This window comes from Paramormyrops kingsleyae, chromosome 8 (assembly GCF_048594095.1).
Source record: "Paramormyrops kingsleyae isolate MSU_618 chromosome 8, PKINGS_0.4, whole genome shotgun sequence".
Taxonomy (NCBI): domain Eukaryota; kingdom Metazoa; phylum Chordata; class Actinopteri; order Osteoglossiformes; family Mormyridae; genus Paramormyrops; species Paramormyrops kingsleyae.
The window spans coordinates 34,252,640-34,537,909 of NC_132804.1; the positions used below are offsets into that span (position 1 = coordinate 34,252,640).

Below are 285,270 nucleotides of genomic sequence, written 5' to 3' on the forward strand. Positions count from 1 at the left end.
AGCTCCTGTAACTGTGCATTGTCAATTTTTTTGTTTATTTTACCCATCCATCCATCTTCAAATTGCTTTTCCAGATCAGGGGGGCTTGGAGCCTGGAGCCTACCCCAGAAAGCATAGGGTACAAAGCAGGGACACACCCTGGACAGGGTGCCAGTCCACGCAGAACACACACACACACACACACACACACACACACACACACACACACACACACACACAGAGGTTTGTGGGGACTCTCCATTCATTTCTATGGGGGAAACCATTATCAAAACATGATCCCTACCCAGCCCTAACTTTAACCATAAGTAACCAAACAAAATATGAGACTTTGGCATTTTTTTAGTTTTTTGATTGCATTCACAGATCTTTGTGGGGACCGCAAAAATGGTGCCCACAACGTCAAAAAACAGGTTTTTATTACATTTTCGGGGAGATTTGGTCCCCCACAATGCAATATAAACCTAATGCACACACACACACAATCATACATAACAGGCAATTTAGAAATGCCTGCTAGCCTAACTGTATATCTGGGGACTGCAGGGGAAACCCAGTGGGGCACCGGGAGAGCACACAAACTGCACACACAGAGCAGTGATGGGGTTGAAACCCACATCCCTGGGTGTGTGAGGCAACAATGCTACCCACTGTGGCTCCTATACACGTCAGAAACAACAGATGGCAGAATACCAAGCTCGCTCCATAGTCTGCTACTACATGATTTATTCCAAAGCCATGTTTTCAGGTTACACAGGATATATATTTCCTTTCTTATTTATGTCTAGCTAAAGTCAGAATATCATTTACTGTCAGCTTCAGATATAATATGATGCATGGAGTAATGCACTAACCTGAAATATCCTCATTGTTTGTAGTGCAATGAAAAATAAACAATAAACAGAATATAAATACTAAGACATAGAATCATAATATACATTGCTCATAGAATCATTAGGTAAGGACTACTCTGGATGATATTTTTCTGCAAAATGTGGGCATGTCTCTTCAAGGCATGGATAATGATCCAGAGGGTGGCTTTCAAACTACGGGAACTTTATTTCACACTCAACTCCCAACACTTAGAAACAAAACAGATTGCAATGGGTCTAAACAAAGGCTAACAATAAAGACTAGAACTAAACAAGACTAAGTGTGTTTTTCCATCGCACCAAGTACCTTTTGTTTGGTATGGTACTTTTGGTACTTTCACTTTTCCATTGGCTTCTGGTCAAGTACCAGTACCAAAATGCCAAATCAGCTGGGGTACCTCTTTGGTATTTTGGTACATTGGCATGGGACTTTAAATGCTTCCTTTGTGGATTGGTTGTGCAAATAACCTGCCACTGAAACACAATACAAATGCTACGATATCAGAAAACAACAATAAACAAAGTATAAAATTATAATAATAATTGTGATCTGGTCAGAAGAACAGATGCAACAAAATGATCAGGATGGCAAGACAAGAAATTTTAAAAGTATTGTAAAGACAGGTCACTGAGCCATACTGCTTGCTTCTCAGAAATGACATTGGGACTGTTCCGGGTTCTACCACAAGGTGGCTTTATTGCACCCATACCGGTCACACTCAACACACTAGCGCTGCCCACCATGCCCAGCGCCCCTCTTACTCTTAACATGCACGGTATTAACACACACACACGCACGTTAAATACACCAATAAACATTAAACGCTACAAATGACATTGTGGTGTGTGTGGGTGAGTGAATGGTGTGTGAGTGTGCACTACGATGGATTGGTGCTCCATCCTGGGTTGTTCACTGCCTTGTGCACGTAGCCTCCAGGATAGACCCCCTGCGACCCTACAACGGACAAGCGGTTTCAGAAAACGGATGGATGGATGGATGGATGGATGGGTATGACATTACGATACTACACAAGACATTGCAGTGCATAATGATCACAGCAAACTGTTTACATGGTTGGCGCCAGCCCAAACTGCCACACTGCCCCACAGTCCCTTCAGCACTACTCTGCCCCACCCCCTTAGGGGGTTAACCCTCCCAGAATCCCCACACAGTCCCAAAGACACTCTGAGCAGCAGCGAGCCCTCTGTGGCCAGGGGGCCCCGAGGTCCCCACCATCCTGATCAGTCCCTGCTGCAGGGGTCCTGGCAATGGCTGCTCTGAGTGGGCCAGGGGCTGGTATGGAACCAGGTGGTCATGGTACAACATTACAGTCCTGCGCCGCTCTGGTATCCGTACCTGGTAAACCACTTTGGAGCTCCACTCCAGGACCCTTCCACTGGCTGTCGAGCTTGGGTGATGGGGCAGTATACCCAAACAGGGTCCACGGGCTGGAAGGCCTGTCCCCAGCAGTGGACATCATATGCTGTCTTCGGCCTGGCCGTTTCTATGTCCTGATGATTCCTGACCAGCTCGCGCCCTGTCCACGCACGATCCCAGAGCTGGCGCAGGTAGTCCAATCCTGGTGTCGTCGGCAGCTCCGACTCAGAGGGTGAGACGAACATCAGCTCCACCGGGGTCTGCAACTCACGGTTAAACATGAGGGCGGCGGGGGTGAAGCCAGTGCTCTTCTGCACCGCTGCATGATACACCCCCAGGACCAGGCGCACTGGTGTTGGTCTACGAGGATTGCCAGCTGTGCGGCTAGGGTACAGTGGAACCACTTCACCAGCCCGTCGCTCTGAGTGTGAGGTGGGGTGGTGCAGGTCTTCACAATCCCCAGCCACTGGCAGGCCTCGCCAACCACCTGCGCCTTGAAGTTCCTCCCCTGCTTGCTGTGCAGCTCCTCGGGGCCCCAAACCTGCAAAAATTCTCCTCCAGCAATTTAGTCACTGTGGTGGTGGCACTCTGATCGGGAACTGCATATGCCTCGGGCCAATTTGTAAAGTAGTCCATAGCCACGAGTATGTAGCGGTTCCTGGTGCAAAGGAAGGGACCCAGGACGTGCACCTCTACGTGCTCCATGGGGGCGCCCACCAGGTATGGCTGCAGGGGAGTCGGACTGCTGGCTAGGACCCTCCCAAGCTGTGCACGGGTCGCATCAGTGTCCTGCCAGCAGTCAGGCCAGTAGAATCACTGCTACAGCTTCCTGAGTGTCTTTTTCACCCCAAAGTGCCTGGCCCCAATGGCCCCGTGTACTGACCTTAACGCGATGCTGCGCAGGCTCTGGGGCACCAGCTGCTGCTGCAGCTCCCCTGTGCAACCCGGCGATCACCAGCCTTGATACATGCTCGTCCAGAGTGTCCCACTGGGAGTGATAGGCCTTGGTTTCCAGGCCAGAGGCCGAGATCGGCTCCCAGCCTAGTCGCCTGCCTTTGCTCAACCACTCTCTTACCCTGGACAACATGGGATCACCTTGCTGCTCTGTGGCGAGCTGCTAGTTTTCGAAACACTGGCGGGCCGGGCCTGGCTGGAGATGGCCACGCCATCTCCACTGACGACATGGCCCAGGTAGCGCATCTGGCACTGGAGGAGGGATCACTTTTCTGGGTCCAGCCATAATCCTGCCTGCCGAATCATGGAGGACACAGTTTTAAGGTTATGGATTGCCCGGGCAAAGCAGTGAGGACTTGCAGATCATCCAGATAGACAATATACTCAGAATGGGGGACGTGGGAGAGGACACACTCCATGAGCCTCTAGAACATGGTCAGGGCGTTGCACAAACTGAACGGCATCGACTGAAAGTGCCATCGACTGTAGTCGAGAGGAAAATTGGTCTTAGAGCGAGTTTCCGGAGCCAATTCGACTTGCTAGTCCGAAGGTCTAGGGTGCTGAACCCCGTCAACCCAGCGATGTAGTCTAGTGCATCATCGATCCATGGCAGTGGATAGGAGTCTTTTCTCGTCACCATGTTCAGCTGCTGATAGTCGACACAAAAATAGTCAAGACCCATCCTTTTTGGCGACAAGGACTGCAGGAGCCACCTATGGGCTGTTGGATGGCTCTGTGACTCCTGCCGCTGCCATCTCTCTGACTCTCTGCTCTGCTGCTTGTCGCTTCACCAAGGGCAGTCTGTGTGAGCACAGGTGTATGGGCGGGGTGTCCCCCATGTCAATGCTGTACCAGGGAAGTGGGTTGGCAAGCCTCTTCCCTGGCAGCAAAGATATCCTGGAATGAGTCCAATAGATCCTTAAGCTCGTCCTGCTGCTCCGCCGTCGGGTCCTGGCTGCTACTCTGCCACACCTCCCATACAGCTCGCACCTGGCACATTGATAGTGGCCCCCAGTCAATTCAGAAGGTCCAAACCGATGATGCAGGGGTCAGCGCTGTCAGCGAGCTAAATTTCCTGCACCACCGTGTGTCCAACCAGCCAGTCACGCAGCTGCCTCCTCCCCCTCAGGGCCATGCGCACACCAGCCACCGACGTCAGTCGTCTCCCAGCTGGCCGGCGCAGCTCTGCTAGTACCTGGTAGCACACCTGGGTAGGTCAAGGTGATGGTGGACCCCGTGTCCACCAGGGCTCAGCAGGATGACTCATCCGCTAGGCAGTCAAAATACAGGCCCACTCTGGGCGCAGCTGTCGGGGTTGGACTGGCATGCATTGCGCGTAGCGCCCTCCTCACAGTGTCACCCGCCTGGCATCTCCCAGCTGTTGTTCACGATGCGGGATGAAGTCCTTGACCTCTCCACAGCAGTAGCAGGGAGACAGGCGACGTCTCCGCCATGGCACTGTGCAGGTCGCATGCTCTGTCCCTATTCGCTGTCGAAGTCCAAAGGTGCGCAGGTGCAGGTTCAGCACAGGGTGGCTGGTGACCAGTGTGATGTTGCAGGTGGGGACTGGATTTCCTTGGCTCTCTCCACCTCCACCAGGACCTCAGTGAGCATGCCCAGTGCCTGCAGTTCGATGTGCTGGTGCAGCCACTCTGGTGTTAGTGCCGTGCCAGCTCTTCTTGTGCAGCGCTGGGGAAGTCCGGGTTGCCCTTCCATGCAAGGATGCGGAGGTCTGCTGCAAACACCCTCAGGGTCTTGCTGTTCCGCCTACAGCGGTTCGCCAGCTCTGCCCTCTCTGCCTCCACAGACTACTGCTGGCTGGACCACAGCTCCAGCGCCTCCTATAGGGCAGCGAGATTTTGCTGCTCGTCGGGGGCCAGGCTGAGGGGAGCCTTGAGCACATAAATTTACACCAGCAATGTTCTTCTTATGGTATGGTGACCCCTCCAGTGCCAATGCTAAGTGCACCGCTGTCTCCGCCTCGCTCCAGCCATTGTGCCAGGTGGCCAGGCCCACTTGGACAAGGATTGGACAAGGATTGGACAAGGAGCCCTTTACCTTCGTAGTGCAGGAGATTCACTGCAGGTTTCGTCCCCCTCTCTCATGCTGGTGGGCTTGGTTCAGCTTACCCTGCTGGAGGCCGGCACATGCTAGAGCCATCAGGTCTCCCCGCGAAGGCGTGCTGCTGAGTTCCTGAGGTTTCCATCGGGTCTTCTGCTGCTCCCTACCACGGCCACCAGAATCCTTGCCCCAGTTGTTAGAGATCATCATAAGACGACTCCAATCGCACTTCTGACAGCAAAATAGCACCCGGCGGACCGAGGCATCGCGAGCGTAGCGAAGGATGAGTAGACTTGTTTGATGGAACAGAACACGCTCTTTATTTTAGTCCTTAACAGAACTGTAACAGGCACCCAATGAGCACCAAACCCAAATACACACAGCGGTAACACGAGGTGGTCAGACGCCGAACTATAAGGTGCACACACGGTGGGAGATTTACTCAAGCTTAATACAAGCGAGGATCGGACAAGGTACACACAAAAGACACAGGCAAACACACGCGCGACAATAGGGAAATGCAACCATTACACCAACAATATAACAAAGGCTATTTACCAAACACAGATAAGGACTTTTTACAATTGCCAGCGAGTATGCCGGGATATGCTGATCCCCGCTGGTGCTGGAGTATTTTGTTTAATACACTAGGAAAGCACGCTAATTTGTTTTATATAATACGACAGCGTGCATATAGTGTGCTGTCCTAGCGATGTGATTTTGTAGTAAATATAACATAATATGATTTTGTTGTAATAAATTGGGGTATTTATAAGACAAAAAAAAGTTTGTCACCTCCTTTACCTGCCTGCACCATGCCTAGTTACCATGACACACACACACATATATACAGAACAATACCATTCATTTGTAAGGGCTGTGACAGGGCCTGATGTGACAGGGCCTGATGTGACAGGGCCTGATGTGACAGGGCCTGATGTGACAGGGCCTGATGTGACAGGGCCTGATGTGACAGGGCCTGATGTGACAGGGCCTGTCGGTCAGCCAGTAGAACTGCTTTTGTTCAGGCTGTTAGCATGCTAGTATTAAAACTGTTAGCATGCAAGCAAGGAATTTCAGTAACCTTTTCAGACATACTTTGGATTGACAACAATTTAATTTTTTCTGGGATCTTTTAGCATGCAGGGCCTGACCTTTAGCTGCAAAACAAGCGTAGACTCTTACAAATCTTGACAGAACTCACCTTTGAGCAGTATCAGCGTCACCTCAGTCAATGTCACTTATCAGCCATAATCTTTGAGTCATAAACTTAGTCGTATTGCACATTTTTAATGTAATGTTTTATATAAATGTCACAGAACTGACCAAAAACATGGAGATAGTTGTAAAATGCTATTTATTTGTAGAATTTTGTATCATTTTATGTTTTCAATCAATTGATGTGAAGAATAACTTATATTCATTATTGTGTTTAGAAAATTTAACAAAACTATGGAACATGTAGGTCCAATTTGGCTGGGGACAGTGCATTTTTAATAATTTTGTAATTTTCAGAAGCGTTTTTAAAAATGAAAAAAAAAAAAACCTAAAAACCTAATATTCCTTTATAAAAGAAGAAATTAACCATCGGTCATGTTCTCGGGGGGGCAGAGTGGGGAAGCAGGGAGTCCGGAGAACACCAAGTTTATTCGGGGTAAAATACACACAAGACCACAGAACAGGCAGAAGCAATGTTATGACCAGACTGGGGACTCACTCACAAAACCTCACTTAAATACACAGAATCAATTAACACAACTAGAAACAGCTGATAACAAGAGGATTCCACACGAGGTAAATGAAGGTGTGTGGAACACAGGAGGATCGGAATGATCATGGCATAACACCATCTAGTCAGTTTTAGACATTTTTAGATTATACATGTTTTATTCACTGTAACAATTCACGACAGATAATGTAATTTCTGATAGACTGTCCCCAAAACATGGACTAGACTAAACATTACAATCAGAATCAGCTTTATTGTCATTCAAACTACTTGACATGATTAGAACAAAACACAGATCCTCAGGCCTCGGTGCGTGTAGCGTGCTACTAAACAATAAATAGATTAAATAAATAGTAAAATGCTAGAGTAAAATATCTGAACTGGAAATGAAAAGAGCCAAGGTAAAACCTCTGAAGTAAAAATTTAAATTTAAAAGTAACGTACAGTATGGCAACAGCGACTTCAAGTGATCAGTGACAGAGTGACAAGGCAAGTAGGAAAGACCAGTAACACATAGTAGTCTACTTAAGGAACTTAAGGAGAAGGAGGACAGGAAGACAGAATAGGACAAGACAGGGACCTGCCTAACACAGAGTAATAAGTGTGAATTCAGAAGTTTTTTTTGCTCAAAGTAAATTTATTTAGAGAGAAAATGTTACATTAATCTGTCATAACAAAAGAAAAGCACTTGATTATCAGTGTGCAGAATTATTAGGCAATCAAACTGAATGAGTGGATTCTCTCTTTACCATCAACAGAAATAAGCAGTTTTTGTTATTCAATATATATATAAGGAATAAGCTATTGGCCGTTCTAGACAGCCCACTTCACCAATTTTAATGTCCAATATAGCCACATTTCTTCTCAATGACCATCATCAGCCTGTTGCCCACTGAACCAATCAGCTTTTTGATATGATCCAATTCTATTTTAGCTGAGCCAGCTAGGCCCGCCTCCCAGACACTGCTCAGAGAGGTGTGCTGCTTGCCACATTGGTAAATCTCATACTTTAGTAAGACCCAGTAGCTCTCAATGGGGGATTAAGTCCAGCAATGGGGAGGGGGCAGATCATAATTTGATCACCTTTCAAGCCTAGGCCAGCAAATCTATGCAATACTTTGGTAAGGACATTGTTCTGTGTGTACTGTTTTGAAAGCCGCTGACTTCTACTCGTACCAGTGTCTTCTAAAAGTTGGCAGTCACTTGGAGGATTTATACCATTTGCAAGCTGCATAGGTCCTGTAAGTTAATCACTGCTTATTGCAGCCTACACCATCACTACCACTGCTAATTGCAGCCTACACCATCACTATCAAAGTCAATTGCAGCCTAGACCATCACTATCAAAGTCAATTGCAGCCTAGACCATCACTATCAAAGTCAATTGCAGCCTACATCATCACTCCTCTACTACCTTGTTGGCGCTTGAAGGTGTTTATCCACTGGCCCTTCTATTTGCTCCATTAAGAGTCACTTTCATGTCATCTGTCCACAAAACCTTTGTACAATCAGTCTTGAGACATTCTTAATGTTTTACCTTGCATGCCTTATTGAGTGGCGGTCACGTTTCAGCCTTTGCGACCTGTGTCATGTAGCACACAGAATCTAGTACTTCTGGAGATTCCGTTCTGAGTGCAGTTTTTAAAATGGTGGCTAACGTGTTACGCCCAGCTCGTCCGATCCTCGTGTGTGCCATGCCCACCTCGTTACCTCGTGTTAATTCCCGATTGCCATCACCTGTTTCTCTTGGCTTTTCCTGTGTATTTAGTCCGCGTCTGAGTTAGTCTTCTGAGATTACTCATTGTATTGTTGTAAAGTTCATGGATGTCTGCCCTTGTGTTGCCAATAAACCCGTTTACTGTACCTGTCGGTCCGGCTCAACTCGCCTGCTTTGCGTAACGTAACATAACGTATGTTATATTCTTTCTACATGTTTCTTCAGTCTTATTTGGCTGCTGGCCACAAAACGTTTTATTGTATAGTGATTACATTTTTAAAGAAATTTTGATTGTTTTGCATCTCTCTGACAGGCACTTTTACCATTTTGTTTAGTCTCTGTAGGGATTTTCTCTCTCTGTAAGGTCTCTTTTTTTTTTTGGTCCATATTAATAGTAATAACAATTTGCTTAATGTTTTTGCATAGGGAAGTATCCACAGATTCCTTCATTACTCCAAACTGAAAAAATGCTGTTTTTAGCCTCACTGTCCTGGCTTTGAGGCTACAGAGCCTCCTACGATACAGGAGAGGAGCAAGGAATCTGCGAGAGGGGTGGGATGATCCTTGATGACGCCAGTAGCCTCTAGATGCAGAAGCCATTGTAAATGGCTTCTGCATCTAGCATTTGGAGAATTTACCACAGGTATTTATACGTTTTCAATAAGATCTGCACCATAATATAAAGTCAAAAATTCCAATCTCTTTCCAGTTACAGTGCCTCTTTCAGGAAGTGGGTTAAACCTTGAATTTGTGTCCAAACACCATGACATACTGCATATAATTCTGTCTGGAGGTTCTTTGGGTTGCTGACTGTAGGGGAAAGGTTTAGTGTTGTTTGGGGGGTGGTGCCCTGTCTTTAAGTCCAGATGGAGTCCATTGGGCATAGCTGAAGTCAAAATAATGCAAAGTGTTTTGACCGATTTACTTACCAACTGCTTTCACACATATCTGGCTTTTCTCATTACTGGCAAACTGCAATGATCTGTAGGTGTCAGTCATATAACAGCTATCGAAGATACTGCAGCTGCTTTTATTCTCATTAGAACATTCCGGCACTTTCTGGCTGGGCTGCTCTGGAGCCCCCGTAACGAATTGCTTAGCTTAGCACTTACTGACGTTCTCCCTTTTCTCCTTCCTTTATTGGCCGCTGCCGAGCGTCACATGGCCCATTTACAACTTTACGTGTATTCTGACTGACGGTAGGTTGCAAGATGGAGGTAGCTGATCTCCCAGAAATATTTGCCTTTGAACTGCAAATAGAGGCCAAGAACAGCAGACCAGGTGTTTTGCCTAAAGCTCTACCTGCCGTGAATATGAGAGAACCTAGCTTCAGATGCTACGCGGCAGCTCCAGCCATCGCAGCCCTGATCTGGAAAGGTTCTTGGAATAACTGAGTTACTGTGAGGTTTACCAGACAAGCTACATATAAAAATGACACAAAAATAATTCAATATTGTATTTATAAAAGAAGACAGATAATGCTTTCTGTGAACATGCTTTATTATTTGTGCATGACAGAATACAGACTTCCTTGTGACCCTGGCTAGGACAAGTGGTTGGAAGATGGATGGAACTATAGAGAGGACAGACTTTTTGTGTTACACTGGTCCTAAAATTTCTGTCAGGGGATGAATGCTTCACCCCGAAATCATGAGGAACGTTTCAGTCCCAGACCCCCCGCCTGAAAGGAGCCAGCTGTTTCTTTGAGAGTGTTTAGTGTGGAATCGCTCCAACAAATGGCCTCTGCATCGGGCCGGCAGATTGTATGTATATCTCCTCTTCTCTTGCATCATCCATTTTCTTATGTAAAGGGTGACTGTCTTGTGACATTTGTGTAAAATGACATGGATTCGCAATCTGAATGGTTATTATGGGGTGGCATAGTGGGGTGGTTGCCTCACACCTCCAGGGTTGTAGGTTTGAAGCCCAGTCTCCTGTGTGTGTGAAGTGGTCATGCATATATTAAACTGTGGGGATGAAATGTCATTTCATCTCAGACTGTCACCTCACACCACTGTGGAGTTTGCATGTTCTCCCTGTGTCGTTAAGGGATTCCCCCCCCCCCCCCCCCCCCCCGCCCCCCATAGTACAAAAACATGCTGAGGTTAATTAGTCATCAAATATCCCATGAGTGTGCATGTATGTGTGAATTGTCCTGAACAGGAAAAGTGGTTACCGAAAATGGATAAATGGATTATTTCAGGTTCACTGAACACTGCTGAATATGCCCTAAATTCCAATCATTAAACTTCTTTAGAACCAGAGATATAGTGTAAATGTAGAACCAGGCTGGGGCCACAGCTTTGATTACAGTTTCCTATTTCACTATTACTTCTATGATCATCATTATACAACTTCAGTACCTGCTATTATAATTGCAGGACATTCACATAGTAACAGCTTCACTCCAAGCATAGTTTAATCAGCAGATGTTCTGAACCAAATGTCTCTGGAACCGTGGGAGAAAAGCGGAATATATTCTGGAAACCTAAACAGGCATGGGGACAATAAACAAACTCTTACCATCAATAACTGGTTCTATAGTGTTTGGTTGTCACATCCCCTTTACACACAGAAGGCCCTGGGTTTGAGTCCCTGAGTTCTGTAATGTGGTTTCCTGCTTTAGCAAATGAAGACAAATATATTATGTGCAAATTGCTTTGTTGGTAACGCCACATAGTAGCTTGCCTGTTATTGTGAGATCCTCGGCTTTGTGGATTAGGAGACTCTGCCTCTAAACAGGAGGTTGCTGGTTTAAACCCCTGGCTTGGTAAAGTGATTTTGCTGTTGGCCACTAAACAAGGCCCTTAACCCCAGTTATTTCAGGCATTATTTTTTTAGTAGTAGTACTCATACTACCTCATCCTAAATTAAACACATTAATCCACAGTGATGGGTAAAAAAAATCAGTGTAAGTTAAAACATTACGAGTTGACAAAGTGCGTTAGTATATTAACATAAAAGATGAGTAGGGATCTCAAAGTAGCATGCTAAGAGAATCTTGAAAGAAGCTCATAATACGAGACATACCATGGATGGGACTTAAATAAATGCTGCCTTGCCACTTTTTTCTGGTTTATGTTTGCAGTATATCTGGAAAACTTTTCTTCTTTTCTTGGTTGTTTCTAATTTTGTATCAGATCCAAATGTGCTTAAAATGCACCAGGCCTGTTAGGGCACCCAAGACACAATGCATATGCAATGCATTTACTTTATTTACCACTCACTTTTGTCCAAAGTGACACACAAGTGAAGCAGATTACACTTATGGCTGTCAAAGAATCATCGAGGCATAAGTGCAGTTAGGCTGTGCTTCCAGTGAGTGCCCTGGTACAAGTGTAAGCAGTATTGGACCTTTCAAACAGCAAAAAGCTAATAAGACAACTATTTAAATTAGCGGAAACTGCATTCAAGGAACACAGAGCGGGTAAGCTGGAAGAGGTATTCTTGGAACAGATGGGTCTTGAACAGAATTGATTGGCCAGCCCAAGCGTGGAGCCCAGGTCCTTCATCTCTGCAGCAGTATTCTCTAACCAGCTGAGCTCTGCAGGCTTTTGGCTGCTTGTGCTGGGGAACATATTCTTTTGGGGAACTGCAGTTTAGCAATATAGTACAAATGCTTCTTATCAGGATCACCAGCTGTCCAGCATGATGGGCCACCAGAAGGGGCAGAGACCACTTGGGATATTGACCTGCATGTCTTAAATAATCCAATTAAACACGCTGTTAGGGGAATGGAGCTGAGTGATGAAAAGTTATCTTATCACAGCACATAAAAGGTCAAGCGTATGATGTTTCACAGGTCAGCTATTCTCAGCAAGTGGTTTGAGTCTCTGTGTAAGGCATTTTGAGTAAAAATATCTTCAATGAAACATTACAATGCAATAGAGAGTATATGGAAGAAACAAAGTTGCTTTGCATGGTGTATGTACAGTCCTTCTGGTCTTCTGCATTGCAGACTTGAAACATCAGAGCTGTTTAGTAAACGTCACATGCCATGATCACCAGTGATACAATAGAAAAAATGCTTTGGAGCCATAACTAATCTTGATTTTCTCGTTCTGAGCTGAACCACACAGGCACATGTTGAATCTCATTATGTTTATTTTTCCACGGTACTGGGGTGTATGCATTTGGAGCCACTGCTGATGTCATTGTCTTTATTTGACCAAGTTCCATTAACATGCTGCATGACATTAAGTTATCTTAACAGTGTATACTGCAAAGTATTCATTTTTCCTCCTTTGACCAGTTATTATTCTATAATAAAGGGTTACTGCTGCATTTTCAGCTGATTTATATAGAATCTACGTTACGTTACAGTTATAAAAGCTACCATCGGCGTGGCCACTGTAAGCTCTGCGTACGATCGATGCAGAGGTATGAATCAACCTTTGTGTTGCAAGTATGGGTCTTTATATGATGTGCGTGTTATATACATACACATACACATTATTATATATAATATTCTCTCTCCAATGCCAATCCTTTACAGTTACGGCCATGTGAATTCTAGCTGTTAAAAATCCACCCAGCCACCACCCATTTCAACTTCAACTACAAAATGACCACACCTCGAATCTTCTACCACACCAGCTCAGGGACACACTGGAAGCATTTATATCACTTCATTTACCAAAATCTGTACTTGTAGAGAGACCAAAAGAAAACAACGACAGGACGGCAGGAGACTTGGAATCGATCGTGCAGCAGCACTTTGATCTGCGTATAATTTCTTTCCAACATTTAGAATCATACACCGCAGGGACCGCGCTATTTCTTTGTTTCTTTATTTATTGTCCACATGGGGAAAATGGGTTGGGGCATAATTACATTAGAAATGTCTCACAGAACAAATAAAACAATAAAAAAGACCTCGAGTGAATAACACCCACAACAAGAGACAGAAAATTCACCGTTCTGTGGTACAAAGCTTTACAAAAGTAGAGAATAGTAATACGACCGCACACATTAATCAGGAAAAAAAATCCATAATACCTTCGACATTTTCCCTGTTGACTAATAAATTGCCTAGACCTATTGTCGCTGAATTGAAGGGAAATCTGTATAATAAGAATATGAAACTGAGAAAAATACAGTTTTCACTTTTCATGTGATAGTGATCAGCAATATTCCTTCACGCTCCCTTCATTTAAAACTACAGGTACAGGTGGAATTTTGCGATTTTATTAATGTCCATTTCAGTTGTTTGGGCCAACCTTGAATAAGACAGTATTTTGTAAGAGCACGGTACTGTGGTGTACTGGTGTTGCACAATCTAGTTTTCCCTAATTCGAGACCACTGTTAAACCCAAAAGTTTGTACTCCGAAATGACCCACCTCGCTGAAATCAGTTACACGGAATTTCGCGACAGTTGGGATAATCGTCACTATTAGCCTACCTGAAGAAATACAGAGTTGACAAGTAGCCAAATTGTAATTACAATATAACGATCACGGGGGAATGCACCACCACCCATCCGATTACCATGGTGAAGGGTCCAACACCATAAAAGAGTAATTCCATCTCACCTTCACCCCACTCACTTAATCATCTTCTCCTCTGCAGGATACGTATCACACACTCTGGACCTGTTAAGCTGTTGCGCTTGTTGCAGCAGCAGCAATCGGCTCTGCATTGCGCCACTCCCAAGACCATTTAGCGCCTCCTTAAAGTCCTTAAACTGCGCTCAAGACAGACATCGCACCCAGTTCAAAAGTTATTCAGGCTCGCTGAAGTGGACGTGATCAAGAGACAGCGATCGTTCAACGAGATACAGACTCACGTCCTGAGGCATTCTTTGGATGTGTAACCTTAAAGATAACAGAAACGGTGGGAGTGGGAGTAATTGGACGGGGCATCCACGTAGGGGAAAAATAATTTGACATGCCGGAATTCATCTGATATTATGATAAAAAGATCATAACTGAACTGCACACAACAGGTTAATTACTTAAAATTGAACTGATCTAATGATCAGTGTTTTATCCTGTATTGGACGCATTTGAATCTATTCCCTTAGAATGAGTACAGTAGCGGCACAAAGTGCGGCCACACTTATATTTATGTGGGGCTATTGTGCGCTGTGTGAGTCTTTTTTTACCAACTTCACTTTTAACGAGGACTTACACTACAGCTTCGTGGAGCGGCGCCTCCGCAGTCAGGAGCGCAGGGACATGCAGCGAGAGATCCTTTCCATCCTCGGGCTACCGCACCGGCCGCGGCCGCATCTCCATGAGAAGCGCAGCGCTGCGCCCCTCTTCATGCTGGACCTGTACAATGTCATCTCCACCGACGGACGGCAGGATCTGCACCCATACAAGCCCGTCTTTACCACCCAAGAACCGCCGATCGCCTCTCTACAGGACAGCAACTTTCTCAGCAACGCCGACATGGTCATGAGTTTTGTCGACTTGGGTAGGTAACTTTTAAAATGAATGAGTTTGAGGGAAATACTTATTACGCGTCTGGCAATGTCTGTTAATGTCTTTTACCTTTTATAAAGAGTGTAATCTAGAGAGTTTTCTGTTAAGAACTTGTGTTTTTTAATAATTACAGTTAAACGCGTTAACGTGCAACATATTGATGCACAATACGTCTTCCCTTATTTAACTTAATTCTTTCACAAACTGTATTTTTTAATCTAGCCTCGGGAAGTATAGGTGCCCTACTTTGGATTATTTTAGTGTTAGGTAGTCAACGCTAGGTTACAATTAATGCTAATTTGTTTGGGACGAGTTTAAATAATAAACACAGTGTTTATAGGTTCTTATCCTGATTTTCCAATCCGAAGAACAATATTGAGAAAAGTATGCGTTATAAGCGCATAATTTTATATATTAGGCCTAAATGATAATTGCGTAGTTTGATTTGAATAACGCTTGTGGTAAAATTTTATTGATTAGCTAAGAGATCAGAATTTAACATTAGTGATAATTTAGACATTTAAAATAAATGTAGTCAGGGTTTCATTATTGTGCGAGCTTCTCAATAATAGTGGTGGACATGGATGATCACGTGACTGTATTACTTATGGCGGGTTTGACTGATTTTAAATATTAAGTTTACAAAAACCCCCGATTATCTCATCTTAAAATCGAGCATATTGTTACAACTATGACGTGTTTTGTTCTGCTTTATCAGTTTTCAAGCTTTGAGTTGTGCCAGTTGCCTGATTAACCCGATAATAAGCCAGAGAAGTGACTTTGTAGCAAGTGGTTGGGTATTCTTCAGGCATGTATCAGTCTGGAGGAGGAGCCACTGGGGGAAGTAGAGCCAAACCGTACAACCACTTACCATAGCCATGCCTGCCTGTCTGTGTAGGTGTGTGTAGGCGGACTTCCTATAGTATTATTACATTATGAAACCAATTACTGCTATTTGTTGCCTTTAGATGTTGCTTTTGCCGAAGTGACAGGCAGAGCACAAGCCACATTGTGGCTGGCCTCTCATGTCTAATATTAGCATGTCTTTTCACGAGGCCCAATCAGCAGGCTCCAAGGCTCCTCGTTCTCGGGCTGCATGGGGCATTGATGTGGTATCCAGAAGCAGGCAGGAAGTAGGTCTGTAACCAAAAGCCAATAGTAATTCATCTCGATTCTCCACAATATAAACATCAAAAGTGCACATTTTAAAGCTACATGGGTAGTACTATCCAAAAAAACTAATGATATATCTGTTGGTTCTATCACCTACAACTTTGGAAAAAATAAATAAACCACAATATTAATTCATTGCATCTCATTAATGAAGGGTTTCTTCCTTGCTTTATGGGCCTTTGGTCCTGCTTCTAGGAGAATGATGTGAACTGTCCTAGCAGTGCACTTCACACCACTTAACATTTCCCATTCTTTTTGGATGTCACTTGAGGTCATCCTCCGATTTATGAGGCACCGCCGAATAAGTTGACAGTCATCTCTGGCATCAGAATGTTGCTTCTGGCCTCTGCCTGGCTGGTTTTTGGTTATTCCCAGTGTCTCCCGCTTCACCTTGTTCTTGTGTACTGCAGTTTTAGAGACTTTGAGCCTGGAAGCAACCTGCTTTGTCGTGTAGCCTTCTGCCAGCAGAATCAGGATTAAACCAGGATTTATAAATGCAGATTCTTTTTAAATATAGAGTGGTCCCCCCTTTTTTTCTAGAGCTATATATACAGGGACTAATATGCCTGGGAGGATGATACGCCTCTGTTCCCTTTCTGTCTTAGCTGGTACTCTGTCCACCATTTCTCAGTTTTCTCTCTCACCATTTCAGTGTCAGACATTACAGTCGTGCAGAGTGACATCACTCATGTGCATTTACTATGGTAGATACTGTACAGTATGTTGACTGTTATTACTGCACAATGGAGACTGTCGTGAGTCAGCTTTCCGACACTCAGCTTTCTAGCTCTGTACTCAATTATACAATGAAATATAGGGACAGATGGTATTTTCAAGAAAAAGTTAGTCACCTATGATTTTTATTGTTGGGGGGGGGGGGGGGCGGAGGGGTGAGCAGAGCCTCTTCAAACGGGTGTTAACTGCCTGGAAAAGAGCAGAACGAATCAGAAATCTGTATTGCTGATTAAAAGGCCTTTCACTGTGGTAATAAGCCTTGAATTCCTGTAGATAATAGTTTGGATGTTTTGACCTTTCCCTCGGATGATTCAGGTCACACTGTATGATCATTATGGATAAGGGTGATTTCTAAGCAAGTGACTAGTTTAAGAGGAAGAGTGGTATCTTAAACACGGCAAAAAGAAACGATGTGTTAAGCCGCTTTGTGGAAATTGTTACTGGTGCTTTTAATTAAAAACACGGTGGCTGTGGAACAGGGATTATGGAGAAGCTGATTCCCCAGAAAGAAACAGGCAGCTACACACATTACCTCAGTCACCCTTTTGAAGGGACAGGATGATGAGCTGAATTCCCCACAGCGCGCGTCGTTACGCATGTTCATGTGCTCATGTGTGACCCTGCATGTATATATCAGACAGATATAAATGTAAAGCGGCCAAATTTTTATTGTCATATTATCCACATACAGGGATGCAGTGGCACAAAATGTTATGGTGCGATATACAGACAGCAAATGACAATGGGAGGTATTCGCAGTAGTTTAAAGTGCAAAAGCAGGGGACAGAGTGAAACTGGGCTGGACTCAAGGCTGTATATACATTGTTCATTAACACCGATAATAAATTACACAGCAGCTTTAAGGGTGGAATACAAACATGTCGGCTGATTTTCAATAAATAAGTAAATAAATAATAGTATGGTGACCAGTGCCAATGGTGGGACTGACAGGCGAGACAGAATGTATGTCCGTAAATGCCGTGTACATTAGGTATAGGTAATGTTGTCCTCATGTGGGGATGTGGCTCCTCCCAGTCTGCGCAGCTGCAGCCTGACTGCACACGCAGCCCCAGAAAGACTCTGCAGGCAGTCTCTGCACTGGCGCCCGGGGCTCATACAGATGTTTCTGGCCTGGCTTCACTGGACCCTAGCAGCTGTGCATGGAAAACGTCTTTAGCAAGCAGCCTGCAGCCGTCCCTACCTAGCTCAGCCTTTTCTCTCCCCGAATGGGCTTCAGCCCCCCAGCGCCACCCCCCCCCCCCCCCCGGGATGCAGTCCTGAAGCAGCTCTTCGCCACCCTCAGTGCCATTACCTCACATTATTCAGTTATTTTGGCAATTCACTTCAGTTAAAAGCAAGCGCTGCCTTAGACTCATTCCCTTCACACAGCTGGATCTCTCTCTGAGCACTGGTGGCCGGGGTTTATGGGTACTGTTACTTGGGCAGCCAGATTTCTGGGACTTTGACCAGGAACTTTTTATGTTTAGTCACTGAATTCCACCCAGAAATGTTATCAGTTCATTTCAGTCCATCACCTGAAAATTGACTGTGTTTCCAGAGGAAACACCTTTGAATGCACCTTAAAGGTCGACTAACCCTTTGCTTTCTAACCTGTAGACATTTATTTTCAAGTGTGGATTGTCAGTCATTGGGTTGTAAGATTATCTGCTTTGCAGACAAGCATTGTTTTAAATCGCCATCTGTACTCAGTACTGTACCATATGTCCATCCATCCAGCTGCCAACCACTTGTCCCGCTTAGGGGACCTGGCTGCACCGAGGCAGAGGACAGGCCAGTTGCTTGGATGAGATGCCAGGCCATCACAGGGCACACACACGAGGGGGCGATGTAGAGATAGAAGTTAGCCTAATGGCATGTTTTGGGCAGTGGGTGGAGACCGGGGTACCCAGAGGAAACCCGCATGATGTGGGGAGAGCATGTGAACGGCTCACCCCAAACAAGTCAGTACTCCTGGAAGTCAATATTTGAATTGTGATACGAAAGGGTCCACCCCGTCCCACTCTGATTACTTCTCTCGGTTTGCCTGGGTGCCAAAGACTGCTGATAGAAAAGATAAGATTGCAGTGTATTTTTTGGTTTAATTAGGTAAGTTGGAAACTGTAAAAAAATTCAAATAAGGCGAATGAGAAAAATGAAATGAACTAAACGAATCATTTCTGACTGTGTGTGCAGAGAACCACAAAATCCCACGCAGTGTGTGCTGTAGCATCATACAAAATGGTCTTAGTCTGTTGTGCTATAAAGAACCTCATTGTGTAATTGAAAGCAGGGTCCACAGCAGATTTAATTAGCATAACACATCCATAGAGAGACATTCACTGTCAGTCTATTGTGTATGATCTTTGTGATGCAGGGTTTTGCGTCTAACGGTGCCAGCGATAGTTCCACAGATCCTTGTTGTGCAGCATCATGCCGAATTGTAGAAAAGCCCAAACCATAATCATCAGGGATGCAATACAAACAAATGGTGGTAAAATGAATGATACATAGCATGCTAGTCTGATGTCCATATAAAAGACAAATGCGTGCAATGTTTGGAGCTAATACAGTAACAGGTTGGTGGTTTTGAAGTTCATCTGCGAAAATGTATTCAGTAAAACACAAGAATGAGCCGACCTGTATAAGCAGCAGTAGGTTGTTCGCTGTCATCCATTCCCTGTGTGGAGTTTGCCATCATAATGGAATGTTAGTGTAATCTCAGATGCCCCAGATGTCAGTAAATATCTGGTGTGGTTTATTTTAAATGCTAACCAGTGGGACGTTTTCATCCACACATGGGCCAGCTACACTAAGGAATTCACAAAAGTATATAAACCAGATCGAGTCACCCAAATATCCCCTGCACTGAATTATGTTGTTATGCAGGTCTACTCTTTACTATAACTTATTTCGTATGACCTCAGAGGAATAAAATAGTTTATGTTTGTAAGCAAGTATAAGAAGGTTTGCTTTTCAAATCTGATGCAGCCACCATGCAGCTAGAGCCTTGCTTACGTACTGAAATTTAATTGAAGAAGAATGACTTATTGTATGATTATTGTAAGGCCCTTTAAGAACGTTGCTGAACTAATCTGAGTATGCTGAGTTGCATGAATTTCACAGATGCTCCTACTGAATTATGTGACGTTTAGTTAGGTTGTCCAAACAAAGAGGAACTCACCCAACCTCAGAAAGTTTGAAGTAGAACTTAATGTCTCATTATTATTATTATAATAATAATAATTATTATTAATAATAATAATAATAATAATAGTAGTAGTAATAATAACCTTTATTTATATAACACTTTTCATACATGCAAGTGCAGCTCAAAGTGCTTCGCATATGAGATTAAAATAAAATCAAAGTAAAATAAGTAAACAAACAAATGATACAATAAAATAAAAAAAGAATACAAGGCTACAGTTCTAAAAGTATAAGCTAGTGAAAATTGGATGAATTGGTGAAATAATTAATGTCATATTTCATGGATATAGCAACAAAACGGTGAGATAAAAATTAAGAAATATCATAGGTAGTAAAAGAACACAAACATATAATACTATAATCATATAAGTGAATAGGATAATAAAATTAAGTATAATAAAATATTATAAACTGGTTCAAATACCATTATAAAAAATGCATTTTCAATAGCTTTTTGAAAGTGTTAAGGTTCTCTAATGTCTTTTGGCAGTGGGTTCCACTGTTTTGGAGCATAATAGCTAAAAGCTGCCTCACCACTTTATTTACATTCTAACTTTGGAATACACAGATGTCTAGGATTGGTAGATCTCAGAGTTCTAGTGGGAATATAAAAGGTAAGATCGCATGAGATATGACATCATCACGTTTAGCCACTTGTGGAAGTTCAGAATGTGTCAATCAGATATATTATACAGTGTTAAATGTGGAACGCTTTTTCCAAGGATTTGTAACATTAGCCACTGGGTGTCTGTTTTAGCTTAAAACTAACAAACAACAAACTCCTAAATAGGAGCCAAGTCATTTGTAGCTTTTATGTGTTTTTTGGGTGGGGTAGTTACATGAGTGATTTAACATAAATTAAAGGTGAGTCCATGGAAATGGTTTCCACAACCATCACCAAAATTAGGAAGGGTGCCATAAAAATATAAGTAATTCAATCCAGCAGCAGCAGCAGCACTAAAAAGAGGCCAGAAGCAGGCATGTGCAGGAGTGAGCAGGCCTTTCTGAAATGCCACAGTGCCGTTCCTTAGGCCATGCCTTACACTGTCGGCTGCATCGTGAGATGTACTGGCCTGAAGAGTGGTACCTCTGTTTTGGTGTTTGTCTCTGGCACATTTCAGCACCCTTTGTAGCTGTGAATTCTTCTTCTTTGCTGAATGTTTCATATCAGTTCTTTGTGAATGCATTTTAGAGATCTATGTAGATCTTTTACAGCATGCTATGGCCTTTAGTGTTTCTAACAGATTTGTGTTTTTCTTAGGAAGTTACTGGGTATAGATAAATGATAACTTTGAAATGCATGCAGGACATTTATGAGTCAAACTGATACTTCTGAAGACATTTAGTTTAATAGTGAAATGGAAAGTGAAAGATATGTACAGAATTGGCACACAGATTGGCATAAGTCTAAGATGTGTAAGAGCTTAAGTAGGGGCACCCCTGGATCACACAGACACTTTCCTGCGCCGGTATTACCCACTATTCCCGATTAATTGAGTATTGGTGATTTGTGAGTTCCTGTCTTTATTTATAATTTATGCCGTTTGTTGACAGTGTTTGAAAATTGTCAAAGTCCCCAGAAGTAGCAGCTAGAAGGCAAAGCTACTGTATGATCAGCAAGGTAAGAAGAGGTCTGTTCAGGGAAATGCTGTATCACAGAGGCAAACTGTCCCTCATACAAACAGTATACCAAACGCTTTATAAAACACCCAGGTCCTGTTCTGTATTAAATTGTGCTAAAACAAATGACTGGCTACGGAAATGTGTCTACTCCCACCCCCATATGATTTACATGACCCAGCAACACATTACAGTGAAATAAATGTGTCATTGAGGTATGACATCATTACCATGACCTGTAGATGGGAAGTTCCTGAATAATTGCCCTGTTCCCAAAAGTCACCCTGTGAATATGAGGAAAGGTGTAAAATCAACGTTAGGGAAACACTTTAGGCAGCATTATAAATATGTCAGTTGAGTTTTTTCTTTTTCGTAAAAACTAAGGTAACTCCATGTTGTTATTTTCCAAGTCTTTGCAGTAAGCCTCACATCCAAGCCATGGCAGTGTTATTTTTATTGGAGACAAGTATTGCTTACATTCAACTCTCTAAAAGTTGGTTACATCATACTACTAAATTGAGAGGTCCAGCTCCCATAGAGAATTGTGCTCTAGTGGATTATGAAGGTAGGTGTGAAGACTGAGGCCTGGGAGGAATGTGGCTGTATGAAGGCAGGAGTGAAGACTGAAGCCTGGGTGGAATGTGGCTGTATGAAGGCAGGAGTGAAGACTGAAGTCTGGTTGGAATGTGGCTGTATGAAGGTAGGCGTGAAGACTGAGGCCTGGGAGGAATGTGGCTGTATGAAGGCAGGAGTGAAGACTGAAGCCTGGGTGGAATGTGGCTGTATGAAGGCAGGAGTGAAGACTGAAGCCTGGGTGGAATGTGGCTGTATGAAGGCAGGAGTGAAGACTGAGGCCTGGGAGGAATGTGGCTGTGTGAAGGCAGGAGTGAAGACTGAAACCTGGGTGGAATGTGGCTGTATGAAGGTAGGAGTGAAGACTGAAGCCTGGGTGGAATGTGGCTGTATGAAGGCAGGAGTGAAGACTGAGACCTGGGAGGAATGTGGCTGTATGAAGGCAGGAGTGAAGACTGAGGCCTGGGAGGAATGTGGCTGTATGAAGGCAGGAGTGAAGACTGAAGCCTGGGTGGAATGGGGCTGTATGAAGGCAGGAGTGAAGACTGAAACCTGGGTGGAATGTGGCTGTATGAAGGCAGGAGTGAAGACTGAAGTCTGGGTGGAATGTGGCTGTATGAAGGCAGGAGTGAAGACTGAGGTCTGGGAGGAATGTGGCTGTATGAAGGCAGGAGTGAAGACTGAAGCCTGGGTGGAATGTGGCTGTATGAAGGCAGGAGTGAAGACTGAAGCCTGGGTGGAATGTGGCTGTATGAAGGCAGGAGTGAAGACTGAGGTCTGGGAGGAATGTGGCTGTATGAAGGCAGGAGTGAAGACTGAGGTCTGTAAGGAATGTGGCTGTATGAAGGCAGGACTGAAGACTGAGGCCTGGGAGGAATGTGGCTGTATGAAGGCAGGCGTGAAGACTGAGGCCTGGAAGGAATGTGGCTGTATGAAGGCAGGAGTGAAGACTGAAGCCTGGGTGGAATGTGGCTGTATGAAGGCAGGAGTGAAGACTGAGGCCTGGGTGGAATGTGGCTGTAAGAAGGCAAGAGTGAAGACTGAGGCCTGGAAGGAATGTGGCTGTATGAAGGCAGGAGTGAAGACTGAGGCCTGGGAGGAATGTGGCTGTATGAAGGCAGGAGTGAAGACTGAGGCCTGGGTGGAATGTGGCTGTATGAAGGCAGGAGTGAAGACTGAGACCTGGAAGGAATGTGGCTGTATGAAGGCAGGAGTGAAGACTGAGGCCTGGGTGGAATGTGGCTGTATGAAGGCAGGAGTGAAGACTGAGGCCTGGGAGGAATGTGGCTGTCTCTGGGAAGCAGCAAGGACCCAGAGCAGCTGGTATGGCAGGTTCTTCGCACCTTCATTCCTTACTATGGTGTACGGGTCGTGGGCTTCATAGTATGACATACAGAGCCAGATTATGATTAATTTGCCATCGTGGTCCTTTTTCTCGGCGGTGACTAAGCAAGGTTTAATGTTAGCCCGAAACGTGATCAGCAATGGTGTGACTTGACACATCACATCGCCTCCGAAGGTAAGATAAGAGAAGAGACAGCATGATGTTTCCATTTCATTTATTGAGCAGATGCTTTTGTCCAAAGTGATGTAAAAGAACGACTGAGCAGGGTCATCCTGTCCCTGGAGTAATTGAGGTTAAGGGTCTTGCTCAAGGGCCCAACAGTTACATCACTCTGTCAGGCACGGGATTTCAACTGACAACCTTCTGATCACAATAATCCACTGAGCGACACACTGATACACTAGGATATTAAATCATTCCTTGTTAATAGTCTCATTAACAAAAAAAAACGCATAGATATCAGTACATATTGTATACTCAGTGTCCTTGGAATACATATGAAAATAGCTTCATATCAGCACTGTGATGCTGTTGTTTCTGCTCAGCACTCACACAGTGTTTAGCCCGCTGTCGTTTATGGCACTCACTCACTGATTTATCATCTGTGTTACCAAGGCCAGTGTGGCAAGGGCACGCCAGGAAGGAAACACTGACCGTGGCACATGGCTGAGATCGTGTTTTGTGATGGGAACACTTCCTAAACATATTCATGTAACACAGGTAGAGTGAGTGAGTTTGCTGAGGCTTCATGTTTCCTCTCAGAGGAAGCAATAAAGACGGCCGCTTGTGTTTAACTGCTCTTCTACCCGCCTCTTAATTGCTGCCATATTTTTCTTAGGGGGGGGGGGGGGTGTCAGAAAATGGAGTAATAAGAAGCTAACACTAAAGGTATTAGCGCCAGGGCTCGTTTGCTTGAAGCATCCGGAGGGTTTATGATCAATATTTTCTTTCAAACATTTACTGTATCACCAATTTCATTCCTTATTTCATTTTGAAATATGGAATATATAGGAGCTGCATTGACTGCTAGCCCTCGGTAATATTAAGCATGAACATGTTCCTTCTGCTAAGGGAGAAGGTTTAATGGATGAAGGGATGAGGCAGCCCTGTGAGCTGGAAGGAAGGCCAGCAATGGTCTCCCCAGCTGTGTCCAGCTGTTCTCCCCCGTGCAGACAGAGGAGGTTTAATGTTCAAGGGCAGGTCATTGGGTAAAGGAGTCTATAGCCCCTAAGGCTGGGTGTGGAAACTGGAAGGGGGGCTGTACTTGTGTAGGCCTAGGAGTATAGAGACGGAAAGTGAGGGGGTTCCTGGGGGGGGGGGTACAGCAGCTTTTGCCTTTTCTCCAATCAGGTATTAAAAGCACAAGCCTGTGTAAGGAAATGATTCAGCTAGAATATTTCCCTAGCAACGGTCAGTCAGGGCTGCATTTCCCAAAAGCATAGTTGCTAACAACATCAGCAACTTACATAGTTGGAACCGTTCAGTTGCATAGTTCCAACTATGTAAGTTGCTAACGAGAGTTTTTGGGAAACGTGCCCCAGGATATCAGCAACATATTCTGGTAAATGCTAAATAAAGCAGGGCCTTTGTTGGTTGAAGTAGGGGAGCAGATAGGACAGCAGCTGAGAACATGTCCTAGGAAGGTTTTAACAACTTGAGCAAGGAAGGTTTTTAATATATGTAGCCCTTGTTTATGTCCTTCAACGTAATGGGCTGACCTGAGTTCTTTGACTGTCACCGTTCTGAGCCCCACCTCTCTACCTCTATATACAGAGACCCTTCAACAGACGATGTGTATACAGAAACACAACAAACTTTATTTTACAAAATAATCAGTAACTCAACCAATCCTCTCTGGAAATGAATAATCAAGAGGGGAAGGACAGGAAAGATCTCCTCAACCAAGAATAGTATCAATATTCACCAAATAAAACCATTTGACATTGTACACAATACTTAAGACAAATTATAGCTCCAAAAGTAAACAGCAGGTTAAGAAATTAATCAAACCGGAATAAAAAGAATAATAAAAAGAAACACGTTGCAGGCCTGAGGTGATGCGATGGCGCGCTTAGCTGTATTACCAATTGAACAGTCTCTCGTACTCACGTTCCTTTTTCCACCAAATCCTTCCACCGGTCTCCTTGTCCCGTATTGCCAGATGAACAACAGCCTTATCTTGGTAGCTTGGGGGGTGCAATCCGAGCGAAATGGGCCCCGCGTTGGCCCCTCAGAGGAACCTCCAGCGTCTCACGGTAGCTGGAGGCGCTATCTGAGCAGCTCCATATGCCGTAATGCCCGGTACGTCCAAGGCTTACTCAGTTGCAATTAGGACATCACTCCCGAACAAAATAAAACCACATTGCTTAAGTTGCCCTACTACAAAGGAAAAGGGGGAAACAGAAATATCCACCAAGTGCTAATACGAATTAGCTCCTAGCCACCGTAATGAAGTGGCGTATTTACCAATAGACAAACTCAGCTCTGAACTAAAGCCTCAAAAGACGTGCTATATCTAAATATAAATAGCACCGTGGGACTTAGATTCCCACCGAAAGGTACGTCCCCGATATTAAAACGGGATACGACTGGAACAAAAAAAACTCTTTTTCTTTTTTTTTTTTTTCCCCGCGCCAAGCCGCGTGCCGCGTATCTCTTTTCGATCCTGCTCCCGCCTCTCTTTTATATGTTCTCCAATCTGTAGTACTCATCCAATGATGGACAGTCCCAATCACCTATTCTTTAACAACTGCCACTATGAGGAATCAAACTAGGTAGCGCATAGAGAACAAGTTGGTATTACCTGCTCTTAAAGACACCGTACGCTTAGGCCATGAATTAATCAATCCAGCCACATACATGTAACACACTATATCAGTTACTCATCCGTAGGCTGAGTAATGCCAGGCTACATACCCCCCTCTCTAAATGTCTAGATGTCCTCATCAGACCGTTTCATCTCTAAACATCTGAAGAGGAGTAGCTGATTCTATACTTTGGCTTATTTAAGCAAGTACATACACACAGGCTGACGAAGAATAATTGCCCCCGCGGGATTCACCATGTGGAGTAATGGAAATCCTCAATCCACGATGTACAAGCACTACCGGGCGATCAGAGGGGGATCCAAGGCTATCGTAGCTCAACCGCAACACTGGTTTTATTTCTCTTTTATTAGGCCTACCCAGAGTAGTTGTTGCGTCTCCGTTGGACAAACTAGATGAACGGACGTCTCCGCCTTCTAGATCCATGTACACCATAGAGTCCCCCTGGATTCGCTGTCCATCAACTGGGTCCTGGGCCATCTCTATTGTTTCCTCTGGCAGCTCAATATCCCCCTCATTTAAAGTCTGGAGTGGCACATCCGGACATACCCCTACAGCTTGCCGTTCTGGCACTCCCGTTTCCCCTGCATCTAAGGCAGGATTTAACAGCTCGGTGGCTTGTAAACCATGCTCCATAAAGGTAAGGGAATCCGACCACGAAGGCCCATCTTCATATTCGGACTGTCTCTCATCCTCATCCGTCTCTCTATCACTCACGTTGGTGTGCTCTGTTTGTCTCGTCCTTGTCAGAGGTCTGCGGGGTGGAACTCTGCTATCTGCATACATCGGCATCCTCACTTGACTGCCTAGAGGTAACAGGTGATCTCGGTGAAGGGTTTTTATTACTCCCCTCCCTTCCTCAGGCTTTATCCGGTACACAGGAAGATTCGGCAACTTCTCTACCACTATGTAGGGAACGGAATTCCACCTGTCACTCAACTTGTGCTTTCCTGGTAACCCGGTAGCTCGCACCAGCACACGATCTCCTGGTTCTAGAACCTGATGTTTGACTCTGCAGTCATAATATTTCTTGTTCTTCATATGAGATTTTGTGGCCGCTTCCACTGATAGCTGATACGCCTGCCTTAAATCAGCTCGCAGGTTGTCAATATACTGCAGATAAGTGACGTTTCTACCTTCCTCAAGGGATGCCCCTAAACAAAGATCAATGGGCAAACGTGCCTCTCTCCCAAACATTAAGTAATAAGGGGAGTAGCCAGTCGCATCATTTCTTGTACAGTTGTACGAATGCACCAGTAGGCTCACCTGTTGACTCCATCTCTGCTTTCTAGTTGGGTTCAGGGTCCCTAGCATAGATAGCAGTGTGCGGTTAAAACGCTCTGGCTGTGGGTCACCCTGGGGATGATAGGGAGTCGTTCTAGACTTTTTTATGCCCAGTACCACCAAGAGTTCTTTAACTAGGCGGCTCTCAAAATCACGACCTTGGTCAGAATGTATTCGGGCCGGAAGGCCATAATGCACAAAAAACTTCTCTACCAGGACCCGAGCTACAGTGGCAGCTTTCTGGTCTCTGGTAGGGTAGGCTTGGGCATATCGTGTAAAATGGTCCGTGACCACCAACACACTGGTTATTCCCTTAGAGTCGGGCTCAATAGACAAGAAATCGATACAGACTAGCTCCATGGGGCCGGTACTAGTGATCTGATTTAAGGGTGAAGCTCTTTGGGGCAACGTCTTACGAGCCACACACCGACCACAATTTTTCACATATTGCGACACGTCAAAACCCACCTTTGGCCAATAGAATCGGTCCTTGATCAACTCGGTCAGCCGCTCGACTCCCAGGTGGCCTGACTCATCATGAAGTGACTGTAATGCCATTAGCCGGTATTTTCCTGGTAGTACAAGCTGCAAAGTTTGCCCACCGGTTGGCCTTAAAACTTTTCTGTACAGGACACCATTTTTCATTAATAGACGGTGTCTCTCTCGATGTAATAGAGACACGCTATTATGTCCACCCTTTAACCCAATGGGCCATGCTCCTGTTATCACTCCCTGTCTAGCTACACTGATGTCAGGATCCCGCTCTTGAGCTACCCTGAGGTCGGCACTACTTAACTGCTCGACTGGTCCCACGGTTAGTTGCACAGGGAAAGCATACAGGTTAGGAATGGCACTGGGCGGCACTCCCAGCTGATCTATTAGCCGCGTAGTGGACCCAGAGGACTGCGAGACCTGAAACTGCCTACAAAGCGCCTTCACCCCAGAGGTGGTGATGTTTCGCCACTGCCCATCATCCTCCAACGCATTACGTGACAGCCAATCAGCATCAACATTCTCTTTTCCGGGCTTATACTTGATATCAAAGTCATAGGTAGTTAGCGCAGCCAACCACCGATGACCAGTGGCATTTAATTTGGCTGTGGTAAGAATATAGGTGAGTGGATTGTTATCGGTGCAGACAGTAAATCTTGCCCCATAGAGATAATCATGAAATTTATCTACTATGGCCCATTTTAGAGATAGGAACTCCAATTGATGGATGGGATAATTCTTCTCCGAAGGGTTCAACTTACGACTGGCAAAAGCCACAGGACGTAGTCCCTCGGGGTACTCTTGGTTTAGCACAGCACCCAACCCATCAAGACTTGCATCCACATGCAGCATATAGGGTTTAGTGGGATCAGCGAATGCTAAAACAGGGGCATGCGTAAGACAGGTAATAATCTTATTAAACGCCTCCAGGCAAGCTGGAGTCCAGCGCTCGCCAAATGGTTCTGATGGTCGGAAGTACTGGGTTTGTTTGGGGGTAACTGATTTTTGTTTTTTCTGTACAGGGGGATAACCTCTGGTTAGGTCGGTCAAGGGACGGACTATGGCAGAATAGTTTTGAATGAACTTGCGGTAATAACCACAAAACCCCAGGAAGGACTGGAGGGATTTTAAATCAGTTGGGGGCCTCCACTGCGCGACTACTCTTACCTTTTCAGGATCAGTGGCGATACCTGCTTCTGAGACTATATGTCCCACGTATTTGACCTGGGGCTGACAAAATTGACATTTGTCGATTGAAAGCTTCAACCCCTGCTCTTTTAGGCGGTCTAAAACCTTCAAGAGCCGTTCCTCATGCTCTTCTAATGTCCTACCAAACACTATTATGTCATCTAAATAGACCAGGCATTGTAACAGGTTCATGTCTCCCACGGTCATTTCCATTAGCCTTTGAAAGGTGGCTGGGGCCCCCGTGATGCCCTGAGGCATCCGCTCAAACTGGTAAAATCCGAGCGGGCAGATAAACGCAGTTTTTTCTTTGTCTGCCTCTGACATAGCAAGTTGGTAGTATCCACTACGGAGATCCAGCACTGAAAACCATCTGCTTCCAGTGAGACAGGCTAGCGCATCATCAATCCGTGGGAGAGTGTACTGATCAGGAATGGTTCTAGAATTCAAAAGACGGTAATCAATGCACATTCTTATCTTGCCATTCTTTTTCCTGGCTACTACTATGGGGGATGCATAGGGGCTGCGTGATTCTTTGATGATCCCTGCCGCAAGGAGCTCCTGCAGGTGGCACCGTACGTCGTCAATGTCAGCCGGGGTTAGGCGGCGGACACGCTCCCGGAAAGGTCGGGGGTCAGTTAGCCTAATATGATGTTCAACCCCCTTTGCAAATCCCACATCCCATTCGGCCAAAGAAAAAACCTCAGCCCTCTCAGACAACTTTTGGGCAAGCCTGGTTTTCCATGTCTCAGGGATGGGAGAATCCCCAAAATCAAATACAGTAGGATCCAGCTTGGGTGATGCAATGCTGGTCCTTTTGATCTGAGTAACAAGGTCGGCTTTATGCACATGTGCAACAACGGTGCCCTTAGGAATAGCTCTTTGCTTTACAGATTCATTTCGTAGACGTAGTGAGAAGGTATCTGGGTCCAATTCCCTAGAAAGAAGAACACAAGGAGCCATCAACACCCCTGCGGGTAGGGCTCCTGTGGTTGGGGTCTCTATCATTAAGATGCTGTTATCCAGGGATTCATGGCTGGACACTTTACAGATGGCTGTGTACTCTCCGCCTGGGGGAAGAGTGAGTGGACCGGGTCCCGTCCACGTTATAACAGCTACTGGGTCAGTGGAGGAATTGTCAGGTCTGATTTTATTTACAGGCTGAGTGCATATGCGCAATGTTTGGGCTGACTGATGTGCCCTTTCTCCATATAACTGGGGTTCATGACTGAATGATCTGGCATTAGTGCCAATGATAATAGGGAGCTGTTCAGGGCCCTTAGCTTCAGGGCAGACTAAAGCTAGTACTAGTTTGGGCCCAGTCGGGCACTCATCATCTGGGAACTCAACATTAACTGCAATGAAGCCTTTATAAGGGTAACTGGTCTGCCCGAGGCCCCAAAGATCTAAACTGGAAATTGGATGGAGTGGGAGATGCGACAGGTGTTTAGAATACCACCCTTCAAAAATAATTGATACAGTGGAGCCACTATCCATCAATGCAGTACTTGGCTGCCCCTCAATGATCACCCGTCCCTCTGTAGGCCTTCCTACCAATCCTTGAGGAACATAATCTGACTTATGGGACTCTACGGTACTACTTTTAACAAAACCACCCCTCCCGCGGGCCTCAGGTATACCAGTAGTGGGCCTTTCCTGAAGGCGTCGCAGTCTATTCATGGACTGGATAAGCTTCTGAATTACTCTGGCAGAGTTCTCAGGTGCCTGGCACCGGGGGGCTATATGTCCTTCCTCCCCACACCGGTAGCAAAAGAAATCTTGCCTTTCCTCCAAATGTGCTATTTCTTCCTTACGTTTAGGAGCCGGGGGTCTAAAACTGATTCTCTGTCCCTGAAATGTTTCCGGCTTAGGGGAGTTTGTGGTTCGCTCACGAATTTGGGCTTCCAAGTTAGTCACCTGTTGTTTCAAAGCCTTAAAGTCAGGGTCCATTCCTGTTTTGGCTCTGTCAATGATGGACTGAGGACTATTCTGATAAGGGGTTTGCTCCTTGACTGTAAGTTGCAAAACCTTAGCTTGTAGTTCCTTTATCTGATTTCTTAGGGCGTGAATATCAGAAGGCTTGGGTCCACCAGCCCTGCTAACAGGTCCATGCGAGGTAAACTTAACTTTCTGCCGTGCAGTCTCCTGACCCTCCTCTTCGCGTATTTCATTCAACAACGTTATAAAAGTTGGGGGGGAGTTTCTACGTTCCTTTAGACGCAGTTTCAACAGCATAATATCAGATTCTGTGGTTCCTCTCAAGAGTTGTTCCACCCTCGCCTGATCTCTCATGCTTTGCTGGATGCCCCCTTTCTGTACTGCTCTGGAAATACATTTCTCCAATCGGATCAAAAAATCTGATAGTCTCTCACCAGAATGTTGATGCATTTGTCTGAATGTAATATAAACATCATCACCAGATTCAGAGGTACCAAAAACATTTTCTAAAGCTGTCAAATAATCTTCAGGGTCTGCACAAGGGTCGTTACAACGCACAGCCTGTACCACCTCAAGGGCTGGTCCCTTTAAGCTCTCTACAATCCTTTTCCGCTTCTCTTTCAGCGAACAATCACACTCGTCTAACATTAACCGGGCTTGCTCTAGCCAGTTATCTAACGTTTCCTCTCCAGCGGGTGTGGGAAGGATCCCAGATAATATGCGCAACCTTCGGAAAGCATTATTTTCGTGAGTGGGCTTCATAGTCTTTTCTAACAGATCCCCTACAGCCCGAATAATGGATGCAGGGGTGTCCTCCGGTTGAGGATTCCGGGCTCCAAAAAGCAAAGACTGCACATCATCCGCAGTCTTACCTTCGCTCTCTAGCAACTTCAAGAGTTTAGCTGAAAACGCATCAGCACTGGGCCCACCTTTAATTACCATGAGCTTCCAGGCCGCTCCACCCTGTGGGGGCACAATTTCGGGCGGGACTCTTTCGGGCTCAAACGCATTCCGGCACTCACACAAAATCACTTCACAGTTTATCTGTGTAAAAAACCTGCGAGCCCGCAAACGCACGCGACCAAAAACTTTCACAGCCTCAACTACAGTTTCAATATCAGTTATGTCCATGTCGTCGGGCACTCCACTCACAGCGACAGCAGTATTAGGGTCCACATTTACCTCATGACACCACGCCTCCAAGGCTGCTATTAAATGGGGGTTCACAAGAGAAGCCATTATGAAGGGTGTTGATTAAGTCGACCTGAATAGCTACACTTATATAATTCGTTTATAACTACAATGCTCAAAAGGGAATAAATCCCAGCGGTGCCTCCATTTATGTAGCCCTTGTTTATGTCCTTCAACGTAATGGGCTGACCTGAGTTCTTTGACTGTCACCGTTCTGAGCCCCACCTCTCTACCTCTATATACAGAGACCCTTCAACAGACGATGTGTATACAGAAACACAACAAACTTTATTTTACAAAATAATCAGTAACTCAACCAATCCTCTCTGGAAATGAATAATCAAGAGGGGAAGGACAGGAAAGATCTCCTCAACCAAGAATAGTATCAATATTCACCAAATAAAACCATTTGACATTGTACACAATACTTAAGACAAATTATAGCTCCAAAAGTAAACAGCAGGTTAAGAAATTAATCAAACCGGAATAAAAAGAATAATAAAAAGAAACACGTTGCAGGCCTGAGGTGATGCGATGGCGCGCTTAGCTGTATTACCAATTGAACAGTCTCTCGTACTCACGTTCCTTTTTCCACCAAATCCTTCCACCGGTCTCCTTGTCCCGTATTGCCAGATGAACAACAGCCTTATCTTGGTAGCTTGGGGGGTGCAATCCGAGCGAAATGGGCCCCGCGTTGGCCCCTCAGAGGAACCTCCAGCGTCTCACGGTAGCTGGAGGCGCTATCTGAGCAGCTCCATATGCCGTAATGCCCGGTACGTCCAAGGCTTACTCAGTTGCAATTAGGACATCACTCCCGAACAAAATAAAACCACATTGCTTAAGTTGCCCTACTACAAAGGAAAAGGGGGAAACAGAAATATCCACCAAGTGCTAATACGAATTAGCTCCTAGCCACCGTAATGAAGTGGCGTATTTACCAATAGACAAACTCAGCTCTGAACTAAAGCCTCAAAAGACGTGCTATATCTAAATATAAATAGCACCGTGGGACTTAGATTCCCACCGAAAGGTACGTCCCCGATATTAAAACGGGATACGACTGGAACAAAAAAAACTCTTTTTCTTTTTTTTTTTTTTCCCCGCGCCAAGCCGCGTGCCGCGTATCTCTTTTCGATCCTGCTCCCGCCTCTCTTTTATATGTTCTCCAATCTGTAGTACTCATCCAATGATGGACAGTCCCAATCACCTATTCTTTAACAACTGCCACTATGAGGAATCAAACTAGGTAGCGCATAGAGAACAAGTTGGTATTACCTGCTCTTAAAGACACCGTACGCTTAGGCCATGAATTAATCAATCCAGCCACATACATGTAACACACTATATCAGTTACTCATCCGTAGGCTGAGTAATGCCAGGCTACATATAAATTCCTCCAGCAAAAATATGGATATAAATTGTAATCTAGTTTGAATAAAAAGTGTCAGATAAGGAGCTTAAAGTTATATGCATAAATCTAGGCATAACAATGAAAAATTCAGAAATCTTCCCCAGCCGACTACCTAAAAGGTTACCTGATTCTGGGGAAGTTCTGCTGAACACAGACCTATTTTACTATGCAAATGAATAACATTGTAAAATGTAAGATCTTGAAATATGATCTTACATCTGTTTCTTCCCGATCTCAGTGGAGCATGACAGAAAGTCCTTCCCTGTACGGCGTCACCACAGGGAGTTCCGCTTCAACCTGTCACAGATCCCCGAGGGGGGCGCCGTCACCGCTGCAGAATTCCGCATCTACAAGGACTTTGTCCACGAGCACTTTGAGAACGAGACCTTCCGTGTCACAATCTACCAGGTGCTGCAGGAGCACTCAAACAGGCAAGACCTCCTAGAAACCAAAAAATGCCCCTTTGAAGATTTTCTGTTTTCTTCTCCCATTTTAGTTTTCTTAACAAACAATCTCTCCTATTTTTCTATTTGATTTTGGTGTTTTTATAAGATGCACCATAATTTACTAAGAACATGAAAATTTGGAAATTGTCGACATGTTCATAGACATCCTTCTCATTCCTGCTGTCATTCTGAATCTTCACTTATTGGCAAACCCTTCTCCCCAGAAGGAACCTTGTGCTCCATTTTCCTGTCTTTATCATCAATAAAAACCTGAGGTCCTCAGCAACACGACCCCCCACTTTCAGCAACATGTCACCAGATGTTTTGCCCTCAGATGCCTCTTCCTTCATTGAGAAATCCCCCCCCCCTTCCTAACACACACATTCCACCCCCAATCATATACCCAATAGCCTGACCCCTTACAGCCTGCCAATTGTAGCTCTCATTACCGATTCCCTGTTTTTACCTCATCCAGGGAGCCAGAATTACTGCTGCTGGACTCACGAGTCACCTGGGCTGCAGAAGAAGGTTGGCTGGTGTTTGACATCACTGCCACCAGTAAGCACTGGGCCCTCCACCCAGGATGGGACCTGGTCCTGCAGTTGGCCCTGGAGACCATGGACGGTGAGGGGGGGGGGTCCATGGGCAAGTTTTGCACTTTCCCGCTAATGTGGAAGATAAAGCAGCAAGAATATACTTTAACCCATTCAAATTACTTGCATTTATGTATGAAGTCATCCAAGTTACAATGATAACAACAAACATAATCTGTTTTACTAAAAAAACAAATTATTGTATTCTTCTTGTACATATGGAACACAACATTAAAATATTCACAGTGTAGTGAACACTGCCCTAGAATAATGACTTCATCAAATCCAGGCCGGAGTGTGAACCCCAAGCTGGCCGGGCTGGTGGGCCACAGTGGACCCCAAAACAAACAAGCCTTTATGGTGGCCTTCTTCAAAGCTGCCCAGAGCCGCCCACGCAGAGCCCGTTCTGCTGGCCCCAAGCAGCGGGGCCCCGGCCGGCCCAAGGTCCCCAAGAACCAGGAGGCACCGAGAGCCACCAGCACTGCAGGTATCATGGGGGCTGTGGGAATGGAGTGGATAGGGAAAAGGACCAGGTGGTCATGTGGGACGGCGGCGTGCTCCAAAATGCTCCTTGGAGGAGACAACACATGTGAGACGACCATGTTGAGGTGAACAGTCCCGGCGAGCGGCTGTTCGGGTACGGAAAGCAGAGCACTGGCAGCCAATCAAAGCGGCCATGACTCAGTGGGTGGAAGATCCAGCTGGCCTCTGTTAATCATCTGGGCTCGTCTCTCCAGCTGTACGCCGTGACTTGCTGACTCGCGCATCTCAGACTGTTTTGACTCCCCTCATCTCTGCAGGAAACAGCAGCACAGACCAAAAACAGGGTTGCAAGAAGCATGAGCTCTTTGTCAGCTTCAGGGACCTGGGCTGGCAGGTATGGCCTGGGACTCAGTCGTGCTCAATCCTCCTCCCCTTTGCTCTTTGCATCTTCCCATGTACATTATCCCCCACTCTCTTCTTTTCCATATTTATTACCCCTTTCCTTCTGTTTTTATCTAACTTCCCTGTCTTTTTATTAATCAAAATAAACCTGGTATGTGAAGCGCCTTTGAATCGAAAGGTCTCTAAAGGCTATCCCAAACCACTTAATATCCCTAAGTCACAGCTTAACAAAGACAGCTTAACAGAGTTTGCAGAGCTCTAAAGAATATTATAATAAATCTATTTAAATGGTCATATACACTCAAATAATTACACAGAGTAGAATTTAAAGGATGATGATTGACAACGCAGGAATAACAATGTCCTTAATGCGACAGTAGCTGATAGTCAGTTGACTGAGAGTCATGTGACACGTGGCCTCTCTTCCAGGATTGGATCATTGCGCCAGAGGGCTACGCTGCCTACTACTGCGACGGCGAGTGTGCCTTTCCCCTCAACTCATACATGAACGCCACCAATCATGCCATTGTGCAGACGCTGGTAAGCCTCCGTGGTTGGCCAAGAAGCTGAAGCTGCTGTGTATGTGGATTTTACTGCCAATATGCACAGTAGCCATTTTTTTCTGGATAGATATATGCTGAGGCAACTGTGGTTTCACCGCAAGTCACATGATATTGATAGGAATGTGTGATTATTATATACCCTTTGATTTTGGCTAGTCATCCATCCTATATATCTTTTTTTTATATATGTTACTCAAAATAAATGTTCTTACCCCTCTGAATTATGATATTTTTAGTTTTACTTTTTATTTTCTTGTCTTCCAGCTAAAGGTATTTTAGCCATTCCCTCTCCTTGTGAGCCACTAGTCATGATTTCCACTCGCACACATGCTCACCAATCAATGTCTTTCTTTGTAGGTCCACTTTGTAAACCCAGAGACGGTGCCCAGGCCCTGCTGTGCCCCTACTCAGCTGCATGCCATATCTGTTCTCTATTTCGACGACAGCTCCAACGTCATTCTGAAGAAGTATCGCAACATGGTGGTCAGAGCTTGCGGCTGCCATTGACAGAACTGCCGGTTATCTCCTGATAGTACCATGATTCAGGAGACAAAGAGAGCAGACTTCCTCCCCGTAGTGGACCATAGACTCAAAGAGCCCTTACCCACAATTCACAGGATGTCAGACAGTTACCTGCAGTCTTGTCGCCCACAAGGAGGTCGGACAGTTGATCTTTGCGGGCTGGGCAGTGTAGATACACCAATAAATGGAGAACACTTGAAGATCACCCAGATGTATGGAACCTGAACGTGTTATGTCACTGTTGATGACAGGTACCCGATTTGATGGTTCAGGTTCATGAAGTGGGGAATTATTATTATTATTATTATTATTATTATTATTATTATTAGGGTGGTCTGGTGGTTAGAGGCATTGTTTTATAGGAGTAAGCTTACTGTATTAAGTTAATCTTGCTCCTTAAAAACTGTAAATGCATCAACATGAAATTTGATATCTCTGTAAACCACTTTGGATGAAAGGATCTTCTATCCAAATAAAAGATAAAAAGACTTTGATTTGCCAGTTTTAGATTTAACTGAATGTTTTAAAAGAGCAGAGCTACCCAATGCAGTGTATATGAGGTTTGTTTCATCCTTTTCAGATATTTCATGAAATGAAATTTCATTTTTGGGGAAAAAGCAACATGGCCACCAGTCAGTGTTGACAGCTGCAGTTGACAGCATATGCTCAGTGTGTCCAGTTTTTTCCCTCCTAAAAGCTCATACCTGGCATATGTGTTCGATCATAAATCTGATTTAAACTGACTGCCTTTTCACTCTGCTATGTACTGTGAAGCAGTATTTCCAAGGTATGCTTATAAACTACACACAGAAACGGTTTAGCTAATTTTTAAGTTTGTCATCAGCATTTAAATTTTGTGTCAATTTCAGCATAAAAGGTGATTAATTGTTCGCTGAACAACAAGTAATGTATGTTCATGCTCAGCATATGCCTGAGGATACGCTTTCCTTTTACTCACTTGCTCAAAGTAGCATCACTGCAAAGATACTTATTACACTAGTGAGTGAATCCTTACACCAGGACTGAGGGCGAAATGCACCTGGGAATTGGCCCGATTGCTACCTGCCAGTCTGTCATTTTCGCTGACTGGACAATTCTTCAGTACAAGCTATCGTCTTTGTTTACGTTGAGTCAGGAGCTTTACTTGCATTAGAGATTCTTTTTGAATGCGCATCAGAGTTTATTATTCTAACAAAACACACATGCAGGCGGTATGTTAAATGAATGCTAAATGTATGTCTTTGAAGGCTTCCCCTTCATGGCAGACTTCCTGGCTTCCATGACATAACCAGGTTGGGGAACATTACACTGATCCTGATGTCATCTCAAACTGCTTTAGTGAGCGACCTGGTTCTGACAAACAATGTCAGTGTGAACGCTGTAAAAAGAGACTTGCTTTCTGGATGTGGCCTTCTTTTTCTCCACATACAGTATACAGAACTAAAGATGTGGGATGTTTTTATGGTTTCGGTCGAAATGTATTATTTACACATTTCACATATAGTTTTGAGGAGGTAACTTTATTCACTAGGAATGTGAGAATTTCCGTGGAACGTGAGAATTGTCAGCCAAGCCGAACGTTTCTTGTGTTTAGCTTGGCTTTCTTGGCTCTGATATCACTGTCGCTTTAGCAGGGGAAAAACAAATAGCAGTTAATGGGTTTAAATTTTCTGTGCTGATGATTCATCTTCAGGATTCCTGTAAAACCTGCAGGTGGCTAAACCTTGAGAGCAGCATCTTCTCCTGTTTCTGCCTCTCGCTGCCGGATGGCCGTGCGGCTCCCCTTCGGGGGGAGCTCCAGGTGCGGATGTGCCTGAAGTCACACGTACAGGGCAGTAAGGAAGACGACCCCGGCCGGCCCGCCCCACCCCACCCAGCGGGAGCCAATCCAAAGACGTACTCAGAGGCAGGTGGGGGTGGCAGTGAGGGACAAGGGCGAGCTTTTACTGTTACTCAAGCAGCTCCTTTCACCAATCTGTGGGCTGCAACCTGTTTCGGATTAGCAGGCCATGCCACCTACAGGTTCAGACGTAAAACATATGCGGCCTCTGGGGGCTCTGATCTGAGTGTGCATGGGGGGCAGGGTCCTTATTTTCTTCTATCCCTTCATCACTTAGGCTGCATTTAATAGACTGTTGCCTGCGTCAGTGGTTTGGTGCCCACCAGCTTAAGGGCTTGTAATATAAGTCGTTTTTCACACATGAATTCTGGACTTTGTCCAGAGAATCAGGTCCGGACATTTTCGGAGTTGCCCTTTCGCACATGTGGCACACAAACGGAGATCTGTGTTAGACGTGTTCACACCTACTACAAATACTCCAGTTCGTTTAGATGAGGGGTGGAGCTTGGGTAGAGCATGCAGGAGGCAGGAAATGACGAAAAAGCATGCTGCAGAAATGGCAATGTTTTGTTTACAGCACGTGGAAGATGTTTGTTGTTCACCTCCAGTTTAGTTCGGATTACACCATGGTCATGTAGCCAGTTTGTATTTTGATCAGACAAAAGTGAGTCTCTTGCCATTCTTTCAATCTGTCAAGCAATTTCTGTGTCAGCCCTTACTGACAGAATTTTCTGGCGGTTTGTATTCTTCTGTTTTCATGCCAGTTGCATGATAAAAATCTTATTATCACGCCCACTTGCTCGTGGTGAATACTCCAGGATTCTCCCTGCTCCATTGACACATGGGGGTGAGTTGGAAATTACCTGGACTTCGTTCTAGGGAGTTAGCAGGGTTAACGTCCAATACAACTAATTCATACATTTGTATCCACACATACAGATACTCTGGGTAATGTTTAAAAAAGTTCAGGATGGCAGTGCATGTCTGAAAGGGGCTTTACAGTTGACTGTAACAGGAAGTGAATGTCAGTGGTTTCTTATAAAAACAAGAAGACTGATAATAATAGCTTCATGCTGTATACTGTGTCTAACATCAACAGTCCTCTCAGTCTCTATCCAGCAATGGAATCAGGCTGGAAGATACATGCTTGAAGCAGGAGATTATTTCACCATTGGGCCCCAAATTGCTCCAGGGACACATTTTGCATAAAAGTGTTGACTCCTCAATAAATTAATGTAAGTATATTGTTGAAGTCAGCTGTTAGGTCCTCAGCACATCGCAAGGTGCGTGTTTGTTGGTGTTTTTGTTTCTCTGCTGTGGTCCCTATTGCACCTGCATTTTAAAGTGAGTTTTCTGCCTGACGGCAGAAACCCTCCCCATTCATTCTGCAGAAGACACCAGCCTCTTATTTGTCATCGCACTTGCCTTACCTTTCCTTTTTCCACTCGCACCATATTGATAATATCTTCACTGGTATTTGTATTTCTTGTCTGTTTATGTTTCCCTGTCTCCTGCTTGTTATATTGGTGGAGGTAAGGGAGAGGTAAGGTACCTCTTGTGTTTTCCAGTCCTGTGTTTCCCAGTCCAGTCATTAACATCAACCTTCCTGTTGCCTGTGCCCATCCCAGAGTTAGTCTTCCTGTTTTGACCCGTCACGGTCCTGTTGGTTTCCCTGCTCCTGTTTTGACAATACAGTCCCTTTTGTTCTCCTTCCGCCTGCCCCAGAGTCCTTCATTCCTCGTGTTGTGAGACAAACTGCACTCGAATCAGATTTCTTGTAAAACTGAATCTAGATCACCTAGGGGAAAATAAAAATTGGTGGTGCCTAACCGTCAAAAGTAAGCAAACACGCGAATAGAATTCCATTCTGAGCACACTGAGGTGGAATGCCTATACAGAATTTTTCCTAGCGATCTCCACACTACTGGACTTCCTTCTACAGATTCCCTTCCCACCATTGATGAGATGTATGAGCCCACAGTAACACTTTTGCTCTCGTTTTGGTGTTACCCCTAATAAAGAGACCTCTCTTCCACCACTGTGCCCTGTGCATCACATTCCTGACAAACCAAATATGACTTCACCTGTAAAAAGTCTTGTAAACTGGAGGTTCCAGAGAAACTTGTTTAGCCAAACAGAGTGGTTGAGCCAGGACCTGTACAACAATATCCTACAAGTGTTCCAGAACTATTACAGAAATACCAGGCCTTATGCACTAGCTAGAACACAGTTACCCAGCAAAATATCTTGACATTACCTGCGTGTCTGCAGCACAAACACCCACAGATGTGCACCTTAAAGAATCAAGTTTTAGCAAGACAATTAGGAAGTCAACCTCTAAATCACACTTGAGAAGCTCAAAAAACAGACACATTAACAAGAAGGTAAGGCCAATATCGGTAGACTACATGTGCAGTGTGGATGCTGAAGACCAGAAAGAATTAAATATTATTCACAGTCAAAGACTGTCAAGCATCTGTTAGAAGTGTATAAATAACAGTGAGGATTCTATTTCCCTTACTGTTCAGCTTCATACTGTGCAAGTTCGTTATTTTTCCATGTTTAAGGACAGGGGTTTCTGATTATATCTGTATCAGATACACAATGTTAATGTTAAAAGTATTTAAGTCATACAATATCACTGCATTTTGGTTCTGACAAGCCAAGGACACCTAAAATGTATTGTTGGATTGTATGCCTCCTACATTTCAGCTGATAGATCATGACATCAAAATATGATCCATACAAAACTCTGAGCCACTTCAGGTTTGAAGCCTGTAAACGATGGTGTCTGGTAGCACAGCTCACAAGACTGTGAAATTCATTCTAGATGGGATGCTAGTGCCTCACCACACATACTCTATATATTGGTTCCAAAATTTTCCAATTCCCTGATCGCAGAGCTTACAATTTTCAATTTTACCACAGCATTTCTGCAAAAAATGACTAAATCAACAGATTGCTTAGATTTGGACAATGATACACTTCCTGTGCCATTATTGCAGTGTGCATTCATGTGTTTTTTTGTTAGGCTCCATTGCAGGGAAGACGAACACAGCAAACACACTGCATTTAGCAACAAAAATTACTGCTAAAGATTGTGCAGAACAATTCCAAGATGTTGAATAGAGAATGCTAATGAATACTAATGTGGAATGGTTAAAAACATTCCTGAACTTTTGCCAAATTTTCCACAAAAAAGATCACAGGACTCCGCAAGTTGCACAAGAAATTGTGAGAAAACCACTGCAAAATCAAGCATTTTGGGCTTACAGAATCACAAAAAAAAACTGCAAAATCACATAGGGACTGACTATAGGCACCAGTAGGACAGGGACCTCCAACCTTATTTGTTAACTAACTGTGAGACATACTTTTACAGGAAGGGGGGAGGATAAAATTTGTCAATGGGGACACGAGGATGGGGGATGGGGGGTGCAATGGTAAAATTAATTCTCCTTTCACATCCATTCTGCAACATACTAGTAGCTCGCAGTCAACGTGCTGGGAACCACTTATTTAGGGACCATTTAGCTTAACTGCGTGTTTTTAGACCGGAAAAGGAAATCCAGATGATGCAGAAATAATGTCACAGACACACACACAGGATTTGAACCTGGAGGCATGAGGCAAAAGTGCTGCACGCTGAGCCACCGAAAGGCATCTCCTTCATAATCATACGTCTTCATTTCACTGCGCATGTCTGTACGTCTATGGTATGTGAGAAAGATCACAGAACAGTCTAGAACACTATAGTTCACTATAGTTTCACTTTCAGTTCCGACAATATCTTCACTTAGAAAACAAGATGTTGTACTGATCTGAAAATAGAAGTGTATGGAAATGCTTGAATTGAACCGTTTACTTTTACCTGTGTAGTTGACAGTTCTAGCATGGCAAAGCACACTGCTGAGACACATGCAAAGTAAGAACATGTAAATACCAGGGAACTGTACTTATGACACAGATGTTTTCCCGCTTTATTCAAAGAACTTAACATAACTTCAGTAAATGCTCTCCTGTACAAATGGGCGAAATCCTAAAATAATTAAATTACAGAGTATTATACTGGACACATGAATGGGCACACTTTGTCTGCCTCTGGCCTGACTGTTTTTTAATCTCAGTTACTGAGCTAATTGGAAACTGAAATGTTGAACTGAAACTTTGCATGAGCTCATCTCTTCAGGAAAGCTGTTATTTCCACTGAATTGCAGCAAATGAGCTAAGCATTCAGTTCTTAAGATAAAGCTTTTAAAGGACATGAACCTAAGATTTCTGGTTTTCTAGACAGACCCTTCTTCATTGTTGATGGATGAATGATGGATGATGAATGAATGAATAAATGAACGAAAGAAAGAATGAATGAGCAAGTGAACGAATGAACAAACTAGCAGAATTATCAGTGAATTGTCATTTTGCTTCTTAACAAAATAAAATGCTCCAGTTCAATGTCGAAAAACGGAGGAGTTAATTCTTTCAGTGTTTTTTCCACAGCAGCAGATTTGTCTCGCTTTATAATAATAATAATAATAATAATAATAATAATAATTATTATTATTATTATTATTATAAAGTATGTATACCTCGTATGTATACCTACCCTTGACTGTATACATTTGTTCATGCTTATGCAAGTGAAATCGTGGGATGAATTTGACATTGGTCACAAGGTTTGATGAGAATTGAATACTTTCGACAAATTTATTCATATTTTTAAAGGTAGGCTAAAGGTTGGACGGGACAAACAGTTATGGTATTAATGTACCCTTATTAAACACAAACCTACTTTAAGCTAAGCCTTTACTCTTCACTGCTCAAGAGTGACACAGAGAAGAAAACGGAACAGGTGGTTCTGCTGAGAGTAGGCCATAAAGAAGAAACTACAAATACAATATGAATAACACAAGAATGATATATTTGCGATAAAAATGTGTATAACTAGTTGTTTAATCACTGGTTATGACGGCTTCTCGCTAGACGAGTGCTTAACAAATGTATGAATGTTTAAGTGAAAAGCATAAAAAGACGAATATTCGAGCACACGTGTGCCGTGCCCTAGGCGGTCAGAGCTCGCTCCGTGAGCTTCACCGAGACAGGAAACTGAAAGTTTTCCACTTTACTTTTGCTTTCTCTTCTAAAAAGATCGTATTCTCACAACGCCAGCTGCAAAAAAAAGAAAAAAAGAAAACTTGTGCTGTTATAACAAGACCACGAGACATACTACCAAGGGGGATATTAACTGGAAAATTTATTTACTTGTACTTATAATGACTTATTTTAACTTCTCGTAGATAGGTAGTACAACTGGCGGCTTTGTATCTCATATAAGAGGCGTTCAGATGTCGTGATCAGGGTTTTCTGTTTTATTGCATTTTTTTAAAATAATACTTTATATATAATTTAGCCGTTCTTTTTTCAGTTGAAATGGAGAAAAACTGCAAACACATGCGCTTGAGAGAGTGGCTGATCGCGCAGATAGAGAGCGAGAAATTTTTAGGGCTGAGCTGGGAAGATCAGGAGAAGTCAATGTTTAGGATACCGTGGAAACATGCGGCAAAGCAGGACTATAATCAGAACGAAGACGCTGCACTATTTAAGGTAAAAAAGGGAAAACTTAATTATGATAAGCGCAAAACTCTATCGTTACAGGGTATTTTCAGACATAATTTTCATTTAGCATTTTACAGTAGGACATTATTAGTTCACTTTGTTAGAATGTTGACTCTGTATTTAATGTATTTTACGTTAATAAATTATATGTGCCAAACTTGTTAGTGAATGTAAATAAATATTTTTGATGCCCTTTTAGGTCGTGTAATTAGAAAAGTACACAGCCATATAATCCCAAAACGTACGAGACTGTTCCTTGTGTGCAGCACATGCTATTTTAACTGAACTGTATAATGTAATCAGACAAATCAGTGCTTAGTGTTTCCGGCATTCAAAAATAGGTCTATATGATATTATACACTAATGCGTAAAAGTCTTAGGCAGTCCCAGAAAGTGTTGTTTAAATGATTGTCATATTGGTGTATAACTATGTTATTGTCTGTCAAAGTGTGTCATCTTAACAATTTCAAAACCTTTCCCAAAGTCACCCCATTATCTACAGCAACCGACCAATACAACACGCATTTTTTGACTCCACCGCTACCCCACCTTGTTTGGCCATTGGTTATCTAAAAAGTTAATTAATTAATTGAACTCGTGGAGAAATTTAACAAACACACATAATGTCTGAGCTGTTTCCAAGGAGCGGTTTGGCAACCAAAGCAGAGTCATGTAGTTACCCAGCAAGATAAGATCAGTAACTTTTTGGAGAACAGATGAAACTCGATAATTTTTGTTACTTATAATTTGCGTGTGTTATAATGTTCAATTGTATTTCTTCTGAGCAAATATATACTTACTACCAAGATTAATAGCCATTTTCTCTGACTTCCTAAGACTTTTGCACTGTACTGTATATAGTTCATAAAGATTATTATTATTTTTTAAAATAAATAATTTACAGCCGTGGAAAAAATTAAGAGACCACAGCACAATTTTTTTCTCTCATTTCTCAATTAATGGGTGTGCATCTGTGAATAATGTTTTTTTTTTTGCGAACTTCAGCCTGGTTCTTCTGTGTTTCTCATTAATGAAGGCCTTCTTCCTTGCTTTACGGGTCTTCAGTCCTTCAGGAGCCTGATACGCAATGAGACGCACTTCCCACCTGCACTTAATGTTTCCCATTCCTTGATGCCATCCTATGATTCACGAGAACATGTTGGATGAACTAACAATCATCTCTGGCATTAGAAAGTCGCTTCTGCCCTTTACCCATCTGGTTTCTGGTTGTACCCGGTGTCTCCTGCTTCACCTTATTCTTGCGTACTGCTGTCTTAGAAATTTTGAACCTTGAAGCATCCTGATGCTCAGTGTAGCCTTCTGCCTGCAGAACCGGAATTAAACTGAGATTTAAGAATGCAAATTTATTTAAAAGTATACAGTGGCCTCTTAATTTTTTCCGTGGCTGTGTGTGTGTATGTGTGTATATATATACATATACACACACACACACACACACATACATACAAAAAAGTCACAGGGCAGTGTGTGTGTCCGTTTCTGTGTGTATTTGCCCCAGGCCTGGGCCGTGTACAAAGGGAAGTATCGTGAGGGGAAGGACGTAGCTGACCCGTCTGTCTGGAAGACTCGCTTGCGATGCGCCCTCAACAAAAGCACGGATTTCCGTGAGGTTCCCGAGCGCAGTCAGCTAGATATCTCCGAGCCATACAAGGTGTACAAGATCCAGCCGGAGGGCACCAGGAGCACGGGTGAGAGTAGCACCCTGCCTGAAGGGGGCAGAATTCATCATAGCATCGCGTAAAATTATTCACTCACAACAAATCACCATTTCGAAGTGGAACCTGAAGTGTCTAATTCAAAAGTACAATATCAGTTATAATAACATTTTATTATTTTACATTATTTACACAAAAATTCATATCCCAAATCAATGAATATTAGCATATTTTCTAGTTATATTATTTGAATTATTATTAATAGCCCACGCCAGGCTTATGAGACAAAAGGATGATATGCATGATCCATACAAAGAGAGCGGCATGGACCAAGGTGGCCGCACAGTTACTTAAGACAACATCTGGGCAAAATGAAATCGAACACATCAGCGAGAACAATCAGCGAGTGCCTGCGTCATTTTAATAAAGGAAACGACAGCTCTGCAAAGTTTTTCTCAGTAGTAACAGCCACTATTGGTCTCATACTACCAGGGGCACAGACAGGGAAAGCATCAATTTACAGATAAGTGTGGTGCTGTGCGAAGCATGCAAGTAATTGCATAATTAATGTGGCTGCCCAACCCCGCGGCATCACATTTATGTCAGCCAGTCGTGGGCAGTGGGTGGGATCAGAACAAATGAAGAAAGTTTGCCTCGGGGAATGCTGCACAGGTGGTACACCGAAATGCATTCAGCCATATCATCCGGGCCAAAATGAGGCCAGGCGCGACACAAGTGTCTTTGCTAGCATGGAGCCTAGTTCGTACTGTAGCATCGGAGAGACGGCTCAGAGTAGCCGACCCCAGTAAGAGTGCTGTGCATGCTGGGTGAGGTTGTAAATAGCCCCTGTTTGTAATTGTTGTTAGTGCAGGTACTTGTTGTGCTGTATACCCAACTGTCGCGTGTACCCATACTTGTGTTTGCACTCGGTCCTTACCTGATTGTGACGTGTTCAAGCTAATGTGTAATTACCTGCCATATGTGTGCCTTACTCTCCTTAGTGTAACTTCCCTGTGTTTCTGCGCCAATTTTTGTTGCTGTGTATGGTTACTATTTGCGCAGTCCTTTCACGACTATACATAAAGAGCAAAATCGTGTCCTCTCCTGTTTTGCTGCGGCTGCACTGATGCGTCGGTCTGCCAAGTGTCATACTGGTGTCAGAAGCAGCCCCACTAATGCTGCTGGAGTGGGTGCTCCTCACCCCAGCTGCAAGCATGACCAGTGCAAGCAGCAGACTGAGGCTGCTCTTCCCAGTCATGAGGAGGCGGCCACAGCTGGAGCAGGGCGAGTGGCTGCATGAGTCCCTGGAGCGGGGGCAGCACCTCATGGAGCGGCTGCGAGAACAGCTGCCAGAATGTGAATGGCTAGGTGAGCCCTCTAGAGGTGCCGAGCAGGAGGCTTCGGGAGAACAAGCCTGGTGATCAACAACCGGTGCCCCTCATGGAGGAAGAAGCATTGGTGCCCGGGAGGGCCTTGTACCTCCAGAGCCGGCTGACCACCCAAAGTTCACTAGCAGCTGCCAGCATGTCGCCTCCGATGACGGGGCAGGTCGCTCCCCGCATGCTGGCGTGGTTAGCTGCTGGGCGATGCTGGCATGTCGGATCCCCACCGGTGCCAACCCTTCTTCTGCACCTTAAGGGGACCCAGGACAGTTTCCAGGGGGTCCATGCCCAGCGACTCCCACAGCCAAGCTCCCTTCTCTGGCGACAGCCATCCTCCAGGCCCCGGTCCTCCTTCCTACCCCACTTATGGCCTGGGTGTTGTGGGGCAGGCAGGTCCTGCCGGGGGGCCTCCTGCTCGCAGGGTCGTGTGGCCCTGCACAGCAGCTCTCACTCTGGTCGAGCCACCAGCTCGCCGTGCTCCTGGGCTAGCTTGGCCTCCAGTACATGGCACGCCTCCACTCGGTCACGCAGCGCGACCTCCACTTCGTGCAGCCTGTGGTGTTCCTCAGCCAGCTGGGCCTCCAAGCCACGGCACACCTCCTCCCAGCCGAGCAGCGCCGTTTCACGGGCCCATAATGCCGCCTCCACTGCCTCGGCCAGGCACCCCTGGCAGCCGTGCTCCTTCTCCCAGCTGGCCAACTCACCGCAGAGCTGCTCCACGGACTCCATCAGCCACTCCCAATCTTGGTGGTCCCTCTCCCACTGCACGTCAAGCTCGTGGCACTGTTCAGCAAGCCGGGTCTCCCAGCTACTACATGCCTATTCTCATTCCAACAGAGCAACCTCTGCTCGCTGCCTCTGTTGGTGATGCTCGCAGCCGCGGCTTCTCGTCATTGACCAGCGGGGAGCCCTTGAGTCCACTGTGTTGCCCACCCTCCTCGGTCACTGATGTCGTCTTCGCCGAGGTTTTGGTGGGCAGGCAAGAGCAGCTTCAGGGCGTGCTGGATAGCACGGAGAGTATCTCTCTTTCCCCGGTGTCTTCTGCTCGTCTGCCGGAGACTCTGGCGCGAGCTTTTGGGTAGCGGGGAGCCCGGTGCCCTGCCCTCCCGCAGCACCAGCTTCTCGTCCCTCGTGGAGTGCCGGCACTTTTCTGCTGCCTCAAGGTCCACCAGGCTGGAGCAAAGTTGCCTGACGATGGTGATCAGCACCCGCTCCAGCCACTAGCTTGCCAGGGAGAACACACTCTTTATTACTAGTCCTGAAAAGGAATACATCAGGTACCCAAAGAGCACCGAACCTGTTATACACAGGAAACATGAGGTTGTCAGATGCTCAACTGTAAGAGGCATATAGGGTTGGAGATTTACATGAGCTAATTACACATGAGGATCGGATAGGGTACACACAAGACACGGGCAAACACACGCGCAACAATAAGGAAATATAGCCATTAACAATAACAACAACAATACAAGGGCTATTTACAACTGCACGCGGGGCATGCTGGGACATGTGCCCTGCCAGTGATACAATATTTACGTTACGTCCCCTAGTCGGCAACTGAAAGTGCACACGGAAAAGTGAAGCATGAACTGGCCTTCAGCCCGAAGCAGCTATCTAGCACCTACGTTGTTTAAATAGTAAATGTACTTGCATACATGTTAACGCCCATTGGCGTGTCGGTTTTGGAATGAGGTGGGATCAGGTGCATTTAAAACTGGTCTTAAAAAGCCGTTACTGTTTCACCACACTGCATGTATTTCTGGTCGTGGCAATACATCTCCCCTCTCTGGGTCTGGTGGAATTGCACTGCTGTTTGTATGCAAGCAAGCGCAACCGTCTACGTCTGCGGTGTAGTATGAACTCAACCTTCCACAGGCTGCTGTGTATGTGGGTTTTTGCTGCAACACCCTAATTAGATTACTAATTAGAGGACTGATTGGCTGAAGAGACCTCACACCTGGGTTTGAACAGCTGAGCTGAAGGTTATCCCAAAAACCTGCACACACACCGGCCCTTTGCGGATAAGATTGGCCACCCCTGACCTAATATGTCACAGCAGTCCAACAAGGCTGTCCCATTTCACAGGATTCTTCTAATTTGACCTAGAAATCTGTCTTTCTTTTCCCAGGCCTTGAAGGATTTACCTGATGGATCCTTCACAGCCCAAATTATCCCAAGATTCATTGCGCAGACTTTTAGAAGGACGCGGCTACGTTGCCTGTCCCCTATGAAGGATGTAGCCCCTGAATTGATACATTCATCTGCAGTATACACCTAGCTTAAGTATGCGACAGATAGTTTTCACCAACGTGTTCAATTTTGTTTTGTCTGATGATGCTTGAAGTATACAGCTACCTTTCAGTGCAGCCCACTAAAACATCCACACACTGACTGAACCAATGCAATATTGCCCCTAGAAGCATGCAGATAATCGAGGGAAAGTGTACCTTTTGTGTTTTATTGCAGATCTGTGTGGTCTTTGAGGGTTTTATCTTTACCAATGTACACTCACCTAAAGGATTATTAGGAACACCATACTAATACGGTGTTTGACCCCCTTTCGCCTTCAGAACTGCCTTAATTCTACGTGGCATTGATTCAACAAGGTGCTGAAAGCATTCTTTAGAAATGTTGGCCCATATTGATAGGATAGCATCTTGCAGTTGATGGACATTTGTGGGATGCACATCCAGGGCACGAAGCTCCCGTTCCACCACATCCCAAAGATGCTCTATTGTGTTGAGATCTGGTGACTGTGGGGGCCATTGTAGTACAGTGAACTCATTGTCATGTTCAAGAAACCAATTTGAAATGATTCGAGCTTTGTGACATGGTGCATTATCCTGCAGGAAGTAGCCATCAGAGGATGGGTACATGGTGGTCATAAAGGGATGGACATGGTCAGAAACAATGCTCAGGTAGGCCGTGGCATTTAAACGATGCCCAATTGGCACTAAGGGGCCTAAAGTGTGCCAAGAAAACATCCCCCACACCATTACACCACCACCACCACCAGCCTGCACAGTGGTAACAAGGCATGATGGATCCATGTTCTCATTCTGTTTACGCCAAATTCTCACTCTACCATTTGAATGTCTCAACAGAAATCGAGACTCATCAGACCAGGCAACATTTTTCCAGTCTTCAACTGTCCAATTTTGGTGAGCTCGTGCAAATTGTAGCCTCTTTTTCCTATTTGTAGTGGAGATGAGTGGTACCCGGTGGGGTCTTCTGCTGTTGTAGCCCATCCGCCTCAAGGTTGTGCGTGTTGTGGCTTCACAAATGCTTTGCTGCATACCTCGGTTGTAATGAGTGGTTATTTCAGTCAAAGTTGCTCTTCTATCAGCTTGAATCAGTCGGCCCATTCTCCTCTGACCTCTAGCATCAACAAGGCATTTTCGCCCACAGGACTGCCGCATACTGGATGTTTTTCCCTTTGCACACCATTCTTTGTAAACCCTAGAAATGGATGTGCGTGAAAATCCCAGTAACTGAGCAGATTGTGAAATACTCAGACCGGCCCGTCTGGCACCAACAACCATGCCACACTCTAAATTGCTTAAATCACCTTTCTTTCCCATTCTGACATTCAGTTTGGAGTTCAGGAGATTGTCTTGACCAGGACCACACCCCTAAATGCATTGAAGCAACTGCCATGTGATTGGTTTATTAGATAATTGCATTAATGAGAAATTGAACAGGTGTTCCTAATAATCCTTTAGGTGAGTGTATAGGTTACCCTATACATGACCAACTTAACACTACAATGCCAGTATCAAGAATCTGGACACGACAACCTACTTTCTCAGAGTATTTCCACTTCCAAAAATAAATTAAATTGGAAAGAAATTTTTTGTGTGATTGCCACATTACAATCTGCTTTTTGTTCAGCCTTTTATTTTTGTGGGCTGTTTGAACGCATTACAGTTTTTCTCAATTGCTTTTTGCACATTTCATGAAACATACTTATTCTCAAGACCATAAGAGCATTTCTCAAAACAGTTCATGCATATAGCACAACATTATGGTTTATCTGCAAAAGCCTGTAACTTAGCCAAAACAATTAGCTCATGTCTCAAAAGCAAATTATTCCACTGATGAATTAGTCAGTGCCACCAAAATGAAAAGTACAATTTGCATCATTTTAACCAGGAGAGTCAAAATGTCAGTGTAAGTCTGCTCCTGAGCTCCACAGTTCTGCATGAGGGTCGGTTCCCCATTTCTCACTGTCATTGACTGATAATTTTTCTTTAGTAAACTGCTACTTATTCATGTCAGACACCAGTTTTGAAATTGCAAGGCTCTACATTACAGTATATAAACTTCACTGGCAAGAGAAAGCACTCGCATGCACTGTAACTTCTTCAGATCACCAAACACAGTACAATAGCAAAAAATGATCGACATTCATAACATTACGGTGTGGGGATTACACTGAGATGAGCTCCAAAGCAACTGTAAAAGTGCTGTTACTGTATTTGTTTTAATGCTGTCAGCCTTTTTCCTTCTGTATTCTCTGCTGTTCTTTATCTTTTCACTTAGTTATTTGCTTATCAACAATTTTATCCAAAGTCATTCACACAGCTTATCATTTATGCAGTTTTGCCTGTTTATATGGAATGTTGCATTACTTCTTAGGGGATTCACAGAATGACAATTCCTTTGACAGTGCAACCAACAGTCTCCAGATTTGCCTCTGAATGCTGTACTAACTGCTGCTTTATTCTTTGTCAGAGTTTCCTGAAATCAATGTGATCAGTCAGCCAGACGTGTCTCCACATCCCATGGTAACAAACTCTTTATGCCTTTACTGGTCTGTGTGTGCATCCATTGGTACTGGTGCTGGAACTTATCAATGGCTACAATACTGGTACTGGAACTTATCAATAGCTACAATAGTCATCACCTATTACGGAATCGGGGCATGGTGCAGGCAGGGAAAGGAAGGTGATAATCAACTTGTGGTTCAGAGCTAAACAGGGGTTTATTAAAGAGACTTGACACACAGGGTAACACTACAAAACAAAAGGACCGAAAGGGGTCAGGAAACAAACAAATACTGGGGGAATAAACCATAGGACTTTTGGCACACAAATGAGGGCTAACACTAGGAGGGACTAGGAACACAAACGCAAGCAGGACAGAAATAACCAGGTACAAATAGTATAAACAACTAAAACAGTAGAAAAAACTAAATGAGACTGGCCTCAAACCCATGACTGCAATGTTACAGTGGTGGTACTACATGCTCAACTCACTGAGCTATGCAGCAGCCAGAGGAAGCAGGAAAACATACTAGGGACTAGTACAATGACAGAGGGAACAGGATGGCCAGCAACACCTGCTGGCTAAACAGGGACCGAACTCATAGGACAGGGATGGGCGGCCCTGACCCTGACGCTATCACTCTAATTTTGCATAAGTATTAATTTAACAATATATGTAAGCATTTTGCTGAGAATACATTTCAGAAATGTGTCTAATTTCAGCTAATTTCAAGTGCAGCATCAACGACAGTGCAGGTTTATCAAAGTCATTTCCTGTGAATTGACCACCTTGTTTCATGTAATGCAGTCTTACCATTAGGTAGGTAGGTAGATAGATAGATAGATAGATAGATACTGTAGATAGATGGGTATAAACCTCAGTGGCCACAGCCTTTCTTCCCCTCAGTTTATCTCCCATACGAAAAATTTATATAATACAAAATATATTATAGACAATATATTTTCACCAGGTTAAATATATTAATCCAACTACATAAAAAATACATGGACTAATATATTGACCAAAATATATTGACCAAACTCCAATGTATTATAAATATATTTTAAATATACAAAAAATTGCCGCTTTGGTATATTGTAGTATATTTCAAAAAATACATTAGTATATTGAAATTACATTTTTCATTATATTTATTTTCAATATATGCAAACATATATGTAAATTAATATATTTCTTATATATGACAGGTATACCAAGAATTATATGAGTATATATAATTAATTATATTTTAAATGTATGGGATTTTTTTTATTTGATAATACATTTTTAAATATATTGTGATGTGTATTACACAATATATTACTATATATATTATACAATATATGTACTGATGTACTATACTGTATAAATATGACTAAACACGTTTCTTATTTTATAGGTATACCATTTATTACTATTTTTACTATTGCCAATTACTATAATGTATAAGCAATAGTTTACTTTTTATAGACACTATATTTTAAAATACATTGTAATGTTTTGCCAATGCACTCGTATTTCAGTAAGTAATATATTTAGTTATAGAATTATATTCATCAGAATTAACCCAGTGGGCACCAACACATGGAATACATGTGGAAACAGCATGTGGAAAAGACAGGTGAATTACGCGTAAAAAAAATTTCACGTGGGTTTTGGCACGTGGAATGTACGCGTTGTGTTCAACATAAATTCTGCAAACGCAGTGGGCACAAACAAGTGGAAATCACGTTGGAACAGCATGTGGAAAAGACAGGTTAATTACATGTAAAAGGCAAGTTGAGTTCACATGGATGTTGGCAAGTGGAATGTACGTGTTGCGTTCAACATAAATTCTACGAAGTTTACAATATCTACAACATCCTCCATAAAGCAGACATGAAAATATAATTCACAGAAATATTCAATGGTAATGTATTTATTATGATAAACTTCAAAACAGACTAAATAAGATACACATTAAAATTGGATGTAGTTTATAATACTAACATATGTCAGAATATCTGGCACTAAAAAATAAATGAAACACTCGTGACCAGTTAGAGAACTGTCTAAATCAAACCATACCACTTTGATCTATAAGCACAGATGCATTAATCAAAATTATTGTATTAATATTTTACTAAAAAGTTAGAATACACATTTGAGTGTGGTTTCCTCATACATTTTAATCTAGTTTTATATCAGAGTTAGAGAAAAATAATGTAGAAACTCAGAAGTTCACTTATCAAAAGACAAGGTCAACAAAATAAATACCATAAAATTGATGTGTGAGCATCTTCATAGTCCTATTACAGGGTCAGAATTACCAGAAAAATGAACTTACGTGGCTCATCTTATTTTCATTAAAAAAATTGATAATTGTTTTATATGATGGAATGGTGCATTGACAATGGCATGAACTAAACAGGTGTGGCAGCATTTACCTAAAACTTGGGAAATGCTGATTTGCAGTAGCCACACTAATTTTCATGCAATTCTTAAACTGAAATAAAATATAATATATACTCATATGCTAATATATACTTTAACTCCATGTTAAAGTAATCGTGACAAAAGTTTAAAAACTAAATGCTGAGGATATTTTGAAAAGGCAAACCTTTGGAAAGACCAACAGTTACACATTTTATTCTGGAGCATTTGATAATTAACATTTAAAAACCAATTATGTCTGAAAATTTCTAACTCTGTTGTGACATACCATTACTTATGATGTTGCTGTCATATACAAAATCACTTATCCATCAAAAACCCATATGGATAACACGTGCTGTGCCCACTGGGAATATTATTACAGAGAAAGGACAAGAACATGGCCCAAACAGGTATTTTATTAGCATAATCACTTGTTTTGTGAAAATTACAATGTGACAAATCCCAAGTGTCTAAACTGCCTTCAAATGAACACAACACCAGCCCAAATCCTTAAACTTGAGGCCACCACTGCGCTGTATGTATTTGTTTGTTCTAATTGTCACATAAGCTACATAAATTAATAAATGAAATTTAAAACAACCTAATTGATTAAAATATATTTGGGAATATATAAGCAATGTATTGGCCTATAGTATATGAATCGATTACAATCATATATTTCACATATATTTGAGAAATATATGGTATGTGAATATATTGCTTAAAATATATTTTTAAATACATTTTTTACTTCGACAACATAAATTCAAATATATTGCAATATATTTAATTTCTGTATGGGCTATGACAGTAATATTCTCTGTTGTTGTGTTTCCTTCACACTGTGCTTGTTTCTATGCTTCGTTATTCACATATATAGCTGAGTTTTGGAAAAGTGGAGAACGGAGAGCAGGCAAAGAGGCAGGCGTGCAGCATTCAGCAACAGGCTGCGTCCTGCCCGACAGACAAGGCCGCCCCCGTAAGCTACGGTCAGTGCTGCCCGCCCGCCCCGCCCTGATAAGGGATGCTCCTCCCCCCTGTCATGGTGACAAAGTTTTGAAATTCTTCTTACGGGCCACTGAAAGTTATTTTAAAAAGAAACAGAGAAATAACAAAATGTTTCCTTGAGAACGGAAAGCGTCAGTTTAAATTGGCAAGTGTGGAACTGCGCCTTTGCAGAATGAAACAATAATGGGAAGCTCTAAAAAAGAATGAGTGCTGAATTTCACTCGGGTTACTTCATTGTACCATACAGGTGGCTGTATGCTCCATTATCGGAGTTAAAATATGCCTTGAAAACACTGATAGGTTTACTGTGCACAGATATTCCTGTTTCATCAACATTGCAGCCTAATTTGACAGGAAGAAAAGCCACCTGTAAATGAACTCTAAATTCTGGTCATGGGTTCAGGCTGTAAATGGGAAACGTCTGTGGTACCTGTGGGTTTAGTATGTAGTCTGGACTGAGCCAGGAATCACCTGACTGACGGGCTGGCAGCATGAATAATGTGAGCTATGAAAAGAAGTTAAAATTTAACCAGCAAGATTCGGCATTATAAAAGTAATGGATGTCAATGGATGACATCAGGCAATGGGGCCATAATGGATTGTAAATTGCTGTTGTACCCTTGAAGATGAGCTATACATGACATTTTGCCTTGATACAGTTGAAAGGATTCTCTTTCTTCCATTGTTGGATGTTCTTTAGAGGGAAACACCACGGAGGAATTTTGCTTAATGACGACATGCAGAGAGACAGATTCTAAAGGCCTCATCTCCATGCTGCATGTTGCCTTCCCAGAAGCTGTCCAGATCACAGGTACCACAACCCCACTTGAACTCAGACCCCTGAAACTCCAACCTACACCAGACCTGCACCAGAAATGCAGCTGCAGTACATAAAACTAAAACATAGGTATTGCACATATTATGAAATATGCCACATAAATGACACAGACGAGCATATCTATATACAAAGCCATTTTCTGGTTTCCCTGTTTCCATGATTAGGAAATACTGCTATCTGTAGGGCTGTGTGTCAGACTGTAACCATTAGTTACACTGGCTTGGCGTTTGTATTTTTTGTATATGTTGTTATGAATGGGAGACATTGCCTATAATATCTAGATCACTAAGAGGGGAAAAGATATTCAAATGGATAGATGGCTGCCACTACAAGTTTATTGTAAAAGAGGTTCTTATAAAAATGTATGTAGATTTCAATCTTAGCTGTTTTTTCCAGTTCATATTGCATATTATGCTCTGTGATTCGAACTTGAAAGCTTTTAACCATAAGAGCAGTGTGCCACCTGTTGATGGAGCAGTGACATGCGTCGCTGTGCCTTCTGTGGCCCAGACTTCCGCCTGCAGGTGCGGCTGTTCTATCAGGGCCACCTGGTGCAGGACTTCAGCACCAGCACACCGGAGGGCTGCCGCATCCTTCACGGCCTGCTCCCGACGGAGAACGAGCACATCTATGGGCCAAGTGCAGTGGAGCCGGTCTGCTTCCCATCTCCCACACAGACCTGCGCCTCCCCCACAGCGGCGGGGGCCATGACGCGCCTCCTGCCCCACCTGCAGCGCGGCGTGCTGCTCTGGATGGCTCACGACGGCATGTTCGCCAAGAGGTTCTGTCAGGGCCGCGTGTACTGGGACGGGCCCCTGGCCCAGTGGCGTGACCGGCCCAACAAGCTGGAGCGCGAGAGGACCTGCAAGCTGCTGGACATGGCTCTTCTTCTGAGAGGTAGGTCAGGAGGAGGCAGGAGATGGGAAGGTGTGAGGGATGCGATCATGGTTATGCGGGTGTCAGAAATAAGGGGCAATGGGCAAAAATGGCCCAGGAAATCTCAGAATGGCCCTAAAAACTGTGACTGACGGGCAGAAATTGTTCCCAAGATTTAAAAAAAAAAAAAATAGGTCCAACAATGTAAATTGCTAACATGAGCTTTTGGGGAACATACCCCCATTTGGTGAGCATCTCATGGCTGATGAGGACTAACAAAAAGCAGGTGTGAATCAAGAAGACAATTAACCAAAGAGGGGGGCAAAGAAAAAATTAGTACTTAAAATTTGCTGAATAGGTTTAAAATACTGTAATTTGCAGTATTTCTTTATCATTTTGTTGCACAGACCGGTTTGCATCAATAGTTGTAAAACACTGCCTTTCATTTTCCCAAATATTTTTAATAGATCTTCAACAGTTTCTAAACAGCTTGTTTAGAAAAGGCCGTAAACTAGTTCATTTGAAAGACTGTGATGAAGTTTTTACTTTATCTATAAACCATGCATTATACAGTACATATATACATCAGCTATTAAGAGCTGTATGTCCTTTCCCTGACATACAGATGATTGCATACTTCTCTTTGTAACAGCAATTTTTATTTACATATGTTGGCATAAGGTGGTCATTTTAAGGTGGTCATTATATTATATGTATTTTAATTTGGTCTCATTTTGCATTAAAAACAGAACATTTATGCATTAATTACTATTGTTAAAAAGTGCCCCCAAAATTTTGTAAATGTCCCCATTTTTTAGACCGTGGGGGCAAAAGTTGCCCCACAGATATTTTTTTACATGTCCTACGCTGGGGTGAGTGGATGGGGGTTTGGGGTGTAGACCTCTGGACCACATTCGCAGGTTTGCACATGTGTCTCTGCACCACTCTTTTCTCTGTCCCTTCTTCAGAGCTGGATAGGTTTTTTCGGGAAGGTGGTCCTAGGCCCTCTTACAAGGTTGACTTGTGTTTTGGGGAGGAATTCCCAGAGGCGGACAAGAGCCCTGGCCAGAAGCTCATCACAGCCCGAGTGAGTACCTCGAGTATCCGAGTACCCAAGTACCTGAGTGAGTACCTCATATTCCGCGCCTGTCTGGTTAACCTCTGCAGATACATGTTAACATTTGCTGTTCTGTGTAGTGCTCTCAGTATCTCCCATTTACTTTGCATGTTTATATTTTTTCTTTGTGCCTGCTTTTGTCGCATTTGTGCGTGTGTGTGTGTGTGTGTGCATGAGCCAAGAACCTAATAAAAACAGAGAGACTCATTAGGATGATTTTTCTTAAAGTGCCACAGAGCATCTTAAATACAATTTTTCATACTGCGCTTGCAACCTTTAAAAAGTGAGCAAAAACCTCAAAAGACTGTCATTTTGTAAATGAATTTCATCTGCACAAGTCTGTTTAGCCGCTGCTTGTGTCAAATACAAAAACATGAAATGTAGATTACAAACGCTTTCAAGAATTCCCTGCTGGACGCAATAAAGTTTATCTGATCTTATTATGAAACGGCTCTCTTTGTCAGTCTTCACATGAATGCTGAAAATGCACATAATAATTATCAACACAAGTTCATTTTATCTATTGTACAGGTTATATTACTAAACATTAAAACTGTCAAAAGTTATGTATGTCCTGACACGTAAAATGGAACAACATTCACTTTTTTTCATTGAGTAAAGGGAACCAGATGCATGTATGTAAGGCAAAAGAATGTAATGTTGTAAACTGGAGGGCAGTGGATGTAAATCCAATAAATCAGCCAAGGCAGGTGGTCTAAACCATTGGGCTAGAAAAGACAACACAGAATTAGCCGTAATAATTCCCTGGCTGCCTACTCAATTCCTTGCGCCAGAACACAGATTTTTCTAATGTCCCTTGTAATTCTGCCAAAGAAAAACTGACCATCCTGGTTAAGTATTAGCTTTTGTGTTTTAACCAAGAGTCGTATACATTTATGCATGCTCTCCTTGCGTAAGATTGAGTAATCCAAAAACATGCAGTTAGGCAAATTTGTGTCTCTGCGTTGCCCTTAGCTTGTGGCTGTTGCGTGAGAACATGCCCTGTGATAGACTGACATCCTGCTTAGGTTGTCCTTGGCTTGCTGGCATTGGATCCAGGCCCCTCTGCAACAGATGGATGTAAATCTTCATCCTTAATGCCACCTGCTGTCTTTCTGAGCATGCCGTCTTATTGAGCTCTGCTCTTTCCTGCAGGTGGAGCCGCTGTTTGCCAAGAAGCTCCTGGCCAGCGTGCAGCAGCAGAGCTCAGGGGTGGAGGTGGACCTTGGTCTACGGGAGCTTAAGAGCTGCGTGGATGGTAGCCTGCAGTGAAGCTGCTGACATGGCAGCTTCCCCACCTGATGAGTGCAGGTCCTAACAGCCTCAGAAACCTCACCTACTCATCATCCCACGTCCCCGATGAAAAGTTGTTCCTAAAGTATCAACTAATTAATGCCGACTTCTGTCACCTAGTCAAGTATACATCTTATTGCAGCGCATAAAACCACACTATCACAGCACTTTGAGAGTAACTGTGATGTGGTTTTCCAGCATCAACTGGGCACAAATATATCATATTTCCTACTTGTTCTGTTCAATTCAGAGCTCGAGAGTTATAGCTAAACCCTACCTGGGTTATAGCTCGGCTACAGTATCTCCATTCAGTGTACACTTCTGAGTCTGCAGGGTAGTTTTAATGTTTGAGGAGAAGATCAAGAAATTATTCATTTTAGTGGGAAATGCAAGATACTGTGAATTTATTTTATAATTACATCAATGTAAATATGAATACATTAGTACAAATTATTTTTATACAATGTGACAATATAAATGAGTGTAATAATTATGAAATTTCGGCATTATATATATTTTACCGAGCTTTGATCTTTCATGCAGATGTCTTTCAGATTTAGGATTGCGGAATCGTCACTTGAAAAAATAACTAATAAACATTGTTATCAACATGTTTATCTTATATCTCTCAATGCCTGAGGTGGCTGTGCAATCCAAAATGAAGTAGCAGCCACAAATCAACACCCTGTAGCCCCACAGCAATGTCATACTGGTTTAGCTTCTCACTCTAGTCAGGCTGGTTACTCTATAATAATGCCTTGTTTTTTTAACTCTAGTGTTACGTCCATTAAATGCTATATTTCGGGGAAAAAGACAAGAATGAAAATGATGATTCCCATATTTGAGATTTCAGATGAATAATTATCTATATTTGCAATACTGTACCACCATAGGTTTAAATGCAGTTGTCTCTAGCAGATGTGTCCTATGCAGCGCATGCTAACGAGTTAATGAGTTGGTAAGCAATTCTTCCAAGAAAACAGTTTTTACTGACGACGCATATGATTGATTTAATAAACTGGAAATCACATTTGAAAGTAAGATTAATTCTTCTGGGTCTCGAATCCGAAACTCCAAAGAGTTTCCAAAGAGTCCAAAAGTCCAAAGAGATGTGATAACCGCTACACAATAAAACCAGCCACAGTCGTTTGGGTGATTAAAATATAATTAAGTGTATTTCGTAAATAATGGAGTATTTGTGGTGTTCAGTACCCAATGTGTAAGGTAATTAAATTTCAGTTCCATTTCACAGTTTTACGTGTGAAAAGACTTCCCCCTTGTGGTCCAAGTAATGTATTACCAAAGCTGCCCATCATCATAATGAAACAGGTAAAAAGTACAAGCAAATACCGTTTCAACTCACTTTTGGATACTTCCGCATCCATCCATCCATGCGTCTGTCCACCCATCCATGCATCTTCTAACCGCTTAGTCAGGGTTATGGTCGAAATCTGGAGCCTATTCCGGATAGCATGGGGGCATCCGTAAAGTCATGTATACTTGTGTATTTGTTTTTTAATAATTCTGTTATAACCTAGCTTCTGATTCTTCATTTTTTCAAGCGTCTTAGCCTGCTCACATCACAATACACATGCATGCTGTGATGTTGCTAATGCTACTGAAGACGTAACATCAAATATCAGTCTAAAAATGCAAAAATTGATTGGCAGATATCAAATCGCAACACTCAATGAGTAATCAGTACCTCTTTAATTAAAGCAATCATTTTGCTAAAAGAAAAACACTGATATAATTCGGACCTTCGTTAATAAAGTTTTATCGGTTTGCATTAAATTATTAGTAGGTGATTTTTTCTGGATTGTTCATTATTACATTATTAATGATGCTCCAAAAGTTTCCCGGGCACGTGTCGGGTCCCAGCCTCCGGTTCTGCGGTCCACACACATTTAGAACCACAATGATACACTCCTGGGAATTTGCAGGCGCCAGTCGCAGGGCACGAAGGGGAAAGCCATGCGACACGGGTGCGGACAAACTCCGCACACACAGCAAAATCTACGTATGTAACGTCAAGTCTGAGGTCTTACTGTATTTTTAATGTTACTACTATTCACTAGGTAGAATACTGAAAACCGATACACGTCTGGTATTTAAAAGTTTATTTATTTCGAACACAGTTACACAGTTCCATTGTTTAAAAATATACAATTTCATTTTTCAAATGAAAAATAGCATTTTCCCAGTGCACATTACTAAAAAGTTCTTTCGAGTCCACTGGGGACTCCCATCCCTGAATTCCACGCTTATTTCCCTTGATCCACGCGAGCACAAAACGGCTCATGAAAGTAGCGACTGCGCACTAAACCTGGATCGGCACCGTAACTGAGGCTAACCGCGCATCAGCCAATGCTACACTTTCATTAGAAGACAAAAAGCGATTGCTTCTTCTTTCTCCTTTATACGGAAGAGGATTATGGCCACCATGAAAATATTATTTGAATTCTGACTTTTTTTCTCAGAATTCTGACTTTAATCTCAGAATTCTGACTTTTTTTTTCTCAGAATTCTGACTTTAATCTCAGAATTCTGACTTTTTTTTCTAAACTCAGAATTCTGAGATTAAAGTCAGAATTCAAATAATATTTTCATGGTGGCCCTAATCCTCTTCCGTACCGTTAGCTTCATTGTGGAAAATGGGAGAGGAAATATTGCGCATTATTACAACTGCGTTACGCACGCGACGATATCGCAGTATAAATTCATCTCAGCGCTTTTGGCTAAAAACAACTATAGTGACCATAAAAACAGTGATGTGAACATAAATAAATCACTTTTACATTTCTGTATGACTTCAGTAACATTTTTAATATAGATTACAAATATAGATCACATATCAAACACTTCATTGATACCTCTAACAGAGTAAATTTGATCCTAGAAGAACACCATTGCTGGCTGGCCTGCACCACTGCCACCCCCCTGCTGCTTCCTGTCATGTGCAAAGAGCTGCTTCCTTGGCAATACAACATGATACATTCTAAGAACAGCGCCCTGCCTGCAGGCTTTAATCCTGAGTTTGCAGTGCGCTTCTGGCCCGCGTCGCCTTACCTGCACGCATAAACAGTGGAGGATCGAAAGAGACAATCTAGTCCTGTGCAAAGAGTGAGGGAAGTAGACAGAGACAGATCTTTCATGCCCAGTGGCAGTGCTTGAGAGAAGGGCTTGTTGGAGATGAAATGTGAGTTTAACTACTGCTTCTTCCTGTGCTTTGAGTTCTGAGGCGAACCTACCAGAGACCTGTCCTCTCCAAAGACATCTGGGGCTGACCAGTGCCTTTTCCGGGGCTGTGCTGCACATGTGTCTGGGCTTGGGGGGCTCTTGGTGGGCTCTGCCGAGGGCGGCGTTTTGGTCGGGGCAGGTGTGAGGGCGAAGCACACATCCCCAATAGCAAGCTGCCGGCAGCGGAGCCCATACAGACAGGCTGTTTTCTGAGGGTCACAAGAGGACCAGCCCCGTTCACATACGAAGAATGGATACTCCAGCAAGACTTCCAGTAACTCCTGGGGAAACACACAGACACGCACCCCGTCACAGTGTCCTTCAGAACACATATAGATGAGAATTAGGGTCATCTATAAAAAAATGAGAAAAGATGCTACACAAATAGCCATTGGTTCTTTTGCATGCATTGAAACGCTAACTGAAAACTCCTGCGAAAGTTTAAATTAAATGAAGTACAACTGCACAGTTTGAACATTTTTTTCGTGTCATGAACTGACGCTTGAGTGCTAAATTATTTAAACCAACACCCGAGGAGCACAAAAAAACACATGATGTACCCTGGTGATGTGTGGGTGTCATCACAGTTTACCTGAGTCAGGTGGTCGGTTAGGTGGACCTGCAGATGCATGTACCCTGGAGTCACACTGGGGCTGATGCCCAGCACTGTGCAGGAGCTCAGGCACAGCCCAGGCCTCGGGCTCCCCGACAACAGGAAGTCCTCTGTCTGCAGCTCCTCCACCCTTTTCAGTCTCCCACCACTTAGTTCCACAAGAGAACCACCTGCAAAGGGGGACGGGGCCTTGGATAGGTGCAGCTCCCCGCTAGCATCCCTGGGTTTGCACCATTGCTTTGTTTCTTGCCCGTCTCCAGCCCTGGCCAGCTGCAAGCGCTCATCCTGAAGGTCCCGAGAATGGATAGCAGGGGATAGTCCTGCAAGTCTATGCGGTGTTATGACTTGGGGGCTTGGCTCAGCAGCCTTCTGGGGTGGCTTTTGTGATACATGCACCAGCCTACGGGAGTTATGATTGTCTTCAGCAGTACTGGGTTCCCTTCTAAGGGAGGCAGTGCTGAACTGTACCTGGGGGTCCTTGTCATGTTGCAAAGAAGATGAGTCTTGGAGGCTTGCGGTGGGGCAGTCCTGAGCTGGCCCACCTTGGCTGATGAGAAGTGCCCTCTCACTGTTAGCCAGAGAACCCAGCTGGCCTGCTTTGCATGGCTGATTGACCTCACTCCAAGCTTCCCTCCAAGGGAAACCATTGGGCCTCCACTCTGAAAAGTATTTCTCACTATTTAAAGGCAGGACCCTGAGAGGTGATGTCACCCTGTGGTCCGAATGAGCAAATGGATCACTGAAAGGGTATTCCATGCCATGGGAGGCGGAGCCAGTTAGAGGGCGTGCTGCTGGAGCATGAGGCCACCTGGACTGTGGCTGTCTGGGATGGATCGGGTGCCTGGTCCCAGAATTCTGCTCTCTCCATGAAGACAAGCCATCTTGGTCAAAGGGAAAGGGGTTTGGTGCCATCATGGGACAAGACATGTACCAGGGTACTGGGAAGTTGGTTGGTGTCAGGGGAGGGGCCAGGGGAAGGTATTCAGCATAGGAGTCGGGCTGCCTGCTGGATTTCCCCCTGATGGGTGCACTGTAGGGTGCAGGCACCTTGAAGCAGTGGTCGGTGGAGCTGGCCTCTGCCGGCCTCTCCCTAGGTTCCCTCTTCTTTGGAGGGAGGCGCTCTGTACCTGGGCTGGGAGGGCGGTTCATCTGTGCACCCCGGGGGAGGGACTGTGGACACTTAGGTCACATGTGCTTCCTGGAAGCACGGATGCAGAAGGGCGACTCTTATCTGCCGTGACATTGTGAAAGAAAGGTCATTGGCCGCTTTCCTCTGAATACGAAGTCACTCGCTGAAAAAGAAGGAGTAATAGAGCACATATAAACATAAAAGGTAACCATCCATAAGCATTTAGCATTATCACCCACTGATCTGTCATAACCCTTATCCACATGCAGATTCATTAAGCTTTGTTGCATTCCTCCATTGCTTCCTGTATTATCACTGTTTCTCTGTTTACTTTTTCTTGTCACCTCTCAGGAGAATTGCTGTATAACTAGTCCTATGCCACATGAAGGCCAAGACTGGAACTTCCTGAATCAAACAGGACCCATCAAGCTGCAGATAGTTGCTGAACCCCAACCTGGCCTCAAAATATCACTTCCAACCTCCCGTATCTAAAAAGCCTCCTAAGGTTGATGATCTGACAAGTGTATTGAAGTCAGTGCTTCTCAAGCAGCTGTTCCCTCTTATTCAGAGACAAGCCAGCCCAAGCTTCTCCAAATTTTATTGTGCTGCTTGTCATGGGTGCAAAGAGATGCAAAGGAAATTCAGATCATACGGTGCATTCTGTACACCTTGCAATGGTGTTATTTTCTGCCAGAACAGAACTATATAAATAAAGTGAGAAAAAAAGGTATCTGATGCATGGTGCAAGTGTAAATGTATGTAGATGCATATAGAAAGTGGATTATACTGTCAACACGCAGATGTGGATTTTGACTTATAGTTCATATCATTTTTTACCCACCCTCCTACTCCCAGTTCCCAGTTAAATTGGAGCGCAGATCACTGACTTGCTATTAAACAAACGAAAGAATGTCACCCATAAAAGCAGTTCGATTAAAACATTTGCCTCCTAATTAGGACCATAAGCAAGGGCAGGGTACTACCCAAGTGACAAGCCAATATACTGATCCTACATGCTGCCTCTGCTGCTTGAGACTATAGGGTGAGGTGTATTACAGGAATCCTCTATCATACCTCTGCTGCTTGAGATTCTAAGTGTTGCAGGTATATTGTGTTTGAAGGCACTGTACCTGCTTGGTAGGATGCGGATTTCCCCATTAGGGCATCACAACCTAGGAAGAGATGCAACGTGGTGTAAACAGCTACAGCTGAATTACTTTGGAGTAAAACCTGTTCATCAGGTCGCATTTTTTGCATAGGTGTGGCCCAAAAACATTAGTGTAAGCTGTTCTTAGAAACTTCAAGCGACATGAATGAAAACTAACACAAAACAGCCATAAGTCCTTGAAAAAATGCAGTGTTGCGAAGATAATTAGTGCCTGTGTTTTATCTGTGAATACCAGGCACTTCCTAAAATAATTACAGTTTGGTATCTTTCCCAGGAACGCTGTTAGTGGGAGTCCATGACCTTCCCAACCTCTTCCTCATTAATCCGAAGGTGGTATCACAAAATCTTTGCCAAAAGAAATGTTTGAACTGCCAATATTTATTCACACTTCGGAAAGTCTTCAAATCCCTGTAATCCACAGACTGAATAACACACTTGACCGCACAATACTTGGCACCTAAGAATAATTCCCAGCAGCGGTGTAGCTAAATTATACCTTTTGACAAAAGGGAGTTAGATTCTAAACAAGTTCTGGCATGAGGTCGTCAGTCACTAAGCCCTGAAGTGCTACACTACCTGTGAATCATTTGCGAATGCGATGGCACTGTGCCAGTGGCAGACAGCACACTGACAGTGTGACAGAGTTACCTGACATAATTGCAAATGTTTCCACAGTGAATCTAAATGGAAAGGCTCCTTGAATCAATGACACTGGATAGTAATATTAACATCGGTATAGCGACATATGTAACTAGCTTATACAATACTCCTAGTATATGTAATGACTGGTTATGACAAGTTTATAGGTTCAAGTTCCAGGAAAGTAACTAATGTTGTGTTCTTGATTAAAGCACTCAATATAAATTATTCCAGTAACAGCTATACAAACAAAGAGGATTACCTGTGCAAAATGTTTTGGATAAATACCGTAAACACATAATAAACTATGTCACTCAGAGTTGGTTTGTGGCTGTGCAGGTTAGGACTCTATGCCCATGATCAAGACCACGCCAGTTCTAATCCCGTGGTTAGCAGAGTGATGTCACCATTGTGCCCTTGAATAAGGCTTGTAACCCTCCTTGCTCCAAGGATTGGCTGATCCTACTTTCTCACTTTTACGTTGCTTCGGATAAAAGCATTTCCTGAATCAATGAATGTAAGCAGAGCTTACATGTCTCTGGACATTTCATTCATCCCAGTTAATAAGTTCACCTGTTTAGAACTGGGCATGTTTTGTACTGAATTATTAGTTTAAAACGAGGGACACACTAAAATGTCATCTTGGAATGTCTTTCAGCAAAATCTTAGGACCACTGCACCGCAGGATGCTTCTCTTTTTCATTAGTATGATTTTGTTCCAACATATATTAGTTTTGAACTGTACCTAAATCACTTAATTGCAATTTGTTTGAACGAGCAGCACTATGTTTACAACAAACAGCAGCAATTGTGAACTGAATGGTTGAATGGTTAAATAGGTAGGCCTAATGGTTTAATGGTGAACTGAATGGTTTAAAAGCAGAAGGAATAAAAAAGAAAATTAATGCATGTAATTCACATCTACAACATCATCTATTGTGTTTAAGTTTAGTTTTTTTAAATTCATATAATTTTTTAAAATAAAAAAGCACTTTAGAAAAGACACTGACGCCAGACCTGTGCAGTTGTGTTGTACGAGACAAAGGTCATGAGCTCCTTCGCTGGTGAGGAAACACACAAAACTGCAAAGTGGGCTCACAGATCCTGAACCTCTACGCACTGCATTAAAAAAGGCAACAGTAAAGAGGAAATGCCATTCAATACAGCAGCTACAGCATTAAATTATCAACTTTAAAAGGAGGGTAGACATAGAAATACCTTCACCACTGCCTCGCAAACACAGCATCCTCGAGAATATGTTCGAATAATAACGTGTATCTCCAAAAAGGTCGCAGGAGCGAGGCTACCGACTAACCCGCTGGCTCTCTGAAGCTTTTCGCTTCTCAGCGCATTTGCGATGTCAAATCTGTCAAGAATCTGCTGCTCATTGCAAGGCACGCCGCCACCACAAGTACCCATGTGTATGTACATGCATACACAAACACACACCCACCTACACGCTCGTGCACACACCAAAACGAGCTCGCAGTCACGGTATTAGGAGCAGGGCTGCTGCTGACTCAAACCAAAACTGCCCCTCGAACCGCACACACTCAGACGTGTTTATTCTGCAAGTTCATTTCATGCAGCCAGCAAATGTAATACATGACTTTTATACAGCCGTCTAAATGCTAGTCATGTGAATCATATAAATCGCTGGTTTTTTTACGCAAACAAAAAAGCGATCGCTAAATATTCTTATGTTATGTTGTATATGTTTATATGTTTGTACTGTATCTAATGCCAAAACACGTAGGACCCTAGTTACAGAAAATAGTATGTATTGCAAGTTTATTAAAGTTTAATTAAAGTAGACATATCGAGCCCCAGCAGCTGAATATAACCACTATTGCATAAAGTTGTCAGTGATACTCAGTGTTCAGCTGCTAAACTGTCAAACCAGGCAAAGCGAGCTAATGTCAGTGAAGAGGACAGTCTAGATGGCAAATAAAAGGTTCATTATTATGGGGGCGATGCACTGCTCATCCCTGTGATTTTGAACATGCACATTTTAATCTATACATACTTAATATATATGTGATGCTTGGATTATTTTTTAAAGTACAGCTTTTAGAGATTGTCGTTGCTCATCCGGACTTTGTGTTTGTATCAATACTTCTTGTCACTTAAACAGACAAGTAAGAAAATTTTCTGCCGGATGAATATAAGACACATAGCACCCAAAAATGTATTTTTAATTTGGTCCACTTACTGTCACAGTATTCAGTTTGATGTTCAAACCAGAAATGTGCTCTATAAAAAGATACTACTAACTACTACAGAATACACAGCACAACAAGTCTATCTGCTGAGAAACGGCCCCCTCTCCAGGTGAAAGATTAAGTCGTTACAGAATAGTGCTCCAGGTTCATGAATGGAAAAAAGGATCGCCTGCTTTCGTTTAAATGTTATCCAGTCTGTGTTATTCTGTGCTTTCCGCCTGATTACTGAAGCGTACCATGACGAGGTTCCAGGCTCAGTACGTAAAAATGCAGGGTAACTATTAATTGGCTGTAAGTTTCATCATCATCCACGAGGTGTTCAAACATCATTCCCATGGGAAACCGAACGAAAGGCAACAAAAGGGGGTATTAAGCTTTTAATGCTGCTAATTCCAGAACCAACGCCTCACCCCACCCTGCCTCACTCCACTCTGTCTCACCCTAACCACACCCTACCACACAATCACCCTGGAGGAAGATACTAACAGTCCTACACAACGGTCGGGGTCTGCACTCTGGCCCTGGGGTATAAATAGGTGAGAAATGCTCACTAAAGCTGGATTCCAGGTGCTGTTAAAAGTGTGACCTACTTTGCACCCTTAGCTGCTTTGTTTGGCTTCTTGCACGAACTTCGACCACCAGGCCTGCAGAGAACGAGGAGCTGCACTCTGCTGGTCCTTCAGGTGGAACCCGGCCACCAGTGTCCCATAGGTATTAAAGCTGGCTAAAGGTGATCCAGACAAGCAGCCCATGATGAATGAAGGCCACATTTATTTAACAGAGCATCCCGCCAGTTTGCCGTCATGTAGCTAATGAGCTAATGAGTGGGTGCGATTTCCCAAATGTTTCCTTTGAGTTCATAGCCTCGTCCTGGGTGTTCAGCTTGAATTTCCAGCATACTCATTGCATACCCACACACATACATACATAAAATACATCTGAAAAAGCTCTTGGCTTTCTCTACCACGTGCTATGCGCTCTCTGTCTCTTCTGTGGCCCTACTCATAAGGCGCTGAGAGAGGTCACTGAAATGCTTGTCCACCGACGTGCCAAAGTTCACCTCCCTGGCATTCCAAAGACATTAGTCCATTTGAGGGCCATAGGCCCTGAAACAGAAGGTGCTACCAGTAACACGTTACCTGAGAGCATCGTATGTTGCTCCACCCTAGTTAAGTTAGAATTAGAATGACATCACATTTAGGTCATGTTACTGTAACATTTGATGTGTCTATGTGAAAACACTGGAAAACAATTCACCAACACAAAGGCCTTGATTTCCAACCATAAGACTCTACTGAAGCTCAAAACATATGCCAAGGCTTATTGAAAGGCTAAATTGTATCTAGAGTGTGTAGCGCCCATTTCTATTTAAGCATCTTTATTGGTTGCACTGTTTAGGCGCTATGCTGGCCTTATGGAGAGAAATCGAGGCCTAAGAGTCAATAATACATTCTTTGACCCTCAGCCTTTATCCCAAGAATATATCACATCCGTCTTGTACAATACATTCAGAGGTGGAAACTTCAAATCCAGAAAGTACAAATCCAGACTAAGATTTTGTTCAAACCAACCAGTTGAGTATTCTGTCAGTACGTTTACATGCACACTGAGAAAACTGAATGATTGTGTTAGTCTGACTAAAACCCGACTTTTAAAGTACAAGTAAACATGTTACTCCAGCTGAAATAGCACTAAATCGAATTTCTCAAAGTCAGACTAAGATACCCAGATAGTGTGATTGGAAGTCAATTTACTCCTGCATATATACGTTCAATTTGACTCAATCTGGCCTAGGCTCTCTGCAAATGCTCCACAGTTTCTCCCCCGAGCTTTGACAGAAGAAGCCATTACACCGAAGAAGCATGGAGGATGTACAGCAAAATTTACAGCACTATAAAACTGTCCGATTCACCGCTCAACTAAAGGACGCTTTTCCACCGCACCAAGTGCCGTACTTTTGGTACTTCAAGAAGGTACCAAAAGTACAATAGTTCAAGGTGTTTGTTTTCCACTGGCATAAAAACTGGTACTGGCACCAAATGACATCACAACGCAAGGCGGGGTATTTTGTACTGAATTTGAGAAATGTAGTATATTATACTGTAGTATATTATAGTGCTGGATGATGTGCAATATTAATACGAACATAACATGTCATGCACATCCAATCACTAGTCAGCTAGATTAAGATCAGGTTTTTTCTTTCCTTGAATTTGGTATGGATATTATAGCACAGGCAGTTTAAATCTCGTCAAAACATTTTTAACTCTGTCATAGGGAAAAAACTTAGCAAGTTTTGCAATTTTAATGATCATTTGTTTTTCAAGTTCATCTAGTATATGTATAAAAATCACTTTAAAATTTACCTCCTAGACAGGTTCATGAGAAATGTATGTTAAACTCCTTTTTTTGTTTCATAAGTACCCCGATATTTATTACGACAAAATTACATTGCAGTATTTGAAAATTTAAAATACCGTACTGTCATAGTGTATTATACAAAATACTTTATTATGCTATCCAGATCTTCTTGTATATGTTCTACCGACCAGATCTCAATTAAAACTTCTGTCACTTCATTTGTCCTCGTATCCATTACTATTAATTTTGTTATTATTTTATGTCAGTGATGTAATAGGTGAACCGGAAAAGCCCAATACTGACAAGCTGAAAGGAGCCATATTGCCACCTATCATAGCAGAGTCGGACATACTTCAGTCAATAAATCAATTCCCCTCCCGTGCATGTATACTGGGATAAGGACAGTAGTCCGATTAAATGGTGTAGTTGAGCTATAGCCGTAGCTTGACTTAGCCGTGCATGTAAAAGTACTGTGTGACGGTGACTCTTTGTACTCAACTTGGTTGGTTGAAACAAAATCTGGATTTGTACTTTCGGAACCCAACCTTTCCACTCTGAATACATGGTAGACCCTCCTGCTCAAACTCTGAGCTTGCATAGCTAACCCTCCCTCTTCAGTTCCCTGCCTTGCTCCCAACCTCTTCCCTCATGATCTTGTCATCAGGAGCTGGTGCTCTCATTGCCACAGCCTGGCTTTTGTTCCTGCTCAGGGAACACATAGCATCTACATATTTTTGGTATGTGGCTCTGTAGGTTAGGCGGCTGTGCCTTTGATAGACAAGTTGCTGGTTTTAATCTCATAGCGTAAGGAGTGATAACTGTTGGGCTATTGAGTAGCCCCCAAAAAATGGATAAACAGCTGACCCTGTTCTCTGGCACTAAGCTCACATGTATCAGGCACAGAGATATACTTACAAATCCTGCCGACAGTATATTGTATGGAAGGCAGACCAATGACATCTGTTTACATCACAGATTTATGGAAGTCACGGTTCATAGTCAGCTCCATAGATATTTTGGCAGTGTATACAGCTGGGCACCTTACCTATAGGAAAATCAGTATAATCTGGAGATTGTCTCACTAAGTCACTTATACAAATGATCAGAAGGCTATAGCTGCTCGAATTCTAAGCTAATTGGAATTTTAAAAATCTGCCACAGAGTGCTAATGTCATAGACAGTGTGAGCTCGGCCCCAGTCACCCAGCCTGCAGGAGGAACCAGCCATTCTCATCAGGGACAGAGCCCCCCCGCTGTCCTCCGCATCCCTACAAAAACCAGAAACACCCACTGACTCATTTACACATCATCCCAGCGTGCAACAGCGAGCTTCTGCAAAAATAAACCAGATAAAGGCACAGTGAATCCTCGTCGAGTTTGGGGTGGGGGTGGGGGGGGGGGGTGCTTTGTTATGGAAACGAACAACAGCGACCACCTTGGAGAAAGTGTCACCCTGCCAAGCCAAGCCAAAGTCCCCAGCCAAAAAGCCACAGGGCTTGTCGACGAGACTCCGCTGTGCCCATGTCCACCGCCCTGGCACCTCGGAGAGATGTGTCCTCACACATCTCTTACCACAATATCACCAGGACAGAGCTGCTCATTAAAATGTTCTCTCTAGGTTGTCTTCCATTTTACTACCACAGATATTTACGTTTATTGTTTAGCAGACACTTTTATCCAAAATGATATACATTTGAGAAAGCCGGGTCAGACTCTGCCTGGAGTGATTGGGGCGTAAGGTCCTTGCTCAGAGGCCCGATGCTGCGATCACTCTAACAGCCACGGGATTCAAACAGACTATTTTGTGACCAAGTGCACAAGTCCTGTCCCGCAGAGTCACAAACAGCCCCATCCAATACTTGCTCAGTAACGCAGGAACAGAATGCCCCAACAACATCTTTACTAGCATTACCTAAAATCTTGCCAGAACATTTGCTTTCTAGGTGGCACGTGTGACTTCAGCCACCAGGAACGACAGGCATCGGCAGAACTGGTTGGTGTGCATCACACCTTTCATTGTGCTATCTCAATCACACCTTTCATTGTGCTATCTCAATCACACCTTTCATTGTTAAACCGTACTACTTATTTGTACACTCAGTATACCCTTACCTCAAGTGACACGCACAGGTGACTGCATCCACACATTACTCATACTACTGCTACAACCAGATCTCCAGCCACTGAAACTGCAGCCACTTCGACGCATCGTTCAGCCATCTTGAATGCATCACATAAATGACATAGGTTTTATTGACTTTGAAACTTACAGCACTTGACTACCATGAGAAGTGATGACCTTGCTTTAAGTGAGCGAAAATCAAGCTCAATAGATGTCACATGAAGGGATTCTGTAGTTACAGGACAAATAATGCTATCCAAAAAAGTGTTGTTAAATCATGCCTTGTTTCGTTATTACTCAGGATTGCCTACAAAGAGACGTTGGCTTGTTTGAGCTTCTGTCAGACCAGAAGGATGGCAGCGTTCTCAATATCACTTACAGTTATAAATAGGTATTTTTACACAGCCGAAGGTGGATTCCCATTCAGCATGCAGTTTAAACTATAATAGATAAAATAGATCTAAAATAGACAGGCGGCTCAAAGGGACCTATGACCATGCGAAACAAGGAGTTAGAATGCAACAAACACCAAATATCTGCTGACCATGGTCTCACAGCCAAGGACAACAGTGGGGGGGGGGCAGCCTTGCTTGTTTGTTTGTTTTGACCATGTCTTTTTCATAAATTCCATGGGGTTTACCCTTGAGTACAGAGTATGCAGATTAAAGGCTCACTTCCCCTTGATCTTGATATCACTAAAACTGTTGTTGTTGTGGTGATGGCTTGTGAGCCGGCAGTGTGTGCAGAGCGGGAGAGGGCTCGGCTACATCCATCCTGTCAGAATGGAAATCAGCCCCTGGGATGTGGAGGTGGACAGGGGGGCGGTGCTGGCAGCCATCGCATGCTGCCGCTGATAGGCGATGTGCGAGCGCCTCACATTCACATCCCTATATCTGTACTTGTGAACGTCCTCATTCCTCTCCCTGCATGATTACCACCTCCGCCTCTTCTCTGTCTCTTTCCCCTAGTTGTCCATGTTTCTGCCTACATCCACATCACCGTCAGTGTCCTTGTATGTTCTGCCACCTGCTGTGTATCCTGTCAGTGCTGTCAAGGCCCCACCATGTCACTATGGCATGTATCCGTCACTGTCCCTGCTCAAATATCCTGTCCCTTGTCCTCTTGTCCACATCACCGTCCTATTCTCCCAGCTGTACCTGCACTGTCCACGGCCTCACTTCCTGTGCCTGTCGGTGCCCGTCTATGCTGCTGTCTGCGGTGCCCCAGGAACCGCTCAGCTGTGAGAGGAGTCAGTTTGCCTGTTTCCACACGAAGACTCGCTTGCACGGTATTCTTCTTAAGACAAACATGCCCGTGTCCAGACAGACATACACCCACACAGAGTATAAGTACAGAAGTCAAAGTGGCTTACCTCTGCGGGTCAGTACTTAAGCATGCTGAGCAGAGAGTCCTCATTGGCGCCAGGGAGGGCACAGTAGATCAGAGTATCCAGATCTGATACACATAGCCTCTATATGTCTCTCCCTCCCTCCCTTTCTGCTTGCTCGGCCAGTATGACTGCTCTCCCTCTCTCTCTCTCTCTCTCTCTTTCTATCCCTTCCCCCCTTCTCTTTCGCTCTTGTCTTTCCTTCACCCTTTCAGCTGCTCACTCACCCAACAGAGAGCTCACTCTCCCTCCCTCTCACTTTCTACTCCTCTCTGCCTCAGTCTCTCTCTATCTCTCTCTCTCTCTCTCTTTTCTCTCTCTCTCTATGGGTGTATAATTAGATGTGACTCCGCTGTGATACTCCTCAGGCTCACCGTGGGAGGACTGAGGCCCGCCCGCTCTGGCGCTCCTCCTGGATAAGACTCCCTCTTAACCTCCCCGCTTACCCGGGCTGGGACTTGGGTCACCGGCTATGGCTCAGCCACTGGATCTGCGCTCAAGGTGTGTGGACATCTCCCAAATGATTCCCAAGCACAGGTCAAGATGTTCTTCTCATGCACTGCTTATTCATTTATAAGTAACTAAGGGACTATATATAAACACCTAATCTTATTGTATTTGCCCATCCACTGAGTCACTGTGCTAGGTAAAATATTTAAAAATAAAAAAGATTAAACATATTAAACAATGAAAACTTATGTTTAGAACATAAATGACCTGGCAGTTGGGTTAAAAATGACAGTGAATTTTTGATGACGTGTATTAATTATATGACATTATATCTGATTTTGATCTTGTTGTTCCTCTGATTTGTTTATTTAAGCTTCGGCATATGTATGTGCAGAAATGTCGTGCCAAATCTGCGTCGGCGTTAAGAAAACAAACCCTCTATCAAGGCTGCTTAAGCCTGTTACATTGGCAGTACAGACAAGGCAGACTGACACCTTCATACATATAAAGCTCATTTTAATTTAAGGTCTGCCTGTTGTAAACTATCATTAAATAACTGTCATTAAGTACCAGAGTTGCTCGTACCTTGAGGCACATTGAAGTTATTTGAATACCCATGCCTGTATTTCCTGGAAGGTCATCCTGAAATACCTGAATATCTCTGTACTCCTGTTCTTATTTAATTTTATTCTATTGTTTCTGGATCTAATTTACTCTGTTTTTATCTTTTTAAATGTGTATCACCATCCTTTCTGCATACCTTTGCTGCTGGACTAAGGAAATTGTACCCTAGAGGGATCAATAAAGCTATATCAATCAATCAGTCCTACATCAGACCAAGGTCAGGTGAAGCTTACTGACATTCAGGATTATATGTCCAAAAGAAATGACCTCAGTGCATCTAAACATGATGACTTTGTGGCGCTGGGATTTTGGAGTGACTTTACACTGACATGCTTTATCTTGCTGTGAGCAGACTGGCGAATAGGACAGCATCAGCATATGGGAGATGCACAGACGAGAAGACAAAACCAGGTCAGAAGGGGCTAGCGATAGGTGCCAGGTTAGCCGTGTAGGTGTTCTGGCTGGGGGTGGGAGAAAATAAGACTGAAAGTTATATAATGACTCGGAGCTGGGAGTATGTGAAATGAATGAGCGTGATCCTAGGCTAACCTTACAGACGGTGACAGCACTACCTCCAGCCGAGGTAGCTTACTGACCTAAGTATCACTTCCATAAAGCAGGTGTCTTTAAAAAGGTATCACTGAGCACCAGGCCACAACCAAGTCAGCGACTCAGCATGCGACTGCTCAGTCTAAATTTGCGTCTTTTTTACCATCTGCTGCCCCAGAAAAACAAGGGGAACCATGTGTTATTCGCCGTCAACATCATTCCACTGGGACTGAGTGCGGGGATGCGCAGATACAGGGCTATGCTGGCTAAACGGCGGGACAAGCCATACTTGACACTCAGAGTCACGCAGCTCCTGAAAGCCTTGTAGTCTGCTTCATTAACACAAGCTGCTTCTTTGTTGCAACATGAAAGGCCTGTTTATGAACTAAGACCTTACACTGTCTACTTTTGCTTTTGATAAGACGGTTTGTCATTTTTAGGTGCTTTTCAGGCTTTTTTTAATGACTGCACAAATTTTTACCAAATTCTTTCTGCACTGACAAGAAACAAGAAGAGAATTTTTTCCTGGAAAAGACTCACTCAGACTCTGAGCACTAAACTTAACAACCATTCTCAGACCCAAATTTAACAATTATATTATGTGTGATTATAGTCAATTCTGTACACCATACATTTATTCATACTACTATTATCATACCAAGATGTATTTAACATGTGAGAATCTCTTGTACATCAGGCAGTGGGTAAAAGAGCTGCTGATTTCAGCAAATCTAGACGCCAGGAACTTCTGCATGCAAACTAGGTATCACAGCAGTGACTCTGTGGAACCATTTCTGTCACTATCACCCTTGAGGACAAACAGACCTGCGTAGTTCTAACCTTCAATTTTCATTTACTTTTTGAATAGTTACTTTATTTTGAATAAATCCAGAAAAAGTCAGACTGTATTTCTTTGAAATATATACATTAAAAAGCTTAAGTTATGTTCGAAACCCTTTCAGATTCAGGCAATCAGAGAATAATGGCAGCCCTATTCTAAAATAGGTGGTTCTTATATATTTCATCTCGATCTTCATGGGTGACAGAGAAACACAACAATATCCAGGCGAGAGAAATTTCTGGAATCACAGCACAGAATCAGCCAGCATCCAACATCCCTGGAGCAGTTGGAGTTGAGGGCCAACTCTGCGTGGCCCAGGGTTCGAACTCTCAGCCTTCCAGACACAGATCCTTAATCCGCTAAAATCACATCCATTAAGCCATAAGGTTATATCACATGGTTTATTTGCAATTCGTTCCTAAGTAAAAGATGCAAATTGTAACACAAGATGAGTCAGAAACCATAATGAAGTGCAGGTGTAAAAAAGTACCGCTTTAGTAAGCACTCAGTGCACATTCTCTAGAGATCACACATCACCTGAATTCATGGTGCAATTACACAGGCAAAGGGCGACAAAAACCCCATGATCAGGCATAGAATGCATCTATATGAATCCATTCTAAAGTCAATTCTGAAACTGGTACTACAGTCAGCGGAAGAGGAGGAAGAAACATTGAGGACCATTCATGCAGAGGGTGTTATAAGGAAGCTCCGCATAATGTGGCATCACTGTTTTTCTGGTGAAATCCCCGAGCTTCCATATCACAGCCCCTCTGTTCATGGTGTCCTCCAGAACAAAGTAAGTCCTTTTTTTGGCATAAAACTGTGTGAAACAGCTTATTAGGAATCACTTGAGTTTTTTTCTTGTCAGAAAGTAAATATGTGAAACAGCTATCTAGCCTCTTGGCATAACTGTGTGTGGGAAGAGTACTGACTGCACCAGTAAGTCCCTGATATGGAAATATCTGTTATTATCATAGGAGCCAGCCAGTGAATGGCATGCTTTCATAAGAGATTGGGCTAATGCCTTAATGGGCAGTTTTAAAGAAAAGTCATTTCTGCCATTTAAGGTGCAGTGAAATCCTAAATCACGTCAGTTCAATATTATGCAATAGATAGGAATCCTGAGAAAATATTTACCTCATTCCAATTTCCTATGAAAAAGATAAGGATATCATTGAAGCTGCGGAATTTTGACAAGCGCTTGCCCTGAACGTTTGTGAGACTGGAGTGTGTGTTTAACAGTGTTCTCAGGGCAGTTGTGCATTTGTGTAAGCAGCAGATGCAATTACCACACTGTGTCATAGCTCCTGCACAACTTCCTGAAAAACCCTGAGCACACTTCTTACAGAACACCAGGGAGCATTTCTCATGAAGATCGTGGATGATTTGGAGGTAAGTAACAAATCCGTGCTGTGGTGATGATCTGATCCACGATGTAATGGGGGGAAAGCTGGAGATACACAAACGATCATTCTGTACAGGGTTGGCAACATTTCTATGACTGTAGGTGAATTTCTTATAGTAGCACAATATGGGAGTGTAACTGAGCCAACTGCAAGACTCAACGTGTTAGTTTTTTTAAAATCTCATTTGAAATGTGTCTTGACAAAAACAATATCAAATAAAACCACAGCTTTTTTCAATTTTGTCAGCTATTTTGTGGAAACATAGATTCCTTTTGTGACTCATTCTGACTTCTCCATACTTATGATATTTATCTTCATTTTAGCACTATACAAAAGAAACTAACTAAAACGTGTACCATGTGGGAGTGCTTTAGAAATGCAAAAACAGTAGTACTAAGCATAATATTGCTTTTGAGGATCACATGATGGAAATGAATGATAACATTCTCAGACTTTCCTTTTGTTAAAAAAGTAATGATTTTGTTAATACTTTGGTTGCTTGGATCAATCAAAACCATCACTCGCCAAAAAACTGTTTTGCTTATGTCTGATAATTAGGTTATTAAAATGTTTTAGCAAATCACATCTCAGTATACAGGATGTATTCATCTATTCTTAAACACAAAATTCTTAAATGTACAAGAACATTTAAAAAATAACATTACAAATACAAAATGTCTGATTTTCATTTTCATGTTGCAGTTTTGTAAAGAGAACCCCTCGTATTTTAATATTTTATATGGTTTTAACATTTTTAATAGTGAAGAAATGCTTTATGTTAATGACCTGATCTTTAACAACCTGATCTTTCTTGCAATGGTTAACATAGACTGCCCTACTTACAACAATCACGGTGTACATATTTTCCAAAATGTTTAAAATCATTTTCCAAAATAAGTACCCTGTAATTGTTGCTGGCACTGGAATGGCAATCGCTTGTGTAATGTGAAGTTATAGCATAGAATTTTGATTTGTCAGGGACACGAAGCACTGACTCTGTTCCTTATGGTACTATTATGAGTTGCTTCTAGTTTTTAGAACAAATTTCCACAGTGTAGAGAAAATATTGGCTCATGCTCATATCAAGACTTGGCCACATCTTGGCTGGCAGTCTCAGTTTCAACCACACCTCCCCTGCAGCATAAAGGACACAGCAGCGGGGATGTCAATGTCACTTTGTAAATGTCATCGAAACACCAGAGACTGGACCAGGGCTGTATTTGATTATGTTTATTTCACTTAACGGTCACAGTTTAAGAGACAGGTTCACATATAAGTACTTTAGAGTAAATTTATTGCAGGGACAAGAAATAGAAAAGCTTGATGACAGACTAAATTATGACATCATCATTACTCACATCTCCCTTGTTGCTGGGAGACTTGCATTGTCCAAACATAATAAAACATGTATATATCATTAAGATGAAAAAGGCCTTTATGTCAATTCAAAGCTAAATAAAACAATATTAAGGAATATTAAGACATTTTGTATGACTGTATGACATAGTGATTAAAAAATGAAAAATAGAAAAACAAAAACAGCAAGATATTTATGCGAGAATATGTTGCTGTTTATTTTCTGATCAAACGCATATGGCTCCAATTCAGTTCTGCCATGTATGGAAAGCCAATAGATTAAGGTGTAACCAGACAGCACCTCCAAACAAACAGCTCATTTAGCACTGGAAACATGACTTGCTGACTCAGATTGAGGCGGTTAAAAAGGCAAATTACTTTTAAGAAAAAAAAAAAGTCATTTTCCAGAGACACCAGAAATCGGAACTATAAACTTAAAAGTCATGCTTCTTATCAAACTGCTTCTTATAATCATTTTAATTATTTCATATTTAGCTGCATATAAATTATGTGCCTTTGACTTATATGTATATGGATGCATATGTAAATGTTTTGTACTTTAAATTATGAAGTACCATTACATAACAAAAATGAACTACACAAGAATGAGATGATGCAGCAGTTTGCGGGCATTGCATGTGTACATGCATGTATATGTATGTATGCTCATTTATATTGTGCATAAGAATATTAGTGTATCTTGCGTGGGTGGGTTTATGTGTCACAGCTTGGTGTGAGTTTGTGTGTGTGTATGTGTGTGTCTGCAGCTACTGGAATCAGATACCATTTTATATTCCAATGCAATCTTTTTATAGGTTTATTTATTCGTGACACAACCGTTAAGGTATTTGAAGGTACATTATTGTTTGGGTTGGCTGGTTTATCATGTCACCGTCAAAGAAAATAATAATAATACTTGTGAATTTTAAGCGTCGCCTTGTAAACTTGTATAAAAGGTCCTTTCATGACAGACAATGGCAGGTAGTACAATCCTCCATGTTTTCATCTCCATCCTGGAAAAGGGAACCTCAGCACAGAGTAGAACGTCCCTCTCTCTTCCTCAGAGGTTGTTCCCACCAAGAAGGGTTTCACTTGTCTTACAGTGTGGAAACAGGCAGGCATGGCAGCTCGATGCAGAAGAATAACAGCACTGCCTCATAGGGGAACCTGTGGCCCTCATGGTCCATGAAACAAAAGATGATTTTGTCCTTTAGTTTCACAGACGTCGTCGTGAAGGTCATCTGCCACACTGTGAGTGGACTTAAGTGGCACATAATTCCAGAACTTGGTACATATATCAACAACAATGGTTATTGCCACCCTCGAAACATGAGGGTGAACGCTGCACAGAGAACAGGGATAGTCAGAGAAACAACCTCGCCCAAACTTAAAAATCACTTAATAGGACGTATGACGCATCTAAATAAATGCATCTGTGTGGCGTAGCCCAAAAAATGCATGCTGTTCTTCAGGTATTAACCAGCATCTGGAAGCGGCAGGTTTGAGAGCTGTCAGATTGATTAGCCTCTTCTGCTTCTCCAGGATAAAACCTCAGATCATGTGCAAACATTATGATGAGATAAGAAAGTCAAAACGCCGCAGGTGGCGTTTGCTATGTTTGTTCAAAGCAAAGATGGGAGCAAGAAAAGGAGGAAATGAGAAGCAGGTGCTTTTCTCAGCTCTTTCTTATATTCTGTCTTCCAGAAGGGTCTATTTACATTGCCCAAACAAAAGGGTGTTTGTGAGACTAACTCTCCCCCTCTCCATGTGTAACATGCAGAGCAGCGCTGGCTGGATTTCATCGTGTGACTCCCCAGAGAGAGTGGGCCCTTCTGGCATTTATACATACCTCATAATTTACAGCAGAAACACTAAAGATTCTACGAGCATAAAAGGAGCGTGAGTATGAATCTGCTGTGTTTGTGGCTGTGCGGTAATGTTTCTTCCCCACACACCTGCCCTACTGCCTTTCAAAAGAATTCTTCAGGTCTTCACAGGTGGTTTAGCTAAAGCTCACCTGAAAGCAAAAGAATTGATCGTATTTTTAGAAATGCACCAATATTCTAGTGTTGCATTTTTTTCTTCTTATCATTCATTTCATGGAAATCAAAGCTTTTTTTCCTCACAATACTAACTGCTCCCATTTTATATAATGTTTATTAAAAGGAATTTTAAAAATCTGAAACCTCAGGATAGTTGTTTTGAGATGTTGGAAGAGGTTGAAAGAAAACGGTATAAAAGGGTCACAAAACACATTTAACTGGTTTGGTTCTGACTAATACTCTTGAAATTACTCATCAAAGTCTAAGCGGAAGTATCAAACATTTTCAGTGCTTTAACGGAACCTGCAGTCTCTTGTCTTAGGAGTTTTATCTTAAATAAATTGAAAATGTTTTTATGCTTTATATGCTTTAGAAACTGGTCATATAAATTTCAGTTTTATCTATGTGATCTCAGCCTTTGTTTTCATTCCTCAGTGGATCATGTTTTTACTGTGCCTTTAAAGGAAACCCTTTGCAGAGAGTCTTGAGTAAAGTGTTACAATGCACAGCATGTTTCCCTAATAGCTACATTATTTTAGTGGTATTTTTAGTTTTGGCGGTGACATTGCGGTTCAGGGATAAGCAGAGTAGCTGTAGATGTCCCGGGTTGTGGGTCCCAGTTCCTACCTCTGTGCTTGTGGAGTTCCTCCTGGTCTTAAAATTTCCTTCCACAGTCCAAAAGCATGCACAGATGTGAGCTGGCAGCTCTGAATGATGTTTCCATGAGTGTGTGACATAGGATGACTGTCATCCAGGTCAGGGTATTCCTCATCTTGGGTCCTGTGCTTCTTAGAATAGACTGCAAATTGACCCTGAACTAGATAGCACCCCAGGAAAATCAATGGAAGTTTGTATTAAAGTTATAGTTGAGTGAAAGTTAATACATTCATCTATTCAAATTTTGCCAAGGTTTGTGAAGTCGTGTAACACAGTGCCTAGTTCTGACAGTAGAGGATGGCGCAATCAAGGACTTGGAGAAAACCACAAATACAGTGAGAGGAAAAAAGAAACAGCACAAGACTGTTGCAAAAAATAGAGCTGTTACATGACACATGTTCTATAGTGTGTGATATTCAAAGGCAGATCTCTGCAGGGGCCTCCTGCTGGACGCTTTAAATATCCCATTTATCATGAATTGCCTCAGAGAATAGAGGTATAAAAGGATAGAATGAAAAACAAGAACATGTACTTAACTTCCACACCAACAGCTACTGGGATAAAATTACAGGGCAGTCACCCCCTTCAGAGGAATATGTCTGTGAAATACCAGCGTTCTTAATGCTACGTCGTTCCTAAGTTCTACGTTAAAAGACAGAACTAATGCACGAAGACACACCAGATTTGTGTGTCTTCTTTACATAAATTGAGAGCATCTTTGGTTCCATTCTGTGATGTTTTTAATTATTTTTTTACATTTCATTCTGAACTGTGGACTAAGAGTAATTTTCACCATAGATTTTTCCAGATGTTCTTACGTTCCCAGGGGCTTTGAAAATGTTACATATACTATGGTCAGATCTTACTCTTCTTGCTCAGTCAATGAAATGTTGAAGAAATGTCCTTGATCAGAACTTTAGGATTGTCTGTTTGGTGAAGCTCACTCTTCCCTGCCGCCGGAGGTGTGTGTAGGGGAATCTTATCCAGGCTGTTCATCACTTCCGTCCTTCTAAAATAGTAATAGAAGACAAAATAAAAACAAAGAGCTGGGTATTTCCCCCAATGCTGTTTCACTCTGTGTAATATCAAAGGCTCAAGACAATGAAATCATTTCTGAATATTTTTCAAATTACCGTGTACTAAGTATGACAGCTAGGGTATTTTTAATTGTAATTTTATCATACTAGAAACATATACAGATGTTACACATAATACAGAGTTATTACATGGATGAATTTGAACAAAGATTTCACTGAACTTTACTGAATTATAGGTATAAAAATGGTAAACTCATTTAAATGGAAATAACAGTAATAAAAGTAGCTCGTACAACATAGATAGATAGATAGATGATAGATAGATAGATAGATAGATAGATAGATAGATAGATAGATAGATAGATAGATAGATAGATAGATAGATAGATAGAATCACAGCTATCACCAACATGCTTGTTCTGAATGTTCTCAATACGGAAAAGTACAGATACACGCCTCCACACGACACCAACGTAATGACCCATTTTCGACCACAAGAAGACACATACTCACACCTCAGCAATAAATGAGCAAAAAAAGGGAAGGTTAATGTGTGTGACATGTTTGTCTCGTTAAAATTAGAACCCTCTGTCCCCTGTGAATGTCTGAGGAAAATCTGATTGTGCTGTCAGCAGCCTGGACAGCAACATGAAGGTACTGGAGCCCATGCGCGTGTGTGACTACTTAGAGTACAGACAGTGTGCACTTTCAGACAGGAAGCTGGTAGTGATGAATGTACATAAAGTGATACAGACGCATCATTCATATGTATATATAGAGTGCTACGCAAATGTCTTTGGAAAAGAAAATATTTAAAGCTATTTATCTGGGTAGTAAGTGTATATTTGACATTAGAACTAAGGAAAAGAAACATTAATACAATAAAGACTAACAAGAATTTCTTCTGTTCTCCAGCTACTTCTTGATATCTTGATGGATAGCTAGAAAAACGCTGCCTTGGTTCCCAAACCTCTCCTCAGGGCCACCCCAGCCATTCATTTCACTACCAGATTAATTAACTAATTAATAATTTGAAGAAGTATTGATTAGCTAAACATGGTATATTAGCGGTTGAGTTTGTATTTGGTGTATTTGATAGTTACTACAAATACTGGGGAGATATTTGGAGAGGTTCTGAAATGGCTAAGCTAACACACACAGGCAGTCAGCTGTTACTTTCTGAAACTCTGTGTCCTGTGTTTATTTGACAGTTCGGAAGGTAGCACAGGATTAGGGCAGAAATGTCAGTGGTACTAACATCCCATGCATTAATATTAAGGCGGCAATGGCAGCTTTGACAACCTTTACAACCGCTGACTTACACAATCCCCCTTTTGTTTCTTAAAGTCACAGAATATCACAGACTTTCCATAGAAATTAACATTTGAATTTTGGCAAACATGTGAGTTGTATGGAACTTGAATATAAAAGAACAAAATAACTAAACACGCAGGTCAGGTATAATTATAAATAATGAATATATTTCATGTTTTAACAATGTTGTGGAGATTAAGGTCTACTGTAAATAAAGTGTTTGCAGGGAAGGCAGTTGTAAAAAGTTTACATAATTTTTCATTGTGCTACCAGGGTGTGAAATGTTGAGTTACTTTCTGGCTCTGTTTACTTTTGATAGAACACTATAGTAGTGTTAATTAGATGTGACACTAGATGGTAGCAATCAGCCAAAGTAAAATGTGAAGGCAAAACAGAATCGCAATAGTTAAAATAGCTGATGCTTACTTAATTTCTCATTGTATCTGTGTGTGGGTGATAATGGCACGCTTTTACTGCACACTGTGTGAAGTAGGAAAGCCAGATATGGTAGGGAAGCCTCATTCTACAGCCTGCATTGTGTCTTTGTGTGAATCAAATCAGAGTCTTGGTGTTCCACATAAACAACACCATTATGGGGTATTGATTCACTTTTTAATAATAGACTACTTTGTTTATATTACTGATAGACTGATACGATCACACAAAGATAATACCACATGAGGTATAATTGAGTTGTACCTTGTCCCCTATGTATTGTTAAAAGAAGCACTCTGGTCTTGCTGTTGATTTAATGTGTTTAAATTCCATCCGCCTTCAAACTCTGTTACCCAGTACAAGGGTGTGGTCAGCCTAGGGCCTGTTCCCAGGAATCCCAGGGCAGAAGACGGAATGCCGGTCTGTCATAGGGTGTAAACAATAGACAATTAACAGTCACCAATTCACCCGACTGAGAGTTTTTGGGTGTGTGGTACTTTGAAAGATGGTGACCTAGAGCACACAGAAAGTTCATCTGAATGGGTGAACGAAATAAGATTAAAGTTGAACCCCATAGCGATGCTGTGGCAGGACTTCAAATGAGTCCTAACCATACATCGAAATTTAAGTGGTGCTGCAGTCAGTGAAAAACTGATATCAAATCAAAGGAAGCATTAGTCAGTTATTGCTACAAAAGGTGCTGAAGCCAGTGATTACAATTATGGGGCCAATCACTTTTTGCTTGGATGATGATTTGGGTAACTTTGTGCCTTAAACAAACAATTCAAATAGTGTTTCTTTTGGCAGGAACAGGCACACAAAACAGATTATTGTCTCTGTGCTTCTTGCTTAATGACTACTGTGAGAAAGTCACATTGAATGGGCAGTTTATATGAATAGCCACACTGTTACACACAGTGTTCATAGGTTTGATGTAACCCATGTGTACAGCTGTATAGGCATGAACTCTATGCAAACTGCTTCCGCTGTGCTGCAGAGAGTAGAACATTTGACCCACTGGTCATTGCTATTTATGAACTTCTAACCCCCCCCCCCCCCCAAAGTTCCTCCCCGTGCAAGGCTGCACTTGGTACAGGCCACAGAGCTGGAGCCCCTCCCCTCAAAATCTCCTTCTGTTGCAGTAGGTCATGATCAGCAGCAGGACAGGCAGGCTTGTGAAAGGGGGCGCAAGCATCTGCAGGGCGTCTCCAGCCGTGCCTCCGCTCTGGATCCCTGTCCTACTCTGACCTGGAGAGGAGGGGGAAGAGCCCAAGAGTCCCAGAACCCCCACACAGTACAGCTAGTCTGAATCGGGACAAGGAGCTATGACGACCTCCACAGGCTCTGACCTCCACCACGAGCTCAAGCCATGTGAGTAACCACGGAGACGCAGAGCTCCCAGCTCCGTCAGCAAAAGTCACATCCATCTCACTTTGTCATTCCGACGAAAGTTATCCAGGGATATTATGCACCTGTGAACCTGTAGACTATTCTCTGTAGTTTCAAAACTATTTTGTCTGCTTCGTAACTACATGAAATTATTTAACTATATGCAAAGTGAAGAACAAAATCCTTGTTTTTCTATGTAAAGCATTTTAATTTTTTCTTGGCGTTACTCTTTCTTGTACGCAAAATTTAAAACTGGATTTTAACTATTATTTTAGGTTGGACTAGCTAAATATGCTTTTACATCAATACACATAAACTGGAGTTTTATTACCACAGATTACATACCTGCGAAATTATCACAGTACATGTGTTTTTGTGTTTGTTTTTCCTGGTCCCATGTGTTTAAAGTTCAGTATGATGAAATTACAGCCTGTGATCTTTCTTATATTCCTTATATGGACATCATGACTTAATCTCTTTCGGAAAATAAATGCGTCAAGAGCTATATCAGCACTGCTTGTCTCACTGGGACATGTACAGTGTAGTATATGTCTACCTGAAGGTGCATCTATACTATAGCCTGCCATTAGCAAGAGAGGGAAAGGTGTGTCCAGATACATTTGTCAGCTGTATTCTCTTTAGTTTCTTGTTGCTTGGTGTCCCCAATGGGATATTGTTTGCTATTACACCCTGATGCACTCAGGTTTCCTAGGGGATTACTGCAAAATTTCAAGGAGTTAGTCATGGATAATGATGATGAGGCTACTATTTGTTGGAAATCGGGAGAAGGGCGAACGAGCAGGGCGCAGTGAAGCAGAGTCCGGGAGCCGTAAATCCAAGGCAAAGGGATTTATTGAGGGCAGACGGACAGACAGGGCACAGACTTCCACAAACGTCAATGACAGACCTAGGGAAACAGACTTGAATGTGGACTAAATACAGGACATGACCTCAGAATAAATGCAAGGCAGCTGATACGATGGGAATTGACACGGGGTTAATTAGGAGGGCATGGCATACATGAGGACTGGACGCACAGGTCATGACACTATTTTTGAAAAATGGTCAAGTGATGTCCTTACAAGGGCAGTTCTATCTTATTTGCTGACATGGAGATATAAGTTTCGCAAGGAACATTTTTAGCCACATTCAGTAAGTAAACAGTGGAGCATTTTCTTCTAATATATGAGTGTAGTTTTTCCAACCAGATTTTATTATTTCCTGAAAGTTTACTAAATGTACCCCTGTCCTTCTTGTTGGACATGAAGCAAGATTGGGATATAGAGGCACAAGAGAATGAGTATGAGGTCATGGGGTCAAACTCACAAAATAATTTTGTGTCTGCATTTCATGAAATATTTGGACTTATACTTTGTGAAATATGAAACCAGATGAAGAGTCACTGAATACAAGAAAAATATTTGGTGAACTGATGAAATGATTTTTTATCACTTACAAGGCAAAACAATGTCTGATATTTATTCCGAGATTCATACTGTGTAACTAAGAATGTGCAGCAGTGAATTATGAGTGAACGTTACTGCATTGTGACACCCGCTGAATGTTTACAGAACAATTCAGCAGACATGGAATGCTAATACAGTCGGCCCTCGTTTATCGCAGTTAATCAGTTCCAGACTCAACCGCGATAAGTGAATTTCCACAAAGTAGGATTCTTTATTTATAAATCGAATATTTTCGTAGTTAGAGCATAGGAAACCTGTTTACAACCTTCTACATACAGTTTTTAACATTATTAGAGCACTCTAGACATGAAATAACAGCCTTTAGTCACCATTACTTTATGATTGTTGGACACGGTAGCAGGAGCGGGGAGACGAGGAATCAGGGTCGAAGGGTTTATTTGGAATCACTCCAAATGCAGGACACAGGAACATATAACATCAAAACATCAATGACAGACCAGGGGCTACAGACTCTGACGTGGACTTAAATACACCGGACAAACTGACAGAAAACAGCTGGTCACAATCGGGGTAGCACATGTGGTTAATAAGGGGGCGTGGCACCCAAGAGGATTGTACAGGCAGGTCATGACAATTACACTCATATTACCCAATATATTAGAAAAAAGAATAGAAAATTAGAAATATTAGATGTTATAGATATCATATTGTTAATTATTACTGTATATTTAATTACGAAGAGCAAAGATGCTTCAGATGTGTAGCGATGTATCATTTTCAAGTCTCGATCAACTTTTTCATGAATATACAAAAAACCGCGATAGAGTGAAGCCGTGAAAGCGCGAAGTGGCGAGGGACGACTGTACTACAAATCTAATAAGGAATTTACTTAACTTAGCTTTCCATGAGAAAATGTTAAAGACTTCTGCTAGGTCCTACTAAGCGCTACAATGTTGCATCAATTATGGAAGTTTGAGTAACTTATTGTAAGCTTTAACCTTCTGGGGACTAGGGGTAGGGAACACACTTTCACTGACTGGGGCATGGTCACACATTTCATTCAATATCATAAACTTAATTCATGGCAAATAAATTAACTTCCAAGTATTAAGCTGAACTATATCATTTCTCCTATTACTTTGCAAGCACTTGGGTTAATACTTATTCCATGGTAGCATTTCTGAAATGTAGGTATACAGTATATCATTCAATTTAAATCCCTTAACATCCTCAAAAAGATATGCTTATTAATAGTAATGATTAGTATTTTTTCCTGGCTCACTAATTCTGCTATTATAATGACAGAGAGCTGCTACTAAAATCTTCGATTCCAGCATAATTGTGACAGTGACACAGTGATGCTGTGGTGTTATGCTTCCACACATGAATAGCTTTGGCTTTAGTGTCAGCATACTGTCGGTATTCTGAAGAGTATAAACACTGCTCAGATAAAGGATCATTTCTGTATATTGGACATTTTGGCAATATAAACTAGACTGTGAATATGACATATTGCTACGTATTGTGAAAAGTTCAGAGGAAAATGGTGAGCTCTAACAGCAACTGAGTAATAAAACAGCACCACCAGATATCCATAGATGATAGTTTTAAGCAAACTAGTGGAGCTGCTTTATATTAGCCAACATGATAAAGGAATGTGCTCTGAAAAGCTAACCCATGATGATTAAAAATCCAGGATTTCAGAATCAGACAAATCTATGCAAATAACAATGCTGATATTGCTAATCAGAAAGGAAGGCCAGCTTAAGAACTGGCTTAGTTGCAGTACACCAATGAGCTCAGGTCATAGATGATGAGGTCATGACTGAGGTCATTCTGGCTGAGAACTTGCAGCACATTGGAATTAGCTATTAAAATCTCGCAGTCACAAAAGTACAACTTTCTGTCAGTAATGACTTCATAGTTTTGCAGATCATCAACCCCCGAAACAGTATTTAAATAAATTTGCATTACTGTAGTGATGGACAAAATGACACTTCATGAACCATTTACTGTTTCTTTGGACCCCACTAGATGGTGCTCTATGTTTAAAAAAATGCCACAAAGCATGCCCAAAGCAAACCTAGAGCACCATCTAGTGGGGTCAGAAATACAGTAAATGGTTCATGAAGCATCATTTTGTCCATTACTACATTACTGTGTTTAATACAGATGTTGGGGGTGATTGATAAACATTCATTTCTATTTGACCATTTTATGACAAAACAGGAAATGTTTATTTTGGGTTTAATTATGTATGGAGTCATTCTGTTGATGTGAGGGAGGGGTATTGGGGCATTTAATAACGTGAGCCAGGAGAAGGATATGACATGATGCCTGGCTCTCATAGCCCTCCCCCCAGACAGAGTGGGTGGCGCTGGACATCCTGGTGAGCTCTTTATACACACAGGAGGGAAATGAGGGAGAGAGAAGATCCAGCAGTTAAATGCACATAAGAATATACTAATAGTGCTTGCTCAGACAAAAGGTAAAAAGATAAGAATGAAAATATGGAGGATTTTTTGTGACATATCTCTACATGCATCAGCGTATTGTCCAATAAATACATCAATAATTAAATATGTCCATAAATAATTCAATTTATTATTGCAAAACTTATTTCAATGTATATTTCATTATTTACTAACACATTTAATGAATGCTATTTTGTAAGATTAATTGAAGGATTAATTGCAAGATAGATTGAAAGATAGATTGCAAGATTGAATATTTGAAGGATTCCAGTATGCAAATTATATCGGGCATTGATTGGTCTGTGAAAGCACAGTGGGAGTGTTCAAGCCCTGGAGTTGCAGTCTCATTCCTTTTGATTCCTGTGCACGAATGGAAGTGAGGTGTTTATGCTTTTGTGGGCAAAATGTAGCTGGAGTTTGCCTTTCTACGGACAAAATGTAGCGAGGCATTACCTGATGTTGTCATTAAATGCTTTTTGTGGCACAGAATATACTGTATTTTGTACATGAAAATGAGCACTAGACACTTGGAGCTCTAGAGCTTAAAAGGCGACTCTTATTTTAGCTTTCTTCCAGTATTGTTATTATTATTATTATTATTATTATTAGTAGTAGTAGTAGTAGTAGTAGTAGTAGAACCTTATGGGTTCTGGCCCGCTTGGGGTGTGCACCCCATATATTTGCTCTGTAAATCTAGTTTTCATTGTCATTATTATTATTAGAGATTAAATTATAATACATATTATTCATACAATCACCAAATATGTAGTATTTGTGGTGACAAATATTAATAAGTTCATTAACTGAGTTCTATATTAATCAATAAAGAATGTATATGTAAGTCGTCTTCTATTCATCAAAGAACTGAGCATCCCAGTGTCAGTCCATTACAGATTTGCATAAAGACATAAAGACCTGCTTTGCCCAATGAAGCCCCCAGGCTACTCTGTTTAAAACGCACATTGAAATCATTTCAGCTTTGTGGTGAAGTTATTCTTCAAATTATACTGATGTAAGCAGGAGGAATTTTGAACTGTGTGATTGTCATGCAGGTTCACTACTGAAAGTGCTGACAAACCACACATGTCAGTCACACAGCCATGCGCAGCCGTACACAACCACCCCTATATTGGTCATGCAGTCTGATTAAAAGGTCAATGCCGATTGCAATAAAATGCTTAAAAATTAGCCAATTTTTTTTCTAGCTGATCGATTGGTCTAGTCAGCACACTAGTTCAGCAACCTCCTTCTCATTTAGCTTTTTCTGTCTGCCCATCCTCACATGTGTCACGTCCGGGAAGAACAGAGCAGGCTGAACCCAGACGCAGGAGACCCAGAGGTTTATTGGGACACAGAACAATAGACAAGTCCAAAGGGGCATGAAACGAGCAACGGTCGAGAAGTCAGGCAGAGGGTCGTGAGCCGGAGAGATCAATCCTACGAGGAGGCACGGGACGGGAAGACGGGCACACCAGGGAACACAGATGAAGCAGGCCAGGGATCATGAAGACGAAGCGGGCAGGCAGGGCAGATGACGTGGCACAAAAGACAAGAGAGGAAGATTGCTTAGTAGGGCGCATGAGGGCAACGATACTTCGCAACAGTGGTTAGTCAGAGTGCTGGTTAAATAGACGATCGTAAAGAGGCTTAGTCACGTGGCCCCGCCCACCGAGGCGTGACAACATGAATGATAGTGTCACGCTTCATTGGTGACAGTTAACAATCAATGGTCAAGGGTATTGTCATTTCCAAGCAATAAAGTGGGATTTGGAAGGTGGGAGAACCCTTAAGATCCATTGTAGCTGTACAGTGGGAAAAATGACACCTCAAAAGAACTCCCAGTTTGACTCAGGCTATATCCACATCACTATGTTTTCATTTAATAATGGAGTCTTCAAGCGAAAACTAATCTCTGTCCACACAGGTGTTTTCACATCATTTACGAAAGTATTTCCATACTCACTATAACGAGCAAAAACTTATATGACGTTGCAATGTACGTAGCAGTGCATCGACACAGTGATCTGTAAATTATTTTTTTTTTGCGCAAATATATTACTTCCATGTAGGGTGACCACTTACCTGGGAATGTTTCTCAATACCAAGAATGCAAAGATTGGGTTCAATGAATCATGGGATTAGTCTTGTTTGGCAAGGATGCAAATGATGTATCCTTGATATTCAGGGTAGGAAAGAATGACATCTGGGGATTTTTTTACCATACTGTGTACTTCTGTTCTTGAGTATTGGAACTGGCCTTCAGCAATGGAAGATGATGCAAAACGGGTACTCGAGAACGCAAGTACGGTCAACTATGCATATTGAGAAAAGCCCCAGGTAACCAATCAGACAATGAGAGGGTGGATCAAATCATGGATGGGGCATGTGATGAGTATGGAACAATTAGCGCACTTTTAAAGTCGACGTTTTCAAATGTCTCCATTTTTACTCATCCACAATACAGCTGTAAGAAAGCTTTCAAAAATCTCCAATGATGAGGCTTGTAAACTTCATGGGATGAAAGGAGAAGATAACTGCTTACTGGCAGCCGGACCAAGGGTAGAGCTAAAATCACCCCCCGCCTGTGCTAGTACTGCAGTCACAAGTTTATCTGCAGGCATGAACCACTGAAGGAGAGGGATGGGATGGGGGGGCTTGGGGTCACATGACTTTCTGATTTATTAAGTGAGAAACCTCAATGGCATCAGCTAGAAGGAACACCAGGCTACAGCACGCCAAAAATAAACTGGCTTGACATTATTATGTTTGAAACTGTCAGTCAGATTTATTTGTTAAATGAAGGTGCCAGAACGTTGTTGAGGACCGTTCCGGTCCATTTTAATCCCTGGTATTTCTAATCATGGGCAAATACCAAACTATTATGGCTGTAGATATGTGTTCTTTGTGTAGTGTAGTGGTTATCGCATCTGCTTTACATGTAGAAGGTCCTGGATTTCAGCCCCTCAGAACATGAGAACGTTCTTGTGTTATGAAATATAAGTACATTTGCTTCTCCATTGCACGATTATATCATTGCTTTGTGGACAAAGAGGAAAAGACCAAGGGCCATGACTCAAAAGACCCACTACAATTAGGGAAAACAGTTTAATTCTAAAGTTTGTGCTATTAATATAGTTTAGTCAATATCACCACCAGGCAACATTATCTTTCACATCAGTTTAATGACCACTTTCATTAGCAGATTACTAATTAATAACTTTGTTCAATGGTCATAAATTATGAAAATTTAGTTCAAGAACCACTTTTCTTCTAAATTTATTATGAGGCCACTCATAAAAAATAATGTGAAAAACGGTATAAGTATTGCTTTGGGCAAAAGGCAAGCAAATTATAATTAAATTAAAAAATAAATACTCCTTGACTCCTTATATGGATTCAACAAGAGTGACTTTAAAGGCTGTGCTCCTAGCACAGCTGAGGTGAATCTATTCTTTATTTCAAATCTTGTCGAGATAGATGGTCAGCTATGCATTTGCTTGGAGAAACACAGTATGTATGAGCCCCCTTCATCAAAACCTCCACCCCTAGTGAAACTCTCCCCTTTTTTGACAAACAGAAAATACACACAGAACTTTGCAGACATAATGACTTAAAGATGATTATTTATTTGATTTTCATTTTCTTTTCTTATCTTGCTTTTTAATTGGGTGCAGTCTGTGGCTTGCAATGCATGTGTGTGGGAGTGTAAGTAGGCGATTAAATAGAGACATCTTTCATCAATGTGAGTTTTCATCACTGAGTGTTTGTTGTTTTTAAGTGTAGCATGTATTGCACCCAAATATACAGGAATTCAGGTTAGTCAGCCTGAAAACGATGTCACCCTTTTTCTACCTCTCTCTGCTTACTTCTAAAACACACTTATTGAGTCTATGGAAAATCCATCCAATTATATAAATGTGGAACATATTCTCACACAGCCACTATACTTTTATGTAAGACATGTATGGTGTCTTGCTTTTAACTCATTAAAAATAAAACCATTGGATTTATGTTTTGTCAAGACTTCATTTGAACTTTATCTTGAGCATGAAGATCATAAACCAGTCCATTGCAGAGCGCATACTCATCATGAGCAACATAGTCATTAAACCCCCAAGTCACCTAACTCACCATATCTTACAATGAATTTTTGTATAAATCTTTATACAATTGATACATATCTATAAACATAAACATGTACAGTTTTGATTGGAAATACATGTGAATTGAGGTACTTTAAGTGATTTCCTCTGGGACTTGATTATATTACCTCTTGGTCACAAGTTAAATTCCTCAGTACAACATCTGATGTTATAATTCTCTATGTATAAAGCGAGACAGCGAAGGAGGGACTTCACTTTCCATAATACTGATGCTTCACTACTACCTGGGAAAACAGTGACTAAAGCAATAACCTGTAAAACTGCAGAATTTCAGGTTAAATAAACAACACCCTCTTTCTAATGCATTCTTAGAAAAAAAAATTGAAAAACACATAGATGACGTCAATTACAAGGAATTCATTAACAATGAAGCATAAGATCAAGCCTATTTTCCTAAAAACCACTCCTACATTTATAACTTCAAAGCTGAAGGTACAGTACCATAAGGTAAATGTAAATCTTAAATCTAAATCTTTATACACTGCTCAAAAAAATTAAAGGAACACTTTTTAATCAGAGTATAGCATCAAGTCAGTTAAACTTCTGGGATATTGACGTGGTCATCAAGTAGCAGAGGGGGTTGTTAATCAGTTTCAGCTGCTTTGGTGTTAATGAAATTAACAACAGGTACACTAGAGGGGCAACAATGAGACGACCCCCAAAACCGGAAAGGTTTAACAGGTGGAGGCCACCGACATTTTTCCCTCCTCATCTTTTCTGACTGTTTTTTCACTAGGGCATGGAGGTGATTCGAGGAGACAGGCAGTTACTCTAGGAGAGATGGACAGGGCCGTAGAAGGTCCTTAACCCATCAGCAGGACCAGTATCTGCTCCTTTGAGCAAGGAGGAGCACTGCCAGAGCCCTAGAAAATGACCTCCAGCAGGCCATTGGTGCGAATGTCTCTGACCAAACAATCAGAAACAAACTTCATGAAGGTGTCTTGAGGGTCTGATGTCCTCTAGTGAACCCTGTGCTCACTGCGCGGCACTGTGGACCTCGATTGGCATTTGCCGTAGAATACCAGAATTGGCAGATCCGCCACTGTCACCCTGTGCTTTTCACAGATGAGAGCAGGTTCACACTGAGAACATGTGACAGATGTGAAAGGGTCTGAAAAGCCGTGGAGAACGTTATGCTGCCTGTAACATTATTCAGCATGACCGGTTTGGTGGTGGGTCAGTGATGGTCAGGGGAGGCATATCCATGGAGGGACACACAGACCTCTACAGGCTAGACAACAGCACCTTGACTGCCATTGGGTATCGGAATGAAATCCATGGACCCATTGTCAGACCCTACGCTGGTGCAGTGGGTCCTGGGTTCCTCCTGGTGCACGACAATGCCCGGCCTCATGTGGCAAGAGTATGCAGGCAGTTCCTGTAGGATGAAGGAACTAATAGCATTGACTGGCCCCCACGCTCGCCTGACCTAAATCCAACAGAACACCTCTGGGACATTATGTTTCAGTCCATCCGACGGCGCCAGGTTGCACCTTAGACTGTCCAGGAGCTCAGTGATGCCCTGGTCCAGATCTGGGAGGAGATCCCCCAGTACACCATCCATCATCTCATTAGGAGCATGCCCCGACATCGTCAGGCATGCATACAAGCACGTGGGGGCCATACAAACTACTGAGTACGATTTTGAGTTGCTGCAATGAAATTTCATAAAAATGAACTAGCTTGATTTTCGGAGTGTCTTTGAATTCAGCCCTTTGTAGGTTGATCATTTTTATTTCCATCAAACAATGTGGCATCCTTTCATTCCAAACACATTTGGCGTTGGCGTCCTCCGTCTCGGAAGACTATGGAATTCTGCGTCCGGATAGGTTACTCCATGGCTTGATTGCAGCGTCTTTGGTGACTGTAGATCCCAATTCTGGATGTACAGCTCCTGGTGCAGTTTTGGCAGATGAAGACGGTGTCTGGTTTCACTGAGGATTTCTCCACATTTTTTCTGCGTTCTCTCCTCTCTGCCCACTGTAGGTGTCGCTTTTGTTCGTAGCTGTTTACACCCGCCTTGATGGTTCGCCTCCACCCACTGCGATCTGCTGCTGCAGCTTCCCATGTTGTGGGGCTGATGTCGCAGGCTTCCATGTCACGCTTGCAGACGTCTTTATAGCGCAGTGCTGGCCTCCCCACTGGTCTGACGCCAGAGTCCAGTTCTCCGTAGAGGATGTCTTTGGGGAGCCGTCCATCGTCCATGCGATGAACATGGCCGAGCCAGCGAAGGCGGCGCTGAGTGAGCAGAGCATACATGCTGAGGATGCCAGACTTTTCCAGGACAACCGTGTTGGAAATGTGGTCCTGCCATGTGATCCCCAGTATCCTTCGCAGGCAGCGGAGATGGAACGTATTGAGCCTGTGTTCATGGCGGGCGTACAGGGTCCATGTCTCGCTGGCGTACAAGAGGATGCTGAGGACGCAAGCCTGGTAAATACGGATCTTGGTGTTGATGGTCAGCATGGTGTTCTCCCACACCCGTTTGGTGAGGCGTGCTATTGTTCCAGCGGCCTTGCCGATCCGCTTGTCGATTTCAGTATTAAGTGATAGGTTGCTGCAAATGGTGGAACCCAGATAGATGAACTCCTCCACTACCTCCAGAGTGTGGTCACCAATGCAGATGCTGGGGGTGCTGCTGACATCCTGACTCATAATGTTGGTCTTCTTGAGGCTGATGGTAAGGCCGAAAGCACTGCTAGCATGAGCGAAGCGGTTAATGAGTCGCTGGAGGGCTTCCTCAGTGTGGGTTGCTAGCGCGGCGTCATCGGCGAACAGCAATTGCTGGAGTATGTGACGCACCTTGGTCTTGGCACGCAGACGGGCTAGATTGAAAAGCTTCCCGTCTGTTCTTGTGTGGAGGTAGACGCCGTCGTCGCAGGAGTCTAAAGCGTAAGAGAATAGTAAAGAGAAGAAAATGCCGAAGAGTGTGGGAGCAAGGACGCAGCCCTGTTTTACCCCGTTGTTAATTGGGAAGGGGTCTGATGAAGAGCTGTCGTATTGTATTGTGCTCTGCATGCCCTCGTGAAAAGATGTGATCATCTTGAGTAGCTTCGGGGGGCATCCAATCTTGGAGAGCAGTACGAAGAGCCCCTTTCTGCTGACAAGGTCAAAGGCTTTGGTCAGGTCGATAAATGCGACGTAAAGCGGCTGATGCTGCTCTCGGCACTTCTCCTGCAGTTGTCGCATTGTGAAAATTATGTCCGCTGTCGATCTCCCAGCTCTAAAGCCACATTGTGACTCTGGGTAAACTCGCGCGGCGAGCATTTGAAGCCTGTTGAGAACCACTCTGGCGAAAGCCTTTCCAGCGATGCTCAGGAGAGAAATGCCCCTGTAGTTGTTACAGTCGCTGCGGTCGCCTTTGTTTTTATAAATGGTGACGATGTTGGCGTCGCGCATGTCCTGAGGGATGGTGCCCTCGTTCCAGCATTGACAGAGCAGTTCATGCAGACGGGTGAGCAAAGTGGTAGACTTGCCGGCCTTGTACACCTCGGAGGGTATGCCGTCTTTGCCTGGAGCTTTTCCGGAGGCTAGGGAGTCTATGGCTTTGCTGAGCTCCTCTGGGGTAGGTAAGGCATCAAGCTCCACTAAGACTGGCAGGGCCTGGATGTGCTGCAGAGCATCTTCGGTGACGACTGGGAGTAGAGTTCCTGGTAATGCTCGGCCCATCGTTCCATCTGTTTGGATCTGTCCGTGATAATGTCGGCGGTTGATGACTTCAGTGGCGCGACCTTGGTGGCAGACGGGCCGACAGCCTTCTTCATGCCTTCGAACATGCCACGGGCGTTGCCGCTGTCAGCAGCTTGCTGGATACTCAGGCAGAGGTTCAGCCAATACTCGTTGGCGCAGCGGCGGGCCACGCGTTGAGCTTCGCACCTAGCCTTCCTTAGTGTAGCTAGAGTGCCCTCTAAGGGGTTGTTCTTGTGCTTGATGAGCGCTGCTCGCTTGGCTTCTATTGCAGGCTCAATCTCTGTGAATTTTGCCTCGAACCAGTCGGGGTTTCTTCTCTCCTTCTCGCCAAATGTGGCCATGGCTTGATGGTATATAGTATCCCGAATGAAACTCCACTTTTCCTCTATGCTGCCTGTTGGGGGTTCCAGAAGGGTTTGCGTGATGGATTCTGCAAACTTGGTGCATAGATCGGGAACAAAGGTTCTAGTTACGTTGATTTGTGGCCGCCCTTTCTGCCTTGTGCGATAATCACGCTTGGGCTGAAGTCGCAGTTTGCTGCCGACCAAGGAGTGGTCTGTATCGCAGTCAGCACTATGATAGCTGCGGGTGACGAGGATACTGCGCAGCATAGTCCTGCGTGTGATAGCCAGGTCTAGCTGGTGCCAGTGGTGGGATCTGGGGTGCCGCCATGAAACTCGGTGATGAGGCTTGGTGGAGAAGAACGTGTTTGTAATGCAGAGGTCATGGTAGGAGCAAAGCTCAAGAAGCCTCTGACCGTTCTCATTCATTTTGCCAACACCGAAGTGGCCTAGACACATGGGCCAGGAGTCGAGGTCACTGCCCACCCTTGCATTAAAATCACAGAGTAGGACTAAGGCTTCTGAGGAAGGCACTCTTCTAATGGCAGCATGGAGTTCCTCGTAGAACTGATCCTTGATCTCTGCAGGAGATCAGAGTGTTGGAGCATAAATGCTCAGGATGTTCAGAGGGCCAGTGTAACAGTAGAGTCAGAGGGACAGAATCCTTTCAGTGCCGCCATCCGGAGGTGCCACTGAGGTTAGAAGGGCGTTGCTCACAGCGAAGCCAACGCCATGCTGTCGTGGTTCCTCAGGTCTCTTCCCCTGCCAGAAGAAGGTGTAGTCCTTCTCTCTGAGGCTGCTGTCTGCAGGGAGTCTGGTTTCCTGAAGGGCAGCGATGTCAATGTTGAGCTTCTTCAACTCACGGTTGATGACGGCGGTCTTTCTGCAGTCATCAATGCCAGAAAGGTCCTCAGTAAGGCCAGGACACATAGTCCTGACATTCCAACTTCCCAGCCGTTTTTCTTCTGTTTGCCTGGTGCAGTATTTGCGGTCTGCTTGTCGAGTTTATCTCTAAGCTCCAAGCACCCAAAGAAGCAGGCAGACCGTGGCGGGTCAACACCCTATTAGCCGGGGGCTGCCCAGCTTAAGGTGGGCAGTAGTTGACCAGTGGAACGCGATGGATCCTCCCACCGCGGAGGGATATGGGCTTATAACTCGTAACTGCTGTCTTCCGTGTTGTATGATGCTGTAAGACAGCACTGGAGTGACCTCTCCAGGACGCAAGCCTGGGTGCGGGTATAGAGACACTAGGCTGCCCAGACACTAGTATCCCCCTCTCGGCCTTGCTGGTGAATTCCAAAGGAAAGCAAAGCAATACGTTTGGCACCACCTTGGCTGCAGGAGTTGCCGGCTGGGGCGCAGAGCACTGGCCAGCCGCCTTAGGGGCTCCACTCCAGATTTTCTGTCTGGGTTTACTCCCATAGCCTTTTCTCCTCCCGGAAGATACCCACAAGGCAGCGGGGCTGGTAACCCTGGCAGGGGCATGGTTGCTGAATGCCTGAGTCACGTCCGTGGAACCCATGTCCGTGAAACCCAGGGTCGTCGCGCATCGAGACTGTGCAGCACACCTGGCGCTGTGGTTTGAAATCAGAGTTTTCCTTCTCCTAGACGAACTGCCTACCAAGGCTAACGAGCTCCGTCTACCCGATCTACACATTACCTAGTTCATATAAGTATAGATATCCAGCATGATTTTTTTCCCATTGAGATCTGATGTGTTTTCAAAGTGTTCCTTTAATTTTTTTGAGCAGTGTATCTTAATTAGGATGACAGTCCTTAGGTTGACATTTGGACTGTGACACTTCTGCAATCTAAGAGCATGTTCTGCACAGAAAGTCATGTATCAGATGATACCAGTTAACCTTTTGACCTGAAATATTGTTTCCTATCAATCAGTGCTAACTTAAGCCACAGGCCAACACCACAATGAAAATAAGTATTTCATCCCAATCAGAGCATGAATCTTGCTTTCACCCCATGGGGGGGGGGGGGGGCAGTTAAAAAGATTTCAGGAAGTTATATGCTTAAGCAACAGGTTTAATTCTGAAGAACTTCAGTGAAAAAGTGCTTCTTTATGAGAACATGGTCAATGTGTTAAAGGTAAATATATCACATTGGAATAGACAGAGACGGACATTTCAGGTCCAGACAGTAAAAATCCAGACCAAGTTTTTGTTTCAACTAACCAGTTGAGTACTATGTGACTCTTCATACTCAATTGGTGGGTCGGAACAAAATTTTGGTATGGATTTTTACTTTCTGGACCAGAAATGTCCACCTCCGGGAAGAGAAGCATCTTTTACACCGAAAAGTTGTAAAGGAAAATACTGATTAATGTCTATAAAGAGCAGACAATGAATGAATGGCGAATATGACACTTTGATAAGCATGATTTTACCATAATACAGATTGTATTACAGCAGTGCATCAACAGATGAAGTAGGAAAAAAATACACAACAACACCAAGCTTTTAGTCCCCAGCTGATGTCTTTCTTCTGTCCTCCTCCATACTAGTGGAGACGGATCACATCCAGAGGGTCTTGAGCATTGGCTCAGAGCAACATATGAGACAGCAATTCTGTGACAAGCTCTTCCAGCAAGACCTAGAAGCGATTCTTTCTTCCAGCCACCTGCAGATCGAACCCAGGAGGCGTGAGTGTACATCTTTTTTAGATTCATGGCTATGGACACATACATTGCATGTATTCACACACAAAAGCACACATACATATTCACAAAGACAACTATGCACAGGCATCTGTCCTAAATTCAGTGAAAGATAAACATGTCCAGCTCATACATAAATGATAACTGATGAATTCTTAGAGCTTATTGATTGGGAAGGTTGTTAATAGTGCCAGGCAGGTGAATCACAGCAGTAAATTAATGTCCTATAATAATCTTAAATTTTAACTAACGTTACTTAAAATTCCAGATGTAGAGTGCAATTTAAAATTAAGGGAAACTATAAAAATAAATTGCTACAAAGAAAAAAACGCTAAATGGAGGATTTCCTTTAATATTTATGGAGAAAAGAACACCTTGTAAAGTGGACAAAGGCCAGTTCACAGTCCTGTGAAGACTTTCGGCAAGTGAAAAAAACTACGCACGGTGTTAACTTTTACAAAAGGATACGGAATCATAAGTGAGTCTCAACTCAATTTAGTTGAACAAGACAAACACAAAAAGCAACAGAATGGGCAACCAAAGTTTTAAGGACTGTCTGAAAATAGGACAGGCTTATCAGAAGAGGAAATAGAGAAAATCAAGGAAGAGGAGCTAAATCACCTCCTCCATGCTTTTTATTATTAAGTTTTTAGGCTCATAAACATGGAAATAATGTCTAACAGTTCAAACATGAAAGCAAAATGAATGACCCTTACATTGTTAGAATGCTTATGGCCATAGTCCTGCCATTTGCAAACCCAATGACACCTGGTTCTGTAATGTAGTGGTTTTATAATGTGATGGTTGTTGTGCCTGCTTTACACAGAGAAGGTGCTTGGTTTAAGTTCCAGTAGAAGTAAACTAATTTTAGGGGACAGTTTTTTTTTGGCTTAGCGAGGTCGCAGTTCTCATGATTGAAAAATCACTGATTCAAATTCTGTGGGCAGCAAAGTGAGATCAATATTGGGCCCTCAAGCAAGACCCTTAACTCCCAGATGCTCCAGGCACTGGCTGACTGCATTCTCCTTTGTATGTCACTTTGGATGAAAGTGTTTCCTAAATAAGTTAAATGTAATTAGACAATTTCTGTAATACCAAACATTAGCTTTCCTAGCACTGTGAATTTCCATTACTAAAAGTAGATTTAATTTTACATTCAAGTACAGATACATTCAGCTATTAGAGTAACATGACAAAGAAGTTGGATAAATTATGTGAGGTGATGTTTCTCTTTTCTCCTAACATCAAACTCCAACTAGCAGCCCTTGACAGCATTTCCTCTATGGAGGTTAACGTGGACTTCCTGGAGCTCACGGACCACATGGATATGTTTGAGCAGGAGGCTCTTGACATCTTTCTCAGTTCGGGTGGTGATGAGAGTGACCAGCCCTCCCCCTTGGCAGGTGAGCTGTGGTTCCCCTGTACTTATGTGTTATCTATAATAGCCCTACATTGGTATATACAGTACAGTGAACATAAATTTGCATTTTACCATTTATTTCCATAGATGTTTTGGTGGGTTGCACTTACACATAGAATGAGTCTGAGAAAAAAATAGACACCAATATTTGCAATCTAGAGGTGTGAAAAAAGTTATTATCCACAGATTACTTACTCCAAATAATGAGATATAAAAATGAGAGCATCAGAGAGAAGTTGTAAGCAGATTCTTTATTATTTCCGAACAGTTGCTGATGTGATCTGTAGAAAAGGGATTAATTCGAAGGATTTGAGGCTTCGTCAGTCAAAACCATGTTGTCCAAGGGAAAAAGTTTGTGGCTAATCGTGATTTTTCTGACAGATATTGTGATTGTGATATGATTTGTGATATATTTTTTTCCAGTCAAGCTTCAGTTCAGTATTCAGCATGTAATGGCTTTAAACATTACCACATGAGAAGTAAGGAGCACATGCTGATTACAGCGCAGTGCCACATCGATCACAAACCACCTCAGGGATGAGAACCTGACTGCAGCCGAGCAGTGGGTGATACCTCAGCACCACCCTAGTCTGAATGGACAAGTGTGAGTGTTTTCTAGTGGCTGGAGTGCCAATCCCAAATTTCCCTGTAAATTGGGGTGGATGTAGATTAGGGCTGGATGTAGATTAACATCATACCCAGGACATAGAAAACGCAGATTTAGAGCTCTGCTCAAGTGCCCAACAGAGTAGGATCACTCCTGCCATTTATGGGATTCAAACCAGCATTCTTCCAATTACTGGGACAGATCCCTAGCCTAAGAGCCACCAATCTGCCCGACCATATGAGATACTATAAAAATTACCAAGTCTGAATTCTAATGCAAGGATGAAAATTTACAGATATGATGCATCCAAGATGTATTTATTACTTTTTTTTTATTAGCAGAGAACAGTCAAACATAAAACAATTATCACAAAAGCTATGACTGTGTTAAGTGAAACAAAGTAATAAAAATAAAAAAACAAAACAATTCCAGTAAGACAAAAAACAATAGGAATCCTACAGCTAATCCTGCTTGGATGCTGAATAATAGGACCTTTCTGTAAACAATCTCTGACCAGTTAATAGGTAGGTAATTCTCTTACAGCTCATCATTCACAGAATCATTTTTTCACAAATGTAAGGTTTTCCTTGGGTTTCACGTGTTTTTCGTTTGTGGTGTATACGCAGTCACTTTGGGCCACTTCTGTTTGGTGAGCATGACTGACATGTGAGGAGGACGGCATGAATTTCCAAAAGTATTCTTGGGACAGTCTTAAATCCTGTGTGAGATGTGCTATATAATGCATATCCTTTTTTAGCTTTTGCGATTTGCTAATCACATTGTTTCAAATCACGATTTAGATTAGAAATTGATCAATCATCCAGCCCTACTAAGGATGTATTGATACCAATACTAGTATCAGTATCAGGTCCAATACAGTGCTCATATACACTCACCTAAAGGATTATTAGGAACACCTGTTTAATTTCTCATTAATGCAATTATCTAATCAACCAATCACATGGCAGTTGCTTCAATGCATTTAGGGGTGTGGTCCTGGTCAAGACAATCTCCTGAACTCCAAACTGAATGTCAAAATGGGAAAGGAAGGTGATTTAAGCAATTTTGAGCGTGGCATGGTTGTTGGTGCCAGACGGGCCGGTCTGAGTATTTCACAATCTGCTCAGTTACTGGGATTTTCACGCACAACCATTTGCAAAGGGAAAAACATCCAGTATGCGGCAGTCCTGTGGGCGAAAATGCGTTGTTGATGCTAGAGGTCAGAGGAGAATGGGCCGACTGATTCAAGCTGATAGAAGAGCAACTTTGACTGAAATAACCACTCGTTACAACCGAGGTATGCAGCAAAGCATTTGTGAAGCCACAACACGCACAACCTTGAGGCGGATGGGCTACAACAGCAGAAGTCCCCACCGGGTACCACTCATCTCCACTACAAATAGGAAAAAGAGGCTACAATTTGCACGAGCTCGCCAATATTGGACAGTTGAAGACTGGGAAAATGTTGCCTGGTCTGATGAGTCTCGATTTCTGTTGAGACATTCAAATGGTAGAGTCAGAATTTGGCGTAAACAGAATGACAACATGGATCCATCATGCTTTGTTACCACTGTGCAGGCTGGTGGTGGTGGTGTAATGGTGTGGGGGATGTTTTCTTGGCACACTTTAGGCCCCTTAGTGCCAATTGGGCATCGTTTAAATGCCACGGCCTACCTGAGCATTGTTTCTGACCATGTCCATCCCTTTATGACCACCATGACCCATCCTCTGATGGCTACTTCCAGCAGGATAATGCACCATGTCACAAAGCTCGAATCATTTCAAATTGGTTTCTTGAACATGACCATGAGTTCACTGTACTAAAATGGCCCCCACAGTCGCCAGATCTCAACCCAATAGAGCATCTTTGGGATGTGGTGTAACGGGAGCTTCGTGCCCTGGATGTGCATCCCACAAATCTCCATCAACTGCAAGATGCTATCCTATCAATATGGGCCAACATTTCTAAAGAATGCTTTCAGCACCTTGTTGAATCAATGCCACGTAGAATTAAGGCAGTTCTGAAGGCGAAAGGGGGTCAAACATACATATTAGTATGGTGTTCCTAATAATCCTTTAGGTGAGTGTACATGTACTCATCCTGCCTATAAACCAATACCACCTGATATCTCTGACGTATCAGCAATATCATTAACAAACAAAATAAAAGGGACCACAGAATATATACAATGTGTCAAGATTAATAAAAAAAAAAACAAAGCTTAGCAGACTGCAAACTCTGCTTTGCTAAAATATCAAGGAAGTACAAAAATCAGTTCATACAATGCAAGCAATCTAATTAAACATCTACAAACTAAACATAAGAAAGAGTATCGCGAAATTACCACCAGCAGCACTCTGCGACAAACGTGCAGCAAACACTAATAAAGAGAGTGATAATGTCAAACAATAACCCTCATGCAGTGAAATTAACAGGAGCTCTTGCCCAGTATATTGTTCTTGATGATCAAACATAATGTTGTAATGTGGTACACATGTTATTGCATGTTGCAAAATTTGTGAACCACTGATTTAGACAGCTTCAGTCAGCCTGCCAATCCATTGTTTTTCACAGAAACTAAAAAAAAAACGATGATCAGCACTGCTCTTAAGCACCTGCCCCTCTCTCCACGTTTTAACACCTGCTATTTAGTGGAATATCCATAGGTTTTTCTTCATGCCTTCACTTTTCACGGAAAAACTATCTTAAGTGTCCTGCTTGCTGCTGCATGCTTGTGTATATATATTTTGTGTGTGTGTGTGTGTGGAAAGGAGGGTCCAATATTTTTAAATTAAAACATTACATATTATTTTTGACACTGCCAAGCCCTAATTCGTATCAAAAAGCGAGCACCAGTACTCGTACTTGGTCTGAAAAAATATTTTCAGCAGTAGTGAATTACACCAAGAGTACTGTCTTGATTAAGTAACTTGAAGAGCAATGCAGACAAATAATAAAAACACCAAAAACTACTGATCAGTAGGACCAATGTGAATGCTTATCTCAAATTACTCAAAAATATGTGCTTCTGTGCAGTTTCCCAAAAACCACCTGCATCTTCCAGGAGTTTTTGAACAACATAAGTCACTGGAAGCCACAGTTATGTCTATGGAAAAATCAAACATAGAATTCCAAAGTGATATCCTATGGCAGCGGTTATATATGGTGGGTAGAGCCGTTCTAGAGGAGCCTGTCAGGCTATTACGTTCATAAGTGAAAACTGGAAACAGCTGCATTGTTCAGCAAAGAATGCGATTCAGAACACAATAGGAAGTCAAAAATAAAATGGTTGAAGAAGAAGGGGCACTGGCTGTATAGCTTTATTAATTAAAAGACATTTTAATTGCTTCATTAGTTTCTATGTTGTAATAATAATCAATGGAAGATGTGATAACGTCCATTAACAAAAATATGTAAAGAATCAAACATGGAGCAAAGTCTTTTTAACAGTAAAGAATTGCATACTGTCCTCGAAATTCCAATATCAGAGTAGGTATTAGAGTACATGTGATATCTTGACTGAATAATACAGCCTGTTTTAGAGTTTTTGGTGTGTGATAGAGCCTGCATCAATGTATTACAAAGCATTATTTTCTTAAATGGACCCACATAGATAGATGTTTATCTTCTAAATTACACATTCCCAAATATCAAGCCTACAGACCTGAACATAACTCTGCTCCAAGTAAATTAGACTTAACACAAAAGGAACTTTGTGAAATATTTTACTTTTATTTCTGTTCATTATATTTTTGCCCTTAATGCAGCAGTATGCACTGGTACATTTTATGAAGTGACATTCTGAATTGATGACATGTTAGGACGAGCATCCTGTCTGAGGATGGAGTCCAGGACACCCCCTGTGACTCTGACAAGGATACGCCATTGGCCGATGGGTGGATGAAAGTAATGCTTGGGCACAAAATCATAATTGATATAATTGTACACATTTTCGTTTGCTTTAGATAACACACACACCAAAGATAATTTCAAGGAAAGGACCTCTCTGCGAGTACATGGAGGTTCTGAGTCCAGACCCCCCATGTTGTCCATCTCCTCTGCCTCCATTGACCCTATCAGTGAGGAAGGGGAGGAGACCCCCACCCAGTCAGATGATGAAGATGAGCACACAGATGTGTCTTTGCTATGGGGCAAACCGCCAACTGATGACAGAAAGAAAGAGGATCCTGCATGCCTCATGTAGCAACAAGACAACTCACCAGAGTCGCTCACCATCTGTTCAAAGGGTGCTTTCTGCTCCCAGTAGAAGATGAAGTTATTAAAGTATGTTATTATTATTTTTTATCATCACAATAATGGTAATACTGATGGGGATGCTGATAATAATAACAATATGTTTTAATAAAATGAATTTTAAAGCACCTTTAACAGTCAAGCTTAAATGAATAGCTTATTCTTGTATCTTTTTCTTGTTTGTTTGCATCTGATTTTAATTAAAAAATAAATAAAATAAAATAGAGGAAACAATCCTCATTGTACTTATTCATGCAGATTTACAGGAGCATTAGAAGCATGACTAATAGAAAGTATTATGCACTTTTTATTATATTGATAACAATACATAAGAGTTAATGTAATCTGATGTTTTCCATACATTAGTTAAATTTTCAGCGCTGACTAAGGTTGATATTTTCAAAATGATTAAATGTGACAATAATAATAAATATTTTTGTTGTCATTTTATTACAATAGTTTAATACTCACTGGGAAATCCTAAACATCCATTTTAATGTTCATTTACGGTGAAATATAGCTTTTATGTATTTAAATCTGTTTTGAGAGGCTCTCCCCTGCGATCTGTTCAGAGTTGCAGAAAGTATAATACATAGTGTGAAGAGTGAACTGTGAAATTGGGACATCAACGATTGTACAGGCAAGTAGTAAATACCACAGCATGGCATCATCCCTAAGTTCCAAGGAAATAAGGCATTAGCTAGAAAACAATTTTTAGAACCACACCCACATGACTGATATATAATATGCAATAAAATAAAAAAGTGAATACACATGAATTAAATGTACATTCAGGTTACATTGACATATATAACTCTTTGATAATGACAATTGCTTAAATAATAAATACTAGCAGAGCACAAAGGAAATTACTAGTTCAAGATGGCCTCAAGTATCAGGTTACACAGTTCATCAGGAAATCAAGTCATAAACCATCATTGTTTTTATCACGGGGTTCATTTGGGGTGGAGTGTAGCTCAGTGGATTAGGATTCAGGTTTGAATGCCAATGCCTGCAGACTGATCCCACTGTGCCCTTAGCAAGGGCCTTAGCCCCCAGTGCAAGGGTGCTGCACGCTGGCTGCCCCTGTGCTGTGACCCTAAGCTTGCCCTCACCTTTGTATTTGTATACCACTATTCTACTCTTTTGTACAGGCAGTCCCCAGTTACAAATAAGATCCATTCCCTAAGTCTGTCTTCAAGTTGAATATGTAGGAACAGGTACATATGATTCTTATTTAGTGTCAGTAAAATGTTTGTCTTAGAATATGGCAAATAGTATATATTTACTATACTGTATTGTACCTCAAGCCGATGAACCGCTGAAATCGCACAAATGTTTTCATGAGCGTCACAAAGTAGTGTGTGCCTTCGGTATTACTAACCACTGTATTATAGCTACATTTTTAATGTGATAGGCTATATGACACGTACGATCTGTCCAGAAGTCATACATTCTTAACCTGGGGACTGCCTATATTTTATTATGTAAGGACTATCACTCTGCAGGCCATGGGATTTGAACAAGTGACCTTCCAATGACAAACACAGGGTTGAAGATAAATAAATCACCCCCATAACAACTGCTCAAATGTGAGAGAACCAACAAGTTAATTGACAAGTTCTAGAGCACAGCCCTGCTGTTTGCTGACTGCTCTATTTTTCAGTTCTATAATGACATTCAGTGAACTATATCTGATAGTATATTGTACTACATATTTTACCTTAAAGCAATTTGCACTGAGCACCCAAGCAGCTTCATGGGAAAACAAAGTTCACAAGAAGCAAGCTGGGCCCACTAGTATGTGTCATATGATTTACATCTAGCCAAAGATAGTGATATTTAAAAGTCTGTAAGCCTGGTGATTGCTAGTGATTGACTGAATGGTCTTAAAATTACAGAAAATAAATTCATAAAATGACATTTTATTAAGTATTTTGAATACATGAAATACAATCTCTCAAAGTATTTAGTTACACATTACATCTGATTTTTTCCATCTAGCAAAATATAAAATTACAAAATATTTAAAAGTAATTAAATACGTATTTTAAATACATTTAATTGAAAAACTGCCTGTCTCTGCTTGTTAGTGCCATGACAGGGAGGAGACTGGCTGGGATATGACTCTGGAATGACATATGTAAAGGTTTTCATGGAAATGACTCATTGTGATAAATCTCAGCTCTTTAAAAACACCCTGTTCCCATTCAGGCCACATATTAAACTCATAAACTCACTAAAGCTGAATCGATCAGCCTATTTTGGCATAGGAAAATATACCATGAGGACTGCAATAATAGTCTTCCTTCTGCTGATACTGGTAAGTACATTTATGGATATTTAGATTTAAATAATATGTGCTAATTAATATGAAAGATCATTTAGATTAGTTCAGGGGCAGGCAATCTTATCTGCAAAGGGCCAGTCTGTATGCAGCTTTTTGGGGATAACCTTTAGGTCAGCTGTTCAATCCCAGGTGCGAGAACTCTTCAGCCAATCAGACCTCTAATTAGTAATCTAATTAGGGAGTTGCCGCGAAAACTCATTAGAACCATGAGAATGGTATGTCTGTTCTAAGGCTACAAAGTTTCATTTTTGAGACATAAAATGGAAATAGCAATTGAACAATATTTTTCATTGAATAGCTTTGATATTGTTAAAGAAATTATTGCTCTTATACTGCTTTTTGAAACTGAAAGATTGTCTATTTTGAACTTCAAAAAGAGCATGTGTACAGAATTCTGGTCTTGTGTTAAAACACACTCCTGCATCAGCCATATACAGTGGTACCTCAGAACTCGAATTTAATCCATTCAGAACTTTGGTTCGAATCCTAAAATTTTGAGTTCTGATCGAATATTCCCCATAATAAATAATGGAAAACCAATTAATTGGTTCCCGGCCCCAAAAAATTACAGCTAAATATGTTTTTTTTTTTTACCATTTAAACACAAAATGAACAGGATAAAACAAGAACAGCATATACTAAACACATCTAAGCACATTTATCAAAACAGTAATTTGTAAAGAAAATAAATGTATCCAAACAATGTGCAATGGCTACCAAAATGATATAAAGTACAGTGTATTACCTGATATTTTCAATAAAAAAAGCACTATTACCAACAATCGATGCTATCACAGCGAATTGAGACTGAAGCGTTATCCTTTGTTACCGCTGAGAGACGTGATGCGTGACTCATTTCCCCGCACGTACAAGTTATCTTAGGTCGGCGTTCACGGTTAGATTTCTGAGATTCAGATCGAGTTCTAGGTAATTTTTTTTTTTACTGGTTAGTTCGACTTTTACGAAATTACATATTAGAGTCCTAATGAGTTTGAGTACTGAGGTACCCCAGTATGTATGCACAGTATTTATTATACATTAAATAGGTATGGTTTTCTTTTGCAGAGCTGAAGGCAGAAATGAAAGGGCTGCAGGGAAAAAAATATTATTAATAAATCAAATAAAGAGTGTGTGCAAAAATTGAATATAGGCCTAAAATCTGTACCTTTGTTATAAGCTCTAATCATGTTTCATCAACACCTAAAGCACATATCTGTAAAATGTTATAGGAACATTTTGTTGTTGAACCTGTGCTAATACATTTTCCCCTATAGTCATGAAGACATACACTCACCTAAAGGATTATTAGGAACACCTGTTCAATTTCTCATTAATGCAATTATCTAATCAACCAATCACATGGCAGTTGCTTCAATGCATTTAGGGGTGTGGTCCTGGTCAAGACAATCTCCTGAACTCCAAACTGAATGTCAGAATGGGAAAGAAAGGTGATTTAAGCAATTTTGAGCGTGGCATGGTTGTTGGTGCCAGACGGGCCGGTCTGAGTATTTCACAATCTGCTCAGTTACTGGGATTTTCACGCACAACCATTTCTAGGGTTTACAAAGAATGGTGTGCAAAGGGAAAAACATCCAGTATGCGGCAGTCCTGTGGGCGAAAATGCCTTGTTGATGCTAGAGGTCAGAGGAGAATGGGCCGACTGATTCAAGCTGATAGAAGAGCAACTTTGACTGAAATAACCACTCGTTACAACCGAGGTATGCAGCAAAGCATTTGTGAAGCCACAACACGCACAACCTTGAGGCGGATGGGCTACAACAGCAGAAGACCCCACCGGGTACCACTCATCTCCACTACAAATAGGGAAAAGAGGCTACAATTTGCACGAGCTCACCAAAATTGGACAGGTGAAGACTGGAAAAATGTTGCCTGGTCTGATGAGTCTCGATTTCTCTTGAGACGTAAACAGAATGAGAACATGGATCCATCATGCCTTGTTACCACTGTGCAGGCTGGTGGTGGTGGTGTAATGGTGTGGGGGATGTTTTCTTGGCACACTTTAGGCCCCTTAGTGCCAATTGGGCATCGTTTAAATGCCACGGCCTACCTGAGCATTGTTTCTGACCATGTCCATCCCTTTATGACCACCATGTACCCATCCTCTGATGGCTACTTCCAGCAGGATAATGCACCATGTCACAAAGCTCGAATCATTTCAAATTGGTTTCTTGAACATGACAATGAGTTCAATGTACTACAATGGCCCCCACAGTCACCAGATCTCAACCCAATAGAGCATCTTTGGGATGTGATGGAACGGGAGCTTCGTGCCCTGGATGTGCATCCCACAAATCTCCATCAACTGCAATGTGGGGTTAGTGTATCTGGGGGCTGGCGTTTTGTGTGTCAGCTGTGTGAGTTCCGTGTGGATTGGTGTGAGTTTTTTTTGGTTTTTTTTGTTTTACGGGGCTCCTGCGCTGGCCACCTATTCCCCACTGTATCTGGCTCCTAGCTCCGTTTTGGTGTCATTGGAAGGAAGTTTGTGTGCTTTTGCTGTGTTTTTAGTTCGTGTAATAAAACCATTTTAAGTGGTATTGCATCTCGAGCCTGCCTAGGCGTATATCGAACCTGGGTGCCTTATCATATTAGAGGAGAATTAGTTATTTCCTTTGGTGAAATTCCCAGGGTGGCGTAGCCTAGCATGTTACCTCTCCTTTTTGGGGCAGTGAAAAGGATGATTGGTATTTAACGAGTCTTTACGAGCCGTAAAAACAGAGTAATATCATTATTATCTATCAGATTATTGCTTACATTATATGATTACTTACATTACATGATATGTGCTTCCAGCAAAGTGTGGGACTCTTCAGTACAGCCTTAGCCGAAGCTCTAATTCGACACAAAAGGTCCTGGATCATTGCTTATTTTCAAATCGAGGAGGAACATCCTGGTCCGTACCCAATAGAGCTTGGCGCTGTGAGTATACATGCAAACACATAATCTACCTTTAGCTTTTGCATTTATATCGATGTGAAAATTGTGAATTTTTAAAAGTTTAATATTAGAATTCCAAAATTATTCACTTTTAACAATTTTAGAATATTTTCTTATTATATTAAAAAAACACTCAAATTAAGGAGAACTAATTAGAGTACTACAGTTTGACAATTTACAGCCAACACTTGACATGTATTGTAAACCCATTGCAGGTTGCAGAAGTAGATGCTTATCATGTCCTCAAAGTCTACGGGAAGGGAGTTGATGAAGAACCCCGACATGTTTTTGATATAGACAGAAAGACTGGAATTGTGAATGTATATAAAAAAATTGATTATGAAACACATAAAAAATTCTTGGTAAGTAATCTATAGTTTAGACACATGTATGAACAATGTTTGATGTTGAATATTAAAATTGTAAACTACTTCCCTAGCTCATCTTCGAAATCAACAACAAAACCAGTCATGTGGAGACCAGGCTGGCAATTGACATAGTAGTAAAAAACATAAACGACAACAGTCCACAATTTCCGGAGAACACATTTACAATCACAGTAAACGAATCCACTCACCAAGGTAAAAAAAAGAAAACATCCAGTTTTGTCTAATTTATTTTTGTGTTTGCCCACTTGCATCACATTTTAAAATTAAGTACAAATGAACAATTTGCCCAGCAAATACATTTACCTTTGTCAACAGGAACATACTTAACTACTGTAACAGCCACAGACAGAGATGAACCTGGCATTTTCCTAGAGAATTACAGAATCGCCTCGCAGGTGCCGAAGTCACAGGACATGGAGTTCCTGATCGGGAGCCATGGTCAGATATCCTTCAGGGGATGTCTTAACTACCAGGTACATTTACATTAATCATGTTTTCCGAGAGTTTGTGGAGAAGTAGCTCAATAATTCAAAGATTAATAATAATGTGTAAGCATATTGTTTCCAAAAAAACTCTTTAGGAAGTTGAAAAGTACACCATCGTGGTTGAGGCCGAGGACCATGGAAAGCCAAGTCTGACGGGCACATGTACAGTGACCATCCAAATCGAGGACCAGAACAATCACCTTCCATTCATTACAGGTTATACAGTAAGGAGAGTTTGTAAGTTTTGCTTAGGTATCGCTGATTTCGTAGGCTATGTAATCTTATTAAATTGCAAACGACTGCACAAGACAAGCATGTGAAGTGTTTGCTGTTAAGTGTAATTACATGAAAAATGTTATGAGGCACATTTTTTGAATTTTTTGGGGAAAGTTAGGCTTACTGTATGAAACTATTACTAATATGAAACTAATAGGAGTGACCTAGAAGTAACTGTCATCAGGTGACGTATCCAGTCAAATTCAGCTGTTTAAAAATAACCTCTGGTATGACATTTCCGCATGCTTTTCGTATACACAAGTAATCCAGAATTTATTTAATTCTATTGCAAAAATTTAGTACATAAAACTTAGTACATTAACAATTTGAAATATTGCACAGACGTTATTAATCAAATGTAAAATAGCCAGCATAATTTAAAACTACTACTAGTCAAAATAATAATAACAATAATGATAATAGTTATTTATTATTATTCTTATTATACATCCATAGGCCTGCATACTCTAATGGTGTAACAGCAAACAAAAATCATGTTTTTGTAAATTGGTACAAAACTTGGTATTGGATTTTCGGTTTGTTGCAATTTTAGTAGCTTAAAGTAGGGAAAACATAATTTGTTTTCAAATTATTATCTGAGGGATAGCTAACATGGATTTTGGAGAGGTAGATCCTGTTTAACTAATCTACTTGAGTTCTTAGAGGAAGCTGCAAGAGAAATTACTCACAAAAAGGCCTACGATGTGATCTACTTAGATTTCCAGAAGGCCTTTGATGTTGTCCCCCACAAACGGCTCCTGCTTAAGCTCAAACTGCAGGGATTTTAGGAACTGTAGCAGCTTGGATTGAAAACTGGTTAACAAACAGGAAGCAGCGAGTAGTTATTAGAGGCACAATGTCACAGTGGGCCTGTGTTCATAGTGGGGTACCACAGGGTTCAATTTTAGGACCACTGTTGTTCCTAATTTACATTAACGATAATGACACCAATACATACAGTAAACTGTTTAGATTTGCAGATGACACCAAGGTGGGTGGTGTAGCAGATACTGAACTAGCAGCACAGAGGCTACAACGGGATCTTGATTTAATTAGCGACTGGGCTGATACAGTACCTGCCATATTAAATGTAGATAAATGTAAGGTAATCCATGCAGGGAGCAGAAATATAAAGTACAGATATTTTATGGGTTCCACTGAAATAAAGGTAGCTGATTATGAGAAAGATCTCGGTGTGTATGTTGATGCTTCCATGTCCCACTCTCGCAATTAAAAAGTTCAATAGCATGTTCGGTTACATCTCTAAGTGTGTGAAGCTTAAGTCAAGGGAGGTGATGCTACGATCATACAATTCCTTGGTAAGACGCCACCTAGAATATTGTGTGCAGGTTTGGTCACCATACCTTAAAAAGGACATTGCTGCCTTAGAAAGGGTTCAACGTAAGGCTACAAGAATGATTCCTGGTCTTAGAGGAATGTCTTATGAGGAGAGGTTAGGAGAGGTTAACTGAGCTGAATCTGTTTAGCCTCGAGCAAAAGAGATTAAAGGGCGACCTGATCCAGGTATATAAGATTCTAACAGGTCTGGATGCTGTTCAGCCAAATGGCTACTTCAGTATTAGTTTAAATACTAGAACACGTAGCCATAGGTGGAAATTAGCGGGAGAACATTTTAAAATGGATTTGAAAAAGTACTTCTTTACACAGCGTGTAGTTAGAGTAAGGAATTGTCTTTCTGTTAGTGTAGTGCAAGCTAAAACCCTTGGTTCCTTTAAATCAGCGCTAGATACGGTATTAACAACTCTGAGCTATTAGTTGAGTTCTCCCCAAACAAGCTTGATGGGCTGAATGGCCCCTTAGATTCAGTGAAAGGAACTCTTAAGGCTACGGCATTCAAAGCTATTTTGGACAATTCTGTGGTCCCAGCTTTGTGGGAACAGTTTGGGGATGGCCCTTTCCTGTTCCACCAGTGCACAAAGCAAGGTCCATAAAGACATGGGTGAGCAAGTCTGGTAGAAAACCTTTGGGGTGAATTAGAGCGGAGACTGCGAGCCAGGCCTTCTCGTCCAACATCAGTGCATGACCTCACAAATGCTCTCCTTGAATCGTCAAGAATTCCCATAAACACACTCCTAATCCTTGTGGACAGCCTTCCTAGAAGAGGTGAAGCTGTTATAGCTGGAAAGGGTGGGCCAAATCCATATTAAAGCCTATGTATTAAGAATGGGATGTCATTAAAGTTCATGTATGTGTAAAGGCAGGTGTCCCAATACTTTTGGCAGTATATAGTGTACATAATTCTTATGCTTTCATGAGTTCGTACTGTAAGTATAGATTGTGTAAATCAGAATGTCTGATGAATCTGAATAAAACTATATATTTTGTATTATTTGTTACAGATTTCCACAAAGAACCTTTTTACTGATTAGGTACTTGGGAGGAAGTGAAAACCAAACCCTAATAATAATACAATATTTAGTTGTAAACTAATATGGATTGAGGTTTTACTGCGGCTTTACTATCAAGGAGATCCTAACCTGGCATTCGTGTATCAGGGTATAGGAAGGGTGAAAGAGAATGTAATCAACTCAGCCCCATTCCGAATTCATGTGGAAGACAAGGACAAAAGGAACTCTGCTGCGTGGAGGGCTAAATACAGCGTACACGGAGATGATGGAGAACACTTCAGGATTGAGACTGACCCAGAAACCAATGATGGAATCCTCTCTGTCATTAAGGTCAGTTGTGCTTCATTTCCTTCCTACACCTTGACAATACAAATAAGAACATTTTTTTACAAATTTACAAATGAGACGAGGCCATTCGGCCCATCAAGCTAGTTTGGGGAGAACTCAACTAATAGCTTGTTAAATAGATTGTTAAAGTCTAGCTCTGATTTAAAGGACCCCAGGGTTTTAGCTTGCACTACACCAGTGGTTCCCAAACTTTCTCTGCAGGGCCCCCCTTTTATAGATAGGAACATTATTGAGCCCCCCATTCAAGCTACACAGGTTCAGATTCAAACTTTATTTGAAATACAACTCCCTTTTAAATCTGCATTTGTTTCTAATTGAGCGAAACAAATGCAATTACAAAATACAAATGGTGTAATTTCACCACTGTGGGAGAAAAAAGAGCAATCATTAAAAATATAAGTCCAGCATAAGTTTGAAATTATGCGAATGCAGATTTAACATTCCTGTTAATATTCATTGGCGTACACAAATTAAAGTTTGTCTTACGATTACCGCATTTTGTTTTTAATGATAACCACAGGTTTCAGCCTATACTATAGCACAAAACAACACTAAATCATATCGATTAATTGATAGTCTCCCTGCACTTCATGTAGAAAATTTTAAACCTAGTTTTTCAAGATATGGTTAGATTTTTTTTGTCTGGCGCCTCAAAACGTCCTCACGCGTCACCATGTCACATGGTACAAAAACCTTGCAAGAGCAAGACGATCGTATGGCACCTCACTATGGAAGGCCAACGGGGCCAAAACGTCTTAAAACTTTATGCCTAAAGACGTCAAATATTAACGGCCAGAGACGTCAAATTTGCAAGCCTTTAGATGCAAAAAATCAACATGTCGATTTTTCAAATGCAAAAAATCAACATGTCAATTTTTCACGCCTAAAGACGTAATTTTTTTACACCTTCAGACGTGAAAAACAGGCAGAATTTCTCTCTTTTTAAATTAGGACAGATTGTTAAAGTCTAGCTCTGATTTAAAGGACCCCAGGGTTTTAGCTTGCACTACACCAGTGGTTCCCAAACTTTCTCTGCAGGGCCCCCTTTTCTAGATAGGAAAATTATTGAGTATTTAATATAATAAACTTTACAAATCTTGTTGCTGAGTGAGTGTTTGAATCTCGGCAACAAACTCCGAAATTGTTCTTATCATCTCATCAGTAAATTCAAATTTATCGCCCACATGGCCAACGTACACTGCTTTCCATTGTAGTCATTCTATTAAAGCAAAATAGAGATATTCAAGGACACGCTAAGGGTATAAATCATAATAACAGCTGTTATATTAAAGTAGCAAAAGATGAGTTACTTCGTCAGTATTGTGTCTACATTAGCTTGTACATTATCAGACAATGCCAGCCCGGTGCATTCCGTAAATATCTGATTGCAGTTCAAAAGAAAGCTTCTAAGAGCCATTTTCCTTTGCGCTCCGAACCAAGTTCTCTATCTAGTTTAATGGCACGCACACCTCCGTTAAGCAGTAGTCTGTGGCTCATCACAACCACGCAAAGAATCCGTAATCAAAAACGTAAAGTGATGCAGAAATACGTACCTGTGGCGGAGGCTTGCGTTGTGTCTTAGTCACGGTATGTTTAAACACGTACGGCGATACGTCCCACTGCTTATTAGTATAATTTATATATTTATTGCTGCGACACGAAACGTCCACTTTCGTAATAAGTATTTATATTATGTAAATTTTTTCTATGGCGTAAATACACGCTCGGATCGTTGAGGTTAGGGTTGGGCGATGTCGACCAATTTGGCATCGTACGATGTCTAATGTGAAACATCGCGATGGACGATGGCATCGTCGTCGTAGGCGGCGGGTTGGGGGGGGGGAGGGATGGTTGTTGTTAAATAATTAATTCATAACGAATTAATTAATTGTAGCCTACCGTTTCCACTACCTGACCCGCATGGTCTTTGTTTTACCCATAAACAATGGGTAATTTACATAAATAAATAAAGATATGTTACACACAAATTACCACCTGTCAATCTCTTTTTCCGCGGGACTCTGCCATGAATAGGCACAGTGATCTGTGTTGTACTGTCGTTATAATGGCGTCGACAAACTTGGTTGGTAATAAAGGTGCAAATTCACCTATCTGGCAATACTTTGGCTTTAGACTGAATGAAAGAGGACAGCCACGATATACGTCTGAAATGCGCAGACGATGCGCAGGCGACAAATTTACATTACCATTTGCGTGTTCACCATCCCGCAGAATACAGCTCATTGCCAGTGTCATTACGCACAACTGTTCCTACTTATTCTTTTGTCCCCAACTCCAGTAGATTTTTTTGTTACTTTTCCTTCTTTTGAGTTATTCCACATAACCATTGAAAAACCCTTTCCCAAACCTTTCCTACTAAATCATGTGATTGTGCTCCCTATCCCTATTATTGTGGAACCCCAGCAATGGACCACAAAACAGACCCCATGAGACGCTTGCTGTTTGGGAGCTATTGGCATATTCCCAGCCCCCCTCCCCTCTGCTGCTTATGTACAAAAAATGAGAATTAATTGCAACCGATTTCTGAGGTGTTTGCACAGACGGCTGTTTTTGGCAGTGCCATTCAGGTCAGTGATCATTGCAAGGGCAAGATGGGCCATGCAGCCTCTGCCCCTATTAGCTACTGACTTATCAAAAACCTTGCAGGAACCAACCAACAGTATCTGAGGCTTTCGCTAAAATTACTAAGTACAAGCATGGAAGCAGTGTACTGACGCTGTGACCCGCTACCTAGCAAAAGAAATGGTTTTTTGGCAGGAGCCAAAAAAAGTTAAGCACCCAGGCGGAGTGGTGGAAATTAAATGAATCTTTTAATACGGTAGAGAAGAGCGCAATTAAGGCTATATCGTGTGATTAAGTGTGTGTTTTTCGCGAGCTGGTTGCGGCTGCGGCGGGGGCGGGGCGGAGGATCGCGATGCCGGCTCAGCATAGAATAACGCAAAATGCCGATAACGATTTTGATTAATGAAGCACTGATGTGACGGATTTCTCCATTGGGGGAGCTGATCAGACATTGCACGGATGATGTATTTTTGCGTTGCAGTTTTTCTGCACAATCGACCATTTTCACTGATACCCAAAATGGTAGTCAGAGGCACAATATGCTGCCATCATTTTAACATATAGGCCTATGTAAATTTTTTTAAATGCAGTAACTTTTGCTCCAACATTTTCATGCTGAATCACTTTAAAATAATGTCTGTGGGACAACGAATGATGAGGAAAAAGTAACAGCTGTATATTACAAGAATTAAAATAATAATAAAAACTAATATCTTATGCTCTGTCTTTGTGTTTTTAGACTTATGTCATGACCTGCTCCTACGATCCTCGTGTGTGCCACGCTCCCCTTGTTACCTCGTGTTAATTCCCGATTGTGATCACCTGTTGCCTGTTTTTTTCGCCTTGTCCTGTGAATTTAGTCTGTGTCTGACTCCGTTTTCCTCAGGTCTGTCATTAACGTTCGTCCTGTGTGCTTTAATAAAACCCCATTTACCCGTATTCATGGCTTCATTAGTCGGATTCTCCGCTCCCTGCTCGTTCGTTCGGCAAGGTCTCAACAACTTGTATGTAAAAAGCCATTTATACATAGATAATAAGACTTCAATATAGACATCATTAAATACCAGCAGTGCTGGGATAGCTGAATAAATATGTTGAATGTAGTCACTGGATGGAAGTTACAAGTATGTGCAATTGTTTGTCTAATGGACAAAGTACTTGAGGCAGGTGTGTGACAGCAGATAGTTTGTATGCAAAAAAAATGCAGTATATCCATGTTTTTAATGTTCAGTGTGCATGTATGAATGGATAATGAATGGATAATTAAAAAAGAGGGAAATACTCAACTAAGGGACGTTTGTGGACAGGAGTTGGTGGTGCTTTAATTTTGAAAGAGTCGCTTTGTCGATGTCAGCACACGTTGCAAAATGCCGCCTGTTTTTGACGTCTGAAGGTGTGAAAAATCGACATGTTGATTTTTTGCATGTGAAAAATTGACGTAGATTTTTTTGCATGTGAAAAATTGACATTGATTTTTTGCATGTGAAAAATCAACATGTTGATTTTTTTGCATCTAAAGGCTTGCAAATTTGACGTCTCTGGCCGTTAATATTTGACGTCTTTAGGCATAAAGTTTTAAGACGTTTTGGCCCCGTTGGCCTTCCTAAAGCCGACTGAACAAACTGGAACAGCCTCCGTGATGACACAACTTTGCCCTTATTGGCTGAAGAACGTGACATTTGTATGACATTTATATCCCAGGAAGTTCCGATGCGTTATCTGCTATTTCTCCCGAATATCACGTAAAGCAGTGAGAACTGGTTTTCAGTTAATTTACCTGGTAAAATAAAGTTTAAATAAATTACATAAATGCTGTAATAGTACACGTAAGTTAATGGTTTATTTATTGTTAGTTGCTGTAATGTTGCCCTGCTTTATTTGTTTAATCATCCAGTCTGTGAAGAGATTATTTTAGGGTGGCACATGCCCCTGAGGCTATCCCATTGGTGCGCGATCCCCAGTTTGGGAACCACTGCACTACGCTAACAGAAAGACTATTCCATACTCTAACTACACACTGTGTAAAGAAGTGCTTTCTCAAATCCATTTTAAAATGTTCTCCCGCTAATTTCCACCTATGGCCATGAGTTCTAGTATTTAAACTAATACTGAAGTAGCCATTTGGCTAAACATCATCCAGACCTGTTAGAATCTTACATACCTGAATCATGTCCCCCCTTAATCTCCTTTGCTCGAGGCTAAACAGATTCAGCTCAGCTAACCTCTCCTCAGTAGACATTCCTCTAAGACCAGGAATCATTCTTGTAGCCCTACATTGAACCCTTTTCAAGGCAGCAATGTCATTTTTGAGGTATTCAGCTCAGCTAACCTCTCCTCATATCTATGTTGCTAGCAAAAAATATAATACAATACCACCACAATGCATCTACTTGTGCAAATGACAAATAAAACATAATTTCAATTTAATATCAAATGGTAGTATGCTGAGAATATTTCACAGGATTTTCTGTTCTGTGTATGACTTCAGCCTTTGGACTTTGAGAAGGGCATGCAAAGAAAACTGTCCATCAGCGTTATGAATGAGGCTCTGTACTTCACGTGTACCTCAGAAGAACGTGACAGGATTGAATCCCAGCCTAAGAATGTCACTATAATTGTGGAAGATGTCAATGACCCACCAGAGTTTCTGGGGGCTTTGAAGGAAGTGTTTGTGGAGGAAAACATAGCGACTGGATACCTGCTTGAAAGATTTACCGCAGTGGACCGGGATGTAATGTTTTCAAATGAATTTGTGTAAGTAAAATAAACGCCACGTTACAGTAATTTCAAACATTGCTTGAAATGTCTAATTTATTATATTTCATATACAAATAACAAGAAAATAAAATATGTGAAATGTTTTTGTACCATTGGAGCTATGCTAACATTTGTCTAAGCCATCATTCACACACTTTAATGAATTTTATATGTGTAATCTAGCGCACAGTCACCATTTGTAACTATAGTAGAGGGGATGAGGAAGAGTTTACCTCCCCATGCTTTTTATTAATGTGTTTCCAATATATGATCAGTAATAAAGTGAGTCTATAACCAGTGTTGCAGCTGGTAACTATTTGTATGTTGCTAATATTAATAATGAATTCTGCAGCCTATACTAAATAAGAAGTTGGAAGTTGGTTGATTGGATGGTTAGTTTTTACAACACCTCTGTCATGTAGGTAAAACCTGCTCAAACATGCTTATGCAGAAAAGCAGAAATACATGCATCAACTGCTCACAGGACTTCATGTGTTTCCCAACATCACTCATTCCAGCCTTAATTTCACCCGGACAGTGTCCATCAACACACACAAATGCAGTTTACATTGTTTACTAAGTAAATCTTTAGCAGTGATTATGTTAAATGTTGGATCCTACAAAGTTTTACAGTAATAGATTTACTATATTACTTATTGCAGCCTACCTAGTTTTATACATAAGGTTTATGTATCATTATAAAGGAATATAAGCATGCCCAAAAGCTTGGAGAAGTATTGTGAGTTATGAATTACAGGATATGCAGATGTAAAATGACTTTGTCAGTGGAACACATCCTTTCATGAATTCGGTAGCAACAAAGAGTGTAGAGCAAAACAAGCATGGTCAAGCTATGTGTTCTGTGCAAATACAGGTATAAAATCGGTAAAGATCCTGCTTGTTGGGTGACAGTGGACCCCAAAACTTGTGAAATTCGCACAGCAAAAATAATGGACCGAGAGTCACGCTTTGTGGTCAATGGAACCTACACCGTAATTGTACACGCTGTTGATGAAGGTAAGATTGAAAATTGTAATGTACGTTTAATTTAAATGCATCTATTTAGTGAGTGACAATATTGGTTTTTGATAATACTGTAGTCAGTCCCATTTTTTCCGGTTGAAGTTGTTTAACAAATCTTGTCAAGAAAAAGTTTCCAGAGACGGGCCGTCAGGACACAAATACTCCCTAATTTGGTATTTCTCAAATTCTGATGCTGTTATGCCGGTTAACAGCACATTTCAACAAAGCAGAGTCTATTGTGTCACTTCTTTGAAATTACAGTGTAAAAAAACATTCAAAACAGGTCAGGTCAGGTTGGGGAGCATGCGCTGATGCAGCGCGTTGCTGCACCCACCACATGGCGAAACTGCCCGGGATCCCGGCTGAAAACCCCCTAGGCAGACACACAGTCCAGTCCCACACTCCGGAAATGACCATCCATCTGCTGCAGCCAGGTGTTACCTGGGTGTCCCCTCGGCCTGGTCCAGCCCCTCGTGTCCTCAGCAATGAGGATCCTGCAAGTCGGGTCACCCTCGGAAACGCACCACATGGCCGTAGTGCCGCGACTGACGCTCTCTCACAATGCAGGTAATGTGCCTCATTCGGGACTCCTCTAGCAACCGCTTGTTCGGCACAAAAAAAGTCAAGCCAGCGGTACCCAAGGATTCTCTGAAGAGACACAATACCGAAGGAGTCCAGTCTTCGTCTCAGCTCACTGGATAGTGTCCATATCTCACAGCCATACAGCAAGACAGGGAGCACCTGAATGTCTCGACGAGGTTGACACCTTCCTCGGAGACAGACACACTACTGATGGCTGTGCCTAAGAAGTCATTAAAGGCCTGGATCTTGGTTTTTTTCCAGGACACCCGCAATCCCAGACACTCAGACTCCTCGCTCAGTCTCTCGAGAGCCCCGATCAGAACCTCCATTGACTAAGATCACAGCATTGTCAGCAAAGTCAAAATCAGTAAAACTTTCTTCACCAACAAATGCCACACAACCGCTGAATCCTACAACCCTGTCCAACACCCAGTCCATGCAAGCATTGAACATAGTAGGAGCAAGAACACATACCTGGTAAACCCCAGAATCAACTAGGAAGAACACGGAGGTTCTCCCTCCACTCTGCATAGCACTTACTGTACCAGAGCACAGGCCAGCCATGACGTCCAGAAGCTTCGGGGGGATCCCGCAAAGTCTCAGGCTGTCCCACAGGGCAACTCAATCAACTGAGTCAAACGCTTTACAAAAATCAACAAAAGCTGCAAAGAATCTCTGGTGATATTTACACTTGCGCTCAATGAGAACCCACAGTGAAGGATGCGGTCAATGGTAGACCTCATAGGTGTAAAACCATATTGCTCCAGTTGCTGGTAGGCAAGCAAGTGATCACGGATCCTATTAAGGATGACCCTAGCAAGGACCTTACCCGGCACTGAAAGCAGTGTTCTCCCCCTGTAGTTGCCACAATTCAGCTTCCCAGATAGTGACTACAAGTTTCCTTTTCCAGCCAGTTGGGATGATGCCTGACTCCCAAATGGAAGCAAATATTACCTGCAATGCCAGGAGGACAGCCTTACCACGAGCTTGGAGAAGTTTACCCTGGATACCACAGATCCATGCTGCCTTCCCTACCCCCAGCTGATTTACCCCCTGTGCAATCTCAGTGAGATTAGGTGGTTCACAGCTGATTGGAGGATCAGCTTCGAGAACTGTGGCCTCAGAGATGTCCAAAGTCCTAGCTGGAGGGTCAGCTTTAAACAACTGCTTAAAGTAGCCGGCCCAGTGGGTCACAACTGCAGTGTCAACCGTAAGGACCATTCCATCATCTGCCCTGACTGCAAGTCTCCGAGGAACAGATTCAGATGTACGTAATGCTTCAGGTCCTCTGTAAGCAGGACGTGGGTCACTAGACCACAGATGATGTGTCACCTGCTCACAAATTCGTCTAATACTCCTCCTTATCTGTACTCAGAGCCCTCACAGCCGTCCTCCTCAGTTCCTGGTACAGACTGGAGTTGCCACCAAGTTGTGCACCGCGACTCCTCTCAATAATATCCAGGGTGCCCTGTGAGATTAAACACTTCATTATGGGAACACTGGCAACACCTACACAACCCTTGGCAACCTTCAGGGTCTTATCACCGAAGGTCTCCCACATCAAATTAAAGTTGCCAGTTGCACCCAAGTCTGAAAGTTCTTCAATCAAACTGCGTGCAAACTCATCAGAAACAGCTTGATCTTGGAGTCTAGCCAAGTTCAGCCTCATTCTCCTAGTAGGTGACAGCCTACTGGATTTAAGCTGAATCTTCGGAATAGCAACAGCAAGTCTGTGGTCCTGCAGTGCAGGAGCCTCCAGCATCTGCCCACAAGGATGTGATTGATCTCTTTCGCCACACCACCAGTATTGGGGTGCCAAGTCCAACAATGTGCTCAGGGCATTGGAACCAGGATCCAGCAACCTAAAGCCACTGACCTTTCGCAAAGTTGAGGAACATGGAGTCACTCTTACACCGTTCTCCAGACCCATCTGATGTTTATCATTTAGGTTTTATCAAACAAGTAGCACATACAGCATTTTACACTGTTGTATCTTTATTGAAGATGTGGTTTAAGCAGTCAAAATAGCCGATGGAAAAAAGTATGTGAAGCTGTATATTTAATGACCAGTGGAAATTCCATGATTGATGATTGACCTCATACAAACACGTCTTGTAATTGCTTATCAGACAAAAACAGTGATTAGGAGATACTCTTTTGCACAATCCAGCTTCTTCTTTGAACTTGACACTGTCTGCACTTAATTATTACCTATCACACTTTAACAAAATTGCACTATGAATAGCAGGTAAGCAATGTCATGTGGCTTTTTGTATGACAGGACAAGTCAGTTCCACACCTGAATTGATTAAAACATCTGATTCTTTTTGTCCCCTTTCAAGAGTTCAGTATTTTAAAGGTTCTCATACTTTTTTCTGTCAATGACCTTGACCGTTTAACCTATTTGTTCAACAAAGATACTGTATTGTAAAATGTGATATCCATTGTTTTTTGATACTTTCTTTTATTATTATAACTTAAACTAAGATCAGATTACATTTTATGAGTAACTCGTGAAGAAATTAAGATTTTAAAACACTTTTTCCCACAATTGAATGTTTTCTAATAAAGTGACAGAAGATTAAGCCGGGAGGCATTAAGAATACTTGCCACCTTATAGAAATTGTTAAATATAGAGACTACAACATATTTTCACACTGGGAACAGTTTTTTCAGTAAAAAGTGACACAATAGATTTGTTTAGCTGAAATGTGCTATGAACAGTCATAATTGCAGTTGCATTTAAGAAGAAATACCAAAGACCAGATGTCCCCTTTTATTTTATTAGTATTTGGTCTCAACATGTTTTGTTAAACAAGTTCAACAAGGGACTGTTTGCAGCACTGGTCTCAAACTCAAGGCCATGCCACAAATAAATCCCATTTTGCCTCATTTTGTGGGGCCCATGTGAGCATCTAAAGAAATACTGATACAGTTCCTAATCCAGATGATTTTAAAATACAATAGTATTGATTGGAATATGTCCTACATTCTAATTTTAAAAGTAAAAAAAGCTATTCTTAGTTTCCACATTTGGGGACACTGCTGTCTGACTCACTGTTGAAAAATTGAAGGAGTTGCAAGAACAATTGACAACAAAAATGAATTGCTGATGAAATAGCAGCATGTTGCTAATTGTCATTGGGAGATCAGTGACGTAGCTGTGAAAGCTAGCTAGTCGGGTTAGCTTTCAAAAATACGCATCATCTAAGCTGCAGAACTTGTGTGACAGCTAATATAATTAAACTGATGTCACAGGGAGGCAAAGTTCTGTTTATTTGAATTGTATCAAGTTTGTTACCAAATTGTGCATTATACTGGTACTTTTATTATACTTACTGTATATACTTTTATTACTGCCATCAGCCTATGTAGGGGAAACGTCCACTTAAATTAATAAAGGATGTTTCTTATATTGATAGGCATTTTCAGAATGAATAGTCCCTTAGCAGCTAGGCTTGGTGTTGTCAACCAAAAAATTTCCCTTAAATCACCATGCTATATTCCAATGAGACAGTGATCTTGCAAAGTTATCAATTTCATGCTTTTTCATAACCAAAGGGGTCATCATCTCTTCACCACAGGGAATCCCCGGATGACTGGAACAGCCACACTCAAAATCCACCTCAAAGATCAGAACGACAATGTTCCCCAGCTGTCTGAAAATATGATGCAACTATGCCTGTCTGATGAAGCCAATGTGGTCAACATCACAGCCTACGACCTGGATGGAGACCCATATTCTGGCCCCTTCCACTTTGAACTCCTGGGAGACGTCAAGGGCCGGTGGAGGCTTGACCCCAGTTTTGGTAAAGTATATATTGATAGCCTGTCTACTGGTTTGTTTTATATGTTTCCCTACTTTGATATTAGTGACAGTGGAACTATTTGATATGCTCTAGTGTGGCATATGCGACACCTGGCTATTCAGTGATTTTATTTCTGTTGTTTCCTGCTGACCAATTAGGTGATGTTTTGCTCTTTTAGGACATCCTTGAATTTAATATCAGCATTTTGCTTATTTAATATATTTTAATTGATGCAATGGCATCTGTGGATAAGTTCCCTACTAAGAGAATAAGAAACCGGGATTTGTCAGTTTAGTCCTTGATGTTGTCCACTATCAACTGTGGTAAGATCCTTAAATGTGTTTGGGCTGCTTAAAACCCAGTTTCCCTGTGAGTGGTGCATAAGAATCTTGCCTTGCAGGGACATCTGTGAAGCTGGTGAAAGAGAGCCTGGTCTGTACCGGGAAGCACAGGCTATTCCTGCGGATCTCCGACCAGCAGGGGCTGCCCTCCCTACAGAATCTCTCAGTGACTGTGTGTCACTGCATCGCCCCAAATACATGCCATAGAGTAATGTCTGCTGCCACCAGGGCCGGACTTTTTGGGGTCATATTTGCTGCCATTTTCCTGCTACTAGGTACAGGATGTGTCTTTCAAATTTTGCTCCTTCCACGCTATTTATATCATTATCAGAAGCAGTTTAGAAAGAAATCAACTTTAATTATAAAATACTTCAGTATGAACTGTCAGGCAATTTAATTTTAATTTAAATGAGATTTCAGCTGAACTTCCATACCATGTCAGTCACATTTACAATACTATTAAATAGCAATAAATAATAAAATGTTGAGTTTGGCTTGTTTTAGCGTCGTATTTGACAATTCATTCCAAATTGCTAATTTCCAGTTCAAATCTCTCCACTATAAAAACAATTATTTAACTTTTCATAGTGCATGATTTGTTGGAAACAGATGTATTAAAACTTGAAAGTAAGGGTAGCCCTTAACTTACATTAAGAACTGAAATTGAAATTAGAGAAATTAGAGAATAGTTTTCAGGCGGAATATGGCTCAGCAGGTTTGGCTTCACACTTCCTACCCTGTGTGTTTGGAAACTCCATAATCTCCCTGTGTCACCCTGGGTCTCTGGGCTCCTTCTGCAGTCCCAAGATGTGCGTTTTGATTAACTGGAATCTCTAAGTTACCCATAGTGTGTGCCCTACCCAGAGTACTTTGGAGCCTGGAATAACTTCCAGGCAACCCAGAGCAGGCTAAGTGGTTGGAAAAATGGATGAATGTGTTTTACTTATCATCTACCTTCAAACTTGTATACACTAGGAAAACATTTTATTTTTAAAAAATGAAAGCTGATCATGGTCTTAATGAATGTATTTTAATGAGCATCATACACGTAGCATACGTTTGGCCATACATGTGGGCAGTGGTGGCTTAATGGTTAGGGAAGCGCACTTGTAATCGAAAGACTGCAGGTTTGAATCCTGACCAGCAAAGTAATACTGAGGTACCCTGAGCAAGGTACCGCCCCCAAGCACTGAATTAGCTGCCCCCTGCTATGTCACATACAGTATGGGTTAAATGCAGAGAATGCATCTTGCTGTGGTGTGTCGACAATCAATCACTAAAAAAATTTTCTGCAACCACTTGTCCTATTCAGGGTCTTGGGAGGTCCAGAGCATATTGGCACAAAACAACCCAGGATGGGGCACCAACCCATCACAGGCCACATGCAATTTGGCAGCTTCAATTTACCTCAGCACATTTTTGGACTGTAGGGGGAAACTGGAGTACCTGGAGGAAACCCCACAATGACATGGGGAGAACATGCATATTCCACACACATAGAGCCATGAACCCTGGTCCCAGCCCTGCATTACATCTATATATTCTTAATGACTGATGCCACTGATCATATGCATATTTTATTAGTAGAATGCTGATTTTTAAATTGTCTTTCAGCATCTCTACTACTTATTTTGTCGATAACCCGTGGGAAACAAAAAGCAAAGGAAGTTCTTGATTCTGAATTCGGCCTGCTTCCATCCAGAACTGAGGAACTAGGCGATGATTGTGAGGTAAGACTTTCAAATTTCATACTTGAACATCCTTACTTATTTCAGACTACAACTGGATATTTATTAGCTTGTTCAATCTTATTTTTTAAATGTAACACATTTTCTTGATTTATAACAGCTCTTATTGTACAAATATTTAAAATTGGTTTGGCTTTCCTTCCTAGGTTCCGAACTCCATTGCCAGAAAACCTATTAGGAGACAGGTTAAACCTCCTCGAAAAGTGAATTACAAGCCAAATAAATGTTTGGTAATTAAGCAACTCCTATGTCCTTCATGCTAAACTAATACCAGTTTGTTTTCCCTTTTTTTGTACCTTGAGACTTGCCTGTTCATTGAGCTCAATGTCTTGGAGTAAGCTTTGTGGTAACACTTTCTGTGAATGCCATGTCTATGAGAATCTAGGAACACATTCATAAGATATTATAACATAGTACAATACATTCATAAAGCATAGCTATAAATGTTTTGAAAAAGGCATAACACATTACAGCCATGTTTATGATGCATTATGAATGCTTTATACAAAGCATCCTTAATTCTTACACCAACCATTATAATGCATTATGAAGGTATCTGTAGTGCATTATGGGTGACAGCTTCAAGTGAAGGGTTACCAGTTTGGTTTTTGTAAACAAGGTGATGATATGAGCATTAACTCTCTATTAAAGGCTAACAGAAGCAGGAGATGTTTGAACAGTATCATTCAAACAGTGTCCTTAAAAATTATTTCCAGATTAAAGTGAACACATGCTGCCTTGTTACACATATCTATAGTACTTTCTTTGGGCATTTTTACTGTCTGATTAAACAGTGATTAGAATAAAGATGCACTTATTTTTATTGCTGAAATGTTATTTTTTTTAACCAGTGTTTCTATCATTTCTCCTTTTTGAATAATAGAAAGGGAATCCAGAACAAAATGTTGCCATTTTCAAAATACAAAAAACACTGGGTATTTCTATTTCTAAGGTATGTTTACATCTCTTCTTGTTTCCTTTTATCTCACCCTGTAAAACCTGATTAGTTGTATTGCAGTAGCTGGCTTTGCAGTGCCTCACATTTACCTTGTTTTACTGATCTGTATGCTGTTACTCTAACATCATGTTGTCACGCTAACATTTCTATTTGCCCACCCTGTCTCCCACCCTGCAACCTCTCCATTCGCACTACTCCATAGTTCTACCTCCAGATTTACAGCTTTCTCACTGCTCGTGGTTCTATGCTCTTCACCCTACAGAAAATCTGTTCCATCCAGGACTCCAAGAATGAGCTCAGTGATTATGACCCCCACGTTTATGCCGACGAGGGGTCTCGTCCCCCAACTCCAGATCTGGACTCCCTCTCAATTTCTGAACCCGAGTTTGACCCAGAGCAGCTCTTGGACCTGGGGCCATGTTTCAACAGCCTAGCTGCCATTTCCTGGCCTGAGCTAGTAACACATAATATCAGTGCGGCCACCTATGTGAGCAATGTCAGCAGTGGACAGATTTGAGTAAGGGAGCTGTACCCTGTAATTATCTCATGGGCTTGGGAGCAGCATCTTGACTGAATCTGTTATGAAGATAATTGTGTTTCGTTGCTGTTGTTGGTGGATCTCTTTGTTTTCCCTCTAGTCCCCTATATGCTGCATCAGAAAAAAAGGCTATACTTTATAACCCACAGCGGGCTTAACGTAGAGTGAATAATGTAGAGTGATCACTTATGCTGGTAGATAAATGATAAGTTGTAGAGTTGATGTTAATAAGAAGCGACATTTAGAGGCTGGTCTCCTCACTACTCTGTGCTGTTCAGATCTCTGCTGACAAAGGTTTTGCTAGTTTCAGGAACTCACTATGGTTGAGATGAACTCTTAATGTATTTTCTGCAGTTAATCTACTCTTCAAAGCTAGAAAATAGTGTGGAAAATGTCCAGCTGAGACAAGCATCTATTTTTATTCAGTATGCAAATATCAACAGTCATGTTCCATGGAAGCCCATTGGCTTCCTGCCACCTCACTGGAAACAAGGGAGAAGATGCAGTATTGTGATAAATCCCCCATTCTGTAGTGTGGCTGTAATGGTTTGTGGGATAACAAGGTCAAGTCAAGTGGGCTTTACTGTCATACTACCCATATACAGGTGGCATAGAGAGTGACACAAGATAATGTTCCCCAGGAACACAGTGTGAGATAGATAGATAGATAAACTAACAGAAATGAATTAAGCATGTAGGAAGTACAAAAATGATTCAGAGAATGTTATTAAATAAATTTCAGTTTTCTTCATTTATCAATTGTTGTTTCACCACAGTGCACTAAAATGTACAACTGCTACAGGTATGTATTTTTTTGCCACAATTTTTAAATCTTACACAAGCAAATTAAATCAAGTCATGATTTTCCTGCACTGATGATAAAAATTGTTCTCCTTACCTGGGAAAGTCTGTTAAGTCTGTAAAACTGTTGAGCCACTGACCTCGGACTTGCTAAAGAAATCCGGTTAGATTTCAGCAGAGATATAATTGAAGTAGGTGTGTCTAACTGCTATCCACATACGCATTCACCCATAGCTCAAAAGTAGTTGTTGTTTGCCTCATATGAGCAGTTTACCGTGTTTTTTCTTTTTTTTGTCTGTTTGTGGATGTTTTCCATTTCTCTTTTTGGCAAAGAAGTGAAATGGCAGGTCCTGACATGTCACTTCAGGTACAGGCTGAGATTGTGACCATTATCTCACTCATTCACCTGGAGTCTGTGCTCCATAAAGGCTTATATGGCCAGGCAGACTGTTTATAACAGGATATGAACATGTTAGTACAAAAGCATGTTTCCTACATCTTAAATCAATTTTTCAAATTAACCTGTAGTATTAATAAATAAAACACACAAACACATACACAATTGGCACCAATTACAACCACTTTAAAAATTGGACTGATGGTCCAATGTGCGTGTGTTTGTGTATATCGAACACAACTGAATAATCTCATTTTCGTTTAGAACGACTATTGCCAGTTTTGTTAATGAATATTCACTTTGTTTCAGTATTGCTCGCTTGATAACAGGACTGAACATTACAACCAGTAGAAATAAAAAGCAAAAAGTCGAGGAAATATTTTTTTCGTCTTCCCTTACTGTTCTGGATTATCTTTTGTTCCGCATATAGCATTCGTACATAAGTTTATACGTGTGTTATATCTCATGTTAATTACTTATGAATTCATGTTGAGAAGGGGGACTTACAGTTGTATTCAAACGGATACAATTATTTGGTGTTTGGTATATTTATGAAATAATGTGAATAAAGTCATGGCATTTTCCTCGCATTTTTTTTCACTGCGATAGTGATGTAAGCGACATTTACCAAGCGCGAAGCGCGCACACTGCTTCATACCTCGATTATAAGGAAGGAGCTCACCAGGTGTGCTGTATATCGCAGAAGGCTAGCCCCAGGGGTTTGTGTCAAATACAAGGCAGAACTGTGCTCTCACTGCACCACGAAAAAGACGAGAAAGTGTTTGGAAACCAAGGTCTAGAAATTGCCTGGCATTCGGATTATGATGACATATTACATTTGGAACCTTTAAGTTTGTTTCACCATGTATCATCTGATAGCAATCCTTGCGATACTGGTAAGTACCTAGGTTAATATATAGATGGATACGGCGTAAAATAAACAACTATTAAATGCAAAACAACGTCATCTATTGCATTTACATGTGAGAAACGGATCAAGCATTATTCCGTACAGTGTTCTATTAACCTAGCTGTGTTCTTTGTGATATTAATTTATATAAAATTGCTCAGCAAAAAGAAAAACGTCCCTTGTTGTAAAAAAATACATTACAAGTATAACAAAATTAATATTAATTGTGTATATAGTATAATTTAATGACAAGTTTGGGTATTAGCAAGTTCTGTGTGGACCTACTTAACTCTCTTTTTACATTCATGCTTTTAGTCAGGGGTGCCCTGCAACTCCAGTCCTGGAGGGCCAGAGCCCCGCACATTTTTGGGTTTCCCCTCATTTAACACACCTGATTCAACTCCTTGTGCTAATTACCACACATCTCTTGAGCTGAATCATTTATGGTGGAACAGGGAAAGAACTAAGCTACACAGGGCTCCGGCCCCCCATGACTGGAGTTGGGCACCCCTGCTTTAAGTGAACAGAAAGTTACTGTGGTTAATTTTGTGTTATATAAGTGCCTACTTAAGAAAAGGTAAATATAAAACTGTAAAAATAAGGAAGTCCTTCTCCATTGTAAGCCACCACAATGGGACCCACTTGCCTTCGCCCGTTATGACAAATGCAACAAAGTGCGATCATACTGGGCACAAGTCTGGCACTTCAGGGCTAAAACGCCACGTGTGTTCAGTTTCAAAGGGTTATGTTACACTGACATTCACTGCAAGTGCAAACAATTCATAAGTGACAACTGCACTAAAAAAATGAAAAACAAAAATGTGCCGGTTTGGTTTATGCAGATTGACTACCTATTCTCGAAAACGTTGCAGGCGTAATATGCCTATGTGAATGACTACCCTAATATTATGTGAAAATCGTAGGTTATTCGTTGAGGCTATGGGATTGTCTTAATTCTCAACGAAAAAAATAAGCATTTTAAGTACTTTTGCTTTGCTGGCGGGAGCGGGACAAAATTGGACAAGATTCTACGGGAGCGGAATTTACAACTCCGTCCCGCGCAGACCTCTATCAACCAGTACTAGTATATGGTGATAGCAGAAGAACTATTGTAATTAAAAACACTTGCGAGAGTAAAAACATGGCAAAATAATATTAAAAACAGTTGGCAGTTTAGTTTATTTTTGGAAATTACAAGGATAGGTCACAAGCTTATAGTTTTGTTTATATCCTTTAGCCAAAATATGTAGTGTCTAGTATCCGAGGGGGAAAACTCAAAATTCATACTATCTAAACATTAATTTAGGCCTATATTTTAAATAAATTTTCAAAATATAATGAAACTGAAAATATTAAATTACAGTACAAGGGAAAATATATTTTCAGTTGTTTTACTAAATTGAAAAATAAAATAAGAATATAATTAGATACCAACATTAACATTCAAAAAAAGTAAAACGTTACACGTTTCATGAGTTGTTTAAACGGCTCATGCTTTCCCAATACTGAGTAGGTCTAATGTTGTTTTCATTTGTAATAAAGTTTTATCATGTCACATTGCGGAGGCGGGATTAGTATTAAAACGCTTAAATTTATTACTTACTGTTTTGTCATTGATGCTCCATAAGGCCTGTAGGCCTATCATCACGTGTCCGAAATACGGAATCAGAATTAGTTACTTGTAGACTTATGGTCTTATTCGCTTGTAATCATCTTATATTATTTATTAAGGTATAGTTTTGTTTTTCACAAGAAAGAACCTCAATTAGTTATCTACATGTAATAGACCTACATTTATTGTGCTGTTTCGATAGTATTTATATGATTGTGTTCTATGTTTTAGAGCGTAGAGTATATACAACCGTGGATATAATTAGGTAACCACACTGTAAAAAATAATCTGTAGAAATTACAGTAAATTACTGGCAAAAAAGTTGCCAATAAGATATTGTAAATTAGTTGCTAGTTACTGTAAAACAGATCTACAATATGATACTGTATACTAAATTACAGTTTATTATTTATCAATTACAGCACTTTTAATTTTACAATAACACTGTAAACATGTTTACAGCATTGTTTTTTTAATTACAGTAATTACCTGGTAACTAGTAAAATTACAGTAATTAGCTGGCAACTAGAGTTGCCAATAATGTGTTGTAAAAAGTTTTAGAAAAATCATGTTGCTGTAAAATATTTATACAGAAAAAAAATTGCAAATTGTATAAATTACAGGACTGCCTGCCAAACAATGTACACCAGTAAACTAAAATTCTAAAAAATTGAATATTACATTAAAATCATTAAAAAATAATACAGTTAGAAATGTCTTAAATTCAAAACATTTATTAAAACCTACATCTAAAAATATTATTTATATTGCAAAACGCTTTGAAGTGTCAGTGTACAAACAAGGGCACATGAACTTTGATAATGAATAACAAAGTTTTAAAACTATTGCAGTATATTGATACTGATATATTGGCAACTGTGACATCGCGTGCCGGACGAACAGGCAGGGAGCGAGGTATCAAGGATCCGGGAAACGGAGAATCGGGAATGAGGGTTTATTGACAGAGACAGCTACCAACAGCGAGAGACTTCAATGACAGGACTGGGGAAACTGACTTGAACGCGGACTAAATACACAAGACTGAAGGCAGGAAACAGGGAACAACTGGCAACAATCAGGGTTTCACACAAGGTAAATGAGGGGGCGTGGCACAAAGGAGGATCGGACGAACCGGGCGTGACAGCTACGGCTCACTCTACAGTACTGGCGATACAGAAATACACAAACAATAATTTAACTATCATTTTATTTCTTGGCCTTATTCAAACATTGATAAACAATTTTTATATAAACTGTTAACAAAATATTGTCAAACAGTTTAAGAACATGTTCACACACTGCAGTAGAGCCCTGCATTGGGAGCGGGATCCCGCGGGTCCCGCGGGACCCAAAGCAAATCTCACGGGATTGGGCGGGTTTTAGATTGTCGTGGGCGGGAGCGGGCGGGAGTGACAGAGACAGCGGGCGGAATTGGGCGGGAATCGTCAGAAATTCAGCGGGAGTGGGCGGTAATGGTCAGAAATTCAGCGGGAGTGGGCGGGAGCGGGATTAAAAAAATAGTCCCTCGCAGGGCTCTACACTGCAGGACATTGTGAGAAGAACAAGCTAAATGTCTATAGGTACTACGCTTTACCTTAAGAACACCAGACTTACAGGCACAACCAGTCAAAGTCCATTATCCTTTTCAGCAGAGTACAGACACGAGAGTTGATTGTGTTGCTTTTTTTTCAGAGACATTTCCTCTTTTACACACAATCGTTGTGGGTGCCATTTTAGAGCCAGTTGTTGGGTTGATTCCGATAAAACATCTAAAAATCAAATGCACAGACACAAATCAGTATAAAGTATAATGAACGATTCATAAGATTCAAAAACAATCATTATGACTGCTTATACTAAATGTAGTGATACCTGAAAGTTTGTAAACCTCTTAGAATTTCTGCATAAATATGGCATTCTGTATTATACCAATAAAAACATCAGGACATCTGTCTGTGCATCCAGTCACAAAAGAATTTTGCTTATAATGCAAGACAATGATCCTAAACACACAAGTCGTTCTACCAGACAGTGGTTAAAAAAGAATAACATTAAAGTGTTTGGAATATTCAAGTTCTTATCAATAGAAATGTTGTGTTAAGCAGTTCCTGTGAACTGTACCTGAATCATTAGTACCTAAATACAAAGGCATTGGCTCAACATAATTGAAGCTGTTTTTAAACAGTGTCTTTTGTCGCTGATCTATACTTAAAATACTATTGGAATGTTTGAGTATATCTTCATTTTTAACCTCCTCAAGTACACTTGTAATTGTGGAATCAGGCACCCTAAGAACAGACAGTTTTAATTTTAGTTTTGAAAGGGCATGGATCTGGGAAGGATCATGGATTTCATAGACCTCCTCAATGATGGTCTGGATTACAGACACAGGCAAGAATAGCTTGGCGTGGAGCTTCAAATAAAACAAAGACAAATGTTTCAAATACAGCTGTTCATCAATATGAAAAGATGTCCCTGACTGATTCTCAGTTAAAGAGGTGGAGGGCATGCTTGATTCATCAGAAGGAATGGTGGAACGTTGGTCTACAGCTTAATTGAGACAGGTTTTCGAAAGATGTTTCCTTTATATGTTCAACTGACCTACTTTTGTGCATTCTTGAGATATGAGAGGCAAATGTGGCCTTCACACAAAAAGTTCTCTCACATCCCCTAAAAGGACAATTTACTTCTCTGCCTTCCTGTAATTTACCTTTCAAATGAGTAATGAAGTCCTTCAAATTAGTGGATGTATTCTGACAAAATTCAATCTGGCAAATTAAAATCGTATCAGTCTGTTTAAGTTGAGCACTCCTAACAGATGATTGGTAACTCTTATGATCTCTATATAGATGAGACTTAAAGGCTGCAATTAATTTCTTAAATTAGTGTGCTAAAATATGAACGACACCAAACCGCTAAGAAGCAACCATTGCTAATTCAAATATTAATTCTAGCATCCGTGGCGTGCCTGAAATTAATGCTGGTTCCCTTTTGAATTTTATACAGAAATTTAGGCAGACCCACGCAATGTTTTTAAGGTCGAGCAGAGGATATATACCAAGATTGAAAAAGGTTTTACAAAGCTAACATGAAGTAAATTGTAAATTAGTCTGACCCTGCTGAATTTCTAACTAACCGGAATGTATTTTTCGCGGTTGCAAAGTCAAAGTACATATCTGAAAATACAAGGGGAAAAGTAAAACTTCTGCTGAATTATAACTAAGAAAGACACACAATGTCTCCTGCTTCATCATATTCTTGTTTACCAATGTCTTAGAAACCGTTCGTTTGTCCCCTGAAGCCGCCAGTGGGTTGTCCACCATATCTGCCTGCATCATGCCTTGGCCTAACGCCAAATCCGTCCGAGTTCATGACAGTGATAGTCTTTGAACGGGCAAACCAAAAACATTTTCTGCAAAAGGTGATATCGTGGATAAACAAGGTATACAGTGATCCCCCGCTATATCGCAGATTTTTCCCCGACACACCACAGTTCTCTGTGTGTGTGTATATATATATATATATATATATATATACATTACTTATTATTATTACTATTATTATTATTGTTATTATTATTATTATTATTATTATGTTAGTCATATCCTTAGCCCGACATCCACATATCATATGTGTTTACAGAGTGTGTTTTAATAAGTTTACATGGGTTTAAAGCATGTGGGAGGGGTATTTTAAGGCTTAAACTATAAAAAAAAAAAATTATATGTACTTTCTATATTTCGGATTTTCACCTATCGCTGATGGGTCTGGAACGTAACTTCCGCAGTAGGCGGGGAATCACTGTAATGACATTAAAGAAGGAATAATAGCAGTACTTTTTACATTTTAAAATCGAACACAGAACAGACTGATGCTGTGTATTGAAAACTCTGCTGAAAACTTGGAAATACTGCAAACTTATTTCACCACTTGAAGCACTGCCATTCAGTAGAACATACGGAATGCAAGAGCTTACAGTCACAAACACCAACAATTAGTGTTTCCACATTCAATCTGAAGAAATTCAGAAAAAATCGTGCTCCGTAATGGTTAAAAATTTAACTATGGGATGACAAGGCTGGGTTGGGTCGAGCCATTCCCTGAATTAAGCAGCAAAGAATTCAGAGAAGAAAAAAAACTAGAAACAAACTGTACTGTCAGTGTTTTCTAGTGTTATGCCATATGACAAAAAAAGTTTATTTTTGTATGATTTCAGTTTACTATCCATTCAATCGGCATGTTCTGAATATAAAAAATGTGAGCATTGATAAATCAACTAATATAGGAAAAGATTGATAAAATATTTTACCTTCGAGGGAAACTATAGACCTACCAGAATTCCTCCCCACCACCCCCCCCTCCCCGGCCACTGATGTGATAGATAGTGGGGTTGGCAGTAGAACGCACAGAATGCAAGCACTTACAGTTACAGACACCAGTAATTATGGTTTCTACTTTCACTCTGAAGAAATGGCCTAAGGGAGGCAGTCAGAGAAAAAACGAAGCAACAAACCATACTGGCGTTTTCTGGTGTTATGCTCTCTCTACTGGGGTTATTATCCTTAACGAAAACATAAAATAGCTATACAACTCTAAGATACATAAAAACTTAATAAAAATGTCTATAAAAACTTTGGCTGGATTTCCCGATAACGGTGACTCTTAGAGTCTGATGAAGACTCTTAAGATATATCTTACGAAAGGTTTTTGTTTTCCTACGTATGTTTCCCGAGCAGTCTCTTAAGAGATTGCTTCTTAAGTGCGACCTTAATAGGCACCAGAACACCTGATTGGTTGACATCGATGGCTCGAGAATTGATTATTTCCTCCATTGAACAACTACTTCACTGCCGCATGAGAGAAAGTGGTGTTCTTCATAAATAATACAGCAGGAATCCGCCAAAATATTGCATTAATCAGAACTGGGGATAAATAAAATAAATTAACAAACTGAATCATCTAACTGTAAATATGATTTTCGCCGATTAGGTGGATGAACCTGCTTCCCTAGATTGTAGCATCACCATTTTATTTTTAGTTGTTCTATAAAACACCTGCGTGCACCAATGTGTGTGTGTGTCATTGATATAGGGACACGCAATGGCCTCCACCCTTATATCAGCAGAACCCTCCACCGCCCTCCCTTCCCAATTAATACATACTGTACATAATTAACATAATTATATTAACATAATTAACAGCCCATTCCTTATCTTACATTACGAATCTGTGCGTTATTAAGAGACAACTATATTTTTACTAATTTTAAAGAAATCAGAAGGCTACACTGACCTGCAGGTTGCTTCTAGGTTCTAAATTTCTAAGCACGTGGTACAGAAGAACAGGGTGAACCAGGAGACACTGGGAATGACCAGAAACCAGCCAGGCAGAGGGCAGAAGCACTTTCTAATGCCATAGATGACCGTTAACTTATCTAACAGTTTCTCATGAATCGTAGGATGACATCAAGTGACCTTCAGAAGGAATGGTAAATATTTAGTGCAGGTGTGAAGTGCACTGCTAGGACAGTTCGTATCAAGCTCACAGATGTATATCAAAACTATATAAAAACATTTCTTTCAGCTGGAAATTCCCAAGATTCATATGAACTAATTATAGTTGTAGTTATGAAATGGATGTTAAGTTATTTATATTCTCTTGTTGCTTGTACACTTTCTCAACTTCTTCGTAGTTACTTGAGTAGAAGGATCCTGCACCCTCTAGTTTTGCCTTGCACAGAAAATCTGAGATGTCCCTTTCTGTCTTTGCGCCCAGGTAAACACCCAACCCCTGATAAGCATTAGCACTGATAAGCTCCTTTACTCTCTGGGTCTGAGCTTTTCTGTCTATTCGAAAACATCTGTGACAATCATTTTTTTAAAGATTGATTTAAAATGACAACCACCAGTGAATGTTTAAAGTCTGTTCATGAGATATTTAGATGTTCAATGTTAATGAGCTATTACATTATATGTTTCTTTGTTGATGTCACACTAACATGCTCTGGCTTTTATAGCAATGTACCCTTTAAGCCCACTTTACAATTATATGAATTCTAAAAAGATTACAGCAATCTACAACTGCTGACCTTCAACAAACTGGAACTGTATGATATAATGTACTTTAAAATACAAGCCACTATTAATTATGATACAAGTTATTGGTGTAGCACACAATCTTATATGGCTAGTATGCTAACAACATACTGTACTGTGGCGCCTGTGCTATGTCTCTGAAACAGTCTTTAGATTTAACTGTAACTATTTCCCACATCCAAGTTCCAAGTGATAAAATGCATAGTTATCTGGTTCTTAACCAAAACAAAGGTTTAAATCTCTAAAAAATATGAATTGATGAGAGATCAATCCGCCTGTTCTGGCCACAGTTGGCAGAGAAATTTAAAAATGGCTGCCAAGAAGTGTGAAAACATAGATGGTCATATTGGAGTACTCAATTAAATGATTCACTTAAAATTACAGGAAGTATCTTGTAAGAAACACGTTAATTGGTTCAGACATCAAGCAGGACAATGACTTGTTCTTTCTTTACGTGATTTGAGCTCAAAGATGGTAGTGTGCTTAATGGTTAGTTGAGCTTAATAGGTTCATTTACCCTATATAACAATATGTCCCAGTTCAAACAGCTGCCCATTTAAGCAAGGCTTCAATGTGCAGCAGACATAGCTAAACTGACAAAGACATCAAACCACAAATCACAGAAAATAAAGCAACACCTTCTATTAATAGTTTTCAGTCACGTTACTGGCCTGGAGACATGGGAGGTAAAAATGGGGGGCAAAAATAACGTTTGCAACATGGCAGTCAACACTGGACACTCCATAGAACTGCAGCACAGGTTGGCTAACTTTCCATCAATAATAATTTTTCAAGCAACGGATATTTAGATAACCTCTCAACAGAAATAAAACAAATATACAAGAACAAAATATACATGTTGTGCAACTGCAATCCCTCAACAGCACCTGCTGCAGTATTTCAGTCACTAAAATTGCTATCTGCCATTTTGGCTAAACAAACGTGGTAAAAAATAAAGTGGCAGGCAGCAGAATAAAGCCTTGTTTTACCCTCCAGGTGGGCGGTCTTATAAAAATGTTACGTAAGGTGAAATATAAGAATAGGGCTGTACAGATGTCAATAACAGCTGTCAATCATAACTGGTCGTTTATACTCCCAGCAGTGGCACCTGCTGAGAACATTTTCGATTGGCATGGCCATTCATTACAGCCAGAAGACTGAATATCAAATGTAGAGCTAACTTTACCACAGTCACAGGATTCTTATGGACAAGCAATTTTGAGAGTTTGGGAAAGCCCAGTTCTTACATCAGATAATATACAGACTTCTTCATTTTGATTGGTCCAAGCACTGTTTGAGACCCATGATTCTGATAGCTAACCTGGAGCCTCATTTATAAAGGCTTCCTATGAACAAAAGTGACACATTCATATGCACATTTATACAAAGATTTTCAAATTTATAAAGGCACGACATAAATGAGACACACCTGGAAAAAGTTTGCACATTTATGAATGGTTCAGAGCAGTTGTCCAAAACATTTGAAGGACACAGAAAATTATGACATCTGAAGGACAGACAGAAATATGTTGCAATTTCAGTTGGTTTTAGCGATTGGTGAAATGTGAGTTAATAAATAGGGAAGGACACTGACTAGACGAGTGATGTCAGTGACCGGGCTGGGGCCACTTAAACAAGGACTAATGAGAGACAACAAGCAACAGCCATATGTCACCTAAAGAAATTACACAGGATCACAGAATCTCTGGGGTTCTTTTATTTCTGAGAATCATATGTACAGAAAAGTAAAACAAATTGTACAAATATAAGAAATAGTCAGTTTTGTTCACAATAATTCCTGACAGACCAAATAAACTGTAACACCCCTCTATTCTGTCAGCATACTAACAAATGTCCGATGTTCCAAAATTTTAAGAAATTTACAAAGAAAATCTTTATAAAACCAAACCCAATAATATATGGTAGTGGTTCTGTTTCAGAAGGGATTACACAAAAAGCAAAACTAGCTACTTTAAAACCCCCACACATTGAAACAAAACTCACCCTTCAGCCCATGTGATCACACACGTTAGCTCACTAAGGCGGAAGATTTGGCACAATCCCTCCTCCCAATGTGACACCTGAACTTGACTAAGAGACATATACATTCAACTTGTGTGCTCAACATTTTTTAACGAGTCATACAACAAGTCATTTCGATCCTCTTAAACCATATCCAAAATTGTCGAATATACACGCTTACATATCTTCCGCATGCAATCCTGACAATGCAGAAATACGACACCCAAACTAGCCCACTATAGGGGTGCCCAAGTATTATTCACAAATTTTCACATTCGTGGGGATCTTCTGCCTCTAACCCTTACAACTGAGAAGGGATAATTACCCCAAATTCATCAACCATATAGAAAAGAGGAATGCCGGTTCATCAAATTTTAAATTTGGCTATTTTTTACATATCTGTTTCTGTCTGGCCGACATTAACAGCAGCATTCACATGGTGCCATTCAGCTTTTTTGTCACACTGGCAGACATACTACCAGATAAAGTGGTATGGGGTTTCTGTACTTCAGACACTCAAACATCTGCACTTCGCATTCTGAGAAATTTTTCCCCCCTCACCTGTACCTCTGTTGTTGCAAACTTTGCATTGCCGATGCAGGATAATGAGGGTTCTTAAGCATGAATGTTTATACAATTTGTGGGATTTATAACCTGCACAATGTGTATCGTCGTTTACACAAGGTTTTGTAAATCTGACTTTCACTTTTCGTATGAAGAGTGCATTTTCATGAGAAAATTTCCTCTCCTGCAAGAATTTATGAACATTCTTCATAAACGAGGACCCTGCTCTGAAGCAGTTTTGCTCTGTGGCATGAATTAGTGATGATGTATTCTGCTAAGAAGAGAACCAGCGTCGTGATATCGAAAACCCAGAGTTACGGTTACTTATCCTCAAAGTTATCTGGCTAATCAAGGAATGCAGGTCCCAGGTGGGATCGGTGATGGTAGCTCGATTGGCTGGATTTATTGATGTGGGGAGGTAACTGTCACGTTCGGCTTGGAGGCGAGCAGGGAAGCAGGCGAGAGCAGCCAGGAAGTCCGGTAAAAGGGTTTTATTAGACGATACGACGAACAGGCACGGACATCCACGGACAATACAATGACAGATCTGGGGTAGACTGACTTAGACACGGACTAAATACAAGAGACAGGCTAAGGGTAATGAATCACAGGTGAGAACAATCAGGGAATCACACGAGGTAATGAGGTAGGTGTGGCACACATCGGGAGTGGACGGAGCGGGGCGTGACATAACCCCCCCCCAAAGGCGCGCACACCGGGCGTGCCCGAGAGGAGGCGACGGACGGGACGAGGGAACAGGACCTGAAAGACAAAAGCAAGACATCAACGGGGAACCGGAAACAAGACAGAGACACAGAACAGGAACAAGGACGAAAAGAAAGACAGGACCTGACAAAGGACGGGGAACGCGGACAGACAGACCAGGAAGGGAGACACGGGGGGAACACGCACAGGCGACACGAAGGGGCCAGGAGTGAACGAAGGAGACACAGAGGGCCGAGGAGCAGAGACAGGAGGCAGAAAGGGAAAGGGAGGAGGAACAAGGGGAGCCCGAAGGAACCCAGGCGGGCGACGGGCAGTGGCCGGAGGGGCCGCAGACGAGAGGGAGGAGGGAGCAGGAGGGGACCACCCAGGGGCCAAGGGAACGGGACGAGGGAGTGACGGAGGGGACACGGAGGGAGCAGGAGGGAACACCAGTGAAGGCAGGCAGGAGGGGGAAGCCGCGGCAGGCGGAGGCGCAGCCGGAGCCGGGGAAGGCGCCGTCCGAGGCCAAGCCGGAGCAGGGGGGCCTGGAGGCAGCCGACACGGAGCCGGGGGCGGGACCGAGGACCGGCACCGAGGATCCAGGGGGGGACCCGGCGGAGACCGCCGACCCCGAGGCGCAGGACCCGCAGGCAGCCACCGAGCCACAGCCAGGGGCCGAACGGGCGAGCCAGGGGGCAGGGCGGGCGGGACCCGGGCCCGACGCCTGTGTCCCCTTCCCTTACGGGACACCGAAAGGCGGGGTCCCGTGTGGCGTCGGTCTTGTCGGGGCAAGGGCAAAGGAGTCATGAGGGAGGCCCCCGAGGGTGGAGGCTCGGGCAAGACAGGGGGCGTGGCTGCAGGCGGGGCAGCCAGAGCCGCGGGCAGGATGGGAGAGGCGGCCTCAGGCAGGGCCGCGGGCAGGACGGGAGAGACGGCCTTAGGCAGGGCCGCGGGCAGGACGGGAGAGACGGCCTCAGGCAGGGCCGCCATTACTTGGCCATCAGGGGGCGCCATGGGGGGTGCCTCAGTCACTTGGCCAGCAGGGGGCGCCTCGGTGGGTGCCGCAGGCAGAGCGGTGTCCTCAGCTGCAGGCTGAGGTGAAGCCAGGACCTGGGGCAGGGCTGCAGCGTGCGCTACCACTTCCTGGCCAGTAGGGGGCGCCGCGGCGGGCGCCGCCATCACGCGGCCAGCAGGGGGCGCCACAGCGGGCACCACCATAATGTGGCCAGCAGGGGGCGCCGCAGCGGGCGTCTCCATCACACGGCCAGCAGGGGGCGCAAACGCGGCCACCTCGGGCAGTTCAGGCACCGGCAGGAGAGGCGAGACAGGCAGATCAAGCGCCGGCAGGACAGGCGAGACAGGCAGATCAAGCGCCGGCAGGACAGGCGAGACAGGCAGATCAAGTGCCGGCAGGACAGGCGAGACAGGCAGATCAAGTGCCGGCAGGACAGGCGAGACAGGCAAGTCAGAAGGGAGCGCCTCAGCAGGCACCTCGGGCACCTCAGGCGTGCGGCCAGCAGGGGGCGCCGCAGCGGGTGCCGCCATCACGCGGCCAGCAGGGGGCGCAACCGCGGCCACCGCAGGCAGTGCCACAGGCAGAGCGGTGGCAGCTGCAGGGACTGCTGGCAGAACAGGCGGGTCAGGCAGGACAGGCGGGTCAGGCAGTGCCGCGGGCAGTGCGGCGGCAGCAGCAACAGCAGGCATTGCCGCAGGCAGAGCGGCGGCAGCAGCAGCAGCAGGCATTGCCGCAGGCAGAGCGGCGGCAGCAGCAGCAGCAGGCATTGCCACGGGCAGAGTGGCGGCAGCAGCAGGCGGTGCCGTGGGCAGAGCGGCGGCAGCAGCAGCAGGCGGTGCCGCGGGCAGAGCGGCGGCAGCAGCAGCAGGCGGTGCCGCGGGCAGAGCGGCGGCAGCAGCAGCAGCAGGTGTAACCGCTGGCAGGTCCGGAACGGGCGTCAGGAGGGGAGCCGAGCGACTAGGCGCTGGCCCTTTAAGGGCTTTAGAGACCCGTGGTATAGCGTCTCTTACGGCGCGTATGCCGCCGTGCCCCAGACGCTCCGGCCGGTATGGATATGCCTCCAGCGGAGGCGGCATCTCACTGTGGAGACCGAGCAGGCGGGTAGCGGCGAAGTCATCCCAGGGGAGCGGTGAGCCCTCGTGCTCCCTGGCTAACTCCCAGAGGCGGGGAGCAGAGTGCAGGCTCCCAGGAAGAGAGTCGGGGTCTCTTCCTGCAGCGTTTCAGCCTTCTTTCCCCGCTTCTTCTCTCCGCGGGCGGCAGAAGGCGGAGCCGTTGCGAACACGTCGCCCATGCTCCAGGCAACACGTTCGTCTCTCCGCCGCGTGAGATGCTCATGCAGGCGGCGTAAGCATTTGCGTACCCGCTTGAGTGGGTACTGCTGTCCGGGTGGGCGCTCCTCGGTGAGGAGGTCCGCGCCCCGGGTGGCCAGCTCCAGGGCCACAGGATCCTCCAGCACTTCGGGTTGGGAGAGCCAGTACACAGCCTCTTGCAGCAGACCAAGCCTCTGGTGCTCGGTCTGCCGCGCCGTGCTTTCGAAGAGATCTGTCATTCTGTCACGTTCGGCTTGGAGGCGAGCAGGGAAGCAGGCGAGAGCAGCCAGGAAGTCCGGTAAAAGGGTTTTATTAGACGATACGACGAACAGGCACGGACATCCACGGACAATACAATGACAGATCTGGGGTACACTGACTTAGACACGGACTAAATACAAGAGACAGGCTAAGGGTAACGAATCACAGGTGAGAACAATCAGGGAATCACACGAGGTAATGAGGTAGGCGTGGCACACATCGGGAGCAGACGGAGCGGGGCGTGACAGTAACAGGGGTAGCCACCCCTTAGATCTGCCCATGATTCCCAGGATGCTAAAAAATATACTAGGAGACGAGAATGCTAATCCATGCTGTGAATCTCACAAATTAACCATGCCAAAGAGACTTCTATAAAGAAGTCCTACAAAACAAAATGCTACTGAGGAGCATCCATCCTTCAGGCAAATATTTTGCTACACCAAGTCAGTAAATTAAGCTAAGAAATCAACCTAATGTTTACAGATATATCTCAATGCATATAATAGTACATTAACATTCAATATGGACATCTGAAAACAAATAAATGCACTGGGTTTTCCATAAAGTAATAGTGAATGTTTACACACTATTAAATGCCCTGACTTTGTCCATACTGAATAGTCAGTATTTATACAGTGTTACACAGTTCTCAGACAGGCAGACACACGCAGTTGAGAGTGAAGCTTGAGGTTGGCACTGCTAGGGATAAACTTTGTGGAACAGGCAGGCCAGCCACCAACAATCAATATAAACTTTACTATAGAATATTCAGATATTGCACTCTACAGGTTTGAAATTACCGACCTGGACAAAGATCCACAGAATATCTGTTTAAACGATCCTTGAAAGATCTGTATATATAAGATGGCAGTTGCAAGTTCCATTTTCGCTCTCTCCTGCCCTTTTCTGGCAGTACCAATTTTGCTGCCCACTGTTGTTGCAGTTCCAGTTTCGAATCTTATGTATTTTATTAAATCAGGGGTGACATGCAGTTCAGTTGATCCAAGCACCTATTATCTTGAGGATTCGAAGAAAGGTAACTGTTAAAATTGCTCTTTAGTTAGAAAATGTATAAATTATACAGAACTGCGTATGTGTTTATGCTTGCCTTTGTCCTCTATTCAAGTATATAGTGTATGTCTGCCGTCCTATAGTGTCATGTGCATTATGTGTTAATCTGCACTTTACCCTTGTAATTGTGTAATACGGTACGCCCTAAGTGTCTTAAGTTGCATCATGGTCTGGGGGGACTGACGTCTCATACAACCATATACTTGTCTAGGGCTGGCACGACAACAAAGTCTCACTTGACTAATGACAAATAAATTGATTGTGTTTACATCCAATCATCTCATCCTTCTTTTTACTGTCACTAAGCACCATGACTTCAGTTTTGGTGTGATTTGTCTCGAAAATTGAACCAGTCCAAATTTTCACCCACAGAATGTGCCTGAAAAGATCAGCAAAATTATTTGTATCATGCTGGCTGCCATGGCAAGGCATGGCGAAGGCAGGGAAAAGATGACGATCCACTGAGGAGTTCACACAAAAAGGGGTTTATTAAACTAAACTGAACAGAAAGGGCAAACTACAAAACAAAGGGACCATGAGGGATCAGAACTAAACAGGGGAGAGCATAACTAACAAAACAATAAACAGACTTACCAAGGTAACCAGGCAACACAGAAAACAGAACTAGGGAAACAAGCAAAGTAATAACACACAGTAACATAAGGACACTGAACACCAAAAATGAGAAACTACATAATAAATACACAAAGACAACCGGGCTAATGAGGGGGCAGGTGTAGAATATGACCAATCAACCAATCAACAAAGGAACAGGGCAACAAGCAAGCGACAGGTGAAATGAATTAACACACAGCTAAGACACTGGGGAACTTAAACATCATAAACAAGGGAACCTTAACTTCACATAGGAATACAACACTAGGATATTAACGCAGCACAAAAGTACAAGCAGGGGCGAACCAAACAGAAGCAACGCACAGCTTAATAGGGAAACAAAGATAACTAGTTACAAACAGCAGGGAAAACAGAAAACCAATAATCAAACAAAACAGACCCACACCCAGAGTCTCTGTCTCATGCTCAGCCAATTGAGCTATGCAGCAGGGAAAAACACAATGGGACTGAAGACAATGAAACAGAGAGGAGAAAAGCGGGGATGACCAGCAATGCCTGCTGGTCAAACAGCAAAATACTTTTTAAGTTATTGTGCTAACCAGGTCAAATGTACCTTTTTTGCTATCACTGTATAATGCTACTTCAATTTTGAGGTGATCTATGTCAATACTGTTGTGTTTTTCTACTCGTAACAACAACGTAATAATCATATGGATAGGAGGTTCACAAAACTCTTTCTTTTACTGTAGCATCACTTGAACTGGTACACTCCATACATCATTGAGAACGGTATCAATCCGCAGCTTGATAGGAAAACATAGTGCCATGTTACTACGCATAATATAGTACCTACAGAACACAGTAGGTCATTTGAACATAACAACTCCTTCCTTTCTAGCATGTAAGTACATCACAAACAAGTCTCGAACATTCCTTATGTAGAATACAGAAGCCCTTTTTTTTTTACTTCAACTGCAATGTAAAGATATCATTTAAATCATACCATATCAAACAGGTTGATCACATAACACGGTTTAACCTGAATAACTACTTCATTGACACTACATATCTAATCTTTGTGGCGGGAGTCGGAGACGGACCGGATAACGCCGGTCTTGTGACTCAGGAGCAGGCCTAGGGGACGCTGCTGGGTTTACAGTCTCTGAGGTAGGCGTGTCTATCGCAGGTGGTGTGTCTGATGCAAAGGATGGGAACACCTCAGTGTCGTCGGTGCCATCCGCACCACTCTCTGTGTTGACTCGGTTAGAGTGTCGGGTCGTACTGTCCAGTAACTGATCTACGTGCCTGTGCCAGATCAGTCCAGGGGACACTTTCATAGTGTAAGTGAGGGGTCCTGTTTTAGAGACAATCTCACCAGATTCCCATCTCTGTTTACCTTGGCGGTAGTCCCTGGCAAGCACTGATTGTCCCACTTCAAATGTTCGTAGTGCCGGCGACTGTTTCTTCATTTGGCCACTTAGTCTCCTCGACACGTCCCGGTGTAGGTCTGGCTTTAAGAGATCCAGGCGTGACCTGAGAGTTCGTCCCATAAAAAGAACGGCAGGTGCCTGACCAGTAGTGGAATGGTCAGTGTTGCGGTAAGACAGCAGGAAGTTGGCCAGTTTCTCTGATATGGACATTTTGGTGCTCGCCATGGCTTTCATGGACTGTTTGAAGGTTTGCACAAATCGCTCGGCGAGCCCATTTGTTGCAGGATGGAATGGCACGGTAGTGATGTGCTTAATTCCATTCTTTTTGGTGAACCACTGAAATTCTCCAGAGGTAAACTGACTTCCATTATCGCTTACCAATTGTTGTGGCAGTCCTGTACGAGCAAACAGAGTACGAAGAACATCTATTGTCTCTGCTGATGTTGCATTCTTTACTGGGAACACTTCAGGCCATTTTGAGTAGGCATCGACTACTACGAGGAACATCTTATCCAGAAGAGGACCTGCGTAGTCAACGTGAATTCGTTGCCACACTGTCTTGGGCCACTCCCAGGTGTGTAGGGGAGCTACTTGCGGCTGGCGTTGTGTTTGTTGACATCCTGGACATGACTTAGCGATGTCCTCTATTTCACGATCAATGCCAGGCCACCAGATGTAGCTTCTGGCCAAGCTCTTCATTTTAACTACGCCTAAATGCCCTCCATGAAGAGATTCAAGCACTCTGGAACGAAGCTTAGGAGGTATGATGACCCTAGCGCCCCACATGACACAGCCTTGACACACGGACAGCTGATCTCTACGGTTTGCGTACTCAGGTAAGTGTACATCATCCTTATGTGGCCACCCCTTCACTGTTAAATCATAGACCCTCGCCAGTTTGGGATCCCTGCCTGTCTCTCTTCTAACTTCAATACAGGTCACAGGGAGACTTTCGATTTGAGACAGATGGAAAAGGTCAGCTGGGTCTGTGGATGCCGTAGTGTCACCTGGCTCATGAGGAAGACGCGATAGCTCATCTGCATTTCCATGCAGCTTTGTGCCTTTGAACTCGATGGCGTAGTCATGGGCACCTAAAAATAATGCCCATCGCTGCAAACGTGCAGCCATCATGGCAGGAACTGCCTTGCTGGGGTTGAAAATAGCCACCAAAGGCTGATGGTCCGTGATCAGTGTGAAACGCTTGCCATAAAGGTATTGATGAAATTTCTTTACTCCCCAGACCAGACTCAAGCCTTCCCTGTCAATTTGGGCATAATTCTGTTCAGCCTTGGTTAACGATCTTGAAGCAAAAGCAATAGGCCGTTCAGCACCAGCAGTCATTTTATGCGATAAAACAGCCCCAATACCATATGGTGATGCATCGCAGGCTAAACGCAAGGGCAGGTCTGGGTTGTAATGAGTCAGTACCTTGTCTGAGGTTATGAGGTCTTTTGCAGTCTTAAACGCTTGTTCACATACTTTTGTCCATTTCCAGGAATGTTTCACCTGCAGCAAGCTATTTAAGGGGTGCAGCACTGTAGCTACATTTGGCAAAAACTTAGCGTAATAATTAACAAGGCCCAAGAAGGAGCGCAATTGACTCACATTTTCAGGGCGGGGTGCCCTCAGGACAGCATCCATCTTGTCTTGTGCCTTATGAAGACCTTCCTTGTCAATCTTGTGTCCGCAGTATTCAATTGAGTCTTTGAAGAACTCACATTTCTCTTTGTTTGCCCTCAATCCGAACTCTAATAGTCTCTTTAAGACTGCTTCTAGGTTGGACAAATGCTCACTTTCATCACGGCCTGTCAAAATTATGTCATCTAAATAACACTGCGTTCCAGGAATGCCTTGCAAAACCTGGTCAATAGCTCTCTGCCATACAGCTGAGGCAGATGCTACTCCAAAAACAAGCCTGTTGTATTGGAACAGTCCCTTATGAGTGTTAATGGTCAGATATTTCTTTGAGGATTCTTCCAACTCCATTTGTAAGTAGGCTTGCGCTAAATCTATCTTAGAAAAGTGCTGACCTCCTGCGAGGGAGGCGAAAATGTCCTCTATACGGGGTAGCGGATACTGGTCAGTGTGGAGTACTGGATTTATACTGACCTTAAAATCACCGCAAATGCGCAGCGCGCCAGTCTTCTTCACCACAGGCACTATGGGCGTTGCCCACTCTGACCACTCCACCTTTGACAGGATACCTTGGTCCTCTAGGCGCTTGAGCTCTGCTTCAACCTTTGGCCGTAAGGCATAGGGTAGAGTGCGTGCTTTGTGGAATTTTGGCTGTGCATTTTCCTCTATGGCAATTTTGGCCTTAATTTGTGCAAGTGTTCCAACTCCATCTTGAAAAACTGGTGAGAAACGATCTAGTAAGTTTTTCAGTCTCTCTGGGGTAGGCTGCCCTCCTTTCTCAGTCGTCTCCATCCTTTTGATTGACTTCCAGTTAAGCTGGATGTTTCGCAGCCATTCCCTCCCAAACAAGGGGACGTTGTCATTTTGCACAACATATAAGTCCAGCACTCGTGTTGTATTTTCATATTTTACTTTCACCTCTAGTTTGCCCAGTGGAACAACTTTTTCCCCCGTGTATGTCTTCAACGTCACTGATGTGCGTCTCAGTTTCACTTTGGCAAACTTGTCTTGATAGTCTTTGCGTGAAATGATAGACAGGGCTGACCCAGTGTCCAGCTCCATTCTTAGTTTCTTCCCTTCCACTTCTGGACGCACCCAAATGACTCTGTGTTCATTGTCCTTCACAGTATGAAGCTCCAAGCATGCCAAGTCTTTCTCATATTCATCAGAATCTGTCTCATTTGAATCAACTTCATTAAGTTCATTTACCTTTTTGTGTTTCCTGTTGAAGTGTGACTTCTTTTCATACCGTCTGGTTCGGCACATTTTCTGTATATGGCCCTTTTTGTTGCATGCGTTACAGTCTTTGTCTTTAAACCAGCAGTTACCAGAGCTATGTGATTTCTTTCCACAGCGGTAACATGTAATTTCCTCTGGTCGTTTTGTTGCAATTTTGTTCACTGTGCATTCACTCGTTGTTTTCTTTCGTAACTCCAGTGCGTCTTTTGCAGCTGTTTCCATGGATATGGCTACTTCCAGTGCCCGCGCAAGTGTAAGGTCTCTCTCTGTAAGGAGCCGCTTCTGTGTGCCTTCATGTTGCAGTCCGCACACCAATCTATCTCTCAGTGCGTCGGACAATCCGTCTCTAAATTGGCAATGTGCTGATAACCTGCGCAATTCGGCCATATATTCCGTGATTGACTCTGTTTCGTTTTGATTTCGATTGTGAAATCTAAACCTTTCTGCTATGACCAGCGGTTTCGGGTTCAAGTGCTCCTGTAACACTTTTACAATGTCCGTGAAACCCTTCGAAGCTGGTTTATCCGGCGCCAACAAGTTCCGTAACAATCTATATGTTTTTGGACCCATGACGCTCAATAGCACGGCTACTTTTCTGTCGTCTTCTATTTTGTTAGCAATGCAATACTGCTCAAGTCGTTCAATGTACGAAGCCCAGTCTTCCACAGTGCTATCAAAACTGTCCATTTGCCCTACACATCCAGCCATCTTGCTTTAATACGTTTGTCTTTTAACTTACAATATGTAGACGTTTTCGTCTTTTAGTATTTTCGTTGCCGCTCCCTGTTCTTTTCTCTGCGTTCCGTGTCCCTCCTCCGGTCCTGTTTAACGATAGCCAGCTAGCTGGTCCGGCCAGTGTACTAGCATTCACAGCGGGGTAGGCAAAAACAGACGAAAAGAGACAGTCGACAAACTTCTCACTCGGTGCGTGTAACATTCACTGCACACATGGATTCAGCGAATCCTCGTCGCCAATTTGTTGTGTTTTTCTACTCGTAACAACAACGTAATAATCATACGGATAGGAGGTTCACAAAACTCTTTCTTTTACTGTAGCATCACTTGAACTGGTACACTCCATACATCATTGAGAACGGTATCAATCCGCAGCTTGATAGGAAAACATAGTGCCATGTTACTACGCATAATATAGTACCTACAGAACACAGTAGGTCATTTGAACATAACAAATACCATGTGCAGTTTGTCACCCCTACAATGCGTCTGCAAAGTTTGAAAAGATCCGTACAATACTTTCATAGTTACTGTCTTCTACAATTGTCTTCTACAGCTGCATCTATAAGATGCATCAAATACTTTTTGATTTATCAGATTCACAAGATCAAATGTCTTCTGCTTTCCTCCGTCCCTTTGCTGCCACTAAATGGTGTGGCTTCAGTTTTGGGTGATCGCTCTCAAAATTTAAACAGTCCCATGCCACTGTACATTTTTGTCTTAACCGGATCAAGAGGTCGGGGAACACGTTTAAAACAGTTAATGAATATAATTAAAATCAGCTAAGTGGTTGGGTTCTGTATACTTTAGACATTTTCTAACCACAGAACAATTTTAGCAGCTACCTTTCTTAGCATCCTCACGAAATGTAGGTGCTTCAACTGACATGCATACGACCATTAAATTATGTGGAGTATGTGTATACATTTGTGTGTATATTTAAGCAGGTAAATACCAAAATCAATATACACTATTTTTAAATAAGGAACAACTCAAATAACACAGTGTTTTCGTTAGCTTTCTGGGATATCAAATGCTGCCTCAAGTGTCCCAAGACGACACAAGAGAGGCTGGATCATCGACTCCTTCAGTATGGTAGAGGAACATCCTGGTCCTTTTCCGTATGTCCTTGGCACTGTGAGTATGAGCTCAACTTTACTATACTCACATTAATTTATATATTTTTAGTTTTTTTCTGCTGATCAATGGAATTCACTGTGTTTGGTGCATTTTTATGTATTAATTACCCAGGTTATTTCACCAGTATTAAATTGCACTTAAACATTTCTTTTACACAGACATAAAATATATATCATCCATTCATCATACAACCACTTACCCAGTACAGCAGGGTTCCCCAGTAGGCAGTCAGTGAAAGTCTAATGTTAGGCCACCATGAAATGTGGGTCCGTGCTGTTTAGCTGTGGTAGTACTACCATCAGGCAAAAATCTTGGGAAAATGGAAGTATCAATCTTCTGCTCCCTGTTCGGCAAATTTGATCTCTCTATAAAACAATTTAAACCAGCCTGTCAGAAACATATTGAGGGCAGTGGCCATTGGCTTCATGTTTTTGATAGAATTTGTCATTGTGTCGCCAATGTGCTGTTGTATGATGTATGAGGAATTCATTAATTCCCACATTGGTAATTACGAATTCAATAGACCATCTTCCCAAGAAATGTTAATTCAGTCATTTTCTTATCACCTCAGTGTTGCCAAATGAAACTTCCATTCTCTCCCTGACTTCTTCTATGATCATAATTGAACACTGCCTGAATTCAAACCATCAGCCAGTAACATTGTAGCATTTTTAATACTTATCCTTAAACTGTTCATGCAGGTTATTACGGCAAATATGAACTACTTAGTATGTCCCTGTTTTAATAACACATGCTTTAATTAGTCATGGAATTAAACTTTTGCAAAGTTTCTTTTTATTTTTCAAAGCCAAACCTTGTGTTTTCTCATTCTTTTCAGGTTAGTGTTGACCGAAGGTACAAGGTAAATTTCGAACTAACTGGCCATGGTGTGGACAAGGACCCAAAGGGACTCCTCAGCATTGATCAGAACACTGGAGTCATTACAGTCCATCACAAAATTGATTATGAACAGGTTCAGCTCCTCATGGTAAGAAAAAAAATAATTATAACCATTATTTGAAAGAAATGCAAAATGGGTTACTTTTCCTATAATACTTGTATATGTTTGTTTGTATTAACATGAAAAATTTGTTGATAACCTAAGTATATTTTGAATGAGTTTTACATTTGATTTAATAACCGTTGTTACAGCTGCAGTTTAAAGCAAGAAATGTGTCCAATATGGCAGTTGACACCCAACTTGGAGTAGAGATACACATTTCGGACATAAACGACAACCGTCCCCGATTTGAGCACGACGAGTATCCAATCACAATTAAAGAATCACAACGTCAAGGTTAAATACAATTTAATAATAACTAAAAATCTGTATGAAATACTCCAGGTACATGTCGATGCATGCCTCATTATTATATTGTACTTTACAATCTAGGTGCATTTGTAATGACTGTTTTGGCAAGAGACTTGGACAAACGAGGCAGCCCGAATTCGATCATCGACTACAGAATAATTTCTACGACTCCCATTACTCAAAATGCAGAGTTCTACATGATAGAAAATGGCACAATATTATTCAAGGGATGCTTGGATTATGAGGTTAGTACACAGAATCTAGGCAATAAATACACACACACATTATTATTATTATTATCATTATTATTTTAAACAGATACCGTGTCTTAGATTCAGATAACAGAGTTTAAAGGGGAATGAAGTCTTTTGCATTACAATCACCATACATAAACATTTAGTATAATTCTGAGTCAAAGTTACTGCATGCCTTCATGGCTTAATTACCACAATTCAAAAGGCTGATATTTCCACTGGGATGTAATCGAGTGAATATTTTGTTTCCTTTCAGAAAGCACAGACATACACAATCATAGTTGAAGCCAAAGACCGTGGAGTTCCTCCTCTTTCAAGCACATGCAAAGTCATCATTAATGTTGAAGACATGAACAACCACTTTCCCATTTTTACCGGTCATACAGTAAGGTCCATTTATTCACTTCTTTGTAGCTATGACAGTATGTGTTCTTGACAGTAACCGATACTACAGATGTTACAGATGTGTTTAGTAACGTAGTTAAGTTCTATCATGCTGGCTTGGGACATCTTTGCCTCATTATTCTAGGAATGATTTAGCTACTTGCTGCCAAGGAGTCCATTCTGATTTGATGTTCTGTTGCAGGGAACAGGAAGAGTGAAGGAAAGGGAAACAGGACAAACATTTCTCCGTGTGCAAGTAGATGACAAAGATAGTAGGGGCACGTCAGCATGGAAGGCGAAGTATACAATACATGGAGACACTGGAAAGAACTTCCACATTGAAACAGACTCGGAAACGAACGAGGGAATCCTCTCTGTTGTTCTGGTAAATTACAGATAAAGTGAAGGTTTATGAACCATATCAAAAGGTTCATTGTAACAGCTAATGTTTTCGGTATCACATGTGAGCAACCACTCTTTACCTTCATCTCAGCCATGTTGTTACAATTAAACTACTAAACATAGTTTAGCATGGTGGTCGTATGCACAAGAGTGTGACTTTTTGACCTTTGCCCACCAGCTTGAAAAGGTTTCATATATCGGATTGGGAAACACTGGTCTAGTGTCGGACATTTCAGTAACGATTTCCTGTTCTCTGTGACCTAAGGCCCTCGACTTTGAAGAAGGATCCGTGAGGAACCTGTCCATCAGTGTGGAGAATGAGACACCATACTTCTCATGTGTGGTGAAGGAGCAGCCCCCTCGAGGGCCCTGGAAGGTGGATTACTTTGACAGCAGCTCAGGGCAGGGGGGTGTAGTCCGATCCCCCATGGAAAAGATCTCTGTTAGTGTGGAGGATGTCAACGACCCCCCAGAGTTCGTCTGTCCCCTTGGAGATGTCACAGTGGAGGAGAACACAGAGATTGGGCATCTGCTGGAAACATTTATTGCTGTGGATAAGGACAAGACTTTCAATGATGATTTTGTGTAAGACTGGTAGCAGTATTTTCTGTTGGTATATTGCAGGTCTTTTGAATTTTTATAGCAGAGATAAAAGAGAGTCATTCTGTGAAATTGTGACCCGAATATTTCCCATTGTAGTCCTATGCAAAGCTTCCAATGTAACTTTAAGAATATAGACAATTTGTATGATCTCAGTTGTTATATAGTTATATTGTATGATTTTAAAACATATTCTACACAATCTAATTTGGTGAACATTCATTTTGTCATTATCGTAGTTTTATTTAATATTGTCCACAGTAAACTAAAACATAACTGTGGTCAGCTGTACTTACAAATCTTCATGTTCATCAAATATTTTAGACTCATTTAAACTTGGGATATCTGATTTTAATCTTTTTAGAAAAAAACATTATCAATATGATATTATCTTAATGGCTATTAACAGTATTACAGTATTACAATATGTAGAAGATCTACATTCTGAGTGGCATCCTTACAATATATCTGATAACAGGTATTTGAAAGGCTCTGATCCTGCAGGCTGGGTGAATGTGGGTCCTCAAGATGGAAAAATCACCACAGCTAAAGTAATTGACAGAGAGTCAGACTATGTGAAGAACAACACATACACTATAACCCTGTATGCAGTCAGTACAGGTAAGTGCTTTAAAACTGTACTTTGATTCTCTCTGAGGAATTATATATGCTGCCTGTTACGTACCGTAAGCTGTGCACTTATACAGTCAGTATAAATTGCACATAGTTTAACTTATGCAGTTTTAAAATAACAAATATTGCTCGATAAATATGTGGCTTACTTCGTCTGATGGGCAAACTGCGATCATGAATAAAATATTTTCTTGTTAGTGGATTATTTGGTCAAAGACCATCTATCGGTCTGACTTCCAATCCCAAACCCAAGCAGCACAGGGCTAGTGTGGGTGGTATACCAGTATATCACCAAGCATGGTTAAAGATTGTGTCTACTGCAAACAACATGCTCAGTAAATCAGTGCCAGTTACTTAAATTTGCCTTAGACATCCAGATAACAGAGACAAACGCGCACAGGTAGTTTTGACCATAGGACCAGGCCCGGACGGTTTGTTGGCATTTACTGGAGGCATTTGACCTCAGGGAGTGTTCTGGCTTTGCAAGGTAGTGTGGAGAAGCAGTTTCTTTTCCTGACAGTTTCGTAGGGCCCTCACTTCTACTAGATCCCTGCGTTGGCTATAAGATTCAAGATTGCTTTATTTAAGTTGGTATTCTGTAATGACTCGAGTGAGAGAATCCAACTGCGGAAGCAATACGTTTAATTCCAGATCCCAAATACAGGCACATGGTTGAATGTCAGTGAACTAATCCAAACTGTAATCCAAATCCTAAGAGACAAGCAGAGGTCAATACTGGAAGTGCAGGGAAAACGTCAAAATCCAAAACACGAACCAAACAACAAGAAAATCAGGAGATGTGATTATTAAAATATCAGTTTGGTGACGATGACTGATATCTGGAAGGATAATTACAAGAAAACTATACTCACCATAATCTCAGATCTGCTTCAGAGGGCATCTGCTATGAGCTGGATAAGTACCCAAGGGCTATTGCTAATTCAACCTTAAGCAGAATCATTTCTTATGCATCATCTGTCATGTGTCGACAAGCCTGGGCGAATCACTTGGTTGGAAAGATTGATTGCTATACATTATGGAAAGTGGCTCTGGAAATGGCAAGACGTGATCCTTGGATGTTTGGGATCAGGCAAACTTTTGTGAATTATGAATAGCATATGTTGTTAATGTCATGACAGAACTGATGAAATTTGCATCCTGTGGCCATTAGCTGGTAAGTTTTATTTAATAACACACAAATATAGGGCTTTGCGATATGACCCAATTCTCCTGATAACAATACATACCACGATATAAGACATTTTCTGTAAATTCAATGAATAAATGGTTTATATAAAATGACCACATAGAACTATTTACTTGACAAATAAAAGGTACTTAATCGTATTTATTTTTTCCCTTTTATTTATAACCTTTCACAATTATTAATATCCAATTAATCATGTAACAAAATCTAAGATATTAAAGTATAAAATATAAAGAGATAAATAGAAAACCGTGAACTATTGGAGCATGCACAGTAAAGAGCAGGAAACGCTGTGACATGCTACGCATATGGCTACAGTTTGGGCAGCTACAATCAGGGTCTTCAGACAAATTCCCTGCTTGCATCCATGCCATGTATAAGAGTGTTATTTGTAACACAACAAAATAAACGATAGCTAATTAGCTATAATATGAAACAATAGGTGTTTTTCTATTGTCACATGATATATATTGTCACACATATATCAGTGCTAGAACTATTGTGGATCTGTGTGGCTGAGAGCAAATGCTCAGTTGAGATGAGCTTATTAGCACCAATCATTGTAGTTGGATTATGTAAACTTAATTTCAGGTAATACAATGGAATAAGTTATTTCTGAATCTCTTATTATAAACTAGCATTTCATATTTTAAATGTTTAGATTGGAAAATACAAATCTCTCATCCCTCAACTTTTGTATTTAACAATACTCTTAATGCTAGAGGTGAATAGTGCAGGTCCATCCATGAGGATCTCCAGACCTCCCTCTCACCAGCCACCTCCTCCAGCTCCACCGGAGGAACACCAAGGTGTTCCCAGGCCAGCCAACAGATATAATGTCTCCAGCGTGTTCTGAGTCTGCCCAAGGGCCTCCTCCCTGTTGGACACGCCTGAAACACCTCCCCTTGGAGCCGTCCAGGAGGCATCCTAGACAGATGCCTGAACCACCTCAATTGGTTCCTTTTGATGAGGAGGAGCAGCAGCTCTACTTTGTCCCTCCCGAATGTTCGAGCCCCTCACCCTCTCTCTAAGGCTGAGTCCAGCCGCCCCGTGGAGGAAACTCATTTTGGCCGCTTGTATCCGTGATCTCATTCTTTTGGTCACTACCCAGAACTCATGACCATAGATGAGGGTGGGAACATAGATCGACCAGTAAATTGAGAGCTTTGCCTTCTTCACCAAACCAGAATGGTACAGCGATTGTCAGCAGCCAAACTAGTTCAGGTCCAGAAAGTAAAAATCCAGACCAATATTTTGTTTCCACCAACCAGTTGAGTATATAGAATCATAGTCACAGATTTTTACTTTCTGCATCTGAACTATCCACCTCTGCTTAATACCATATTATACAGTTCTATCAGGGACTACAACTTCAAGTACTTTTACTTTAATACTTTAAGTATATTTACAGGCAAGAACTTACTTTTACTGAACTAGAAAAGTCAATGGGGCACTTCACCTTTTACTACAGTACATCTTTGCCTTTTTATTTCTACTTTTATTTAAGGAAATTGTGTGAGCACTTCCTCTACCACTGCCAGTAACCAATTGTACCATACTAACAGATACTAACATATTAACAGATTCTAAGAGATAAACACAATTGGGTGAAATAATAATTCTGGTTCCTTTCTTCATTCAAGTTCCAGCTACAAGTTCCAGCTACACTTCAGCTACTCTTCATCTGTTTTTTTTTCATATTTACACTTATCCATTACCAAAACAGTTACTTCTCTTTCAACCACAGGGGTACCTCCAATGACTGGAACAGCCACACTCAACATCCACCTCACAGACCAAAATGACAATGTTCCAAAGCTGGAAAGCCACATGCTGACCATGTGTCTTTCTGCCAGTGTGGTCAACATCACAGCCTATGACCTGGATGGAGACCCATATTCTGGCCCCTTCCACTTTGAACTCCTTGGAGACATCAAGGGCCGATGGAGGCTTGACCCCAGTTTCGGTAATTCCCTGTGTCTCCCTTCATATGCTCAACTGTGGGCAGGGCCAGTAAACCCACTAGGGAGCCTTTTAAACCCATATTCTGTGGGGGCACCGACTCCGGAAACAACAGACCCCTCTTACTCTGCTGACTTACCAACTGTTGCAGCACTATTTGTAGTACCCCTGCATGCACGCTTTTTGAGGGACTTTCAAAAAGAAGGTTACATGAGCTTTTTTGTACTCTAATGGAGCTTTTCCACTGCCACCAGGAACCAAGCTGTATCCGACCCTTACTATGAGCTGATTGTTTTCCATTGTGAAGTATACAAGTCATATCTGACCTGGACCCTTGATGACATGACGCTGTTTACTAAAGTGAAATATGAGCAAGTTTAAACCGAGCTGGGTGCATCACCGCCAACTGATTAGTCGAAATAAATGGGGACAAGAAAGAACCAGTAATGGGTAATGGATTATGTGACAGGAAAAGGGACATATTCCATATATTATTAATTATTAGTATCACACATCGCAATGTATTTATGCATTCCAGATAACTAGGAACTTGTGAACCTACTTAAAAAAGTATTATAGAAAGGCTGAACGGAATGGGTTTGTAATGAAAATGTATGCAAACTAATGCAAATTCTGCTAGCATTTGATGATAGTATAACACAGTGATTCTCACAAATTTTTTTAATAATTAATGCTAGCTAATTCATAATAATAATAATAATAATAATTGATACTTTATTGATCTCCATGGGGAAATTCTAGCACATAGTAAATCATGATGTACACTGTGTGAACGGTTTTCCGTCACTGTCACTTCCCAACCTGGCCACACTTTTGCCAAACCGACCCTTCTGCGGTGGAAAACCGAAACAAGCTGGAACTGTGCAATAACAGGTCTTTCCTTGTGGTACATCTCAGGTACGGCTCAGTTCCTGTACGCCAATGGAAAAGCGCAAAAAGTTTCAATGATCTGTTTATTTTGTTCTTTTCTTTTTTCATTCCATTCCATTTATTTATGTCAAACAGTGCTTATTAATCAACAAAACAAGTTAGTATAGGCTAATTTTCATCTGTTGTCTCTGGCCATTTCCTAAAAAGGCAATCTAGATCAGAATATAATAGGTTATCATAAATGTGACATACAAATAATATAGATACAGATTAACACCCAAACCTATACAAGGACAGTATATAAAAATAGGACAGTAATACAAAACAGCTGTTTGTACTACGGCACAGAAATTCAGTCTTGGTATTTTTAACTTATGAAGTACCAGTTTATTATCTACGTACCAATAGTAATATACTACTGCTATTTTCCATACCACTTCATGGTGATAACCATACAGAATTTAGCTATTTACTTTCAGGTCAGAAATTGTTATTAATGGTTTTCCTCATTGAGAAAACGATAACCCAGAATCAACATCCCAATGATATATTTTCCCAATTCTCTGTGATTCCAGTATTTTATCAGCTCTGTTAATTTAAACTGATAATCAAAGGCTTTATAACATTTTTATCAGTTGGTGAGGATTCCTGAAATTTCTGAAATATTCTTAAGTGTAAATGTTTTATTTTTAAAACAAAGCTACTGATGAAACAAAACAAATTTATTTTAAATACAATAACATAAAAGACAACAGTGTTATTGTCTTAACATGTGATGTATTGTACTTTGAAAGGGAGGACTGTTAACCTGATAAAGGAGGAAGCAGTCTATGCCGGATCTCACAAACTGCTACTCAAGATCTCAGACGCACAGGGCAAGTTTCTGCAGCAGAACCTCACCATGACGGTGTGTGACTGCTCCACGATTCCCAACTGCCATGCCCGCAGAGTCACCTCTGTCATTCCTGGGGGTGGGACAGTTGGGATTGTGATTGCTTCCCTATTCCTGTTTCTAGGTATGTTACTTTCCATAGTTTGGAAAAATCATTTAGAAATCATTGATAAGAGTGAGTGAATATTAGTTTAGAAGCTTGTACTGCCATCTTCAGGCAGTTTGGGTAAAGTATCAGAAGTCTTCTAGGCACAGATCGACCAAAGAGGCGCTATCAAGGGGGGGGCTAACCCAAGCTATGGAGGGGCATCCTCAAAAAAGAGCAGAAACATAAGGATAGCCCTCCGTGGTTAAAGCTATAAACACTGTACTAGCAGATATAAGTATTCTGGTCAAAGGAGAGGTCTAGACCAGGAGTGTCAAATTCCAATCCTAGGGGTCTGGAGACCTGTGTAGCTTAGTGGTTTCCCTCTTCCATTAGCACAACGAGATGAATCAGGTGTGTTAAATGAGGGGAAACCCAAAAATGTGCAGGGCTCCGGCCCCCAGGACACCCTTGGTCTAGACAATCAAAGCCTGCCACAGTTAGACTGAAGTATGTTTTTAAGGTTATGTTAACACTTTGTGCTTACAGGTGTCCTGCTATTGGTAATATTTGTATCCTGTGGGAGACATAGAACAATGTTTCTTGTTGATCCCGGTTCTGGAGCAACATTGCTTAAATCAAATATTGAAACACCTGGAACTGACTGTAAGGTAATTGTAAAATCAAATCAGTGCAAGTATTATTGTAATTAGATTGTTTAAAATTTAAAAAGTTCCTATAAAAAATTTTGTATATGTCACACAAAACAGCATTAAGAATTTACATTTAAGCTGCAGTTTTACTTTATATGTCAAGGTTCCAGATGCTCAAAATGGAAGGTGTCATGAAGCGATGTCTACCCAGTCAAATGTCAAAAATAGTACATTCCAACAGGAAGTAAGTGAGTCTTCTTGCATATCACAATTGAGAATTACTATTAAATATTTAATATCACCAGCTCAGCATAATTTCCAACATATTATGTACAGTAATACCATACTGAACTAGTCAGAGTAAATGGTATTATTCCCAATGACATTAAATCCTCTCTGTGGAAACATTTGAATGTGTTTAAAATTTACACATTTTACATGAGGACAGGGGCGTCAGAAATCAGGGGGACTGAGGGATGCATCTCCCCAGTATTGGTGGATCACCCCTTCTTCCCAGAAAATTAATATAAACAGGCTCAACGATATTGGAAAAAAATTTAATTGTGATTTTTTTTGGTTTTGCAATCATGTTTTGATATTTAATATGTTTCTGTCAGGATACAGATGAAACAGATATGACGAATTAAGAGTGTGTTCCTTATCTTTCATTATAAATCCATGTGTTACTGAGGCCAATTCACTGCGCATGCAGAGTGCAAGGACGAAGCATATATGGACGAAGCATATATGGACAAAACAATTGTAACACTGAATTCAGGTGTTTCATTCAGACCCATTGTTACAGGTGTATAAAATCCAGCACCATGCCATGTGGTCAGGTTTACAAACATTTGTGAAAGAATGGGTTGTTCTGAAGAGCTCATTGAATTCAAGTGTGGTACTGTCATAGGATTCCACCTTTGCAATATGTGTGTGAAATGTCTTCCCTGCTAAATATTCCATTGTGAATTGTAAGTGGTATTATTGCAAAGTGGCAGCGTTTAGGAACAAAGGACACTCGGCCACAATGTGACAAACCATGTAAAGTAATATAGCAGGGTCACCGAGTGCTGAGGTGCATATAGTGCATAAAAGTTGCCAGTGCTCTGTTGACTCAATAACTGCAGACTTCCAAACTTCCTCTGGCATTAACCCCAGCACAAAAACTGTGCCAGGAGCTTCATGGAATGGGCTTCCATGAGCGAGTAGCTGCATGCCAGCCTCATATCACCAAGCACAATGCCAGGCATTGGATGGAATGGTGTAAAGCACGCTGCCACTGGACTCTGGAGCAGTGAAAACGCATTCTGTGGAGTGACAAATCACGCTTCTCTGTCTGGCAGTCTGATGGATGAGTCTGGGTTTGGCAGATGCCAGGAGAACGTTACCTGCCTGGCTGCATTGTGCCAGCTGTAAAGTTTGGTGGAGGATGGATAATGGTATGGGGTTGTTTTTCAGGAGTTGCGCTAGGCTCTTTAGTTCCAGGAAACTCTTAATGCTTCAGCATACCAAGACATTGTGGACGATTCTGTGCTGCCAACTTTGTGGGAACAGTTTAGGGAAGGCCCAATTCTGTTCCAGCATGACTGTACCCCAGTGCACAAAGCAAGGTCCATAAAGACATGGTTGGGTGAGTTTGGTGTGGAAGAACTTGGCTGGCCCACACAGAGCCCTGAACTCAACCCCATTGAACACCTTTAGGATGAACTACATCAGAGATTGCAAGCCAGGCCTTCACATCCCACATCAGTGCCTGACCTCATAAATGCACTTCTGGATGAATGGGCAACAATTCCCACAGTCACACTCCATAAACTTGTGGAAAGCCTTCCCAGTAGAGTGCCAGCTGTTATGGCTGCAAAGGGGGGACCAACTTTGATGCCTATGGATTTAGAATGGGATGGCATAAAAGTTTTTGTAAGTGTAATGGCCAGGTGTCACAATACTTTTGTCCAAACTGACACATATGGACAAAACAATTAACACTGAATTCAGGTGTTTCATTCAGACCCATTGTTACAGGTGTATAAAATCCAGTGTTTTGTATCACACTGATCAGGCATATGGCATGTGGATCAGGCATATAATTTTTTTTTGTTAGGCTTAGAAACTGGACTGGACTAACTTGAAAATTAAAAAAGATTAATATCTTTCTTACATTGCATCCTTACGGGATGTGACTATTGCATATGTGTCGATTGCAAATGCAATGTCATTATATACAACACCCCCCCCCCCCTCCCCGCAGCTGTCAAAATCCTTCTGACACCACTGCATAAGGACATAAACTAAACCTTTGGAAAGTCTTTTGAATAAGAATGGATTACATTTTTATTTTCTTTTAGGCAAATAGCCAGTTGAGATTTCAGGATTTTTCCACATACAAGAAGTGTCAGGTTTCTCAGCAATATGGTGCAGCTGATGCCTTTCAGGTACGAATGATCATTAATGTTTGGCACCTTTTAAACAGTGCCTTTTGCACTCAGTTTTTAATTAAGCTGCACCATGTTCTCTTTGCTTTGCAGAGAGGCAGCATGCGATCTCAGAACATGAAGGGACACTTTCAGGTACCTGTCTTTGTTCTATAAACTTATACATCAGTTTTGTTAAACGTACATTTACTCAGTTTTTTAGTCTGTATACACTAAATCAAGGTCAATGGTTATTTTTCAGTGTTGCCTTAAGGGGATTCATTTAGCTTTCAAATGAATACTATGTGATGTCTTATTTATAGAGAACATTATTCAGAGGGGAAAATTCTTCATTCAGAGAACAAAATATTCCAGCAAAATATGAAGTACTGCTCTCAATACTAAACCAGGTATATTTTGTATTTAGTATATTTATTTGTCAAATGGATTTATGCTTCATGCATGTTAGGCAAGTGAATAGAATGTCACATATTAGAATGTAACTATTACTTCTTCCCTGTTCACCCCCATAGAAAACAAACTCCATCCATGACCAGGAAGATGACATCATTAAGTATGAGCCCCATGTGTATGATGATGAGGGGACCGAATGCAGGGGCGACATGCAGCTGGACGCCATCTCCATCTCTGAGGTCAAATTCGACCCAGATGAGCTTCTTCACCTAGGCCCCCGTTTTAGCAACCTGGCAGCTTTGTGCAGCCCCCCCAGTAACGTTGGCCTTTAACACTAACACTAAACCCTAACCTAAACCCAGCGACGTCGGCCTTTAACACTAACACTAAGCCCTGACCTACATCCAGCGACGTCGGCCTTTAACACTCACACTAAGCCCAAACCTAAACCCAGCGACGTCGGCCTTTAACACTCACACTAAGCCCAAACCTAAACCCAGCGACGTCGGCCTTTAACACTCACACTAAGCCCTGACCTACACCCAGCGACGTCGGCCTTTAACACTCACACTAAGCCCTGACCTGAACCCAGCGACGTCGGCCTTTAACACTCACACTAAGCCCTAACTTACACCCAGCGACGTCGGCATTTAACACTCACACTAAGCCCTGACCTGAACCCAGCGACGTCGGCCTTTAACACTCACACTAAGCCCTGACCTGAACCCAGCGAAGTCGGCCTTTAACACTCACACTAAGCCCTGACCTAAACCCAGCGACGTCGGCCTTTAACACTCACACTAAGCCCTGACCTAAACCCAGCGACGTCGGCCTTTAACACTCACACTAAGCCCTGACCTACACCCAGCGATGTAGGCCTTTAACACTCACACTAAGCGCTGACCTACACCCAGCGATGTCGGCCTTTAACACTCACAATAAGCCAAACTTACACCAAGTGACATCTGCCTTTAACACTCACACTAAGCCCTAACCTACACACAGCAATATCAGCCTTTAACACTCACACTAAGCCAGGGCTATCAAACTGCAGTCCTGGAGGGCCAGAGTCCTGCGTAGCTTAATTCTTTCCCCGTTCCACCACAAATGATTCAGTTCAAGAGCGATGTGTGATGTGTTAATTAGCACAAGGAGTTGAATCAGGTGTGTTAAATAAGGGGAAATCCAAAAATGTGCAGGGCTCTGGCCCTCCAGCACTGGAGTCTGACACCTGTGCACTAAGCCCTAACCTAAACCCAGCGACGTCGGCCATTAACACTCACACTAAGCCCTAACCTACACTCAGCGACGTCGGCCTTTAACACTCACACTAAGCCCTAACCTAAACCCAGTGACGTCGGCCTTTAACACTCACACTAAGCCCTAACCTACACCCAGCGATGTCGGCCTTTAACACTCACACTAAGCCTAACTTACACCAAGTGACATCTACCTTTAACACTCACACTTGGCCCTGACCTACACCCAGCGACGTTGGCCTTTAACACATATACTAAGCCCTAATCTACACCCAGCGATGTTGGCCTTTAACACTCACACTTGGCCCTGACCTACACCCGGTGATGTTGGCATTTAACACTAACACTTGGCCCTGACCTACACCCAGCGAAGTCGGCCTTTAACACTCACACTAAGCCCTGACCTACACCCAGCGATGTCGGCCTTTAACACTCACACTAAGCCCTAACCTACACCCAGCGACGTTGGCCTTTAACACTCACACTAAGCCCTAACCTACACCCTGCGACGTTGGCCTTTAACACTCACACTTGGCCCTGACCTACACCCGGTGATTTTGGCATTTAACACTCACACTGAGACTTGAGCATAATATGCCACCTAAAGGGCAGGAAGACTCAAACTTTGGTAGACAGGGAAGAATGCAGATCGTTTCCAAAATGTGGGCATATTTTGATTACATTTTGCCTTAACTGTGTGCAAAGGGTACAAATAGGACTAGCATTGTTGGGCATTTCAGGTCCAGAGGCTACAAAGCTATAAGTAACTAGTTGAGCAAAGAGTCACAGTCACAGAGTACTAACCTGGGGTGCGTTTCTCGAACAACGACGGAAGTTAGCATTAACGATGCATCGTACTATGGTAGTTCAAACTAACCAACATCCGACCAACGACTGTTTCTCGAAACCGTCGTACCACAGTTGTTTGAACCACGTTAGTTAGTTAGGACTTATGTAGTTGGAACTACAGTGGTTCCAGCGCTGATTGGTCAGACTCACGGCAAGTCATGCGCAACAAATAACAACGCACTTTCACAGCCGGTCGCGCACAAACACTCGCGAACTGTGTAAAATATATAATAATCACACACACACACACACACACACATATATATTTATTTGTGACATCAATTTCTGTCAGTCACACAACGCCAATAAAATGAAAATTAGCAATCGCGGAAAAATAATGTGACGCTCCTTGGAGTGATAAACAGAATAACTTTTATTCCGACGTTGTCGCTTACAGAATATTGTTATACTGGCTGACTGGAATACACAGGTGTGTGTAATAACCAAATATTACAGACGACTTTTCCCGAGTACAAAGGCATGGATTCGTATCTGACCGCTGTAGTGTCATTCTACTGTTCCATTATGGAAAGGCCCGGTGTGTTGGCATGTTTTTTTTGGGATAACCGTTGGATCAGTTGCTCAAACCCAGCTGTGCGACCTCTTCAGTCGATCAGTCCTCTACGTTTTGCTCTAAGCACGGAGTTGCAGTGAAAAGCTGCATGCTCTTTCTGGATAAAATTAGCCACCCCTGTGCTAATTAATACTTTGCAGTCTGAGATTTGTCCCTATTGCTCACTACAGACAGTTACCGTACTTATGACCAGAGACCCACACAACAATTACGTTTCAAACTACATTTTCAGACACCTTCACATTATATGTGATCGTAGAGCTAAATTATTTCTTATTAGGTATTAAAGATTATTAAATTTCTTACTTACACGGTGACTATACCCTTATTAAACTGCATTTTCCACCATCGCTGACGAATTTACATATAACTACGCTTCGAAATACACAACTTAACGACAGTGTTTGTGAACGTTCGTTCGAACTATGGTTTCGAGAAACACCTGCGTCGTTTAACGATGCATCGTACCACGTAAGTCCGCAGTATTGTTACCTATGTAGTTTGAACTATGGTTTCGAGAAACACCTGCGTCGTACTTACATAGTTTGAACCACGCAAGTTGCTAACGTAGGTAGCAACGATGGTTTCGAGAAACGCACCCCTGGTTGGTAGTAACAAAATCTTGGTCTGGATTTGTAGCTTCTGGACCTGAAATCCCCGACACTGAGGACTAGAATATTCTACTGCCATTAAATGTGCCACAAACAAGGATCTGAATAACGTATGTATATAGCTATAAATTAATGTTATTTTGGTAGTTATTTTTTCTGGAAGGGGTATTAGAATAGAAAAAAGTATAAGTAAAATCTCACTTGAATATTATTTTTCAGGAGGTGGTTGAGGTGCTTGTCCAGTTTACCTGTAAGAAACAGGCAAGCAGCTTTTTACTTCATAATGGGGTTTGAAAGGACCTGCTTTCTCCTGTGGTAGAGAGGAAAGCATGTTTCTTGTGAAATCTGCATTTCTGCAGTATAAGGGTACAGGTTTCATGAATGGAATAATTTCAAAGGCATGCTGTTGTTTCTAGGTGCAGGTAAAAATGACAAATGATGATTAGTGAGGATTAAAATAACCTCATAAATTATCTGCTTCAAAATATCCAATTGGACAAAGATTTTCTATAAATTAGAGATATACATTAAAGTACATTAAGCAAACCCTCTAGAGGCACAATGGCACTGGCCCGACAGCCATTGCTCTCCTAACAGAGTAGAAGTAAAACAGCAGAGCAGGTCCGACACCATGGTGGAAGAAAGGATAGGTGGGGTATAGCCACTGTGACTGTGGCATTAAAATGTATATAATCGAAAACAAGACTGTTGTTTTATGTACTTAGAGATACAAATTTTCTCTTGGTCTTTTCTTCATGAATGAACAATAAAATGGTCAATGTTTATTTTTTTGTATATTAAACAGTACGAAATAGAGGGAAAAACAATTCTAAACAAGCGATCCATAACCATATACATGTTGATATTTGGTCAATGATTTTTTTTCCATACCCTCACTCTCTCTCAAACACACACACATGCACACACACAGTCAAATGGTTAACAACATCTTATACACCACTGAAAACTTAAAATACATATAGTTCACCCATTTCATAGGCACTAGACAAAATGAGATGGACGATTGTCACATCAAGTGTGTACAGTAACATGATAAAGCTGTCTCACAGCCAAACACAAATGCTCCAGCTTATTTGCAACATCAACATGATGACGAATTGTGCTATTCTGTCTTGTACTGTTATATTATTATAGATCAATACATTTACAAACAATTTAACATAATTTCTAAATAAACTCATTTTCAAATGTCGCTGCAGCAAATCAATGCCTTTTTACAAAAAAAAACGAAATCCCTAAACTTTTTCACAACGAAGATGATGTCACAGGTTTTCCCTGTCTATTATGAGAGAAACATTGCTACTGAATTGGCAATATAGGTAGTTCCGCTACTTTTTTGACCGACATAATTATCTATTTGTACTGCACAGCATTGTAGAAACAATAAGGCAAAAGTGTTTGTACAACTCGTATTAACTGTTATGATTCTACTTTCCTGCACAAACTTTGTCCACCAACATATCTCCTCCCCTCCCATTTTAACAGCTCATCACCAGGACCAGCTTTATGCTAATCAGGCCCTTTCCCTTAGTTGGTTAAGATGATAATGCAACTACTCATGCCTTTGTACACCAGTCATTGTTAGTTGAAGTATTGCCTATACACAGATATTCATATGAGAAAAGTATTAGCAGACATTAGGAATCGAAACCGTACCTATGGTAAGGATGGAGAACATGGAAAGATGAGGTATGGAAAGATGAGAATACTGAAATTCAGTAAAAAAACTAGATGCACAAAACATGACAATACACAAATCCACATTTTTCCAGAAAAGGGCACTAATTTAAACAAGTTACAAAGTACTTCAGTTTTAACTAAGTAAACAATTTACAAAACGTGTGTAACAAAGGTATGAAATACATTCATATAAACACATACAGACATAGATACATACAGAGAGGCACAGAAATAAATGTAAAAAATCTTCCTCGCTCTGTAAACTAGGGTTATTATAGAATCAGGACAAAACCTGTTTGAAAAAAGCTTAAAAACCACAGTACGTGCATCTCCAAAATCCATGTCAGACCATGTCCAGTTGAACGAGATATGTGTGTGTGTATGTGTGTGTGTATAACTACTCACACTCAAACTCAGGCAGGTACCTTGAGCTTACAGGATTTACATTTGAATGAGAATAGGTGACAAACATTTCCTTGATCATAAGAAGGCAGTCTGAGTGTATGATGGATCCTGCAGGAATTCTAATTGTTGGTATTGCTAAAGTCGCCTGCATATGTTCAAAAAAGGATGACATGACAAGCTACAAGAGGTGCTGACAAAGGCTGGAGATTCAAGATTAATTGTGCTTTGCTGAGGACTCCTGAAATCCTGAAATGAATGCGATTAATTTAGAGCAGAAAAGGACATACATGGGAATGTTACTATACAATACTGGCACACCAATCAAGATCCCAGTTCTAAGGGAGTTAAAATATACTGTATGTCTCCATTATGGTGCAGAATCTAAAAATAACTAAAATGAGGAAAATTTAGTATCAGTACACAAATCATCTAAAAATAAATATATGACGCACTGTAATTTGAAGTGTTCTACTTTAAATAGTTTTAACAAAGCAGGCCATTTGAAAAATATGTCTAATTGTAAATATAATTTACGTATGCCTAATGCATCCTGAATATACTGCCAGATTCGTCTCCTAAATTATACTGTTTAGAGTACCATAGGCAAATACGGGATGCATGATTTCCAGTATAAAACCAGATATTAATAAAGATGGGATGTGACCAAGAACAGCCGAAATGACTCCAAAAAGGAGAAATTTACATGACTCCATTTATACAAATGCAATAGAGGTGTCTTGGGTCAGATTATAGATTAAGACCCAGTCTACAGCTTTTAGAAATTTCCTTCCACTCTTCCCATGTAGTAAACTGGCACTTGATGTGTGCCAGCTGTTAACACAAGTGTTAATACAGTAATTAAATAATAGCCCCTTCAGTGAGATCCCCAGAACCCTGTCTAATGCTCTGACAATCAGAATCCTTCCTTCTGGAACTGCTGAAGCCATTTGGCTTCATTTATTCAGTAAAAAATAGGCTAATGAAAAACTGAGTAATCCGTTTCGGGCATTCTACTTCCCTACTGAGCAGCACTACGACACACTGATCAGTCAGACCCACAAGCTGAGGAATGTCGAAATGGTTTTGAGGTGAAACTCTGCGGAACGACTGCTGCTGGAGCCTTTGGCGAATCACTGCTGATAATTTCCATACTGGCTCTGTGGAGAACACCACAAGTATAACGAATTAGCTGGCTATTCAGAATCCCCCCCCCCCCAACAGCAGGTGTCCATAAGCAGGTATGTAAAAAAGTGAAGGGGGTGTACCTGATCATAGGCATAGGGTCTCTGCGTCTGTCCAGTGGGCGCAGCTTGGGAGGAACGGTATGAGCTGTACTGCTGGCCCTGACCTGGCTGGTAGCTGGAGTACTGCGCCGATGCTGCCTGCCCCGGGCCTGGGAGATTAACGATGGGGATAGGACATGCTAAACATAGCAAAACGGCAAGTTTCCACAAGTCTGCGGTATACCTGTCACTCATGCACACGGCCAGCACCTGTCCTCATACTTATAGCCCACGTGATGAGAGGAGATGAAGCAGACACTGCCCAACCAAAGACCCCCTGTTGTCCAGTAAAACATGTCTGGGTCCCCCTACACAGGATATGATATTGTTTCTCTCTTGTATGCCTTCTGCAGTAATGACAACATTTTTCAATTTTTGTAAATATAAATATATTTTAATTTGGCTGCACTGCTAAACAATGTAATTACTTTTGAACATGATTATCTAAATCTAAACCCTATTTGGCAAATGGATCAGAAGTCAGACAGCCATTAAAAATGTGCTTATAATAATTGAAGGAACCCTCACTTTAAGGTATTAGCCTTCAACAAAATGAAACAAATATTTTAAATGATATTTTAAACATTTTCAAATGAAATGAACCAAGTAACAATGATTCCTCACCTTTGCCCTCCATCAGATTCCCTGCGAGACGCCGCTAATTGAATGGTTTGATTTTAGCTGTGGATTCTGGGAGTCTGTGCAATGTCATGACCAAAGGTCTCGCACGGTTTACAACCAGGAGGGAATACTATTAGCCTCTATTATAAATCTTTGATAATGCCCCAACTGTAACACACAATAAAAATATGAACATTATTGTGTCATCCTATATCTCGTTTTGAACATATAATGATAATGTTCTAAATTTTCTACGCTTTTCAAATAAATTTCGCGGCCCCTGTTGGTCCTCACTGGAGCCCCCTAGTGGGCGTGGGCCCAATGGCTGAGAACCAACATTTTTTTGGTATTACTTTAATTTTTAATATATATCTTTAATTTGGTGATCAGTGGTCATTGTTAACACACCACAGCACAGCACACAGTGCGCAACAACGAAATATGTCCTCTGCATTTAACCCATATGTGACTTTCGTGACATAGCATGGGGCAGCTAATTCAGTGCCTGGGGAGCAGTGCTTGGGGGCGGTACCTTGCTCAGGGTACCTCAGTGGTGCCTTGCTGGTCGGGGATTCGAACCTGCAATCTTTCGATTACAAGTGCGCTTCCCTAACCATCAAGCCACCACTGCCCAAAAGCATTACCAAAAGTGGAACATTTCGCTTTTGGAAAGAAAACTGCTTTCTCGCAACTATCAATATTCAAGGAAATGCTTTTTGTAAAAAGTAATCATAGTTTTGGTCTTTTGTAATAATTCTTAGGTCCGTATTCATACGTCTTTTTTTTCTTCAAAAGTAGCTAATTCATATTTAAATAACTTATCTTTTACAGGCTAACAAATTACTTGCCTTGCTAATTTCATTGCTTTAGGCTATTTCAATTTTCCACATGCTAAATACAGCAAGAGAACCAATCATCTTGTATTCTTCAATCTTGTGATGCAAATAGCAATTTGTGGCAGCACAGACAAAGCATGGACTCATCTTTACTGTAGACAGAGCATCAATGACCGAGCACATTTATAGATCAGTCAATTATTACCATAGACTGGACCCTGCAATACTATAGGGGTGCTTGTGTTTTGGGGGGCATTGTGTGCTTCTTCTAATCTGAGCATGAAATGAAATGAAATTCTCACCTGTATATCTGCTTTATTGGAGAACAAGATGGGACATGAGAAAGCTGAAGAATTCCTATGTACCTGTATTCATACTTCAACAAATAGCAAATGAATTACCATTTAATTTAAGGCCCTTGAGTGCTTACCGTAGGTCTGCTGCTGCCCGGTGTAGTTCTGCTGTGTGGGATACTGTTGCTGGCTGAAAGGCTGCTGCTGGCTGGAGCTCTGCTGGTAGGAGGCCTGTGGCTGACTGTACTGTGCACTGTTTCCTGTGGATGCAGAACACAGAAGGCCTCACTTAGCTAGTGAGCTGACACGGTGGAGTTTATCCCTCAGCAATGAAGCTGTTGTGTCATGAATCAATATGTCTTTCATTTTCTTAGCAATTGCCTTTATTAATTTCCTTTGGGAAATCAGTTTTCCCACATAGTCCAAAAGCATGGTCTTAGGTGATATTGCGTTTATAAACTGCCCTCTGTGTCTATGTATATGACTAAAAGTCTATGGCATCGTCTCCAGTGTATCTCCTGCCTTGTGCTCTATGCTTCCGCAGATAGACTAGAACCCTAACCCTAACCCTCTCAATCATCAAATTCAAGTGTTTCATTCAGACCCATTGTTACAGGTGTATAAAATCAAGCACCAAGCCATGCAATCAGGTTTACAAACATTTGTGAAAGAATGGGTTGTTCTGAAGAGCTCAGTTATTTCATGTGTGATACTGTCATAGGATGCCACCTTTGCAATAAGTCAGTTCATGAAATTTCTTCCTGCTAGTTATTCCACAGTCTGCTCTAAGTGGTATTATTGCGAAGTGGCAGCGTTTATGAACAAAAGTAACTCAGCCACAAAGTGACAGACCATGTAAAGTAACTGAACGGGGTCACCGAGTGCTGAGGCACACAATGTGCAAAAGTCACCAACGCATGTTCACTCAAGAAACGGAGAGTTCAAAACTTCCTCTGGCATTAACCCCTGCACAAACACTCTGCACCGGGAGCTTCATGGAATGGGCTTCCATGGCCGAGCAGCTCACATCACCAAGCACAATGCCAAGCATAGGATGGAGTGGTGCAAAACACGCTTCCACTAGACTCGAGAGTTTCATGTTGAGGAACTTGGCTGGCCCACACAGAGCCCTGACCCATCTAACACCTTTAGGATGAACTAGATCAGAGATTGCAAGCCAGGCCTTCACATCACACATCAGCGCCTGACCTCATAAATGCACTTCTGGATGAATGGGCAACAATTCCCACTTTCAAACTCCATAAACTTGTGGAAAGCCTTCCCAGTAGAGTGCCAGCTGTTATGGCTGCAAAGGGGGGACCAACTCCTAATTGATGCCTATGGATTTTGAATGGGATGTCATGAAAGTTCCTGTAGGTGTAATGGCCAGGTGTCCCAATACTTTTGTCCATATAGTATAGGTTGAAGACTCCTGGTTGATTTGTAAGCAATTCATCCTCACATTAAGGCTCCTTCTTCTATATCATCAATCCACCAGAATCCACAAATACCAGGAGTATTTTTGACTGCACATTTCTTGTTACTCAATATTTTTTTATATTTTCCTACGAAAAACGCAGTAATGCTAACCTGGTTGACTGCAATTCTAACCAAAATTAGGTACTGTACCAGCTGGGCTCTTTTCTGCTTCCAACTGCCAAAAGTTGGAATCCAAATGAAATATATTAGAAATGCATCCTTGTTACATGACATTATCCGCAACTCAGTTGGTTGCCTAAAGCAGGAATCTCAGCATTAATTCCCTTCCAAGTCTAAATGACAGCTGTCCCCTTGATGCAATGAGGCTAATCATTAAGGTCCTAGTTACAAGTTATTTTCTACATGGCCCGAGTGATTAATGTTTACTGCACATATGAGTATTACCCTAATAGTCACAAAAGTTTTTGGATGACCGCTTTCTAAATGTTGGAACTTTAAATCTTTCTTGATGCCAAGATGTAGTTTCAGCCTTCAGTACATCGAACAGAACTGATAGGGTGTGACCCACTGCCTACAAGTGGTACCTCCTTCATAGTAATGCTGTGAGGACTCCTCAAAGCTTCTCTCATATCCAGGCTCACCGTAAGAGGACTGCTGATATGAATACTCCCCGTGACCTGCAGGAAAAAGGAGCAGAGAAAAAGCCACAAGCTGACCAGAGGTCAAACCTGAAGGTACAAATCCCGCAGTGCAAAACCATCACGCGAACTTAACGAGTTTTTATACACCATGCAGACACACGATATTACAAAAGACACGTTTGTGCTCTGCGTGGAACTGTAATGAGGCTGAGACCACATCTGAAATTTCAGCACACCAAAAATATACCAACAAGGGCTTACACTGCAAGTAGAGGCTGTAAAACATGAGACAGGGGATTTCAAAAAAACAATGAGCAGTGTAGCAGAGAGGCCAGAATCGCTAAGACTAACTGCTGTGGTGACTGGGCTTGTCAGGTAGGGGGCTTGCAGTTGTTACGGTACCATCAGGGTAATACTGCTGGTTAATGGGCTCGTTGGAGCTCTGACTGTGGCCATATTGTTCCCCGTAGAATTCGTCCTGTCCAGTGTACTGCAGAGCGGATCCTGCAAGACAGGCCACAGTAGGTTTGTTAATCAACTGATATACAACATCACCGGCTATAGGTGAGTGAAGCCTTTCGGGTGTGAATGAGTAATATAAAGAAATTTTGTGTAAACTGTTAGCTATGTTTTTACTAAGATGGTGGATATTTCAAATGAACGCCACTTTATTACAGCTAATAGTAGATGACAGACTGTTTTCAACCGTAATTATATGCTTATGTGTATGCAAAATCAAACCCAGAACAAGATACAGAATATTAATTATGTTCATTAAATGTTAGCCTCATGTAACATTCCAATAATCGTAGTTCACATAATTTAAAAATGTGTCAGAGGAAAAATTCATGTGTTAGAAGGATATTTAAAGGAAATTTTATTTGGAACAAAAAAAGCCAATAGTACATAGAAGGAAGGCAGGGAAAGGGGTGTGCAAAAACTCCAGGTACTGCATTCCCCTTTAAGAGCTGATGCAATGGCTAAACTAACGGAAACATTCACAAACTTGACAGCAAGGTAGAGGGACAAAGAACTGGCTACAGAATTTACGTGGCAATGCTGAAAGATAACTAGATACCTAGATAGATTCCATAGCCATTCCGCTATCATAAGTTCAAATCTTCGCTTGTCACCTTGAAAGTCATTATAAAATTATGATTATCAGCTCTTATACAGGAACTCTAGAAGATGACTTCAGAACTTGTCCAGAGCCTTCTAGGTGTGACAGCCCCAACCACAGGAAGGACCCAGAAGTCGTGCACAAAGCAGATTCCACAAATGACTGTACATTCTTAAACTTACGGTAATAACAGCCTTAGTCCATATTTTGCCTTGTTACAGTCTTGCTGGTGAACATGGATATAATTTTCAAGTCTATCTTGATAATGCCCATCTTTACAAGACATTTACAAAAGAGTTACAAAAAGAAGGACAAGGAGAGCTAGCTACAGTAGATCCTTACTCCCCATTAAAAGATGCAGCTAGAAAATGTATGTATGGATGTGACACTCCGGTAAACATGCAACCCTTCGCGGGCTTGCAAACATTCCCCTTCAGGCTGCTTAGTGACACGCCCAAGCACAGCGAGCTGACAGGCGGTGATGCTCTGGTTCCGTCGCTAATAATGTTTTTGCCCAAACTACTCTTAACCTCTCAATACTACATAATCTTCGTAGAAACAATATTAGTTCATAATATACATTTTACACTTTGTAGCCAGGATGACATATATTATAAATAAAGTTTACTGTAATTTAACTTTCATTCCTTGCATTTTAATGGATACATACTACTAAAATAGCAATTTGCAATATTCTATGTATATATGTACAGAACTTCATGCAATTAATATTGGATTATAATTATTAACTAATATCATGTAATATACTGATTATAAGATAATGTTTATTATTCTTAAAGCCTCTAATGGCCTGAATTTGTCAGTTTGACGTTTCTGCCTTTTCTCTCAGATCTTATTTAAAGTTAAACTTGCAGGATCTTTTGATGGTTTAAATAACTTGAGTATGACTTGCGTATTTTTGCATGTCACCTGATATTGGTAGGGCTGGTTACCTTGTGAAGTGCGATACGATGCCATGGGTCTCTGTGCCATGATGCTGTTTCCTTGGTTACCCTGGCTGAGCATCCCCATTGGCTGAGGCCCCTGGTAGTGCTGACTCCCGGCCTGAGCAGAGGAGTAATGGGACGTCGCCGCCTGCTGGTGCATCATCGTTACTGGGGAAATTTTTAGAATTTTAAAACAATTACACTTTGGGGACTGAGAGTTAAAATGCTACTTATTCATGGAAAATCTGGGTAATTGCCTGCAAAGTCTTGTCCTTCTAAATAAAGGTAATTTGTATTGGTCTTATATTGATCTAATCACAACAACTGTTTCCTGCAAGAGAGCTATCATGGAGTTGTACAAGTCAGCTGATGAGTCACATGACACAATGCCACCAGAGCTAAGCACGGACACAGAGAATCACCTTGGCTGGAGGGCATGTTGAGGTTGCCACGGGAGGTGTAGCTGCCCATGGACTGGCCCTGACTCTGCATTGGAACACCCTGTGATGACGACACCGTCTGGCTGTACCCAGCTGATGGGGCATGACTGCTGACTGGCAGGCTCAGGGAGGTTGGAGGGAGAGCTGTTTGACCGGAAGACTGCATAGTAGTGTGGCTAGGGCCTGAAACACACCACACACATGGATGCACACACACAAACGTTTGTATTCATATCTTTATGGGGCCATCCATTCAATTCCATGGGCAAAACCCTAATCCCAATAATGACGACCTTAACCCCTACCCAGCCCTAACCTTAACCATAAGTAACCAAACAAAATACAAGACTTGTGGCATTTTTAGTTTTTTGATTTTATAAAATTGAGTTTCCCCCCAATGGCAAAAGAGATGAATATGACTCTAAATATAAAAAGTCATGAAAAAGAAATAAGTTTTGGTGCAGGACAGTGAAGAGCAGGTACATCAACAGACATCAGTTGTAAGAGTAATTATGGATTTGTGTCTAGAAGAAATGCATACGTCCAAGAGGAGGAGTTATCTAAAACCATTCAGTATAGTATTAAACTGACATTAAACTACCCTGAACTGCATATTATCCACTAGCAGTGTAAAAAAAAAAATCAGAGAGTTCAATGGCAGCCACTATGCAAGGGGGCCCCTTACCATTGGCGATCTGGCCCTGCATGAGCGAGGGGGTGGACAGACTGGAGGACATGCTGTCATTCAGGTTGCTCTGAGAATGAAGGCCCTGGGTGCTGGCACTCTGGCTCATTCCTCCAGGCCCCACGTTCATGTTCTGGGATGGGGGCTGAGGAAGGACCAGAGCAAGGAAGACAAACATGCTGTTATTGTGCTACTGAACAAGGCCGTCAGCTGGTTCAACTTTATTCTATGTGTTTTCTGAATTTGAAATGATCTTAATAATTAACATCTTTGAGTAGATCATCTCTGTTGTCATTTGTATATCAAATGATTTTGCCAGGTGGCATAGGATCATGTGGGTGTCCTCTAGGTACAACAGACTCCTCCCACAACCAGAAGACATACAATGTGTGATTTTGTGCCCTGTAATGGATGAGGATCAGCTGCTCTGTACCTGTACTTCCAAGCTCCAAGGAAACTGTGACCCTATACTAGATAACTGCTATAAAAAATAGATGGATGGATGGATGGATGCTCAACCATAATATCAAAATGTGTGGGTCAAAGATTTGCATTGCTATGTGTGTTTTCAGTTACTTCCTGTATAAGTTTTTATTAGTGTAAATGATTGTTCATTGGTTTAACAAGCATTTAAGGTAGGTCAGTGGTTAGCAGATGTCTCACACCTCTTCAGACCAGGGTTTGATTCCCCACCCCTTCTCTACATGTGTTGAGTTTACATGTTTTCCCCATGTCATTGTGGGGTTTCCTCTGGATTTTCCCCCATAGTCCAAGAACATGTCCATAGGTGTGAATGCTGTGTGCCCTGTTATGGGTTGGCACCCCATCCTGGGTTATTCCCTGTCTTGTGCCTACAGCTTCCAGGACAGGCTCCGGACCCCCTGCGACTGAATAGGATAAGTGTGTATGGAAAATCAATGGAGCTGCTCTTCTACTCGCATTAGTCTAGCTTATATGTGGTTTTGAACTATGCCCTATCCTCACTGCAAGGTGACAAATAATTTATGCTGATGGCTATTTCATGTCAATGGCTGCTATAGAAAAGGCACATTAGTGAGATGAAACCATGTGATGCCACCCATAAGCCATCATATCTCGGCATCGACTCCAATACCAACAATGAGGACCAAAAGTGTGACAATTTGACACAGTTACCCTTCTATGCCAATGATTCCCTCACATGTTCCTCAACAAAATAAATGAGTGCCTTCATCAGACAGCTGTACAGAGGTGGTGATGGATTCCCTGACAGTGAAGCTGAGACAGAACATATTCAGTGACTAAGGTAATGCAGAGGGTATTCCACAAGAGGGCTCTGGCACTGCTCGATGATTCATGCACATACACACGTACACATGCACACGTACACATGCCGAGCATCAGGCACAGTACTTACAGCAGGCAACAATGACTGCATGTTTTGATTTGAATCTGCTATTGTAGCAAGATAGACCAGATTTCTGTGTAATATCTGCTGATACCTGAGAAAATATAGGATACCACTTCAGCAAAAAAGTTGGTTTAACTTGTACAAATAATGTGAAGCTGATCATATATGAGAATTTAAATTTATACGTGTTTTAAAGTCTCTCTGAAGCACATTACAATAGAACACTAATGACTATAATGCATTTTATCAATAATGAAATATACTTACTGAGTGCATTCTGCTGTTTTGCCTTTACTTTGGTAGTCCATAATACATTGAATCAGGTGATGGTTTTCATCAAGCATCTTGAAGAGAAAATGACCGTGTGAGTATCATCATTATCATTTTAGAACGTTTTTCTATGACGGTATATTTGAGGGAAAATAGCTACGTCATTGTTATACTTAGAGCACCGAAAAAAAAATCTAGACAGGTGAAAAACAGCAGTCCACAGGACAGAGTAATGGAAAGGCGAAAGGCGAAAGGCGTTTTAATAGCGCGTGTAAAAGGCACTTACACTTTATCATCCGTACTCCGAAATATATATGTATTGGTCAATTCATCTGCTTACTCTCTATAAGTTGGCAAGGGGACGTCTGAGCCAATATTTCAAGTCAATATTTCAATAGGAAAGCGACGCTTGTGACCTTTTTGACTTTTGCCACCGTCTTTATAATGGTTTTATTTATTTATTTATTTATTTGCAATCACACAAAAAACGACACCTTTCCCTTATAAAACCTCATAACAGACAGGCACGCCAAGCTCACGTGTGGCAATCATGTGCTTAATGTCAGATATTAATTTAAATCATGGCAGGTACAGATGGGCATCGTCCTGATTTTATTTTTTGTCTGTGAAAAGATGGACAATGGATACTGGCAGACTGATACAGTGCAGCATCCTAATAATGTGCGACACACACCTTCCATTATCACCGAGCATAGCGGGCAGTCATCCAGCCTCGACACTCTCTTTAATTACGCACAGCGAGCAGCCACTTACACCATCTTGACTTGCTCCAGAACAGCTTTTATGCTGCCTTCTATATTTTAAATATTTAAAACAAAACGATAGATTTTTTCTTATGGATATATGACTTGATGTTTTTCTATCGACACTACGCTGCAACCAAATTTAAAGTAGCATTTGCAAATAGCCGACTGTGTATCAACAGTAACAGCGCCAGATCGGATATGTATGATAGAAATGTGTGCATGTGCTGCGATACACAGGCGTAATTAATGTTTTAAATAGTGCACTAACGTGAAATGCATGACAAAGATACAAATGTTAAAATAATAGCTTTGCATTTTAAATTTTCCTATTGCCTACAGAGCAAAGGTTACCTGGTTAGTAACCCGCGTACACCCCACAATGCACATCACCTGGCTTTGTAGTAGTTTCCTTGTCTCACTCGCAATAACAAATTTCTTTGCTACCATTGACACGGGAATAATGAATCTTCCCTGCAACACATATTACACTAACCAACCAGTGTAACCCCATCTAAAATTAAAACGCTGACGTCTGATATTACCTTTTGTATAGTTTGTTGTGTCACCTCTCCTTTACTTCTTGGCCGAGCCGAAGCGAACGCGACGGACATTGTCTTGATTTAGCGATATACAGTAAACGTATTTTTCTATTATACTACCTAATATTTAATTCTAGCTACCTCCTATTACGGATTTAGGGTTCCCGTTATTTGAGCGAAAAAAGGGGGGTGTGTTCGGTCAAATCTGGACTGATCCAATGCATGGTCTAAATAAATCTTAAATATATTTAACAGCTGCATAAACTGATTAGCGTTTCTCTTTCCAATGAATCACAGCATTCTGAACGTCTTACTACTGTTGATGCTGAAGAGATTCCCTTCCCTCAGAACCTAACAACATCCCCTATCATTGTTTTTGGTACGAACCCGGTCTACTACTGTACTGTAGTAAGGCTGCAGATATCCCTTTTTATTCTGAGCGGGGAATACGGCTATTCCTCAGCGTAAATGAGCGCATTGCCATACATCACACGCAATAAATCATCCGTGCGTTAACTGAACTGGCATTGGCTACGTTTTACATCCCCGGAAGAGGCGTTGCGCAGTGAATTTGCGCTTTTGTGATAGTATTCACTTTCGGTTTTGTTATTGAAAGATCCTTGGCAGCTTTTTGTATAGATTGCACAGAAAACTCTGACTTCATTCATTTTAAAGTGTTTCTTTGTTGTCAAAGATGAGTTACGACCGAGCTATCACTGTGTTTTCACCGGACGGTCACCTGTTTCAGGTCGAATACGCTCAGGAGGCTGTAAAGAAGGGATCAACGGCGGTAAGTGCAGAAAGATGGTCACGGCCTCAAAGAAAAACCAGTGTCTACTTAGTGCATTACAGCCTGACCAAAATTAGTATTATTTTATTTTATAGCTGTTCAAATAAACTTATCGTTAGAGATCTTGTAGTTTATGTACAATATTCACCTGGGTGTTTTACTTTTGGTTATATCGTATTTTTTAAAGCATATATAAAGCACAATATAGCATGAACGGTTTTTAAAAAATAGAAAATACTGAAGTGCAGGGACGTAGCCAGCTATGAGGACACTGAGGTCCGGACCCCGGTAATTTTTTGAGAGCCAAAAATAAAATTTGAAGCTAAATTTTCCCCTGAATAAAAATTGGCTTGATTTGGCTAACGTTTAACATAACTTATTACTTTAAAAAATATAATAAACAGCTTATGAAGTGGGTGTATCAATAATGTGATTGACCAGACCCACCCCCAGCTCCTGGACCTCACTATTTTTCAAACCCTGGCTACAGCCCTGTTGAAGTGCACATAATACAATATTGTTCTGTAATATTTTAGGTTGGCGTAAGGGGCAAAAATATTGTTGTACTTGGTGTGGAGAAGAAATCGGTGGCGAAACTACAAGATGACAGGACAGTGCGCAAAATCTGTGCCCTGGATGACAATGTTTTTATGGCTTTTGCAGGTAAACTGAATCTGATTCCAGTTCCTTTTATATGGGCCAATTGACATTTTCCTCCCTGTACAAAATGCTCCATACACACTAGGGGTGCAACGGTACAGGTATCTCACGGTACGGTATGTACCTCGGTATTTGGGCCACGGTTTCGGTTCGGTTTAAATACAACACTACAAATAACACAAGAAAACAAATAATAAACTGCCTCGAATTTATGTATAAAATATCTATACATGTATAAAATTCAAACTTACAAAATGTAAACAAAAATACTTTAAAAAATGTTAAAGTGCCTCTTTAAGTGCTCTAAACACTCTATATTCCACTCGAGGCTCTGTGCTTGTCATAGAGGTTGGGAATTATAACGTCGCTGAAATGTGTACGGCAGGGCACAACATAACGTGGGTCAAGCGTTTTAATTAAGTGGCAAAACCCCGCATCTTCGACAACAGAAAAGGGTTGCAAATCTTTAGCAATGAACGTTCCCACTGCACGGATTATTTTCTTATGTTTATTGGATGTAGCAGGGTATGTCTGTTAATTGAAAAGCTTTTTCGATAGACACTTGTTTACCTGCAGTTACCTTTTCATCTGTCCTCCGTTCAGGAACCGTTATATCAGCATGACTACGCTTGAGATGCTTAGCCATATTGCTCGTGTTTCCATTAGCGTATGGGACACGTGTTAGGCAATGTTTACAAACAGTGTAGAAAAGTGACATTTCTATTAACTGTTTTGACTCCCTGGTCGTTGTATTCTACAGTGAACCCGAAAAAAATCCATACTGGACATTTGTACGAAGCCGGTGCTTCTTCTGCCTCTCAACTGTTCCGCTAGTGCTGGCCATACTTGTTTGTTTTTCTTTTTTTCTGCGTCTGCGTACCGAGCTGCGAGCTCAGCTCCAGTTACGTCAGTGTGAGAGGGCGAGTGGGTGGAGCCACAACAGTGATTGGACAATATCTCACGGTGGAGGGCTTTCGCTCATTGGCGCTTACTGTTTAACTGGAGCCTGATAAGCATTAATCGCCATTTTCAAAAGGAAGTGCAAAACCGAAATACCGCGGTACACAAGGGCGTACTGGACCGTGCAGCGCGTACCGAACGGTCCGGTATTTTACAGAGTACCGTTGCATCCCTAATACACACACACACAGAATCCATCTACAGTTCCTCCTACCACCCCCAAAAAGGCTCATGTTCCATTACTACTGTACCTTAGACATGGCTACTGTTCCAAAAATGATAATTTTGTGCTCTCCCCAGGACTTACAGCAGATGCCAGAATTGTCATTAACAGGGCAAGAGTGGAGTGCCAGAGTCACAGACTGACTGTGGAGGACCCTGTAACTGTGGAGTACATAACACGCTTCATATCCAGCATCAAACAGGTTTTTATCATAATCATTAGGAAGGGCAGAGGATTTTTTCTCCCATCCAGAGCTATGTTTCCCAAAAACTTCTGTTAGCAACTTACATAGTTGGAGCCATTCAAATGAACAGGGGGGTATTCCAGAAAGCAGGTTATGTGACATACCCGGGTAAGTTTAAGGGTAAGTTAGTGGATAACCTCATCTTTCGGTTCCAAAAACGGAGGTTAACTTTCTGGGTATGTACGTAACCATAGCAGCTTACTCTCTGAAGATAACCTGCTACTGAGCAGGTTATGTTCCAGGGTCAGTTTGTTGCAGAAGGTTACTGAGCATGGCGTGCCCTTTTGATGACGATCCTGTGGACGTGGAGGCACAAATTATACAAGGTTTTTTTCGCCGGGAGAGAGTTATAAGACCGCGTATTGATATCTTTTCATTTCCTAATGATTATTTGAAAAAATGTTATCAGTTTTCAAAAGAATCGTTAATTTACTTAACATCTCTTGAAACCGCATATTGCAAATGTCACAAACCCAAACCGCGGGTCTGCGCTTAGCACAGAAAACATTCTGTACATACTGTAGCACTTCGGTTTTTTGCGTCAGGGCATTTTTTGTACAATATGGGCGACGCAGAGCATGTGGGAAAGGCAACTGTGTGTAGAGCCGTTCGCACAGTATGTCTGGTACTTAACGCTTCTTACACATGTTTGTACAGTTCCCTGTCCATAAAGCTCTGCGTGTTATTAAAGAGGAATTCCACAGAGTGGTAGGTTTGTCCTTTGTAGTAAAATCTATGATTCATATTTAATATGTAGTCATACTATTTATATCTATACATGTATTCATCCTGCACACACACAGATTTGATACTTCCATATATGACTTTCTATTTCAGGGTTTCCAAATGTAATTTGGAATACATGTAATACATGTATAGTGACAATAAAAGGCATTCATTCATTCATTCATAATTGGGTGCATTGATGGCACCTACATTCCTATTAAAGCTCCTTCAATAAATGAGGGAGACTATGTTAATAGGAAATCTATTCATAGTATCAATGTGCAGGTAACTTGATTTTGTATCCTTAATTTTTTGCCTTGTTAAAATCATCAAACTCATTACTTTTTTCCACTAACTATAGGTAATCATTACAGGACAGTACAATGCTGGTTACCACTGGTTGCCCTCAGATGGGGTGAGGGGAGGTGGTGGTGGGCCCCCGCCAGTTAGACGGGCTTCAGCCTTTTTTCTATTAGCTACATGACAGAAAGAATATACTAAATCGTGTTTAATAAATAGTTCAGTGATCGTGTAATCAAATATTACCTTTTTGCGGAATGTTTTTGTGTTTCATTTTGACTTGGCTCAAAGTTCTTCTGGCTCCAGAAGGATTACACCTTATTAAATAAGAAACCATATATTCCTAGTCGATACACATTGTTATTTTAACCTAAAGAAATGAATGGCAGGAAAAGTAAATGCTTTCATAGTGATTTAACAGTCAAAAGGATGCGGAGGGGTACGTGTTTAATTATTTTGCATTATAATAAAAGGGGAGGCGATGTCAAATTTGCAATTTAATAAACACGCATTTACTCTGTCCGTTATTTTTTGCCAAGCCAACTCTCTTTCTTTAGCCGATGCAGCCGTATTGCTTTTTTCATTATTATTGGCTTGAATTCCTCATATGCGTGCATTAAAACGTCCAACTCCGCCTCTGTGAAGTATGCCGCTCTCTTTTTTTCACTTTGATTTTCCATTTTGACTCGTGAAATCGGCGATCAATTGAAAACGTCTTTATGTATGCACGGTGCACGCGCATTAACTCTGGGTAACCAATAGGAGGTTGATTGAACTTACTCTTCTCAGGTGTTTTGGAACCGACATACTCATGGTATGCGGGTTTGGGGTATATCAACCCAGAGGTTAAGATTTACCAAATGGTAAGTTAACCAAGCTTTCTGGAATACCCCCCAGTTCTATCTAGGTAAGTTGCTAATGTTGGGAAATGTTTCGGGAAACATACCCCACTTTAACTTAATCCCATGGACTGACAAGACATGGTTAACACTGTGAATGGTGACATGTAAAATAAAGGGTAACAAGCAATTTTGTTTTTCCATAATCAGACCAAACCAAGTTATCCTCTGTTATTAACCTAACTTACATGCCCCATTTTTTTCATTAAGCGATACACTCAAAGCAATGGCCGTAGACCTTTTGGGATCTCTGCTCTCATCATGGGTTTTGACTTTGATGGGATGCCAAAGCTGTACCAGACAGACCCATCTGGGACATATCATGCATGGAAGGTAGGCCCTAAGTATCATGGTTTAGCTGAGGCCTGTGTGTTGGGGCTTTCATAGCAAACTTACATGATGTCTTGCTGAGGTGAATAGTTCTTATGCTACACTGCAGTACTGTATAGCCCAAGCATAACACACGGGATATATTCATATGCTTTCCTAAACTGAAATTGAATTGTGTAGTGGCTTATGCTGAGCTGTCAGATTAGCCTTGGCAGAAGGTCAGTATCTGCTCACTTTGCTTTCATGGTTTTTGTAGGCCAATGCCATTGGCAGATCAGCAAAAACTGTACGAGAATTTCTAGAAAAGAACTACGAGGAGGAAGACATGGAGTCAGATGAAAAAACTATAAAGCTGGCCATCAAAGCACTACTAGAGGTAACCATTCGCTATTTTAGAGAAACATGTTAACCTGATAGCCATCAAAGCAAATTTTACCATTTATTACAAAGTAATATAGCTTGCATCAGCTCTTCACCATGAATAAGTAAATTCAGAAGAACATTTCAATACAAACTGTGTAGGTCTTGTTCACTCAATTATGCATCCAGTTTACTGTCTGCTACTACAGTTTCTACCTTTTCGTTTCCAGGTCGTACAATCAGGAGGCAAGAACATTGAGCTTGCAGTCATGAAGCGCAACGAACCACTGAAGGTTTATTGAATTTGAATTGTCTCATTTGCTAAGCCTATGCTGGACATTTGGTTGTAGAAATGCAGCTAGGTTAAACAACTTGAAAAGTTGTATGTAATGCTAGGTTAGCTATACACCATATAGTATAGATCTATATGGAAAAAAAACTGAATTTGAAGTGAATTACTCAGTAAGATTATAAATGGATATGGGCCAACCAGTTTTAATGTTTCTTTTGACAGCTACTGAGCGCAGAAGAAATAGAACTCCACGTCTCAGAGATTGAGAAAGAAAAGGAAGAAAGTGAGAAAAAAAAGAAGAAAGCATAGTCTGGACACTATACTTGGAGAGTCAAAGTGCCTTTGAATTGTTAATTTCTCATTGTTTTGTGACCTGTCATTCTGTGCACATCAATCAATACTTTTCATGCACTGCCTTTTTTTTTTTTTTTTTTTTTTTTTTTTTTCTCTTTAGAGCAGGGCAGATTGGGCCAAACCAAAACAGTTACTCATTTTTATTGGCAATTGGTGAAATAAATCTCACAAAATAAAATTTTTGCAACAGCACTTGTCTATAGACCTAGGGAAGGACTTATGGGTTTAATCCATTGCAAGTAATTATACTGCATACATAATTCTGTATATATATATGAAAAGGATCAGTAAACACCTTTACAAAAGCTGACCTTTTCCCCATTAAATACCATACAAAACTACAGTCATAGTATACAAAAAAAGTAGGTTTATCCCCTTAAGGGGGGGGGGGGTTCCAAAAATAAACTTCAAGTGTCTCAGTCAAACCCACCCTCACAAAAAAAAAAAAAAAATCCAAAATTTAAATTTCTTGCTAGAATATGCAGTCACCCACTGGTGATAAGCACAAAGGAACCTGAAAGAGACATCTAGGATTAGTGTGGAACCACTAATGGGATTAAGTCAACAGACTTGTTAGTGAGCATCACACGAACCTTTACAGCCTTCCACTGCCTACTTTCTGCACAGGCTGGCCTCGTGGGGAAATGCCTCGTCCCCTCCTTCCCCTAAAGGCCCCGCGGAACCCCCTACCCCTGAGGAACCTGCCAGGGACCCCAAATGTCTCCACATTCAGCTTCCTCTCTTCTGCCCAAGTGGTCCTCCTGAGGGAGAAATGAGGTGTACTGCAAAATACCAGCATGTTAAACTGGATTGGACCCCTTCAAATTAGGAGTTAGGACCCCACACACACACACAAACCTAACCTGGACTTCAACTCTGATGAAATGTTGTCATAGAAGCATTTTGCTTTGTTGTAGTAGCACTTGGGCCCAAGTGGGTCCTCTTCCACCGTCCCTTCACTGTTCTGAGTGTCAACCCCAGAGTCGATTTTTTCCTCCGATTCTGATTGGAAAGGAAGAATTCTCCAATAACAGCAGTGATAGTTTTACAAGCAATGACAACCTTGAGTGGTTGAACATCAGACATGTACCTTTCACAGCCTCTTTGTCCTGCAACTCCTTTTCAAGTTCATCCTTGTTGAACTGGGCATTTGCAGTTTCAAAATCAAAGTCTGACTCAAACTGGAGAGTGCTGGGCTTTGAGCTTTCCACAATGATCTGTCCCCTCCCACGGTTTCTGGGTCGTCTAGCTCCTAATTCAGCAGGGACATGTGCAAACCTGCCTTTCAGTTATAGTGCTACAATTTAAATGCATATACCACGTAGGACAATAGCAAGATACACAGGACATTTAAGCAAAGCTACACCTAATTCCATGACATCAAGTTCAGCTTCCCCTCTTCTGAATTCATCTTCCACAGACTAATCTGACCACTTAAATCAGAATCAAAGTATTTTAACGATTGAAGAGTAAAAACCATTAAGATCATTGCTATGTGCAGTTTGGACATGGTAACTAAAACGTAATTCTGCGTGGAATTTGCACCATTAACCTTGCCGGCGTCTCTGAGGTCTTCGATTGTTCTCATTGCTCTGCCCTTGAGATCCTTGAAGGTCACGCTGCATCTGACCTTCAATGAAATTCCAGAACTCAAACACTGATGTCACAAAACCCAATGCCAATTAAGGCAATGTTAGAGTCATGACAAACATTACCCCAAAGACATGGCTATTACTCCCAGATTTCCCCCCCCATTCAAACAAGCAATTCATTCAATTTAATTAGGAGAACCATGTGAAGTAGTATTTTGCAAGTTGAAGGGCAGAACTTACTATTAGCCCTCCTCTGGGTCAGGGGGCAGTCCTGGTGCTGAGGGGCACCGGCAGGTTCATGGTCTTGCTGCTGAGCAGAAGGCAGGACCTTCTGCCCAGAGCTTTCAGCTGGCAAAGTCTGCACAGCTTGCTCTACCATAGGACCTCTTCTCACTGGGAGACCATGAAGACCTGCTCCTAAAATTACATATTCATGCTTAAGATGACTAACCTTGTCAACGTTCATTCTACAGCTTCCGTTTTTTTTTTTTTTTTTTTTTAAAAGAAAAAAAAAAATTTTTTCCTTCAGCTCAAGACCTCTTTTAGCCTTGATAAACAAGTGAAGAAGCGATGTTTTTAAATGTGTGCCACCAATAATCCTCTGGGATTTGAGCCCTAGCTGTTGCTTTGCCATCTGCTGGCCCAAAATAAAGGTATCTCCAGTTTTAAAGGGATTTTCCCCTTAGACATTACTTAATGACAGAAAAAAAGGAACTCAAAGCCAGCCTAACACCAACTTCACTACATAAGCAAGCAAACACATTCCAACTTACCCAGACTCAAAGCTGCTGCATATTGCTGATTGAGTAAAGTGCTGGCAGCTAGCTGGCTGTAGGGTGGTATCATGCTCCTATAAGGACTGTAGGACGCTTGAGGCTGGTAAGCGGCTGAAGCATTGCTAAGGGAAGACTTCAGACAAACCGGTTGCGGAGTGTTTTTTTTTTTTTTTTTTTTTAAACCTTCTATATTGAAAAGCTTACAAATAACGAGTAACAGATCAACATTTCATATATACCTGAACGATGGCGGGATCATGAGGCAAGCCATGGAGAAGTTTAGGGGGCTCACAAACCGTGATGTCTTTTATATCACTTCCACGGAAGATTATGTATTCATAAACTTCGTCTCTCGGCGGAACCGGCCTCTCAGTGGGACGCCCTTCAGTACCAAAGGATCTCACTATGCAGAATGAAAGCAGAAAACCCCAAAGGGAAGTGAGAGCCCAGATTTTAGTTCACCGAACACACGCATCTAAAAGAAACGACAAAGTAATACAATGAAATTATTAGAGACTACTAGTAAGCAAACATTCTATTATGTATGAATATGTAATCCGGTTATTAAACGACGCTCACCTTTAGCCAAGGCCACTGTAGAATTATCCGTATCAATTGTGTACAAGATGCCCTCATAGCGAATCTGAGCTTTAGATATTAAGCTTATTTTACTCCCTATATAAGGCGTTCCGGTATTCATAACTGCGGTAATCTCTGCGCAAGCTTGCAATTTGATATTTCACAGACTTTAAAGAGCATCATAAACCACTCCAGGCAGAGTGGATGAAGCACCAGCTATTTTATAGGCCCTGCGAGCAAACAGGTGCGATCGCGTCCGCTAATTAACATTTTCAGGGTTGCCAACTTCGATCAGCTCGCTGGCGTGAGATTTTCAGTTCGAGACAAGTCTGCACACACCATCCACTCGCATTTACATGTATGTAACACTTTACTACCTTGTAAATAATTTGTAGCGTTTGTAAAGTACCCCAGCGCTTTTAATGTAGCTAAGTTTAGGTTTATAATGGAATAATATAGATTTACCATTAGATTTCTTTCGTGAGCGTGTTAGTCACGCAAGATACGTGAGAGTTGGCAACGCTATGCATTTTAAACATATTTCCTAATACAGCGCTGCTTGTAATCCGTGTATCGTTTACTTTAGTCCTATTTTCCTCCAAAATCTCATGAATTATTTTGTGTACATATTTTGTGTAATTCACACAAAATTCAATATTTATTCGTAAATACCGACCATTCACATTACTTTAAAAGCTATCTTAATCAACGAGGATGTGTATTTTGTGCTGTGCATTTTGTATTATACAGGTAAATCATTGTTTTAATAAATCGTCCAGGATTCTTGCTGCATCTACGCCATTATTTTGTGGTTTAAACCTAGTGCACTGCTGTATTACAGTTGGATTTTCAGTTTTGAGAAATGTTACACCTAAACTACGTACATTTACGTAAATATCTGGACGCGTTCTGTGCCGTCGATCTGTGCTGACCAGCTTACCTGGGTGTTTACACGAATTTTCAATCTGTCCCTGTCCAGCGCTGTGATTCCCCCGTTTTAAGTTATCCGCACAGTTATCCCCAGTGGAACGTTTAAGTCTAAGTCTTGTTCTAATACTATTTGCTATATTCTTTCTAGGCTTATTCAGCTCTCTTTCTAAATAGTTGTTAGATTTAGGGGATACCGTGTTATGGAGCACCTAATTTGAGACTTCACACTACCCAGCTTTCCTTTCACATAAGAGTCTAGTCATACCAGTTGTCTCTCTGCCAAGAGAACCAGCACAATATGGCCTAACACAGGAATAAAAGGTATAGACTTAGCATGGACAATGGTTAAACTCCTTAAATCTGGCCAATCTGTCTGCCAATGTGATACCTCCCTTCCCTCAATTGGCAAATTTTACCGACAGCACTCCTTTCCCCACCCTGATCAGTAAGTTTTAGCGCTGGCACCCTGTGCTTTGATTAGTATATTATTGATGTGTCACTTCATGTTATCTCACTGTAAACTGTGTTGCTGTATTTCTTTGGCGCTTGTTTGACATTGACCTGCTTTTGTTTGTCCTGAGACTTGGAGATGTTTTGCGTTGATATTTTAAAAAATTTGTAGTCTGACTTTTCCATTTAAATGTACCACAAGTACTCTCCTTATGAACAATTGTAGTAAAAGGCTGAAAATTTGTAACAAAATTATAATTAAGCGATAACAAGTGAAGGAGTGTGGTTGTACTCCAATTTATCAGGGCTGTGATTCGGTTGTAGGCACAAGGCAGCAGGGTAAGTGCTGAGGACAGTCACAACCCTGATAAGCTGGAGTACAACCACATGACTTTGAGTATGTTATTACTTTTATGTAACAGTTCATCAAGTAGCATTTATTAGTAACAGTAATAAGATATGTTGTGGCTGATACCCTCCAGATGAGTCTGAGCAGGAGACTGACGTAGCTTACGAATGTTTTCCCAATGGGCTTCCGGTACCATTTCATGTGCACAAAGCACCATGGCTTCCACCACCTCGTAATCTATACTCTGTTCCAGGGACAAAACAGAACATACCTCTTGTGCTTTACCTACAAGTTTGCTCTGCAGGAACAGAGACCACAGGAGCTTAGGCTAATCAACTGTTCGAAAATGGAGAAGTAAGCATCTACTTCATTCTCCCTGAATACAGCCACTAACCCGATGTACTTACTCATGTTGAATGCCCATGGATTGGGTAGATGGATGGAGGACCAGGTTTGCGGAGCAGGCTCGGGCAAGCCAGCATCATTGCAGCTTTGCTGAGTCGAAGCTTGGAGAGACGCTGGAGGAGAGCTCAGCTTCCATGGAGGCGGCAGAGGTTTCTGGGGCTCTGTGCTTATCTGCTGGAGTGTGATCTCCTTGTCTGCCTCGAGTTCCAGACCCACAGACACTGAAGCTGGGCCTGCTTTTTAATTTCTAATTCCACCTCCCAAAGTTGAATGGTGAGGAGGATGTCCTCATGTGGCGAACCGAGTTCAACAGCCTCACTAGACATTTCCTGTTCAGACAAGCTCACGCCAGATCCTCCCGACCTGAACAGAGCCTGAGGTTTAACAGCCTCCAGCAAGACCCCTGACTGGGTCAGCTACTGCTTTGACTGCCTGTTTAGTGGCGCCGCTTGGGACCACCATGTTGAAGAAGCCTGCTACATCAAACAGATCTGCCTTCCTACACAGATCCAGCTGTTCCAGTGTCAAACTCATGCTGAACTGGACCAAATTGAAACGGACCATTATCCATATGCACCACCAGTTACACACAACAATCCAACCTGGGTCTCTCGCACCCAAAGCAAGGCAATCCAGACAAGCTCTCAAAATCTGTTATGCATCCCAGTCTAGGTAGGGTGACCACCTAATCCATGTCAGGAGGGACACTATGAGCTACAACAGGATTTGTAAACTACCATTTCATACATTTCAATTAAAAGGACCAGGATTTCACTTAAGCACTGGGTTCTTGCCGTATGCTGACTGGTCAGTCTCCTATAATCATGCATATGTGTCAGTAATGTTAATGCGAAACAGCTGGATGAGTCTTTCAATCTAGGAACTAACCAAACATTTTAGCAGAGCACAGAACCCTTTCAGCTTTAAAGTAGTTCGTAAAAGCTGAAGTAGCTCATAGTGTCCCTCCTGACATGGATTAGGTGGTCACCCTAGTCTAGGGTGTGGGGGGTAACAGGATAGTGGCATGGGAGGCGTATGGTGTGAGGGGAAAAACAAACATGGTGCACAGGACAAATTCACTCACCAAGCATGTATTGACAAATGACAGTAGTTGATGTGTACAAATAAAGTTCGGGAGTGACCCTGGCCGACACAACAAACAAAATGAACTAATGTCTCTGAACAAGCTATCTAACCTAACAGAGAAAAAAGGAAACAAAAGACAAACAGCTCCTCCTAACTCCCTAACCAAAAGTACAATACAATGAGAACAGAAATGGCAGTCACTCTGTACGTTTGTACACATACACTTCTCTCATAACACACAGTCCAGGGCAAAACTTAATCATAGTCGTAATTACAGATAGGAAGTTTGGTACACGAGTAAATCAAATACAGACACCAGCAACTAAAATCCAAGAATTAAGCGAGACTTGATAAGCCAGGAACAGGAACGGCCTACGATATGATCCAGAAGGCCTTTGATGTTGTCATCCACAAATGGCTCTTGCTTAAGCTCAAAGCTGCAGGGATTTAAGGAACTGTAGCAGCTTGGATCGAAAATTGGTTAACAGACAGGAAGCAGCAAGTAGTTATTATAGGCACAATGTCACAGTGGGCCTGCGTTCATAGTGGGGTACCGCAGGGTTCAATTTTAGGACCACTATTGCTCCTAATTTACATTAATGTTATTGACACCAATACATACAAGAACTGGTTAAACTTACAGATGACACCAAGGTGGGTGGTGTAGCAGATACTGAACTAGCAGCACAGAGGCTACAAAGGGATCTTGATTTAATTAGTGACTGGGCTGATACCTGGTAGATGAAATTTAATGCAGATAAATGTAAGGTAATCCATGCAGGGAGTAGAAATATAAAGTACAGATATTTTATGGGTTCCACTGAAATAAAGGTAGCTGATTATGGGAAAGACCTGTATGTTGATGCTTCCATGTCCCACTCTCGCCAGTTTAGGGAAGCAATAAAAAAAGGCCAATAGGATGTTGGGTTACATCTCTAGGTGTGTGAAGTTTAAGTCAAGGGAGGTGATGCTGCAATTATACAATTCCTTGGTAAGACCCCACCTAGAATATTGTGTGCAGGTTTGGTCACCATACCTTACAAAGGACATTGCTGCCTTGGAAAGGGTGCAATATAGGGCTACAAGAATGATTCCTGGTCTTAGAGGAATGTCTTATGAGGAGAGGTTAGTTGAGCTGAATCTGTTTAGCCTCAAGCAAAGGAGACTAAGGGGGGACATGATCCGGGCATATAAGATTCTAACAGGTCTGGATGCTGTTCAGCCAAATGGCTACTTCAATATTAGTTTAAATACTAGAACTCCTGGCCATAAGTGGAAATTAGTGGGACAAAGCAATTCTTTACTCAGCATGTAGTCAGAGTATGGAATAGTCTTCCTGTTAGAGTAGCGCAAGCTAAAGCCCTGGGTTCTTTTAAATCAGAGCTAGATAAGATTTTAACAACTCTGAGCTATTAGTTAAGTTCTCCCCAAATGAGCTTGATGGGCCGAATGGCCTCCTCTCGTTTGTAAAGTTCTTATGAACAGACCAAAGTCATACACAGGTCCATTATCGCATCCAAACCTTCTGCATACCTGGAAAATACCCGATATAGTTTTGTCCAATATCACCAATGCCAGCAGTGACATGGCTAACCAGCTTATCAGTGGAATAACTTTGCATTGTAAATTAAAACCATGCCTCAAGTCTAGTAAATAAAATATTGTGGCTCTTGAGTGGCAAAGAGATCATGAGGCAGACTACAAAGTTCAGTTATGAGCAGATTCCTTAAAAGACAGCGTTAAACAGCAAGCAAGAATAAACACACACAGATGGTGGAGCCTTTATGGAGACAAAAGGAGATACAGGCAAAAGAGACATTGCGCAATGAGTCATACTTTGAAAACATTTCTTTTTGGTTTGGCAGCTTATAAAAACTTAAAATCTGAAACAGATCAAAATAAATCCAACAAAACCAAATGCATACGAATCTTTACTTTACTGTCATTTCAGCCTATGTTCATTTTTGAAACTGGTGGAAACATGGGCAGGTTCTCAAAAGGCACCAAGTGAAATCTAGTCTAGCACTGGCTCAGTGTTGGTGGAAATTAGGCATACACCAGAGTCCTGCACGGGTCCACTTTTGGAGACCTGCACTCGCCCGCACCCGCACAGTACAGCACCACACCCGCCCGTGCACCCGTTATTATTTCAAAGTTAAATCTGCACCCCCCTGGGCCCGTTAACATTTCGCCCGTACCTGTGATAATGCTGCATTCCATTTGCCTCGGGATCCGATTTTCGGATTCCGATATTACGTCACATCCGCTAAAAACTTGGGAAAACCGAGTCGGATATGTTCCATTTGCCACAGAAGCAGCAATACCATGGACCCATATGGAAAAAGCAAGACTTTTTGCTTAGCCGGACAACATTTAAGGTACCTCAGTTTAAAAGGCCTTTATCTTCGTTCACTTACAAATTAGCCCGAACTACCTTAAATCCGACAAATAATCTGACTAATCATGAAATCCAATTCTAGACCGGTTAATTGGTAGCTATTGTTAGCAATATCGCTTGATAACACATTACACACGGTGCTTCACGTATAAAACTCCGTAGCAACACGTCCACAGATAAGTTGGACGGTATAGTGTGTGCGACCGATTTAATGAGCCACAAATGAGAAGTAGTGCTTAAACAGGATAAAACTACAACTCTCCCTTCTGTCGGTAAAGGGCGCAGCCATCTTCGATTCTGAACTCGGGATCCACTGCGTTATCCGAGATATTTCTCGGATCTCTGAGAAACGGGAGCGCGCATGTCATCACTTCCGGCTTCGAAACTCGGAATCCGACTCGGAATCTGAGTTCTGAGGGCAAATGGAATGCACGAATATCAGACTCGGTTTTCCCGAGTTTTTAGCGGATCTGACGTTATATTGGAATCCGAAAATTGGATCCCGAGGCAAATGGAATGCAGCATTTCCCTTCTGTTGATAAAGGGCGCAGCCATCTTCGATTCTGAACTCGGGATCCTCTGCGTTATCCGAGATATTTCTCGGATGTCCGAGAAACGGGAGCGCGCATGTCATCACTTCCAGCTTCGAAACTTGGAATCCGACTCAGAACCCAAGTTCCGAGGGCAAATGGAATGCACGATAAATTACACACAATTATTTTTTCTATGCACCTCTCAACGTGACAAGCGCTAGGCCTACATGAATTTTGAATTGAAACGAAAAAGTCCGTTTACACAAAATCAAATCAGATAGATCTAAGCTATTCATACTGTGACAAGCGTGAAAGAGAACACAACGACACGCTTCAGCAAGGATTCAGACGTGTATGTGAATGTTTGTCGAGGCAGTTATCTAATGGTGCGTTCAATTTCTCTCAGAACTCGGAAATTCCGAGTTAAGTGACATCACGTCCGACAATCTCTCGTTCAAGTTACCACATCTCGGAACAAACATGGCTGCCTCCATGAACACGCTGCTGTGTGTTGTTGCTTTATATTTTAGCAGATTTGGAGTGAGATTATTTTTCTGAGAGACAAACAAACAAGAAACACAAACTAGTCAAACCACATTAAAAGCTTTATAAAATATTTTAGCACATTGATAGCAATATTATTTTTTCGAGAGGCAAACAAACTACAAACAAACCAAAGACACTAACAAGTCGGGTAAAAATCTGATATTGCATAATAGGATACTGTTTATGGTCATGATATGGTATTCTCTAAATCGAAGATGTGCAGTTACATTTATAACTATTAATACATTTAATAAAATAAACATTTTTAAAGATTTCTAAAATAGAATTACTGTTGAGTGTGTAAGCCGCCATGTTGAAATTACATCACAGGGGCAACTCAGACAACAATCTTGTCCGACATCAACGTCATAAAAGAGGCATGTTTCCGACGGGAAGTGACATTTTTCGTGACGTTTTCATCCGAGTTCCAACTTGAAGAGAAATAATCGAAAGCACCATAAGGTAGGGCTGCATGATTTATCGATTTCAAGCTCTTTTTATCGAGTCATGTTGGAACAGGAAAGGGCCATCCCCAAACTGTTCCCACAAGGTTGGGAGCATGAAATTGTCCAAAATGGCATAAAATGTTGCACCACTAAGGGTTCCTTTCACTGAAACTAAGGGGCCAAGCCCAACCCCTGAAAAACATCCCCACACCATAATCCCCCCTCCACCAAACTTTACACTTGATACAATGCAATTGGGTAAGTATTGTTCTCCTGGAAACCGCCAAACCAGACTCTTCCATCGGATTGCCAGACAGAGAAGCGTGATTCATCACTCCAGAGAACATGTCTCCTCTGCTCTAGAGTCCAGTGGTAGTGTGCTTTACACCACTGCATCCAACACTATGCATTGCACTTGGTGATGTAAGGCTTGGATGCTGCTGCTCAGCCATGGAAACCCCTTCCGTGAAGTTGTCTATGCACTGTTCTTGAGCTAATCTGAAGGCCACATGAAGTTTGGAGGTCTGTAGCTATTGACTCTGCAGATAGTTGGTAACTTCTGCATACTGTGCACCTCAGCACGCGTTGTCCTGCTCTGATTTTACATGGCCTTTGCTGTTTACCATGTTGCTGTTGTTCCCAATTGCTTCCACTTTGTTTTAATAACACTAATAGTTGACCGCGGAATATTTAGTAGCGAGGAAATTTCACGAATGGACTTATTGCACAGGTGGCATCCTATCATGGTACCATGCTTGAATTTACTGAGCTCCTGAGAGGGACCCATTCTTTCGCAAATGTTTGCAAAAGCAGTCTGCATTCCTAGATGCTTGATTTTATACACCTGTGGCTATGGAAGTGAATGAAACACCTGAATTCAATGATTTGGTGGGGCGTCCCAATACCTTTGGCAATATACAGTAGTGTATGTTTTTAGGCATACTTGTAAAGCGGAGTGATACAGCTGATGTGAAATTTTCAAGTGTGGTTATACTCTGATAACCGCACTTATAGAACACCTCTTGTAAAATATGATTTCTTGGTCAAAACTAACTGTTATATAAGTATAAATAACTGACATTATGTGCCAGCATTTTTCACAGCCAACAGTATATACACGCACCTAAAGGATTATTAGGAACACCTGTTCAATTTCTCATTAATGCAATTATCTAATCAACCAATCACATGGCAGTTGCTTCAATGCATTTAGGGGTGTGGTCCTGGTCAAGACAATCTCCTGAACTCCAAACTGAATGTCAGAATGGGAAAGAAAGGTGATTTAAGCAATTTTGAGCGTGGCATGGTTGTTGGTGCCAGACGGGCCGGTCTGAGTATTTCACAATCTGCTCAGTTACTGGGATTTTCACGCACAACCATTTCTAGGGCTTACAAAGAATGGTGTGCAAAGGGGAAAAACATCCAGTATGCGGCAGTCCTGTGGGCGAAAATGCCTTGTTGATGCTAGAGGTCAGAGGAGAATGGGCTGACTGATTCAAGCTGATAGAAGAGCAACTTTGACTGAAATAACCGCTCGTTACAACCAAGGTATGCAGCAAAGCATTTGTGAAGCCACAACACGCACAACCTTGAGGCGGATGGGCTACAACAGCAGAAGACCCCACCGGGTACCACTCATCTCCACTACAAATAGGAAAAAGAGGCTACAATTTGCACGAGCTCACCAAAATTGGACAGTTGAAGACTGGAAAAATGTTGCCTGGTTTGATGAGTCTCGATTTCTGTTGAGACATTCAAATGGTAGAGTGAGAATTTGGCGTAAACAGAATGAGAACATGGATCCATCATGCCTTGTTACCACTGTGCAGGCTGGTGGTGGTGGTGTAATGGTGTGGGGGATGTTTTCTTGGCACACTTTAGGCCTCTTAGTGCCAATTGGGCATCGTTTAAATGCCACGGCCTACCTGAGCATTTTTTCTGACCATGTCCATCCCTTTATGACCACCATGTACCCATCCTCTGATGGCTACTTCCAGCAGGATAATGCACCATGTCACAAAGCTCGAATCATTTCAAATTGGTTTCTTGAACATGACAATGAGTTCACTGTACTAAAATGGCCCCCACAGTCACCAGATCTCAACCCAATAGAGCATCTTTGGGATGTGGTGGAACGGGAGCTTCGTGCCCTGGATGTTATCCTATCAATATGGGCCAACATTTCTAAAGAATGCTTTCAGCACCTTGGTGAATCAATGCCACGTAGAATTAAGGCAGTTCTGAAGGCGAAAGGGGGTCAAACACCGTATTAGTATGGTGTTCCTAATAATCCTTTAGGTGAGTGTAAATCATAATAGAAAAGCAAGTTATTAAAACATGCCTTATTTAAACTACAGGGTACAAATAAATTCTGCTAATCATCTAGATTAAATGCCTCCAAACACAGAATCCTATATACATTTAGAAGTGTGCACTTGAAATGTTGTAGTGGCAGTTAATTTAACAGTTCAATGTTTAAATGTTAGATTCCGCAACTTAGTAAACAATGTGGTATCTGGAAATGACTATAGGCCGATATTGTACTGTGAAGAAAATGTACTCGTCTTTCAAGCTATTAGGATTATTTAGTTATGCTTTACATTAACTGCACCTTCATAATGCTTTTATAATGCATTTATAGAACATTTAGTGCACCTTCATTATGCACTCATAGAGCATTCATTAGCAGTATATCAGTATATCATAACATACCTTATCAGCTGTGTATATATATATATAAATAATAAACATTATAATTGTAAAATCATAAAATGTTTGTCGTTTTCATTGGCTCGGCTATCTTTCAAGGAGGCACCACACAAAATCAAAGTAGTGAGAGGTACCTTAAACAAGCCATTTTATTAATGAAATATAGCAGAACTGTAGTAGGACTTTTAAAGGAGCAAATTTAGCTAATTGAACAAACTTTATCATTCATTATGATGCACATGGAAAGGGTGCAACGTAAGGCTACAAGAATGATTCCTGGTCACATGAACACATAGACGTAACGACTGTAATGATGTCACAAACGTGGTCATCATTACAGTCGTTACATCTATGTGTTCATAGGTTTGGCTACACGTGTAGCTGCCCTCCATGTGTAGCCTTGCCTTATTGCTCAGTCTGCAGCCAGCACCTTCTTCATTTTTTCTGCTCCCAACACATCAATTTCAAGAATTGACTGTCCACTTGCGTAATACATAATCCTCCTTAAAAATATAAACTCAGTTTTATTATATTTTTGGAGATACATTTTTAAAACATATGCATACATATATTTCTAAAATATATGCATACATAAATACTGAAGCACAAAGCAGCATATACACTCACCTAAACGATTATTAGGAACACCATACTAATACGGTGTTTGACCCCCTTTCGCCTTCAGAACTGCCTTAATTCTACGTGGCATTGATTCAACAAGGTGCTGAAAGCATTCTTTAGAAATGTTGGCCCATATTGATAGGATAGCATCTTGCAGTTGATGGAGATTTGTGGGATGCACATCCAGGGCACGAAGCTCCCGTTCCACCACATCCAAAAGATGCTCTATTGGGTTGAGATCTGGTGACTGTGGGGGCCATTGTAGTACAGTGAACTCATTGTCATGTTCAAGAAACCAATTTGAAATGATTCGAGCTTTGTGACATGGTGCATTATCCTGCTGGAAGTAGCCATCAGAGGATGGGTACATGGTGGTCATAAAGGGATGGACATGGTCAGAAACAATGCTCAGGTAGGCCGTGGCATTTAAACGATGCCCAATTGGCACTAAGGGGCCTAAAGTGTGCCAAGAAAACATCCCCCACACCATTACACCACCACCACCAGCCTGCACAGTGGTAACAAGGCATGATGGATCCATGTTCTCATTCTGTTTACGCCAAATTCTCACTCTACCATTTGAATGTCTCAACAGAAATTGAGACTCATCAGACCAGGCAACATTTTTCCAGTCTTCAACTGTCCAATATTGGTGAGCTTGTGCAAATTGTAGCCTCTTTTTCCTATTTGTAGTGGAGATGAGTGGTACCCGGTGGGGTCATCTGCTGTTGTAGCCCATCCGCCTCAAGGTTGTGCGTGTTGTGGCTTCACAAATGCTTTGCTGCATACCTCGGTTGTAACGAGTGGTTATTTCAGTCAAAGTTGCTCTTCTATCAGCTTGAATCAGTCAGCCCATTCTCCTCTGACCTCTAGCATCAACAAGGCATTTTCGCCCACAGGACTGCCGCATACTGGATGTTTTTCCCTTTGCACACCATTCTTTGTAAACCCTAGAAATGGTTGTGCGTGAAAATCCCAGTAACTCCGCAGATTGTGCCCGTCTGGCACCAACAACCATGCCACGCTCGAAATTGCTTAAATCACCTTTCTTTCCCATTCTGACATTCAGTTTGGAGTTCAGGCGATTGTCTTGACCAGGACCACACCCCTAAATGCATTGAGGCAACTGCCATGTGATTGGTTGATTAGATAATTGCATTAATGAGAAATTGAACAGGTGTTCCTAATAATCCTTTAGGTGAGTGTATATACGTATGTGCGTATACATACTGTACATACATACACACACACACACCGGTGGTTGGCACTGTTCCCTCACACCTCTGGGACAAGGGTTTGAGTCTCTGCCAGGATTCCATGTATGTGGGGTTTGCATGTTCTCCTCATATCCTCTGGGTATTCCAGTCCCCCCCATCCAAGAACATGCTGAGGTTAATAGGTATGTCAATGTGCCCTGCACTGGACTGGCACCCCATCCGGGGTTGTGCCCTTAAACTTCAGATCGCCCCCCCCAAATTCTGAATAAAACAAGCTGTTACAAAAAGTGGATGGATTTTCTTTATTATATTAATTTTCTTCTTTTTTTGGTGGGGGGGGGTTATTTTCATTCAATGCCAGATCAGAAAACTTTCCCCCATATCAACAGCATTCTTATAATTATTACTGTAGTTACAATATGTCCGAAGTAACGAGATTTCCAGCGCGAAAATCGGATAATTCTTCATAAACCATAAGGAAAAAATTTTTTTAAAATAGACAGAAACCAGAAAAAAAGTTACAGCAGCGCCCACTGGCATCATTCTTGTGCATACAGTATTTCGTGAAAACGATACTCGCGTTGGCAGTAAACGCGAAGGTGGCGCCCTCGTGTGCCTTCAGTCAATGGCGCCTAGACTTACTACTTGAACAAAACATCGCAGCCATCTTGGAATAAAAACACAAAACATTAGCGCACCGACGCAATGAATCGAACCAATTTAATCAAGATCAACTTCATCCAAACCAGCATTTCGCGTCCAAAAATGTTACAACTGAAAGTTCCTCGTTCGTTGTGTAATAACATGTTAGGAAATATAGAAGCTATGACCATTTACATTTTATTTCAATTCTATCCCAACCTGATCTCTTCTACACGGTGCTGCATCATTCTCCACTTACTCGACAATGACGCTGGTAGCCATTTGTCCCACCCTTTAAATCTTGAACCAGCCAATCAAACGCTCCGGAATCCCTATTCAGTGACGACCTGCCCCTACTGCGCATGCGCGGTACTGCCTTTGAGCTCCCCCCCTTTCCAAACACAACAGAGTGAAGATGGCGGCAGGCTCCGATCTGCTGGATGAGGTTTTCTTTCACACTGAGGTGGATGAGAAAGTAGTGAGCGATCTTGTGGGATCTCTTGAGTCCGAGCTTGCGGGCTCGGGTCACGCGAACTCTCAAGCGAAGGGCCAAGCTTTGGCGAACCACGTTACCGGTTTTGGGGCAAGAGGTAATACTAATGTCCAGGAGAGCAAAGTGGGACTCGCGCAAGAGGTGGCAGAAGCAGGTAATCTAGCTAGCTCGCTAATACTGTAAACGTTGTTTAAGGCGCTCGTTGCAAAGCTTTTAAAACTGAACAAAGTGGAGTCTAGAACGCTTTGTCGCACTTTGGCATTTGATCACTCCGCTTTCGTTTGTTTCCTTAAAAAAAAAAACAGGCGCTGGAGTGCAAGGAGGTGTTATTAATAATACGAGGTCCCCGGGTTCAGCTATGGATGCAGCAACAGCAGGGATCGCATCGGCGACTGACAGCGAGCCGCTGGCAGGGCTCAGCCAGAGCAAGACTGTGGCTGTCAGTGCCATAGGCACCACTGTGTCCAACCACGCAACAGTCAGGGGGAAGAGCGGCACGTCGGCGGTGCAAACTTTGAATGGGAGCAGCGTCATTAACTCTCATAGTTCAGGAAGTGTGGCGGCTTTCGCCGGGACGCCTGAGCCCGCAAGTGGTGGCACGGAAAACGTGGCATCCGCTGTCACGGTTGTCAACAATGGACCGGGATCGGCTGTGAGAGGGGGCGCAGTGTTGCCACCAGCTTCGAGCACTGTTATCCAGACGTCGTTCATGAATACTCAGAACATTGTCACTTCCACGGTGATCACACCGCAGGCGCTGGCACTGAGTACCGCACCTGGGGTCGCACTCGTGCGCCCGCCTATGCAAGCAGCGGGATCTGCTACCACGCAAAACGGGAATAACGCTGTGTTGACATCGGGAGTGAGCGTAGCAGCCCTGCCCACGCCTGGCATTCCCTCGCAGTCTGTCACTGTGTCTGTAACCACGGGCGCCCAGGTCATCAAATCGGAGTCGCCTAAAACCTTACCTCAAGGACTTGTTTCCAGCGCCGGCGGTCTGACTCTCGGCCAAGCCACCCAGCCTGCTCCAATCGCGAAGAGCCCCGCTTTGCAAGCCGTTACGAGGGCTCCCACGCCTTCCAGCCCAGCAGCCAGCCCGGCCGGGATACGGGCCATCGCGCCGCCGGTGCTGGCACCACGGCTCTCCCAGGCGGCCCCGAGTCAGCCCAACATCCAGAACATCCAGCTCCCTCCAGGTATGCAGACTTACCCGTCCATGATGTGAGCTTCATCAAACAACGCATGTTTACATGTCTATGCGTGTTATACTGTCTGCGTTGAACTGAATGAAATTAACTTAAGCTGAGGACTCAGTGTTTCAGTACCTCTGCTATAATGAATGCCTACCACCAGTTGCGTTTTGCAGTTTCTAAAAGTATTCAGATGCAGGGTATCAACTTTCGAAACTTTTTGACATGTAAACTCGAACCTTCGTTTTGCGATCGCGTTGTAAAAGTTTTACAGTGATTTAGTTTAATTGCACTCGATTTCTATGTCAGACCCATGTGTGCTGCTGGTTAGTGAAATTGGTGCGATCGCAGAACTGTAGGAATTTTAATTCGCAACGTTATAGTCGTGCGAAATCTGGTTTATTTGGTAGGGTATGCTAGAGACTGTACATTTTATAAATGTTTCTGAACTGTAGTAGAAGCCTGGATGTTTAAGTTACTGAAAGCAGCTTCTTTAACGTTTGCTGTCTTATTTATAATTTAATGTCCTCCTGGTGTAGAAACGGTAAGGTTTATTAGGTTGATTAGAGCAATAATATTCAGTTAGATTATGAAGAGTTCCTGCTCATATCAGAACAAATGTCTCAGATGAGAAAGTGGTTCTCTGCATATAATTTTCCTTCCCCTTTGAAGTTAGGGTCTTGCTATGCTGCTTTTGTGTCAGTTGTCAACCTTTACCGCCCTCATTCCGCAGGCATGGTGCTGGTGCGCAGTGACAGCGGCCAGCTGTTGATGATCCATCAGCAGACCCTGGCCCAGATGCAGGCGCAGTCCCAGTCCCAGAGTGCCATGGCCCCCAGACCTGCTACACCTACTAGCACTCCCCCAGTTCACATCACCTCAGTCCAGGTCAGCCCAGGTTTGGTTGCTACAACGCTTACATTTTACTCTGAGCAACAAGTGCCAAGTTACATATGTATAGTGACTTCCCTTTTCTATACGACTGCACAATATTGGAAATGTTGCAAACCCCACATACATGGAATCCTGGCAGAGACTCAAACCCTTGTCCCAGAGGTGTGAAGGAACAGTGCCAACCACCGGTGTGTGTGTGTGTATGTATGTACAGTATGTATACGCAATGATAACTTAATCAGTACTAAACAGAGCATGAGCATTAAACTATGGAAGCTTATCGCATATGAGAGTTAACATGAGTGACAAAATAATACTGGGTTAAATGGTTAGAATGTTTGTGCTTGGTGGTTCGTTCTGTGATCTACATGTTTGTTAGCTGCCGGTGCAAAGCTGTGTGTCGACTCCGTATCCAAAAACCTTTAAATTGATCTAAATTATATTAGACAGACTTTTGTGGATTTTTTAAGAACAAGAACAGTGTGACATTTGTTAGTTCAGCAAAAACACCAAAAGCGTTGTCCACGCCGCTTAATTTAATTTGCGTTACTTAACATCGCACATCCTGCGATGCGACTATTGCAAGTGCGTACATCGCGATGACGATGCTGAAACGATATATCGTGCAGCCCTAATGTCCGGTGATGTGATTATTGCGCATGTGAACATCATGATGATGATGCTGAAATGATAGATTGTGCAGCCATACTTTTCTATCAGCTTTCTAGATTGGAAATATGTTATACAAAGAAGAATAATACACAAAAAACAAGAATAAAAAATAAACATTAATGTAAGACAATATTGATAAACAGCAGTGGTCCCAGTAATTATATGTGTGTTTACATTAGATGGTTTACATCAGGATGTGTGGATTAATATGCAGAAGAGTGGCCTGTTAGTTAACAGTCCACAAGCTGTACGTGCTTTTCAGGTTGTGACATCTTGTTGTCAAAGTGTGAAGTCAATGTGAATGCGAAATAATACACATGGTTTCATGCATGTGACATTTTTTTTGTGTGCTTGCTTTTAAAGATGAGTTTGAGCAGCTTCTCATTTCTTGAAGAAGTTAATTGGCCTTGAGGAGCATGACCGGTGTCCCTCATTCATTCCCATGTCTAGGGTCCCGGCACTCCCATCTTAGCTAGGCAGGTGACTCCTACAACCATCATCAAACAAGCCTCAGGTGTCCAGGCCTCAGTGCAGACCACCACCACCCTGCAGCGGCCTCCAGTCCTGCAGGTAAGTGACTCGTATGCTGAAGTTTCGTTTGCAGGTGGAGTCAGATTTAAGGTCTTTGTCTTTCTTTGCTCCACCTTTTGAGCTTTTGGGTATTTCTCATGCCCTTTTTCTAAGTTCCGTGCAGCCCCCCCCCCCCACCCCATTATGGAATGTGATGCTGCGCTTGTCCCCAAATGTCTTGGCTTGTCATTATGGCTTGTCTCCTGTTGTGGCTGTTGAAGTTGGCGAAAGCTGGGCTTATCGTTGTTTTTGAAGGCCATTCAGTGTACCTCTGTATTGTATCCTCTGAACGGAGAGCTACACAGCTACTGTGCATATTGTGTTTCAGACTCGCTTTGTGTCCCCTCACTGTTCATTTGGTTTCTTTTGCGGTATCTTCAAGTAGCCAGCTGTTGGCTCCTCCCTCATTTGTCTTACAGGCTTTGATAGCAGCTGAAACATCTAATGCTGACTTTTTACAGATATACAATGTCTGATGTGAAATAATAATTCACCTTTCATTGTAAAAATAAATAAATAAATAAAATTATTATTGACAAGTTTGTAAATCACCATTTTTAATTTCTCAGCATTCCTCGTGTGTTGCATTTTCAATAATTTGACAATTAAATTTATTATTATTATTATGCTTTTTTAAATATATCCTACCAGTCCAGAAGCCCATTGCTCTGACCCCAATGTAGGTGAAAAAAATAAGAGCTTTCGCTCATATACATAATAAGTAAATTATTAATTTTAAAACTGTGAAGCTGGTCATTAGGGATGCACATTGGCAGTTTGCTCTGTGTGGTACAGGTGAGTACCTGTTTCTGTGACTGCCCACTTCCTGTCCAACTTCCTTCAGAACCCTATATTGCTTGGCGGGGCAGCCCCAGGCTCTTCTGTGGGGACCCCGGCAACGGTGCAGCCAGGTGTAGCCCAGAGGACGGTCACTGGGACACCGGGCGCCACCGTCACGGCAACCACGGTGTGTGAGGGGAGGGGGAAGCCTTCTTAGGTCATGCATCTATGTATCCTGATGATGCACAAGGCGGACACAAGCTGGTGGCATCGAATAGGCAAGTCCGGTTCCAACACTGCTGCTTGTTTTCTGGGCAGGAAACCATGGAAAATGTGAAGAAATGTAAGAACTTCCTCTCTACATTGATAAAACTTGCATCTAGTGGGAAGCAGTCATCGGAGACAGCGGCCAATGTGAAGGATCTTGTGAAAAATCTCTTGGTATGTATGCGTCTCCAGCGGAAATGAGAGATCACACTGGTTAGCATGCATTTCCTGACATCATTTACTGAGTCCTTTCCGATGGATACTGCTGTTTATTTTTCATATTTTGTTTTTTTAGGAAGGAAAGATAGAGGCAGAAGATTTTACCAGCAGATTATATCGGGAGCTCAACTCTTCCCCACAGCCATACCTTGTGCCTTTCCTAAAGGTAATACAGTATGTAAATGTAAAGTGTATGCCACTGCAATGAGTCCATTTTTAAATGATCATGTTTAAATAAATAATAATGAATAACTGACACTTTATTAATCCTCGTGGGGAAATTCTTTTTACGCCACCCCCAATTTCCTCTCCGTAGATGAGAGCATGCTGGCCATAGTTAAGGGCCTTGCTCAAGGAGCCACAGATGTGCCAAGGCCGGGCTCGAACCGGCGACCTTCTGATTATAGGCACAGAGGCTTAGCCCGCTGAGCCACACACTGCCCCCAAAAACCATGTGAGGTTAGAGTCGGTTCAGATTGGACAGGAACTGTCCGCTTGTCCAGTGCGGTTAAGTTTTATATGTTTTGTGTAAACACAGTATTGCTTTGCATTTATTACAAAAGAAACAAGTCAGAGATTTGATCCACCCCCAGAGGAAGTATTGAAAGACAGCGTGGTTTTGGGATCATTTTTCCCGCATTGATGCAGGAGCTTTCTGACAGGTCAGTGCCGGATAACCTTACGAGCTGTGACCGCCCCTCTCCCCCGAAACAGAGGAGCCTCCCTGCTCTCCGGGCAATGACCACCGACTCGGCGGCCTTCATCCAGCAAAGCCAGCTCCAGCAGCCTGCCCCTGCCAGCACCACCTCCCTCACCACTGTGGTCATGAGCAGCGCCGCCCAGCGGCCCACAACGGTTACCCCTGCCAGCGTCGCCACGGTGACCGGCACCCTGCAGCAGCCCGTCATCAGCCTGGCCCAAGCCGGCCACTCCAAGCCCGGCCAGGCCGCGTCGCTGGTAACCGCTCAGTCTAGGGATCAGCAAATCTGGTCATCCCTGCACTGGGGGTAAAACCCCTGTCTAGCCCATCTCCACCCACAATCCTTTTGGTCTTTTGGCCTCACCATGACAGATGGGCTTGAAATGATTGCTTTCAAAATGGTCCTGTGTCGTTAAGTCAGACAAAATCTACTTTTTATGACCATTATAGATCCCCAGTGTCTGCTTTCCTACCTAGTTTGGTGGGGAAGCAACACAGCCACCCAACTTTTTCGTCACCTACTACTTACCTGTCTGCAATTGGGAGCCTGCGGACAAATACGCTACATGTTAGTTGTCTTAGCATATCTCATAGGGTGGATTCCCTGTAGCGAAATACATTAAAGACCGTCATGGGTGTCAGATTTGTACTGCTGTTTGTCTCAAACATTTACTTTCCTCTGTACATTTTTTTTTTTTTTTACTGCCACCTGATGAGGTGTGTTTGTGTCCCTGTGATTGGTTGACAGTCTTGTGACCTCGCCACTGTAGGTTCTGCATCAATCCCAGCAGCAGCAGACGGCGATGGTGCGCCACCCGCAGGTCACCATCACCCAGACGCCCATGGTGACCCTCCGGCAGCCCCACAGCCGGATCGTGCTGGGACAGCCCCAGGTGCAGATGAAGCCGCTGCACACAGGTCAGTGTGTGTGCCCTGTGTGTGTTTAGCAACCCTCATGTCTGCCCGGCCTGTTACACGCTGTCCTGTGTTTCTGCAGTGTAAGTACTGCAACCCCCCCGTCACATGCCGTCTGTATGTCACACTGTGGTCCTGGGGAAACCTTATCCCGTGTCTTTAATATTCAGAAGCCATGTGAACGGCGTAATTAAAGTGTATAATATTTATTTAATATTTAGATACTTAATATCCATGCGTGTGGGTCATAACCCTTTCCTACACTTTTAAGATGACTTAAGATATTTTAAAATTGTAAGATGAAGTACAACACTCTCACAGCTTGATAGACAAAAACAGGGCCGAAATATCAAAACGCTACATTTATTCCTCCGCATCCACAGGGAACCGGTTAAAGGACCCCCCCCACGGATACCACAATCCATAGATGCTCAAGTCTCTTGTATAAAACGCTGTGTACTATTTGCATATAACCTATGCACATCCTCCAGTCTACTTTAAATCATCTCTGTATTACTCATAATATCTACTACAGCGTAAATGCTGTTATACAAGAAAATCACTGTACATGTTCCACACAGATAGAACCATTGTAGTTCTTAAGGAAAATATAATTACACATTGAGAAAATATAAATTCTCTTGTCCCTATCGCTTCATTCTCACTCCTTTCATGTGGATTAAGTGTAGTGCTTTGCACGCAAATTCAAGTTTTGCTTTTTGGAACTTTCTGGTATTTTTTCCCCAAATATTTTGTGATCCGCAGTTTGAACCCGCAGATGCGGACCCTGTGTATTCAGCCTGTATATTTCTTATAGCATTATAGTATTATCTATACAGTTAGATATTAAAATTAGTTGGACAGTTATTCTGATTCAATGCAGTTTTTCCCCTACCATTATATTAGGGGGGCGTCCCGCCCCCCCAACGGCACCTCCCACACCCCCTTGAAGGTCAAGTTAATTTAATTAAATTTTATTTTCTATATAGCACCAGATCACAACAGAAGTCATTTAAGGTTACCTTTCCTATAGAACAGGTCTATACATTGTCCTTTTATTAAACAAACTATATAGCCTTATGTTATTTATCTTATTTACAGAACAGCTTGTTTTTTTTTTGTCTGTACATGGTCGCGTGTTTACAACTATCCTTTGCTCTCTGTATCGCACATGGCGGAGTTCTGTCCCGATGTGCGTGCACAGACACATGTGCGCTCACACACAGGTGAGCACACTCCCACCAGTGGACAGAGAGCGCGCGTCTGAAAATATGTCACGTTAACCACCTGAAAAGCAGAAAAAAATATCTGCATTTTTTTGACTGCTTGTCATTGCATAACACATGAACACCATGAATCCTGTCGGTGTCCATCTGCACCCCCCACCCCCAAGCTGTAAACCAAGGGGAAACACTGCAATGCATTCATGAATCTTCATGATCATCAATCCATTTTCTGTACCTTTTCAGGTCTCATTTTGTAAAGTTGCATTATTATATATCCTACTAGCCCAGAAGCTCATTGTTCTGACTAATGCAGGTTGAAAAATGAACTTTTGCTCACAATCATAAAGTCACTCGGCGTAAAATGGAAGGAGCCCCCCCACGGTCCTTCCAAGTGACGCTGACCTCCTTCTGCTCCCTCTGAGCTGGGCTGTGTGGAGCAGACACCTCAGCGTGAGCCCAGCACCTGGCACCACAGCTCAGGGGGGCATAACGTGGCCTTAATCCGCCGGACGGCTACCTGCTCTCAGGAGCGACATTGATGTGTGTGGAGCTGCTTCCTGCCTCTTCTCACAGCCGCTGTGCTCGTGCATCATTATGACAGCCGGGAAGCTGTGGTGCACTGAGAGTGAGAAGGGCGGAGGTCCATAGAGACTCCCGCCCCCCCCCTCTGACACCAGTGCTTATATAAAACTAATTACACTGTGGTTCAAGCTGGTGCCATTTTTTTCAGTTCTAGTGCATGAAACCAAAATGTAGCAGCAGCTTTCATTTGGTCTTCTGAAGTAACCAGTTATGGAAACGAGTGAAATACTCTTACCATGCTCTCCCCGGCTTCCCTCCTCCCACAGTTCCCTTGGTGAAGTCTAGTGCATCTGTGGGGGCAAGGGGCCCAACACCCCCTATGGCAGCGCTGTCTGCCACACAGAAGAACAAGCTCAAAGATGCCGGGGGAGGCACCTTCAGGTTGGTCGCTGGGGGAAACATGTTTGTTGGGGTGGGGCAATCAGCCTGTGTTTCTATGGTAACTCTGGCACCTCCAGCGTTCTCTGCCTTGACTGTGAGAATTGTCAAAATGGGTGTATTTTGTGGCTTGTTGTGAGTAATTCTACATTTTTTTCCATCTGCTTGATTTAGCATTATTTGAAATGCGTAAATTTACAGCTTTATATACTTTAAGTGATTTTGATGTAGGATGCAACTATTTCATGTACATAATTTTTAAAAGCTCTGAAAGTTGCACAGCTGTTAAGGACATATTTCAAGTATAAAAGCAGCACCGGTCATCTATGATCTCCCTTGGAGACAGCGGTCTAGGTCAGGATTACCTCCAGACGATTTGACTGTCTCTCATCCAGGGATGATGACGACATCAATGACGTGGCATCCATGGCAGGGGTCAACCTGTCAGAGGAGAATGCTCGCATCCTGGCTACCAACTCTGAGCTGGTGGGTGCGGTGACCCGTTCTTGCAAAGACGAGGCTTTCCTCTATACCGCCACACTGCACAGGAGGGTGCTGAACATAGGTATGTGTACATAGTCTCTACAAAAAACACCCCATAGTACTACAAAGTTTACCTTTTTCATTCACTTTTACTCGATAGAGTCTTGCTTGATTTTAAGCCACATTTTTTTGGTTCTTCATATTAAATTGTCCAGCATGTCATTCTGATATAGCAATCAGCAGTCCTGCTTGGTTTTCACCATCCCTTCCATTACATTCCTTAAAGGTAAGAAATATGGCATCGCTGAGCTGGGACCAGAGGTGGTGAACTTTGTGTCCCACGCCACTCAGCAGAGGCTCCAGGATCTGCTGGAGAAGGTGTCCCAGATCGCACAGCAGAAGAATTTCTCCTTCAAGGTTAGAGTCTGGGAACTGGCACCATGCAAAGACACCGTTTGTGTGGGAGAATATTCATAAAGACAAAGGGCAGGAACGTGCCTGCCTTCCCTGAAACACTGCCTGTAAGCAAGCACAAAGTCTGAGAAATACAATTAATCATGCAAAGTTAAGAGTTACTTTTCTCCAAATATCATAATGCTAAGATTCCATTGATACGTATTAACTGCAAACCCAAGGTGATACATTTCAAAAAACATGTATAAGACTCTACAGGTAAAACAATACACTCAACATTTTTCAGAATTAACTTTAACTGAAGTTAAACCTATTAGAATTTCCAGTCATGTACGACTGAATGAACTGCCTAACCACAACATTCCACAAAAATTCAGACTTAGTCCAGTTTTTCAGCTCGATGTCTGGCACAGTCTGACCACCCTAGTTAGTTGCAGTGGGGAACTGTGACCTGCTATACTCTACCTCCAAGGGCAATTTGTGGAAACAATAAAATAGCTGGACCAAATTATACTTTGCTACCAGATATATTCAATATAGGCGCAAAGGTTAAAGGGTACAGTTAAGAAGCTCTCATCTATATTTCACTATAAATACCTTCATAATGCATTATAATGGCTTATACTAACCCTTATAATGCAATATGAAAGTATCTATAGTGCATGACAGATCTTCAGAGAGCTTCATAAAGCTTCATAAAGCATTCATACTGCATAATAAACATGGCTATAATGTATTATGCCTTTTTATAAATAGTTGTAGCCATGTCTATTAGGGGTGTAACAATGCATCGATTTGTATCGATGTATCAATTCAACAGCAAACAATCCGATGCATCGACGTGACCGCATAAATGATCGATGCAAGCGTTTTTTTTTTTTCTTGCCAGTTCCAGTATTGTTTTCATGATCCACTCGGATAAATGGTCTACGCCAGGGGTGCCCAATACGTCGATCGTAATCTACTGGTCGATCGCAAAGGTAGTCTGGGTAGATCATATAGCATAAAAAATAGAGGATGGATGGATGACGCATTCAACTGCACCAGCTGCTGCAAATCTCTAGCAAGCTACTGAGTCCCCTAGTTAACCTCCAATTTATTTCTACTAAACTTAAGAAAGGGTATAAAAATGAATGGGGGAGCTGGACCAAGTAAGAAGCTAAAAACCTACCACTTCCATACGGAATGGGATGAGGACTTTTTTTCACCATGTTATATTCGAAGTGCGTTTGCCTTATCTGTCAGTCTACCGTTGCTATTCCGAAGAAGGGAAATGTGGAGCAGCATTTTCGGACTACGGCATTAACTTCCCTCTGAAAGGCAAGCTGAGAAATAGAAAGGTGAAGGAACTAAAATCCCAGTTCAATTAAAAAATACTTTATTTATCCCAAAGGGAAATTAATAATAATAATAATAATAATAATAATAATAATCATAAATAATAATAATGAAGAATACTCAATATTTTTATACATATGTTTTGCATTTTTATGGTACGTAGATCATTTTGACTTGGTCATTTATAAGTAGCTCTCAACCTAGCCTACCTTCAGAGCGTGTGTTTAGTATGGCATGTGACATAGGACGCTACGCTCAGAGCACACAATCTCCTGATCACGTTGACCATTTAATTTTTCTTAAAAAAAACCTCTCAAAGAAGATTACTGACATACTTGTTTCACCGCAGAAGTCAGTCATGTTAATCTTCCTCATTCTACATGTCTGTCCATGCAATGTTTTTTATTTTTACCTTATTGCACTTTATTTTGCTTGTTTTATGGGACATACTTGACTACACTAGATTTTATTTACAGTTCCCAATAAAATATGATGAAATGCTAATTATATTTGCCTTTTTTAATTCATTGAAATGCAAAGGATCCCTCCAAGGTGGGATAGGATACTTACCCACTGCTACTGTCTGTTACCCACTGCCACTGTCTGTTACCTACTGCTACTGTCTGTCACCCACTGCTACTGTCTGTTACCCACTGCTACTGTCTGTTACCCACTGCTACTGTCTGTTACCCACTGCCACTGTCTGTCACCCACTGCTACTGTCTGTTACCCACTGCTACTGTCTGTTACCCACTGCTACTGTCTGTTACCCACTGCCACTGTCTGTCACCCACTGCTACTGTCTGTTACCCACTGCTACTGTCTGTTACCCACTGCCACTGTCTGTTACCCACTGCCACTGTCTGTTACCCACTGCTACTGTCTGTCACCCACTGCTACTGTCTGTTACCCACTGCTACTGTCTGTTACCCACTGCTACTGTCTGTCACCCACTGCTACTGTCTGTCACCCACTGCTACTGTCTGTTACCCACTGCCACTGTCTGTTACCCACTGCCACTGTCTGTTACCCACTGCTACTGTCTGTCACCCACTGCTACTGTCTGTTACCCACTGCTACTGTCTGTCACCCACTGCCACTGTCTGTCACCCACTGCTACTGTCTGTCACCCACTGCCACTGTTTAACATCAAGGATGATGTTGTTATAGGCCACTTAGCCTTTTCTTCTAACTCTTTCGCTAAAGTTCATCTGGAGTACAAACATAAACACACATGCTCCAGTGCTGCTTTTAGGTTTTATACGGCTGATTCGTGCTTCATTTGCGGAATAAAGGTTAAACTGTACAGTACTTTGTACTAGCAGAGCAAATGCACATAAAATAAGTACGATTCTGCACTGTTATGAAAAGCAATTGCTATGTGTATCATTTTATATGGTGACTGTGTACTTGTGTACCGGTTATGTGCTTCCCTGCCTATTTGTTTTATTGTTGATGAATGGTGATTTGACAGAAATAGGAAAATGATCTTGTCCTAAATGGGTGTTTGTTTTGAAAATTTGTAGAATAGTTTTTGCCAATAATAGTTAGTTGGTGCTTGACTTCTCCGCTTTTTGAACATGCTAATTGTGTTGAGCAAAACACAATAGGACTGCTAGTATGTGATGTTTCAGTATAAATCGCAGTGTTAAGGGAAATGCACTGACATTTTAAGTGCATGTATTCTCTGAGCATCGTATTGTCTTTGCATCCTCTGCTAATGATTGTGCAATGTACTGTGATGTGTTGGCACATGCATTGTTTCTGAAACTCCTGCCCTGCCCTCCACTAGGATGACAGTCGGTATGAGCAAATCAGTGATGTCCGCTCGCAGCTCAAGTTCTTCGAACAGCTGGATCAGATGGAGAAGCAGAGGAAAGAGGAGCAGGAGAGGGAGATTTTGATGAAGGCAGCAAAGGTATTTTCATTTTGAACCCTCAACCTTCCTGACCACACAGAATCTGCATTTGATGACTTACTTCTAGCAACAGTGCCTTTTCCTCATAGGCCACTTTCCTCCAACAGTAGATCTAATCAAGCCTGAGTTGCTGTGTCTGTTTATTTGTTAGAGTCCTTAATATATTGCATTTGATGACTGGAAACTTCTAGTGTTAGACTGGAACTGGAACAGAAAACCCCTGAAACTAAATTTTGTTGTAATTGATTGAACCAAATAGTTGTTATTGATTCTCTCAACACCCATGTATGTAATGAACATGATTGCAAACCATCCATTCAGCTCTTTCACTGTGTTTTTGCAAAGAAGGGTGTCTGCCGTGATATGTACATTTGTTTAACGGAAAGTCAATTCTGCACAGTCCCGGTCACGACAAGAAGATCCTGAACAGCTACGGCTCAAACAGAAAGCCAAAGAGGTAGGATTTCTTTCGGTCGACCTATTGGTCCTTGTAACTTTGATGCATTTGACTGTAGAAGCAGCACTGGAGTGTGTGTGTGTTTATGTTTGTAATCCAGATGTTTGTGTGGAACAGATGCAGCAACAGGAGTTGGCTCAGATGCGGCAGCGAGAAGCCAACCTGACAGCGTTGGCAGCCATAGGGCCCAGGAAGAAGAGGAAACTGGACTGGCCTGGGACCGGTGCTGGTGCTGAGGTAAAGCTGCCCAAGGGAAACGGCCGGTACTCTGAAGCAACAAATACATGGCTGTACTGAAGATACTGTGGTGACTTAGAGAGGTTAAGCTGACACACTTTGACAGGCATAAATTTATTTACATAATTTAAGCATCTATTAATTACCATTTATTAAACATTTATCAGGACAATTAATTTTATAATTAATTAAACCAGTTTTTAATTAAATATTTTTTTTGTGGCAGCCTAAGACTTTTGCACAGTATTGTATACTTTTATATATATATTGCTACCACTTACTATATACTGCATGGAGACCTGATTTGAGGTTCATTTACTTTAGTTTGAATGTGGCCTGTTTACTGGAGCCAGACACAATGGTTCTCAGAAGCAGTGTCTTCCCTGGTATTTGGCATATACTGCTGTGTATACAGTAGGGGTGTAACGATACACAAAGATCACGGTTTGGTACGTACCTCGGTTCTGAGGTACGGTATGTTTTCAGTACAGCAGAAGTAAAAGAAACAAAACTTAAATTACTTCTTTTTTTTTTCTTGGTTAAACTGGTTTACTGAACAAAGTATGACTGCTCTGTACTGTATTCACATTAATAGCTTTCAGCTTCATATTAGAACTGTGCAACATTAATATTGTCTCAAAAAATATAAAGCATAACAACATAAATATCCATTATGGTGCAGCATTTAAAAAAATACCTGTGCTGTACTTGAATTCACATGAACAGCTTCCAGCTTCAAATTGGGATGAACACGGACGCAGCTCCATCCGCCCCTTTCAGAATGTTGCTCAGGGGAAACAAACAAACACACAAAGGTTCCGCATTTTTGCTTTCATTCAGTACAAGGCGTACCAAACCGAAAGACCTGTACCGAAAATTTTGGTACAAATACATGTAGCGTTACACTCCTAGTATACAGAGTTTACAGGGAATGGTGTGATGAACAAAAGCCAAACACACTTTAATAGGGGTCAAACAATGGCCTTTTTACAGCTAAAAGGAAGCTGCGGCTCATTAAAACAGAAAGGCTTCTCTGTACACACAACTCCTGTACTACTGACATGCTTCTGGTATTAGCTAGTTGTTCTTAATAAAGTAACTAGGGAAAGTATATACAAACTCATACAAGTGAGCGTGTAATATTAAAGACTTGTGATCTCCCTGCCTCCCTGTTCTGTCATATCCCCCCGCCTTCCCCCTCACCCCTTACAATAATGCAGGGCTCGGGGGTCAGTCCATCCCTGTCCGGGGCGACGGGCACTGGGTCATCCAGGCAGTTCACCCGGCAGCGTATCACTCGCGTCAACCTCAGGGACTTGCTCTTCTGCCTGGAGACCGAGCGGGAGAGCAGCCACTCCAACCTCCTCTACCGCGCCTTCCTCAAATAGTCCCCCTCTCTCTTTCTCCGTTTTATGGTATTTCCCCCTTTTTACTTTCCTCTTTTAATAAACATATAAATATATAAATACATAATTATACATTTTACAGACCTTTTGTAACATGCAAATGAACAAATGTAAAAAGTCAAGGTGATCAATTTTCTATTTCTGTTTATATGAAAAGCTCAGTTTAAGGAAGTAAAATGAAAAGAAGTTTCTATAAAACAATTATTGTAACAATAGTTATTTTATTACTGTTATTACTGCCTGTGGATTCATTTAATGGAACAGACCTTTGCTTGTCATTTACTGAGTTGCCTTCTTGCCAAAAATAAGCCATATCTTTGTATCTTTTTAAGACATAGCAATTAATCTCGGAGTTACTGTCATATTCTGAGCTGCCAGTGACTTTCCTGTTCTTTTTTTGTTTTGTTAAATTGAAACCTAGCATAATTTAAATACTTTGTTTATTTAATTTTAAAATCAAGGGTTACTATTATTTATGTGTCCGTTTGTGTCCTTTGTGTGAAAGTGGCATATCTCAGTAGCGACTCAGCCAGTGAGAATGCTGGGTCATCCAAAGTGCATTTTGAACGTTTCAAGAAGGAAAACAAAAAGAAAACTGTAGGCTAAAACATTTGGTACATTTCCTAATAAGATTTTACGTAATTAACATTTCCTTTTAATTAGGTAACTATACTTTGCACTGTTGTTTTTCTACTCAATATCAAGGACTTTTGATGTTTGAATAAAAATACAGAATGTATCTATGAGTTAGCTGAGGTGAGCTCAGATATTCAGCTAGAGAAAAGTAGACATCTCTGGAAGCTATGATAGTTGCTATGATCTCTATATGACCTCGGCACATACATGTGGTGAAGACCATACTACTTTTGCTGATAATGGACTGATCCAATGACAGCCCTGCTCTGAGTCACATGGTCATCTGGACATACACCGCCTTCTTTCTACTTATTTTTCTATTGAATGTGCTAATTGGCTCTATTTTTTGCAAGCATTGTATTAAAATTGTTTAAATATTATTGTAAATATTTTTGTTTGACCTTTAAAATGAGTGATTATTGTAGATCTCCTTTGAACAGGTCTGATGATCTTGTGTAAAGTAAAACCCTGTAATTATTCCTTTCAATTGATATTTTTTACCGATGCTTGGTAACTATTCCCCTCTTTCATTCTTTTGTCTTTTACAGTAAAAAACAAAATTGAGATGATGTCCAGATGTATTCCTCTTTTCTTGAAATTTTTGCACAGTCAGTTGTTTATATGTAAATAATTTACCTAAAAAGTTTTTAATTGCTATTGTTTTATATAGGATTGAAAGAGAATTAACTCATTAAAAATGAAAAATCTCTTTGTATCTTCTGCTGTTTTATTCTTTTTTAAAATTTCTTCATTCAATTTCTTACAAAACTATGCTTACAATTCCTAGTTGACAGAGGCGGATTAACTAATCTGTAGGTCATCAGCATGAACGCTCAGGTGTTGCCAATTTTTAATCAACCTTTCCTTTTGTTTGAGGTGGGGCCCTAGGCTGTACCTTAGGATAGTCTACACATCAATCACCCCTGTTGGTTGCATAGGATGTAATGTGCCACCTTATCCATCTATCAAATGAAAATTTTTGAAAAGAAATGATTAGGGATTAAAGTGGGATTACTTCAGAGACAAGGCAAGAGTTTCAACTACCAGGTCCTGAAATGGTTTTTATACTGACTTCTGTCCTTCAGTCTCAAGTGAAACATTCTTGAATCACATACTGCAAAGATTGGATTTCAAAAATGCACTCCAGGTTGCAGTCTATAGTTAAGGATACAGAGGTAGGTCCTGATCTTTGAATACTAATTAATCAGAAGTGTAAACTTTCATTTCTGTGCACTTTTACATATTTATTTTAGTTAGTTCACTGGTCTTATTTTTTTCTTTTAGTTGCAGTCTTGGCTTAGTTTTTTGTTTTAGCACTTAAAATATTTATTCATTTGCTATAAAATAAATATAACATGTGTTACGCAATTTGTGGTATTCAGGATAAATCATGTTCCCTGATGTAACTTGTATTCATATATAAAAATTCCCAACCAGTGCTCTCCCATTTATAACTCTGAAATAGCTGGGGGGTTCCGGGGCAGTCGTTATAATTTTAAACATTTAAACTGCATTTTCTTTTTATGTAGGTAATATTCTTTTCCATTAAAAAACAAACAAAAAAAAAAACATTTTAGTGAATACAATTAGGGTATGGCTCAGGGGGGCAGCACTGACACCTCACTTCCAGGGTAGGGAGATCTTAATTCACTACTATCTGGTGTTCTAGCATGTTCTCCACATCATATTGGATTTCCTTTTGCAGTCCAAACACATGCAGTTAGGCTAACTGGCATATCTAAACCGCCCGTAATGTTTGCTTTTATGGACATCCAACTGTCCATCTAGCCATTCCCAGTTGGGTCACAGGGGCAGCAGTCTCAACAGGGAAACCCAGACTTCCCTCTCCCCGGCCACTTCGTCCAGCTCCTCTGGGGGAATCCCAAGGCGTTCCCGGGCCAGCCGAGAGCCATAGTCCCCCCAATGTGTCCTGGGTCTTCCCTGGGGCCTCCTCCCAGTGGGACATGCCCGGAACACCTCACCAGGGAGGCGTCCAGGAGGCATCCTACTCAGATGCCTGAGCCACCTCATCTGACTCCTCTCAATGCGGAGGAGCAGCGGCTCTACTCTGAGTCCCTCCCGAATGACCGAGCTCCTCACCCTCTCTAAGGGAGAGTCCAGCCACCCTGCGGAGGAAACCCATTTCGTCCGCTTGTATTCGCGACCTCAGTCTGGAGACCAAGGTTCAATTCCCTGCCTGGCTCTGTATATGTGAGTCTGAGTTTGCACATTCTCCCCATGTCATTGTGGCCTCAGTCCCCCCCCCCCCCCCCCCAGTCCAGGCTAAGGTGAACCTATTGTTTCCAGGACCCCACTAACCCTGACAAGTGGTAAAATTAAAATAATTATTATTCATAGAAAGTTTATGTGGGTGCATCACACTATTTCCATGGTTGCCAAATTGATATAGGGGAGAGTGGGGGTAAGTTGAGGCAATTTGTACTTATAAAGTCTTCACCGGGAAATAAAATTAGACAAGTAAAATGAAAATATGTGCCTTTATTTCAGGATTTCTCCTATCAAATGAAATTATCATAATGTATCTATGACAAATCTGCCCGAAGAAAAATGATCTCTCAAAAAAAGTGCTCCTTTGGCTCAATTTGCCCCATGTTACGGATAAGGTGATCAAAGTCATTGTGTGTCTGCGGGTAAACTGACCCACTGAGTTTTTTTAAGTTTAAACATGAGTATCCTGTGCATAACTAAGTTTACAAACATTTTCACAGATGTGAACTTCTGAGAACAACCCACAGATCATTTCCATTTCGAGTTTCTTCAAAACATCACTCAGTGGAAAAGATGCTTCGTCCTTTTCCTTGAATGCAAAGGTGTTTCTCACTGCCAGAATTCCCCCGAATTCTTCTGAGAAATCTTGCGCTGATGTCATTGCCCTCAAGGCTCTCAACCAAGCCAGTGTAATTGTAGCTTCTGCATTTGGATGCAGATTTTACTATGATAATGTCTGGTTCACTTATCTCTTCATTAAAGCTCTGATCAGAAGTGTCATCAAATGGGATAGCAACATCTGTCTTCAGAGCTGCTGAACAGTGTGATTTTCATCTTTGTTTCCTCTTCAGTGTTCCTTGTTTTTTGGTGGTACACTTCCTTTTGCCTCTGTTTATTTTTCCTCTCTTCATGGGCACTTTCAATTGCCTCCTTTTCAGGTGTATCTGTCAGGATTTACACGCTTTCGGTTTGTTTGTGTTCTGGGCTGCAGAATTTTGGGCAATGGTATACCAGTAGGAGATACAAATCTAGCATGCTTGTGGTGTGAATCTCTTTTGCTTGATGAAGCATATGCAAGTGTTGGGCATAGTGAAGCCAGCTCAGCAGAGATGGAGGCTGAAACCATGGGCGCGTCATCTGCAGCTGCAATCTAAGTTTACTCACGTCATGTAATTTCCTGCACACCCTACCTATAAACCCTTCTCTCTCCAGTTCTTGGGGACAGGAATATTGTATCTATTTGCCAGTTCCATTGCCAGTTCACAGCATTTCTTTAGAGTAAGGCCATGGAACTGGTCAGCCAGCTTCTTAATATGGTCCGCAAGCTCCTTCTCTATCTAGTCTGTGAAGACCCTCTTTGCTTCTGCTGTTCCACTGTATCCTATTGCTGTTACATAAAAAGAGGGAGGCAAAGAAAGTATCTGCTCAGTGTTGACCTGTCAATATTTTTCGTCTTTTGCCACTGAAACATTAACAGCTGCTCTCTCACAGGGTGTTGAGCCCCAGTTGGTTTTCCTCTTGTAGGTTCTTGGCATGATACCTTGTCTACAATGGGCAACATATGAAAAACCAAACCAGTTGTGTATTATTACTTCAGAGCAATAACTGCACTTTGTTTACTTGTTGTGGGGTAAGTTGAACCAATGACTCAATTTACCCCACAACCCTTGGTTCACTTTGTGCAATAGCCACCATTTTGGAAAAAAATGGTCTAGCTTAGCAGTTCAGGCTAATCTTTAGCAAAGTAATTCGCGTGGTTTAATGCATTATCAGATCAACAACAATATTTGTTTTAACACCTAGAAAAATGTGCTTTGGAATAAGTCATTATTCCTCTCAATTTACCCACTGTCTAATCTTACGCCACTCTCCCCTATGTTCAGGTTAATTTACATTATTGTACTTGTTTTGTTAGCAGCTCTGCTTTATTACAGCATGTAAGACTGCAGAGGGCAGTGGAAGTTCCTGCATTGATAACCTAATATATGAGTTGCACATATAAATAAAGCACATTATTTTTTGACAAAGGAAGCAGCTTCTCAGGATTACAGCAAAAAAAATTCCAGCAACATGATTTTTTTTATCCATTCAAATATCTGGATATTTTATGGCAAAACCTCAATTTAAAAATCTTACTTCAAGGGTACAGCAACAAGCCCCCCAAGGGGGAGCCCATGCTGCTGCTCGTGGAGGGTACTTTGGGAAATGCAGAAATGGCAGAAATGGCTTCCATTTATACATACCGGTACATACAGAGAGGGAAAAAATTATTTGACCCCATGCTGAATTCTTAAGTGGACCTATTAATAAAGATATGAGAATTCTATAATTTCACTGGTAGGTTTATTTTAACAGCAAAACATAGATTATCAACAAAACAAGTAAGAAAAAATCATTATGCAAGAGTTGGGGGCAAAAGTTCTTTAAGGTTTTTAGGCAGTCATTTGGATACACAAAGCTTGAGTTCCATCCATAGGTTTTCCATGTGATTATGGTCCAGAGACTGGCTAGGGCACTCCATTACCTTAATGTGCTTCCTTTTGAACCACTCCTTTGTTGCCTTGGCTGTATGCTTAGGTTCATTGTCTTGCTGGAAGACCCATCCATAATGCATTTTCAGTGCCCTGGCTGAAGGAGGGAAGTTCTCATCCAAGATTTTACGGTCTTTTCTTCGATTCGGTGCAGCCGTCCTGTACCCTTGGCAGAAAAACACCTCCAAAGTATAATGCTTCCACCTCTGTGTTTGACAGTAGGGATGGTGTTCCTGGGAGTTGATGCCAAACAGCTTGATTTTGGTCTCTTCTGACCACATCACATTCCAAGCCTCATTAGAATTATTCAGGTTATTATGAAGCTAGCTGTGAAGCTAGGTAATCATTTCCCTAGATAAATGACAAATTGATTTGTATCTCTTACATAATGATTTTTTCTTGTTTGTTTTGTTGATGTCGTTGAATATTTACCTTCTCATGTTAAAATAAACCTACCATTGAAAGTATAGATACACACACAGTGGATACAGTTGTGTTCATAAGTTTACATACCCTGGTAGAATTTATGATTTCTTATCATTCATATTCTCTGAAAAATGGTTAACACAAAAACTCTCTTTCACTCATGGTTAGTGGTTGGCTGAAGCCATTTACTGTCAAACAATTTCCATTTACTCTTTTAAAAAAACCATTTACTCTTTTTAAAATCATAATGACAACAGAAACTACCCAAATAACCCTGATCAAAAGTTTATATACCCTGGTGATTTAGCCTGATAACATGCCCTTGCATCTTTCATCTAGTGCTGCACTGACGTTTTTTGGATTCTAAGTCATGGGGAAAGCAAAAGAATTGTCAAAGGATCTGTGGGAAAAGGTAGTTGAACTCTATAAAACAGGAAAGGGATAAGAAAATAAAGGAATTGGAGAATATCGATCAGCAGTGTTCAAACGCTAAGAAGTGGAAAATTAGGGGTTCTGTTGAAACCAAACCACGGTCAGGTAGTTCAACTAAAATTTCACCTACAACTGCCAGGAAAATTGTTCGGGATGCAAAGAAAAACCCACAAATAACTTCAGGTGAAATACTGGACTCTCGAAAAAATGTGGTGTGGCTGTTTCAAGATGCACAATAAGGAGGCACTTGAAGATGGGCTGCATGGTTGAGTTGCCAGAAGAAAGCCATTACTACGCAAATACCACAAAGTATCCCGCTAACAATATGCCAAACAGCACAGAGACAAGCCTCCAACCTTCTGGCACAAAGTCATTTGGAGTGATGAGACTAAAATGGAACTTTTTGGCCACAATTATAAACGCTACATTTGGAGAGGAGTCAACAAGGCCTATGATGAAAAGTACACCAGTCCTACTGTGAAACACGGTGGTGGATCGCTGATGTTTTGGGGATGTGTGAGCTACAAAGGCACAGGAAATTTGGTCAGAAGTGATGACAAGATGAATGCAATAAATTATCAAAAAATACTGGAGGAAAATTTGCACTCAGCCTGGAAGCTGTGCATGGGACATACTTGGACATTCCAACATGACAATGATCCAAAACACAAGGCCAAGTCGACCTGTCATTGGCTACAACAAAATAAATTGAAGGTTCTGGAGTGGCCATCTCAGTCTCCTGACCTCAATATCATTGAGCCACTCTGGGTAGACCACAAACGTGCAGTTCATGCAAGACAGCCCAATAATTTACAGGAACTGGAGGCTTTTTGCCAGGAAAAATGGGCAGCTTTACCATCTGAGAAGGTAAAGAGCCTCATCCACAACTACCGCAAAAGACTTCAAGCTGTCATTGATATTAAAGGGGGCAATACACGGTATAAAGAACTGGGGTATGTAAACTTTTGATCATGGTCATTTGGGTAGTTTCTGTTGTCATTATGATTTAAAGAGTAAACAATTTGACAATAAATGGCTTCAGCCAACCACTAACCATGAGTGAAAAAAGTTTGTGTTATTCATATTCTCTGAAAATGGTTAAGAAATCAAATTCTGCCAGGGTATGTAAACTTATGAGCACAACTGTATGTGATTTATAATATATAATATACACACATGATATACACTGCTCAAAAAAATTAAAGAAACACTTTGAAAACACATCAGATGTCAATGGGGGAAAAAATCATGCTGTATATCTATGCTGATATGGACTGGGTAATGCGTTAGGAACAAAAGGATGCCACATCGTTTGATGGAAATGAAAATGATAAATCTACAGAGGGCTGAATTCAGACACCCCAAAAATCAAAGTGAAAAAATGATGCGGTAGGCTGGTCCATTTTGCCGAAATTTCATTGCAGCAACTCAAAATCGTACTCAGTAATTTGTATGGCCCCCACGTGCTTGTAGGCATGCCTGATAATGTCGGGGCATGCTCCTAATGAGAAGACAGATGGTGTCCTGGGGGATCTCCTCCCAGATCTGAACCAGGGCATCACTGAGCTCTTGGACAGTCTGAGGTGCAACCTGGTGGCGTCGGATGGACTGAAACATAATGTCCCAGAGGTGTAACATTGAATTTAGGTCAAGCGAGCGTGGGGGCCAGTCAACGGTATCCATTCCTTCATCCTCCAGGAACTGCCTGCATACTCTCACCACACGAGGCCGGGCATTGTCGTGCACCAGGAAGAACCCAGGACCCACCGCACCAGCGTAGGGTCTGACAGTGGGTCCAAGGATTTCATCCTGATACCTAATGGCAGTCAAGGTGTCATTGTCTAGCCTGTAGAGGTCTGTGTGTCCCTTCATGGATATGCCACCCCAGACCATCACTGACCCACCACCAAAACGGTCTTGCTGAACAGTGTCACAGGCAGCATAATGTTCTCTGCAGCTTCTCCAGACTCTTTCACTTCTGTCACATGTGCTCAGGGTGAACCTGCTCTCATCTGTGAAAAGCCCAGGGCGCCAGTGGTGGACCTGCTAATTCTGGTATTCTATGGCAAATGCCCATCGAGCTCCACGGTCCTGGGCAGTGAGCACAGGGCCCACTAGAGGACGTTGGGCCCTCAGGCCACCCTCATGAAGTCTGTTTCTGATTGTTTGCTCAGAGACATGCACAACAGTGGCCTGCTGGAAGTCATTCTGTAGGGCTCTGGCAGTGCTCTTCCTGTTCCTCCTTGCACAAAGAAGCAGATACTGGTCCTACTTATGGGTTAAGGACCTTCTACAAGCCCTGTCCATCTCTCCTAGAGTAACTGCCTATCTCCTGGAATGTCGTCCATGGCCTGGAGACTGGGCTGGGAGACACAGTAAACCAGGGTTATTCAACTCACGGTCCTCGAGGTCTGAGCACTGCTGGTTTTCCAGCCTTCCTTTACCTGTCAGTCAGGTGTGAAGCCTCTGACCAATCAGAATCAGTAATTATTAAACAACTACCTGGGAGAACTGAAAAAACGGCTTGGATTTGGAATCGAGGTCCAGAGTTGAAGAACCCTGCAGTAAACCTTCTGGCAATGGCACATATTCATGCACCATCCAGGAGGAGATGGACTACCTGTGCAACCTCTGTAGGGTCCAGGTATCACCTCATGCTACCAGTAGTGACACTGACTGTAGCCAAATGCAAAACTAGTGAAAAAAAACTGTCAGAAAAGATGAGGAGGGAAAAATGTCAGTGGCCTCTGTAGTGTTTGCATGTAGTCCTGTTCCAGGTTTTCTGTTCAGCATCCGGATTCTGACGTAAGCACGTCAGGAGTGAGGACGTAACTAGAGGTGTAATGGTTAGGGGGCAAGCAGCGGATCGGTATGAAGTAAAACAGCATGCTGGATAACAACTCTTCCTGTCTATGTGATCTTTCTTTCTCCTCTCCCCAAGAACGCTACAGCCTCCACCTGTTAAACCATTCCTGTTTTGGGGGTTGTCTCATTGTTGCCCCTCTAGTGCACCTGTTGTTAACTTCTTTAACACCAAAGCAGCTGAAACCGATTAACAACCCCCATTGCTACTTAACGGACTAGATCAATATCCCAGAAGTTAAATTGACTTGATGCTATACTCTGATTAAAAAGTGTTCCTTTAATTTTTTTGAGCAGTGTATATAGGTGTGTATGTCTCCAGTACATTTAGCTCAAACATATTGGACCATCAGTAACTGAAGTTTAATACTTGTCTGAAATTTTTACCTTTCACAAAACCAGAACACACTTAGGAATCAGTCATACTGTAAATAAATATTGTAGCGCCGGGCGGACCAAGGCATTGCAGGAGCAGAGAAGGACAAGGACACTTGCTTGGCAGGGAAAACCTGCTCTTTATTAACAGGACTATAACAGGCATCCAACGAGCACCGAACCAAATATGCAGAGCGGAAACACAAGGTTTTCAGACGCCAAACTGTAAGGTGCACACACGGTGGGAGATTTACTCAAGCTTAATACAAGCGAGGATCGGACTGGGTACACACAAGACATGGGCAAACACACGCGCGACAATAGGGAAGTGCAACCATTAAGAAAAACGATGCAAGGGCTATTTACAATTACAGACAGGGGGCATTTATAATTGCACGCGGGACATGCACCCCGCCGGGTCTACAATATTAAGTTTAGTCTAAGAAGAACCCCTACTACTGTCAATTCGTCTGTTTACAAGGGTGGTGACTGGCTAATGATTCATACATTTTGAAATGTTCACAAAATGAGTCATCGCAGCTATATTAAATAAAGGAACAGCACTACACAAAACATGCATATGTATGAAATGCTTACAAAATTGCCTACCTAGTTTGCTCCTGTTTAGTCCACTGGTAGCTGCCTAGCTTCATTGGAATAGAAAGATTAATGATGTCTAATGTGTTACTATCAGACATCCCTTTACTGCAATCATGCAATTCAAGAAAAAGAATTTGTCATTGTATAAAACAATATAGAGCAGCACTGTCCAACAGCATAAAACAATACTACGTGCTTTGGACCCTTAAATATATAAATGCACCAATCGATCAGCCAGGGACCAGAATCGGCTGATTTTCAACAAGCTCAGCCTGGACCGGTGACCAGCTGGTCAGTCTCATGCATTTCCAATACTGAACTAGTCTATTACACATTTACCACACATCATACACCTCAGACAGAGAGTGGCAAAACGTCCAGAAGTCATTCATTCTCTATGGGCTGGCACTGGCCAGTACAACCCCAAGTGATGGCCATAAATAAAGACAACTAATTTGGAGAGCAAGCAATATCTTTTTGATCTCAAAAAAGATATTCAACGGGCAAGTGGATTCACAACAGTTGATCAAGAGTCAGACCTCATAACACAGTAGAACAACTCCTAAAGCACTCAAACTTCTAGTGTACTACAGTATATACACTGCAATCAAATGACATACGACCAAAAGTCGCTACATGCTATAAAAACCCCTTGTCCCATAGTTCTCACACAAAAGAAAAAAAATGAAACAAATAAATCACACTGGTAGGCCTCAGTCTTTTCCTTGATCAACTTCCTCGCCTTGGTAACCTTAATGGTGTTTTGGCTCTGGTTAAAATAAAACCAACAATAGTAAAAGCAAATATAAAACAAAATATCACTAAAAGCAATGGCTGACACCCAAGACAATGCACCAAACTCTGAAACCAAGACAGAAGAATTACTCTCCAAAATATTACCAATTAATAAAATATACACTGCATAATAAAAACAGAAAAATACTATAAAAATGCCAGCGTAAGAAACCACATGTAATTGCAACAGAGTACAATACATCACATTACCCCAGTCATTTGTGGCCGGCTTGCATTACTGTGCTGTTGTCGCTCGCTATCTCTCTTGTTTATCTGCTCCATCTGCTGTGCTTCCTGTCCGTTGTAGTTGTTGCCAATAACAATGGTATGGCACTGGATAATTAGCTCAAATTAAAAACATTTTTAAGATGGATAAGGACATGGCACTTAACATCACAGAAACACTAACAATGGTGAGGAAAATGCAAGGGACAACTCCAAGACAACATGAAGGAATCCAAAAATATATAAGAAATAATTTATTTGCCATGAATTAAGTTTATGATATTTGAAGAAATATGTGATCATGCCCCAGTCAGTCAAAGTGTTTCCTACCCCTAGACCCCAGAGGGATAATATTCACTGTTACTGTCTATCATTGTCAATGTATTTTTACTGTCTAAATATATGTATTCAGCTAGTGTAAACATGCATGATGCTATCACAGCGAATGTGAAGCTTAGACTGAAGCGTTACCCTATGTTTCCGCTGATAGACGTGCCGCATCACTCATTTCCCCGTGCATTACGTCGACGTTCACTGTTTGACTCCTGAGATTCAGATCGAGTTCTAGGTAATTTTTTTCGAACTGGTTGGTTCGACTTTTAAGAAATTCGAGTTCTAATGAGTTCGAGAACTGAGGTACCACTGTAGACATTTTCTGTTACTGATTACACATGTGAATCACAAACTGTTTTTGGTAGGTCATGTTTCTGGGTACAATACAAAGCTGGGTACTAGTAATATGAGTCTTTGAATGGTAAAATTTGTCATAAGTTTTTTTTTGAGAACAGGTTACCAAATAGAATAGAATAGAATAGAATAGAATCTTTATTGTCATTGTAGCAATGAGACATTGTACAACGAAATTAAAGTGCAATTCTCCAGTGCAAAATAAAAACACAGTCACTCTGAAAGAGCCTGAAGGCTACTTTCTTTCGTACCTACAAACAAACAGTTACAAACAAACTACATATTGCACTTGTTTCCTTAGCCAGTTTTGGCATGAAACATAAGGCTGTAATGTAAACAAAATAACACTGTAGTAATGTAAACATGAACGGTGCCCTGGCTCAAATTGACCACTTAGCAGTGTTCAGCATGGTGATGACTGAGGGGTAAAAACTGTTTCTCAGTCTGTTTGTTTTGGTTTTTATGGATCTGACACGTCTGCCTGAGGGCAGGCGTTCAAACAGTACATGTCCTGGGTGTGATGGGTCCTGAAGAATTTTCTTTGCGTTCCTGAGACAACAGGAGCTGTGAAGTTCTTCAAGTGAGGAGAGAGGACAGTCAACTATCCTCTGAGCGACCTTAATAACCCTGTGAAGCTCTTTTCTGTGTCCCGCTGTGCAGCTGGTGAACCATGCACAGAGACAGTAGACCATGATGCTCTCTACTGTGCAGCGGTAGAAGGACACCATCAGTTTCTCTGGGATGTTGTTCTTCCTGAGAACCCTCAGGAAGTAGAGTCTTTTTTGGTCCTTCTTCACTACCTCTGCAGTATGTGTCCCCCAGGTCAGGTCCTCGCTGATGGTGACTCCCAGGAAGCGGAAGTTTGACTGGTGAAAATATAGCAGAACTTAAGTTTATTATCCTGTATATGATATCCTCTGAGCGACCTTAATAACCCTGTGAAGCTCTTTTCTGTGTCCCGCTGTGCAGCTGGTGAACCATGCACAGAGACAGTAGACCATGATGCTCTCTACTGTGCAGCGGTAGAAGGACACCATCAGTTTCTCTGGGATGTTGTTCTTCCTGAGAACCCTCAGGAAGTAGAGTCTTTTTTGGTCCTTCTTCACTACCTCTGCAGTATGTGTCCCCCAGGTCAGGTCCTCGCTGATGGTGACTCCCAGGAAGCGGAAGTTTGACTGGTGAAAATATAGCAGAACTTAAGTTTATTATCCTGTATATGATACCAAATTTCTTCAAGGATTAAATAGTACATGACATTGTTAATCCATTGTTTAAATGTAGGTGGGGATTTGTCTTTCACATTAGACAAGAAACTTACATTTGATCAACACATCATGGCCATTCAAAAACAATCCCAGCAGAGACTACATGTCATCCGCAAGCTTTGTGCTCTCTCCGTTGCCCCCCATTTCCTCTTCTTATTGTACGAGAGCATTATCCAACCAATCCTGCTGTACTGTTCTCCCTGTTTCTACAGCATGCTCTCTTCATCTAATAAAAACAGACTTACCAGGATCACACTTAGAGCAGCGAAGATCATCTGCCTTCCCATTCCAAAACTATCTGATGAAAACCACAGAGCTGTCATTCGCCTCGCAAGAACCATAACCAATGACTCTAGTCACCCTCTTAACACACAGTTTACTCTGCTGCCATCAGGACGCAGATACAGGACTCTGAAATGGAAACGGGCTCCTTTGGCAAGAGTTTCGTTCCTACTGCCGTAGCTGCACTTAATTTATCACATTAGTCTTGTACCCATCAAATCTCTGCTACTATACTCAGCAAAAAAAGAAACGTCCCTTTTTCAGGATTGTGTATTTCAACAATAATGTTGTAAAAATCCAAATAACTTTACAGATCTTCATTGTAAACGGTCTAAACAATGTTTTCCATGCATGTTCAATTAACCATAATCAATTAATTAACATGCACATCCGAATATCACACCTACGTGACAGGTACAGGATGGCCACAACAACTGCCCGAGTCACACCAGGAACACACAAGCCCTCAGTCCAGCCTCTCTCAGCCTATTGAGGACAGTCTGAGCACTGATGGAGGGCTTGTGTGTTCCTGGTGTGACTCGGGCAGTTGTTGTGGCCATCCTGTACCTGTCACGCAGGTGTGATATTCGGATGTACCGATCCTGTGCAGGTGTTGTTACACGTGGTCTTCCACTGCGAGGATGATCAGCTGTCCTTCCTGTCTCCCTGTAGCGCTGTCTGAGGCGTCTCACAGTGCGGACATGGCAATTTATTGCCCTAGCCACATCAGCAGTCCTCATGCCTCCCTGCAACATGCCTAATGCACGTTCACGCAGATGAGCAGGGACCCTGGGCATCTTTCTTTGGGTGTTTTTCACAGTCGGTAGACAAGTCTCTTTAGTGTCCTGCGTTTTTAGAACTGTGACCTTAAATGCCTACTTTCTGTAAGCTGTTAAGGTCTTAACGACCATTCCACAGGTGCATGTTAATTAATTGATTATGGTTAATTGAACATGCATGGAAAACATTGTTTAAACCCTTTACAATGAAGATCTGTAAAGTTATTATGATTTTTACAACATTATTGTTGAAATACACAGTCCTGAAAAAGGGACGTTTCTTTTTTTGCTGAGTATATAATAATAATTATTATTATTATCATCATCATCTATTATAGCGAGGGTCATAAGAGCAATATAAGTAATGACACAAACCGGTAGCTTGCATGCTTGCTTTATAAACTGTGATTTCCTTTCGCGAGGTCGATGGAACATTATACCACCTTTTTTCACATTCCTCTGCTGAACGCCTTGTCCGAGCCTCCTAAGCTTTTTTTGTCCGTGCTTGTAACAGCTGGGCCAAACTTTCCTCGCACTACCTCCTTCCATTTAAGCACCAACTGTGCCAAAAGAACTGTTTTGTTTGTCGTCCAGTTTGGTTTTCTTTTAGAATCCAATGTCTTGCTATGAGTTTTGCGTTTGACCCATAATTTATACTACATGTGCATCTATTAGTGGAAATTGATTGGTGGTGTGCTATGTAGATTTTTGTACAACCAATTAAAGGTATGATAACAGAAAGGTATGTTGTATAAAGCTGTACATTAACAGTTTAATGTCAATAATATATTCACCATGCAGCTCCTCTATTGGTTGAACTCAGTATTTGGGGCCGGATTTTATTTGTAGTCCTCATTTCACGACAGTTAAATGCTGGCTCCATCAGCACTTAGGAATTGGGCTTAGACTTTGCTGAAAGTTACTTTTAGAAGCTTTATACGATGCTCTTAGGTCCTACTTTTTGCTAAGTTTTTTGTTACTCTTAAGTCCAAGTGTACGACCATTCTTAAGACCATTCTTAGGAAGTTTTATGCATACTGGCCCTGATATTTTCCTTTACTATTTGCTGGTATATCCTCCTGAGACCCAAGGAAAAAAGTGTCCTTCAATTATAGGTTATTTGTCTTTGGGGGAAATAAGACATCTTACAATTTAGATTTTTTTCAAATTTCACAGCATGTCCTCTTTAGTGTACAACATGAATAAATATGTTTCCTTACATCAGTGAAAAGATAGATGCAAAAACAACATGTCCACTACAATGGACATAAATGAATGGGTGGGGTCTCAGGAGGATAATTCAGAATTCATTGTTCCATCAAAGATGGCAAGCTGTCCTGACCCAGATGCAGCAAAACAGGTCCAAACCATGATACCACCACCACCATGTTTCACAGATGGGATAAGGTTCTTATGCTCGATTTCAGTGTTTTCCTGTCTCCAAACATAACCCTTCCCATTCAAACAAAAACGTTCTATTTTGGTCTCATCCGTCCACAAGACATTCTTCCAATAGCCTTCTGGCTTGTCCACGTGACCTTTAGCAAACTGTAGATGAGCAGCAATGTTCTCTTTGGAGAGCAGTGGCTTTCTCCTTGCAACCCTGCCATGAAAACCATTGTTGTTCAGTGTTCTCTTGATTGTGGACTCATGAACATTAACATTTGCCAGTGCAGGAGAGGCCTTCAGTTGCTTAGCAGTTACCCTGGGGTCCTTTGTGACCAGGCTGACTATTACACGCCTTGCTCTTGGAGTGATCTTAGTTGGTCGACCACTCCTGGGGAGGGTAACAATGGTCTTACATTTCCACCATTTGTACACAATCTGTCTTACTGTGGATTGGTGGAGTCTGAACTCTTTAGAGATGGTTTTGTAACTTTTTCCATCCTGATGAGCATCAACAACCCTATTTCTGAAGTCCTCAGTAATCCACTTTAACACTTTGATAGATCCGTGTTCTTTAAATAACATGGGGTGCCCACACACACCTGATTGTCATCCCGTTGATTGAAGACACCTGACTAATTTCACCTTCAAATTACCTGCTAATCCTAGAGGTTCACATATTTTTCCCACTGATAGATATGTAATATTGGATCATTTTCCTCAATAAATAAATGACCAAGTGAAATATGTTTGTCTCATTTATTTAACAAGGTTCTCTATATCTGCTTAGAGGACTTGTGTGAAAATCTGATCATGTTTCAGGTCATATTTATGCAGAAATGTCGACAATTCTATAGGGTTCACAAACTTTCAAGCACCACCGTAACTGCTGCAGCTGCCATATTGCATTTAGTTCAAAATTTTGGAATTTTCCGCAGGCCACAAACTTTGTCCAGTCGTCACCAAATTTGTCAGACACAAATCAATTCAATTTATTTTTATATAGTGCCTTTCACAATAGCCGTCCCAAGGCACTTTACATGGATGTGTGTGATATATTAAACATCATTAGAGAGAGTAATACAGAATGGGGAAAAGGAAGGAAAGAAATTAAAGAAAGCCCAATAACAAAGGAGGAGAGGAACAAAAAACCCAAATAAAGAGAAGGAAAAACCTCTGGGGGCTCCAAGATCAACTGGCTGCCCAACCCCCCTGGGCATACTGACATTACTGAAAACAGAAAAGGGTGGACTTGCTTCCTAAAAGCTAGATGTCATGTCCCAATCGTTCCAGTCCTCCTGTGTATCACGCCCCTTCATTTGACTCGTATGGAATCCTCTTGTTGTTATACTGGTCGTAGGTCCTATTTGTGATGTCACCCCTCCATGGGACTGAACCAGAACTTCAGCTCAGATGGTGCTCACCCCTGGTCAGAACATGTGTTGACGCATACTGTAAATGGACAAGCATAGTAGATAAAGATGACATGTACAGCCATCCTATCCTATCAAAGTCTACTGTGTGTTTTGCCGCTCCCCACATGGCTCAGTCAGCTGAGTGTGTGGCTGCCTGTAAACCCCTCTGTTGTGTGTTCAAATCCCATTTCCACTGTTTTTGTATTTTGTTCCCTAGTGTTTTATTTGTATCAGTTTTTCTTGTGTTTTGGTGACTTTTCTGTTTTGGTTTTTTGCTTTGTGCCTTAGTTTTGTTTTACCTGCCTTATTACCTGTGTTATTTTCCCAGTTAGATTCTGTTTCCTTGTTTCTTTGACAGTTTCTTAGTTTCCCTGTTGATCTCACTTGTTCCTTGATTTAATTATGTTTCACCTAATCACTCAAAGGTGATTAGAAAATGGTCTTATTATACTGGACTTATTCAATGGACAGACAGATACATGATGAGCAGAAACTCCGTGAGTAATATTCAAGTCTAGTGTATGATTGTGAACATTCGTTGCTACTGTTACATGTTGGTGACATTCAACAAAGTCCAGGAGGGACAGGAAAGGAAGTACTATAATATTCTCTAAGTTAATAACTAAGTCAGAGAGAAGTTCCCTGAATTCTGTCAGAAATTAAGTGTATGATCCGGGTGGTCTGTATACTATAAGAATATCCCTCAGGTGCGTGAGGCCTCTCAGCCACATTCGGGGTAGTCTGACATGCCTTGACATTTTAAAATATTTCACCTATCTAAAAAACATTTATCCCAAAGTGTTACATGTGCTTTTATTCAGCACTAATAATCTGAGACCACTTAGAATGTTATTATTCTATTTATTGTTAAAATCAACTTTAAACATATACTTTTCAAAAACCTATTTCAGACATACTGAGAAATTGTAAAAATCACATTATAAACATTTCTAGCCAAGACTTTTGAGCTCTGAAGCTTATAGACACAGGGGATGGCTACACATAGGTTAATGAGACGTTCTGACATTTTATGTGGTTTGATTACTAAAGTGTTAGAACTTTGGAGTGACACTCTTTTTCTCAAAGTCAGTGGCCTGCACAATGAATATTGATGAGATAGGTGTCCTCACACCTGTAGTAGTTTGCACACTGTCAATGTCCCATCAGTCTGGAATGTCACTGCACCCCACACCCATCACTTTGGAAAGGCAGTTTGAAACACAAGAAAAGTAGCAACAATAAAATCCTTTTCACAGTTTATTAGTAGATGGAATGAAAAAATGAAAAACTGTGAGCAGTTGCTATAGAAAGCGATAAATATGATGCAGTGCCTATGCAGAGTTAATGGAAATAAAATAATTCACTATTATCAACGCTCTGGAGATGAGGGCATCGTCGACTGCGTATCTTTCTTGTATATTTCAGTTTATATCTCGCTGAAATCATTATGTAGAATCATGAAAAAACACTGACTAAATCCGTAATTTGTCTTCTTTTCAAAACTTCCACTGTCGGAAGTATTAAAGTTCTTAAAATTATGTCAAATAGGCAAAAAAATAAACCATGCCACCTTACATTGTTTTACCTGCATGGGGGGCGTGTAGTACCGCTCTCAGCTGAAGATTGCTATTCACGTTCTAAATAGCAGCATTACCATGTTTTCAAACGCATTCGTATGCGAATGAACAACGCTGAAATAATAATTGATACTTTATTGTCCCCGTGGGGAAATTGTCTTTACACCTCCCTCAACTTGCTCTTTGTAGAGTAAGCTGTCCACAAAGGGCTGCCACCCGTAGCAGCGCCCAGGGAGCTGGGGATTAAGGGCTCAATGACCTGCTGACGTACTAAGGCTGGGTTTGAACCGGTGACCTTGTGATTATAGTTACACAGGCTTAGCCCACTGAGCCATGAACACAGATATAAGATTCAACTGCAAAAGTGATGAACTTAAATGACCCAAGCCAGAGCAATCAGCACTAGATCGAGTCGAGCGGCTCTCAGCCAATTAAATTACGCTGTTTGATCACATGACACCGTTAGCCAGCAGTGTGTCTCCTGAAAAGAGAGCTGTTTAGAGGTGAGTGATTAAGTTTTTCTCCTAAATAGAGATCATTACAGAACGCCTAGTCCTACTTAAAATCCCATTCAATTTTCTTTTATTTTATCATCTACTCGAACTGAGGAAAACGTTTGACTAACTCAAAGACAATTTCCGCGCCTCCCCTGCCTGTCTGCAGAGGCAGTTTTGAATTTAGGAGCGGCAAGATGGCAGCGGCAAACCCTGGCGGTTCTCCGGTAAGTATATTGTGTTTTATCTTCAAGTTTGTCTTTTGAAACGTTAATTTTATTTAAATCCCTTGGTCACGTATAAAGTACACAGACGGGGTCTTTGCTCAACTCGTCTGAGGCGTGTCTCACTAAGGGCTACATGCTGGCATCCTGCTAACCGAGCTAACCTTTACATGCTGTGCTTTAGAAAATAGATTTGTTGGAGCACGGCGTCTCCACCGGGTCCGTGGATGAGAAGAGATTCACAGCTGACACGGGGAGAAGTTGCAAATCACAGGTTTATTGTCTGACAGATTGCAATCCGGGAGCGGCCGTCTGACATACATTCAGCATGTACAGGAGGAGCCTCTGCCATATGTATCAGTTGTATCCCTTTTAAAGCCCTTTGGGCATCCCCCCCCCTTTCTCGGTACCTTCCGTGTACGTGACAACCACATGTATGGTTCCAGCCGGCTCGTACTATTCTTGGCCTTTTGGAAGGCTAAAAGATAAGTAGGGGCCGCTGATATTCTCTGTCGCCCCCCCTATCTGTTCCGATTAGGTAGCCTTGCCTTGCCGGCGCGCCAGTCAGTTCTTGTTTTGACTAGTTACAGCCTTATAGAATCATTCCCTTTATTTTATTAATTATTCCCTCAGATTACTCGGTACAAAACCATACTCCGCAGATATTGATAGATAGACGAACACTGCAAATATAATGTTGGAAACGAGAACGGCATTTGGTGAAGGGGTAAAATACACCACGATTAAAGCCATAGAGTGAATGGCTGCCATTGTTGCAGAACGGCCTGATTTAATGATAAGAATGGGGAAGAGTGAGGTGAAGTGAACCAAAGCCACAAAACACGGTCAGACAAGGCGGGAATAGGGCAGTGATCTGTCCGTCAGTGTGAAGTTGGTGTGTGCTTTGGTGAACAAAAACTCGAGACCGGTAGCAGGAAGATGGGAGACTCGTGTTTCACTGGAATAGCGGTGAATTAAAACATCCTTTGTTGGGGAAATTTAGGTGTAAATGCATCCATACAGGCGAGACAGAGGCAGACCAGGCAGTGAAGAAAGCAAGGCAAACATTAGAAATATTAAAACGCAAATATAGGATTAATATAACATACAATTAGGGAAAACTTAAGGAACACAATGTAAATTATATTGTAAAGTCATTAAAACAGCACAACCTAATTAACAGGAACATGTAATTGGGTAGGATGATGAAAATAATAATAATATTAAAAAACATGTACAATATGGGCATGTATACTTGTACCCAGAATTTAACAACTATAAAGTTGTAGCATGCCAGTACCTTACCCCATCCATTATATCCACACTTTCAGAAAAGGATATGGTCAATATCTTTACAAATACTATCTGAACTTAAACAGATAGCGTAAGTTAAAAATAAGACTTTGAGGGTAAAGAAATACGCAATGACAAATAAGCCAATTATTACATCTCCATCAAAGACATTGAGAGACCATCTTGATTGAATGTAACTTCGCTCCACACAAGTTTTATGGTAGACATATTCATATTGGTATCTAATAAATGATTAATTCTTAGATTTTATTGAACATTAATTTATAAATTGTTTGTCTGTATGTGTTTGTTTCAGATTATGCAAGATGAAATTATTCAGTCAGCAAGACACTTGCTGCAGTTGCTGACGACATCCAACCGAACTGCTGCTGTGATGAATCAGAATACAAGGTTTACTTTAGCAAGACTTATGACTTAATGCTACATGTAACTAAATTGTTATATATATATATATATATATATATTTATTTATTTGTCCAATATTGTCTCTATATGATTTTGTTTTTTGCAACATCTTGCAGAGAACAGAGTCAAGGTGGCCAGGGTACCAGCTCGGTCAACCCTGAAAGACCATCCGTTCAGCAAGAAATGACCCGGTGAAAAAGTCGTAAACTAAACATTCTGCATGAGCATGAAATTTAGGATGCAACTTTTATATCTTACCTGCTCTACACTCAGGGCTTGAATTACAACAACAGTCAATCACATAAAAAATACTTCCAGTGATCTCTCTGCCCGCCACTACCTACTCTGCTCTCCTCCCCCACATTATAAGCCCTTCCTTTTCAGAGGACGCAACACCAAAATAAAAGTCCTTCACAGAAACATGCAAAAATAGAATACAAGGAATTTTAAACAAACAACTTCACATTAGTGACGCTGTGGGAAAAGAAACGTCCACGTTTTCGACCTATATAAAGTAACAACGTCCTTAAACCGGACAAAACAATGTGCAGATTATTTTCGCAATATAACCCAAATTTACAATAAACAATACATGGTGTGTATGTGGACCGCAGCAAATGGTCTAAAACAAGTAACAGAAAACAAGTTGTTGTTTTTTTTTTTTTTTTTTTTACTCCACAACATAATCTTTAAACCTTGCAGGCAACTTGACAGGCCTGCGACCTAAGGGTCTAGGGTCCAGCATACCCTGCAGAGTCATAGCTTCAGGACGGTCCACGTTTAAGGATACAGTGTCCATGTCACCAGGCTGTGTGACATTAACCTGTCCAGTGTTTTGTGTTAAGTTCAGTGGGGACTGCGCCGAAAGCAAAGACCTAGCTGAACTCCAACTAGGGACCTCGCCAGTAAAAACAACAGAAGGCAAGTTCTTCTTGACAGCAAGTGTAGAGGGATTAGAAGTACTAGTGGGTACTTCCCTTTCAAGAGGCAGTGCTATGGGAGATGATGCATCCGAGACTGTTTGTCCAAGCTGATAGGTGGAAGACAGGTAAGGTTTAAGGCGGTTATGATGTACCACTTTCGCTGTCTTTGCAGGAACTTCTTTTGGCTGAATAGCATACAGTACAGAATGATCATCATTAGACTGAACATTTTCTGTTACAATGTAGGGTCCTTTCCAACGTGGGGCCAGTTTACACCGGGAATGAGCAGGATCATTCAACCAAACCAAGTCTCCAACATTGTATGTGGTATATTTGACCTTTTTGTCATATTGAGCTTTTTGCTGCTCATGAACATGTTCCTGATTCTCCTGACGGACCTTGAAAGCAAACTGCAATTTCCTGTAGACAGATGTAGCATACTCTGCTGGGGTACCGGCAGAGGCGCTGGAAGCTTCAGTAGGACAGGGGAATAGTAAATGCATAGGCAGTCTAGCTTCACGTCCATGAACGAGGAAGAAAGGGGTGTATCCAGTGCTGCTGTGTACACTAGTATTATAAGACAACTGGACTGCCCTTAACATGGTATCCCATGGCTCTGTTTGCTGGTACAGACATTTGCTCAACTGGTCTTTCAGGGTGCGATTAAATCTTTCGATTAAACCATCTCCCTCAGGATGATAAGGAGAAGTCCTGGTTTTGGTGACACCCAACTTAGAACACAACTCCTTAATTAAGTCTGCCTCAAACTGACGGCCTTGATATGTATGAAGACATTCAGGAACACCATGCTCCGTGACATACTGTTCAAATATACATTGCGCAACCGTTATAGCTCTTTGGTCTTTCATTGGGTACAAATTCACATACTTTGTGAAATAGTCTTGGAGAACAAGGACATATTTATGGCCTGATGGTGACACAGGAAGCTCGGTAATGTCAGCTGCCACTTTTTCAAAAGGACGACTGGCATGAATAGTCTGGAGAGGAGCTACTCGATGGGGGACTGGCATAGATCTTGACTGACATGGGACACACTGTTGGCAGTAGTTCTCTATGTCTCTAGCCATGTAAGGCCAGTAGAAATGTTCTCTAGCTCTTGCAAGTGTTTTCTTATGACCAAGGTGACCTACAGTGGAATGTCCATGTAAAAACTGTAACACCTGGGGGACAGCTTTGCTGGGAATGACTACATGAAGAGTAGGTGGCTCTTTTGGTTTATTACAGGCAAAACGGTAGATTTTTCCATCCTGCAAATGCAGTCTATCAAACTGTCGCCAGTATACTTTGAGCTCTGCCGAACCTTTCTTTAGAGCCCAAGCTAGAGGTCTCCTTCCATCCTTCAACCACTCACTCACCGTCCTCAGCATGACATCATCTTTTTGACACTGTGCAATATCGACCGACAAAGTCTGAGAAAGGTCTATGGCAGCATGAGCGGTAAGAGGGGCTGTGATTAAAGAAGTTTCCGACCCTCCTGACAATGAGGGATTAGAAGTAGGCTGAGGAGTGGCATCACTTTGAGTCGGGCGTCGGGATAGTGAGTCTGCATTTGTGTGCTTAGCACCATTCCTGTATTGTATGACCCAATCGTACACATCAAGCTCCAATGCCCAGCGTGCCCTACGTCCTGTTGGATCCCGATCAATAGGCATTTTCTTTAACCCTAATAGTGGGCGATGATCGGTAACAATTACAAAGGGGCGCCCTTGCAAGTAGTGTGAGAAATGTCTAACGGACCAAACAATAGCCCACCATTCTCTGTCAAAGGTGGACCAGTTGCGCTCTGTTGCACATGACTGGCATAGGCTACTACCTTGTCAACACCCTGTTGTTGTTGTGCAAGAACAGAGCCAATGGCATGGTGAGATGCATCCGTATACAGAATAAAAGACTTGCTGAAATCAGGGTAGGTGAGGATAGGTGGAGAAGATAGAACATGCCGGAAATGCTGAAAAGTGTCCTCGCATTGTTCACTCCATGCGAATGTGGCATGTTTTTTCGTCAGATTGTGTAAAGGGGCTGCCTTTTCTGCAAAGTCCTTGATAAAACACCGATAGTAGGAACAAAGGCCTATGAAAGATCTAACCTCTGTAGGCGCAGTTGGATGAGGCCAGTTCAGTACTTTCTCCGTCACTTTGGGGTCTGGTTGAATGCCATCCTTTGAAACAACATGTCCTAGAAAAAGTACAGACTGCTTGAAAAACTGACACTTTTGAGGACGGAGTTTGAGGCCAGCTTGCCATAATCTACCAAACACTTCAGACAGATCATGAATGTGGTCCTTAAAGGTCTTACTAAAGACTATTATGTCATCAAGATACACTAGAGTCTTGGACCAATGGAGGCCACGGAGAACAAGCTCCATCAATCGCTGAAATGTCGGGGGGGCATTAGTAAGGCCCATTGGCATAACTTTAAAATGATAGAAAGAATCACCTGTAGTAAAGGCAGTTTTCTCCTTGCTAGCATCGTCCATCTGAATCTGCCAGTAGCCACTGGACAAATCTAGAGTGCTAAACAAGGTGGCTCCAGAAAGGGCATCTAAACTGTCATCCACACGTGGGAGGGGGTGTGCATCTTTAATAGTAACTGAGTTCAAATGTCTGTAATCAATACAAAATCTGTAAGAGCCATCCTTCTTACGGACAAGTATCACTGGGGAGGCCCATGGGCTATGACTAGGCTCAATCAACTCAGCATCAAGAAGTTTCTGTACTTGGTTATCAATTTCCTGTCGAAGGACAGGAGATGTACGGTATGCTCTCTGACGCACAGGGGACGTAGAGGATGTCTGTATGCTATGCTTAATCAAATCAGTTCTACCTAGATCGCCAGAGGTAGTGCTAAAGACATCACAGTTCTCTCGTAGGAGGGAGTTAACCACTTCTACCTCACTGGGAGCAAGAGTGTCAGTACCCATGTGAACATCAGGTATCTGGCATGAAGGACTTGGCAGGCTCACCTGAGCCACCAGACTATCCACAGACCTATGGAAATCCGAAGGCACGTTACGCACCGTGTAGAATTGACCTAATTGAGTCTGTTTGGGCAGCTCAATGTCCTGGTGTGTAGGATTAAGTAGATGAACTACGGTGAGTCCATTTTCCACATTAGAGAAGCTACGAGCAACAGCTAAGTCGTTGTCAATTGTCACATTTGGTTCGAGAATACCTTGAAAACCATGAAGTTGACTTCTTGTTTCTGACGAACATGCCACTGAGGCAGGAACAACAATCTCTGTCAGCGGGGGGACTGAGACTTGTGAGAGCAAGAACACATTACAGCAGAAAGGCAATGCATGCGAGGAACTGAGAAGGGAAACTTTCTCATTATTGAACATAAAAGTACCACAGGCCGTGTCTATTGAGGCACCATGTGTTTTGAAAAAGTCCCACCCAAGAAGGACATCCTGTCTAGAGTCTCTTACAACGTACATGTTCATACTGAATGTGTGTGACCCAAGACGTAATGTGACAGGTAACGAGCCTAAAATGTCTAATTGTTGTCCTGTCAGAGTGTGTGCCACCTGGAAATTTTTCAGTAAGGGTCGATATTTTAATGCAGGGATGCATTGACGTAAAGACTCACTAATGAGTGACAAACCAGCGCCAGTGTCAAGGAAGACACTGACTTCTTGATCCTCAATGAGTCCTTTTACGTATGGTGTCCAGTTCGTCACTATGGGCCGCTGACAGTGGAACTGAAGATTGGCCCTCATCTCCAGCTACCATTCGTTTCCCGACTGCTGATGTTCGGAGAAGTGTACATGGCGTGAATGTGGTCGTTGTGGACTTGGAGAGCGATGTCTGTAATACTGCTCACCCCTCCTTCGATCTCGGTTCCCACCTGGGCTGCTGTCATCCTTTGAATAACGGCAGTAGCTGGATTTCAGAAGTCACTGAGTCATCGTACGCAGCAAATCTTCTCTGAGGGCTAAAGTGGACATCTCGACTGTCATAGTGTAAAGGTTTGTCATAGCATTGCTGCTGATGATAACTCGGCCTAGGGCTCCCTTGCGATCTGTGATAGTGGTTAGTGGAACGTACAGGAGATCTTCCTAAGTAGGGCTCACCAGATGCAGTGAAATGATAGCGAGAAGGTGAGAAACAACGACCATCCTTAGCTCTGTCAGGAACAGGGGATTTCTGACGATAGGCGAAGCGACGTTCAGGAGATGAGACTGAACTGGTGTGATGAGACTTGGGCTGCATCAGCATAGTAACAACAGACTGAAGCCTGTCTACTTTGAGATGGAGGTCGCTGAGCTGCGCTGCAAGCATATTGGCAGACTCTGCTGCAAGGCTGTGCACCGCAGCAGGCTGAGGAGCAGCAGATGCCGGCAGAGAAAAAGTCTCAGTGGCTGCGAAACGTGCCCTCTCACACCGACCAGCTACTTTAATGGCTTCTTCAAGTGTAGTAACACCAAACTCGTACAACTTAGTTTGCAATGCCGGTTCAAGTCCAGCTGTAAATCTCCGCAAAATTTCACCTTTTATGGCTGATCCTCCATAATCTGGAAAAGCTTGGTGAACAAGGCGGGTCAATTCAGCAGCATATACTTCCAATGGCTCATTACTCAGACGTGGTCTGGCATTCAAGTAAGTTTGAAACGTTCTTAGTAGCTGTTTTTGATCAAAAACTGCAGCCAGTTTGCTACATGTGGTGTCATAATCAGCTTTTACGTCATCTGCCAAACTATCCCAGTAACTGAATGCAGCACCCGCCAATCTTGAAGGAAGGACTTTGGCAAGCTGAGGTTTGTCCATACCTGAGGTCTCACAGCATACTTGAAAACGACGAGCCCATTGAGAAAAACTTTCGTTGCCGTCCCCAGCGAAGTCTGGGGGTAAAACAGCTCTGAAGTGCACGTGCGGGTTTGTTCCATTGTCCTCTGCCATGTTTCAAAAGAGTCAAGTCAATGGAGTGCTGTATCAGTTCAATCCAGCAAAGTCTTTTATTGATAAAGGTGGTCGAAGTCCGCCACAGGAGGGAGTAACGCGCACACGTGTCAGAAAAGTGAGCGCTGTTCACTCCTGGCAAAAAGCCAACTTCAAATAGCCACGCTGCAAACGTCGTCTTTTACTGTTTTTTTTTTTTTGTTTTTTTTTTCCGAAATAAAATGAAAGAACCAAATAACTGAACGTGAAATTAAAACTCACACGATGGTGAAAACAAAAAAAAACGCTCTAAAATTATAAATAGCCTGTCGGAATACAGTCCATGTATTCGAAATGGCACGTAAAGCAAAATACGTTTCAGTCTAAATTAATCCACCAGTACAACTGATCCAGCATATACGATGAAAGGGCAGTGATAATCATATATTGTACTCTTCTTCACCATACCAGCAACTTCTCCAAAGATGCCGAAGATATCCCACCGCTGCCACCAATAAATATGTAAGGCGTGGAGTTTTAGCTGCCCGTGGGTGGATGTAAATAAAGACGATGGACTTGAAAATACCAACAACTAATAATTTTTATTGAGCAAAGGCATAGAACTAGGGAAGAGATCAACACCGATCTCTCTGCCCGCCACTACCTACTCTGCTCTCCTCCCCCACATTATAAGCCCCTCCTTTTCAGAGGACGCAACACCAAAATAAAAGTCCTTCACAGAAACATGCAAAAATAGAATACAAGGAATTTTAAACAAACAACTTCACAATATCTTCATCGGAATGGTTACATTTTTACATTAAACTTGATTACTTTTGGCAGTTGAGTACCATTAACAATCTGAAATGATAATACATAATGCTAAAGTATTGGATTTGCTTTTGATATTTGCTTCTTTTAACTTTTAATAATTAAACCTTTCCATGTGCAGTCTGACCTGTGCCAGAGATGGGCACATTTTCAATGTGCTAAATATGAACCACAACATAAAGGAAAATATTTCTGCAAAAAAATGTATGGTCAAATAATTTTTAAGGAAAAGTGCTGAAGATTTTTGACAAATGCACTTTACTGTTACATTTTTTTCCTTCTGCCCAAGTTCTGAAAACTTGAAAATCCTGGTTTTGTTATCTGTTAACTATGATAACTTTGTTTAATATTTAAATCTCAAATTAAGTCTGTAAGCTTATTTGAGTCTGGATAATTTCAACAGTGCATTTCAAAATTGGGAAGAAAGATCATACAGTTGAGTACCATTTACATCCTTATGTTGATCATGTGTTAAAAAGATTGTGATACAGGGTTGCCAACTGTCACGCATGTGGCGTGACACTCACATTTTCAGACTCTCACACTTATACAAGAAATCTTACAGCAAATTTATATTATTCCATTATAAAACTAAAATTAGCTCCATCAAAAGCATTGGAGTAGTTTGCAAACACTGTTAGTAAACAATTAGTAAAACTGTTACATACATGTAAATGAATATGCAGACTGTCTTGAATTAAAAAAATCTCACATCAGCCAGCTGACCCAAGTTGGTGACACTGGTAATATCTTTTGGAAGATCGCACCCTTCACCTATTGAAAGACACCGGAAGCCATGGTGGCAAAAATAGCTGAGGAATATAATAATATTATTGTGATAAATTTCGCTCATAATATGCTTTTCCACATGTATCATAATATTGTCACTACTTAAAGAACTTTAATGGCCATAAACCACAGGTAGCATATTCTGATAGCCCAAATACAGATGTCTGATGGGTGTATTAAAGTGTCATAATTAATATCCAATCCGGTTAAATATCCATATCAATATTCTTCCTGTGGTTTAAGAGTTACCGAGTAGCATTTGCAGTATCTTGTTTCATAGTGAAATGTTAAGTCCTAGTTCCTGCAATTTGTAATTTGGGCAATTACAGTTTTTCTCAATTGTTTTGGAGCATTCTCAAAATGACAATTAACATTTACAAAGCAACAAGTGTAACCCCCACACCATAATGTAACTTCTGTACCTCAAAACATCATTTGTCATTGCTTCACACAAATCTCCAAATGTTTCAGTACACTGTAACTGATTTTTGTTGTTTTCATAGTAAAATTACTGTATTCTCAACAGCTCATTGCTGTATTTGGTGTGTACAGTATGTTACTGTAGATTTTCATGCTTTTTGTTGTTTTTGCAGTATTTTACTGTTTTTGACAGTTCATTGCTGTATATGTTATGTACAGCATGTTACTGTAGATTTTCAGTGGGATTTAGATTACTGTAAATCTAAGAAAATTTCTAAAAAAAAATTTCCCTTGTTACTTTCACTTCAGACGTGGTATAATTCAGTATGTTTGAATTAAGTGTCATTGTAATTGTCTTAAAATACATCTGTAATTTTTATCCTACATATCAGAGTAAAATCTACAATGGTTTTGTCACTTTATCGATTAATACAAAACAAAATGATGGAATTCAATGTAAAACGCTCCCCACGTCCTGCGCACGTGGCTATGACTCTGCAGGTAGAGTGTGGCTCATGCATAGAGTGCGCGTGAGGGGGTTACGTGGTTTTTGAAGAGCGCTCTCAGAAGACGACCGACAGCGCTTGGAAAGGCAGAAGGCAGAAAGGTATTCATAAAATTAATTTTTAAAACGGGGAAAAAAGTTTTGAAATATTTAAACTGTCATGATCCGCTCCGTTCAATCCTGATGTGTGCCACGCCCACCCCGTTACCTCGTGTGATTCCCTGATTGTTCTCACCTGTGATTCGTTCTCCGTAGCCTGTCTCTAGTACTTAGTCCGTGTCTAAGTCTGTAGTCCCCAGTTCTGTCATTGACATTGCTATCGTTGGTTCGTTGGTCTTCGTGTTGTCCAGTCCGCTTGCAATAAAGCTACGTTACCTGTCACTCTGGGTCAGCCTGCCTCCTTGCTCGCTCGCCTGCACAACCGGTCGTGACAGAATGACAGAACTCTGAAACAAGCTCAGCGCTACTGGGGAGGGTCTCCCCATGGAAGAAGAAGTGATCCATTGGACAAACCTCCTCGAACTCTGGGAGGATCCAGTGGCCCGTCGATTGATCGACAAGTGTTGGGACCTCCTGCTGGGGAGGTTTCACACCGGTGAGCAACAGCCGCTAGTTGAGGAGAGTCAGCGCTCTTCCTAGGTGCCTGCTCCCTAATGCCCACGTGGGAGGACGCCTTTATTACCAGAGATCCCCATGACGAGGAGGAGCTACCTCCTTTGGAGACTGGTGATTACCGGCCAGAGCGCTTTCCCGGAGGAGGGATCAGCGCTAGGGGTGCACCGATCGATCGGCGCACCGATCGATCGGCCTCGATCACGTTAATTTGAGGGGATCAGAAATCGACCATATTCTGTTGGAGTACGCCGCTCCACCGGGTCCGGATGAGAAGGGAACACGCAAAGGAGACTCTCAGTTTGATTATAAATGATACTTTTATTTAGTAATGCATTCTATTGTTAATGCCTCTTATTGCTTTAATACGAGCCGGCTCGGGAACAGACTGCCTACACACCCCCAGTGTGTCAGCTCAGCGTGTTCTAGGTGGTAAAGCTTTACGCAGTCTTATATACTTGCATTATTCTGGGTTACTTCCTTGTTACATTGTAGCACACAAGCGAAAGAATAAAAGTCAAGCTGGTATATTTCCATTACGCAGTCTCTCATATCTACTGGGTTCTCAGAATCTTTGTTGTTCACAGGTGCAGGCATACTTCTCAGAACAAGATTCCATATAAGGGGCAAGCAGAACATTCGTGGTTATAGGTGTGAGACTGTTCTATGCTTTTTGCAGCAGCTCAATGTTTTGCAGACATATTTCCTGTCGCGCACTCTGTCAGCTCTCCTGCCTGCCGCCCCCCACAATTCCCCCTTTTGATCTCTGACCAGAGATCACCCTAGGACTACGGGATTTTTGGGTATCCCCCTTTTGATCTCCACTAGGAGATCACTTTTGGAACACCGTCTCATCCTGGTCCTCGTCGGGCCCGAAGCCGAGGAGGGGCATCATGTGAAATCCTGGGGGTTCACGCTTCTCTATGGCGGAGGAGATCAGGCGGACTGACAGAGCACGTAGGCAGGGGATGCAGCAGCACCCGCAAGTGACTAGTATTGCAGCAAATGTAGCTATAGATATGAGAAGCGAAGCCACTACATCTTTCCACTGTAAGCATTTTAACTATCGCGTATACCCCACTCGTTCCCCCCAGAGTCCCCCTTTTCATCTGCCGTCCTCCCATCGAGATCTGCGCCGCTGGGGACTGCTGATTCTTCAACCGGCCAGGGGTAGACTACCCTGCCGGTTTGTCAGGTCGGGGAGTATTCTGCCCCTGTGGTGACCTGAGTTGGTCCTGGTTCGTCCGAATCAGGCGGTTCTTCTCCGTTCGTGAGGTTCTCCTGGATCTCCCCCACGGTTCGTCCTGGCTCCTGAGCCGCGGCGCACTGGCTCCAATGGAACCACGTGTCTCCTTTTCCTTTCAGCCGCACGGCGTGGGACGTCCTCTCGATGACCTGGAAGGGGCCGGTCCACCTGGGCTCTGACCACTTCCGCTTGATGACTTTCAGTAGAACCCACTCGCCAGTGTGTGGCTTGGCCGCGGCTGTCTCTGGTGCAGCTGCCTGGACTTGTTGGGAGAAATCTGAAACGATAACTTGCAACCCATCATAGTATGCTCTGTATCCCTGCCCCCTTTTCTCAGCAGGGTTCCAGGCCAGCTCTCTCGGCGGGCCCGGAAACTGTCTGCCTGTCTGCAGCTCATATGGTGTGAAACCAGTCCCCCGATTCACAGAACACCTTGCAGACATCAATGCCAGTGGCAAAGCGTCGACCCAATTCATTTTGGTCTGTGCACAGATTTTAGCCAATTTCTGTTTGATAGTTTGGTTCATTCGCTCCACCTTCCCCTGGGACTGTGGGTGATATACCGTTCCGAACGCGTGTTTTAACCCCAGTGCCTTCTCTACCTGCCTCAGGTCCTCATTTTTAAAGTGTGACCCGTTATCCGACCGGATTCTATTGGGGAATCCGTGCCGTGGTATGTACTGATTGATCAGAAATTTCACCACGGAGGCTCCATCCTCCTTTCTGGTGGGCCATGCCTCTGGCCACCCAGAGAACGCGTCCACGCACATTAGCACGTACTTCAACCCTCTTACTGACATCACCATGTCTGTGTAGTCTATGACTATCTCTTCCCCCGATTTGACACACCTGGGAAATTGTCCCTGTCCCGGTTTGACTGTGGGATGCGGGTTGTACATCACGCAAATGGCACAATTTTTCACATACTCTCTTACCATGTCTTTCATGAATGGGTGCCACCAGCCTGCCAAATTACTCAACATCTGTCTCACTCCAGCATGCCCCATCCCGTGGGCCTCCTCCAACACTGCCTGGCGGAGGTTGCTTGGGAGCGCTAGCTTTCCCTCTTTGTTCTGCCACACACCGTCTGTCTGCTGTCCCCCTCTTTCCTTCCACATTGTCAGTTCCTCTGGGGAAGCTTTCTTTTGTTCACCTTTCACTCTCTCCAAGTTCAGTCGGAGTCCCGGCTGAACCTCTTCTTCCACCGTAACCAGTTGTTTGGCCACTGTATATCCTGTAACTCGCTTTGCTTCCGCATCTGCTACTTGATTACCTCGGGCGATCGCTGTCCCCGTACCCTCGTGACCTTTACATTTCACCACTGCTACTCGAGCAGGCAGCAGCAAAGCTTCTGCAAGCTCTCTCATTTCCGTTTCATGCTTGATCGGCTTGTTTCCTGCTGTCAAAAACCCTGCTCTCAGCCACTGGCTCAGTTCTACGTGCACCGCTCCTACTGCGTAGGCTGAGTCTGAGTAAATGGTAACTTCCTTTCCCTCTGCTAGTTTCAAAGCTTCAATTACTGCCACCACCTCTGCTCTCTGAGCAGACTGCGCCCCTGTTAGCTTTTCGGCTTTCAACGTGACGTATGTCTGATCTTGCCTTGCTACTACCGCATATCCTGCTTGCAAACTTCCTGTCTCTGTCCTGAAACAACAACCGTCTGTGAACCATTCCTCTGTTCCCTCTATCTTTTCTGCTTCCAAATCTCCTCTGACTTTTTCCTCCTTCTGTACCCTTCGTTCGCACTCATGAGGTTCTCCCCCTCCCATTCGGTCTGCCATGTTAATTCCTTCATGGGAGAAGTGTAAATTTGGTGCTTCCAATAGTCTACTGAGCCTCTGCTGTCTGAGCGATGTCATGGTGAAGGTCTGTGAGTTCACGTAAGCCACCACACTGTGTGAGGTTAGGACATGAAGTGCATGTCCCATCACTATGTGTGCTGTTTTTTGAATGATTTTCGCAATTCCTGCTGCGTGTCTTGTGCATGCGGGGTGTCTCTTTTCTGTGGTGTCGAGTTTTATGCTCAGGTACATCAGTACTCTCCTCTCTCCCCCTTTTTTCTGAAACAGGATGGCGTTGACGAGCTCTCCTGTTTCAGAAACATCAAGGTAGAATGGGAGGGAATAGTCTGGCAAGGCTAGGTCTGTTGCCTGGGCGAGGCGTTGTTTCAGGGTAATGAAAGCTTCTTCCGCAGCCTGGTCCCAGTTGAGGAGAGCCCCAAGACGGCGAAGGCCGTGTTCCCGGACCAGGCGTCGGAGGGGCTGTGTGAGCCCCGTGTAGTCAGGTATATATGTGCGGCTGTACCCTGTAAGTCCTAGGAAGGACAGCATGTCCTTCACTGTGGTGGGCTGTGGGTGCTGTAGGATACTGGACCGATGGGCTGGAGAGAGACCTGTCCCTGTGCTGGACAACACTCGACCTAGAAATGAGACAATCGTCCGTGCGACCTGCAACTTGTCCTTACTGACCTTAAATCCTCTGTCTGACAACTGGAGCAACACAGCTCTCGTCCCCTGCAGAGCCGCTTCCGCGGACGGTGCCGCGATGAGGAGGTCATCTACGTACTGTACCAGGGTGACGCCTTCCGGGAGGGGGCAGCCCTCCAGCGCTCGTCGCAACACCTGATTGAAGACACCCGGAGAGAGAGCAAACCCCTGCGGCAGACGAGTGTAGCGCAGTTGCCTACCCCTGTACGTAAAGGAGAAAATGTCTCTGCACTCTTCAGCGAGCGGCAGACAGAAAAAAGCGTTAGCCAAATCAATGCATGTGAACCATGTCTGCTGCGGGGTCAGGTTAGTAAGGGCCACATAAGGATTTGGGACCGGAACTGTGGGAGTGAGCAAGAGGTCGTTCACGGCGCGCAGGTCATGTGCCATACGATACTTCCCTGTGCCTGCCTTTTGTACCGGGAGGATGGGCGTGTTCCACTGCGACGTGGACGCCTCCAGCGCCCCTCCTCTCAGCAGGCCTTCTATTGTCTCGGCTATCCCCTCCTCTGCCGCTGGTTTGTGAGGGTATTGTCTAATCCACAGGGGACCTTCCCCAGGGCGCAGTTGGAACTGCACCGGGGTACAGGCAATGAGGCCAACGTCCGTGGGACTAGTGGACCATAGGGACTCGGGCAGTGCAGCTAGCAGGGCCGCTGCCTCTGGATGGTCCATCTTTTCACGCCCGTGATCCCTAGTTATTTGTTCGTGTTGGAGGAGAGCAGTGTCTTGTGCAGTAACCTGAATGCAGTACGTGCTGCAGGAGGGTGAGAAGGAAACGTGTGGGACCTGGGTTGGAACCCAGTCCCCGGCGCCCCTGGCTCTCTTCACCATCGGTCCTAAGTCTTTAGCCTGATGTTTAGGGTGAAGGGCCAGGGAGACATGAGGGACGGCCTCCTGGTCCATTCGGTACCAGGAAAGCTGTTCTGCAGTTAACCTGGTGGCTGAGGCGACCCCTTCAGGACCCACATATATACTTTCAGAGACAACTTGCCACTGATGGCCTTCCAGCTGCTCTGCGAAAAGGTCTCCATACCACTCCGTGTCCCCCCTGTCATAGAAAAGGGTCACATGGAGGGGGTCGGGAGGGGGCACATAGGGCTCTAGGAGCGAGATCCAGGGCCGCCACGCGGAGTAAGCTGCCACTATGCCCGCCAGGCTGGGTTCTATCAGGGCCCAGGAAATGTCAGCTAGTGCCTGGTCCTGGACGGGCCGCATCAGACACTGTCCCTTGCCCCATGTTCGCGAACTGCAGCGGATGTGTGTGCCCCCAGGCAAGGTGACAACCAGTCCATCAGCACTGCACAGGATTGATGCTCCCAACTTCACCAGCATGTCTCTCCCCAACAAATTCACAGGTACAGAGGGAGACACGAGAAAAGGATGGAGTAATGTCTGTTTCCCCACAACCACTTTGACTGGCTTAGTCACTGGCAGGTTCTGTTTCTCCCCCGAGAAGCCCACAACGGTCACCGTAGATGTAGACAGGAACTGTTGTCCTGGGGCCACGATCAGGGTGGAATACGTGGCTCCTGTGTCCACTAGGAACGGCAGTTCTTTGTCCATGACCAAGAGAGGGAGCATGGGGTCTGCCTCCCCCGCTCCCTGGGCCACCCGTGGGCACCGTCAGGCCTGATTAGGCCCATCCCAGTCATCACTGGCCAGGAAAGGGAATTGCCCCGCAGTGATCACGCCCTGTGCTGTAGGGGCTGCCTGTGCGTGTGGTGCTATCACCTGTGGAGCCACGGCCGGCCCCTGACCTCCGGGAAGGACACTTTCGTTCTGACCTGCAGTCCCCGCCGGAACCAGACAATCACGGGCCCAGTGTCCTGTTCCCCCACACCTGTAACAGGCTCCGGGCCGCTGTCCACCTTGCAACGCACCCCTTCTCCCGCCCCGGCCCCTGTATCCCCGGCCCCAAGCCCCTCGGCCTCGACCCCATTGTTGGCCCCACCCGCCTTGTTGGTAGGTGGGGGGCCCATACCACGGGCCGGGAGGTTGTAATGGGGTCCCTCTGGTTGTACCCCCGCCACCATTTGTTTACTCTGTCCCTTCTTTTTCTCCTCCGTCGCCTTTTTCCTAGCCTCACCCACCTGCAGTTTTAATAACTGCGACTGTAACTGTTTCACTTCACTCTCCTCCTTATGTACTTCCTCCTTTGCTCTCTGTAAGTGGTGGACCAGGTGTCTGTCCCACACCTGGGACTCGGCCCCTGGGAGGTCGGGACTATCTAACATTGCATTCCGCACTCCCTCGGGAACTCCCTCCAGAACTGCACGCCTGAACCACTCTCGCTGATATCCCTTTTGTCCCGGATGGCACCCCGTCCGCCGGGTCCAGTCCTCCTTACAGTCATCCAAATACTCTCTCGGGTGCAATTTGGAGTCCCAGAAGAATTTTGGGACCACCGCTCCACTTGGAGCGGGGAACATCTCGCGCAGGACGTCACCCAATTTCATTATCACTCTGGTTAGTTCTATGTTATCCTCTCGCCTAAGAACTCCTGCTCTAGCCTCTATTTCTAACAGAGTGTGTTTGCCCATAGACCTGGCAGCCACAGCACGAAAATCTCCTAGGGCCAAATTCTGTCCTGTTGTCAGCTGATCCAATTTCTCTAGCCATTGTCTTCCCCCCTCTGCGGGTGGAGGTAATTTATCCGTAAGCGCCTGGACATCCCCTATGGAGAATGGCTTGTATCTATCGTGGATCTGACCTGCTTCCCGCAGGAGAGGGAGCTGCATGGCCTCCAGAGTCCTAGATCTAGTTGTCATATGGTGTTTCCTCCCTCCTTCCTGACGCATGTCTCTCCTACCTACACTGGCCCGTTCTTTTTGTTCGATCTGATCCTGCAGTCTCTGGAGTTCTGCCTCACATGCTCTCACTAGGTCACCGTCTCTGAAAGGAGGGTCTTCCTGCAATATCCCTGACAGCGTACCTGTTATGTCGACTCTGGCACTCTCTAGCCCTTCGCGGCTGTCTGCTGAGGAATCTGTTTCCCAGACCCCCGTCAATGCCCCCGCTAGTTCCACTCTGGAAGTTTCTTGTCTGTCTAATATCGGGTATAGTCTCTCTTTCCCTGACCTCCGGGCCCCACGTTTCTTTAACTGAGCCCTTTTCACTCGCGCCCCGAACGGCGTGGATGCTGGACACTCCTTCTCTCCCTCAGAGTCCGTTTCCTGACCTTCGCTCATTATCTCTTCCTCCCCCGAATGTGACCTTGCCACATCATCTCTTTCCTTTACTACTGATTCTCCATTCCGGGGGATATCATGCATTTGTCCCTGTCCCCGTCTGTCTGACTCTATCAAGACAGTTCCCGACGTTATGGTAAATTGGGGACACATATGTGTGACCGGCGCCACCGGGGCGGTGGGCACCGTTCCCCCAGAAGAGTAAGCGGGAGGTGCGTCCAGACACGTTTTAGTTTCGTTTTCTGACGACCCTTTCTTTTTGATCGGTTCCCTGTGTAAATGATCTATTCCCTGCCACAACACTGCCAATTTCCACCATATTCTCCTGTCTTCTTCCTGTTTTTTCTCCTGTTTTTCCCATTTACCTTTCTTAAGCCTCCCTGCTTCATTTTTCTGACGCGCTGCCTCTTTGGCCTGACTTCCGTGTTCTTTCTCTTTTCGCCAGAACAATTCTCCTAAAGATCGCCTGTCTTCCAAATTGTAACCTGCACATTGAATTAGTCCGAACATTCTTTCTCTGGCCTCTGTCACCGCCTTCTCTCTTCCCTTCTTATCTACCTCTTTCGATATTGTCATCTCCATGACTTTTATTTGATCTGACAGAGTTTTCCATGGACGTTTGGGGCTATTTCCCCAGCCTCCATCATCTAATTCTCTGTCGAATTCACCGTCCATTTTACTCTCTCTTACCCTTCTGGTAATCCGGTATTTTCCCTCCTTACGTATTGTACCTGTAAGTCTTATACCGTTTTTCACTCGACTATGTTCTATACTGTAGTCCGTTCTGGTGATCCTGTATTTTCCTTCCTTACGTATTGTACCTGTAAGTCTTACACCGTTTTTCACTCGACTATGTTCTATACTGTAGTCCGACAACACAATCTGTCTGGACTTACCAAGTCTCTTTGCTCATCAAGTTCGACAGTCCAACCCGGTTGGTACTTTTGAGACTTTAAATTAGGGCCTCAAACCCTAAACTTTTCGGGGATCCTTGCCCCGGGTACTTTTGGGACTTTAACCCAGGGCCTCAAACCCTAAACTTTAAGTCAGGGCCTCAAACCCTAAACTTTTCGGGGATCCTACCCCCGGGACTTCTGACCCAGCTCACTGAACCTCGTCCAGTGTTCCTACCGCCCGTCGACTAATAGGGGGGTTGCCACACCAAGGATATCAACACTTTTATTTCTGAGACTGTCTATGACCGTGTCTCCAATATTTCACTTTACGTCTCCGTAAATTCTGACGGACAGACTGAATGGACACATCAGAATACTTTGTTTAGTATGTTCAATATGCAGATTTCGATAAACAGGCTCTGCTTACCTTTATATTTGGGCCCATATATCCTTCCGTGTCCAGTCAAATCTCGTCCAGTTTAGCCGAATAATGGTGTCCTTCTCATCCCGGACGAGCCCCCAAATTGTTGGAGTACGCCGCTCCACCGGGTCCGGATGAGAAGGGAACACGCAAAGGAGACTCTCAGTTTGATTATAAATGATACTTTTATTTAGTAATGCATTCTATTGTTAATGCCTCTTATTGCTTTAATACGAGCCGGCTCGGGAACAGACTGCCTACACACCCCCAGTGTGTCAGCTCAGCGTGTTCTAGGTGGTAAAGCTTTACGCAGTCTTATATACTTGCATTATTCTGGGTTACTTCCTTGTTACATTGTAGCACACAAGCGAAAGAATAAAAGTCAAGCTGGTATATTTCCATTACGCAGTCTCTCATATCTACTGGGTTCTCAGAATCTTTGTTGTTCACAGGTGCAGGCATACTTCTCAGAACAAGATTCCATATAAGGGGCAAGCAGAACATTCGTGGTTATAGGTGTGAGACTGTTCTATGCTTTTTGCAGCAGCTCAATGTTTTGCAGACATATTTCCTGTCGCGCACTCTGTCAGCTCTCCTGCCTGCCGCCCCCCACAATTCCCATGAGATCCACCGATCTTAGTTATATGCTTTTAACTCTTTGGGGTCGAGTATGTCGTCGACGACATCGCGTACTTTTCGCGTCTATTTCAGTTTATAAATATCTCGCTGAAATCTTAATGTATAATCATGAAAAAAACGCTGGCTAAATCCGTAATCTGTCTTCTTTTCAAAACGTCCATTGTCGGAAGTATTAAAGTTTTTTTAATTAGGTTAAATCGGCAAAAAAGTAAACCATGTCATCTTACTTTGTTTTACCTGCATCGGGGGCGTGTAGTACCGCTCTCACCCGAAGATCGCTATTCACATTCTAAATAGCCGCATTAGCGCGTATTCAAATCGCATTCGCATGGTAATTTGATTAACAGCGCAACGGTGAAACGCGATCCAGATACATCCCCTTCAGCGCCATAAAAGGGGGTTGGGGACGTGGCCAGGTGACAATGGCTCATTCATACACATGAAAGTTGCTACATATTCAATGAAATGAGCCAGAAATAGTTACATGAGTTAGGTTTTTCTTATTTATTTATCCAAATTAATGTTGCATCTACACCATTTAGTCATCTTCATGTAGCCAAGACTTTGGTGATCAGATATCTGGGATCAAAACAAACTGCCAGCATTGCTTACTATGTACTTTTATAATGTTTCTGCAAGTGTTCCAAACTGCATTTTGCAATGTCTATACTTTGATGTCAAATTTCAAACTTAACAAAAATCTGACATATTTATTTTAATATATATTAAAATAAAGATGAGTGTAATGGCAAAACAAATATATAAGAAATAATTTATTTGCCATGAATTAAGTGTGATGAAATGTGTGATCATGCCCCAGTCAGTGAAAGTGTGTTTCCTACCCCTAGGCCCCAGAGGGTTAAATCAGCCTTTTCTCCCATTCCCGAGAGAGGTGCAGTGCAGGCTGCCTCCCTCCCTATTTTTTGGACAAGTGTGTCATAACAGCTATATATATATTTTTTTTTTACAAAATTAGAGAAATTAAAGTCTGGAAGAAAAAATATGATTTTGTACTTCAAACAGCAATGCTCATTTATATGTTCATTTATATTTGAGGACACTACCTCATGTTTTGTGAGTATTCATATCAATTTACTCAATAAAAATGGAAACATTGAAGTAACTGTCTTTTAGTTATGAAAGAAACAAGATCGGCAAAAAAAAATCGAGATCGGCAGGTAAGGTTGCCTAAGGATCGGTGATCATTGATCGGCCAGAAAACTGCAATCGGTGCACCCCTAATCAGCGCCGTAGGAGACGCAAGTCCCCGGGTCCCTAAAGCCCTTAAAGGAGCAACGCTTGCTTGGCCGGCGCCCATCCTGGCGCCCATTCCGGACCTGCCTGCAGCACCGCCTGCTGCTGCTTCCGCCTCTCTGCCCGCGGCACCGCCTGCTGCTGCTTCCGCCTCTCAGCCCGCGGCACCGCCTGACCCGCCTGTCCTGCCTGACCCGCCTGTCCTGCCTGACTTGCCTGTTCGGCCTGCAGTCCCTGCAGCTGCCACCGCTCTGCCTGTGGCACTGCCCAAGGTGGCCGCGGATGAGCCCCCTGCTGGCCACGTGATGGCGGCGCCCGCCGGGGCACCCCCTGCTGGCCAGGAATTGAGGGTGCCCGCTGCAGCTCTGCCCGAGGGCCTGGCTTCGCCTCCGCCTGCAGCGGAGGAAGCCGCTCTGTCCGTGGCGCCCCCTGCTGGCCGCACGCCCAAAGCGCCTGATCTGCCTGTCTCGCCTGTCCTCCCGGCACCTGATCTGCCTGTCTCGACTGTCTTGCCGGCACCTGATCTGCCTGTCTCGCCTGTCCTGCCGGCGCCTGATCTGCCTGTCTCTCCGGACCTGCCCGTCCAGCCCGTCTCCTGGTGAGGCGGCACCACCGGCCGCCTCACCAGGAGAAAAGACTCCTGTTCCCCTGTCTGACCGGGAACTACGGCCTGGGGGACCCCGCCTGTCAGTGTCCCGTAAGGGACGGGGCCACAGGCGTCGGGCCCGGTTCCCGCCCGCCCTGCCCCCTTGCTCGCCCTCGCTCGCCTTGCTTGGGGCTCCGGGATTGCCGGCTGCGCCTCTGGCTCGTGGTCGGTGGTCGCCTCCGGGTCCCCCCACGGTGCCTCGGTGTCGATCCTCGGTCACGCCTCCGGCGCCTTGTCGGTTGCCTCCAGGCCCTCCTGCTTCGGCAGGCAGGAGGGGGAAGCCGCAGCAGGCGACGGCGTAGCCAAAGCCGGCGTAGGCGCCGTCCGACAGCCCGCCGAAGCAGGAGGGCCTGGAGGCAACCGACAAGGCGCCGGAGGCTGCTGTTCCCTCCTGCTCCCTTCATGCCCCCTCCGTCTCTCCCTCGTCCCGTCCCCTTGGCCCCTGTATGGTTCCCTCCGGCTCCCTTCTTCCCCTCGCCTGCGGCCCCTCCGGCCGCCGCCCGTCGCCTGTCTGAGCTCCCTCTGGCTCCACTCCTCCCTCCTTTTTTTCCTTTCACACCGTGGGGCCTGTCTCTGCCCCTTGTCCCTCTGTTCCGCCTCTGTTCACCCCTGGCCCCTTTGTGTCGCCGGTGGGTGTTCCTGCTGTGCCCCCCATGTCTCCTTTCCTGGTTTGTCTTTCCGCGTTTCCTGTTCTTTGTCGCGTCCTGTCCTTTGGTTGGTCTTTGTTCCAGTTCTGTGTCTCGGTCCTGTTTCCCTGGTCTCGTTAATGGTTTTGTTCTTGTTTTCCAGGTCCTGTTTCCCCGGTTTGGTCTCCTTCGTCGCCTCCCTTTGGGGCGCGCCCAGAGTGCGCGCCTTTTGGGGGGGGTTCTGTCATGATCCGCTCCGTTCGATCCCAATGTGTGCCACACCCACCTCGTTACCTCATGTGATTCCCTGATTGTTCTCACCTGTGATTCGTTCTCCGTAGCCTGTCTCTAGTACTTAGTCCGTGTCTAAGTCTGTAGTCCCCAGTTCTGTCATTGACGTTGCTATTGTTGGTTCGTTGGTCTTCGTGTTGTCCAGTCCACTTGCAATAAAGCTACGTTACCTGTCACTCTGGGTCAGCCTGCCTCCTTGCTCGCTCGCTGCACCACCGGCCGTGACATAACCACTGGGAAATACTTAAAAATGAACTATGGGGATCGGATTTACAAAAAATCCAACAAGTAATTTCTTGACAACCTGAACGGTGGGACATTCTAAAATGCTTAACGTGAAAAAGCTTCAAGTGGTTTAATGTACCAAAACAGTGACCAGTAATCACCAAATTTCTCACAGACATATCTGGTTATAAAGACTTTAACCTGACAAAAAAAATCAAAACGAAATGCTAGGAATATGGACTTTATCTTAGGTTAAGCCTTTTCCTTATAATGGGTGTCAATATGGAGAGGAAAACGCTTAACGTAAGATAAAGTCCATATTTCTAGCATTTCAGTTTAGAATTTCCCTGATTCGGGGTTTTCTACTTTAAACGCTTAATTAATTGTAACCGGCGGAGCCATTCCGCCATGCTAATGTCTTTGTGCAGCTACTGTAGCTTACACTCTCAATCACCACGCCTCCAGTTAGTTAATTTATTGTTCTCTTTTGTCCGTAGGGCAAGAACTGTGCAATTTTGAAGGGCCAAGACCATTTTGGATTTCAGCCAGTGCCACCGTATGTCTAGCTGCCATACCTTGTGACTGATAAATATAAAGATAAAAATATAGATTAGTTAGGAATCTGATCTTTAGAAATGGGTTTCTCTTGCAAAATTTTTTGCTACTCTGCAGAGACTGTCACTGTATTTGTCAAGCATGTCAAAGAACACAGGAATCTCACCAACTTTAGATTTTCTTGTGGGGTGGTTGGGTGCCCTTGTAGTTTTAGGACTGCCATCGCCCTTCAGGTTCACATGCATCATACCCACTCAAAGTCCAAGTATTGATATGACCTGCCATGTTGAGGGATGTGCATTCACCTCCACAAGCTTTTCCAGTTTATGTGAACATTTAAAATGGCACGTTAGAGATGGAAATAAAATTAAATGCCCTTTTGAAAACTGTAAAAGTAAGGTTTCTTACAGGCAAGGATTCTTACAGGTTTTCTTTCCTCTCACATGTGAGCAGAAAGCATTCATTTGGGCAGGTTGCCTCTACATTTAGTGTGTCTGATGATAATACCAGTATTTCTGATGCTGTTGATGGGGATGCTGGTGACACACACAGTGCAGATTTTTCTGATTTTTCTTGAGAGTTCCTCAAGCAAAGTAGATGGAGATGTATTCATGACAAACTTAGCCTTCTTCTATCTTAGGATGCAAGCTAAGACGCTTTTAGATACTGCCTTATAGATCGAGAATGCTTTGAAAGGGAACTCACAAAGCTTGACCCAGTAAGGACAAGAGAAACTTATAATAACTGTGTTGAGGAGTTGTCCATGGGTCAGGAAGCCATCATAGACGGTGTGATGTATGACTCGGTGTTCAACCAGCTGAGACATTCTCATGTCTGCCAACCTGGTCTCCCACCTTGCCTAGGGCATGATTTGTTTGAGGGGATAGTGTCTGCTGATCTTGCATTATATATCAGGAACCTGGTGTATGTTCGGAAACACTTTTCATATATTCAGTTGAATAAGAGAATATTTCAACTGAAGTTCCAGAGCAGTGATGCTAATAACCGACCATGTGAGGTGAAGTCAAATGGAGAGCACTTGGAGGGGAGTGCTGCTCAGAACTGGTGCTATTTGCGGCTTCTCCCAATTCTTGTTGGTGATCGGATCAAGAATCCATTGGAAGACCAAGCTTAGCAGTTGTGCCTTAAGCTCATGGAGATAGTAGAGCTGATTGGTGCACCTAAGATCCATGTTCACCAAGTGGCATATCTCAAGATTCTCATCCGGGAGTATCTCCAGTCTAGAGTAGCTCTTTTTCCAGACAAGCCTGTAAAGCTAAAACATCATTTCCTACTCCACTATCCGAACCTCCTATTAAAATTTGGTCCTCTCATTCACCTCTGGACATTGCGCTTTGAGAGTAAACACATATTTTAACCGGTGTGCACGGAAGCTCCACAACTTCAAAAATCTTTGTAGCACTTTCGCAGAAAGGCACCAGCTGCTGCAAGCCTATCTTCACTGTGGAAATATTTTTCCTCTCATTCTCCTAGTAGGTCAGGCAAATCAGTTTGATGGACAAATGTATAATGCAGCAATTCAGGAAGTTGTGAGGTTCAAGGGCTTGACTAAAGACACCACAGTAGAAACGCCTGCTGTAACATACAAAGGCACAACATACAGAAAAGGCTTGACTGTTGTCCTTGATGTCAATGATAGTGGCTATGTGCTAGGTAAGATTGTTCTAATACTTGTCAATCAGGAAAAGGTTTATTTTGTGTCTGAGAAATATGTCAGTCGCAGTGTTGGACCTTGGTGTGCACTGTCTGCAGGATGACGGTGAGACTCTGTATGTTTGTGTATGTGCTGACAGTCTTGCTCAATGTTACCCATTGTCTGTGTATAGGCAGTGTGATCTCAGTCTTGTAGTGCTCCATCATTCAGTCTGCCTATGTGAAAAGTGATGGAGGACTTAGTAAGAGGCAGTCTTCCCCATCTGGATAGTGAGACGTTGAGGACTCTACTTGAAGATTTGTCCAAAATGGGAGTACGTGAAGTTAACGACTTGATGTACATCAAAGAGGACGACATCAGACATCTGCTGCCAGTGGTTGATTGCAGAAAGCTACTGCATACACTCACCTAAAGGATTATTAGGAACACCATACTAATATGGTGTTTGACCTCCTTTCGCCTTCAGAACTGCCTTAATTCTACGTGGCATTGATTCAACAAGGTGCTGAAAGCATTCTTTAGAAATGTTGGCCCATATTGATAGGATAGCATCTTGTAGTTGATGGAGATTTGTGGGATGCACACACAGGGCACGAAGCTCCCGTTCCACCACATCCCAAAGATGCTCTATTGGGTTGAGATCTGGTGACTGTGGGGGCCATTTTAGTACAGTGAACTCATTGTCATGTTCAAGAAACCAATTTGAAATGATTCGAGCTTTGTGACATGGTGCATTATCCTGCTGGAAGTAGCCATCAGAGGATGGGTACATGGTGGTCATAAAGGGATGGACATGGTCAGAAACAATGCTCAGGTAGGCCGTGGCATTTAAACGATGCCCAATTGGCACTAAGAGGCCTAAAGTGTGCCAAGAAAACATCCCCCACACCATTACACCACCACCACCAGCCTGCACAGTGGTAACAAGGCATGATGGATCCATGTTCTCATTCTGTTTACGCCAAATTCTGACTTTTGAATGTCTCAACAGAAATCGAGACTCATCAGACCAGGCAACATTTTCCCAGTCTTCAACTGTCCAATTTTGGTGCGCTCATGCAAATTGTAGCCTCTTTTTCCTATTTGTAGTGGAGATGAGTGGTACCCGGTGGGGTCTTCTGCTGTTGTAGCCCATCCGCCTCAAGGTTGTGCGTGTTGTGGATTCACAAATGCTTTGCTGCATACCTCGGTTGTAACGAGTGGTTATTTCAGTCAAAATTGCTCTTCTATCAGCTTGAATCAGTCGGCCCATTCTCCACTGACCTCTAGCATCAACAAGGCATTTTCGCCCACAGGACTGCCGCATACTGGATGTTCTTCCCTTTGCACACCATTCTTTGTAAACCCTAGAAATGGTTGTGCGTGAAAATTCCAGTAACTGAGCAGATGAAATACTCAGACCGGCCCGTCTGGCACCAACAACCATGCCACGCTCAAAATTGCTTAAATCACCTTTCTTTCTCATTCTGACATTCAGTTTGCAGTTCAGGAGATTGTCTTAACCAGGACCACACCCCTAAATGCATTGACGCAACTGCCATGTGATTGGTTGATTAGATAATTGCATTAATGAGAAATTGAACAGGTGTTCCTAATAATCTTTTATGTGAGTGTATATTCAACAATAGAGGTAAAAAATTGTTTTAATGTAAATACCGTATTTTGCCTAGTTCTCATTGTCCATCCACCATTTTTAGCCTACTTTTTGGTTGTTTTTGTTTTTTAGAATATGGTGGGCAATTGATCAATCAACCAAGGGACTCGGTGGCGCCTGACATGATCTCATTGACTCTGACTCCATTATCTTGCAGTTCACGCAATCTCAGCACCCTATTCCCACACAGCACAGTACAGTACATGGACCTCAACATTTCAAGTACCTTGGGACAAGACCAGGCCAAGTCTAAGAACATGCATTGAACATGGGCAAACCCCACAAGAGACAGACAGGCGACATATGGTCAGAGTCATTGTAGATGCCATTAGAGAAATGTGTTTGAATCCCACTCTGAGTCAGTGTGCTGTAGTTGCAAAGAGCATCATTGAACAATACCCTAACAGTTTTGAAGACAGAACAGACGGAGGAGATCGGATGGGCAGTGGATACTTCACTTTGTGTTCACAACTGAAAACAAGAGTAGACAACTTGAATAGGAACAATACCCTTGCACGGCTAAGAAAACCAAAACGGCCTGCGGCCACAGTAGAGTACAGTCAGCTAGAACTATCAAGGACATGAGCAAAAACGGACAACTATGGCTGTAATAACTGGCAGCCGAGCGAGCTACCTGAGGGAGAAACAAGAGTCTCTATTTGAGAAGAAGGAGGAGCTTAAATGCATTTTCTCTCAAGAGGGCCACAAAGGAGCAGATAGGGCAAGAGTGAACGAGCTGATGATGATCACATGAAGCTCAGCGTCGTGCCATCAATGCAGCACCTGTACTTAGTATGCAACAGCTAAAGACTGAATGGCCTTTCTTGTTCATGAAGAGGTTCCTGATGCAGCATTTCAGTACACTTACAGGAATTGATCTAGAATCGAGACTTGGGGAGTCCATTGCTGGAAAACGAAGAAGGGTGCTCCAGTTCTTCAAGGGCCAGCTGCTGCGCTGGAAAAAAGAGGTGAGGATAGTCCTCGCTGATCTTGAAAGACAACCTGAAGACGTTGACCTCAGCCTTGCTCTCACATTGGTGATGATGGCCTTCTTTAAAGACAGAGAAGATTCCATTTTCCTTCTGGCTGATGTAAGAAATAGTTTTATTATATTGTCCTGCATGATAACATACAGGTTATTTACCAGTTTGAGTTTGTGAGTATTCCATTGTAGGGAAATTAGGGCACAGTCCCGTCAGTCGGTATAGATTCTTGTAGATTTGAGAATAACAAATCACTTATTTTTTAGGGTGAAGGATACATGGCAAACATGCAATCCTAACTGAATGTGTGAAACCCTCTTTATCCGTATTCTTAATATTTGCCTTTCCAGTATGCATGATAAATAATTATTTTTCATTTTATTTACTTTTCTTCATATAGTTCAGGCAGATGTGGAGACCCAGTTGTCCCTGTCCAACACACCAAGGATAATCCTACTGGGTAAAACTGCTATACCTGACTTACACAATCACTAGACTAGACATTTTGTTTTACGTTTTGGAAACAATTGTGACAGAGAGTATGTCTTTTTAGGAGATTCCATTCTGGCATCAAGGAAATGGATGTTGGCCACGGAGAGAAAGGTGGTCATAGAAGCCACTCATCTGCAGCTGGACTTCACCTGTGCCCTGGCTGTCCTCTTTGCATCATACTATGTGTAACATTGAGTACCAAGAAGAGGCAGCAACAACACTGGAGTTCATCCAGAGGTAAAATACTGTTCATCAATTGTACTTGGCCCTGCCGCTGTTTCTCTATATGGGCTTCAGTTCTCACACACACACACAATTCTTTGTATTCTAGCTGGAATATATATTTTTATATTTACAGGTTTCTCGTAAGGATAAATCCAGAAAATTCAAAGTGCACATCCAGGTTCCATGTCAGCAAGAGCAGTGGGAAGACGGTTCAGAGGAAGACAATGGCCCTGAATCCACACGTGGCCTCGTTTATCAGGGACTTCACGGAATATGATTGGCAAAATCATTATGGTAAGAGTATTTTTAATTGGGAAAATACATATATATTCTTTGTCAATTTGACTGGTTAAAAAAGGATAAAAACCTACAAAAATAAAACTTGTATTTCACATTATTACTGCACATACAAATCAGTCTTTAAGTCCAGTGAAACATTTCTGGTTGCTTTCATGCTACTGTATACTCCACATTGGATTTCAAAGAGAACAGTGTCAGGTTAAAATATAGAGCAGAGCAGCCCTTTGTCCTATATATTCCCTCAAATGTGTTTTGATAATGTAAGTTGGGGATTGTAGGTGAATCTGTGATTGAATTTTTCATATTTTTTTCTTGCAGGACCATCATATGTGTTGGGGTCTCTGCTGCATATGATGCCACCACCTACCACCATCCTCCACATCTGCCCCTCACCCCTAACCCTAACCCTTACCTCATCTCTAATGCTGCAATTTTGTTATTGTTCTGTGTCATTACTACTGTATTGTTCAAATTGCACAATAAACTTTCAGCTTTCTGTGCAGATTAATTGTCATTTTCATTATTTTACTAAATAACTGTATTTTATTGTAATATACAATACAGTATATAATGCTATGGGTTGTACAGTAGCACTGTAAAATAAATTACAGTATAATGGTATAATGCTGTACTTCACAAAACAGTAAAATACTGTGCTTCATTCTACAGCTTAAAAACTACTATAGTTGCATTTACAGTAATTTTACTGTGTTATTAAGTACAGCAACTACTGGATAATTGTTGCCAGTAAGTTACTGTTAATTTGACAATAAACGTTTTACAGTGTACATATATGCACATGGTTTTGTACAATTGTCATAATTTGGCACAATTTTCAGTTGCTTTAGTCTTGTTGGTGAAAATAGATTATGTGGTTTCCCACTGTAATAATTTTACACCCAAAATTATATATGTATGGGATCATCTAGATCGACCACAGGCAAAAAAGTTAACCAAGCTTTCAAAATGATTTAAAAATATATTCTGTAATTTACAGTGATATGGCATTGTTGGGTTTCTACAGTACATGAATCTGTTTTTCTTGTATTGTCATTTTGCAGTTTTTGTGTTACACAGTGCTGTGTGACTTTTTTGTTTCCTTTGTACAGTCACTCGAGATCTAAAAAATGCATGCAATTTCTTTCTTTCAACATGAAAGTGCTTAAGAAAGCTTAAGAAAGTTGAAACGGGTGTCTTTGACATCAGTTTGCTAAAGAAAAATGATCAGTCGGTGACAATGAGAACGTGGGAACCGACTATCATTCAGAATTCAAGGAATGTGCCAAAACAATCGAGAAAAACTGTAAAAGCATAACTGTAGTGAATGAAGAGCATTTTTAAATACCCATAACAAGACAAATTAGAAATTAGAATGGTGTTTAAAGACAGTTGAAATTCCAGGAGTCGTTGCCTGAATCCATCCATTAAAATATCTAGCTTTATATATTTTGGATAACAATGGTAATCCACTAGGTGGCGCCACTAATATGTGTAATATAGATCTACACGTAGGAATTTAGTTGATGTCTCTGTTTATACAGCAGGATAATTTTACTACTGAAAAACAATCATCTTCTTCTTTGTTACACCAAGGTGCCTTATATTATGTGAAACTGCAATGCATGATTTGTAGATATGCCTCCTTGCAGACTATACTTTCACCTGAAACCTATTCAAAAACTCATTGTAATTGAGGTTGTGTTAGGTGTCTAGTCCCACCCAAATATGTGCTTAATCATTTTTTAAAATAAAATATTTAATGTGAATTATAACATTAAAGTAAAATTTTGATTTAAGGTTCCGTTTTGGAGGTGGTGTGTGGTGCAGTGTTTAATACTATTACCTTACACCTCATGGACTGGGGTTCATGTGTGACTGTTCTCTCCAAGGGTTGGTGCCCCATCCTGGGGCGTTCTCTGCCTTTTGTGCCCACGGGTACCAGACCCCCTGCAACTCTAAATAGGATAAGCAGTTATAGAAAATGATTGGATGGTTCTATTGTGTTTCACATCTTGTCAAATTACTGGTGATTTATTATATATTTTTGGACACTGCTAACCCTGTGAGCCTGCAATGGATTAACGGTTGAAAACCAGACGGATGGATGGACATATAACACTTGGCCCCATTTCTTTGAAACAAGATTGGTCAGATAAGGGTGTGGCTCATACAGGTTTCAGAGTAAATAATAATAAATAATAATCACATCACTGTGCATTGTAATTTACTTTAAAAGAGCACTTTCTTGGGCCCTCATAGATTGGAAATAAGATTGTCAGCACTTACATATAAAATTGGCAATACCAGCACATAAAAATTTGTATCAGTATTTATTATGTTTCCTCTGATTTAGTATTTTGTCGTCACTGTTTTTACAAGATCCAACTTCACTCAAAAGCTCTAGCTGAAAACTAAATGCTAAATGGAAGATTAATGTTGAATATAAGGCCTTTGAGGACCCTTTCTGTAGTGTGCTTTCATATATGTGTGTGTATAAAGTAATATTCTGTACTGTATTCATTAAGCGGTTTTTCTGTTTTTCCTAATATGAATCATTTTCTCAGAATTAAGCCAACATAGGAGATTGCACTCATGTGGATGTAGACTCAGTCGTTGCCTAGCAACAGACTGTCAGAGTATAGGCGGCCTTCTGGGAGGAAGTTAGCAGCTTGGCCCCTGGCACTTTGAGCATATTTGTTTATGCTGCTAATTTCTACTATTGCCCACTCAAACATTTCTGTTGTGTAACTTGTAGTGGCACCTTTGAACATGACCCATGTTTAGGTAAGTAAAGAGAAAATAAAGTAACAAAATACAAATTTAGACTATTTTGTACATTTTTGCCTATCCAAATGTTTGTCTGAACAAAAGCCAACTGGTGAAAAATATTTCTTCTATATTGTACTTTTTGAATATCTTCATATGCATACATCACTGGCTCTTAATGCTGTGTATGTTGTTCTGTTCAAAACAACCTCATATTTACTGAGTATTGTACAGAATACAAAATATGAAGAGAATTTACAACTGTGAACAGTTACAATGATCCTGTAAGAAATTGGATTATGAAAATAAAACATTAATTGTTTTCATTGATTTTATTCATTTGTAGACCTCAAATGGTACTTGAAATTGGTATCCAGTTTAATTAAGCTTAGTCGATTATTCAATTAGACTACTTAACCTCAGGAGCTATGCACCGATAAAACAAATTTATGTAATTACGAAATGAACTGATCATAATTGTGCACATCCATCCGGATTTGCAGCCTATCCCAGGAAGCACAGGGATACAGCAGCACCATTTCACTGCATTTCTCCAGAAAGCAGGAGGACACTGAAGGAAACACACACAGCGCTACCAGCTAAGCTGCCGTGATGCTTCCTAACTGCGTCATGATGCTCAATTATTGTCGTTTAAATTTTGCGGAAGTTTAATATCTTTCTTTATGTTTTGTGATCAGCACAGAAACGCCTAGAAAAAAAATCCAAAATAATTCAGCGATATAAAGATGAACGTGGGAATGTAAAGCATTGTCATAAATCAACTGATGGCTTAGCCACGTTTCATTAATTACAAGCTCAGCCAGAATAAAGCACATCATACACAGGGGAGCCCCAGCACGAAGACAGAGAAGTGCTCAGATAAACGTAATTGATGCTAGAGAGGGTCTCTTGAGTGAATACGATGTAGATCTCTCCCTCACACATTGCAGGTTTCCCATTTTTCTTAATGGCATCCCTCCCCAAGTGCCCAAACACCATGAAAGCCATGTGACTTACTGTTGCACTGAACTCTACAGATTATCCTCCAGTGACCCCCTATATACCTCGGCTTAATCCTCTTTGCTTTGTGAGGCAATCAGACAGAGGACAGCATTGATCTGACCAATTTCACAGGGTTTCCTAAAATGACTCAAATCTCCTCTCAGCTGTCATCATGCATTGATTTCAGATGCTGTTAAATTTAAATCATGAATATTTCAAGGTCGATATTTAATTCTTCCTCTGAAAACACGTCACAACCACTTTTTTATAATTAGAATTGTATTTTTGTATACATGTGTAATTATTTATTATAATTATTTTTTAATCCTATTATCTTTTGACATCTCCAAACCAAGTATATTTTGTGTAATATTTATAGAGGGTGTTCAATAATTTTCTGATGAAAGTCAATACTTTTCTCTCACTTAAAATAAATTTAACTCACATAGAGTATGATACCTATGTTTGAATGTCTATATTTTTGGTGTCCCTGTGTTCAACCTACAATAAAAAGTAAAAATAATTTGTTATGTTCTCTAAAAACCTATTAATACATTGTTGGATGGTTCCTAGAACTCTCGGGGGCATGACAGCCATTCTGTGTTTATTAAAATGTCCCACCAACTTGCTTAATTAACTTTATCAGTTAATTCATTTAATGAAGTATTGATTAGCCAAATGGGGTGAGCTGGTGGTCATGTTCAACAAACTGATATTATAGATAGTATCAAAAATTGGGGTGACTTGAGGTTTTGAAATTACTAAATTGAAACTCTGACAATCCATCATACCAATGTAAATTTAATTCAAATAAATTTTTCACAGTACTGAATTTCCCTGCTGCTACAGTTGTTGCATAAGAGATACCATTATATGACCATTAGACACCTTAAACAGCTGGACCTTGATCATTAGCATTGGATAAAGTGGAAATCTGCAGTCTGAATCTCTTTGGATAAAAGCATATGAAGTTAATATTATAAATAACATCAATCACTCAGATGACAGATGAATGGGTTTAGTGTTCTCTATATTTTTGTATTATGTATGTAATGTCAATTACTGTTTTAACATACTCTGTTGTGCTCAATGTTACTCTCAAGGCTCATCTTTAGGTGAAAAAACATCAGAGTGGTACACTTCTGTCAATTGGTGGGGCTGAAAGATTAAAGCCATGGCTACAGCAAGTGAAACACGCAACTTTCTAGGTAGGACTTGACTGTCTGGGGTTCCAGTACTGCACAGCAGGAGCTCAGCTCTTAGGCAGATGTTAAAGACAAAATGTCCCCACCTACTGCGTTCCCACACACAGCACCCAGCCCCCGCACACTGCATGGCGTACCATCAGAGGAAATAAAGGCAAACCTCTGAAAGCAGCCAAATGAAGGGGAAAAAATGAGAGGAAAAAAACTATATTGGGATTTTAAACTTCAGGACACATAGCCTGTGGCTTTTTTGGAAAGCTAATACTAACCTTTCTTTACTTTGCCACAGCTAGAAACAATATTTTCCCTTTATTTTTTATTTAAGTGTTTATTAACAGCCTATTTATAACATGACCTTGTACATTGTTGGAAAGTATAGATCTTACATCTTCATACTTTCCCTTGTCTCTAACTTTCTAATGACAAGTAGACAGCATTTGTGCGCATTTTAAAATATACTTATATTTTCTCTGAGTCCTGCTCTTCAAAACTAAGGAAATTATGGATTTGATCAACTGGTCTCTCGATGAGAAGCTCAGGTTCGAGGGAACCTGACTGTCCTGCAGGAACGTACGCAGCTGGCTACACGATGGACGGATGGGAGAAGTGGAGGGTCGTGTGTCTGGCAGCTCTTTCCGTGGAGGACATCGAAGATATTTACCTATTCGGAACCATGATTACAGGTCTGATGATGATTGGATTAGGCATTGCCCTGGTTTATCAGAAATTGAAGAAAACGGTGACAGCCGATCAAAGCCCCACTAGGCTGGCCGGGATGATTGACGGACTTGGCAGAGCTGTTGGAGCTCAGACTATGGCTATAGATCGCAAACTGGATAACATCACTGTGACTATGGACCGCAGATTTGATAACATCACTGTGACTATGGACCGCAGATTTGATAACATCACGGAGAAGCTCACGGCTCTGCAACGGATATTGGATGGCGGAGACCAGCGTGGACATTAGAGGAGCTGCGAAATTACAGCTTCTTGCCCGAAAACCCAAACAACCCAATTTTATCTAATTTTGGCTCCCCCCTAATCAGCACGGGCCTTGGCCAAGGCCACTGCTGAATTCAACAACTCCCCCTGAAGAATGAGGCAGTGAGATTCTCTTGCATTCCTCTCACCCAATCCCAAGGACACCCTACCCCCATCCCACGTCTTTGCCGCTTCATAACCCCAGCATGAACAGGCGGGTCTGTTGACCGGCGCTGGATTGGCTACAGGACCGGATGGCTGTTTGTCTATGCTGGACTACCTCCACCTCCCCATTTCCCTCCCCTGTTGCAAGTCATGATTTAAGGTGTACTGACTATGTGCTTATGTTGCTGAGGCATTTTTTTTCTGTTCCTACATTGTACTCCCTATTCCCTATTCCAAAGATTTTTGTATTCATCTGTATGTAAATGAGTTGTGCAGCCCTAACACTTTTTCTAAAGCACTAGTGGCCAGGGGGACTTTGCCGATCTGCACTCCATTACCTTGGCCTTGCTTGGATGAGAAGAAATGCTAGCTGGCGTTCGTGTTAGTAATGCTAAGTTCACACTACATCACTTTCCAAGTCATCAAATTGCTATACCGTTCATTTGTAAGGGGTTCCATTTATGTCAAAAATATGTCGATATGTGCTGAAAAAAACAGCTAAAAACCAGCTTATGCTGGTAGCTGGTTTTAGAGGGTATTGCCTGTGCTGATTCAGTCCAGCTGTTTCTTGTGCCTGTCTAACAGTATTATTCAATCTGTTATTCTTTATTGCCAGGTAAAGTTGATCCTGTCTCCGGTTTCCTTTCATTTGTTCTCTAATTCAATTCACATAAATTCTTGCTGTTTTTCCTTTTTCAGGCTTACCTTCTATCCATGTAAACCGTAAATAAGAGAAACTCATAGTTATTTGTAATATTATATGTCTCATCCCTGGATCAAAAGGCTCTATTTGTTGTCCTGGTGACGATGCTCTGCTCATATCTACTCGGGAACTTTATTTACTACACAACTATGTCACATCACAAACACCATTTCCAATAACCTTTAGATAACCCAAAGTTTGGATTCATTTCAGTGCATGTTTTTTCTTGATTTATTATAAGTACAGAAACCTAGATATGCTGGATATGTAGATGAGTTTCTGTGAAATCTCAAATTTGGATAAATAATATTCAGATTTTATTGGAAACAACAGCAGTGATTAACAAGTTTGTTTTTAGTATGTTGTTGAAGTGTGCACTGATTTTTTTATTGTTTCTTTGTCAGTTTGGTGGGATTCATTGTTGAGAAGTTGATTGTTTATGCATCTGACAGCAGTGCTTGGCAACAGATGGTAAAATAATGAGATCTGAAAGGGCTGCAGTCAGCTTCCCCCACACTTCTCGCCATATCTCATATGAGTTGTCTCATCTGAGGCGCCATTAGTGCCGCAAATTTGCGCTCGATTTAATGCTTTTATTGTCAGACCTTGATGGCCACTGGAGCAGAATACTATATTTCCAGCTGAAATGATTGGCAGATTGTACCTTGTTTATAATTACGTATGTTTGCCGCCTCCTGGTTCAACAACAGAAAAGAGCAAGAAATTAATAGGTGGTAATGATGTGCCTTCCTGCCTGCCTCCCTGCCCAACGATAGCCACAGACATAGCCTATGAATTCAGGGCTTTTGAGAATTCATTTCAGTTTTCATTGTTAGCACATAGGACATTGGTTGTCTATTTGGTGATGCCATTGAGTTGATATTAATTTGTTACATTACATAATTCTAAAAATATAATTTTTAAATACATTTTAAAGCCTTACGGCTTACATTAGTTATATTAATGTATAAGAAAAACTTTCTGTAAATTGTAGGCCTACCTCCTTTAATATGAATGGTTAGCAAGTTGCTGCTTTATCCATTCAGGAAGCAATTTGCTGTTAAGGTAAAAATCATTAAAGGTGCTTTGAGATTTAGAAGGAAATTAGAAATATATCACGCCCTTTGTGACAAAACATCAGTACTGAACACCATACGTAAAATGTATTCCAACTCTTAAAACATTATCTCTGTTCTAGATTATCTCTCTGATAAATCTCCAATACACATTTCAATACCTACTATCAGCTCCATGAACAATTATTCAGGTGAATACAATAATAACAAGCCACCTAGAATCTGGCATTTTTAACGATCTTACAGATAATGTGGGGTGTTGCCTGGATCTTAAGGCATCTAGGGCTTAGCCCCAGTTCTCAAACTGAGAGCTTGATTGTTAAAACATTTGAGCTAAACAATTAATTGGGGTATACCTAAGGTGCAATTACAACACCTACAGGTCATCTGAAAATGCTATTTGAAGAAGTTAAGTTTGATAAATATTGAATAAGAAAAACTTTCTGTAAATCTATTCTCATTTTTTTTTTTTTTTACAAATTTTTTTATCTGATTGAATGACTGATTGGGCTCTCTCACCTTACACCCACTGGGAGAAAAGCCTACAGAAGCCTATGAATTTCAGCTCGTTCTTTGCAGATATCTGCATGAAGTTGAACAATTCCAGTCTATACTCTACCAATTTCCTATTGCTACCTCTTCCCATGGCAGTGATAACATAACCAGGGCAAATTATATCATAGTTATCAAGTGTTAATGGTTTTAACACTGAGAAAATTTCACAATTACATTACACAGTGCTGGTCCATGTGATCAGATTATAATATCATCATTAGTTTGATTTTGTTTCAGTGTTAATAAGAATTGTTTGCTTTATATCTGCAACCACTAGGAACGATCATTCAGACTTTTAATATCAAATACAATTTCTATATTGGTGACATACAGATCAATTTTTCAGCAATCCTAATGAGTCTTCAATATAGAAATCAATGTTAATTTAAAAGTCTAAATGATCATCAACAATCCAAATAATCTTGTACAATTTAAAAACGAATAAAACTATCTTGCTCTAAATACAAACATAAAAGTCCTACTGTTTTATATTGCAAAACCTTAATTGTGATCTTTTAAACATTTACTTAGTGTTGAACTCGTGTGTTGGACCTTAAGCTATAAATTAATGTTCCTTGTTTTCCTATTCAAATAGTTTCATATGTCACGTCCAGCCCTGCCATGCTTGTATGTTCCCAGCCTTTCCCTTGGGCATGGCTGCTAATCAGCCACTCCTGAAGCATGTTAGTCTTACGTCTTGTTCCTGCCCTCTTGTTAACCTGAATGACCGAACCACAAAGATGACCCCATGGCTGTTCTCCGGTCCACCCGGAAGAAGTTTCTGCCTTTGTTCCTTGGCTGATCCTGGAACACCTCTGTGACCGACGGTGGTACTGGCCAGACACCAGAATGGAATCTGCACTGGCTCCCGTGCCTGCTCCAGAAAAGGACAAAGACTAGTTTCGCTCCCTCCTCGGATTGCAAAAGGAAGTCATTGGAGATTCTCGACTACAAGAATCATCCGAAGCTGCATCAGATTGGGAGAGGAATGGAGGCAATTTCCACAGCCCCTACACCTTTGGCAGCCCGGGAAGTGACGAAAAGGGAGACGGGGACATACTGTCCGGCCAGCCGTGGCATGTCCAGTCCCTGCATTGTAAGCCCCTCAGGGCCTCCTGCCCTGGTTCCGGCCATGGTTCCTGTCATGACCTCAGTCCTAACCCGCCTTCTGCAGTCTCCACGACCACAACCTGTTCTTGTCCAGGTCCTATGGGCCCCTCAACACCCTCCAGCTGTACAGTTTCCTCGGTGCCACCAGATCCCAACAGCCTGCCAACACCTCAGGGAGACTTGGGACTGACACCCAACACCCTTGGGTACTCCTGAAGTCCCAGTCTGGCCTCGCTGACTCTCCCACCTCAGTATCTGCCCCTCTGTCCTTGTGCATCCTGGTTCTTCCTTGATGTGCACCCTGATCTGTTGTCCTGCCCTGGCTCAATTCCTCTATGGTCCACACTTGTGCCCTAGTCCCTGTGGTTCCTTTAAATGTCTATCTTGTCTCTGTCTTCTTGTCTGTCCAACCTGTTGTCCCTGCAGTCCCTTGTCCTGCTTTTGTCTGTCCCTTGCTTCAAGTAACATCCTGTCTTGGGTGTACCCTATGTTGCCTGCCGTCATTTTCATAAGTATAGTCTGCCGACTTCTGTTTTTGATTCTGTTTTGTCTCCCTAGGTCTCCAGTCTTGAGTCTGAATGTCTGATGTCTGAGACTGTCCAGTGTCCCTGGTCCTGCCCCCATGTGCCCGTCCTTTTGTTCCATCCCTTGGGACCCCTCCCCGCCCTGCTTGTCTGTTCTCAGCATTTCCCTTAGGTGTGGCTGCTAATCAGCTGCGCCTGAAGCTCGTTAGTCTTACCTCCAGTTCCTGCCCTCTTATTAACCAGCCACAGTTCCTTTCTGTTCACTCCTCTGTTAACCATATACGAAAGTGTCGCCGAGTTCTGTGCTCCGTGTTCAGTCATTGTTGCCCTGCTCAGTCTCCACAATAAACTCCCCTGACAGCCTGCCCTTGGGTCATTCTTCTCCCTCCATATTGTGACATCAAGCAGTAGTGTATTTTTTGGCAGATACAAAATAAATGTAACCTGTCTTTATCTACGGAGGCATAAACTAATTGCAAGCTTCACTTTTCCGTGCTTGACTTTCATAGAGCCTCTTTAACAGAAAATGAAAATGCTAATGCAAGGACAATAACCAGAACTTGAAAATGCAATCACATTAGGGCTGCCACTAACAACTTTTTCTATGGATTAATCTAACGAATTTTTTACTGGTTAGTCGATTAATCTAAATGATTAATTTTCCTACAAATCAATCAAACTACCTATTTAATTTATTATTATTTTGACAACAACATATTGCTTTAGATAATGGACACCGGCTTTTCTTAACTATCCAGACATTTTTTTCACCCACAATTCGATATTAGTAGCATGCCTAAAATATTAATCAAATGCGTAAGATGCCCAAAAGTTTCTGTAGTAAATAATAAATAATAAAATAGTAATCTGTATTAATTAGGCGTATCCCTATGCTTAACAAATTTGTTTAACGGAGCAAGCCACATGCGACTGTTTTGGTATATCATGGAAACGAAAATAACATACGGAAGTCGCGGAGAAGAAAGGGATGGCTCAACAGCCACAGCATCTTTTAAAAGAAGAGATATTGACGTTGAAGAAGGTAGAAGAAGTTGGCAAATGGTGACAATTTTTGCAGTCCGATACTTTTTTTGGTAAAGTTTTGGTACAGCTTTCATTTTTATTTCATTTCACAAATTATATTATTTTATTTAGTGTCTGTTTTCATTTCAGTTTTAGTTTACAATGACAGTACTGGGCCCCAGGGTTGCCAACTCTCACGCATCTGGCTTGAGAATCATGCTTTCAGACTCTCATGCTCACTGAATAAATCTTACGGCAACTGTATCTTATTTCATTATAAGCCTAAAATTAGCCACATCAAAAGCTTTGGGGTAGTTTGCAAACCATGCAGATTTTTAAGGTAATAAAACTGTTACATACAGTAAGGACCGTAAATATTTGGACAGAGACAAAGTTCTGTACATTTTCAAAAGAAACAAGTCAGATGCAGTTGAAGTGCAGGCTTTCAGCTTAAATTCAGTGGGTAGAACAAAAACATTGCATAAAAATATGGAGAACTAAAGTAATTTTTCTACACAATCCCCTCCTTTCCTTTTGCAGGCAATGACAGCCTGCAAAAGGAACTCATGTACATGACCAGACGCTGGGTTTCCTTCTTTTGAATGCTCTGCCAGGCCTTAACTACAGCAGCTTTCAGTTGCTGTTTGTTTGAGGGTCTTTCTGTCTGTAGTTTAGTCTTTATCAAGTGAAATGCATGCTCAATGGGGTTGCGATCAGGTGACTGACTTGGCCATTTGAGAATATTCCACTTTGCTTTAATAAAGTCCTGGGTTGCTTTTGCTGTGTGTTTTGGGTCATTATCCATCTGTATTATGAAACTTGGCTGGATTTGAGCAGACATGATGTCGGGGAGAGTGATCAGCTCCCCCCGGCTGCCGGCCCACAGAGTATGAGACACGCGCTGATTTACTTGCTGCAAGGGTAACCCCACCTCAGTGTGAGCTACAAAGGTGTGGCCCCTCGACAGAGTTTATTTATACTATAAGGTAAACATACTGATATCAGGTTACATTGTGGGTGTGAACAACATTTTAGAATGGGATGGAAGCAATGGGAATGTGGGAGTGGGAACAGGAACAACAGAACGTGCGTCAGAGGTGGCCTCGTCTGCTGCACGTGATAGAAAGTTACTGTTGAGCATTTACACATTTGCTACATGGAACAAGTTATGCATCCTTGAGAATACACGTGAGTGATAATATATATACAATTTTCAACCCAACACATGATGTTTCTGAACACCTCAGCATTCATTCGGCTGCTTCCATCCTGTGTCACATCAAGAAACACTGAAGACCCAGTGCCACTGGCAGCCATGCACACCCAAGCCATCACACTGCCTCCACCATGTTTTACAGATGATGCGGTGTTCTTTGGATCATAAGCTGTTCCAGCCCTTCTCCATACTTTTTTCTTTCCATAATTTTGATACAGGTTAATCTTTGTTTCATCTGTCCAAAGAATGCTGTTCCAGAACTGTGCTGGCTTTTTTAGATGTTTTTTTGCAAAGTCCAATCTAGCCTTTCTATTCTTAAGGCTTATGAGTGGCTTGCGTCTTGCAGTGAACCCTCTGTATTTGCTTTCATGCAGTCTTCTCTTTATTGTAGACTTGGATATTGATACGCCTCTCCTGGAGCCGACACCTTATCGTGGTGGAGGGGTTTGCGTGTTCCAATGATCCCAGGAGCTAAGTTGCCCAGGGCTTTATGCCCCTGGTAGGGTCACCCAAGGCAAACAGGTCCTGGGTGAGGAACCAGACGAAGTGCAGCTCATCAGACCCCTTATGATGAATACAAACATAGATTCACCTTTTCCCTCGCCCGGACGTGGGTCATCGGGGCCCCTCCCTGGAGCCAGGCCTGGGGGTGGGGCTCGATGGCGAGCGCCTGGTGGACAGGCCTGCACCCATGGGGCCTGGTCAGGCACAGCCCGAAGGAGGCATGTGGGTCCCCCCTTGAATGGGCTCACCACTTGTAGGAGACAGGGGTCGGGTGCAGTGTGAGTTGGGCAGTGGCCGAAGGTGGGGACTTTGGCGGTCCGATCCTCGGCTGCAGAAGCTGGCTCTAGGGACATGGAATGTCACCTCTCTGGTGGGGAAGGAGCCTGAGTTGGTGCGCGAGGTTGTGAGATTCTGACTAGATATAGTCGGGCTCACCTCGACGCACAGCTTGGGCTCTGGAACCAGTCTCCTTTAGGGGGATAGGACCCTCTTCCACTCTGGAGTTGCTCACGGGGAGAGGTGCAGAGTGGGGGTAGGCATACTTATTGCCCCCTGGCTGGGCGCCTGTACATTGGGGTTTACCGTGGTGGATGATAGGGTAGCCTCCCTTCGCCTTCGGGTGGGGGGACGGGTCCTGACTGTTGTTTGTGCTTATGGCCGTAAGGTGGTCGGTGCCTGTTGCGGCAGCAATCCCTGAACCCGCTGGTGGACACCAGCTGTAAGGGATGCTGTCAAGCCTTTTTAGCCTATGGGACCCCTGAGGCAGCTGATGAGTACCGGCGAGCCAAGCGGAACGCGGCTTCGGTGGTTGCTGAGGCAAAAACTTCGGTATGGGAGGAGTTTGGCAAGGCCATGGAGAACAACTTCCATACGGCTTTGAGGAGATTATGGTTCACCATCCGGCGTCTCAGGGCGGGAAAGCGGTGCGGCATCAACACTGTTTATGATGGGGATGGAGCACTGCTGACCTCTGCTCGGGACGTTGTGGGTCGGTGGAACGAATACTTTGAAGACCTCCTCAATCCCACCAACACACCTTCCAATGAGGAAGCAGAGTCTGGAGACTTGGGGGTGGACTCCCCTATTTCTGGGGCGGAGGTCGCTGAGGTGGTTAAAAAGCTCCTCGGTGGCCAGGCTCCGGGGGTGGATGTGATCCGCCCGGAGTTCCTCAAGGCTCTGGATGTTGCAGGACTGTCTTGGTTGACATGCATCTGCAGCATCACGTGGACATCGGGGGCGGTGCCACTGGATTGGCAGACCGGGGTGGTGGTCCCCCTCTTCAAGATGGGGGACTGGAGGGTGTGTTCCAACTATAGGGGGATCACACTCCTCAGCCTCCCTGGTGAGGTCTATTCGGGGGTGCTGGAGAGGAGGGTCCGTCGGATAGTCGAACCTCAGATTCAGGAGGAGCAGGGTGCGTGGGAGTTTGCCTAACCAGTCTACATGTGCTTTGTGGACTTGGAGAAGGCATTCGACCATGTCCCTCGGGGAGACCTGTGGGGAGTGCTCCAGGAGTATGGGGTGCCGGGACACCTTATAAGGGCTGTTCGGTCCCTGTACGACGGGTGTCAGAGCTTGGTCCGCATTGTCGGCAGTAAGTCGGACTCGTTTCCAGTGAGGGTTGGACTCCGCCAGGGCTGCTCTTTGTCACCGATTCTGTTCATAACTTGTATGGACAGAATTTCTAGGCGTAGCCAGGGTGTTGAGGGTGTCCGGTTTGGTGACCTCAGGATTAGGTCTCTGCTTTTTGCAGATGATGTGGTTCTGTTGGCCTCATAAGACCATGACCTTCGGCTCTCACTGGAGCAGTTCGCAGATGAGTGTGAAGCGGCTGGGATGAAAATCAGCACCTGGTCCTCAGCTGGAAAAGGGTGGATTTACATGCATGTTGTGGGGAATACTGCTGTCACAGACATCCTTACATTTCTTGGGGAAGATTAAAATTCTTCTGAAGGCATTCAAACTGCACAGTAAATAGGCAAACCCTGGGGTCTGTGTTGCACAATGGTCCACATTAAATAAATAAGAAATTTAAAAGTCAGTCTTCAGCATAGCCAGTCAAATTGCTCCCATCTCTAAGAATTTATTTATGTAGCAAAGAAAACTAATTTAAGATAACAACAGTACAATACATACAGTTTATACAGCTTTAGGAAAAAACACACAAATACAGGTCAAATTAAAAATATATGTTGATATTACTTTGAGAAGAATCTGAAAACCTTGAAGCGCAGTGTATTACATAATTAAAAGGGTCTATTTACCAGTCTCTGATGAATTCTAACTTGAAAATGTTACCATGACAACAATAAAAATCAGACGTGTCAATCCCAGTTTAGTGCACAGATATGTAATTATGACATGAGTTTTAAAATTGCTATTTAAAATTTTTTTGATCATTTCTATAAAAGAAAAGAGAAGATTCACTAAAAGTCTTCTGTACTTTATTCATTAGGTTGCCTTTGTTGTAGAGGAGTGAGATTCAGCTCTCACTAAGGCCAAACACCAAAGAAGTTATTATCACACGTTTTCTCATATCAGTGTTAAATTTTGCAGCTGATGAAATGCAAATAATAAAATACAACTCTTGACTTGTTAGGATAATTGTTAACATTTGTAAGCTGATTTTTTCATGGCAGGCTTTTGAAACACTTGCATAATTTTTCAATTATCCCATTAGCAAGAAAACATCCAAACAATCTTTTATGTTGACTGCTGGGCGGTGACATAGCAAATAAAAGCAGCAATAATATGGCTAAATGATAAATCCTTTATTTTGCCATTTTCACAAGTACATTGGAGTGCTTCTTTTCACTTATCCCATCTTGCTCTCCATAGTTTGGGGGTCACAGTGCAGGGTCAACATCCTTGGAGCTGGGGGTTAAGGGCCTTGTTCAAGGGCCCACAGACATGTGAATGTTCTGCTGATGCTGGGGCTCAAATCAGCAATCTTCTGATCATAGGCACAGATTTAGCCCACTGAGCCACTCACCAGCCCCAGCAGGCCAACCTCAAACTCATGACCAGAAAGACTGAACTCTACCTTCATTGAGCCACACATTGGCCCATCAGACTAATTCAAAAACAACCTTAAGGAATGAGAGTGGAGATGTTGGAGTGTGAACAAAGTACACACTATATCACTGAGATCATTTCTACCAGATTCTATCCAAATGAAAATTGTTTCCTTAAATGCATTAAAATGTACATCTGAATTATAACAATTTAGTGATTGCCATTGTTGACACACCACAGCACACAATGAAATGGGTTGTCTGCATTTAACCCATAGGTGAAAATGTGACATAGCAGGGGGCAGCTAATTCAGCAGCTGGGGAACATTACCTTGCTGGTCAGGGATTTGAACCTGCAATCTTTCAATTACAAGTGCATTTCCCTAACCATTAAGCCACCACTGCCCTTAGCACTGAGTAACTCTATAAATATTCTTTAAAACATCTGAACTGGAATAACAGTAATGGGCGCAATAAATTAAAGTTAAAAACTTTCATTGTAAATATTATAGGTAATGAAAATGTAAATTATGTCTAGGCCTGTCACAATTATTATATAACCACCTACATACATAATCAAATCATCTCCATTCATCTGTATGCAAACAGCCGGATGAGACAGTACCGTAATTTCTATTTCCACATCTTTTTCTACTGTGTAATATTTGACCGGTGCCTTGCACATCTGCGCATGTGCAGCATTACACTTCACTGCAAATTTTACGCCGGTGCCTGATTTGTACAACGTTGTTTCACAACACTTTCATGACCCAGCCTGATCCCGTTAATATTTCTTTTCACTACTTCAGGCTCATTTGTAGGACAAAGAACGAGATAAATGTGTGTTATTTTGCCGAGTTATTTTTGATCCACTCTTTTGGAGTGATCCACTGTTTTGGAGTGATCCACTGTTTTGGAGTGATATAAACCAGTGCACCTAGCCGGTACGCAAGTACACTTTCACCGTAAAGCGATACTCGTGGCAATTTCTTGTTGTAGCAGCGTAAAGGCATACGTATCTTACGCATTCGTGCTGTTATGAGAAAAAATTACTGTGCATTTTAACCTTTATGTGACTAATTTGTACTTTCACATTTTAAAGACTAAAATGCAGTAATTTCTTGTCATATGCACATAAAATACAAACGCTTTTTCATATACAGTGAATACAAGCTTGCGTAACATTTATGAACATCCATATGAATATGGCTGAATCAAACACAAAATATGCCAAACTTTATATCTCAGTTTAGGGGAAGGAGGACTGTGGAGGTCTAACAACTGCATGGAGCTGTCCAACCAAATGTAGAATAAATACAGAGAAAAATGACAATACAGCACTTACATATCTCAGTCACTACTGGAAT

The 285,270-nt window shown here is 42.4% G+C and overlaps 11 protein-coding genes and 2 long non-coding RNA genes across 36 annotated transcripts; 9 read left to right on the top strand and 4 right to left on the bottom strand.

Annotated features, from left to right (window-relative positions):
* The first annotated feature begins 14,088 nt into the window (after window positions 1-14,088).
* LOC111857209 (bone morphogenetic protein 7-like) lies at window positions 14,089-37,611 on the top strand. Of its 2 annotated transcripts, XM_072715716.1 has the most exons (8): window positions 14,089-14,541; window positions 14,846-15,126; window positions 34,352-34,544; window positions 35,035-35,183; window positions 35,442-35,639; window positions 35,953-36,029; window positions 36,467-36,577; window positions 36,958-37,611. In XM_072715716.1, the coding sequence occupies exons 2-8, from the start codon at window positions 14,886-14,888 to the stop codon at window positions 37,105-37,107; spliced, it is 1,119 nt and encodes a 372-aa protein (XP_072571817.1). In that variant the 5' UTR covers window positions 14,089-14,541; window positions 14,846-14,885; the 3' UTR covers window positions 37,108-37,611. The 2 variants fall into 2 exon arrangements, with proteins under 2 accessions (XP_072571817.1, XP_023693587.1); XM_023837819.2 differs by having other exon boundaries at window positions 14,089-15,126.
* LOC140592190 (uncharacterized) lies at window positions 22,427-27,404 on the bottom strand. Its single transcript, XM_072714903.1, has 2 exons — window positions 27,043-27,404; window positions 22,427-23,264 (listed from the first exon to the last, which is right to left on the bottom strand). The coding sequence occupies exons 1-2, from the start codon at window positions 27,402-27,404 to the stop codon at window positions 22,427-22,429; spliced, it is 1,200 nt and encodes a 399-aa protein (XP_072571004.1).
* Window positions 37,612-44,066: 6,455 nt separating the features above from the next.
* LOC111857231 (interferon regulatory factor 4-like) lies at window positions 44,067-60,561 on the top strand. Of its 3 annotated transcripts, XM_072715718.1 has the most exons (9): window positions 44,067-44,563; window positions 46,095-46,284; window positions 50,741-50,797; window positions 52,371-52,423; window positions 55,699-55,807; window positions 56,527-56,637; window positions 57,175-57,561; window positions 58,509-58,627; window positions 59,813-60,561. In XM_072715718.1, exons 1-9 carry the CDS (start codon window positions 44,390-44,392, stop codon window positions 59,927-59,929), a joined length of 1,317 nt encoding a protein of 438 aa, XP_072571819.1. In that variant the 5' UTR covers window positions 44,067-44,389; the 3' UTR covers window positions 59,930-60,561. The 3 variants fall into 3 exon arrangements, with proteins under 3 accessions (XP_072571819.1, XP_072571820.1, XP_023693630.1); XM_072715719.1 differs by lacking the exon at window positions 56,527-56,637; XM_023837862.2 differs by lacking the exon at window positions 50,741-50,797.
* Window positions 60,562-62,055: 1,494 nt separating this feature from the next.
* LOC111857229 (uncharacterized) lies at window positions 62,056-75,155 on the bottom strand. 5 transcript variants are annotated; one of them, XM_072715717.1, is made up of 5 exons: window positions 67,958-72,313; window positions 67,757-67,800; window positions 66,063-66,104; window positions 63,783-65,095; window positions 62,056-63,471 (listed from the first exon to the last, which is right to left on the bottom strand). In XM_072715717.1, the coding sequence occupies exons 4-5, from the start codon at window positions 64,950-64,952 to the stop codon at window positions 63,160-63,162; spliced, it is 1,482 nt and encodes a 493-aa protein (XP_072571818.1). In that variant the 5' UTR covers window positions 64,953-65,095; window positions 66,063-66,104; window positions 67,757-67,800; window positions 67,958-72,313; the 3' UTR covers window positions 62,056-63,159. The 5 variants fall into 5 exon arrangements, with proteins under 5 accessions (XP_072571818.1, XP_023693627.1, XP_023693625.1 ...); XM_023837859.2 differs by having other exon boundaries at window positions 67,757-67,858; XM_023837857.2 differs by lacking the exons at window positions 67,757-67,800; window positions 67,958-72,313 and adding an exon at window positions 74,816-75,155.
* Window positions 75,156-78,510: 3,355 nt separating this feature from the next.
* Window positions 78,511-108,409, top strand: LOC111857228 (dysbindin-like). 6 transcript variants are annotated; one of them, XM_023837853.2, is made up of 7 exons: window positions 78,514-78,689; window positions 81,602-81,725; window positions 81,840-81,958; window positions 86,687-86,915; window positions 101,544-101,681; window positions 102,956-103,099; window positions 107,690-108,409. In XM_023837853.2, exons 4-7 carry the CDS (start codon window positions 86,870-86,872, stop codon window positions 107,926-107,928), a joined length of 567 nt encoding a protein of 188 aa, XP_023693621.1. In that variant the 5' UTR covers window positions 78,514-78,689; window positions 81,602-81,725; window positions 81,840-81,958; window positions 86,687-86,869; the 3' UTR covers window positions 107,929-108,409. The 6 variants fall into 6 exon arrangements, with proteins under 6 accessions (XP_023693624.1, XP_023693621.1, XP_023693620.1 ...); XM_023837852.2 differs by lacking the exon at window positions 81,602-81,725; XM_023837851.2 differs by lacking the exons at window positions 81,602-81,725; window positions 81,840-81,958.
* A 1,809-nt stretch (window positions 108,410-110,218) lies between these two features.
* LOC111857237 (cadherin-like protein 26) lies at window positions 110,219-132,567 on the top strand. The gene is made up of 15 exons (XM_023837878.2): window positions 110,219-110,301; window positions 113,140-113,265; window positions 113,499-113,645; window positions 113,723-113,864; window positions 113,988-114,145; window positions 114,253-114,381; window positions 116,950-117,132; window positions 122,222-122,487; window positions 123,365-123,507; window positions 127,680-127,904; window positions 128,305-128,520; window positions 129,860-129,975; window positions 130,140-130,223; window positions 130,877-130,945; window positions 131,214-132,567. The coding sequence occupies exons 1-15, from the start codon at window positions 110,263-110,265 to the stop codon at window positions 131,466-131,468; spliced, it is 2,298 nt and encodes a 765-aa protein (XP_023693646.2). The 5' UTR covers window positions 110,219-110,262; the 3' UTR covers window positions 131,469-132,567.
* Window positions 132,568-133,399: 832 nt separating this feature from the next.
* LOC111832839 (cadherin-like protein 26) lies at window positions 133,400-171,185 on the top strand. The gene is made up of 17 exons (XM_072715720.1): window positions 133,400-133,583; window positions 154,885-155,004; window positions 155,846-155,995; window positions 156,160-156,304; window positions 156,401-156,564; window positions 156,830-156,958; window positions 157,160-157,342; window positions 157,625-157,944; window positions 158,438-158,580; window positions 161,547-161,765; window positions 163,447-163,668; window positions 164,179-164,300; window positions 164,446-164,526; window positions 166,628-166,714; window positions 166,808-166,849; window positions 167,017-167,103; window positions 167,227-171,185. Exons 1-17 carry the CDS (start codon window positions 133,551-133,553, stop codon window positions 167,437-167,439), a joined length of 2,460 nt encoding a protein of 819 aa, XP_072571821.1. The 5' UTR covers window positions 133,400-133,550; the 3' UTR covers window positions 167,440-171,185.
* LOC111832840 (SS18L1 subunit of BAF chromatin remodeling complex) lies at window positions 171,163-184,183 on the bottom strand. 9 transcript variants are annotated; one of them, XM_072715725.1, is made up of 11 exons: window positions 183,782-184,183; window positions 182,470-182,546; window positions 182,209-182,293; window positions 180,813-180,957; window positions 180,110-180,310; window positions 179,694-179,855; window positions 178,023-178,124; window positions 177,621-177,656; window positions 175,677-175,799; window positions 173,772-173,899; window positions 171,163-173,663 (listed from the first exon to the last, which is right to left on the bottom strand). In XM_072715725.1, exons 1-11 carry the CDS (start codon window positions 183,848-183,850, stop codon window positions 173,637-173,639), a joined length of 1,155 nt encoding a protein of 384 aa, XP_072571826.1. In that variant the 5' UTR covers window positions 183,851-184,183; the 3' UTR covers window positions 171,163-173,636. The 9 variants fall into 9 exon arrangements, with proteins under 9 accessions (XP_072571826.1, XP_023646320.1, XP_072571824.1 ...); XM_023790552.2 differs by having other exon boundaries at window positions 177,564-177,656; XM_072715723.1 differs by having other exon boundaries at window positions 177,972-178,124.
* Window positions 184,184-184,335: 152 nt separating this feature from the next.
* LOC111832842 (proteasome subunit alpha type-7-like) lies at window positions 184,336-189,985 on the top strand. The gene is made up of 7 exons (XM_023790561.2): window positions 184,336-184,568; window positions 185,105-185,231; window positions 186,489-186,613; window positions 188,791-188,913; window positions 189,167-189,286; window positions 189,501-189,563; window positions 189,785-189,985. The coding sequence occupies exons 1-7, from the start codon at window positions 184,473-184,475 to the stop codon at window positions 189,869-189,871; spliced, it is 741 nt and encodes a 246-aa protein (XP_023646329.1). The 5' UTR covers window positions 184,336-184,472; the 3' UTR covers window positions 189,872-189,985.
* Window positions 189,986-190,041: 56 nt separating this feature from the next.
* lsm14b (LSM family member 14B) lies at window positions 190,042-193,747 on the bottom strand. Of its 2 annotated transcripts, none has more exons than XM_023790558.2 (9): window positions 192,864-193,747; window positions 192,524-192,687; window positions 192,282-192,417; window positions 191,749-191,925; window positions 191,469-191,546; window positions 191,007-191,168; window positions 190,780-190,918; window positions 190,510-190,698; window positions 190,042-190,430 (listed from the first exon to the last, which is right to left on the bottom strand). In XM_023790558.2, the coding sequence occupies exons 1-8, from the start codon at window positions 192,982-192,984 to the stop codon at window positions 190,512-190,514; spliced, it is 1,164 nt and encodes a 387-aa protein (XP_023646326.2). In that variant the 5' UTR covers window positions 192,985-193,747; the 3' UTR covers window positions 190,042-190,430; window positions 190,510-190,511. The 2 variants fall into 2 exon arrangements, with proteins under 2 accessions (XP_023646326.2, XP_023646327.1); XM_023790559.2 differs by having other exon boundaries at window positions 190,510-190,677; window positions 192,864-193,621.
* Window positions 193,748-204,877: 11,130 nt separating this feature from the next.
* Window positions 204,878-221,685, top strand: taf4a (TAF4A RNA polymerase II, TATA box binding protein (TBP)-associated factor). 2 transcript variants are annotated; one of them, XM_023790563.2, is made up of 16 exons: window positions 204,878-205,842; window positions 205,994-206,884; window positions 207,612-207,766; window positions 208,895-209,014; window positions 209,859-209,981; window positions 210,113-210,235; window positions 210,357-210,446; window positions 210,995-211,237; window positions 211,751-211,898; window positions 213,970-214,084; window positions 214,477-214,646; window positions 214,851-214,981; window positions 218,109-218,234; window positions 218,635-218,691; window positions 218,809-218,928; window positions 220,149-221,685. In XM_023790563.2, exons 1-16 carry the CDS (start codon window positions 205,611-205,613, stop codon window positions 220,314-220,316), a joined length of 3,012 nt encoding a protein of 1,003 aa, XP_023646331.2. In that variant the 5' UTR covers window positions 204,878-205,610; the 3' UTR covers window positions 220,317-221,685. The 2 variants fall into 2 exon arrangements, with proteins under 2 accessions (XP_023646331.2, XP_072571829.1); XM_072715728.1 differs by lacking the exon at window positions 209,859-209,981 and having other exon boundaries at window positions 205,022-205,842.
* Window positions 221,686-239,316: 17,631 nt separating this feature from the next.
* On the top strand, window positions 239,317-241,542 carry LOC140592209 (uncharacterized). The gene is made up of 3 exons (XR_011992493.1): window positions 239,317-239,557; window positions 241,164-241,258; window positions 241,390-241,542. It is a non-coding gene; the product is annotated as an uncharacterized lncRNA (long non-coding RNA).
* Window positions 241,543-266,020: 24,478 nt separating this feature from the next.
* On the top strand, window positions 266,021-268,505 carry LOC111832845 (uncharacterized). Of its 2 annotated transcripts, none has more exons than XR_002835602.2 (5): window positions 266,021-267,147; window positions 267,440-267,499; window positions 267,593-267,768; window positions 267,890-268,050; window positions 268,375-268,505. It is a non-coding gene; the product is annotated as an uncharacterized lncRNA (long non-coding RNA). The 2 variants fall into 2 exon arrangements; XR_002835603.2 differs by having other exon boundaries at window positions 266,021-267,024.
* Window positions 268,506-285,270: the final 16,765 nt, after the last annotated feature.

What these genes read in the sequence shown, in the direction of transcription:
- LOC111857209 (XM_023837819.2), top strand. Translation starts at nt 14,733, where the DNA reads ATGAGTACAGTAGCGGCACAAAGTGCGGCCACACTTATATTTATGTGG. An exon ending in GAGAGCCACCAGCACTGCAG is followed by an intron (nt 35,640 to 35,952) that starts GTATCATGGGGG and finishes TCATCTCTGCAG; the next exon opens with GAAACAGCAGCACAGACCAA. An exon ending in ATGCCATTGTGCAGACGCTG is followed by an intron (nt 36,578 to 36,957) that starts GTAAGCCTCCGT and finishes CTTTCTTTGTAG; the next exon opens with GTCCACTTTGTAAACCCAGA.
- LOC140592190 (XM_072714903.1), bottom strand. Translation starts at nt 27,404, where the DNA reads ATGCCGATGTATGCAGATAGCAGAGTTCCACCCCGCAGACCTCTGACA. An exon ending in ATCCAGGGGGACTCTATGGT is followed by an intron (nt 23,265 to 27,042) that starts GTACATGGATCT and finishes CATTCCTTACAG; the next exon opens with ACCTCAGTCTTCACTCCTGC.
- LOC111857231 (XM_072715718.1), top strand. Translation starts at nt 44,390, where the DNA reads ATGGAGAAAAACTGCAAACACATGCGCTTGAGAGAGTGGCTGATCGCG. An exon ending in TCTTCAACTGTCCAATTTTG is followed by an intron (nt 50,798 to 52,370) that starts GTGAGCTCGTGC and finishes ATTCTTTGTCAG; the next exon opens with AGTTTCCTGAAATCAATGTG. An exon ending in AGAAGCTCATCACAGCCCGA is followed by an intron (nt 58,628 to 59,812) that starts GTGAGTACCTCG and finishes TCTTTCCTGCAG; the next exon opens with GTGGAGCCGCTGTTTGCCAA.
- LOC111857229 (XM_023837858.2), bottom strand. Translation starts at nt 64,952, where the DNA reads ATGAACCGCCCTCCCAGCCCAGGTACAGAGCGCCTCCCTCCAAAGAAG. An exon ending in TAACCGACCACCTGACTCAG is followed by an intron (nt 63,472 to 63,782) that starts GTAAACTGTGAT and finishes GTGTTTCCCCAG; the next exon opens with GAGTTACTGGAAGTCTTGCT.
- LOC111857228 (XM_023837853.2), top strand. Translation starts at nt 86,870, where the DNA reads ATGACGACCTCCACAGGCTCTGACCTCCACCACGAGCTCAAGCCAT. An exon ending in CCACCACGAGCTCAAGCCAT is followed by an intron (nt 86,916 to 101,543) that starts GTGAGTAACCAC and finishes CCTCCATACTAG; the next exon opens with TGGAGACGGATCACATCCAG. An exon ending in GCAGATCGAACCCAGGAGGC is followed by an intron (nt 101,682 to 102,955) that starts GTGAGTGTACAT and finishes AACTCCAACTAG; the next exon opens with CAGCCCTTGACAGCATTTCC.
- LOC111857237 (XM_023837878.2), top strand. Translation starts at nt 110,263, where the DNA reads ATGAGGACTGCAATAATAGTCTTCCTTCTGCTGATACTG. An exon ending in CATTCATTACAGGTTATACA is followed by an intron (nt 114,382 to 116,949) that starts GTAAGGAGAGTT and finishes TTCGTGTATCAG; the next exon opens with GGTATAGGAAGGGTGAAAGA. An exon ending in AACTAGGCGATGATTGTGAG is followed by an intron (nt 129,976 to 130,139) that starts GTAAGACTTTCA and finishes TTTCCTTCCTAG; the next exon opens with GTTCCGAACTCCATTGCCAG.
- LOC111832839 (XM_072715720.1), top strand. Translation starts at nt 133,551, where the DNA reads ATGTATCATCTGATAGCAATCCTTGCGATACTG. An exon ending in GTGCAGCTGATGCCTTTCAG is followed by an intron (nt 166,715 to 166,807) that starts GTACGAATGATC and finishes TTTGCTTTGCAG; the next exon opens with AGAGGCAGCATGCGATCTCA. An exon ending in TGCTCTCAATACTAAACCAG is followed by an intron (nt 167,104 to 167,226) that starts GTATATTTTGTA and finishes TCACCCCCATAG; the next exon opens with AAAACAAACTCCATCCATGA.
- LOC111832840 (XM_072715721.1), bottom strand. Translation starts at nt 183,850, where the DNA reads ATGTCCGTCGCGTTCGCTTCGGCTCGGCCAAGAAGTAAAGGAGAGGTG. An exon ending in CAACATGCCCTCCAGCCAAG is followed by an intron (nt 179,856 to 180,109) that starts GTGATTCTCTGT and finishes AAATTTCCCCAG; the next exon opens with TAACGATGATGCACCAGCAG. An exon ending in ATCGTATCGCACTTCACAAG is followed by an intron (nt 178,125 to 179,693) that starts GTAACCAGCCCT and finishes CCTGTCTTGCAG; the next exon opens with GATCCGCTCTGCAGTACACT.
- LOC111832842 (XM_023790561.2), top strand. Translation starts at nt 184,473, where the DNA reads ATGAGTTACGACCGAGCTATCACTGTGTTTTCACCGGACGGTCACCTG. An exon ending in TAAAGAAGGGATCAACGGCG is followed by an intron (nt 184,569 to 185,104) that starts GTAAGTGCAGAA and finishes GTAATATTTTAG; the next exon opens with GTTGGCGTAAGGGGCAAAAA. An exon ending in GGACATATCATGCATGGAAG is followed by an intron (nt 188,914 to 189,166) that starts GTAGGCCCTAAG and finishes TGGTTTTTGTAG; the next exon opens with GCCAATGCCATTGGCAGATC.
- lsm14b (XM_023790558.2), bottom strand. Translation starts at nt 192,984, where the DNA reads ATGAATACCGGAACGCCTTATATAGGGAGTAAAATAAGCTTAATATCT. An exon ending in TGCAGCAGCTTTGAGTCTGG is followed by an intron (nt 191,926 to 192,281) that starts GTAAGTTGGAAT and finishes ATGTAATTTTAG; the next exon opens with GAGCAGGTCTTCATGGTCTC. An exon ending in TCATCAGAGTTGAAGTCCAG is followed by an intron (nt 190,699 to 190,779) that starts GTTAGGTTTGTG and finishes GGTATTTTGCAG; the next exon opens with TACACCTCATTTCTCCCTCA.
- taf4a (XM_023790563.2), top strand. Translation starts at nt 205,611, where the DNA reads ATGGCGGCAGGCTCCGATCTGCTGGATGAGGTTTTCTTTCACACTGAG. An exon ending in TTCACATCACCTCAGTCCAG is followed by an intron (nt 207,767 to 208,894) that starts GTCAGCCCAGGT and finishes TCCCATGTCTAG; the next exon opens with GGTCCCGGCACTCCCATCTT. An exon ending in TCAAACAGAAAGCCAAAGAG is followed by an intron (nt 218,692 to 218,808) that starts GTAGGATTTCTT and finishes TGTGTGGAACAG; the next exon opens with ATGCAGCAACAGGAGTTGGC.